Source organism: Prorops nasuta, unplaced genomic scaffold (assembly GCF_024137725.1).
Source record: "Prorops nasuta isolate Cenicafe-Biocafe unplaced genomic scaffold, Cenicafe_Pnas_1.2 PNAS00016, whole genome shotgun sequence".
In the NCBI taxonomy this organism is placed as follows: domain Eukaryota; kingdom Metazoa; phylum Arthropoda; class Insecta; order Hymenoptera; family Bethylidae; genus Prorops; species Prorops nasuta.
In genome coordinates, this window is record NW_027116813.1 from 5,903,261 (window position 1) to 6,140,840 (window position 237,580).

Genomic DNA, 237,580 nt, shown 5'->3' on the forward strand with positions numbered 1-237,580 from the left:
TCCTCTTCCACCACCTCCGTTGAATCCTCCCCTTCCTCTCAATCCTCCTCTTCCTCTAAATCCTCCTCCTCCTCTTCCTCTCCCAACTCCTCTACCGCGCATTTGCGCCCAATGGCGCCGGGCCTTACCACCTCGCGAAGTTCCTGCAATATAATATATGTAATAAATTAATAGTTAATTTAATAAGAGAATTTTTACTTTTTAATTTAAGTACAATTATTTATAAACGTATACAGAGTTCAAGAAAATTTAAATGATTTTAACAAATGGCTAACAGTATTTTAAAGAATTTTGAATCTTCCAACAATTGCAGTTTTTTATTGCAATTTTTTATACATTAAGGAATGAATCTGAACCTATACCTATTTCAACCAGTGGACCGCGGGTATGATAATTTTAATAATTTAATAAATATGTATGCTTACGGGTTCGCTTGTCTGTGGCCACCGCCTGCCCCACACCCTCACCCACATTGTTTTGTGGGTGGGAGGGCCCTTCTCCCGGCCACTCCAGCTGCGGCTGTTGCTGCCGTTGTTGTTGCTGTTGTTGTTGCTGTTGATGCTGTGGCTGTGGCTGTTGCTGGCGCACCAGCATTGTTCGCACCATTCGCTCCAATTTTTGGAGCCGGTCGCCAATGCTGGGGTGGTCGTCTATTGATGATAAAAATTATAATAAAAAATTAATATAATTTTATAATTTATGTGCGAAACAGTGCCTCAAGTTGGCTCCGAACCTGTGGTCAGAAAGGAAGGCCTTATTCTAAAATAAAGTATTCAAAGCCAGGTTATGTGGTAAAAGAGTTTTTATTTAATAAATAAAATATATACAAAAGTTTACAATATTTTTACAAAAGAACCGCTAAGTTAAAATGATCGAAGGCCTAGGGAATTTGCTGCCGTTAGATTCTGGGGAATTTCTTTTCGCAGAAGATTCCCCAGAACCCCAAGACTCAAAATTCCCCAGGAGGGAGCGCGGACTTAGAAACTCCCGGACTGGACAATTTTTCCTAGGGTATTCCCTAGTAAAATCCCCAGCCACGGGAGGAAGCGAAGTAGGAGAGGTGGATTTAGGGAAGGGGAAGTCCCCTTACCCCTCAGCCCCCTTCTCCCAGAGCTATGGTGGCTCCGAGCCACCCCAACCCCTAGGGTGAATCTACCCCTCCCACTACCCGACTCGTCGAGAGCCCTGGAATTGAGGGTCGGAACACTGGGTCCGAGGTAGTCCTCGGAGGCAGTGTGGAGGGGAAGGAGAGGGTGGACTTCTCCCGGGCAGTCCCCGGAGAAATTTCCCTTAGGAGGGAGGAAATGCCGCAGAGGGGTAGTCCCCTCTTGGTTGGCAGTGGGTGGTGGGTGATACTTACCAAAGTAGTCGACCTGTGGAGTTCGCCGGTGGAGGCGCTCGTTGCTGGCCTGATGGAGGCGTCAAAAAAAAAATGCCGTGGAGGCGGTGGTGCCGAAAGGCTCAAAAAGGTGCTGCTGCTGCTGCGGATAAGGCAGCGGTAGAGCAAGCTAAGGTGCGATGGGTCCTTATCAAGGACCCATCTATATAATTACGCGACACTAATCTTGCCAGCGAGAGAGCTGCCGCGGGCGCTGGCCACCTAGTGGCCAAGCGCGCAAGTAGTGTCGCTTCGCGGCCGCGACGCGCCAGGGCCAGAAGACGCGCAAGCGCGCCGCGGAGAGAGAGACAGATAGAGCGACTAGACGCTGTCGGTCTAGCCGTCTATTGTGAGCGCAATAGAGATGGGAGATATAACAGAGAAATGCGGAATCTACTTCGCAACATTTTCTGCTCCTCCCAATCTCGAACAAACTCCCCCCGTTGACGTGATGGCGTCAAAACAAGGAAGAAAGAGTGTAGTCAGTTTAAACCAATTTTATTTACAACAAAAAAAAAATAAAATAAAAGATATAAAAACAGATAAGGACGAGACGACTATTTACAGGGCTTCATTTGAAGCTTCGCGGAATTTAATTCCAGGGCCGGAGTCCACCGGAGTATAATTTTTCCCTGAGGGGCCCAGGCCTTCCATCTCCGCAGTTTGAGGGCCGAATATAGCGGCACCTCGATCGTCTGCCCGAAGGCTCGGACAATAATTTTTTGCGCATTGCGCTCGATTTCCCTGGCGCTGGGATCGTCTAAGACTTTCCCAGCCCAGTTCGTCGAGGCAATGCGCTTCTGGGCGGCAACCACGGGCCTCCGACGTCGCGGGTTCGATGGTGGTTTCCGCGGCGTTGGTGGTGGTGGCTTCTCTTTTTGCCCCGCCGGGAGAACGTGGCCGAACAGCCGTAGAAATTCCGCTTCCTCCCGGGGGGCATGCAATTCGAGGACATCGTCCCCCTCGTCCTCGTACCCTACGCCCAAGAGGTGGGCCCATGGATAGTCCGCCATGATCAATCGTTCTGCACCGAAAAGGCAAATGATGAGTACGAAGACTCAGTAAGTATCGTGGGAGTTTTGGAAGAAAAGACATGGCGGAGATCATAAAGTGTTCCTGAAGGTTTGGAACAGGAAACAGGGCGACCTGAAGAGTCCCAGGACGCCCGAGAGAGGAGGTGGTAACCTGAAGAGTCCCAGGAAACCAGGGAAAGAAAGTTAAGCAACCTGAAGAGTCCCAGGAAGCTTGAGAAGGAGAGATGACAACCTGAAGAGTCCCAGGATGCCGGAAAGTAGGGTGAAGCTAGACCCTGATACGACCCAAAGTGAGGGCTAAGAAGGGAGTTTACAGAGTTGCGAGAGACTCCGTTGAATCTCTTTTCTCGCGGTTTTAAGGACAGCTACGCGAGCTACTCCGTCCACCCCAGGAACTAGTTTGAGAATCCGCCCCAAGGTCCACATACGGGGAGGATTGTTAGGTACTTTGACAAGCACCAAATCTCCTTCACCGAATTCCGAGTTAGAGTTCTGCCATTTCGGTCTATGTTGCAAAGTGTGTAAGTATTCGGAAGACCACTTCTTCCAAAAGGTCTCGGTGATTCGATTTACGGTTTGCCAACGATTTAATGATGATTCTCGTAAATCCAAGGTGGATAATTCAGGTGGGGAATTTAACGCCCGTCCTGACAAAAAATGCCCCGGAGTGAGTACGTCCAACGATTCTGGATCATCATGTAACCGCGATATAGGTCGTGAATTTAGGCAGGCCTAAATCTTAGTCAGTAGTGTGGTCATTTCCTCGAAATTAGGCACGAAAACTCCGAGGGAGCGTTTCAGGTGGTGTTTCATACTTTTTACAGCACTTACCCAAAGACCGCCCCAGTGGGGAGTAGCGACCGGAATGAATTTCCACTCGATTTCACGGATGGACTCGGTGGGTTGAGCGCGGGCGGCTTCTAAGGCACATCGGTAGGCGCGTTTTAGTTCCGCATCCGCTCCCTGAAAATTAAGGCCGTTGTCTGAGTACATAACGGCGGGTTTTCCACGACGAGAAATGAATCGAGACAGCGCAGCGAGGAAGGCCTCGGTATCCAATCGAGAAACGAGTTCCAACTGAACAGCACGGGTAGATAGACATACGAACACTGCCACGTAACATTTCATGGATTTTGCGTTACGACCGTGATGCAATTTAACCAAGAAAGGCCCAGCATAGTCTACTCCGGTGTGTTCAAAAGTGACGCTTCGCGAAACCCTAGCGGCAGGGAGTGATCCCATAAGCTGGTTACCGAGTTTAGCGCGTTCGCGAACACACGTGACGCATTTGTGAACGCATGATTTTACTAGATTTCGCGCATTCACGACCCAAAACTTTTGTCGCAACGTGGACAAAGTTAGTTGGAGCCCCCCGTGAAGTGTATCTAGGTGCGTTTGCCTAATGAGTATGGCCGTTAAGTGGCAATCCGGAAGAATAATGGGGTGTTTCATTTGTTCAGAAATTTCGGCGTTCCGAAGCCGCCCCCCTATTCTTAGGATTCCTTGTGAATCAATAACCGGATGTAAGGAAAGAAGCTTTGACCGCGACGGTATACGTAACCCATGATTCAAGGCTGAGATTTCGCTCGCGAAGTGTGTTCGTTGAACAGCCTTTACCAAGGCTTCAATCGAACTGCGAATTTCCGATTCAGACAGGAGGGAGTCCTCCCATTGGCCGGTTTTCCTGGTCCGCTGGACAAATCGAAGAACATAGGCCATAACTCGGACCAGTTTAGACCAAGACGAAAACTTATCAAAAAACCAACACTCAGTTGTGTCGAATTGAGCGGTTAACGCTACCTTCCGATTTTCTTCCGTGGTTTCAAAGACCTGAACGGGATTTGCGATGTGCTCACGGAGAAAAGCAGGCCCATGCCACCAAAGTGAGTCCTCTGATAACTGTTGAGCACTGGTTCCTCTTGAGCACAAGTCTGCAGGATTCAACTTAGTGGGTACATGATGCCAACTGGCTTCCGATAAATGTGTTTGGATATATGAAACGCGATTAGCCACAAACGTCTTCCAATGCACAGGTTGCTTTGCTATCCAGGCTAACGCGACTTGCGAATCCGAATAGCAACGAATCGCATCACAACTCCCGACCAAGCTTCCCTTGACGTGAACCAATAACTTGACTAGAAGGGCAGCTGCGACCAACTCCAGACGAGGGATTGAAGTGGTCTTGATCGGAGCGACCTTTGTTTTGGACATTACTAAATGTACCGAGAGTTTACCGTCCTCATCAGTGAGGCGTTCATAAACGACTGCGCCGTACGCAAGTTCTGAGGCGTCACAAAATCCAATTAATTCGCGTTTTCCAGTAGTAAGTGATTGTCCGGTCCACCGTGGAATCCGTAAAGTCTGTAAGTCTCGGAGATGCTCATAGCACTTGAGCCATTTTGACTGAATAGGCTCAGGAATTTCTTCATCCCAAGAGAGTTTAAGCAACCAGGTGGATTGCATTAACTGCTTTAGAGTGATGACTATTGGAGAAATCCATCCCAATGGATCGAAGATCTTAGCATTCTCTGATAAGAGGATGCGTTTGGTTAGTACACCAATGTGTGAAGGAGAAACACGGAAGCGGAAGCTATCATCCCCGTGATCCCAATATATGCCCAAGACTTTACTTGATCCAGCAGGATCCTCAAAGAAAGACTGCAGCTCGGTAGGTTCAAGCGGGGAAGACCCCGGTTGATTGAATGCACATTTGCTTAAGGAGAAGCCCCCTTTTGCCAGTAGAGCGATGAGTTGTTCCCTGACCGAACTAAGTTGCTGTAAGTCATGGGCCCCAAAAAGTATATCGTCTACATAAGTAGAATTTAATAGCACATTCTGCGCGAGAGGGAAGTTAGCTCCGTCCGTGTAAGCTAATTCGCGCAAAACTCGCGAGGATAGGAAAGGTGCCGGCCCCGTACCGTAGGTCACCGTGTTGAGTTCGAAAGCCTGAAGCGCACCGGAATCAGTCTTCCATAAAATGTTCTGATACTTGCGGTCCTCAAAACGCACAAGAATCTGTCGGAACATTTTAACAATGTCCGTGACGCCTACATATCGAAAGGAACGCCAATTCATTAGGATCCGCGTGATGTCCTGTTGGAGCTTGGGTCCAATGAATAGCGTATCATTAAGCGAGACGCCAGTAGAGGTTTTAGAAGATGCGTTGAATACAACGCGAATCTTTGTTTTCTGGTTCTCGGTCTTAAAAACTGCATGATGAGGCAGAAAGACGCGAAAATCAGAGTTCAAAGGAACAGGAGACATATGTCCTAACACTTGATACTCCTGTAAGAATTGAGAATAACTTTCAGCTTGTTCTGGAGAGGTTTCCAATCGCCGAAGTATTCGTTTTAAGGTTTTCTCTGCTACCCGAGAGGAAGAACCTAAGCTGTGCTTCTCGATGTCGGATCGAAAAGGTAAAGCAACGATAAAACGACCTGAAGAGGTGCGTGATAACGTATTCACAAAATGTTGTTCACAGAGGGAGTCCTCTGTGGACATGGGTTTGACTTCCGGAACTTCTTCCAGTTCCCAGAAGTCGCGAAGAGTTTTTTCTACCTCAAAGCAATGATGCACCGTGATACTATGAGAGCGACCAGCCTTGGGTACGACCCCCGAAACGATCCACCCAAAAATAGTCCGCTGAGCAAGCAACGTATGATCAGGAGAATGCATGTACAGGCCTTCCATCAATGCTGCAAGATAGTCTGCACCAATGAGCACATCAATTGGAGCCCTGGTTGAAGCGAAGTTATCAGCCAGATCAATTTTGCTAAGTGCTGGAAAGGACGACGGAGAATAAGTCGGAGGCATATACTGAGTAATCCTTGGTAAGATCAATGCAGTTACGTCCAACGAGACACCGTGTCGTGATAGAGAATGAAGCGTAATCTGTACCTCTGCTCGAACGTTTTGAGCCGAATTCAGAGAGACGCCATGAATGGTTGCGTTGACACGTTTTCGTGATACCCGTAGTTGTTGAGCTAGATTTTCCGAAATAAAGGAAGTTTCGGAGCCCGTGTCAACTAAACCGCGGACTATAATACGAGAACCGTCATGAGCGTCGATTCTGGCAGAAAAGGTGGCCAAAAGCATTGATCGGGTGTCGGAAACACTAAGATGTGTTGTAGTATTCGAGCTAGAGGGTTCTGGCTCGGGAAAGGAGTTGACCGCGGGGGTAGACCCCCGTGCCTTGCTCCCCCCGGTGCCAGATTTGTCAAAATGTAATAAAGTATGATGCATTTTACTACATTTCCTGCATCGTGACGAAGAAGAGCAATTGGAGCAACTATGCCAGGGCCTCAAACAGTTGATGCAAAGATTCTGTGAAAATGCGAACTTCGAACGGGCCTGAGGGGTCAATGCAAGGTAGTCCTTGCACTGATACAAGAAATGGTTACTACCACAGTGAGCGCAACCGGTACTATTCACGCTAGTAGCGTGTGACTTCAAGGATCTCCCCGATTCCTTTTTGGAAGTTTTAGGTTTGTTACCTAATGATTGCAAAGAGTTAATGTGACGCGTTAGAAACTCCGAAAATTGAAGAAAGGTGGGATAATCCTTGCTGCCGCCCAGATACATCTCCCAGGCCAAGCGGAGGGTGTCATCCAGTTTGTTCTTCAGTGAATGAACAATGATGGGATCCCAATGATCGACGCCGTAACCCATAGTTTTGAGGGCGTTGAGCGCAACCGTGACCGAGTCCCTAACTTCCTTGAGAATTTTAAAATTGTCACCCCGAAGCGTGGGGACTTGCGAGATCTGGTCCAAGAACGTGTCCGTGATCATTCGTCTGTCAGTATACCTAGCTACTAGAGTGTCCCATGCTATCTCATAGTTCTCGGAGGTGATCGCTAAAGATTTAATAACCGTAGCCGCTTCACCTTGCAAGCAAGATTTTAGATAGTGGAACTTGTCTCGCCCGGAGACATATGCCTTTTCATGAACAATGGAACTGAATGTTTCATAAAAGTTGTTCCATTCTAAATAATCCCCGGAAAACTTCGGCAAATCGATAATTGGAAGCCTAATGTGGTTTATTTCGCCTGAAGGCGCTGTGGGACCTGATGCTGGCATCACCTGATTGGAGCGAAGTTCATCTAAATGTCCTAGGATGTATTCTTCCGCGTCACTATGGGCATCAAGGGCCGCTTCATACCAGCTTTCGGTTACGTAATCCATTTTAGCTAATTCAGCCGGTTTAGTATGAGTAGTGATCTTAACGTGAGTTTTATGCAACACCTTAAGCCACTTCTCGACGGCCGCAAGCCTATCCTCCAAGAAAGGGAGGGTGAAGTTGCGTACTCCACGTTTCTTAATGTTAACGACCAACCGAACGAATTCATCCCGAATCATGGGCACGTAATTGATCGCTTCTAGTAATTCCCCTGAGCTAGGCGTAGTCATCTTGAATCTCTATTCCAGAACAAACCACAATCTTAACCCAGTCAGAATCTCCAACTTAAAAACACTGATGCACTTCGAACGTTTTTTGCCGGATATCCGGCTCGAAGGACCAAAAATTTGTGCGAAACAGTGCCTCAAGTTGGCTCCGAACCTGTGGTCAGAAAGGAAGGCCTTATTCTAAAATAAAGTATTCGAAGCCAGGTTATGTGGTAAAAGAGTTTTTATTTAATAAATAAAATATATACAAAAGTTTACAATATTTTTACAAAAGAACCGCTAAGTTAAAATGATCGAAGGCCTAGGGAATTTGCTGCCGTTAGATTCTGGGGAATTTCTTTTCGCAGAAGATTCCCCAGAACCCCAAGACTCAAAATTCCCCAGGAGGGAGCGCGGACTTAGAAACTCCCGGACTGGACAATTTTTCCTAGGGTATTCCCTAGTAAAATCCCCAGCCACGGGAGGAAGCGAAGTAGGAGAGGTGGATTTAGGGAAGGGGAAGTCCCCTTACCCCTCAGCCCCCTTCTCCCAGAGCTATGGTGGCTCCGAGCCACCCCAACCCCTAGGGTGAATCTACCCCTCCCACTACCCGACTCGTCGAGAGCCCTGGAATTGAGGGTCGGAACACTGGGTCCGAGGTAGTCCTCGGAGGCAGTGTGGAGGGGAAGGAGAGGGTGGACTTCTCCCGGGCAGTCCCCTGAGAAATTTCCCTTAGGAGGGAGGAAATGCCGCAGAGGGGTAGTCCCCTCTTGGTTGGCAGTGGGTGGTGGGTGATACTTACCAAAGTAGTCGACCCGTGGAGTTCGCCGGTGGAGGCGCTCGTTGCTGGCCTGATGGAGGCGTCAAAAAAAAAATGCCGTGGAGGCGGTGGTGCCGAAAGGCTCAAAAAGGTGCTGCTGCTGCTGCGGATAAGGCAGCGGTAGAGCAAGGCTAAGGTGCGATGGGTCCTTATCAAGGACCCATCTATATAATTACGCGACACTAATCTTGCCAGCGAGAGAGCTGCCGCGGGCGCTGGCCACCTAGTGGCCAAGCGCGCAAGTAGTGTCGCTTCGCGGCCGCGACGCGCCAGGGCCAGAAGACGCGCAAGCGCGCCGCGGAGAGAGAGACAGATAGAGCGACTAGACGCTGTCGGTCTAGCCGTCTATTGTGAGCGCAATAGAGATGGGAGATATAACAGAGAAATGCGGAATCTACTTCGCAACATTTTCTGCTCCTCCCAATCTCGAACAATTTAAAATTATTTAGATTATGAGATAAATATGCTTACTTTCTGAGGCTTCCTCTATGTATGGCATTCTGGAAAACAAAACAAACGAAATTTTAAACCAAGAATAATATACACTGTTTTGATAAGAATTGCGATTATCTCTCAAATTCTAGAAAATGGATATTTTAAAGATAAACTTTTTAATTGTAACACTCAAACGAATATATTATTAATAATTGGTTTTTAAGTATTAAAATTTGTCATTAAATCTGAATATTTAGGACAAAATGAAGTTAGAGTACTTACGCTTCAAACAGACGGGCCAGCTGATCCATTGGAAATGACACGTCTATTTCAACCAGACCTCACACGGGCTGTCAATATTTGTTTACTTTCGCACCAAATTGATACCGATAAAGGCTAACGCTTAAAGGGGCCTTTTCATGGTGACGCTTGACGCTACTTTTCAGCGTCAAATCAGTCACGTGACTTCATTTGACGCTGAATTTTAAAATGGTCATGAAAAGGGATGTAGCAGCGTCAAAAAATTGACGCTACTTTATTTTCAGCGTCAAGAAATTAGAAAGTAATCGTTATTTCGTTAGTTGTTGGTTTGTCTGCCTTCATACAACAAACATTTATTCGGTTTGTGTGCAAATCTCTAATTTTAATTTGCATTTGCTCCATATATTGATAAATATCAATTCGAATAATGTCTTTTGCATTAAAACGTTATAAATGGGCACAAGAATGTGCTTTAAAAATTAAAGCAAATAACGACAGGCAGAAAGTTTTAATAGCTTTGTTAGTTAATGAAATTATGAAAAAGAAAAAATACAAAAGCAAACGGTTTTGGGTGCACCCTGTGTTATGTGAACGAAGGAAACATGGTTTTTATCATGCTATTTATCCAGTGCTGTCATTAGAAGAAAGTAGATTGTGCGAAACAGTGCCTCAAGTTGGCTCCGAACCTGTGGTCAGAAAGGAAGGCCTTATTCTAAAATAAAGTATTCAAAGCCAGGTTATGTGGTAAAAGAGTTTTTATTTAATAAATAAAATATATACAAAAGTATACAATATTTTTACAAAAGAACCGCTAAGTTAAAAATAATCGACTTCCTAGGGAATTTGTCGTCGTCAAATTCTAGGGAATTTCGGTAAACGAAGTTTCCCAAGAACCCCAGAGACTAGAATTCCCCAGAAAGGAGCGCGGACTTATAAGCTCCCGGACTGGACAATTTCCCTAGGGTATTCCCTAGTAAAATCCCCAGCCCCGGGAGGAAGCGAAGTTGGAGAAGTGGTTTTAGGGAAGGGGAAGTCCCCTTGCCCTTCGGCCGCCTTTTCCAAGAGCTCTAGTGGCTCCGAGCCACCCCAACCCCTAGGGTGAATTCTACCCCTCCCACTACCCAACTCGTCGAGAGCCCTGGACTTGGGGGTCGGAACACTGGGTCCGAGGTAGTCCTCGGAGGCAGTGTGGAGGGGAAGGAGAGGGTTGAATTTCTCCCGGGCAGTCCCCGGAGAAATCTCCCTTAAGGAGGGAGGAATGTGCCGCAGAGGGGTAGTCCCCTCTTGGTAGGCAGTGGGTGGTGGGTGATACTTACCAAAGTATGCTCCCAAATGAGTTCGCCGGTGGAGGCGCTCTTCAAGATGCCGGTGAGGCGTCAAACACAAGCCGTGGAGGCGTCAAGGTATGCTGCTGTTGCTGCTGTCACACAGCTGTCGAGCTAGTTTGGGGTGCGATGGGTCCTTATCAAGGACCCATCTATATAATTACGCGACACTAATCTTGCCAGCGAGAGAGCTGCCGCGGGCGCTGGCCACCTAGTGGCCAAGCGCGCAAGTAGTGTCGCTTCGCGGCCGCGACGCGCCAGGGCCAGAAGACGCGCAAGCGCGCCGCGGAGAGAGAGACAGATAGAGCGGCTAGACGCTGTCGGTCTAGCCGTCTATTGTGAGCGCAATAGAGATGGGAGATATAACAGAGAAATGCGGAATCTACTTCGCAACATTTTCTGTTCTTCCCAATCTCGAACAAACTCCCCCCGTTGACGCGATGGCGTCAAAACAAGGAAGAAAGAGTGTAGTCAGTTTAAACCAATTTTATTTACAACAAAAAAAATAAAATAAAAGATATAAAAACAGATAAGGACGAGACGACTATTTACAGGGCTTCATTTGAAGCTTCGCGGAATTTAATTGCAGGGCCGGAGTCCACCGGAGTATAATTTTTCCCTGAGGGGCCCAGGCCTTCCATCTCCGCAGTTTGAGGGCCGAATATAGCGGCACCTCGATCGTCTGCCCGAAGGCTCGGACAATAATTTTTTGCGCATTGCGCTCGATTTCCCTGGCGCTGGGATCGTCTAAGACTTTCCCAGCCCAGTTCGTCGAGGCAATGCGCTTCTGGGCGGCAACCACGGGCCTCCGACGTCGCGGGTTCGTTGGTGGTTTCCGCGGCGTTGGTGGTGGTGGCTTCTCTTTTTGCCCCGCCGGGAGAACGTGGCCGAACAGCCGTAGAAATTCCGCTTCCTCCCGGGGGGCATGCAATTCGAGGATATCGTCCCCCTCGTCCTCGTACCCTACGCCCAAGAGGTGGGCCCATGGATAGTCCGCCATGATCAATCGTTCTGCACCGAAAAGGCAAATGATGAGTACGAAGACTCAGTAAGTATCGTGGGAGTTTTGGAAGAAAAGACATGGCGGAGATCATAAAGTGTTCCTGAAGGTTTGGAACAGGAAACAGGGCGACCTGAAGAGTCCCAGGAAACCAGGGAAAGAAAGTTAAGCAACCTGAAGAGTCCCAGGAAGCTTGAGAAGGAGAGATGACAACCTGAAGAGTCCCAGGATGCCGGAAAGTAGGGTGAAGCTAGACCCTGATACGACCCAAAGTGAGGGCTAAGAGGGGAGTTTACAGAGTTGCGAGAGACTCCGTTGAATCTCTTTTCTCGCGGTTTTAAGGACAGCTACGCGAGCTACTCCGTCCACCCCAGGAACTAGTTTGAGAATCCGCCCCAAGGTCCACATACGGGGAGGATTGTTAGGTACTTTGACAAGCACCAAATCTCCTTCACCGAATTCCGAGTTAGAGTTCTGCCATTTCGGTCTATGTTGCAAAGTGTGTAAGTATTCGGAAGACCACTTCTTCCAAAAGGTCTCGGTGATTCGATTTACGGTTTGCCAACGATTTAATGATGATTCTCGTAAATCCAAGGTGGATAATTCAGGTGGGGAATTTAACGCCCGTCCTGACAAAAAATGCCCCGGAGTGAGTACGTCCAACGATTCTGGATCATCATGTAACCGCGATATAGGTCGTGAATTTAGGCAGGCCTCAATCTTAGTCAGTAGTGTGGTCATTTCCTCGAAATTAGGCACGAAAACTCCGAGGGAGCGTTTCAGGTGGTGTTTCATACTTTTTACAGCACTTTCCCAAAGACCGCCCCAGTGGGGAGTAGCGACCGGAATGAATTTCCACTCGATTTCACGGATGGACTCGGTGGGTTGAGCGCGGGCGGCTTCTAAGGCACATCGGTAGGCGCGTTTTAGTTCCGCATCCGCTCCTTGAAAATTAAGGCCGTTGTCTGAGTACATAACGGCGGGTTTTCCACGACGAGAAATGAATCGAGACAGCGCAGCGAGGAAGGCCTCGGTATCCAATCGAGAAACGAGTTCCAAGTGAACAGCACGGGTAGATAGACATACGAACACTGCCACGTAACATTTCATGGATTTTGCGTTACGACCGTGATGCAATTTAACCAAGAAAGGCCCAGCATAGTCTACTCCGGTGTGTTCAAAAGTGAAGCTTCGCGAAACCCTAGCGGCAGGGAGTGATCCCATAAGCTGGTTACCGAGTTTAGCGCGTTCGCGAACACACGTGACGCATTTGTGAACGCATGATTTTACTAGATTTCGCGCATTCACGACCCAAAACTTTTGTCGCAACGTGGACAAAGTTAGTTGGAGCCCCCCGTGAAGTGTATCTAGGTGCGTTTGCCTAATGAGTATGGCCGTTAAGTGGCAATCCGGAAGAATAATGGGGTGTTTCATTTGTTCAGAGATTTCGGCGTTCCGAAGCCGCCCCCCTATTCTTAGGATTCCTTGTGAATCAATGACCGGATGTAAGGAAAGAAGCTTTGACCGCGACGGTATACGTAACCCATGATTCAAGGCTGAGATTTCGCTCGCGAAGTGCGTTCGTTGAATAACCTTTACCAAGGCTTCAATCGAACTGCGAATTTCCGTTGCAGACAGGAGGGAGTCCTCCCATTGGTCGTTTTTTCTGGTCCGCTGGACAAATCGAAGAACATAGGCCATAACTCGGACCAGTTTAGACCAAGACGAAAACTTATCAAAAAACCAACACTCAGTTGTGTCGAATTGAGCGGTTAACGCTACCTTCCGACTTTCTTCCGTGGTTTCAAAGACCTGAACGGGATTTGCGGTGTGCTCACGGAGAAAAGCAGGCCCATGCCACCAAAGTGAGTCCTCTGATAACTGTTGAGCCCTGGTTCCTCTTGAGCACAAGTCTGCAGGATTCAACTTAGTGGGTACATGATGCCAACTGGCTTCCGATAAATGTGTTTGGATATATGAAACGCGATTAGCCACAAACGTCTTCCAATGCACAGGTTGCTTTGCTATCCAGGCTAAAGCGACTTGCGAATCCGAATAGCAACGAATCGCATCACAACTCCCGACCAAGCTTCCCTTGACGTGAACCAATAACTTGACTAGAAGGGCAGCTGCGACCAACTCCAGACGAGGGATTGAAGTGGTCTTGATCGGAGCGACCTTTGTTTTGGACATCACTAAATGTACCGAGAGGTTACCGTCCTCATCAGTGAGGCGTTCATAAACGACTGCGCCGTACGCAAGTTCTGAGGCGTCACAAAATCCAATTAATTCGCGTTTTCCAGTAGTCCGTGATTGTCCGGTCCACCGTGGAATCCGTAAAGTCTGTAAGTCTCGGAGATGCTTATAGCACTTGAGCCATTTTGACTGAATAGGCTCAGGAATTTCTTCATCCCAAGAGAGTTTAAGCAACCAGGTGGATTGCATTAACTGCTTTAGAGTGATGACTATTGGAGAAATCCATCCCAATGGATCGAAGATCTTAGCATTCTCTGATAAGAGGATGCGTTTGGTTAGTACACCAATGTGTGAAGGAGAAACACGGAAGCGGAAGCTATCATCCCCGTGATCCCAATATATGCCCAAGACTTTACTTGATCCAGCAGGATCCTCAAAGAAAGAATGCAGCTCGGTAGGTTCAAGCGGGGAAGACCCCGGTTGATTGAATGCCCATTTGCTTAAGGAGAAGCCCCCTTTTGCCAGTAGAGCGATGAGTTGTTCCCTGACCGAACTAAGTTGCTGTAAGTCATGGGCCCCAAAAAGTATATCGTCTACATAAGTAGAATTTAATAACACATCCTGCGCGAGAGGGAAGTTAGCTCCGTCCGTGTAAGCTAATTCGCGCAAAACTCGCGAGGATAGGAAAGGTGCCGGTCCAGTACCGTAGGTCACCGTGTTGAGTTCGAAGGCCTGAAGCTCACCGGAATCAGACTTCCATAAAATGTTCTGATACTTGCGGTCCTCAAAACGCACAAGAATCTGTCTGAACATTTTAACAATGTCAGTGACGCCTACATATCGAAAGGAACGCCAATTCATTAGGATCCGCGTGATGTCCTGTTGGAGCTTGGGTCCAATGAATAGCGTATCAATAAGCGAGACGCCAGTAGAGGTTTTAGAAGATGCGTTGAATACAACGCGAATCTTTGTTTTCTGGTTCTCGGTTTTAAAAACGGCATGATGAGGCAGAAAGACGCGAAAATCAGAGTTCAAAGGGACAGGAGACATATGTCCTAACACTTGATACTCCTGTAAGAATTGAGAATAACTTTCAGCTTGTTCTGGAGAGGTTTCCAATCGCCGAAGTATTCGTTTTAAGGTTTTCTCTGCTACCCGAGAGGAAGAACCTAAGCTGTGCTTCTCGATGTCAGATCGAAAAGGTAAAGCAACGACAAAACGACCTGAAGAGGTGCGTGATACCGTATTCACAAAATGTTGTTCACAGAGGGAGTCCTCTGTGGACATGGGTTTGACTTCCGGAACTTCTTCCAGTTCCCAGAAGTCGCGAAGAGTTTTTTCTACCTCAAAGCAATGATGCACCGTGACACTATGAGAGCGACCAGCCTTGGGTACGACCCCCGAAACGATCCACCCGAAAATAGTCCGCTGAGCAAGCAACGTATGATCAGGAGAATGCATGTACGGGCCTTCCATCAATGCTGCAAGATAGTCTGCACCAATGAGCACCTCAATTGGAGCCCTGGTTGAAGCGAAGTCATCAGCCAGATCAATTTCGCTAAGTGCTGGAAAGGACGACGGAGAATAAGTCGGAGGCATATACTGAGTAATCCTGGGTAAGATCAATGCAGTTACGTCCAACGAGACACCGTGTCGTGATAGAGAATGAAGCGTAATCTGTACCTCTGCTCGAACGTTTTGAGCCGAATTCAGAGAGACGCCATGAATGGTCGCGTTGACACGTTTTCGTGATACCCGTAGCTGCTGAGCTAGATTTTCCGAAATAAAGGAAGTTTCGGAGCCCGTGTCAACTAAACCGCGGACTATAATACGAGAACCGTCATGAGCGTCGATTCTGGCAGAGAAAGTGGCCAAAAGCACTGATCGGGTGTCGGAAACACTAAGGTGTGTTGTAGTATTCGAGCTAGAGGGTTCTGGCTCGGAAAAGGAGTTGACCGCGGGGGTAGACCCCCGTGCCTTGCTCCCCCCGGTGCCAGATTTGTCAAAATGTAATAAAGTATGATGCATTTTACTACATTTCCTGCATCGTGACGAAGAAGAGCAATTGGAGCAACTATGCCCGGGCCTCAAACAGTTGATGCAAAGATTCTGTGAAAATGCGAACTTTGAACGGGCCTGAGGGGTCAATGCAAGGTAGTCCTTGCACTGATACAAGAAATGGTTACTACCACAGTGAGCGCAACCGGTACTATTCACGCTAGTAGCGTGTGACTTCAAGGATCTCCCCGATTCCTTTTTGGAAGTTTTAGGTTTGTTACCTAATGATTGCAAAGAGTTAATGTGACGCGTTAGAAACTCCGAAAATTGAAGAAAGGTGGGATAATCCTTGCTGCTTCCCAGATACATCTCCCAGGCCAAGCGGAGGGTGTCATCCAGTTTGTTCTTCAGTGAATGAACAATGATGGGATCCCAATGATCGACGCCGTAACCCATAGTTTTGAGGGCGTTGAGCGCAACCGTGACCGAGTCCCTAACTTCCTTGAGAACTTTAAAATTGTCACCCCGAAGCGTGGGTACTTTCGAGATCTGGTCCAAGAACGTATCCGTGATCATTCGTCTGTCAGTATACCTAGCTACTAGAGTGTCCCATGCTATCTCATAGTTCTCGGAGGTGATCGCTAAAGATTTAATAACCGTAGCCGCTTCACCTTGCAAGCAAGATTTTAGATAGTGGAACTTGTCTCGCCCGGAGACATATGCCTTTTCATGAACAATGGAACTGAATGTTTCATAAAAGTTGTTCCATTCTAAATAATCCCCGGAAAACTTCGGCAAATCGATAATTGGAAGCCTAATGTGGTTTATTTCGCCTGAAGGCGCCGTGGGACCTGATGCTGGCATCACCTGATTGGAGCGAAGTTCATCTAAATGTCCTAGGATGTATTCTTCCGCGTCACTATGGGCATCAAGGGCCGCTTCATACCAGCTTTCGGTTACGTAATCCATTTTAGCTAATTCAGCCGGTTTAGTATGAGTAGTGATCTTAACGTGAGTTTTATGCAACACCTTAAGCCACTTCTCGACGGCCGCAAGCCTATCCTCCAAGAAAGGGAGGGTGAAGTTGCGTACTCCACGTTTCTTAATGTTAACGACCAACCGAACGAATTCATCCCGAATCATGGGCACGTAATTGATCGCTTCTAGTAATTCCCCTGAGCTAGGCGTAGTCATCTTGAATCTCTATTCCAGAACAAACCACAATCTTAACCCAGTCAGAATCTCCAACTTAAAACACTGATGCACTTCGAACGTTTTTTGCCGGAAATCCGGCTCGAAGGACCAAAAATTTGTGCGAAACAGTGCCTCAAGTTGGCTCCGAACCTGTGGTCAGAAAGGAAGGCCTTATTCTAAAATAAAGTATTCAAAGCCAGGTTATGTGGTAAAAGAGTTTTTATTTAATAAATAAAATATATACAAAAGTTTACAATATTTTTACAAAAGAACCGCTAAGTTAAAAATAATCGACTTCCTAGGGAATTTGTCGTCGTCAAATTCTAGGGAATTTCGGTAAACGAAGTTTCCCAAGAACCCCAGAGACTAGAATTCCCCAGAAAGGAGCGCGGACTTATAAGCTCCCGGACTGGACAATTTCCCTAGGGTATTCCCTAGTAAAATCCCCAGCCCCGGGAGGAAGCGAAGTTGGAGAAGTGGTTTTAGGGAAGGGGAAGTCCCCTTGCCCTTCGGCCGCCTTCTCCAAGAGCTCTAGTGGCTCCGAGCCACCCCAACCCCTAGGGTGAATTCTACCCCTCCCACTACCCGACTCGTCGAGAGCCCTGGACTTGGGGGTCGGAACACTGGGTCCGAGGTAGTCCTCGGAGGCAGTGTGGAGGGGAAGGAGAGGGTTGAATTTCTCCCGGGCAGTCCCCGGAGAAATCTCCCTTAAGGAGGGAGGAATGTGCCGCAGAGGGGTAGTCCCCTCTTGGTAGGCAGTGGGTGGTGGGTGATACTTACCAAAGTATGCTCCCAAATGAGTTCGCCGGTGGAGGCGCTCTTCAAGATGCCGGTGAGGCGTCAAACACAAGCCGTGGAGGCGTCAAGGTATGCTGCTGTTGCTGCTGTCACACAGCTGTCGAGCTAGTTTGGGGTGCGATGGGTCCTTATCAAGGACCCATCTATATAATTACGCGACACTAATCTTGCCAGCGAGAGAGCTGCCGCGGGCGCTGGCCACCTAGTGGCCAAGCGCGCAAGTAGTGTCGCTTCGCGGCCGCGACGCGCCAGGGCCAGAAGACGCGCAAGCGCGCCGCGGAGAGAGAGACAGATAGAGCGGCTAGACGCTGTCGGTCTAGCCGTCTATTGTGAGCGCAATAGAGATGGGAGATATAACAGAGAAATGCGGAATCTACTTCGCAACATTTTCTGTTCTTCCCAATCTCGAACATAGATTTAGAAATTACTTTAGAATGACGAAAAGTCAATTAGAAGAAATATTAATTATCATAGCACCTTATATCTCAAAAAAGACGGTGGTGCGAGAACCAATATCTGCTGCAGAAAGACTGTGCTTAACATTAAGGTATTTATATAAAATGTATGAATAATATTTTTAAAAATAAATGTTATTTTGTGAAAATTAAATCATCATTTTTATTTATATAAAATTGATATTATTATATATGGTTAGATTTTTGGCTTCTGGTGATTCTATGACGTCTATTTCTTACCAATATCTTATTGGACTGACAACAGTTTCACACATAATTGATGAAACATGCGATGCCATTTGGATGTGTTTTCAAGAAAAGGTACTTCCTTCCACATTGGAGAAAAATGATTGGCTTAATATTGCTAAAAATTTTGAAAAAAAATGGGATTTTAATCACTGCATCGGTGCAATTGATGGAAAACATGTTCTTATCCAGGTAAAAATATGAACAATTTTGTACAATTAATCCATAATAATATTATTTTTAAATGCGTATAAAAATTTAGTATCTTCTCTTCTTTTAGTGTCCAGATAATGCTGGGTCTTCTTATTTTAATTATAAAAAGACTCACAGCATTGTATTGTTAGCAATATGCGATGCTGATTACATTTTTACATATGTAGACATTGGAGCATTTGGTCGCCGCAGTGATAGTGGTATCTTCAGAAGTTCTATAGTAGGCAATAAATTTAATAATAAGGAAATGAATTTGCCAGATCCAGAGCCTCTTACAGTTGATGGACCGCCTTTACCGTATGTTCTTGTTGGAGATGAAGCATTTCCTTTAACAGATTATCTGCTTCGTCCATACTCAGCTAAAGGAGTGTTAACTAGTAGCAAAACAGTTTTTAATTACAGACTCAGTAGAAGTAGAAAAGTAATTGAAAACAGTTTTGGTATTTTAGTTAGCAGATGGAGGGTATTAAAAAGACCAATTATCTGTAAAGTAGAAAAAGCAGAAAATATAGTTAAAGCTATAATTTGTCTGCATAACTTCCTTCGAAAACAAGATATCGAAGAGAATCAATATGTTCCAGAAACTCTAATTGACAGAGAGGATTATGAATTTACTCCTGGTTCTTGGAGAAATGAAATAGAAGGCAGTGCTATCCAAGAAATACGTAGATTGGGCGCTAACAATAGCACACACAAGGCAATAGAAATTCGCGAGGAATTTTGTTATTATTTTAATAACGAAGGAGCTATTCCTTTTCAATATAGTTATTGTTAATTGTGTAAAACATAATTTCCTTTTCTATACATTGTACTCTGTAAATTTATGATAAATGTAATTACTATAAGATTTATAAATAGTATTTGTTATGCATATACAATAAAATTAACTCGTATATTAAATAAAACAAAATATTTTATTTTGATAGATACCTTACACATATTTTACTATTATTTTTTCAATTTTTGAAAGGTTAGTTCTAAGATCTCCTGCATTGTGTCTAATTGCTCTGATGGTGGTAAACGTCTTATTCGTGATCCGACTAGTGAGAGAAAAGAATCCACTTCATCTGGCTCAGGTGGTGGAGACAATTGAATCTGAGTATTTTGACTAAGTGAATCAGCTATTCTCTCCAAGATAGAAGCCGTATTAGTCTCAGCCCTTTTGTTTTTTATTCTTGTTTTTGAAGAATCTAAAAATTTCATAAAACGAATTTTCAAAATTGTATTACATATATATAGCTATATTACATATGTATAGTAATAATATTATCATTCGTCTACATTACTTGCAGTCTCCGGCACATCCAAATTATCCTCATCATCAGTCAAGGGATGAACATCTACTGTTTCTTGATTTGGATTATCCAAATTTGATACAGTACTGTAAATTAAAAAATTATTATAATTCAAGGAATTTATAATTGACATGAAAAATATGATATACGGCTAATAGAATCTAAAAAGTCTTACGTTTTCACAAGACAAGAGTCTCTTAAAAATTGCATAGAGCCATAATGGCCCCATTTTCTATGCAGCTCCTGACGGGCAGATCCACTGGGACAATTTTCTGATTGGACGATTTTCCGGAAAGTGTCATGTAGGCTCTTAAATTTCACTTTTAATACATCAGCATCATATTTTCCTAAAAAATTGTAATAAATATTTTTAATAATTATAATTCTAGATTACTTTCATATATATTCTTTATGATTATGTTTATTAGGCCGAGTCTTGCCAAATCTACTTATAGGGGAAGTAAAAGTATAGATATTAAATTAATTCTACTTTATGTTTCGTAGAACATAGCATTTTAAACTTAATAGCAGTTGGTTTACTCATTCTCAACTTTAGGTATCATTAAAGCAGTATAGTATCCGTAACATGAGCTATTACACTGGAAAAAATAGCTATTTCAAGTGATTTATACAATGTCAGGGGTACTGAATCACTATAATAATTCCAAAATTACGTAAACGTGGTAAGACTCGTCTTCATTACCATCAAATTCCTCTGCAACCTCATTCCACAATTTCTTCCGAATGACGCTGTTCCGTTCCTTCAAAGGGAGAGAAAAATCCCACAAGGGTGCCTTTTTTTCCACTGCTAATATCAGCATTTCCTCATCGTCAAAATTCATCCTTCTTTTTTTATTTGATAAAGAAGATGACATAGGAACTTTCCCTGCAAAAAAAAAAATTTTTAATAAATTCACTTAATTTAAAATTACAATTGAAAACATTTTTCACTTTTTCGGTTCACTTCATTAGAAGTTAGGTAGCTGCAGGATGGTCTCTCCGATGCATTATCACTGGACAAAGTTTGATGACTACAAGACGGCTGCTCCTCAACTGCAGTTTTTTTAGACGAACTGTCCTCTTCTCCATCTAGAATATAGATAGATATACAGAATATAACTTGCAACTTAATACAATTCGACATTTAAAAAAAATGGTCCTGACAAGTCAAATATCTATTATGAAAATTTAATCACTCTGCAGAGAAAATACTAATTTTAAAATCAATATATTTTTTCTATAGAGTTATTATATTTTAATAATTGAAATATTTTGTTGTAATGATTATTTTTTAAGTTATCTTAGTGTCTGATGTAAATTGCTATATCCTTTATAATATAAAATTTCAAAAGAATTATTTGCGCTAACTGGAAATATATTAGCAATTAGTTAACATACCTATTCGATAAAAGATATTATCTTTCACCACAAAACCTTGGAAACCTTGTAGACATTCATGATATGGAATATCTTCATTCCACACATCTCGGCTGCACAATCCACAAACTTTCATCAATCTATAGTCCTACAAAAATAGAAAGAAATATAAATTTTTGCTTAAAAGATAAAGCGTAATTGTTATGGCATAAGAATATGATTATTAATATTTAATAGTTATATTAATTATTTAATTTCATTTCTGTATAATTTATTAACTGCTTACGTCTTCGTCCATAATGTTTGCTTAATCTTTACTTTTCTCTTCTTGATGACAGTTAAGTTGCCCTTGATTTTCCCGCCTTACCAGTTATTTATTTATTTACCAGCTGTATGTGATGGCCATGGTTTATGTCAATTAACTAGGCACGAATACATTTAATTACCTGAAACAATCAGTAATAATTTGGAAAAGAATCATGTTTCAAAGTATACGTAATTATTACTGGAGTACTTATCTGACAGCTCCTTCATGTATTGTTTTTTGGTCCCAGTATTTATTTTTGACTCTTCACGATTTTCTCAATATAATGTATACACATTGAAGCATATTTTACTATTAATAGCAAATATGTCTCTATAATGACCTGGAAAAAACAAGATAAAGTATTTTACTCCTAATTGTTTCAATAATCAATTATTTGAACCTACCTAAAAATTATTTCTAACCTTACAATCATAGATTATATAGGCTGCGTTCATTTATATGCTGACAATATTACATACAGTGACATGCGCACCGAAACAGGTTATTTTGACGCTAAAAGCTGACAAAATCCAACTTCTTATTTTTGATGCTAGCGTCAATTGAAGTCACGTGACATGCCTTTGACGCTGCTTTTCAGCGTCCATGAAATTGTCCCTTAAGGCTTAAGGAGGATGATCCAGTTATATGTGTTATGTATCTCTTATTAGAAAATGCAAACAATAACATGATTCTCCAGCTAATGTATATATTCATCGTTCAGTCGGTTTCAATCGTCTACATTGAACGACTTAAAATAATAACGCGAATAAAGATTACACAAATATTGAGTAATTAAGTTAGCGTGTTGTGCCTTTCAAAAATTAATAATTTTTGAAAAGATATTTATAATAATTACTAGGTTCATTCAAGTGTTTTACCTTTGGTGACTAGTGATTTTTATTAAAGAAACTATAAAGGATTACCTGTAGAGGAATACATTAATATTATGAGTACAATATATTAATAATAATATAAATAGAAAATGGAAGAAAAGGGGAAATCATTAATCTCCAGACGGAGGCGTTTTCAACCTCAATGGTTTGATGAACACCCTTCTTGGAAGATTTGGCTACGGAGCGTCCCTAACGAAAATTATAAATTTTGTTGCGTTGCTTGCAAAAAATATTATGAATCCGGTAAAGCAAAAGTCATTCAGCATGCTAATTCCGAGATTCATAAAGTAAAATTAAAAGAATTAGATATTGTAGAAGACGAGGAAATGACATATCCTGGTACTTCTAAAGAAGGTCACCTTGATTTCAATGATAAAGTTAGAGTCGCTGAAATCAAGCTAGCAACTTTCTTCGTGGAACATAATATTCCATTTACGTACAGTGCAGAGTTGTTGACAATCTTCAAAGAAATTGGTAAGGAACCGGATGTTCTGCAATCAATGTCTTTGGGGAAAACAAAACTAAGAAATATTATTACTAATGTCTCATGTCCTTATGAAACTGCACGGATAACTACTAAGTTACAAAATCATAAGTTTTCCGTATTTGAGGATGAAACTTCAGACATTAGTAATGAGAAAAAAATGACACTACTTACGCGATATGTGGACAGTAAATCATTACGCGTGGAAGTAAATTTACTTCAATTAATAAACTTAGATGCAAGCGACTGTTCAGCAGATAAACTGTTTAAAGCATTTAGTAGCGAACTTATAAAAAAAGAAATACCAATATCACAGATAATTGGATTAAGCTGTGATAATGCATCGGTAATGGTTGGAAAGCACGGTTCTTTCCAAACCAGACTTTTAAAGAATTGTCCACGATTAGTAACAATGCCATGCATTTGTCACTCCTCTGCACTAGTAGCTTCTAATGCATTGTAACGAAATTCCCCGTTACGTATGCAAGATACCGAATAAAAAGTATGAAAGCTACCGAGCAGTGGATATTATTAATCCCTACGTTACCGACTCGTGAGATAGGCTCACGAGTGGATTATAGCTAACGTCAAGGATAGACCCCGTTGACAGGCAGAGGCCCGGATGAAAAGACCGGCGCTCCAGGAAACGATGTCCAGGTTGTCCTGAGAAGTAAGGCAGGGCCAAGCCAAACAACCCAGGCAACCTGAGAAAAGGAGAAGCGGCCTCGGGGAGTCCTAAAGGAATGACAGTGTCTATAAGTCCCCACGAGGAGGGGAAATAGAACATCGAGTCTGGCTTGAACGCTGGTTAGGCGCGTCAAGCAGGCTGCGCGAATGTCGTGCGCAGACTGCCATAGCAGTCAGTCGGAACGCGACCATGGGACTGTGCTGATGTGTCCGTGCGTGCTGGTGAGCGCGTGACGCGACACTCAGACAGCCATGGGTCGGTTCGCGTACGTGAGGCGTGTGCTATAGGCCAGCCTGCACGTACGTCACGACTGGATACCGGCCAATGCATAGTGGGTTGTGCAGGGGCGTAGTTAGCCCGTTGGAATGTGTCCCGGTGCCCTCCGTAATCCCATAGGCTTGCGCTATGGCTGGACGGGCCGCGAACATTGCCTCCGTGGTGGTCCGCCCCTGGCAGGCTCTATGCTTGGCAAATGATACCGCATGTTCCCGCACTCCTCACCACCACCTGGGTGTGGGTGGTGAGGGATGAATGCATGCCCCTCAGCAGATAGGTCTGCGAGGCTCGGACTTCCGTAAGGAACCCTCCCCTCTCTCCACGACCTAGCATACTGAGCGACCCTAGCTACCGCTACCGTCCATGTGCATGGCCGCAGGGCTGTATAAGATGCATAGAGAATGGGGTCGAAGGACCCAATTGATAACGTAGGGTTGTTGGCCACCCAACTGACCAACTGGTGCCCTGATACCGATAGAAACGGACGGGCGAAGGTAATGGGAAAACCCGTAGAGTGAGTGGCCCCTCACACTGACGGGAATAACCTGACAAATGGCGCCCAACGTGGTTTCTGATTATAGATTAATTATTCGGCGAACGAATAATCCACAAGTCCGAGAAGTTACCGGAAGTGTTGGAGTTTTTCAGGGAATAGGTGGCCCACTATTTGCTGGAGGCTCGGAAACGCTGAAAAAGCATGAAAAGATCATCTTGTTGAAAAAGGGATAAAATTCTGTTAAGAATTGATAGCCTGATCGAATTGATGTGTTCACGTAGAATTCGAGCAACCAATGCTAAGCTAACGAAAAATTGGATGAGAACCACGGGTGCAAATATAATTTAATATTATATTCGCCCGTGTTAAAATCTAACGCTACCGAAAAGGCTTCTTGATTTGGCAAGTGACAGCTGAGCGCTTGTTTGTAAACAAGTCGACCGGCTGAGCTGAGCCATGCTGCCTGGCGGAGCCCGACCGGCTAACTGTCAGAGCAGTTCAATTAGCCAGCTATCGAGATGTTGCCAAACATAATTACCGAATTAAGCGCAGAATCGGAAATTTGGCAACAGATGATAATGACTCGCTAACGTTCCGCGAGCCGGCAAGTCGCCTCACACCTCATCATACCCTGGATCCCGGCAGAACTATTGTTCTCTCCGTCTCTCTCACTCAGCCTTCCTCGCTCTCTCTCTCTCTCTCCGCCTTATACAATGGCATCTCCGAACGCCTCGCCCTCGGCTACGACTGTCGCCGCTCGCGACGCTCTCGCTCCTCCTGTGCCTATGGCACAGGATTCCTTCGATGAGGATGCCCCCCTGGCATCCCCATCTCCTGCGGGCCCTATTGAGGGTCCCGCATCCGATCCCGCACCTGTTCCCGTGGCGCAGGTTGACGTTCCGGCGGCAACCTGCGTTGCTGTTACCGAGGTGGGCGGTAGCCCACCTGTTACCGAGGGGTTGGCGAAACACCCTGCGGAGTCTGGGCAGGAGGAGCTGGGTACGCATGTACTCAGCGAATTAATGCAGCGACACTGCAGGATGCGTTCGGTAACCCCGACGCCTATGGAGGGGAGCAATCAGGGTCTTCCTAGACGTAGTCTAGTGGAGTTGCTGACTGCTCTCTTCCGAGCGGACCTAGGCCTCTACCACGAAGTCGTGGCAGCGGTCGAGGTGGCCGAGGCACCTGGGTTGAGCACCCCTGTCCGCAAGCTCTCCCGAGTGGAGCGTAAGCGGACCAGGGAGGCCCAACGGGAGACAGCGGTAGCTGTTCCGGAGACGAAGCGGCCGTCGTACGCAGCGATGGCGACCGCTAAGCCTCCAAAAGGAGCAAAGCAACCGTTGCCGCCTAAGGTGACTCCGGCAACACCGGTGAAGAAGGCGAAGCCTTCCGATCCAGTGGCCACGCGCGCTACCGGCAATTTCGGCATACGTGTATGCTGGAAATGCAAGGGTAAGGACCATCGGGTTTCCGAGTGTCCTACGCCAATTACAGATGCTTTCTGTAAGGGGTGTGGGCGCACCGGGAAAACGTTGCGCACCTGCCCTGCCTGTGGGCCGCATTGGGAGACAATCGGTCCATACGTGGCGAAAGCGGGTACGAACGTACCACGTAAGGTGATAGCGGCAAAACGCAGATCCGAGCGTGGGAAAGTACACACCCAACCACGGCCTTCCGAGGCGACTCCGAAGGGAGTTCCCCAGGTGGTGACCCCACCGAAGGAAAAACCTTCGAAGCCGCTAAAGACGAAGGCGGCTCGTAAGGAGGTTTGTATTGATAGGGTTTCGCAGGTAGTCGAGCCCTAGAAATACTCCTCCTGCAAGTTACCGAATTGTTACCAGTACGAGAAATCGTACGATCCCGCACGCTACCGTACACCTCGGTGAATTTCCCATCAATTTCCATCCTATTTTCCTTCCTTTTCATTACTTTCCTACCCATCCAGAAAAAAAAACAGAAATTGATGAGCTTGAGCCAGTAAAGGCCAATGTTTTCAGGACGAGGTGAGACAGAGACCACACGTGGACCCTCTGTCGAGAAATGATACCGGTACTGCCATCTAGCGGTAATCGACGGCAAGACGAATCAATAATTCGTCGAAGTGCTGCCGTCGGTCGTGATCGACGGTACTAGAGGTCGATGAACTCGATCCTAGTGCTGCCATCTAGCGGCCCGTAGATGAAGCAGGGCTATCGAACGCCTAGATCGAAATTCGATTAATCGAAAGGCGATTGTTATCGAGCAGAACCGATAAGTGAGAATACGAAAATCACTTAGATCGTCTGCGCATGCCCAAAGCTCGGGTGGGGGAAACCTATCCGACGGACGGCTCACGGGGCAAAACAAAATTTTGCCGGATCACTCCAGCGACAACCCTTGGACTGAGCACACAAATAACACACTATTATACTAATACGTAGATGGCTGAGTCCACAGGGCGGAAAAGGAGTACCGGGTCGGGCGACTCTGATGAGTTCGTAGAACCGACAGCTACCGATGCTTCCCAGGCAAACCTGGAGAAGATCTCGAGTCTAGACGAGAGAATGGAAAAACTGGAAGGGTCTTTCCAAGATTTCATTTCTCAAGTCCAGCAGGCTTTTGACAAGCTGCTGAAGAATAAGACTGATACCGAGGGAGCAGCAGTGGCAGCTGCTCCGGCTACCGAAAAGCGCGCTAGAGGCCGACCGCGAAAGACCGCGGCCGCTCTACCGGCATCGGCCAATCAGGGTCAACCTTTGTTGACAGTGACAAGGCCGAGCGATGATCTCGAATCTCAACCGACATCAGACGATGCTTCGGCTGAGATATTCCAGGGGGCCTACAGGACGAGGGTCCTGAAGGGAAAACCTGGAAAAGCTACCGGCCAAGGGGATGACTGTATGCCCCGTTGGCGTGTTCTCGAATCTCTCCAGAGATCAAACTTGACCTTTGCGGGCGATGGAACGGAGGCGGTTGAGAGTTTTATTTCTGGAACCGATGCCGTCCTGAACCTTCTCAGGGTAAGAGATTCCGACCTGGTTGACGTCTTTCCCCACACCCTAACAGGTGTGGCGAGGATGTGGTTTGAGGATAATGAATTTTCAACCTGGTCTGATATTAAGTCCGCCTTAACGGGATCCCTCACGCGTGCTTTACCGACAGTACAAGTCAATAAACAATTAAGTTAATATAATTCAAATGCGAAGCAAATTGAACAATCGGGCATTTGTAGGATAATGTGCCAGTCCTAACGAGTCAAACGAACTTAAAAACACTCAAATTAGTTGAAAAATAACGCTGTACCATTGTGCCGCGTTCTTGAAGAGAGGTTACTTTTGGTTATTTCCACTTCAAGTACGCGGGACAGTGGTACAGCGTTATTCTTCGTCCGATTTGAGTTTTTTTAAGCTGGATTGACTCGTTAGAATTGGCACCTTGTCATAAAGAAGCCCGTTTTTGCAATTTGGTTCGCATTTTACTTTTATTAAACGAATTGTTTATTAACTTGTAATGTCGGTAAAGCACGCGTGAGGGATCCCGTTAAGGTCTTATTTCAGATCACAAACTTGGGAGGAAGAACTGGAGACTAAGCTTCTAACAAGAACTCAGGGTGCTAACGAATCTGTGCGAGCCTATTTGCAGACTATACAGTCGTATATTCGGAAAATAGGCAGAGAAAGATCGGATTGGAGCCGAATCGCTATCGCGCACAAGAATATGTTACCGGTGTATAGACGAGGTATCGCTATACACAAAAATATGACGTATCGAGAATTCGAGCGTTTGGCGCTCAATTTCGAAGCCACTTATAGGCCGTCATTAAAATACCGTCCACCTGCCGCGCCTGAGGAAAGCTTAGTTCCTGAGTTGGCGTATACCGGCAGTCATGGAAGATCCCGAGAGTCTAGGCGACACGGTGTGCGTGCCCTAGAAGTGGATAAAACATCCAGCTCTGATACCGACGAATCAACAACGGAAGATTCGAATGATAACGAAGAGCATTTGAAAGCCTTTAAATCAACAAGGAACCGACAAGGAACCAGTTCTAAGTCGAAACCTTCGTTAGATAAGGCAGCTGGCAACAATAACAGCCGGCAGGGCTCAAAACGTAAACAACCGGGCCCGAGCGCTACCTGCTTTAATTGCGGGAAAGTTGGACACGGTTGGAGTGCTTGTAAAGAACAGAGAACAATGTTCTGTTACCGATGTGGCAGCAAAGGGGTTTCTACAGCGGAGTGCCCTAAATGCTGTTCAAAAAACGCAAAGAGGAGTTCGTAAAATTTCCTGAGAATGTTACGATACTCCAAGAGCATGAAAACATGATACCGAAAATCTTGGGTGAAAACCAAGATAATGTGATCCCGGATAATTATGTCGAAGAATATTCAGTACAGCAATGTGTGAATATTAACCATAATTATCGCTCCCGCGACTTCTCAGACCAACATGTTATGTTGGAGACGGAGAATGTAAACAAACACTCAGAGGACACAAGCGCTCGAGTGGTTGCTACCGAAAATTCGAACGATGATCAATCGGTCGATAAGTTACCGGTCGGTGATATTACTGATATAGTAATTACGACGTTTGGCGATAGATCTAGGAAACTAGCATTCTACACCACGATCACCGTACAAGGGGAAAAGCTGCGTGCGCTAGTGGACTCGGGAGCCTCACGCACGTTGGCAGGCAAGGTAGCCATTGAATTGTTTAATTCAATTGGTATACAAGCCAATAAAATAGAACCCTTAAAAGTTACCGTTGGCAACAATTACACATGTAAAGTAATTGAGTCCGCCAAGATCCCGATATTTCTTGAGGGGAAGACAACTATAGTTGACACAATATGGATGCCTTCTTTATCAAGTGATTTTATTTTGGGACTTGATTTCCTACAAGATGCTCATGTTGTCGTGGACTTCTCCACGGGAGAATGGGCTTATAAGGAAAAACTTCAAAATAAACATTGGTTCTCGAATGCCGAATCACTAAACTGTGTAGTGGTGAATAACGGCTTAATGGTTCCCGATAATGATAACGCTAAGAAATTACAAGAGTTTCTAGAAATTAAACTGCCCCCCATTTCTGGAAAACCTGGAATTTTAAAGTTACCGGCAGTCATAATTGACGTGCAAGATCACGAGCCAATCAGACAGCGAGCTCATAGGTGCACGGATAAATTCCGCCAAGCTATGTGGCAAGAGGTTGACGATATGCTAACCAATGGCATTATCGAACCGTCGCAAAGTGATTGGGCGAGCCCGGTAGTCATGGCGAAGAAAGCCAATGGCAAGGTCCGCTTTTGTGTGGACCTCCGGCGCGTTAACGCTGTAACTAAAAAGGATGCGTACCCATTACCGAACATGGCTGCGATCCTAGATGAGTTACGACAAGCCAATTATTTAACAACGCTCGACTTGAGTCAAGCGTATTGGCAGGTACCGCTAGCAGAAAAGTCACGTGGTATCACGGCTTTTATTGTTCCAGGCAGAGGCTTATTTCAATTTAAGCGAATGCCTTATGGATTACATAATGCTCCCGCAATATTCCAGTGTGCTCTGGATAAATTATTGGGTTCCGAATTTTATCCACATGTATTCGTCTATTTGGATGACATTATCATTGTCACCAAAACATTTGACGAACACTTATTATGGTTGGATAAAGTTATCGAAAAGTTAAGGCAAACTGAGCTGACGATAAATAGGGAGAAAAATTTCTTCTGTAGAACGGAAGTAAAATATCTCGGATTTATCGTAGACAGTCAAGGTCTACGCGTGGATTCGGCGAAAACAGAAGCCGTAATCACATTCCCGATACCGAAGAATTTAAAGCAAATTCGTAGATTCTTGGGAATGGCATCTTGGTATAGAAGATTCATTCCAGAATTTGCAACAGTTGCTGAACCGCTAACGAAATTGACAAAGAAAAATCAGTCATGGGAATGGACAGCCAATCAGCAGTCAGCATTCGACGCGCTGAAAGGATGTTTGACAAGCGCGCCAACGCTTGCATGCCCAGATTTTTCGATCCCGTTTGCATTACAGACCGATGCTAGCAATGTTGGCTTAGGTGCTGTTTTGACGCAAGTTATCGAAGGTCAAGAAAGAGTAATCGCCTACGCGTGTAGAGCGCTTACGGATCCCGAAAGAAAGTATACCGTAACTGAGCAGGAATGCTTGGCAGTGGTGTGGTCGATAAGGAAGTTTCGATGTTACCTTGAGGGTTACCACTTCACTGTAATTACCGACCACAGCAGTCTCCGATGGTTGCATAATTTAAAAGATCCATCTGGAAGACTTGCTCGTTGGGCTCTCGCCTTGATGGAATACGATTTTACGATCGTACATCGTAAAGGAGCTTTAAATCATGTTCCTGATGCTTTGTCAAGAGCACCGGAAAGTTTAAATGCTTTGCTACCGTCTTACGCCGATACCAAGGATGCGTGGTATTTAAAGCGCGTAAAGGATATCGAAAGAACGCCAGAAAAATTTCTTGATTGGAAACTAGATGGAGAGTTGATGTATCATCAACGACGTTCAGATTTGGCAGATGCTGAGCTCGAAGATCTTGATGCTTGGAAACTGGTGATATCCAGGGAGTACAGGCAGAAAGTGCTCGAAGAATGCCATAAGCTACCGCAAGCCGGCCATCAAGGTATCGATCGTACATATCGACGCCTTTCGATAAATTACTTCTGGCCAGGTATGTTCAAAGATGTAACGGCTTACGTCAGTCACTGCGACGAATGTCAACGTTGCAAGGTAGGACAACAAGCTCCCGTCGGCTTCATGGGACGTCGAATTGTTGAACAGCCGTGGACTGTAATATCGGCAGATATTATGGGCTCACTGACGCCAAGTAAACAAGGGTTCTCGTATGTGTTGGTAATCCAAGACCTATACACAAAATGGATAGAAGTAGCTCCACTTCGACGCGCTAACGGCAAAAAGATTGCAGAGGCTATCGAAAACTTGGTGATTCATAGATGGGGTACACCAAAAGTTTTAGTTACCGACAATGGTACCGAATTTGTAAATAAAGACATAACTGCTTTATTACAATTAACGGGTATGAGGCAAACCACGACACCTCCATATCATCCCCAGGCAAACCCCACCGAAAGGGTGAATAGAAGACTGAAGATGATGATAAGGGCCTTTCTCGATTCTGATCATCGAGAGTGGGATCAGCATTTGGATGCATTTAGATTTGCATTTAATACTGCCCACCATGGTTCACTACAAGCTACACCTGCATTTGCTAATCTTGGTAGAGAACCAGAATCGGCAAGGTCGATGCGACGTGAATTAGAAGGCGATACCGAAATCATGCAGCAACCGACAGAAAAGTGGTTGGCACGCATGAAACGCTTGGAAACACTCAGAACAGTTTTCAAGTATGCTCTCGAAGAAGCGCACGAACGACAGGCAAGACCGTATAATCTACGTCGTCGTGAAAAGCACTATGAGGTTGGCGAGTTAGTCTTAGTTCGCAACCGACAGCTCTCGAATGCCGCAAAACACATATCGGCTGCACTGAACAAACCATTCGGTGGACCGTTTATGATTGCGAAGGTTATCGGAGACAGTTGTAGAATTGTCTGATTTGGCAGGAAACGTCACTGGCAAAATGTCTACGGCAGACATCAAGCCATACAAGCCTGAGCTACCGCAAGAGTAAACCCAGACTGAAGTGCATCACTGCACGCTTGGGCGTGGCAGCGAAAAACGAACTCGTGTTCGGGCGCTTTCGGTTTCGGGTCGAAACCTCCGTTACGGAGGGGGGTATGTAACGAAATTCCCCGTTACGTATGCAAGATACCGAATAAAAAGTATGAAAGCTACCGAGCAGTGGATATTATTAATCCCTACGTTACCGACTCGTGAGATAGGCTCACGAGTGGATTATAGCTAACGTCAAGGATAGACCCCGTTGACAGGCAGAGGCCCGGATGAAAAGACCGGCGCTCCAGGAAACGATGTCCAGGTTGTCCTGAGAAGTAAGGCAGGGCCAAGCCAAACAACCCAGGCAACCTGAGAAAAGGAGAAGCGGCCTCGGGGAGTCCTAAAGGAATGACAGTGTCTATAAGTCCCCACGAGGAGGGGAAATAGAACATCGAGTCTGGCTTGAACGCTGGTTACGCGCGTCAAGCAGGCTGCGCGAATGTCGTGCGCAGACTGCCATAGCAGTCAGTCGGAACGCGACCATGGGACTGTGCTGATGTGTCCGTGCGTGCTGGTGAGCGCATGACGCGACACTCAGACAGCCATGGGTCGGTTCGCGTACGTGAGGCGTGTGCTATAGGCCAGCCTGCACGTACGTCACGACTGGATACCGGCCAATGCATAGTGGGCTGTGCAGGGGCGTAGTTAGCCCGTTGGAATGTGTCCCGGTGCCCTCCGTAATCCCATAGGCTTGCACTATGGCTGGACGGGCCGCGAACATTGCCTCCGTGGTGGTCCGCCCCTGGCAGGCTCTATGCTTGGCAAATGATACCGCATGTTCCCGCACTCCTCACCACCACCTGGGTGTGGGTGGTGAGGGATGAATGCATGCCCCTCAGCAGGTAGGTCTGCGTGGCTCGGACTTCGGTAAGGAACCCTCCCCTCTCTCCACGACCTAGCATACTGAGCGACCCTAGCTACCGCTACCGTCCATGTGCATGGCCGCAGGGCTGTATAAGATGCATAGAGAATGGGGTCGAAGGACCCAATTGATAACGTAGGGTTGTTGGCCACCCAACTGACCAACTGGCGCCCTGATACCGATAGAAACGGACGGGCGAAGGTAATGGGAAAACCCGTAGAGTGAGTGGCCACTCACACTGACCGGAATAACCTTACAACATGTAAAACGTTGCCAGTAGAATGCGGAAACTTTATAAAAAAGATAGTCACTTTTATAAATGGAAGTCCTAAAAGGACAGCTATTTTTAAAGATTTTCAGCAGTCTTTTGAGAAAGAGACTAAAAATTTATTAAAATATGCAGAAACGCGTTGGCTCTCTCGTCATACATGCATAGAACGGATTTTAGAACAATGGAACATTATTCATACTTTTTTATTAGAACAAATGTCAGAAAATAAAAGTCAAGCAGAAGAAATGCTTTTATCAATGAATAATTCAGAAACAAAGGCTTACTTATATTTTCTGGAAAATGTATTGAAAAAATTTAATTCTTTTAATGCATTTTTTCAAGCAAGCGAAACTAGAATTCATGTACTGCATAAATCGTGCATGAAATTCTTAGTGTTTTTGTTACAAAAATGTAACAAGCCTGCTTTATTAAAAGATGAAATCTTAATTCCTTATTTACGGAATATTGATTTTGGAAGAACTGATAACCAGCTTCCCCTTCAGTCAATAGATATCGGCCCTGATTGTGCTGAATATTTAGAAGATGGATTGATTGAAGAAAAATTGAACGAAGAACAAATTCAATTAATTCGTCAAAACTGTTTATTTTTCTTGATAAAGGCCAGTCAAGAGGTTCGTAATCGTTTTCCAATATTTGATAAATTTTTGGAAAATCTAAATATATTTCAAATGGAAAAAGCATTGTTTGATGAGGATCGAGAAACCAGTAGTATAAAATTACTGGAAATTTGCCGTCGTTTAGGATATTTTGATGAACATTCAATCAAAATTGAATGGACATCTCTGTATTCTAATGAAACATGATGTAAAGACATACTGGTCGAAATTATCATTCGATAATATGTGGCAAGCAATATGTTCAGCAAAAAATAGCAATAAAGAGCTGAGATATCCACAATTACGAGCATTACTAAATTTAGTAAGATCTCTTCCTCATTCAAACGCGGAAGCAGAAAGATGTTTTTCTATCATACCTGATAGTAAAACAAGAAGAAGGAATAAACTTTCACATGAAACATTGAATGCAATTTGCGTAGTAAAATACGCACTTCGATCCAAAGAAGAAACATCACTATCAATGACTGTAACAAAACAGCACTTAGAATTAATGAAAAATTCATTATATTCCTCAAAACTTGTTACAGCTAAAAGTAACTTAAATCTGCATGCATATGAAGATAGTGATGATGATATCGAAGTAGAATAAAATGTGAAAGGAAAGTCTGCACTTAGCGACTACTTTGCAAAGCTTCAACAAATTATTTCAGTCTGCATTGAGCGACTACTTTGCAAAGCAATAATAAATAATTTCAGTCTGCATTTAGCGACTACTTTGCAAAGCTTCAATACATAATTTCAGTCTGCATTTAGCGACTACTTTGCAAAGCAATAATAAATAATTTCAGTCTGCATTTAGCGAATACTTTGCAAAGCTTCAATACATAATTTCAGTCTGCATTTAGCGACTACTTTGCAAAGCAATATGAATAAAATCATTACAATTGTAAGGAGTAATGAAAGGAGGATTGTTTAGTGGGTAGTGTTTAGACCTTAAAGAACCAGGGAGCTTGAACCAACTTTGAAATAATCGGAGCAATGGTAATTCCTGGGGGTCATGAGTCCCACACTACCAACAAGGAGACAAGAATTATAATGATAAGTCTGCTTGATGGTGTGCATAAAGGCATTTTAACCTCTTTAAAAAAAGAAAAAAAAATCCCATCCCAATAAACATTAAAATAAATGTAAAACAGTTGGTTAATAAATCATTGGATACATATATAAGTATCTTTCGGATACTAAAGCATTTACTCCTTTAACTTTGAAACACAAAGGAGTTAATAAATATCAATACAGATGTAATCAGAAAATGATTGTCCGATAATAACAGTGGATGTTTATGTGTCTGCTAAAATAAATACTTATTATATCCACAGAGCATCAATATATGCATTTATATCTTTAAGAAATATTGTCACTTTCAATTGTGCTATGTTAAAAGTCAAAATGATTTTCTCCTTCCGTATGTGAATATTAGAGAAGAAGGAATCATTTTTCGATCTATTTGACAGATCAGCTGTTTGATTTCGAAGCAATTACTCTGGGTTCAATAGCCTTTGGTTTTTGCGGCATTTACCCGAGTGTTGTGTGTTTATCAGTCTGTCTTCTTCTCGCACTTTAAATAGCGGGCTCTCTCTCTAGCGCACGCTTTAGTTTACCTGTTCGCTGCATAACACAGGCTATCTCTGTTGTACTTACTCAATATATAAGTTTGTGACGAGACGCTTGCTTTGACGCTGCCCCATGCACGATACCGCGTGGTGGGGAGAGCTGTGGCGTACGTGCCGATACCGCGGCCTATACTATAGCGTGCGCCAAGTATAGAGTCCTCGTCATGCCCCTCCCTAACTACCCAGAACGGCCGCTCCGCAGCGCCGATTCCGTTTTCGGCGGCTCAACTGGGTATATAAGACCGAGCTCCGACCCAGTTGAGCATTCCGTACCCAGGAGCTCTCCGGGTATATTCCACCTATCCTACGCAGGAGTTCTCCGCGTACACCCATCCTTGGCTCAGGAGTTCTCCGAGCACTTCCTGGCGCAGGAGTTCTCCGCGTCATCCACACCGATCCCGCCGCCTATGCCATGCTAACGGCCGTGTCCAGGAGTTCTCCGGACCAACGGCCATTTTCTTTCAGCCGCTAACGTTCTTACTTTGCAGCTCCCCGTTGACCGCCATATTGGCTACCGCCATATTGGCTCCCCGGGCCCTCCCGTGAGGCCACCTACCGTCGCGCCGCCTACCGGTCCGTTCCGAGCCCTACCGAGAGGCTACCGACCGTCGCGCCGCCTACCCGAGCCCTTCCGTGTGGCTACCGAGCGCAGCGCCGCCAGCGGGCGATCATTGTACCTGCGAGATAGCGACCGACACATTTGCGTACACACCTGCAGCGGCAGTACATGAACAACATAAACACAATAGGTTAAGGTTATTGTGTACAAAAACATTGTAAATACTATATGTCTTTTATTTATCCTGAATAAACACTTTTTATTATCTACATTAAACTCGTCCAAATTTATTTTGATCCTTCTCGGTCAAGCGAACCGAACGGTTTTGCGACGACTAAACTCGTCAGCAAAACACGTTACAAGTTTTATATTCTGAAAGCCTTTTAATACAGTATATATGCTATATAAATACTTTGTTTGGCTACATCGTCTCATCTCTGTCAGTCTCTCATGCGCGTTTACTTGTGAAGAACGATAAATCGTTTTTCTATATATGAGTTATTTCAAAATAAATTGATTGCAATAGAAATAATAAATTAAATCCCAAATACAAATCTTGGGTTACTTATTTTTAATTCTACAGCCTTCAAAAATATTCTTCGTAATGTTGGAGTCACTTTTTGAAGCTACAGCTGTTAAAGTAATTAATGATTAGAAATATCCAAAAAAATATTTTATTTCATTAGGAAAAGACATGCGAAATAAATATATGTACGATTATAATTGATATTTTATTCTGTAAATTGAATTTCATAGAAAAAGCTTCCATCGATCTAACAGGCCACTAAGCTTCTTGCTTGACAAGTGCGTCCTGTAGCGCAGATGATAAGGCGATTGCTTGCTACTTACGCGGACTCGGGTTCAATTCCCGCAGATTCATGCAAACTTTTTTAATTTTTTTTTTCGCCATGAATTTTTTTTTTTATTACCATTAACCTACTAGATTAAATAATAAATTAAGAAAATAAAATATTTTTAACAATAATACGTTACATATGAGTCTTAACAAAATTGACCAATGTTACGTAATATCATCGCATTTCCTTATTTATTATAAAATCTAATAAGGTAATGACTGTTTGTTTATAAATATTTTATGTTTATATTCTCATTTAGCGTGTGGTCAGCTTTTATCATAGCTGGCCGCGAAAAAGACATTTCATAATTTTCTTCGGCTAGCTCGGCTTCTCTCGTTTAGACTCGTTGGCTAAACGAACGAAGGTGGAGCGCGAGAAAGAGAGGTCCGAGAAAAGTATACCTATCTTTCTCGTACTCGAAATATACCGGAGCTATACGAAGGAGACCGAAACATGCACGTACTGCAGTAATGGTGTGCGTGCAACGTTCGAGGAGGCAGAAGTGGGGTGCTTTCACGGATGCTTCAGTAGCTCTATGTGTTAGTGAGCCTATGGAGGCAGAGTGGGGAAGCATTTTAGACCCAGTCTGGCTTCACTGGTCAGGATAAGAACGTGCTTTTATATCTCTGCTTAAATTATTTCGTTTCATTACTCTATATGTATACAGCAAAATGCACAGAATTATATAAAATCTTGTAATATAGATATGTATTTAACATGTCAGCTATAAAAAAGCTATTTATTATTAATATTACCATGACGACAAGAAAAAATCAATGTTAATCGAAGATGTAACTATTAAAAAGTATAAAAAAATTTTTGGCATTTTTAAAATTGCGAATAAAATCTTACAAAAAAATTATTACAGAAAATAGATAAAAGTACTTTCATTTATCTCTTATTATGGTATTTGTTTGATCAAAGATTAGTATATATATTGTAACGTTGCGTTCTCGCAACGTTACTATAGCTGCCATCTAGCGCTTTGCTAATCTCAAGCGCTAGATAGGCGGGTCGCGTACGAACTAGGGAGTTATCAACCGATAAGTATTGATCTAGGATCGATAACTTGTCGGCTCCCTAGTGCCGCGCGATGGGTGTAGCGGGGCAGCGGCGGGACAGGCGCAGGGCCTTACCTGCTCCCGCGGACTGCCCCGACACACGTAGTTTAGATGTCTAAGGTGACACTTGGTGCGATAAATTCCCCGCCGCCGATAAAATTTCGCGACCAAAGCCACAGCCGCTGCATATAGCATCATACCCAGTGATAGTGCAGCGACTGCAGCCCGGCCGCGAAACCATACCGGACAGCGGAGACTATCCACCCTTCGGGCCAGTGTCCAGGGCGAAAGAGAGAGAGAGGCGAGAGCGGGAACGAGAGAGAGAGAGCGAGAACGGGAGAGAAAGAGAGAGAGCAGAGAGAGAAAGAAGAGAGCCAGCCCTAGAAAGCTGAAGTAAGGGTGATTATTCGTTTTGTATTACAGTCCTGTGACGTCCCGGGGTGTGCTAGGGCTTTAGGGCTCGTAGCACCGAACGGTTTCGTAGGGAACCGCTGGCCCGGCTCACCTGTCAAGGGTAAGCGGGCAACTTAGCGGAGTGGTCATTCCGTCGGACCTGTACATCGCGTCAGTGTGTGTGAAAGAGTGACTTAATAAAATTGTTCGCGATTACATCGACTCTGCGTGAGTTTGACCGTTGACAGGGACGTTCCCTTCAGTCATTTCAAGGCCGCGGACTTTGTATAGTTATCGTGAGGACTCGCGACCTTAGGCGTCCGATAGTAAACAATCCGGGTCGGTGTTGTGTTTAAGTACGCGGGAACGGAGCGAGTGCGGGTAACCGTCGCGGGACGCGCACGCGCGGGAGGAGGAACTTATCCGCGTAGCGTCGAGTAGTAGTTAGCCTAGGGATCCGCCGGTGGCGCGCGAGTACCGCGCGACTCGGTGGGGCCGCCGCGAACGCCAACTAGTGGCTCGAGCGCGAGGCTAGCTAGTACGTCATCGGGACTTCAGCCGCGTTCGCACCACTTAGGCCGCGTCCACACGTAGGACCCAGCGTAACTCCCCACTACCGTGTAACGCGAAACGGATCTTGTATTGATTATTGAGATTGTAATAAAGAGAGTTTTACCGAGATTAGCGAGTTATCATATTAGCACCCCATCTCCGATAGCCGCGTACGGGGGTTAGAACCCCTCTGTATAAACAAATATTCGGGTATTATCAAAAGTACATCGAAGGCGCCCGGGTCTAGTAGGAAGTCGCCTATTGGGACGCGAACACGATCGGTGAGGGATCACTCCTCCCTCCCCTTCTATACTATTCACAAGGATAGCCAGTAGCGTCACAATATATATATATATATATATCAGAAAAGGTAGTATAGACATACAAATTTCGCAAAACATGATTTTATTTAAATGATTATTTGAATACATTAGTTTAAAATAAATTTTAAAACGTTTAGTTTATAAATGCTTCAGAATATTCAAAATGTACTAAAGAGGAAAACTAAAATAGTAATAAAACAAGTAGTAGTAGGAATGCTTAAAACATTGAAAAGGATCAAATTACTTTGGCCACTGAAAACTGTTGTGGTTCTATCGCTGATTCACGACAAACTCGAAATTCTTTTGTATAATAAAGTTTATTGACGTTTGATTTACAATGTTTCTTCTTTATACAAATTGATAACCAGAGCTATGAACTAGATAATTATAGTTTTAAGAGACAAAGGATTGCCTGGATAAGTTTAAGAGATAAGAGGACTGAAGGTCCTAGGAGACTCGACTTGTTTCTTCTAGCTTTTGACTCGAACTGATTTTTGGGGCTGCACGTTTGGGGTTCCTACCCTCAAAGTGCAGCGTCAAACATTACCTTATATGGTAACATTTGCGGGTCCCAATGGTCAAATGCGTCATTGTTCTAGAACATTCGACTGCCGTCGAAGTGCATTTTGCCACGTGTCGGGACTTAGCCTTGGCGACTGTGTGAACGAGCTGCGTCTGGCGCTTCGTATTACATTTAGGAATTTGTCGCTTTTAGGAGTATCGCTCCTTTACATTGAGGCTATTGATATTTTAATATAATCATGATGGATTTAGAGTTATTAATTATATCTTTAAATGATAATAATATTAATAATATTAATTATATAATGCTTATTGTAGCAATGAGTTATGTATGTTTATTCTATGTACATAACAAAACCTTGTAAAATAAATACAAATTTTATATACGAATGCTTTAATAATATACGTTCTTCAAAGGTAATGAAATTAATAAACGCCAGAGAGACAAAATTATTGAGGTTCCTTTAGGCAAATTTGGAAAAAAATAATAATAATGTAGAATTTATAATATTTCATAATTTGCGTAAGCATGTTCAATATTTATAAATGAATCCCTTACTTGCTACAAGAAACAAGAATAATGGTCGATTATTAAATCTCCTCTACGATCTCACAACTTTCTTTCATTAATATATCAGATTACATATGATTCATAAACAAAATATATCACAGTATGTATACAGATTGAAATTCGTCTCATGCCATTTAAACTCACATTTTTGACACTTTTGTAATGGATTCTTCTACCACGATGGGCTGATCGTGATAGCTATCTTCCTATTACCTTCGGCCGTCCTTACATTCGGTACTTTCAGGGCGCCAGTTGGTCATGTGGGTGACCAACAACCCAGCGTTAACATAGGGGGTCTTATCCCGCCATTCCAATCGTATGCATTTTCCAATGGGCGGATTGGTAGTGCATAGAGGACGGTACGGAAGCCTGCTTTGCTCAGTGTGCTAGGTCGTGGAGAGAGGGGAGGGTCCCTTACAGGTAGCCCCGAGCCTCGCGACAATAGACACACTCTCCTACCCACCCACTCACACATGTGAGGGGAGGTGAGGAGACGAGAACATTATCGTGATCTTTTCTCATAGGGGACTGTCAGGGGGGTGCATCCCCGCAATGCCCAAGTCCGCGGTGCCATGAACTTAGCGGCGGCACCCGGCATGCGGCAGAAACCTACCATACCTGCACAGGTCCCTTATGCGTCGATAGCATGCAATGTATTCGTTGCGTAGGGAGCAAGCTCACCTCACGCACACGGACACACTCATCGGTGAGCCGGTGTGGTGTACGTCCGCCTTGCGCGACGTCCCAGGCCCGACTCACTCTCTTATTTCCCCCTCCTCAGGGGACCAGAGAATTCGCCTTTCGCAGGAGTCCCTGTGCCCACTTCTCCTCGTCTCAAGCCACTAAGTTACTTGGCACAGCCCTGCCTTGCTCGCTTGGTCGGCTTGGACTTTTAATTGGAGCGCCGGTCTTTTCATCCGGAGTGCGAAACAGCGTCCCAAGTCGGCTCCGAACCTGTGGTCAGATTGGAAGGTTTTCGTTCTTGAAATAAAATTGTCAAAACACAGTTTAACGGGAAAAAAGAGATTTATTCAGTAAATAAAAATTGTACAGAATTTACAAAATATATACAAATTAATCGCTGTACTTAAATTATCGGCTTCCTAGGGAATTTGTTCCCGTCAAGCTCCAGGGAATTTCTGCAGAAGAAGATTCCCAAGAAACCTAGAAACCAAATTCCCCAGAAAGGAACGCGGAGCAATAAACTCCAGACTGGACAATCTCCCTGAGGTATTCCCCAGACAAATCCCCAGCCACAGGAAGAAGCAAAGGTGGAGAAGTGGTTTGGGGAATGGGAAGTCCCCTTACCCCGCAGCCTCCTTCTCCACGAGCTCTAGTGGCTCCGAGCCACCCTAACCCCTAGGGTGAGTTTACCCCTCCCCATTACCCGACTCTTGCGAGAGCCCCTGGATTCAAGGGTAGGGAACACTGGGTCCGAAAGAGTCCTCGGAGGCAGTGTGGTAGGGGAAGGAGAGGGTTGAATTTCTCCCGGGAAGTCCCCTTAGAAATCTCCCTTAGGAGGGAGGAGAAAGCCGCAGAAGGGAAGTCCCTTCTTGGAAGGCAGTGGGTAGTTGGATGATACTTACCAAAGATCGACCCGTCGAGTTCGCCAGTGGAGGCGCTCGTTTGCTGGCCAGTGGAGGCACTGCCGTTGAGGCGTCAAAAGTTGCTGCGGTTGCTGCTGCTACGCGGCTGTCGAGCAAGTTTGGGGTGCGATGGGTCCTTATCAAGGACCCATCTAAGTAATTACGCGACACTAATCTTGCCAGCGAGAGAGCTGCTGCGGGCGCTGGCCACCTAGTGGCCAAGCGCGCAAGTAGTGTCGCTGTCGCGGCCTCGACGCGCTAGGCCCTGAAGACGCGCAAGCGCGCCGCGGAGAGATAAAGACAGATAGAGCGGCTAGACGCTGTCGGTCTAGCCGTCTACTGTCAGCGCAAGAGAGAAAGGGAGATATAGCAGAAATGTGGAATCTGCTTCTCAGCATTTTGCTCCTCCCAATCTCGAACAAACTCCCCCCGTTGACGCGATGGCGTCAAAACAAAATCCTACAGTAGTCGCATGACCTACTGAAAGAAGGTGGTTAACTAATGCGGAAGAGTCCCCGAAAAGTTCAACAGAGGATGGTGGTTTGAATAGGAAATATTTGCGACCTGAAGAGTCCCAGGAAGCAAGATTAGGATCTGAAGACCCAAATAACCCAATGGAAATGCCCTGGCAACGCAGCAGTGATAGATGCCACGTGCCACACTGTATTTCCTTCCTATTCGTAGCAACAGGGGCTACCCACTCAATCCTGAAATAATAACGCGCCCCCACATCTATGTGCAATCCGAGTCATTCAGTCAGTTTTTTTTAAACAATGTCCCTTGATCTGGGGATCGATGGTGACCTTATGCTACGTGAACGAAATGCGAAGCGGAAGTTCATCAAAATCAGTGAGCATCGACTGCTGCGATGGAGACGTGATGAGTAAGGCAAGTGAGCCTGAATCGATCTTGCTGCGTTAAAGTTGATGATTCCTGGTTAACTTAATTGAATCTGGATGATGAACCGAGTAGATGCGTGGGAACAGCAACTCCCAGACAAAACTTTCCATCAGTGCGACTTGCATCTTAGAGGTGCCTGAAGGAGTTGAAAACTAGCCGCTATGATGTCGCAGACGCCGATAAAATCCCATCTGAGAAACGTGTGCGGTTGACCATTCCAACGTGGAATTCTTACAATAATTAACATATAGTTGGTCATAACACACATGGGCTGAAATGTTGAGAGCCGCTCGCCGTAGCAGGTACACTCTGGGAAATTGAATCGTTCCGAAACGTCAACAGAAATTAAATAGGCCTAAGTTAGCTGGTGGACAATTCTTTTCCACATCGCGCGGCTTACCTGCTATTGTATCGAGCCCCAAGCAATAAACTGAGGGTAATAAACCGACCGAAAATGACGAATCCTTATATACCTGTACTCAAATTGGCAATCAAAAATTCTAATTTTAATATTATTAATTAAACATTTTTTAAATTGTTATCAATGCATTGCTTTTATTTTTAAGATGAGAATAAGCCCAAACACGAGACTAATCGGACGATATTTCTATATTAGATGTATCCTGTAGTTCTTATTTTATTAAATTCTAATGATACTTTATTTTATTTTGTATTTCTTTTATTTAGTAAATTAAGATAAATGAAAAATAGCAGAAATAAATCATTAAAAATTATCAGCGTTAATACGATGTCTAAAAAAATAAGAATTTTTCATCCTTTATCAAATTTCCCAGCTTAATATGTTTCAAAGCGATAAGCGAAAAACATCACCTTCTTTATTAATAACTGCTTTCGGCTACTTTCCAACGCTTGAAACGTAAACAAATTTTGATCAGCTGCTAATATGATTGTTGTTGATATTCTTGAGATGTAAACACAAATAGAGCAGCTTACCTTATTTAGAATACCATTTAACTGTTATATAATATAGCCATGACATAGATCATACATATGAAATAATATGTGTTGATCCGGTTAGCTAAAATTTGATTGTTTATATCTCATGGAGAAACAAGACAATAATATTACCAGCTGTCAGTCGTGCGTTAACTTATATAGAATCCAGACATATAATAAAGTGAAATTATATATATATACAAAATGAATGATAACGAACTATTGTGGGTGAAAAAAGGAATGGTTATTGGTATGTTTTTATGTGGTGTAAACAACAGAGTGATATCAGAACAGACGGAAATGAGTGAAAGGTTAGTGTCAAAATGGATAAATAGATATAAAGAAAATGGATTAGACGGACTTAGAGACAAACGCAAAGACAATTTCCGATTGAGCAAAACAACAGCGGAACAAGACGCAGCGATAGTAGCAGCAGTGGATTTACAACCGTTTGAGCCATCAGCTAGAGTTTTAGATACAGTGGATAATTTAAACATTTGTGCAAGAACTGTAAGAAATAAGTTGCACAAAGCTGGAATACACTGTCATCGTCCAGCGAAAAAAATTAAATTAACAGCCCAGCACAGAGAAAAAAGAATTTCATTTGCAACTAATTATTTAAGAGTGGCACCAACATTTTGGGACAATGTTGTATGGACTGACGAAAAAGTTTTTGTGTCAACGATGGATGGCAGAATGCACGTGTGGCGTCCGGACGACAAAAGATTTGACAACAAATACACATTGCAGAGAGACAGAAGCAACAGAATCTCTATTGCCTTTTGGGGCTGGATGACGAAAGATGGAGTAGGAGAATTACATGAAATTGAAACGAAAATGAATTCAGAAGTTTACTGTAACGTTTTGGAAACTGTCATGCTTCCTACAGTGAGAGCAGTTTATCCTGAAGAAGATGTTCCAAAAATTAAATTCGTACAAGATAATTCCAGCGTTCATAGTTCGAACATGACAAAAGAATGGTTCGCCGAACATCCGGAAGTAGAGCTAATTGACTGGCCAGCTAAGTCACCTGATTTGAATGTCATTGAAAATATTTGGGGCATAATGACAAAGCGGTGGAGGCCTGAGCAAGAAAGATCGACGGCAGCATTAAGAAACCACGTTTTACAAACATGGGACGATTTGAGAAACGACCCATCGTTTTGTAAAAACTTGGTCGACTCGCTCCCTCGACGTCTTAATGCTGTCATAAATAGTAATGGATACTCTATTGGCTATTAAGGTAAGTTCTTTCATTTTCTAATAAAATTATACAATTTCAAATTTGTAGAGCTTAACCTTTTCCTTCGATTGTGTTCATTTTAATTTAGCGATGTTTCTTGCTTGGACCTTGCCGTATTGTCATCATGGCCCATCTATTTTCAATACTTTCAAACGGGTTGACGCTGCCAGTTCATTGGATCTGCTTTCGGGAGTTTGGGAAATCATTCTTTTGGAGTTCGACCATCTTGCACGAAATTAAAATTTAGGGCATTATCTTCAGGAAATTCTGTGTTCACTGTGGAAACATGAGTTTCCTACATGTTGCAGTAAACTTTTGAATTTATTTTTATTTCAATTTTATGGACATTCTCTTAATTCCATCTTTTGTTATATTCTGCTGTTTCAGTCTTTCGGTAATATTCGTTGCAATACATATGCATTCTGTTATCCATCATTGAAACAAAATCTTTTTCTGTCAGCGCATACAACATTTTCCCAAAATTATGTTGCGCTCTTAATTATTTAGTTGCAAACGACATTCTTTTTTCTCTGTGTTTTTGGTTAGATTAATTTTTTATTAGATGATGGCAGAATATTTTAGCGATGTGCAACTTATTTCTTACAGATCTTGAACAAAAATTGTAATAATCCACTGTATTTAAAACTCTAGCTGGTGAATCAAATAGTTGTATATCCACTGCTGCACAACAATTTTAATATTATAGCTCACTAATTTTAAACTATGACAAGGCCTCTATACAGCCGCTATATATATAATGTATTTATTTTAATTTTTGACCATATTGAACTTATTTATTTATTTATTTATATATTTATATATTTATTTAATGTAAATTCAATATACTTTTATTATATGACAAGGCCCTTATACAGCTGATAAAGGAGAGATATATTTTTTTAATCTATGACGAAATTGAACTTATTTATGAATATTTATTTATTTATTTATTTATTGTAAGTTCAATACTTTTAATATATGATAAGGCCCTTATACAGCTGTTATAAAAATAAAGTTTTTTCTTTTACATTTGCTGGCGATATAATCAACAAATTTTATTATGTTAATATATATGTATGCTTGAAAAGATTAATTATAATTCTTAATATTAATTTATTTATTAACGAAAAATTATTTACTGGTATATGTATTTAGTGATACTTATTAAATCTTAAAAGAGTCCGTATATTTTAAGAAAGAGCGAAAAATTAAGTGTGTAATAAAAATATTATTAAAAGATAAATAAATATTTCTTTCATGTAAATATACAATTAAAAGATGTGTAAATACTTTAAATTCCTATCTAAATTGCTCAAAAAAAAGTTTCATTAGAATTTAATAAAATAAGAACTACAGGATACATCTAATACAGAAATAATCGTCCGATTAGTCTCGTGTTTGGGCTTATTCTCATCTTAAAAATAAAAGCAATGCATTGATAACAATTTAAAAAATGTTTAATTAATAATATTAAAATTAGAATTTTTGATTGCCAATTTGAATACAGGTATATAAGGATTCGTCATTTTCGGTCGGTTTATTACCCCCAGTTTATTGCTTGGGTCTCGGTGCAATAGCAGGTAAGCCGCGCGACGTCGAAAAATCTTGTCCATCAGCTAGCTTAGGCCTATTTAATTTCTGTTGACGTTTCGGAACGATTCAATTTCCCAGAGTGTACATATTAAGCAGCACTTCAGACAATTTATATTTTTATTATTTACCTATAGAGTGTACTCCGTGTAAAGTATCAGAAGGCAAAGTGGAGGTGATCATGAGAAACTCGGATTCAAAGTGCGAGAGCGCATTTCAACGTGATACTTTTGATTTTCACACCACACTTTTATTATACGACGCTGTAGTTAGCAGCGACTTTCCGGCAGCGAGTTTCGGCGTCACATAACCCAAAACTAGCGTGTTACCCGGTACACGACGCATATAGAACACCTAAATAAAATGCTTTAATATCAAATTAAAAGCAATAAGATACATGTTGTATTTTTTTTTAAATAACATCAATTATGACTTAAAATAAAAAATAACGATTAATACATAGAAAAAATAGTCAAAGCAAAGATAAAAGTTTAAACTCTTTATCATCATATTTGATCAACGGGGAAATTTTTGTAATTTTTTAGAAATGCACAGTCCTCTAGCCCCTTAAATTTTGCGTAGGCTGGTATGACTTTTGTTAGGGATCGCGATTCCCTTTTTAGATTTTTTTAACATTGAAAGCAGAGATACTGATGAAAAATCATGTTTTTGGACATTTGGTCAAGTTTTTCAATTAGCAGGACATTTTTTCAATTTTCCTAAATGGTACTGTCTTTTAGCTTAGGAAATTCTGAAGAGAATGGTGCTAGTTTCGTGAGGGATCGCGCCCTCTTTAGTGTCTTCTTTTAAGAATCATGTTAAGACTCTGAATCACAAAATCACGTTTTCAAATAGTCGGCTGAGTTTTTCAACCAGCAAGAAATGTTAAAAATTTTTTAAATATATACAGGCTTGTAGCTTATTCAATTTGAAGTAGGCAAGTCCAAATTTTATTAAGGATTGATACTTCTTTATAATTTTTTTATAACAGGGAAAGCCGTCGAAATTCAATTATATTTCAAGCAATATTTCGTTCGTTTATTCGGGAAGCTATATAATCATATGTATCTTTACTACCTATTCTAAAGAAAAAACATTAACGTAATCGCAATCGCTAATAAAATTTGAACTTACCTCCTCCAAATTGAATAAGCTACATGCCTGTATATATTTAAAAAATTAAAAATATTCCTCACTGGTTGAAAAACTCAGCCGACTGTTTGAAAACGTGATTTTATGATTCAGAGTCTTAACTTGATTCTTAAAAGAAGACACTAAGGAGGGCGCGATCCCTCACGAAACTAACACCATTCTCTTCACAATTTTCTAAGCTAAAAGACAGTATAATTTAGGAAAATTAAAAAAATGTCCTGCTAACTGAAAAACTTGACCAAATGTCCAAAAACATGATTTTTCATCAGTATCTCTGCTTTCAATGTTAAAAAATCTAAAAAGGGAATCGCGATCCCTAACGAAATTGATACTGGTCTATGTAGAATTTAATTGGCTACAAGACTATGTAATTCAAAAAATTTGATGCTGTTTGAAAATTCTAGCCGAGAGTTTTAAGTGATGGTATTCAATCTTTGCAAATCTGCTGCTGGTGAACAAAAAAGCATTAAGGGAGTTGCAATCCCTAACAAAATTCACACTGGTCTACCCACAATTTAATAGGCTATAAGACTGTATGATTTAAAAAAATTAGAAAAATTTCCTGCTAACTGAAAAATTTAGCCAAAAACATGAAAATTTATTCGTATCTCTGCTTTCAATGTTAAAAAAATCTAAAAAGGGATTCGCGATCCCTAACGAAATTCATACGGGTTTATGCAGAATTTAATAAGCTACAAGACTATGTAATTCGAAAAAATTGAAAAAATTTCTTACTAGTTGAGAACCATAGCCGAAAATTGGAAAACATGGTTATCGCTTTCTGTATCCGTTTCTCTGTAAAAAAAATCTATTGTACAAGCCGAGATCCCTAACAAAAGTCATACCAGCCTACGCAGAATTTAACAAGCTAGAGGACTGTGCAATTCTAAAAAATTACAAAAATTTCCCTGTAGGTCAAATATAATGATAAAGAGTTTAAACTTTTATCTTTCCTTTGACTATTTTTTCTGTGTATTAATCGTTATTTTTTATTTTAAGTCATAATTGATATTATTTCAAAAAAATACAACGTGTATCTTATTGCTTTTAATTTGATATTAAATCATTTTATTTAGGTTTTCTATATGCGTCGTGTACCGGGTGACACGCTGGTTTTGGGTTTTGTGACGCCGAAACTCGCTGCTGGAAAGTCGCTGCTAACTACAGCGTCATATAAAAAATGTGTGGCGTAAAATCAAAAGTATCACGTGGAAATGCGCTCTCGCAGTTTGAGTCCGAATTTCTCATGATCGCCTCCACTTTGCCTTCTGATACTTTACACGGAGTACACTCTATAGGTAAATAATATAAATATAAATTGTGAGAAGTGCCGCTTAATATGTACGGCGTAGAAATTTATATAAAAGTAATCGGTTCACTGGGAGCCGCGCCGCGCGCTAGAATATGCTCTCGCACTTTGAACTGGAATTTTTCACGATCGCCTCCACTTTACCTTCTGACACCTAAAGTTCACTCTATAGGTAAACAATAAAACTACAAATTGTCAGAAGTGCCGCTGAACATGTAAATTTTTCGAAGTTTTTTACAACTTTGGCAGTTTCTGACAACCCTTTAGCCCTCACTTAGCCTTTTGACAATTTTCTTCCTGCTTTTTCTCATTTTCCACAACATCTTTGTAAATTTTTAGCCGTGCCGCTAGACAGTTTTATTTTTCGAAAAATTTACATGTTTCATCGGCCGCTCACGCACTTGGTCCCCAATGCGCCTTCTGCCGGTCGGGCTTTCGTTTTGTCAATAGCCATAGAATCATTTGCATATAAAACTTTTCGTGCCTCGAGGCATGTTGCTCGACATGTAGCCAGCTCTCCGTCTATTCCATGCAACTTGTAAAAGAAGAAGAACAGTGTATTAATATATTTTGTCACTGAATAGCAGTGAACAATAAGATTATATTTTAATTAGCATAAATAACTATTTTATGAATTACCGTATCATTTAAAACACAATTTCTTCTTTTCCACAGTTCTCCTGACCTACTGTCATTAGTTGAAATAAGACAAATATACATTTTCTCATTCTAACATTCTATTAATGCAGCATAAAAAATAATACCAAGGAATAGACAGAAATAATTGGCAGTGCTGCTAGGAAACCTATAAGTCTCTAGGATATATTACATATTTAAGGTAGTAGTCTAGTTGTTTAGGTCAAACAAACATTTCTTTTTCATATTTCGATAGTATACTAACATGAGAATATAGTGTATAAATTTTAAACCGATATACAAAATATTAACAAAGATATAACATATATTCGAGAGCGCCGCATAATTGAACGCTGTAAGTGGCGCGACAGCTGCGAACGGTTATTCCTCGCTATTATGGCTCATTACTTTTATATTTCCTTGAAGTTTCGTATACCTTTTGATATGCGAAAGGATATAACCAGATATACCCGTGTTTGACACGTATGAAGAGACCAAAGACTTGTTATACGCACCAGGGATCGACGATTAGTGTGAGGATGAAAGTTCTGTTAGCCTAACTTGAAACGCGTTTTTATCGAAACCGCGTTTTCTCGGTCGGACCGAGGCATAACAGATTTTCTATTAAACCGTTCGGGCTGAAATTTGTACAGGTTGTTCTATACATCTGTAATTCTGGCAGGAACTACAATCACTATTTTTCATCCATTATTTTTCAATTTACAACCCAATTTACACTAAAAAAATTGTACCTTTTTCTTTCGAAGTCCGCCGTTTTGTTATTTTTCAACCAAAATAATTTTTTCTAGTTCCTGCCAGAATGACAATCCTACTGAACAATAATCCGTTGCATTTTTTTCTTTCCGATTACCCAAACCGGAGATACATCACGGGCCAGCAGCACATGTTTTTTTTTCACCTACTTTGACCCTATATAATTTGAATAAAATATCGTAAAAATTAAAAAAATATATATTTGTATAATTCAATATAGTATTAATAACATACAATTTTCAGATTTTTTACATTTCATTTAGGTAGTCAAGAAAATTCCCGAAAAATACCCTGTAAAACCGGTCGATTTACTAGAATGCTAACTTAATAATGTCGTAAATAAAGAAAGATAATAAAAGAAAATGTAAAGTCAAATTAGATAGATGAGTTAGATTTTCTTACTTTTCCATCTTGAAAACAAATAAATTATATTGTATTTAATTAGTCGCGTCACAGGAAACAATACTGCATTACAATTTGGATTGTCTTAAAAATAACAGTAATTCTAAATTAAATATATGAAATATTTTTACAAATGGCTACAACAATATCAGTAGTTTTTTTATTGAATCATTTTGGAATATAGCTCTTACATAATAACAGCTAAATGATTTAATGGTGCTTCAAGCAAATTACGTATGATAGAAATAGAAGATTGATGGTAGTAAATACTTGAGATCTGTACTCCCATTTCTAGTAATCTATAAATAAATAAAAAGGTTTCACAAAGACATTTGTTGTTTGGTTATAACCATAAAATTTGAAATAAATTTTACTTATCTGATAGCTTATGGCCACTCTGTAGCCGACAATGTAACAATCTATGATAGACTAATTTAATTTATTTTGCTCAGCTCGTACATACATGAAATATTTCACGACGCGAGCGCTTTGAATAGAAACAGTTCAATTTAACTTCAAAATACTATAACCCTCCAATTGACATATTTACAAACACAAGTTTAATATAGATATAATTTTTATCCTATAGATGTCGTTTGGAAACCCTTTGGCCTTCCCAGATAGACTCTGCCCTATATAAGTTGCAATGATGTTGCCATGTATTGTCTACCCTAGAAATAAGCTTCACTAACATTTTTCGGAAAATTGTCGCCCCGACCCGAATCTACCCCTCCCTTGCCCGACTCGACGAAATTCCCGGATTCCGGGGTAGGAACACCGTTCGGAACATGCCCTCGTAAGACTGTGTTGAGAAGGAGGCAGAGGGTAGATTTCTCCCAAGCAGTCCGCAGAGAAATTTTCCCCTACTGAGGAGGAGGAAGGTGCCTTAAGAGGTTTAGCCCCCTCTGGGATGGCGGAGAATGGTGGGTGATACTTACCAAGTAGTCGACCCAAACTAGTTCACCAGTGGAGGCGCCAAAGGGTTTGCCGATGGAGGCCAAAAGAAGATGTCAATGAGGCGAAGATGCCGATGAGGCTGAGGTGCCGATGAGGCGTCAAAAGCAAGTTGCTTCGCTTCCTGCTGCTGAACTGCTATCGAGCGTGGTTGGGCTACGATGGGTACCTGATAAGGACCCATCTATATAATTACTTGGTAGTAATCTTACTAACGAGAAAGAGACTAGTAGCGCTGGCCATCTAGTAACCGAGCGTGGAAGTTTTGCCGCTGGACCGACGCGCCAGGACCTAGTAGGTGCGCAGGCGCAGCGCCGGCCGAGAGAGAAGTGATGAGTAGTACAGAGAGAGTGCTATTGCAGACCCTGGGGGTATAAGCTCTTATCCACCCCCCCCCCCCTTTGCGAACAGTTTTTAACGGGATCCCTCAAGCCCTCTGTAGCCAACATTACGGAACGAAAAACGAGGGAGAATTGTCCAGCGTTATTTTTCGACCGATTTTAATGATATTGGGCTTGTTGGAACCGCTAGGACTCGCACCTTGTCATAAAAAAGCCTTATTTCCCAAAAAATGCAAAAAATCAAATTGTTTAAACATTCGCATTAATAATATTTAATCGCAAAATAAATTGAAAAATCGGGCTTCTTTATGACGAGGTGCCAGACCTAACGATTCCAACAAGCCCAAAAACATTGAAATCGGTTGAGAAATAGAGCCGTACCATTGTCCCGCGTTTCTGAGGTGGACGAAAACCAACAATTTTTAGGAAGGAAGCTAGGCTTCCACCCCTCTCGCGGCTCACGCTAACGTGTTCCCCCACTCCAGCGTCGAAATTTACTGCGAAGCTTTCCTCATATTTACGCTATTCCCCTATCTGTAGCTATATACATATAAATACCGCTAAAATAATGTTGAGAACATTTCATTTCGCCGATATAATGAAATTGCTAAAAAAGCAATTATCATTTTGATATAAAATTGTAGAAAAGGAGATTTCGTAATGCTTGAAATATAGGGCATACGGCGAAACGAGGGACAATGGTACAGTCGTATTTTTCAAAAGAATTTGATGAGACTAGTAATAATTAAAGCCATTCTTCATGTAGATTGTCCTAATGAGCTCGCATTTTCGATAAAGCTTATAGTTTTTCAGCTATGAACGTTTGAAGTTACACGGCGCACAAATACATATTTCTTCTCTCGCGTAGATCAGCTGTTGCGCACGTCCATCTTCAATCGTTCATAACTGGAAAACTATAGGCTTTATCGAAAATGCGAGCTCTTTAGGACAATCTACATGAAGAACGGCTTTGGTTATGACTTGTCTCATCAAATTCTATTGAGAAATACGCCTGTAACATTGTCCCGCGTTTTGCCGGTATTTCAGGTCTTCAAGCGTCACTGACTCGTTCATTCTGCTATTTATTCCGAGCAAAGTAAAAAAATGCACCAACAACTTGGGTGGCATCATTGAATAGAGCGTGAAAAGGGGAGACGCTTTTATAATATTTTCATAATTTTGCAACGCTTCTTTTGGTCATTATAATGCAAACTGTAACAAGATGCGTACTTGGAGTAAATAAAGTTGGTTTCCCCTCTCCCCTCTGCATCTTGTTGCCTCGTCTAGCGTATGTAAACCAGCATAGTAGGCCTACATATATACGGGTGCGACTGTGTTAGTGACTCGTGGAGTGTACTGTAAACAAACCACATAGCGTTTACCATCCATGTATGTACGTGGGTCTTATTTTCAATCGCGAAATTGCTCTTCTAAATTTATTGCGTTGCACCTTCCACGACAAGCTTCATAAGATTAAGAAATATTCATAGCAGCATGTACATTATCGACAGCTTCTAATGTAATTTTTCAATATGCAATCGTATTTTTATCTGTTCCGAAATAAATAGCAGAATGAACGAGTCAGTGACGCTCGAAGACCTGAAATTACGGAAAAACGCGGGACAATGGTACAGGCATATTTTTCAATAGAATTTGATAAGACTAGTCATAACTAAAGCCGTTCTTCATGTAGATTGCCCTAAAGAGCTCGCATTTTCGATAAAGCCTATAGTTTTCCAGTTATGAACGATTGAAGATGGACGTGCGCAACAGCTGATCTACGCGAGAGAAGAAATATGTATTTGTGCGCCGTGTAACTTCAAACGTTCATAGCTGAAAAACTATAAGCTTTATCGAAAATGCGAGCTCTTTAGGACAATCTACATGAAGAATGGCTTTAATTATTACTAGTCTCATCAAATTCTTTTGAAAAATACGACTGTACTATTGTCCCGCGTTTCGCCGTATGCCTTATATTTCAAGCATTACGAAATCTCCTTTTCTACAATTTTATTTCAAAATGATAATTGCATTTTTAGCAATTTCATTATATCGGCGAAATGAAATGTTCTCAACATTATTTTAGCGGTATTTATATGTGTATAGCTACAGATAGGGGAATAGCGTAAATATGAGGAAAGCTTCGCAGTAAGTTTCGACGCTGGAGTGGGGGAACACGTTAGCGTGAGTCGCGAGAGGGGTGGAAGCCTAGCTTTCTTCCTAAAAATTTTTGGTTTTCGTCCACCTCAAAAACGCGGGACAATGGTATGGCTCTATTTCTCAACCGATTTCAATGTTTTTGGGCTTGTTGGAATCGTTAGGTCTGGCACCTCGTCATAAAGAAGCCCGATTTTTCGATTTGTTTTGCGTTTAAATATTATTAATGCAAATTTTTAAACAATTTTATTTTCCTTACGTCTTTTGGAAAATGCGGCTTTATTTATAACAAAGTGCGAATCCTAACGATTCCAACAAGCCCAAAAACATTGAAATCGGTTGAAAAATAGCGCTGGACAATTCTCCCTCGTTTTTCGTTCCGTAATGTTGGCTACAGAGGGCTTGAGGGATCCCGTTAATACCTGTGCAAAATTGTGTTGAAAATTTGTCATTATAATTGGTTTCTATCACTGTGCGTAAAGGTACTGAAAACTGCTACCAGTTTACTATAAATAAAATGTGCAGCTTGCATTGGTAGAATGTTACTAAAATGTAGACGTAAGATTACGCATTCTCGTTCGCTAGACTTGGATAACTCACCAGTATTATGCAGACAATTAACATGGAAATTGCTATCTGCGTATCTTCACTGTTGGTAATCTTATTACCTTTATAGCTTCTTTAAGATATATAACCACCAAAGATTGAATTCACGGTTTCTTTATCCTTATTAAATTACTTTTTATATGAAGGAAACTAAATTTTCATAGAGTTAGTAATCTATATATTCTACATAATTACCGTTTTATTAGGTTGCTGAATACGAATTCGTGTAAACCTCTCCAAATTCAAAATTGCAGATCTAATATAACGATCAAAAATGTGCATAATTATCCAGAAAGAAGGTATCCAAATATGTTTGTGTTCGTTGGATATTAATGTAAAGGTCGCGTCGAAAATCACAATTGTTGATATAATCTGCTGGTAAAAAAATCCCAGAAAAAAAACCTTAGATGCAATTTAAAAAAAAAAGATAAATTAAAAATTTTTCTACTATTTACGATTAGCAATTTTATTTTTTTGATAATCTAACCTGTAATTTATATTTAGCGACCATAAAAGCTTTCGGGTACTACATTTTATGAAAATTATTCCTGTGGATCAAAAAATAATTTGTGCCATGTCTGAGTAGCGTCTAAAGGATAAAAGGAAATGGAAAGTGTGGTCACATCAGACTAAGTGTATTTCAAACAAGTACGATAATTTTATTACACACACCCACCGTAATAAATTAAACAGTTATCAATTAAATAATTTGTAGCGGAATTTTATTTTTTATTAAACTATTAATTTGCAAACGTTACAAGAGTGTCACCCATGTACAAATGGTTTCTTTACTGAATACCTAACTGAGAATGAGAATCCGATTACGAGGCATAATCGCTTTGTATATTTTTTTATGATAAACATACAGCATTCTTAAACGACATTTTATTTTCATTAGGCAACAAAAGGGTTGTTTATTTAAAATATAAAACTGTTCTTTTCTCGGTAAAAAGTATAAGACGGTACTGATAAGTGTACATAATTTTTACCGAACATGACTTAATTCAATTTCGAAAAAAAAATGCATGTTTATAATAACAAAATCAAACTGATTATACATTATTTTATAATGCAAATATTACTGTTATTATTGAGTTGTATCATAGTTAGGAATGTGGAATAGTATTTATTTCTCCTCTTGAAGAATCTTTGTATGTTTTATCTCCTATTTCAGTTGAATTTATCCATGATGGTATAACTTTAGCATGCAATCTCCATGTACCATATTCATTAGATAAATGCTTCTCAAATACTATATATTCTAAAACATCTTTTGCCAGCATCTCATTTCCTTGAATTAGTCGGCCAAATCGATCGTAGATGCTTAAGACCTAAATAAAAAATAATTAAACACGTAAATTCTTTATATACAGATATTCTATTAAGGGGATGTTACTATCAACAGACTTAAAAAAATGCATTACTTTTGAAATTGTTTTTTACATAAAATAATTACTTTGCAAAATAGGATTCAACACATATTCTTCTATCAATAAAAAGTACATTTCAATTTTATTCCTACAAAAAAAATCATATTGGTGTCAGCAGATACTGTTAAATAAAGCCATGAATTAGTCTGGAGTGGGGCGCTCTGCAGCATGGCTATACTATTTGAATAAAAAAATTGACCGATGCTATGAACACGTTCCCGCTGACACGTATCTCTAGTGGTGCACAGTGGGTGCGTTCCAAATACGTAGTATTTTACGAGCGCTCCGCTCAATGACGAAGTAGCTGCTTCTTAATTGCCTTTGAACAATATAGCGTTATATGGTCGCTCAATGGTGTTTAAGAAAACAACTAGCACTTAGCAAAGCGCTCATGTAGCGCTACGTATTTGGAACACAGTCAGTGATGACGACCTGCGGACGGACGGAATCTCCACAACATTTACCAATGCTTGCATCTGTGAAACATCTCCACTCATATCCTTGCTTCCTAGTCACGCACACCATTCCATGGAGGTTTACGAGCCTCGGCTTGCATCACTCAACTTCGGTGACTGTTGATAGTGTGGGGTGCAAAAGAGAGCGGAATAGTTTTCTCGGTTCTCTCTGTCTCGCACCTGAACTAATCCGAACTTAACTTCGTTCAGCCGACGAGTTAAAATCCTTTTCGGCTGCCAGCTTCGACTTTTCCTTTTGCAGATTCAAGTAGAATTACTGCAAAGAATTTTTATATGGTAATTAAGAAATGCTCAACATGTTTATTTGCTTGTATCATTAAATAATAAATAGAAATAGGGTCTTAACATGGAATATGGTAATCTGCAATTTTAATTCCCACACCCTTTTTCGTGCAATACAAATTTCATTTAAAATTTTATTAATAATAATGATTGTGTGTGTATTACTAATTGCTAATCAAACACATTCTTCCAATATATAAATCTTAAAAAATTAAAAGAAAAAAAAAAAACTTGAAAAGGATTCGATACGGCAACACCATCATCGTAGTGAGTATATATATATATATATATATATATTTACCTGCGTTACACAAGCTACTGAAAGCCTACATATAAGCAGGCAATGTATAAATGAAGGCTTTCTTGAAATGATAATTATTTCTATTCGTTTTTTTCTTGAATATAGTTTAATAGCTGAAATTGTGAGAGAATTAACCTGGTATGGTTCCGGATAAAAATGTAAAAGGGAAGTAGGGATTGGATGGTATACTACGCTTCCAAGTAGAACCGCAGATGGATTAACGAAGAAAAACTAACCAGAACAGGGTCCTTGCTTCGAGCAATTCGAGAGAGCGATCTGGTGCAGCTCGCGCACGTAAGTACTGCACGGGCAATTTTTCAGTAGCGAGAATGCTCCGCGTGGCGGCCATCTGGCGGCGTTGTGTCGAAATAGAGAGTATGGAAAAAAAACGGAGAGCGCGCCGGAACGAGGCGGCCCAGGAATCCCGAACAGCTCACACCGACACACCCCCGATCTCCAACAGAAATCATTCAAACTGATTTTGGAGATTCAACTAATTTTAACTTTTTAATTTCTGTTCTGCCTGATTTGTCATTTCGAATTATAATTGTCGGTATGATTTCAGATGTTAAACTACATATACAGGATGCCCGATTAACTAAAGTCAAACTGGGATATTCGGATAGAGGGTGAGATTCTAAGTAAAAAGTTCCAAACACTTTTAGGCAAGCAACCTTAATTAAAAAGTTATTAGCGATTAAAGATCCTCGCTTATAATTGGGTATGATTAGGTAAAGGACTTTATTGGCCGCGTTGCTAGCCCATAAGCACAAAGATTCCATAAAAGGTAATACTAATACAAATACACAGGTAGTGGACATACCCAACTGAGCCTGTGATAATTGCCGAAAGTCGACTGACCGAGCCTCGCGTGTGAGCGCTATAAAAACAATCGAAACAAACATTCTTGACAAAGTCATAAGCTAAGATTGAAACTTTCGTAATTTACATTTAACAAGTAATAATTTATATTTTCGAATTGTACGTATTTGTACGACGAAAATGAGTCCAAACACGACATAATTACGACAATTTTTAGCGTGCTCTTATTAATTAATTAAAACTGCTAATTATACTCTAAGGTTTACGTAATTATATTGTGTTTGGAATCATTTTCGTCGTAAAAATACGGACAATTCGAAAATATAAATTATTAACTTGTTAAATGTATATTACGAAAGTTTCATTCTTAGCTTATGACTTTTGTCAAGAATGTTTGTTTTGATTGTTTTTATAGCGCTCACACTCGAGACTCGGCTACTCGACTTTCGACAATTGTCAGAGGCTCACCTGAGTGTGTCCACTACCCGTTGTATTTGTGTTAGTATAACCATTTACAGAATCTTTGCGCTTATGGGCTAGTAACGCGGCCAATATAATCCTTCGCCTAATCAAACCCAATTATAAGCGAGAATCTTTAATCGCTAATAACTTTTTAATTAAGGTTGTGCTAGCCTAAAAGTGCTTGGAACTGTTTTACTTAAAATTTTAACCTCTATCCGAATATCCCAGTTTAACCATAGTTAACCGGAAACCCTGTATGTTCAAGATAAAAATATAATTATCATTTTAAAAGAGCCTTCACACTCAAATTGCCTGCTTATCTGTAGCGCAGATGATTCAGAGGGGAGCCTCGTGTAACACCACGAATAATTAGCAGATATTGGGATTTTTTTCAGGTGTAAGGGAATATATAATCGAACCACTATTTCTGCTGTTGATTGTATGTATTCTCAAAAGTATTATCATATATTTTTTACTTTAGTTGAGTTACAAAAAAAGTTATTTAACTTTAATGCTAAAGCGTCCGCATGAACATCCTCAAACGGCGTAACGTATAGCTTCCCTAAAAAGCTAAAAACTCATATTTTTCCTTTTTTACTACAATCCTAATAAAATTCCCCTCTGGATGAATCTCGTTTTATTGAAAAAAAAAATGATAATTTAAACATAAGTATCAACTGTGAAAAATAAAGTCTAATTTTGATAATTTTTTTGTCCATTTTTAAAACAGTTTACTAAATATTAATTCGTAAAATATTTTTAATTTGAGGTTCATTTAAAGCTGCATTTTATTACCTTTAAAACAAACAAAATTTAAATCAGTTGAGAACTTTTCGAGTTATGCGTCACGCCAATTCGGAAAAAGTGGTTTTGAGAAAAACGCGTTTAAAGTTTCCAGTAGGAAAGAGACTCCCAGCTGGCGAATGATAACAGGATTGATAACTGTTGACTATAACAAATATTTTTACCAAACTTACATGAAATATAGTCTCAGACAATGTATGAAAACAAGGTTTGACCGCGTACACAGAAATAATGGAAGTTATTCTTTCTAGCGGAGCAGTACGCTCCGCAAGAAATATTATTGGATGACACAATTACTAATATTTATAACTATGTTTTCAGTACGAATTTTAATGTAATATTTTAAAGGTAACATCTTCAGGCTATGTACTATCCATATATGAAAAAAAATATCGATTTAAAAACTTATTACACGAGGCTCCTCCCTTAAGTATCTGCTCGTTACGCTAACCTTCGCGGTTTCGAATTCTTTTCAACTTGATTTTTTTTTAAATTTTTTAAGATTTATATATTGGAAGAATGTTTTTGAATAGCAATTAATAATATAATCATTATTATTAATGGGATTTAAAATGAAATTTATATAGCATGAAATGGAGTGTGGGAATTAAAATTGAACAGTACCATATTCTGTGTTAAAACCCTATTTATATTTATTATTTAATGATACAAGCAAATAAACACATTTTGAGCATTTCTTAATTATCACGAAAGCTCTTTACAATAATCGATCTGGAATCTGCAAAAGGATAAGTCGAAGCTACCGATTGAAAAGGATTTTAACTCGTCGGGTGAACGAATTTAAATTCGGATTAGTTCTGGTGCGAGACAGAGAGACCTGAGAAAATTATTCCGCTCTTTCTTTCGCACCTCAGACTACCGATGCTCACCGAAGTTCAACGATGCGGTACATCTACATATAATGGTGTGCGTGACAAGGAAGCAGTGACATGAGTGGGGTTTTCTCACAGATGCAAGCATTGGTAAACGTGTTGGTGGATCTGCGGACTAATAGTGGGAAGCAGTGAAGCCAATCTGGGACTAAAATGATCCCCCACTATGCATCCAAAGACTCACCAACACACAGAGCTTCTCAAGCGTCATTGAGATTACTCAACTACTGCCTCTGTAAACATTGCACGCATACCATTACTGCTGTTCGTGCATATTTCGGACTCCTTCGTTTAGCTTTCGTATATTTCGAGTAAGAGAGAGGCGAGAGCGGTATAGTTTTCTCAGACCTCTCTGTCAGCGTTGCCACCTCCGCCAATTTTGATTATACTACGCTGTACAGTGATATCAGTAATGCCAGCATCAAAATTCATTTTCGTTGCTAAAAGCTTGATCTTGGCATCACTGACATTATGACACAGCGTAGTATAATCAAAATGGCGGAGTTGGCAACGCTGCTCTGTCTCGCGCTTGATCTATATTCTATTGGTCAACGAGCCAAGTCGAGCTAGGCGAAGCAAAATCCTTTTTGGCCAGCTCTGATAGAAGCTGGCTAAACTTAATGTATTATGATGAAATATTTATAGGTAGCCATTGACTTATTACATTTTATAATAAAGAAATGTGATCATAATAAGTAACATTGATCAATTTTGTTATGACTCATATGTTACATATTATTGTTAAAAAGATTTAATTTTTTTATTTTATTATTGAATGTAGTCTGTTAATGAAAGTACAAAAAAAATTCATAATGATTGACAAAAATTGAAAAAGTTTGCACATGTCTGCGGGAATTGAACCTTACGGCCGTATTCATAGTCGGTCCTTAACCCATTTGCATCACACAGAAAAGTGAAAAATTCGTTCTTATCACCAAACATTTTCTTTATTGTATTTAAATAAAAGTGTTTTCAAATGTTAAAAATAAAAGCAATATTACATAAATAAAGAAATTTTACTTCATAATAGATTAATAATTATGAGAGGAATGAAATCTAATTATTTTGCACAACATGATAATGCTTGAAATGATCAATGCATAATGCCACATGGCAATTTTCACATTGATAAAATGTATCTTTTCTTTTTTTTCTGATAAACAAACTACACAGCGTTTGCGAGCTTTCTTTGATGAATTCGTTTCAAGAAGGATTGGAAAATGTTGACCCCTAAATCTTCCTGGCAATGATAAACATGGTGTAATTGTTCTTTTTTTTTGTTGGGTATTGATTTTAGGTATATTTTTTTCAAGTATTTCTTCCGCTAATTTTTGTTTGAACACGTGGAATGCTCTGTCCTTATAAATTGTTTTGTAAACAATATAACTGTTCAAAAGAATCATGTCCAGACAATAAAAAAACTCCTTTTTATACACCTTGTGATAACGTCGCATAGTGTGAAATTTACTGAGAAGTTGATCTCCTCCGTCAACTCCGCCCATGTTTTTGTTATAGTCTAAAACAACTGTTGGTTTTATAACATTTTCTTTAGTTTTGTAATTTTGTTTCCCTGAATCAGAAAATTGTAGATTATGCATTGTTCATAGCATGTTGACATCTTTTTTGTCTTTCCACTTTATTGCGGAAATATTTTTACATTGTAGTATAGCTGCTTCACCTCGTTTTAATTTTTTACTTTCTAAGGCTTTAGGCATATGTTTTCTATTTTTTCTCACCGTGCCACAAACATTTGTTTTTAATTTATACAATTTATTATATAAATCAGGTGAGCTATACCAGTTATCAATATATAAACAATGCCCTTTTTCCAACAAGTTACTTTCCTTCATCATATCTAGAACAATTTTCGTGCTAGCTAGCCCTTTTTTACACTTATCCTTTCCTACATAAACCCTGAAATTATGTATATATTTTGATCTAGAATCGCACAGTTTGTAGTATTTTATTCCAAATCTGGCTCTCTTTGTTTTGTTATATTGAATGTAAGAAATTCTGCTTCTACATTTCATCAAGGATTCATCCAAGGAAATGTCCCGGTTTGGCGTGAATACTTCTTTGAATCTTTTGTTGTGATCATGTCCATTATTGGTCTAATTTTACGTAAGGGATCATCAGGCTGCAAACGCTCATTATCAACAAAGTGTAATTTTCTTGAAATTGCCATGAATCTATTTTGAGACATTACTGTTTTGAAGTACGGCGTTTCAACGCTTTTATCCGTACTCCAATAACTTTGCAGTGTAAGTTTTTGCACCATGGACATCAATATAATGAGGGCAAAATAAACTTCTAATTCCTCTACAGAAACTTCTTTGAAACTTGAATCTTCTTCACCAAATCGATTAGTCTCAGTCACAATATGTTCAAGAATATCGTTTGTTAAAAACAGGTGGTATACGTTCTGTCTAGTAAAATTCTTGATGTATTGATTTACACCACCAACAGATGTAAATCTATGAAATTTAAGTTTATCATTTTTTTCCTCCCACTCAAAATCACTCTCACTCTGATTACTATCGCTACTATCAGAAGAAATCACCATAGAACGTCTACGTTTTCTAGATCTAATTAACTCTTCACTGCTGTCGGAAATATAACCATCCATTTTTTTTTATTTTTCTATGTTATTTTACCCTGAAACTATTCGCAATCACCTCTCTGCATTGATTGAGAGCCAAATGCGCATGGGTATAATATACGCTCTGGTGATAAATGCCCAAGTGCAATGTGCGCATATATGCGCGCTCTGGTGATAGTGGCCAGGCAAAATGCGAGCATATGTGCGCTTATTATGCAAATGGGTTAAGGAGCTCCTTAGATTAAGGACGCCTTATCACTAGGCAAGGAATGAGCCAATCACAATGGGAATAGCGATGACTCTTTTATTGTGATTGGTTGATTGTTTTATTCTACAGTCGGCTCAATACTACTTTAGTATACTTTAATTAGATATAGATATGATTTTTTGCTTCCTTATTTTAAGGAAGGTCTGAGGCTTCCTTGAGGATGAGATTCCTTTACTTACAACTTTTTATGCTGTATGGTTGGCTGCATTGGTATATAGGCATAATTTGCTATAGTATATTACTTTTATACAGTGTGTGTCATAGCTGACAGCTTTCAAATGGTGCGGTTAACCTTTATTTTCGAATCGTAAACAAGAATAATATTTTCGGAAAACGATTGCGGAAAAGAAGAAAAGATTTTAGTAAATAACAGAAGAAAAATATATCAGAAGAGTATTAATTAATATCAAAACATAAAAATTATTGTAAATTTTTAAGGAAACATACTTTGTGATTATTTTATTTAAGGAAAAAAATACTTATAGATCAATAAATGAAAAAGCATTAAATTATAAAGCATTTCTGTGTAGTCCAGTCATTTCAATAATTGTGACATAATGTTATAACAGTGAATGTGTAAGCGATTGGTGTATATACAACCAAGTTTTATTGTAAATTAGTAATGATGTACGATAATGTTTTGATTGCTACTTTTATAAATTAAAACTAGTTCAATTAACCTATTATTTATATTTCTTCCCTTATTCCAAATTCTATATACACATAGTACGTAATTGCATATTCTCATATTAGTCATATATTCTTTAAATTACTAACAAAATTACTATAATTTTATATTTGTAGGGCATAACTGTTTCTTGCAATGATTTTTATTATTCGATCAATGTAAGACAAGTTGCATAGGGTTTCTGCTAATGTTTTATTGATCCACCACATCCTTCCACATCTTGTGTGATATTTATTTGGCTCTGTTGCACTATTTTCTTCTAGTCTATAACATATAACATTAATTTTCTAATCATTTATACATACACACAGATCTGATAATACTGCTGATCTGCAATTATTTTTGTAATAGTTGAAATGATTGTTAAACCATTATCTTGTTTAATTTGTAAAATGGACATTTGAATGATACTATTAAAATTTGGCATCTTTTCTGCGAGATATGTTCTCATAATACTTGTGAAAATAAAGTTCTTTAAAAGGTATTTGTATACTGCTGAGTTCATCTTGTTTTCAGCTTCAAATAGTTTTCCCACTACACGCATAGATATCCATTTTGAATATAGAATACTTATTGCATTACATCTATTATGATGTTGTTAGGATTGATAGAAAGACTTATCAATTCTTTGAAAATTATATAATATATATCTAGTAAAAAGATAAATTAAGATTTTAGAACAAATGAATTTCACAAACAAATAGGAGTAACAAAATATGTATCATATATTCAGGATGGATATCCAAATGTGAAGTTGGATAATTATTTGAAGCTAAAAACAAGAAGCATTCAGCAGTACATTTAAATGTATTGGAGAACAACATCCTCTCAAATGTAAAGAGAAGATATCCTATGGAAGAGGTGCCAAACATTATAAGCACAATATTCAAGTGTCCATTTTTCAAATTTAACAGAACAATGGTTTACCAATCATCTTAATATTTATAAAATCAATTAGTTAATAGAATAGCCATATCCAAGTGTATTTAAAAATAGCACAAAAATATTGGTATATGTTGAAAACTTGAAAAAGGGACTAACAAGGAAAATAGATGTCATACAAGATGTGGAAAGATGTGGTGGATCAATAAGACATTTGCAGAAGCCCTTTGCAATTTGTCTTACATTGATCGAATAATAAAAATCATTGCAACAAACAGTTATGCTCTACAAATATAAAATTATGGTAATTTTATTAGTAATTTAAAGAATATATGACTAATATGAGAATATGTAATTACGTACTATGTGTATATAGAATTTGGATTAAGGGAAGAATTATAAATAATAGGTTAATTGAACTAGTTTTAATTTATAAAAGTAGCAATCAAAACATTATTGTACATCATTACTAATTTACAATAAAACTTGGTTGTATATATACCAATCGCTTACACATTCACTGTTATAACATTATGTCTCAATTATTGAAATGACTGGGCTACACAGAAATGCTTTATAATTTAATGCTTTTTCATTTATTGATCTATAAGTACTTTTTTCCTTAATTGAAACTCATCAGAAACAGGATTTCATCTGTAAAAAAAAAAATAATCAAAAAGTATATTTCCTTAAAAATTTACAATAATTTTCATGTTTTGTTATTAATTAATACTCATCTGATATGTTTTTTCTTCTCTGTTATTTACTAAAATCATTTCTTCTTTTCCGCAATCGTTTTCCGAAAATATTAATCTTGTTTACAATTCAAAAATGAAGGTTAACCGCGCCATTTGACAGCTAAGGACAAACTCCATTTTGCTACAGTTAAAATTCTCTAGATAAGGAGTCCTTAATCTAAGGAGCTCCTTAAAGACCGACTATGAATACGGCCGTTAGTCCGTAGAGAAGCAGGCAAGCGCCTTACCGCCTGCGTTACGGCACTTGTTCGATAATTTAGCGGCAAAGTCGCCTGTTAAATCGATGAAAGCTTTCTTTATTATGTTCAACATGCAAAAGAAAATATGAGTTATATAATCGTACAGATACAGTGTTGCAAGAAAGTTGACCGTCGATCTACGGAATTTCCCCCTCCACTTACTACTACAGAGGCAGGTCTCGTTTCCGTGAGCCATCCCCGCTTCTACCACTACTAGATGGTGACGAACATAAGTAGATGCTTGCATACATGTGTCGACAGGCGGCTTCGCTTGCTCTCGGTTATCCTCGGATTCGAGAGAGAACGTTGATACTTTCTCGAACCTCTCTGTCTTTCTCGCTGTTAGCATCTGGCAGAGGATTCGAGGCAATATCTTTCGGCTTCGCTTTGCCGAAAATCTACAAATACTCAATGCTATTTACATTTGCAGCCTAATGTCTTTATACATGTTTTTCAGCATATTTATTTATAAGCATTGACTTATTATAATCCATAATAAATTAAGGAAATGCGCGCATTTGATATTTAATAATTATTTTAACTACAATTTCACTGTTATATTTCGCTTATTTACGTAAAAGCTGCATTTCTTTAATTTATTATTGATTTTAATAAGTCAATGCACATTAAAAAAAAAATTAATCTTAAAAAAAAAAGTAAAAGTACTCGGCAGGAATCGAACCCGGATCTACGAATCGCCACGCGGTTACCTTACCGCCTGGTAGGCCAAGCAATAAAGGAAAAAAAGGCCTGTTTTCGGACATTAATACTATTAGAAAATGAGCCGCGCCATTATATTTGGTCATGCCCATGATGGTTGGGTTTATGTTTTGGACTCGCAAATCTTATTTTCTTTATTTTATTAACAATTTTCATAAAAAATTGATTTTTTTATTGTTTTTCGCGTTTATCTCAAAAACTACCGATCCTATCGAAATGACTTCAACAGACGATTTGTAAAGAATAATAAGATGAATAATTTGAGAGACTTGTTCAAAGTCGATCGGATGATTCGTTACGGAGAAAAATAGATAAAACTGAAAAATTGGTACCTTATATAAAAATAAATAGCTCTACCATTTTTTAAGATTAAGAGCTGAAACTTTGAGAGAATGAAGATATTTGTGTCTACTTTATGTGTGCTAAACCCAAACTCGCTTGGATTAGCAGTTTGTGCGAAATCGTCATTTAAATTTTAATGGCCCTATTTTCCGAGAAGGCTGGATGCGTTCTGGATCAGCCGATTTTGATTTTCGTTGAAAATTTTGAAAGTAGAAATCAGTGAGAATAGAACGTATATCTTGTTTTCCCGATATTCCATCGGGAAATATGCGAAAAGCGCAATCAATCGTGAGGGAAAACGGCTGAACGCTCAAAAGTTGCGTAGTGGTGGGGATAGCGCGCTAGCGGAGGAGAAGACCATGTATATAGTAATACAGGCGCGTCGAACGCTAACTGCTAATCTTCAAATCTCATTATCTCATGAACCAGTGGAACTTTCGAGATAATTCTTTTTAAATTGATATAGAAAAAAGTATGGAATCCAATTCGGCTATTAATTTTCTACAATTACTAACGAATTAAATTCTAGCATCTATCTTTCTTTCAAAATATGTATATAATTTGTAGTATAATATAAAAATTAACAATAGGTATTTTGAAAGAAAAATCGATGCTAGAATTTAATTCGTTAGTAATTATAGAAAACTAAGAGCAGAATTGGATTCCACACTTTTTTCTACATCAATTTAAAAACAAAATCATCTCGAAAGTTCCACTGATTCCTGAGATAATGAGAGTTAAATATTAGCATTTAGCAGTAGCGTGCGACGCGCCTGTATTACTATATACATGGTTTTCTCCTCCGCTGGCGTGCTATCCCCACCACTAAGCAACTTTTGAGCGCTCAGCCGATTTCGCTCACGTTTGATTGCGTTTTTCGCATATTTCCCGATGGAATATCGGAAACACAAGATATACGTTCTATTCTCACTGATTTCTACTTTCAAAATTTTCAACGAAAATCAAAATCGGCTGATCCAGAACGCATCCAGCCTTCTCGGAAAATAGGGCCATTAAAATTTAAATGACGATTTCGCACAAACTGCTAATCCAAGCGAGTTTGGGTTTAGCACACATAAAGTAGACACAAATATCTTCATTCTCTCAAAGTTTCAGCTCTTAATCTTAAAAAATGGTGGAGCTATTTATTTTTAAATAAGGTACCAATTTTTCAGTTTTATCTATTTTTCTCCGTAACGAATCATCCGATCGACTTTGAACAAGTCTCTCAAATTATTCATCTTATTATTCTTTACAAATCGTCTGTTGAAGTCATTTCGATAGGATCGGTAGTTTTTGAGATAAACGCGAAAAACAATAAAAAAAACAATTTTTTAATGAAAATTGTTAATAAAAAAAAGAAGATGGGATTGCCAGTCCAAAACATAAGCCCAATCATCTATGGTCATGGCCAAATATAATGACGCAGCCTCGTTTTCTAATAGTATTAATATCCCGAAAAAATCTTTATTGCTTGGCCTATGGACCACGAGACTTCTTCGATATATCATAAACAGAAAGTTTTCTTATAGGCTTGAAATCATTTTTGAACCGTATAAATAAATGATTAACTGACAGTTTTATTCATTATTATTCTGTCATAATGGAACATAAATTAAAGAATAATTATATATTAAATGGTTTTCAAAAGCTTTTCCTATAACCAAGAAGGAAAATAAATAATCGTTCGATAGCCGCCCCTTGTCATACTCGATATATGCCAAAGCTACGAGTATTGATTATTTATCTTCGTTTTTGGTTTTTGAAAAAGCTCTTGATAACTATTCAATATATAATTATTCTTTAATTTTTGTTCCATTATGGCAGAATAATAATGAATAAAACTGTCAGTTAATCGTTTATTTATACAGTTCAATAAAAGATTTCAAGTCTTTAAGAAGACTTTCTGTTTATGATACATCGAAAGAAGTCTCGTGGTCCAGGTGGTAAGGTAACCGCGTGGCGGTTCGTGTGTCCGAGTTCGCGCAAATTTTGCTGAGTACTTTTATTTTTGATTGTTTTTTTAATTGCCATTGACTTTCTACAATCCATAATAAATTGAAGAAATGCAGTTTTTACGGAAACAAGCGAAATATAACGATGAAATTTTCGTTAAAATTATTATTACATATCAAACGCGCATTTCCTTAATTTATTATTGATTATAATAAGTCAATGCTTATAAATAAATATGGTGAAAAACATGTATAAAAACATTGGGCTGCAAATATAAATAGCATTGAATATTTGTAGATTTTCGGCAAAGTGAAGCGGAAAGATTTTGTCTCGAATCGTCTGCTAGACACTAACAGCAAGAAAGACAGAGAGGTGCGAGAAAGTATCACCTTTCTCTCTTGAATCTGAGGATAGCCGAAAGCGAGCGAAACCAGTCGACACATATATATATGTACGCATGCTTCTACTTGTTTTTGTGACCATCGAGCAGCGGTAGATGCGGGGATGGCTCACGGGAACGAAACCTGCTTTTGTGGTAGCAAATGGAGGGGGAAATTCCGTAGACTGACGGTCTTGTTTCTGGCAACACTATATAGATATTGAATTAGTACATCTTTAATAACACAGATAATTATTTTTTTATGTAATTGTAAAAATTCATAACTTAACAACTTTAACTTCAAAAAGCAACTCTAATATTATTGAAAAATTAGTTTTAAAAGTTGTAAAATTGAAAATAAGCAATCTAAGATTTGTATTTGGGATTTTCTTCTGATAGTCTTTTAATACAGTATATGTCATATAAATACTTTGTTTAGGAACATCGCCTCATTTCTGGCAGCTGTGAGTGTTTACTTATTAAGAGCCATTGGCCGTTTTTCTATATATGAGCTATATTAAAATAAATAGAATACAATGAAACTAAGAAACTAAATCCCAAATACAAATCTATGGTCATTTATTTTTAATTTTACAGCTTTCAAAAATAATCTTAATAATGTTAGAGCCACCTTTTGAATCTAGAGCTGTTAGGTCATGAATATTTATAATTATGTAAAAAAATAATTTTCTCTGTTATTAAAGATGTACTAATTCAATATCTATATGGTTATAGCTCATATTTTCTTCTGTATGTTAAACTTAATAAAGAAAGCTTTCATCGATCTAACAGGCGAATTTACCTCTAATTTATCAAACAAGTGACGTAGCGCAGATGGTAAGGCGCTTACCTATGTTTCTTCGGGCTCGAGTTCGATTTTCGCAAGCTCGTACAAACTTTTTCAATTTTTTAAAATTATTATGTTTTTTTTTATTGTCAATAACCTACTATATTCAATAAAAAATTAAAAAATAAATCTTTTTAACAATCATACATAACATATAAGTCGTAACAAAATTGATGAATGCTACTTATTATGATCGCATTTCTTTATTTATTATAAAATGTAATAAGTCAATGACTGCCTATAAATATTTCATCATTATACATTAAATTTGGCCGGCTTCTATCAGAGCTGGCCGAAAAGGATTTTGCTTCGACTAGTTCGGCTTGGCTAGTTGGCTAAACGAAGTAAACGAACGTAGATCGAGCACGAGAAAGAGAGGTCTGAGAGAACTATCACGCTGTAGCCTTTCTCGTACTTGAAGTATACCGAAGCTAAACGAAGGAGTCCGAAACATGCATGTACTGCATTAATGCTATGTGTGCAACGTTTAGAGAGGCAGCAGTGGAGTGATCTCACGGATGGTTATATGCAGCTCTGCGTGTTGGTGAGTCTGTGGAGGTATAGTGGAGGATCAGTTTAGTCCCAAATAAATACATTTATTTACACACCATTATTGCACTAAATTTATTATATTTTTCATTTGAAGCATACATTTTGCATAAAGATACGACATTTTAAGGGTATTCATGCAATACTCTAAATACAAAAGTATTCATACGCTCAATTACCATAAATTATTCGACTAGACGTAACATATATTATAAGATCACTCAATTGAGTTATGATAATTGAGCGTATGAACATTTTTGTATTTAGAGTACTGCATGAACACCCTTAAACTGTCGTATCTTCATGCAAAATGTATGCTTCAAATGAAAAACATAATAAATTTAGTGCAATAATGGTGTGTAAATAAATGTATTTATTATTGTTGCTAATCCTTGAACGTTTATGACGGGTTAATGAAAGAATTGTAATAAGTCTTTAAAAAGCTGTTTTGCCTCTGGTACACCAAGTGAGCGCAGTAGCGCAGATGGTAAGGTCTCCGTTTGTCACGCGGCGGGCTCGTGTTCGAGTCTTGGCGAAGTTTAAAATTTTTTAATTTTTTTTCATTGCAAGGATTTTTTTTAATAACCATTAACATATTGGACTCAAAAATAAATAAAAAATGCAATTGTTAGCAGATTATACTACTAAAATAAAATACTATCCGACGATTTTGGCAAAACTAGGCCAGGCCACCAATGTTTCCAAATGCGCGTCTTGGCAGTGTTCTCTTTAACAAATTTCGTTATAATTGTGTTAAAGTTGGCTAAAAAAGCATTCCTGTAGAATATACCTTCCGGGGATACCACGTTAAAAAAAAATGCGCCTCCAAATCTACCTCCAGGGTAGGGTGGAAATGAGTTTATTATTTAAAGCATTTTTCGTAAATATATTAGAAACACGAGGAGCTCAACGTTTGAACATAAAGAATAGCAAGTAAAGATGTGTACTTCATTCGCTGAGCAAAATAAGTCATTAAAGTAATAAACTTCGCGCGATGTACCCTACCTAAGGTTCCATTTGACAAAAATCATATTTTAACTAACTTACATTCTAGTTAATTAAATACCCTACAAAAAATATTTAAACATATTTTCGATTAAAATAGCCGAATTCAAAATATTAAATTAAATAAGTTAACATTGCAAAATTTGTATTCCTTTTTCCGGAATAACTTTTTAACCGATTTCGCTACAAAAAATATTGTCCTATAATAATTGTAGAGAATATTTTTCTAAGTTAAATAAAAAAAATTGTTATTCTACGAAGTACAGGAGTCGAACTATTTTTGGTTACCCCCTTTTCACCCCCCCCCCCCTCCCTGTTAGCGAACCCCTTAGGAGTTTGAATTTTGCAAATTTTCGCTCCTTAGGATTTACCACTTAAAAAAAAATAATAGAAAATTTTCGATTTTTTGGTAATTATTTTTATTGATTTGACTGGACTGCACTTGCCGTGCCGGCTGAAAAGGATTTTGCCACTCTTTCTTGGCTAAGAGACAGTTAAGATTGGGGGAGATTGAGAGGGCCGAGAAAACCATACTGCTCTCTCTCTCTCTCTCTCTCGCTCTGCAGTTGTGCCGAATCCGTCCGAGACCCAGCGAAGGCAGCCGAGACACGCACGTATCGCTACAATGGTGTGCGTGACTAGGGAGTGGCGAATGAGTAGGGATGTCTCACAGATGCTACCGGTTGATCGTGTGTTAGTGAGACTACGGTCGTGTGGTGGGGAGAGAAATCCGGCACGATCTAACAGTACTGGAGTCCGTCCCGTATCCAGAAGCTCTCCGGATACACTCCTATCCCCGACCACGCAGGAGTTCTCCGCGTACTCCTATCCCCGCTCAGGATTTCTCCGAGCAGTCCTGCTACAGGAGTTCTCCGCATCGTCCGAACACCCCGTGTCCAGGAATTCTTCGGACCAACGGCCATTTCTTTTCAGGTTATGGTATAAGCCGCCATCTTGCCGTCTACCGCCGTATTCCGTGGCCCTTCCGTGTGCCGACCGACCGCCGCGCCGCCTACCGTAGCCCCGCCGTAAGGCTACCGACCGACGCGCCACCCGCGGGCGAATATATAAGACCCGGACCATAGTATGTAAGTACACACCTGCAGCGGCAGACTACACACACACAACTAGGTTAAGTAATTGTATGAGCTTTGTAATATACCGTGTACATAGTTATTACTATATATATAATAAACTGTATATATAACCGAACATTGAGCTTGTCAATATTATTTTAATCCCTCTCGGTCAAAAGAACCGGACGATTTTACGACGACTAACCTCGCTAACAAAACACGTTACAGTATGTTTACCGGAAATATTTCAAAGTAAATTGGAAAATATATTTTTATTACAACTTCACAAAGTTATTGATCATAGTAGAGTTGGAAATAGTAGAATGTTTTCATACACTATAAATAATCTCATATCCTTTCAGACAAATGGTATTTCTATGAATATTAACAGAAAAATCATACAAGTTTATTTACCTGTTATTTTACTTACCGGAGATAATTTAGGTTTAAATACAATCTTAGGGTTTGTTAGAAGTTTTAACTCCAATTATTTTTGTAGAATTTGTTTAGCGGACAAATATATATGTCATAAGCAGATAAAAGAGGACAGAAATGCTTTGCGAACAAAAAATAATTACAATGAAATTATTGTTAATAAAAATAATGACATTCAAGAAAGGGGGGATGTATTTTTAACACTATTCCTAGTTTTCACGTAACTGAAAATATATTTCTAGATCCAATGCACGATATAACAGAAGGAATTTGCCGTTACGATATTGCTAAAATATTGAATGCCTTAATTTACAAAGAAAAATGTTTTACCCTTGAAACTTTAAAAAATAAAATTCAATTTTTTCATTCTGCTAGTTGTAGTTATAAAAATATATTGCTAAGCATTTCTGAAAAAGCATTAAAAAATGAAGTTCTTGTGCTTTCATCATCTGAAATGTACTTTTTGGTTACAAACTTGGGTTTAATAATTGGTGACAAAGTTGCAATGAATAATAAATATTAGCAACTTTATATTCTGCTTCGCGAAAGCATTTGTATTATATATGCTCAGAGCGTAAATGAAGCAACATGTAACTTATTAAAAGATCTTATATCAGAGCATCACGAACTATATTTGCAACTTTTTAACGAATTTTTGAAGCCAAACACAATTTCTTAATTCTTTATTCATCGTTAATACGTATAATATGGCCTATAAAACAATTTTGATGCAGTCGATTTGAAGGTAAACATAAAAACATAAAGGAAACAGCGAAAACTATTAATACAAGACTCAATATTGCGAAAACAATTGCTATGAAATAACAATTAAAGTTAAATTATAGATTTTTATGCAATACAGGATTTGCTGATGATTTGGTAACTGGAAAAGAAAGTAGCTTAAATTTAATGAATATAGTTGGTTACTCTGATATTAAAGATAAGATCCCTAAGAGTGTGCGTCATGAATTAGCTACTATTACTTCTTCTGTTAAAGTTAATGGAACAACATACAAAAAGGGTTTATTGATAGCTATGAGCACAGATGATATATTTCTATATTTTGGACAAATCGATCATATATTAATTCAGGATGGCAAAGAAGTTTATTTCATATTACGAAAAATGAGAACAATATAATTCGTTCCTCACTACCATGCATATAAGGTTGAGAAGACTTCCGACTTTGATATAGTTTCTCAAAAAATGTTGCTACGTTATTTACCTTATATTGCATATATTTTATCGGATGGATTCACATATGTTTTCTGTACTTAAAAGATAATCTTAATTCACGTTCCCTTTTTCATTTCTATAATTTTTCTCATTTTCGTGTGTGTGTGTGTGTGTGTGTGTGTACATTCTAATCCCTATCTTCTACTTGATCCAGCTTCTGCTCATCCCAATTCACCTTTTAATTTTAATGAGAATGATAAGAGCAATGAGCAGTAATCTATCAGATTTAAAAAAATCTGGAAATATTATATTTCATTAAAAAACATTGTTATTAATAAGGGACAATGATAAAGAAATTAATTCTGACTATAATAATACATTTTTTTGTTAATAAATTAAAATATTTTTAAGAATTTATGATATTACTTATGTTCTAAAATTACTGCTCTTTATATAAGAACTGTATACATGTATTAGTAGTTGGATATGTATATATGATATATTTTATTTGAATGTTTAATATTTTATTAAAATGTTACAAATCATATGTCATTGCTTCTCGTTTGGTTTCATTTCAGGCCTGTATAAAATATATAGGATATCTTATTACAAAAGGTATTCAAAGATCACCGTGCTTTTATTAAAAGTTATTTTGTTTAAAAATATCCATATAATGATATATTATTTAATCGAAGTATTTGAAGAATGTAGTCGACGTTTTCAAATTTATAATTGTAAATATCTGAAAATGTAATATTCTAATGAAAAATCTTTAAGATAAAAATTAATGCTTCATTGAAAAGGAGCACTAGAAATTACTTCCCGTTTAATCGTAATAAATTATTTTAATTAAAGGAAATTTTCCCAGATAGCCTTATCCGATTGTGCAAAAGTAAACGAAATTCTGCTACAAAATCCAGTCAACAAAATGACACCATATTGGAAACAGAACCTGACTTGTCAGTTTCTGCTAACATATTAACAACAATATGATATCGCTTTATGTGACAGAACCTACAGTACATTTGTAGCAGAAACGCAAGTGAACCTGCAGCAGATTTACAGCAGGAACGCAGTAGACTCTGCGGCAGAGCCTGCAGCAGATTTGCAGCAGAAACACAGCAGACTCTGCGTACTTGATTTAAATGTCTTACGCCGTATGACGCATGCGCAGAACGATAAACATGACGCCGTCTTTTAGAACAACGTTAAAGCCACTAGGTGGTACATCGTTTAAAATTGTATTAATTATAATATCTGAAAATTTTTAAACATATAATGATAAATATCCAGAAGAAATAACGTTTAATTGACGTTGAGGGAACAACGTATTTACCCATAACCAATTCGAAACGGTTGAATACAAGGCATCTTTCTAACATTTTTTAAACGTACGTTGTATTCTCCAAGAGAAATAACGTTTAACTTCTGTTGATGAAGCAACGTTTTTCTCCACAACTAATATGAAACGGTAGAATTGATGGAATCTTTCTAATGTATTTTAAATATTGATTTTTTCTATAGATGCAACGATTAAATGATGTTAGCACAACGTTTTCTTCGTGAACTGAAATTATGTCAAGGAAACAGTTCAAATATTGTTTTTAGTCATATTTATTCAAATGATTAAAAAATTGTAATTTATGAAAATATTTAACAACAAAGATTTTTAGGATTTAATTCGAAATAAAAAATAATGTAAGGTGATTTTCAATAACAGTTGCATATTCATCAAAATTGTAACGATCTATCATATGCTAACGTAGCTTAGTGGTTAAGGTGCGCGCCATGTTAGAAATTCTTTCAGCTATTTTACGATTTGTAGCCAATTCCAGGAGAAAGGAGACTCGAAGGATCGTCCGCTGTGCTTCTAGGATGCAGATTATTATAGTGTGTAAGATTCGATGATTGATAGAAATCAATATAAAGACAATTAATTCATATAGATTACGTGTAGGAGGAAAAACCTGCTGCACGCAGGTTCGCGTCCAGCCATCTCCTAATATTTTTTCTTTTTTTTTTTAGTAAAAATTGATTGTATAATGATAACTTATAATATTTTGTGATTTTAATGCAAATTTAAGTGTTAAATTATTCACGCGATTCAATTTATTCATCCTAAAATTTTTTCAAGCGGACAGAAACGTTAAATTAACCGTTGTGTAAACGTTAAATCAACCGTTGATAGAAACGTGGATTTTGGCGACATAGGGCACGTTGTTTCAACTATAGATAACGCGTTAAGAAATTACGTTGATTCAACATTTTTGGTTTTATTGGGTAACATTTTAAAGAGCGTACATAGAGTAACAAATCCTGCTTTGTTTTTGTTTTGAATCTGCTGTCAGAGCCTGTACTGCAGACTCTGTCGCAAATCTGCTATAAATCTGCGCTCAGGTTATGTATACAGATTCCGTTTTGTTTTTGGCGCCATTCTGCTAGAAGACTAGTATGTGCTGGTTCTGACGGCAAATACCAAGTCAAATGTTTCTATACTTGATGGCAATCTGACAACAACATTTGAGCACTTTTGTTAGCAATCTGCTGCCAATCTGCACACAAAATGTTATCTGGGTTTGCGTTGTATTACTTACATGCTAAATATTTATATATCGAATCTTCGCAAACTCTTTATAATTATATTATCTTTAGTTCTTTATTTTCCAAGATATATTGTTTGAAAGTGTATACAATCAAACCGAGAAAAATATTTTTTAGACTCAATTAAATGTTATTTTATTAATCCTATTTGATTGTATCAAAAAGTACTTCTTTAAAAATAATAAATATACTTTTTGCAAAATAATTATTGATGAAATCAAATAATTATTTATTAAGATGAACGAACTCATTGGACGAAATACTATTTTGTCGTATATATTTTAATATAGGTTCGTATGTTTTTTAATTAAATAGTTTACGTGATCGTTGTGTAACAGTCGAAAAGTTTACCGCGCGCCTACATTTTAAAACAAACTTAATTATTTCGTTATTGATTGGCCTAATTCGAAATATATAACACTAGTATATGCTAAGTAACTAAAAGTTTCTATTAAAAAATTGCAGACGATTTCAACTAATTTTCAGTTTATTTTGAAGGCTAAATCTTTGTGATGTGACCTAGTATCTTTCTATTATTGTATTGCTCCCATTTCATATTGTCTAAATTGAGAAAGATATTTTGTTGAATTTTTATGAATATGCAAAACTATATACTACAGAAAGCAATTAAATCTTATTGTAAAATACTAAATGTCCTTTAATTGTTTTTAATTTTATAGTTCTTTGGACAATATTATTACTAAAATCATCAATAGGTGGCGCACTGCAATTAGTCCTTTTCTAGCTAGTGATTCAGTAAATTAGTATTTGTATATATATGAAAAGCTCTCTGAGTCTACATATACTATGCAAGGTAAGTGTGAATATGTATTCATTTCATTATAGTAATAATTTATTCAGATCAATTAGGTTAAAGGTATGAATATTGTATATATACACGTGGAACTATATAGATGGTCATTATGAAACGAAAAAGGTAAATATAACAAAATGTCTTCATTCAAATTGTTGAATATTTAATTATCTAAGCTAATTTATACTACATGATTTCAGATTAGTTACATTTCATGAAGAAAGACTTAAGAGAGAGAGAGAGGAGAGAGAGAGAAGGAACACGTCATAGGATGACAATAAAAATGTGAAAGAGAAAAACAGAAATAAGAGTGTAAAAAGGATCCAACAATTTCTTTTTAAAAAATATTTAATTGTATCAACTTTATATTTTGTCATCGTCAATATTTATTCCTTTTTAATACAATGCGATATTTAATTGAATGTATTAAATTTCGATTTACCTTAATGAAATATCACTTTACTTCTAAGGCTGTAACTGGCATGCTGTGATTAGTTGCATTAAAATAATGCGATATTTTGTTATGACATTGTGATATTTAATCTAATGTATTAAATATCAATTTACAATAAAGAAATATCACTTTGATTCTACAGTTGTGCCAATCACATGTTACGCAAGATTGCATTGGAATAATGAGATATTTCGTTTTGGCAATGTGATATTTAATTTAATGAATTAGATATCACTTTGATAATAATATTCTGTTAATTGTTTTAATATCACAATTTATTAAAATAAAACAAGATTTTTTTTCATTTATTATATATTAATTAAGTCAATCAACTGTTTCATCGATAGAAGGAAATATTTCTTAGATTTACATAAGTGCATCAAAACAATACACTTATTATTTGCAGTGTACACTTTAAAATATAATGTAATGCAGAGTTATATAGGCTCTTAATATTTAATTAATCTAAAGTTTTATAAATGCTAGCGTATAAAGAATCTAAATCCTATTCTCTACTATCAAGTCTACAGAAAGACTTAAAAAGGATTGTGCAGGATTTTAGAAATCTTATTTAATTCAAAACACTGCTGAATTGTTCACTTTCCGACATTTTTCAGACTTTTGTAGGATTTGGTTTATATACAAAATAGTTTCTGGTATAATTCTAAATTTTCCTTTTGGTAGAATTGTTTAGGTTTATAGCAGATCTTAGATTTTGACTCCGGTAGGGTTAAGGGTTTTAAGGAAAGTTAAAGTAGATGGTGCCAAAGATATTTTAGTAGTTCCCAAATAGGAAAACCAACTATGATTTCCAATGCTCATAACTATTTTAGTCACAAAACCTATGTATATCAAATCTAAATCAATCGTATTCGTTCACACGACCAATCAAAGGAATTTAGCGAAGATTGTTTTAATGGCAGGAATTGTATCGGGAAAGCCTTCCTAGAAAAGAATATACCAAAAGAGGCTATAGAAATATTTATGGAATCTTTAGGCGAAGAAACTATAAAGAGATATGCATCAGCATTAAAACATTGGTGGAATTTCACAAAATTAAAGAAAATAGATCCTTTTCATCCGACTCAATCAGACTTAATAATTTTTTTGACTCAAAAATTTAAAGAAGGAGCAGCATATGGAACACTAAATAATTATAGGAGTGCAATTACTCTTATTTCAAAAGACAAAATAGGTGATCACCTTAATGTAAACTGGTTTTTCAAGGGGATATTCAGGCTTAGACCTAACTTACTAAAATATTCCTACACATGGGATGTCTCCATTGTTTTAAAATATTTAGAAAAAATGTTTCCCCTGGAATCCTTATCACTTAAAGAATTACCATTTAAAATGGTGACTTTATTAGCCCTTTGCTCAGCTCACCGTGTTCAAACTTTATTTACCATTAATATAAACCATATTAAAAAGAATAATAGAGGTTTTGAAATACATATTTTAGATATCATTAAAATCTCAAGACCGAACCGGGAAAATCCAGTAATTCTTTTACCGCAATTTAAGGAAAACATTTAGAAAAGTATTTAGAAAGCACAAAAAACATAAGAGGAGAATGTAAAAAATTATTTATTACTTGGAAAGAACCATTTAAAGAAGTTACAACACAAACGCTGTCAAGGTGGATTAAAACAGTATTAGGAAATAGCGGTATAGATGTAAATATGTTTACAGCACATTCAACGAGACATGCTGCAACATCTTCGGCTTTGATTAAAGGTGTTAATATAGAACTAATTAAAAAGACTGCGGGTTGGACACAGGAATCAAGAGATTTTAATAATTTCTATAATAGACCAATTGAGTCAGATCTATATAATTTTGCGAATATTATCTTAAGCTCTTAAGTTGTATAAAAATTTTTTTGTTTTGTTCGTTTGATAAACATTTGTATATCTGAATAAAATAGTTTTTTTTGTAGAAAGGAAATTGCTACGTCTCTGAAACACTACATGTGTAATCTCTTCGAACGAGGCCTTTCATATAATTGACACTTTTAGAAGATATACTTTTTGCGGATACATATATGTTACATTAATACGGATAAATAAAGACTCTAAAAGATTGTACCAATCTTGTTGTTTAACATAACAGTTACCATTTGATGCTCAGATCACCTGTTTCAATATAAACACAGGTGTATTAGAATCCTCGATACGATTAGTGCTAATAATGATCTGTTTCATACGAAAAAGGTCTTAGTTAACCCTTATAAGCATAGTGGTACAGTGGTACTTACGGTGTACCACATATTCTATTGGACATTTTTCTCTGTAAAAGTTTTATTTATTGGTATCTATAGATGGTTATTGGTTTTTCTACAAGCTAAGAGGCTTTTCTACAATACTGTCTCATAAAAATTACCATTTAATTTGTTATCAAATTGTTATAAATAAACAAATAACAAAAAAACGATAATTTTTCAGAAAAAAATTATTATAGAGCTTATTTATTGTTCAATTTTTACGAAATTTTAGACTTGGGGGCTTCAGGTATGCTGATTACAATTCCGGGGTCACTTTTTCAAAATTAAAAATGGCGGATTCAGAATGGCGGACCGTGAAATTATTTATATCACATATTCTGCTCTAAAAATAACTACTCGGGGGTTTTCGTGGTCGCTGAATGCATCACTCGTGCGCGAAGGGTCAAATTACGTTCGCACACTCGAAAGTAACTAGTATTATAATTATCTATTGCTTAGTCAGAATTTTTTACTATTTGGAGGGTGAAATGTAGTTTTTTAACATTTTTCCATATCGAAAATTTAAATTTCCATCTAATCCATTTAAAAATAAGAATTCTACTTGCAGATTCATATTCAGCGACCCCAAAAACCCCCGAGTAAGAGTTTTCATGTCAAAATAATTAATAGAAAAATATGTGCTTCTAAGGGTTAAAAGCTTTTCAAAATATACTTCAATAAAACTACAGCTTTATCATGTAAGCCAATCATTCATTACGATAAATTAAATTAAAATTGATTTTGAGGTTGGAGTGAGCAAAGTTGCTGTATAAGTTACATGGCAGTGCTCGACGGTATCTACTTGGCGTCGTAACACTAGCGTGTCTTTAGATTACTTAATTTAACCCATTCGCTGCCAAGGACGAGTATACTCGTCCTACTTTGAATATATTATAACATGCAGGCTTTTGAATTAGCAAATTTATGTTTGCCACAAGCATAATATAAATATGTAAAAAACTTGAAAAATACTATAAATAAAATTTTTTACAAAAGTAATACTTTATTTCTTATAGAGAGTGATCTTTCACGCAAAAATCAACTTCAATTATTTGTTTTTCTACTAAAACGTACGGAAATACGAAGAAGGATATCGAGTCCTTCTGCCTTCATAATGCCAACGACGAGTATACTCGTCTTTAGTTTTCTGCTTGTAAATGATTATGTATGATAATATATGTGCACTTACCAAGAAATAACAGGGTTTTGGTAAACAATAACACTCAAAATATAAATGGCAATGGGAATGACTTCATATAATTTAGGCTTGGCAGCGAATGGGTTAATAACAAAATCCAGAATAAAAATAACACGAATTTAAAACAATAAAACATACCTGTTGAGTATGTAATCGAACAGTCACTTGAGCAAAAATATTGTCATCTCTTAAAAAGCTTGTATGTCTTGCATGTACAACTTTAGGTGGTTGTAAAGATTGTAAAAATTTCCAATTAATTATTTTTTTTGAAGCATTAAAGACAATTTCCTAGAAATTATGAGGTACATTTAGATAATACTTAGTTTTACTACTAAACAATTTTAATAAATATAAAGTACTTACAGGATATGCTTTTTCAGTCACATACTTTATCAGCTTCTGTCTATCCCTAAATTAGAAAATATATTTATTATTTTAAAGCCATCATATTTCATTATTTTATTAAACATACTGTTTGTACTGTATAAAGGATATATCAATATTTTCCTATTTTAAGACTATTCATCCTCAGCTACTTATCCCGCAAATGAATAACTTTGAATTATTAAGATTGTTAATCTGAATGTAATGTAAAATTAGGAATTTGATGTTACGCTCGATAGGTGACATCGCCCACTCAGTTTCGTTGCAAGCATGAAAAATAATAGGTACTCCATTAACCCTTTGCACTCTGCTATTATAATACTAAGAATATTATGTCTCTTTAGAGGGAAAAGCGAACTGTAAAGGGTTAAGGGGAATGCAATCCCTTAAAGTTTCAGCGAAATCTATTCAGTAGGTTTTTAAGTTAACGTATACGGCACAAAAAATAGCATTTTAAGTAAAATGCGCTTAAAGATTATGCCTTAAATACGTGTGTGCTCTGAATTCTGACTTGTATAACTCAATAATAATATAGAAACCCACAAAAAACAAGCTTCGCCTGTAAAAAAAGGGGCGAGTACATAAATCGTTTAGCATAAATAATATAGTAAAATAAAACATTTCAATTAAAAAAATTAATGCAATCCAAATATTAGACAAGTATATATTTTTATAGTGGCAAAAGTCATAATTTTGAAAAGAAAATATAGCAACACAAAAAAGTTACTTGCTGGGGGCCCGTTATATGCAATAAAATTAAATAGATATACTTTGAAATTACGAGAAGTAACGTTTGTATTGTGAGATAACGACTTACGTATGAACATCATGGGCCCGGCAAGTATCTTTTTTGTGTTGCTTTTTTTTCAATTTTAACTTTACCAATATAGAAATATATACTTGCTAAATATTTAAATTTCACTAATTTTTTTGATTGCAATGTTTCATTTTACTATATTATTTACGCTGGATGATATATGTACTTGCCGCCTTTTTTACAGGCAAAGTTTGTTTCTTGTACGATAAAAATGAATGCTGATATTTCCATCAATTATGCTATTTTCTATTATTTCTGACTTTCTGTCAATATTTTTATAATTAACTATCAAATTATATAAATTAAGTCCGATTTTATCCAATTGTAAATATTGTCTGACTAACACGGTATGTGTTCCGACAGTACTGACTAAGGAAGAAATTATTCAATGAGTATTTGTTATATTTCCATGAAATGACGATATTACGTGATCGGCATCATCTATCAGGCGTAAAGTACAGTACGCCATTTTATGTTATCTTGGCAAATTCATAATGCTAAAATAAGTAAAAAAATTACCAATTTATCGGGAATGTGACTAACGAAGTTTGCGACTTGGTGACCCACCGGTAGGTTACCCTGGCTTTAATTAATAGACGTGAGGCAGCCCATCGTGGACACAATGACTGTAGAAAATAATTTTGACATAGGGACGTAGTGATCTACTGGTAAATTAAGCTAAAAATATTGTTACAAAGCAATTTCAGAAATTAGAAAATTGAGCGCGAGTATGAATGTATGAGCGTGTTATAATATATGTTCGTTTTGGTAAGTAAAAGAGACTAACATGTTCAGGAAAGAGAAATATAGTAAATGGCGTTGTCACGTAATTTTTTAAGGGGGTAGTATAATGTGGCAGTGCAAAAATATCGATAGATTTTTTTTGCATTTTTCGAAAGTTTATGATAATAGAATCGATATCCTATAGTGGATTAAGTTGATTTCTTCTTTTTTTAAGACCTATAATGTTTCGGAATTGACGCTATAGCTGCGCGTCCTTTGGGGCGTACTGGAGTTTCACAGCAGGTATACGGATAAGTATTTAGAGCAGCTGTTTCATAATTATACTTGAGTTTACAAATATACATATATATGAAAATATATATATGGAAGATGCCGAAGGAATGATGCTTCTACGTGGCATTACTAATTAGCCGTGCAAATATGTTTAATATGAGTTTTAATTAGATAAAACTTTTACCGAGTTTCTCTCGAAATGACATTTTTTAACTTGGCGCAGGTGATTTCGGAAAAACGGTTAAGATACCGAATTGAAAATTTAACACATTCGTAGCTATCGTCGGAACCTCAATCATGTTAAAATTTTGATTGTAACATATAATTTTGTAGTGATTCGTGAGAAAAGAAACGAGTTTTTCCTTTAATTCTGCAAAAATTGTCGCCATTTTATTATTTTACAAGGAAATTTAAAAACTGAAGTTCCAACGATAGTGGCACTATCACAAATTAAAAATATTAATCGATTTTTGGTTTCGGATATTTGGGATGGATGGAATTATCTGCATCAGAGGAACCAGTTTTTATTTCTGTTAGTTCAAGAAAATGTAAATAAATAAATTGCTAAACATTAATACATTATTAAAACAATAGTTTCTTATTCTCCTAATCTTTACCTTTCCAGGAAAAAAAGTTTGGTTTATTATATGCAACAGTTCTTGAAAAAAATATTGTTGAATATGATCGTTTTTAGAGGTGTTCACATTAGACTACCCCCTTAAAAGAAATGAATGAAGGAATGATTGAGAAATTAGTCATACACAGATACAGTCTTAAGTGTACACGTATATCCCACTAGCTCTTAGAAATCTTTGTAGAATCACTGCAAGTTATTAGCTTAGCGTTCCATATACGAAATGCCGATCAAGTCGATTGGCCGAATTTATACCAATACCGGACTTTCGATTGTCAACTAGTATAAACATCTACACTTGCAACAGAACAGCGAACTGAGCCTCGTCGCAAATCACACCTACATATTGCTGCTTCTATGTAGCAAACTTGGCTAAGTGCTATCATTAGCTGACGAATTGGCCGGTATTGGCCTGACATCTGGCTAACGATGTGCGTATAATATTGGTCCAAGGTTATCGTCCGATCATTTTGCTATGATCGGCCTAAGCAAGGTAATACTACCAGAAGAATCTAATTGAACTTACGTCAGTTATGGCCCATGCATGGTCCGATCAAAAATCCTTTCATAGAGTGCGTACAAATTTTTTTCTTACTCATTTTTTAAATTGTTTGGCTATTATTATAAAACAGTGTAAAGTATTCCGTGCGGAGTTACGATTCGTAACAATATTAAAAAACGGGAAAAAAGTATAACGTCAAATAGATTGTAATGCACCTGACTATTTCTAGAGGAGTTTTTGAATTCGCGCGTGCGAACGTGTTAAATTCAATTCATCATTACTCTTTCAAGTGAGCATACACAAATATTGATATACCCTTTATTTTAACATCACTGTCTTTACTGCTTTACAAAGAAAAATATCTATCTTCAGCAAAAACATAGCTGAGGGCATTGAAATTTAATCCATTAACGACAAAAAGATCAAATTTGTTTTTTAAAATTTCAGCTCCCATCTCAATAGAAAAAATAGGAGTGAAAATCAAAACTAAGTTACCTATCATTTTTAGGCATTCAGTTCCAATTTTCGGTTTCTAAATTGACTTTCGATGATATTAAAAAATATATGGCGGATTTTAAATAAAAAGATATGAAAAGACTGATAACATATGAATTTTCTTCTCTTGTAAACGAAAGACTAATAAGATTGATTTTTTAGTATGATCAATGATGATTGATATAATGAATCTAGAAATATATTTTTCTCAAAAGCCTCGGGTCACTATAACCATTTCATACTTTCGAATAAAACATAATATTTTGTCAAATTCGTATTTTTATCCCACAAAAACAAGCTTTATTTGTAAAAAAAAAATGCGGCAAATACATAGTCTTAGTTTAAATAATATTGTAAAACATTCCAATTAACCTATTAAGGGGATCCACGATCGACGAAAGATTTAATTCAAGCTTATCTACGAAAATAATAAAAATATGAATTTTTTAGTAGAGGTTGAAATTACTTGTTTAAAAGTGCTTAAGAGCGCTACAGGCTTAGAATCTGATTAAAACATTTTTTTTTCTTTTAAATTATAAACAACAATATTTTTAAAAATATTAATAATATTGAAAACAGGGGGTTGTAGCGCTCTCAAGAAGAGTTCTCAGTAATTTAAAACCAGAAAGAAGTAAATACGTTCTAAAATGTCGAAGATTCTTTTGAAAAACTAATGCAGCTAATTCAAATATAAAGTTTGCCTGTTTTACCGACCAAGAAGAGTCGTCATGCGTTAGACAAATACATGTATATGTCGGAGAATATTTAAATTTTTCCTAACCTCCGCCCCGAATACTTCCGTTTTTCCGTACTCCCTATCGTGATACTGTCACTTAATTCACTCAGCATATTACTTCCGCCCCCCCCCCCTTCTACGTCTTGTTTATTTACTATCCCACTTTACATTACTAACTCCGATTTGTTTATATATCGTTGTACCTAACGCTCACTCGTTATTCTCAACATATTACCGCTATACTCCATAATAGCCTAACTATTTCTAACTATATTCCCCTAACCAATCACTTCTCAACCTATCATCTCCGACACGGCAATTCTGACAAATCATCTGTCCTCGGATGTTGCTCCACATTCACAATAACAACCCACTTGATATTAAAACCATGATGCCCATCAATCTTTCGGTCGTACTATTGACCTGCTAGTATCAAATCCATGATACCCAACAAAAACTTTCGGTCATACCTTTGACCTGCTAGTATCAAATCCATGATACCCAACAAAAACTTTCGGTCATACCATTGACCTGCTAGTATCAAATCCATGATACCCAACACATTTGTCAACCTCTTTATACTCACCAATAGTCCGTTCGCCCACCGCCCACTCACGGACTCTAATATAGACGAGCCCCGGGCTACGGCTACGATACAACTATTGGTGCATCTCACACAACTTCTACTTTTTTTTTTTCAACACTTACTTACTGATCAACTCACAAATCCATTATGCTCTTCACCACCGATACATCGCCCATTTTTTTCCTTTCCTCTGCCTAACAATTCCAACTGCATCCTTTTTCATTTATGGTAATCCCACTTCTGATATCGGAGAACACTTGAATTTTTCTAACCGCCGCCCGAATACTTCCGTCTTTTCCGGTTCCCACCGTGAAACTGTCACTTAATTTACTACGCATCATACTTCCGCCCTCCCTTCCACGTCTTGTTTATTTACTCTCCCACTTTACATAACTAACTCCGATTTGTTTACATCTCGTTGAACCTAACGCTCACTCGTTCTTCTCAACATATTACCGCTATCTCCACCATATCCCAACTACCTCCCACTATATTCCCCCAACCAATCACTTCTCAACCTATCATCTCCGACATATGTATATATATATATATATATATATATATATATATGTCGTATGGCGTTTAAGTGGTGGAGTAGACAAGTCTGACATTTTAAAGGAATCAGCCGACAACAGAACAATCAAATCAGCACCAACACAAATTTATAATTCAAAGAAACAATTTATTTTTAACAAACTGTCAAAATTGCAACTTTCTCTATGCTAACACTGTCGCTGCTCATGCTCAACTGCCCGCATCCATCCCGTCCTCCTTTTCCTCTTCTCGTGTCCTCCTCACAAAGTTAATCCAATATTCAAAACATAAACAACCACTTTGCCAACCGCCTCTCCCGCAACGCTCCGACAAATATATATTAGGGTGGCCATAAAAAAAGAAAATTTTTTCCGGTGCTTTTATTTTGTTAAGAATGATGAAAAAATAGAAATCAAATTTTTTTAGATTTTTTTAAAGCCGTTAAATGGTGCCGATATCCTTTTTAAAATTAAAAATTTAGATTTATTGAAAACGATTTAACATAATTATAAATTAATATTGTGCTTTGAAAAGTCCTTTTGTTAAGTTACATGAAAATGTAATAAAGGATACATTAATCAATTTCAAAACTTTAAGATAACCTTGATCTGATCTTAATGGTACATATTACTTAAGGTCAAATAAACAATAACAAGTAATAAATCTGTTTGTGCTCTTTAATTATTGTCTGAACAATATTTTTCAAAAATTCTTAGTTTTCTATTTTCGTTGACTTTTGCGTGCGACAGCCAATATATATAGAAAACTAAGAATTTTTGAAAAATATTGTTCAGACAATAATTAAAGGGCAGAAATACAGATTTATTACCTGTTATTGTTTATTTAGCCTTAAGTAGTATGTACCATGAAGATCAGATCAAGGTTATCTTAAAGCTTTGAAATGGATTAATGTATTTTTTACTATATTTTCTTGTAACTTAACTGAAGAACTTTTCAAAGCACAATATTAATTTATAATTTCGTTAAATCCTTTTCAATAAATCTAAATTTTTAATTTTAAAACCGATATTGGCATAATTTAACGTCTTCAAAAAATTCTACAAACTCGAAGATCTCTTTTTTTCATCATTTTTGACAAATTAAAAACCTATTGGGATTTTGGTTTTCATCTAACCTCGAAAAAGTGGAAGAACATCGGGTTTTTAACTTTAAAAACGATGTCGGCACATTTAACGGATTCAAAAAAATCTAAAAAATTTGGCTCTTTTTTTTCCATCATTCTTAACTAAATAATAACACCGGAAAAAATTTTATTTTTTTGTGGCTACCCTAATATATATATATATATATATATATAAGTTCACTTTTCAATATGGTTTCTTGTTCTTAGAATATATCTTTATATGTATACCAAGTTACATTAACATTAATAGTTTAGAAGTATGAAAATAATTGACTTGAATAAATACCCCATATTGACTAGACTCCTCCTTTAAAGAAAACTGGCAAACGAGGATATGGCTTTATAACAAGATGGTTTAGACAGTGATGGAACATGAAGGAGAAACATAAGAATGGAAAAAAATAGAAAGAGAGAACATAGAGATTTCAGGAAAGATACGTAAGCTGTGTCACGGGTTTAAACAGACAAACACAATATTGTTTATTAAGAAAATAATTAAGAGTAGAAAGGTTGTGGCTATGAGTGGCAAAAAGAGCGTAGGGATTCGAAGAAAGGTATTGAAAAAGGAAAGGAAACAGGACGACAAAATTGTGTTTAAAGAAAATCAAAAAGAAAGAAAAGAACTTAAGTGATATATCGCGAAGTGAAGAAGAAAAGAGTTTATAGAAAATAAAGATAAGGTGAAGCGAATAGAAGAGTGAGATTCACAGGAGAAAAAAAAGGAAGAGTTATGCAAAAGAATAGAAAATAAGGCAATAAAAAAGCAAGAAGAGGAGAGAGATGCAATAAGTGTAATAGGCACATACGGAAACAAGGAAGACCACAAAGTATATTGAGGGAAAGCGAAATATAAAGAATAAAATAAGAGTACCAGAAACAAACTAGAAAATAAAATAAGAGAAGAAAAATATTGAACAGAATGAAATGAGAGAAAATATAGAATATATGAATGACGAGAAAAAGATAGGGATTATGTGCAGTGCGAATGTGAAGAGAATGAGAGCCGGAGATCATAGTTGATACAGTGAAAAAGATTTTAGAAGAGGATGGGAGTGGTGACGAATGGATGAGAGGGATGAATGATGAAAGAAAGAACGAAAGGCAGAATGAGATGATTTATAAGCTCCCCCCCCCCCCCCCCTCTATCTAAAGCAGTTAACGGAGAAAGCGGAATGTGAGCCACGCTTTTGTCTTCCAAAGGAAAGTATGTAAAGGCAAAATATGCGAGAAAAGAAGGAAAGAATGCGAGGAAGAAAAATGAGAAAAGATAATGTAGGTGTAAGCGCAATATAAATACTATTATGCGGAAATTAAATGACAAGGTTAAAGATATTATTGTGAGGAAGGAATAGACGAGGCTGAAGCTAGCGGTCGATGGTATCATCTTTATCATGAATGTACAGGTAGTTAGCCGTACGTTTAAGTAGATAAATTTATTCCTTGCTAGGTTGCCGTATGTAGTCAGACAAACTCCATATAACTACACTCGATGCGCTCACTGTTATTAAATACAATACAGATCAAAGGAATAAAACAATAAAATTGAAAAAATATGCATCATCATCCTTATTTGATAAAGGAGAGACTTGTATATATATTGAAAAGTAGAACCGGATATGGAAATAATTTTAAAAAATTGAAGAAGGATCAAATATGTAGTATCTCGACTTCTAAGTTATGTGCTGGCAACCGGCACCTACCCAGTGAAATAAAAAAATTGGAAAAATATTCCTCATTTAATAAGGAAGAGATCTACATAGATTAAAAAGTGTGTGTGGAAGTGAAAACAGAAATTTATGAAAAAAAAAAATTGCAAAATGTTGGATTTCGCTGTACGCTATGCTTCTAAGTCGTCTCCTAGCTGCCGATACCTTTCAACCAAATAGAAAAATGTGTAGAATATTCTTTATTTGATAAGGAAAAGATTTATATAGGTTAAAAAGTAAAACCGAATATGAAAATTGATGAAAAAAATTGGAAACGGGCTCAAATACTTAAAGCGCTCGGCTTCTAAGTTACCGGTTAGCCCCCAGCGGCTATTTAGATAATTAAAAAAATTTGTAGAATTTTCATTATTTAATAAGAAAGAGATCTATATTGTAAGGTGGGCCGAAAATCAAAAAATCTTTATATCGAAGATCTGATAGTGTGAAAAAGTTTCCTCTGAAAGAAACAAATAAATATAAAAAAAAATGAAATCAAATTCGATAACATTTGACCCTTGGGCATAAAGGTCGAAGTTTTGCATTTTTTAAATACCTACATTAAACTTTACTCGTACCTAACACCTTGTTCGGTCGGCCTTTGGTGAGGATTCTTTGAACATTTTTATATCTGTTTAGAAAGTAGGAAAATACATTGGTTCAAAAACTCATCACCAAGGTGCGACAGTCATCATGTTAATCACTGATAGTTTCAATATCATTATTGACTGTTTCTCCTATCTCGGCATAAGGTGGTATCATCAGTATACATATTTAACATTACTCTAGATGTGAATGAAGTGAATTGTTAATATATCCATTTTGTAATATAATAGAAAGCAATATAAAATGGATATATTAACAATTCACTTCATTCAAATCTAGAGTAATGTTAAATATGTAAACTAATGATACCACCTTATGCCGAGATAGGAAAAACAGTCAACAATGATATTGAAACTACCAGTGATTAACATGTCTGTCGCAACTTGGTGGTGAGTTTTTGAACCAACGTATTCTTACTTCTAAACAGGTATAAAAATCTTCAAAGAATCCTCACTAAAGGCCGACCGAACAAGGTGTTAGGTATGAATAAAGTTTAATGTAGGTATTTAAAAAATTGCAAAATTTTGATTCTTATGCGCAAGGGTCAAATATTATCGAAATTGATTTCTTTTTTTTATATTGATTTATTTCTTTCCGAGGAAACCTTTTCACACAATTAGATCTTCGATATAAAAATTTTTTGATTTTCGTCCCAACTTACTATACAGGGTGTGTCAGCAATGATGCTTTTAATTTTAACCACATATTCTTGGGACTAAACTAAGTCGAAAAGTCCTATACTATAAGGTCTGGAAAAGCATCATTGCTGAGATAAATGAATTTTAAACCGATAAATCAGGGCTTTGATTCAACGGAAAAATTACTTCACTTTCACTTTCCTTGACAGTTCCCTTTCCAAAAACAAAAGACGTTTGTACTTCTTTGTCGATCCGTATTGTCGTACACGTATATACACACACAAACGCACAACTACGCCGATTATTATTATTATCTCCTAATGTCCTACTTTTGTGATTCTGGTGTTGATGAAATTCATTTTCTGCCTATTTTTAAAAGGATCCTCGATAGCACCCATTTGGTTTAAAAGTCTGGAGAATAATGCGGCGTTATTCGTAGATTAATTTTCAAGTTGCTTTATCTTTTCGGTGGCGCGGCATATTAACTGCTCTAAGCTAGTTAAAACAAAAGTATTTTATCATAAAAACAATTATAAGAAATTGTATGCTTTTCTGTTTTTGGAAGTCTAACTGTTTTATCAAATAGAACAGTTTACTGCATCATTGGAAGATCAAAATTACTCGAAAATGAATTCGGAAGTAAGGCTATAGTCCACTAGAAATTTCAATCTAAGTGCAGAACTTGAGGGATCCCTTTAAGAATAAATAAGCAATTTTTTCATTTTATGAAGGGACAAGCCACATAATTAAATAAATTTTTTCTTTACGTCGTAGTTTGCCCATAGTTTTTTCCTTTTTGCTTGTACTTTTTGCATAGTGTTCGCCTAAATGGACTTTCCAGTAAACTAGCCAGTTGCTAGACCAGATTCTAGTTTATAGTGACTGAAGTTGATATGGTGACCAAAAAGAAATATTTTACAATTCACCTAGCAAATCGTAATAAAGTGAAGAGAAAAACATAAGCATATACTAATTTATCTTTGAAATCTTTTCATACCTAAGAGCGTGCAAAGACTGAATAATAATCTACAGTATTAACAAAAAATTATTTTTAATTTTTTGGCTTGTCCCTTCAGAAAATGAAAAAAGGGTTATTTACTCTTAAAGGGATCCCTCAACCTCTCCATTTAGATTGAAATTTCCAGAGAAGACTATGGCCTTACTTGAAAATCTATTATCGAGTCATTTTGATCTTTCAATGATGCACACAGCAAGCTGCTCTATCTGATAAAACAGTAAGCTTTTTAAAAACAGAAAAAAATAAAATTTCTTATAATAGCTTTTTAAATATAATACTTATTTCTTGACTACCTTAGAATAGTTCATATGTCGTGTCACTGCAAAGATAAAACGCCTTGAAAATTAATCTACGTATAACGCCGTATTATTCTCCAGACTTTTAAACCAAATGTAGGTGCTATCGAGGATCCTTTTAAAAATAGGCAGAAAATAAATTTCATCAACACCAGGATCAGAAATGTAGGACATTAGGAGGTAATAATAATAATCGGCGTAGTTGTGCGTTTGTGTATGTATATGCGTGTACGACAATACGCATCGGCAGAGAAGTACAAACTTCTTTTGTTTTTTAAAGGGGAACTGTCAACGAAAGTGAAATTAAAGTAATTTTTCCGTTGAATCAAAGCCCTGATTTATCGGTTTAAAATTCATTTATTTCAGAAATGATGCTTTTCCAGACCTTATACTATAGGACTTTTCGACTTAGATTAGTCCCAAGAATATGTGGTTAAAATTAAAAGCATCATTGCTGATACACCCTGTATAGTTTAAAAAGTGGAATTGGATACAAAAATTGTTTCAAAAAATTGCTGCATTCTCAAAAACTCAGCGCGCTAGGTTTTTAAGCCAACAACTGGCTGCCGGCATATTTTTAGCGAAATTTAAAAGTATGTAAAATATTCCTTATTTAATAACGAAGAGATCTGCTTTGTCTGAAAAGTGGAAGCAAGAAAGGCAATTGTTTATAAAAATCGAAAAATTTAATAATGTGCGACGTATTCGCAAATTTTTCTACGATACGGTGCAGTTTCAGCTGGCTGTTGTTCATAGCAACCTCCCAAGGTTTTTTAACAAAATACGCACCTTCTTCCTTATTTCATAAGAGATCTATGTATATATATATATATATATATATATATATATATATTAAGAAATGGAACAGGCTACAGATATTGCGCAAAACATTAATGAATTCGAATTTTCATAAACGTAAAATTAATCAACTAATATGTAGTGACATTTCAGATTCTGTTGTTTTTTGTTAAAATTTAATACTTGTGCTCCACTTTTTAACATATGTATTTATCTCTTCGACATTAAATGAGTAAAATCATTCATATTTCTTCAATAGTTTGTGGAATTTGCAGTTGGGGGTATACAGATGAAACTTAGGAAACATATAAAAAAATCTGTGATCACGTCGCACATTATTTTAATGGGCTCACGGATTTTCTGAGAGTAGACGCGAGGAGAGTCTTAGTCAAAACGTAAACAATTCTATGAATACATCGCGCATTCGCAGCATCTTTAATTCTTTGAACAATTTCCAAGGCCAGTTTTATTTTTTAATATATTTTTATCTTTTCCTTGTAAAATAATGAATATTCTACATATTATTTTATTTCACTGGGGAGGTATCGGTAGTCAGCAGATGACTTTGAATCCGAATGCGTAGAGAAATTCAGCCTTTAGCAATATTCTTAACCTTTTCCGCTTCCGATTCCACTTCTCAGTATATACGTATCTCTTGTTTATCAAATAAGGAAGGTGATGCATAATTGTTCAATTTTATTTCTTCATTCCTTTGGTCAATATTGTGCTTAATAATGTCGAGCGTATCGGGCAATTCCATATCGAAATTGTCTGACTCCATACGACCAAGTTCTGTGGATGAACGGAACGTGAAGCACGGAGATCATCGCACTTACTTCGCACAATTTGACTCCAAAATGGCGACGAGTTTGGCAGGAGCCAATAGGAAATAAGCTGTCTAATCTTCAAACAAAAAGTCGAAATATTAAATATTAATTTTAATTTTTAAATTGCAAAATAGATATATAGAAGAGGATCAACATTTGAATTAGAAGCAAATTTTTATATAAACCCTTAAGCGGTCGCTATGACGCCGTAAAGCGTCAAAATTTTGGAGATATAATATTAATTTAAAATAAAGTATAATGTTCAAATGATGAAATATGTACATATTTAAATGAGGCAGGTCTTCATTTTGTCACTAGATTGCATTTACGTTTTATTTCTCATTATAAAAGTAAATATAGCAATTTAGCATTGCAGTAATTCTTACTTTTTTGAAGTAGCATATTTACATTTTACTTTCTGAAAATTATGAATATCAACGACAAAGAACTTTTATTGAATAGTAGTGGAGAGTCTGACCCTTTCGAAACAGATTCTGATGTGGACGATGAATTCTCTAAATCATTTTATAATGATATAAACTACATCCCTGGTCAGAAACTGTTTTACGACCGCTATTTTTATGTCTGTCAAAACATTTACCCTGCATTCTGGTATTCAAACAAATGTTCGATTCAGTGGCAATGATCCTATTCATTACTTCAAATTACTTTTCCATGATTCACTTTTTAATTTGATTTGTAATGAAACTAACCGATATCAATATCAAAATCCAGAAAATACCCGTAAACATATGAAAGGCTGGGTTGATTTAGAAATTGATGAGCTTCTAACATTTTTTGCTCTATTCATTCTTATAGAACATGTCAAAAAAGGCTGTCTGGAAGATTATTGGAATAGTAAATCCAATTTGTTCACTTCAATATCCCCACAAACTATGACTCGAAATTGTTATCGCCAAATTTTAGGTTTCTTACATTCTCAAGATAATGAGCATTTGCGAAATGATGTTATACTATGAAGCATCCTCTGAAAAAATAAAGCCTATTATACATAATTTGAAAATAAAATTCTCAAGTCTTTTGGACCCAGATAAAAATCTATATACTGATGAAAACCTTCTTTTATGGATAGGCCGATTAGCTTTCAAACAATTTTTACCTTTCAAACGCTATTGATTTGGTATAAAAATATATGAAATTGTTGACGGCGAAAGTGGTTTTATCATCGATTTTATCATTTACATAGGAGCCACTATTGACTGTGAAAAATTTGGATTAGGAGTTTCTGGGGATGTTATTGCACATTTTAGGAAATCTTACTTTTTGAAAGGTCATATTGCTTATGCTGATAAATGGTACACTTCTCCTACAGTAGCTGAATTTCTGCATGACAAAGATACAGGAATGTGCGGTACAATAAAAAAAATAGGAAAGGATTGCCTAATCTGAATTTGCGTTTTGGAAAAGGGGAGGTACAAGTTGCTCACAATATGATATGGATGGCTATAAAATGGCAAGATAAAAAAGAAGTATACATGATTACTACGGTACATGAACTTGAATTTAGAAAAACGGAAAAGAAAAATTATCATACTCAAGAGGATATAATAAAGCCATTATGTATAATTGATAATATTAAAAATATGGGAGGAATTGACATAATTGATAAGAATTTATCATTGATTGAATCAATTAGAAAATCAATGAAATGGCATAAAAAATTATTTTTCCAATTACTTGATTTGGCTCTTATAAATGCCCATACATTATATAATATAAACAATCAGAGAATACCTTTCCAAAAATTTAGATTAGAAATTGTTGAAGCAATATTGAATGTAAAAGACAAGCCGTCTTTTACTTTACAATCCAATAATGATCGTCTTAATGGGAAACATTATTCCAGTCAAATGGCGAAAAAGAAGAGATGCGTCGTATGCCAGATGGTAAAAAGAAAAAAAGATCAGAAACCAAAATCCAGGGCAAACAATGTCAGTTTACATTGTGTATTGTATCTTGCTTTGAAAAATATCATACTCAACCTAATTTACCATGAAAATATCAAATTATTTTCGAACATTTTTAATTAATCGTTCCCCGCCACTATAACGCCATATGGCGTCATGACTACACACATGTATTTTTTAGTTTTTACATTTAAATCTGAGAAGTAATATTAAATAGTTTTTTGTTACTATTTTCAATGTTCAAATCTCGGCCGCCTAAGGGTTAAGTAACGTTACAATATCTCTTTAACAGAACATAAAAATAGTATAAAACATTTTACTATTTTTTAAACTATATATAATATTCGTTTAACATCTATACTTCTTTCTTAAACTTTAAAACATGCGTATAACATTATATATATTTATTTTTTAAATTATTATTTGTGCCTGTGTGCATTTTATGATGCAAATGATATGTGTTTTGACGACTTGATGTCACTTTTAATTCTGTCGTTATTAAATATAATAGTTCTAATCAAAATAAATCTTTTAATAATTTCACTCTAACAAAATTACAATACCTTTCAGTTTCAGTAGATCTACATCTAATAATTCCATATTTTTCATGCGGTACCCAAATTTTATCATTTCTAATAAATGAAAATTATAATTTTTGATGATACTTACAACGGTGAAAATGCTCCCTTAGATGTGCTTCAACTGTAGCAAAGTATTTAAATATAGAATATTAGAAAAATTTTCTAAGAATCCGAAGTTAAGAAAGTGTTTTTGTATAAAACTGAATTTATAATTTTTGTCAGTTGTAAAAGAAGATAAAGAAGAACGACATACGCAACATTTTCGAAGAACATAAGAAATAGCGCTACCAATTATGATATTAAGAACATTGCACCCCAAATTATTTTCTATGGGTTGTACATATTCATAATTTTGTTCATTTCCATGTATTGCGGAAAACATGCATTGGTCAATCGATGTTATAGACGAAGCTGCTTCTGCATTTTTAACATCTGTTTTTAATGAGCTACAAAAGTCTGTATAATGTTCATCACGGTCGTCATAGTAGTTTTTTTCAAAACAATTTAATAATACAATAGGTCTGTTCTTTTTCACTGTTTGCTGCACTAGTGCAATAAGTTAGATGGAGAAAACTATGTTTGTTTTATTTTAATTAATTTCACTAGTTCGATAGCGCAGCGAAAAGGAACAAACGGAATATCGCGCGAAACTTTTGATTCTCGATTAGTGACACTGCGCATGACAGCCCTATGGCTCAAAAATAGCATCGCTTCCGAGGACCTCCGTGCTTCACGTTCCGTTCATCCACAGACCTTGCATACGACGTGCTAGCGAAGATTAGACTTTTCTACTTATCGTACGTCTAACTACCCTTACAGGCATGACAAAGATTATTCTACATCGACCACTACGAATTGGCCGCTCTAGCTTCAGCCTAATCAGAAATAATTGATAATACGAAGTCTGTAAATAGCTGTAAACCAAGAAGGCAAATAAATGATTGAATTAAACTGAATTGGACGACCACGTAGATATTGAGCAATATGATTTCTTTTACATGCAATTTTTGCTACGATAAAATCTATATTGGCGTCACAATGATGAGTTTTTGATCAGGAGGATCATTTTACTCCCCTTTCTGCCCTACATATTAATGTTTTCACTTTATCGGCTAATAAATATTTTAACTCATTATTAATAATTAACCTATTTATAACAATTCGGATTGTAATAAATATTTTGCTTTAAATTTTCATTTGTGCTTTAAAGGTTCGGTGTATAAAATAAAAATTTTGTTGTACTTACTGTGTAAGAGCTGAATGGGCTTTTATATATACATCCAAAGCTTCGTATGCAAATTCAGATGCCTTAAAATTTTCATCAAAGGTTTTAATTTTTTTAACAGTTAGAAGGGACTTCGTTTTTTCTTGTATAAACATTATATTGTCCTTTGCGCCCTATTTAATAAAAAAATTATTAAAAATATTAATTTTAATTAGTTATATTACGCACAGAATAATACAATTAAAAAAGAGGACATGTAACAAAGGATACAAAGTAAGACACTTTATTCGATAGTTTTTAATCCTTTACCAACTTTTATCGGGATTATAGCCGCCTAAAAGCCATTTTAAGCAAACGTAGTTAAATTAACCATGAGCCAAGACGGTATAGTTTATGTGACAGACACTCAGGGATCGGCAAAATGGTAATCCGAGATTACCATTATTTCATTAACTAAAAAATTATTGAATCTCATTTTTCATTTGCCAATAACCAAAAAATGGCTATTCGAAATTTTCCATTTGCTCAGTGACAGAAAAGTACTTACTCGAAATTTTTTATTTGCCGATAATCAAAAAATGCTCATTCAAAATTTATCAATATACCATTAACCGAAAAATAGCCAATCGAAATTTCTCATTTGCCCAGTGACAGAAAAATGGCAAATCGAGATTTTTCATTTTCCAATAACAGAAAAATGACTAATCGAGATTCTTTATTTGCGAATAACTGAAAAATGGCTTAATGGATATTTCTCATTTATCAGTAACCAAAAAATGGCCAATCAAAAATTTTTCATTTGCCAATAACTGAAAAATGGCCAATCGATATTTTCCATTTGCCCAGTGATGGAAAAGTGCTTACTTGAAATTTTTCGTTTGCCGATAATCAAAAAATACCCACTCAAAATTTCTCTATTTACCATTAACCGATAAATGGCTAATCGAAATTTCTTGAAAAATGCTCACTTGAAATTTCCTATTTGCGAATAACCAAAAAATGGTAAATTAGTGTCACTCATTTGACCAATAACAAGAAGGTCGTCTATGGCGTTTGCATCGTAGTTTACTTGTAAAAAAGCAATAATGGTTGCTGAACGACGCCATTATTAAAAGTGAATAGTCATAGTTTGTCTTTCGTCCGAGCGCGAATTTATTTTATCCCGTTTTGCGTCACAATTTTTGTCCCAAGGACAACAGTTGTTAAAAAATCCGGTGGTCATTCCGTTAAGAATGCAGAAAGTGTTACTTCGGGAGGGATTTTCGCCGTAAAAGATAGAAACATATTTACTTAACATTGTAACGTTGCGTTCCCGCAGCATTACAATAGCTGCCATCTAGCGCTTTGCTAATCTCAAGCGCTAGATAAGCGGGTCGTGTGAGAACTAGGGAGTTATCAGCCGATAAGCTATTGATCTAGGATCGATAACTTGTCGGCTCCCTAGTGTGGGGCAACGGGTGTAGCGGGGCAGCGGTGAAACAGGCGCAGGGCCTGACATGCTCTCGCGGACTGCCCCGACACACGTAGTTTGGAAGTTCAAGCGACACGAGTGCCGATTTATGCCCCGCCGGCGATATTCAGCGACAGAGCAACAGCCACCGCATAGAGCAAATACGAGTGTAATCGTGAGGTACGACAACTGCCACCCTGCCGCAAACCCATACCAGATAACGGAGCTTTCCAGCCCTGAGGGCCAGCACTGGGCAATCGGAGAGAGAGAGAGAGAGAGAGAGAGAGAAGAAAGACATCCACTGCTGGATAGATAAGGGTGAATATTCGTTCTGAAGAAAAAGTCGTGTGACGTCCCGTGGTGTGCTAGGGCTCGTAGCACCGATCGGTTTTATAGGGAACCGCTGGCCCTACTCACCTGTCAAGGGTAAGCGAGCAACATAGCGGAGTGGTCATTCCGTCGGACCTATAAGGCGAATATCATAGAGTGTGTAGAGGCGCGAATAAAAAGAGTGTTCGCGATTACCTAAGTTCGTTGTCAGTTTGACGGTTGACGTGATCGTTCCTTTCAGTCGATTCAAGGACGCGGACTTAGTATAATTTCTGTGAGGACTCGTGATCTTAGATTCGGAACCAAAACAATCTGGGTCGTTATTGTGATCGAGTACGCGGGAACTTAGTCAGTGCGAATAACCGTAGAGTAACGCCCACGCGCGAGAATAGAGACTCCTCCGCGTAGTAGTTGGCTTAGGAATCCCCCGGTGGCGCGTGGAGTATCGCGCGACTCGGTAGATTCCCCGTCGGGAACGCCGACTAATGGCTCGAGAGAGCGCGAGGCTAGCTACTACGTCATCGGGACTTCAGCCGCGTTCGCACAACTTAGGTCGCACCCACATTCGGGATTTCGCGTTAGCGTAACTAAGCCGTGTTATACAGAGCATTGTATTATATTGGTTACGAAAGTTATAATAAAGAGAGTTTAACCGGAATCGGAGAATTACTATTATTAGCACATCATCCCCTAAAGTCGCGTATGAGGGTTAGAACCCCCTCTATTAAAGTAAATATTCGGTTTTCTATTAATAGTACATCGAAGGTGCCCGGGTCTTGTAGGAAGTCGCCTATTGGGACGCGAACGTGATCAGTGAGGGATCACTCCTCCCTTCCCATCTACGCTATCCTCCTGGATAGACAGTAGCGTCACAATATTTACAGCTATAATTCAAAACGACAAGTCAGGCAGAATAGAAATTAAACAATTAAAACCATTCGAATCTCTAAATTCAGTTTCGATGATTTCAGCTACTAAACTACATTGAAGAAAGAAAAGAATATAAATAATTATCATTTTAAGAAAGCCTTCATTCACATTGCCTGCTTATCTGCAAGCTTTTGGTAGCTAGTGTAGCGCAGGTGATTATGTAACTGCTCACTACGATGATGGTGTCGCAATATCGAATTATTTTCAAGTTGTTTTTTTTTCTTTCAATTCTTTAAGATTTATATGCTGGAAAAATATTTTTCAATAGGAACTAGTAATACGTACACACAATCATTATTATTAATGAAATTTAAAAAGAAATTTGTATTGCATGAAATTGGGTGTGGGAATTAAAGCTGCACATTACCATATTTTATGTTACAACCGTATTTGTATTTATTATTTGATGATACAAGAAAATAAAAATATTGAGCATTTCTTAATAACAGTTGCAAAATTGTTTACAGTAATCGAACTGAAGCCTGCAAAAGGAAAAGTCTACGCTGCCGGCATAAAACGTTTTTAACTCGTCGGCTGAACCAAGTTAACCTCGAATTAGTTCGGGTGCGACACAGAGAGATCCGAGAAAACTATTCCGCTCTCTTTCATACCCCAGATAATCGATATTCATCGAAGTTGAGCGATACGAGCCAAGATACGTATACCTTCATGTAATAATGTGCGCGACTAGGGAGCAGGGACATTAGTGGGGTTATCTCACGGATGCAAGCATTTGTTAACATGTTGGTGGGTCTGCGGAAGGGGCCATTCCACGTCAAAACAGACAGATTTCGGAGTACAACACCGATTTTTTTTTTTTAAATATGTGTTAATATATAAGAAAATACAAGACTTTTGGCGCTAGTTTGAGTCAAAAATCTTTTTACGTTTCGGAGATACGAGCTGTCAAAGTTTGCAGTTTTACTGTTTTTGATAAAAACACGTAATCTTTGAAAATTTATATCTCCTAAACGAATAAAGATAGAAGACTCTGGCTGGAACGAGTGTACTCAGAAAGAATCATACTTTATTAGAAAAATATAAAAAAAGACAGTTTGTTTTAATTGGTTAAAACTATTAACAATTAAAATAAACATTTGAATTAACAAATGTGTTGTCATGCTCTGACAATTATAAAAAAAGATCAGGAATGTTCCTTGGAATGTCCTCTACAAAGAAAAAAATTAAAACGCGTATACTCTCTTGGTGTTCATAGTGAAAAAAGATATTTTATCACGACGCGCTCGGCCAGAAGCGTCGTTCGAGCGGCGTAAACCGGTGAAGCGCATGCGTAACTGAGCGCGACTAGTCTCTACATGTCGGAATCCATCAATCTATGAATAATGCGAGCTAATAACATGTTTTAATTGTTTGTTTATGTTTTTATAAATATTATAAATTAACAAGTATGGTGGGGAGTCAGTCCGTTCGCAGACCTTCATGATTGCCGCCGAGCTCTATCGTATAACCAAAGATGAAACGGAAGATTGCTCATGCGAGGTTCCGCGGCAATCCCTACAGGTAGGCGGCCCTGATAATCGCAAACGTTTTACCTTTCCATTTAATCCGTAGCGTCATCTATCGGAAAAGAACGCTAAGCATATTGTAATGCACACATATCATTACTTTGGTGCGTATATGTGTTCGGCTTTCTTTGTTTAAAATCGATCAGCTCCTGTATACGTCGAGTGTGAGAGAAAGGGGCATAAGTTTCTCGGATCTCTCTCTTCGTCTCGATCTCCCTTTCGCTTAACCAACGAGTCGACAAAAATCCTTTTCGGATGTTTGCTTTAGTCGTCCCCCTGGATAAATTACCAATAGAGACTCATAACAAATCTTATTGAACTTAATAGGGTTTCTACATCGGAAATTCTACTCTTTGTAAGAACCTATAATCTCTTATAAATTCTAATACAAACTAATAAACATATTCCGTTTAATTCTTATAACATCCATAAGAATCAATCGGTCATTTTAAAAAGGGCCGTCTTTCATAGCCCAGATTCGAGTTCGATTCCACCCAATTGTTTTTTTCTTTAATTGTAGAATATGTATATATTGCAATTAACATAATTGATTAAGAAATATGTAAAAATAGGGTTTCGATATATCAAGAGACACGGTAGTGTTTCGACGGTAAGTACATATAAGAGTAGATAATGTGTCATGCCTATACCGCCGTTGAGGCACTACTGTATCTTATACAGCAAGTTTGGCCGTCTCAATTATTTAATCGATTTTTCTCCGTAAATGATACACTGTCATGATTTCAGTAAAGCTTTTCTTGAAATGGTTTGGAACAAGCTTTTATTTGATCCCATGAACATTAAAATTGGTTCACGCAATCCAGAGATCTCATAATTTGTCAGCTATATATATAACGAAAAATTTAATTTCTTTCCGTCATCTTCTTCTTCTCCAGCCAGAATGTATGTCTCGGGCTGAAGTTAACCGTTAAAGAAAATGACGTTATATTTATACAAACTCGCCGACTAACTAATCGATATAACTAGTTTGGCGGGAGGCGACTAACTGCTAACTGTTAATTGTATTACCGGCATAACCCTAATATTTTCATCCAAATTACTCAGCTGTGATGATAGTGCAATATAATTGAAACTGGATAATTAATAAGGAATAAACATGAAGGAGTCAGCAAGTTCATCGGATAAGTAACACTGTATTGTAATATATGCTAATAAATTTTTTTATTTGGTGGTACTTTGTGGGATTTATTTCAGGTTATAATATGCAGCTGTGATTGTAGGACTTCAAACATGATATAATTGAAGATTTCAAAACATTAAGCAAAACTAGCATACTCGATGGTATTATTGAATTTATCCCTGATAGCCAAGCTCTGCGCTCACAAAATTAGGTCAGAATCCTGCTGCAGCTTTTGTCAGCAAAATTATGTCAAGCTAACTGCAAAACCTTGATTAATAAATTCTGCTAGCAGTTTGTGTATATAATGTTTACTTTATTCTATACTGTCAGATTATGACGGGAAATTGTCAACTAAAACGTAGCAGGTTCAGTTGCAAATTTAAAATGTAAAATGACATCAAAATTGGTATGAGAATCTATAATGCAATATATCCTGCTTGTAAATTGAATACGAAACCAAAACTTATTCTGTTGACACAACTTGATGTCATATTGCTAACAAAACTTTATATAGGAGATTCTCTCTTTACAGTAAAATTCATAATATGCAAAATGACGTCAGCTACTAAAAGAATCTGTTTAAATGGTATAATCTACCTTGATAACCATTAGAGTTCAATATGGTAGTAATAAATAAAAACCCTACATTTTATCTTTTTAACAATAATAACAATTATTTTATATTAAGCAAACTATAATGTTTGAACCGAAGAATATATATATATATGTAATATTCTGAGGGGTAGAACACATATATATATTATCGTTTTTTAATGTTATATTTATGCTAACCCGTATTTCATTTAGAATCGTCAAATTAAATATATTCTTGCAGATGAGTTATACATACATATGAATCGCACAGGAAATGGATTTTGTGTGATTCCAATTTAATAACATAGATGGCACAGCATGCAGTGGCACCCTGGGTAACCAGAACTAACTAGTGGGCCGTGTTTTCCATGGTTAAAACCATAACATGGTTAAAACGTTATCACTGGTGCCCGCGCTTTTTCTGAATTAGTTGCACGTTACGAAGATTGTGTATTTAGCAAACATTTTATTTAGATTTATGTACGAATGCGACGAATGCAAGTTAATTGTATTTTCCATGTTTCAAGTGCTATGATAAGGTTAATTATAAAATATAATAATTTTCCTGTTATAGCAACATACATTTTATAACAAATATACATTCATAGTTTTTTTTATATATTTTTACCTGATTTGATTTTATAGGTTAATCAATTCTTTTAAACGTTCTTTCCTTCTTCTACTCTTCCGTTTTATTATTGTTGAATTTTGTTTTACAGAATTATAAACTATTTCCTGCATTAAATTTGATGGGTTATGTATCATTTGTAATTATCCTGTGAACTTTTACTGAAGGCAATAGAGATTTTACATGCATTAGATTATACCTGTGGATTAATGGTAAAAGGCATTGGATGTTATGTTAGTTGCAGAAATATATAGTATATATACATTCCTTTATAAAAAAGACAGGTCAACTTTATGACTTTCTTTTTGTTAAATTTGCTGCTTGAGTCTGAATTATGTATCATTTATATAAACTTTTCTTACAATTGCGTTGGATTATATCATTAGCAACAAACAATTTTATTTGCATATTCGAAAATACTTAGGAGATTCATATTCTCTATTAAAAAGTTGTTGAAATAGATTGATCATTTTTGCATTGTTCAGTGGAGCAACTTTGTTCTACTTCAGCTATATATCTAAAACTAAAATTTCTGCTCATGTATATATATTTGAAATTATTTTAAATACTTCCCATTATATGCACAACTGGTGTACTTTTAAATTAAAATTTGGCAGTAGCTTATTTTCATTTGTATATTTATCTGATTTTTTTATTCATGATTCCTTGCAATATACGAACTTAAATTTAAATAGGTAAGAGAGATAATAGAACAACGTACTGATACATGATGTTCCCCTTCATTTACATTTTCTTAAAAACATTCTACACCCACTTCTATATTCCTTTTTTCTCTCACTCTTATACTAATTCATAGAATTTAATGTTTTCAGGAAAATACAGCACTTGCAGCAATAAATTTTGAACACAATTATTTATCTTTGGTGATTACTCATAGAATATATTGGAGTTCGAATAAGTTCATCAGTTTTCATAAACTTTATTGTTAACAACATAAGTGCAAAACATTTAATACTCATTGAAACAATTTATTTTGAAAAAGAAAAGGTAAGACTCTATAGTTTATAATTTTAATATCTAAGCTTCATCTATCTATTATCTGTTTCCATATTTTAAATTATGGTTTTTATAAATGCCACCCTATGAAGAAGTAATATAGTATACGCTAAGCTGGGAAGTTGACATAATTTCTAAATTTTAGCAAAAGTAATTAATTTGGTATATTTTTCTTTTGCGTGGTATACTAGACCTCTTTTGTACTATAACAGCTGCAATAATATATAAAGCATAAAAATTTACATGAATATAAATCTTTCAATTTTGTTAAAATTAAATTGATTATTTTCAACGCTGTTAATTTTATCTCAAATATTAATAGATAAGTATCACTGTTATTCAAAAACATAGTAGAGAGCTCTTTACAAATTCGTTTCTTTAATCTCTTCTACTTTTTCGTTTTTGTCCTATACTTTGTATTAGTTATATGAAAGTGAAAATTTCTTATTGCAAATCTTTGTACTTATTCATTGACATAATTTTATGTATTGCAGAGTCATAGGGTATCGTTTAAAATCTATTTTATAGGTGATTGCATTACATTAGAAATACTCCTAGGATATTTTTGCAATACAATACATACTGCACATTTATCACTTGCTTACAAATTTTAATAGCATTGATATTAGCTTTCATAAAATTAATTGCTTTCAAAAAGAAGCAGATGAGAATTTTTATTATTCCATTTTTAAGGGGCTATTACAGTGTAAGTCTCCGAAAGAGTAGCTGATTTTAATTGTTTTGATATATCAGAAGTATTTGATGTGACGATTTAATTTTTTTTATAAAAATTAAACTCTTATGGAATAGAAAGCAACTTTTTTTGTTACATAAAAGAATATATGTATATATCAGCGAAATAAAGAACCAGTAAATGTATTATTTTCTGGCGTAGATAGTTTCAGAAAAACAAGTTTTGAAAATCCATTAATTGAAACTGAATGTGAACTTATATCAGTCTGGGTACCGTCGGAGTGAGAACCATTACACAAAATTATACATCTAATGCATATTTTTCTTTACTGAAATACGACGGAAATAATACTATCTTTTAAAAGTTTTGTAAAAATTGACGCCGTTTTGGTATTTTATAAAATACATCAAAGATATTGGTGATTGCGATAGTCACGTATCTAAAAATTAAGAATGTTTTTGAATTTTCTGTATCACACTGCATGAATGGCTAAATTATCTGTGCTAGTAACAAAATTTTTGTCATGGATTTCATCTATAATTTATTGTTAAATAATGATCTTTTTCAGAAACAAAAGAAAAATAATTTTTCATTCTTGAAGATTGTACCTTTCATAACAAAACTTTACTGATGCAATAATTTGTAAATATAAAATTATTAAATATAGCTAATTTTTTGAGCTTTCACACTGTAATAACACCTTAATGCTTCAGCCTAAGCTAAATATTAATCAATTTACGATGTTCTTAAATTATATTTTTTACAGATAATGACACACACATATGATACTGTAATTGCATAAGCGAAGGTAGCTGGGAGTTCGATAAGATATATTAAAGAAATTCGTAAATCGTAGTATTAACATGAAACGTAGTAATATCAAATATTCGATATCACGAAAACCTTTAAGATATTTATCGGTGAAGCAGAGAAGAAGACTAATGAATGAAGTGCATTCAAATATACCGGTGGCTAATCGCGGTAGTTGTGTAGAAGCCAATCTTGAATCTTCCATTAATCCAATTCCTTCGTTATCCGTTCCTATAAACACTGAAGCAGATAGTTTCCTTCCTGAAAATCCTGCGGATTATCAGGAAACTAATGTATTTTCCACGTACTCTTTTGATTCCTCTGATGATTCTGAGTTTGGTGCAGCATCGATCGTAGAATCACCATTTTCGTTACTTTTTAAAGATCGGCTTGCAGCATGTTTTGTTGAAAGTAATTTGAATCATACACAAAAAAACAGCATTTTATCTGTACTACGATTTCACTCTTGCTTCTTAAATTTTCCAAAAGATGCTAGAACCTTTATTAAAACGCCGAGAGATCGCGTTAATGTTATTTCTGTTGAACCAGGTGAATATATTCATTTTGATGTAGAACAACAAATTGTTAAGTTTTTAAAAACGGTTAATCCTGAGTCTTATGTAAATGAATTAAATGTAGATTTTAGCACGGATGGGTGTCATTTAGATAAATCAGGCTCTATACACTTGTGGCCTATTCAAATTAGAATCGCTAATATCCAACGTGCTCCTCCCATCCTTGTGGGAATTTATAAAGGGAATGAAAAACCATTTGATACAGTCAAATTTTTTGAACACTTTATATACGACATTTCAAACATTATATCTAAGGGGGGAATCAATTTTAATGGTAATTAGCTGCCGCTTTGTTTAATATCTTTTATAGCCGATGCACCAGCTCGAGCATTCGTACTTAATCATCACGGCCGTACATCATCTAAACCTTGTTCGAAATGCAAGGTCATAGGAACGCGTGTTAAAAAACGGTACGTATTTAAAAATATTAAAAATGTATTAAGAACTGATTTCGATTATTTGATTCGTAATGATAAAGATCATCACAAAGAAGGCACGACTCCTCTGATGCATATTCCTATCGGTTTAGTGTCAGGGGTACCGTTCGAATATATGCACCTGGTATGCTCGGGTGTTATGAAGAGACTCTTACTTGCATGGATTTTAGGAAAATTTTCTCCCGGTTCTAAGATATCAGGCAATTCCGTAACTGTAATTTCTAATAGGTTAGATATTGTTAAAAATTACTGCCCATCTGATTTCGCACGACCTCCGAGACGTCTTGAACTTTTTGCTAAATACAAAGCAACGGAATTTCGACAATTTTTATTATATACAGGGCCAATTGTATTAAGTGGTATACTAGAGGATTCTATTTATAAGCACTTTTTACTGTTGCAAGCCGCGATAAAAGTTTTGGTATCTCCTTCTTGTTCCCTTTTATGGCTTCGATTTGCAGAGATAGCTATTGAAAAATTCGTTATGAGGTGCGAACAACTGTACGGCTTATATTTCAATTCTTACAACGTGCACGGTCTTCTGCACATTACTGAGGATGTTAGAAAATTTGGTAGTTTAGATTCTTTTTCAGCTTTTCCTTTTGAAAACAATAATATTATCTTCAGGAAACTTTGTCGAAAACCGAACCTTCCTCTTCAGCAAATTGTAAATCGATTAAAAGAAATAGATAATAATGCAGTCTCAACTATACATGATTATGCTTCTTCAGTTTCAAAGATTGTTAAGTGTAATGCTACTATACATCGTCCTGCTTATACAAAAATAAAGTTTAAAAATACTTTCCTTACTACTGAGATACGCAATAATTGCTGCCTTTTGTTTGACGGTTCAGTCTGTATCATTGAAACTATAGATTTCAAAGATGATTCCTATTTTCTGTTCGTTAGAAAATTTGAAACAATTTCAGACTTTTATGACGTCGGTATTCCTTCTTCTGACCTTCAAATATTTAAATGCTTAAATTTACATGAGACCGTCGTTCCTGTTAAATGAGATACTGTTCTTGCTAAGTGTTACAGAATGCCTCCTTTCTTAAATACAAGGAATATAAGTAGTAGCAGCAACGATGAGAATAATAGTGAAATATCCGCATATGTGGTTTGCGCAATTGTACATTGCGAATAATATATTGTTAACTATAGAGAAAGAAAGTGATTAATCACGGATGAAGTGCGAAGTTCGGATGTACGACGTAAGGGTGATACCAAAGCCATAAGCAGGGTTCTTCAATGTAGCCAAGCTCATAAAAGATTTGTACGTCGTAGGTAAATGATTTATCCCGTTCGCCACAAAATACTTTTCATAACTATTGCTGCAAATTAAAGTTTCTCAAATATATTTAGGCGGGGTAAAATTGTGACTTAATTTTTTTATGAAGTTACGATGAATATCAAATGATTAAGCATATCAGAAAACGGTAATTTAGTTACATTATCAGCATTTCCCTCTAAAATTTATATAATCATTTTATAAATTATTTTAGTGCTAAGCAGAGAGGTTAAGAAAATAAAACATTAAGAGAATCAAGAAAATTAAATTCAGTGTAACATGTGTTGCATATGTTATTGAGCATTGCGCTCAAAATTTAATAAAGTATTACTTTCCTATTTCTCGTTTTGCTTCTAAAAAAATAACGTTTAGTAATATTTGCATTACTACAAAGATACTTAATATTTTTTTATCTTTTGCCTCACAGCTCATTTTTTATTGTTAAAGCTATTGATTTTAACGATGTCTGATCTTTTCTGATCTTTAGGTTACAAGTTTCGAACAATTACAAAATATTTTTATGATTTAGGTATTCTGTTTGAATTTTTAATTTCAACAGTAGTGTAGCAATGCGGTTCCGATGACAGGGAGTGGGGGTAGCTGCTTTGTGGTGTGGAAGTGGGATGGGTGGGGATAAGACTCTCTTAGTATGGTAGTGGTGGGGATGAGGAAGGAAAGGGTCTTATAGTGGGATCGAGTTTGGTTAGGGAGGGAGGGGATATTTTTCACCCTATGTCACAATTGGAAGGTCTTATAGTGGGACCGAGTTTGGTTATGGAGGGGTATTTTTCACCCTATGTCACAGTTGGAAGGTCTTATAGTGGGACCGAGTTTGGTTAGGGAGGGTGTATTTTTCACCCTATGGTACCGTTGGTTAGTTATCCTACGGGGACCCTAGTTGAGGGAAGGTTTTTTCACCCTTCGAAGTCGATGGTTAGTTACCTTACGTAGCCTAACTATTTCCGACTCTGCTACACAGATAAATTAGCTTGAGTTAATTGCTAGCTCCAGTAGTCACCGCTAGGTGACTGCCTTCCTTAATCTTCTTTCGCGCTAATGGTATTTTAATATTACGTAATTACACACACGGGTGAATTAGTTCAATTTAATTGATAGTACCAGTAATTGCCGCTAGGTGGCTACCGCAATCTCCCCTTTTCTCGTTAGTTAAATTGTAGATAGCTATTGTGATAAGTTGCTGATATCGTGCAAGGAATTAACTTTCCATCGAGCATGGAATTATAACTTTGCATGGTTTTTTAACTAAACCAATGCAACGCATTATAAAATATCCTTTAAATGAAAGGATACAATTTTAATAGTCTCCCCTATGTGGGAGAATAACAATTTAACCTAAATTTCATGAATATTAACATTTTTTGCTAGGACAACTTATTTAGTCCTAGCTCTAACTAAACCTAGGTATCTTATAAAAGAGATTGTGTGCAGTTTCAAGATTTTCCCAGTTCAACGTGCTACTTCTCTATGTCGATAAATAAATTTGGATCTGGTTTCAATACAGGTAAAGTGAGAAATTATTCCCACAAAATTAACAATGATACGTTAAAGTTTGATAAAAGAAGGAATGCATTTAATGCCAAGAAGAAAATAATTTCAAACTTAGAATGTGATGTTACTGATGAGACAAGTGCTGTGAATATGGCTGCTCTGTTACGTAATTCGATGACTGCACGTGATAGCTTAATGAGGGAATTGTTTGAATACAGTGAAAAGCTAACTCACTATTACCTAAAAGGTAATCGCCTTGAGGAAAAAGTTACAACTCTGCTGAAAAAAACTGATGAAATTGATGAAATTGATGAAAAAATTAATGATATTAGTGAAAGAATTAATCAATTGAATGATAAAGTCGATTATATTGAAAATAAATTGGATCGAAAAGTTGAGGCATTACGGAAAGATATGTATGGTAGATTGAAAATTGTTGCAAATTATATCTCTAATGAGTACCAAAAAGAGGAAATCACGAGTGACAATGAGAAGAAAAGAGAAAATGATTGGAATTATGCTCTAAAGAAACTTATATTACCGCCAGTGATTAATGAGCTTGTGTAAACATAATACGTAGTGGAATAGCCATGGGAAGTGAGGAGAAGAAACAATTGGTAGAAGAGTTGCATGTGCCTGCCGATGGAATTTATTTATATATACAAATATATAAAATGTTTTTACAATTAAACTTACAATTAAACTTATAATTAAACAAATATACATAAAATTTATATAAATGATAGAAACTTATAATTGTTCGGATATACAAAAATGAAGCAAATATACATAAATTTATACAAATATATAAAATTAAATGTTTTACAATTAAACTAATAATTAAACTTGTATCAATATATATTTTATTCAATCATCTGAAACAGAGAAATCCAGTTAATATTTTTTTACAAATTGTAAGTTTAACATTTGATACTTACATCTATTTGTTACTGTACCCATCGTGCGAAAACGTTTACCTCTTGATATACACAATGTATAGATTTTTTCGTATGATCAGTAAACATTTTTACGTGTAGTTTACACGGGGTGTTGCAAGGTTTTATAGTGGCTATCATATTATCAAATTTTGGACAACCAAACCTTTCCAAATTTATATTTGGGATATCCAAGCAATATAGAACATCCCGTTCTACATGTCCCCCTTTATACGCTACTAGGGGGTATTCACAATCCAATTTTATGCTATTCAGAAATTTGTAAATATCTTCTTGATTATAATGTTCATGTCCTGTGTTGCAATATTTTATCCCGTGAATATTTTTGAAGACGAAATTTAAGCTTTTTTGGTTCTTAATTGATCAACTTTTATACGGCTCACGAACACGAAATGCACCGTATTTCGTATTTCCCGTAGTTAAGTTTTTAATTGCCACTTCTTTATACACAAAAGCAATACTAATGCCTGTCCTACGATTTCTTCGAGCTTTTAAGCACTGTTAGGGAGGTGTCAACAATTTTTTTAATCTACGGTAGGAAGATGCCTATACTACTCTTAGAAGAATGGAAACGTCATTGGCTCTAAGCGAGAATATTTTCTGCCCTATGCTACATGTAGTGGGCGGTAATTCTAAGATGCTTTAAGGGTTGACAAAACTTTTGTCCTACGGTGGGGAAATGACTGACCTGCCACTCTTGGAAGAACGGAAACGTCATTGGTCCTCAAGAAAATATTTATGACCTATGCTACGTATAGTGGGAGATAGTTTTGACCTATGGTGAGGATAGTAGGAGGGATGAAGAACTATTACCTTGAAGAGAGGGAGAAATTTTCATGAAACATGCATATTTAAATAGAATTATTTTAGTATAAAATACGTAGGCATAATGGCACCATCGTTCGTTGATTTTCAAGGATTCCGTTTGACGGATAAGTCATTTATAATCAAAGAATTTGCTGTTATACAAGAACAAAAAGTGTTCCATATTTTATTTTCACCGCCCTATTCATATTCGTGGCTAAGTGAAGAGGAGCGAAAGCGGACAGAGTAAGTATATGAAAAAGAAAAAATATATATTATTTTTGTTTAATATAATGTTTCTTTTTTAGCTGGTTCTTTCTAAATTATCACGGCTTAAATTGGGAGGATGGCTACTCACCCTACTATAAATATAAAAATATTAAAAGGAAGTATATTTATGATGATGCGGATGAGATATTTGTGAAAGGAATTGAAAATACAAATTGGTTAAGAGATATTTGTAATTTAGAAATAACTAATGTAGATAATTTTATGTGGGGGGATTTTGATTTAGAAGATAGCTTGCATAATTCACATCTTCCACCATGTTTGAATCATGAAGGTGTATGTGCCTTAAAAAATGTCTATTATATGAAATATATGTATGAGCAAAAATCTGGAATATATGTATAAATGAAAAACGCTTGCATCTATTTTCTAACATGCCGTTACCTGTCCTCAATGTTCTCTTACCCCCTGAAGAGTTTCAGAGATCCTTTATCTGAAGAGCTCAGTTTCCCACCCACTTTTCCTCAGTTCCTGATTAGTCCTCTCGAAGAAAAGAACAAAAGATATCTCTACGAAATAGAGTTTTGAAAACGCAAGAAGAATATCGCGAGTGGGTACGCGAGTGTCGTGAATATATTCATAAACTCAGAATCTCTAATCGCAACGCACCTAGAGGCACGCTGCAGAAAATTTTTGCAGAAATTGCACAAATACAGTGTCTTCTACTTAGAGCAGCTAAGGATAAGAGTTATTGTTTGAATCATGCTCTCAAGAATCCTGACTTAGGAAATCAGCATAATTATCATGAGTGGGTACGCAAGTGTCGTGATTATATTCGAAGTTTAAGAGATGCTAATAGATCTGCAGCTCCCGATACAGTACACAAAAATGTGGCTGAAATAACAACTATCCAACGTCTACTTCTGCATGCGGCAAAAAATAAGAAATCAATTGGAGCGAGAAAGCTTATTTGGAAAGATCTCGAGTCTTCATTTAAATCTCGAATATGTAGCGGAATGGTTGTAAATTATAATTATATAGAACCACGTGATTTTCTAACAGGTGCAAAAGACTTAGTACAGACCTACACAGAAAAACTTTTTAATAACGTGAACGCAGTTAAGATAAATTGCATCTTTAACGGCCAATTTATTTGTAAAGAGATTAGTGATATTAAACATATCTCAACCCGTAATGCAGTCTTATACAAAACTGATACTTTTAGTGATTGGTACAATACAAATATAATAGACAAAATTCTAAAAGAATTGAGTGAGTTTCAAGAGCGTGATAGTGGATGGGCGTTGGAAAAAATTCTGAATTTAATTATAAATATAAATTATTATAACCCGCTGCATATAGGTTGTGCAGTTGAGCTTCCAGAATCTATTAAGAATAAACAGGCTGTGATAAACATTCACAGTGATGATAATACATGTTTTGCATGGGCTGTAACGGCTGCACTCTATCCGGCAAAACCGAATACTCATCTCCAACGAAAATCTTCATATCCTCATTTTACAACTGTTTTCGACGTTAGAAGTATAACGTTTCCGACTACATTAAAACAGATTCCAAAATTTGAGGAAGATAATGATGTCTCTATTAATAGTTTTACTATGGTGGAAGAGACTGAGAGGAATGAGAATACAATCATAGCACCTCTACAATTAACAAAATGCAAGAGGACCAGACACGCTAATCTTCTTCTTCTTCTCGAGCATCAAGGAGCAGCAGCACATTTTATATGCATCAGGAACCTTTCCAGACTGCTAAATGGACAGCTTACTAGAGGAAAACGCTCTCATCTTATTTGTGATCGGTATGTTTTACTGTCTATATATATATATATATATATATATAATTACTGCTTCTATATTCTAATATTACTTTTTCCCTTTTATAGTTGCTTAAACTATTTCCACAATGATGAGAAACTAAAATCGCATGAACGTGATTGTGCGCAACTCAATAAAAACATCCGAATTGTGCTACCTGACAAGGACCATTGGGTTTCCTTCAATAACATGAAGAACAGTGAGAGGGTACCATGTCATATACGCTGACATTTGGGTGCTTGCTTGAAAAAGTTGAGCAAACGGATGACGATATCAAGAGACACGGTAGTGTCTCGACGGCAAGTACATAAAAGTAGGTATAGACTTGTCTATACCGCCGTCGAGGCACTACCCTCTTATACAGCAAGTTTGGCCGTCTCAATTTTCAAATGGATTTATCTCTGTGAATAATCCATTGTCATTGCTTAAGTAAAGATTTTCTTAAAATGGGTTTGAAAAAGCTTTCATTTCAGCCCACGAACATGAAAATCGGTTCACGTAATCCAGAGATATCATACTCTGTTATCTATATATATGCCGAAATAACATTTTTCTCCTTCCTCATCTCTTTTTCCAGCCAAAATGTATGTCTCGGGCTGAAGTTGGTCGCTAACGAGATAATAAACTATACCAACGACCGAACTGTGTTTGTGAACTGTCAAATAAAGTCGATATGATCGATATAATGAATCCGGCGACTATTGTGAATTGTGTAAATTGTAATGTGAGGTTATTTTTATTTAATGCAGTGAGGTTATTCATCGTGTTGCGATATTGCATCTGTTAATTTTATACAATCACAAATAAATTCAATTAACAGTGATTGAAGGATTCGCGAATTAGATAAGTATAACATTATATTTTACAATGCAGGATGTAGTATACTTTGTGGTCTTTCTTTTTCGGATTAAATCAAAACAGAACATTTTCATTTTCATTGATGAGGATAGAGCTTACTGGATTAAATAAGATTAATATTTACAACTCTGTGCCTATGAGAAGTATACTTTCAACATTAATGTGCATCGGTCATTATCAGGAGGATATTAATTGAAAGAAATTGTTAAGGTAATCATATGCTAAACTTTCAGGTATTGAAATCATTAATCAAATGCATGTTTTGCTTTTTGTTTTCTTTAAACTGATATTGATTGTAACTATCCGATAGGTTATATCATATATATATATATATATATACGAACAAATATTTCAGATTAAGTTATGGCAATGCTTATTTGAAAGATATGAAACATTCCAAAGAATCTTCATTTACGTAAAATACAAGTTGACCAGTATTTGGATTTGAACAAATTATACGATAGTAGATATTTACAAAAGATGCGAAGACAACCAAATATTACAGAAGTTAGGTCAACAAGCAATAAAGAAAATGGAAATGGGGCAAAATCAAATACTGGTAAGTAACTGAGATGCTTCATGTTGCTTCAAATATTTATTTTCTTTGAAGATTAAGATTGTTAAATGATGAATTTGATTTCAGGCTTACTCATAGTGTTATCATTTAGTATTTTACAGTCACTGTGGAAGTGTCTTATAGCAAATGGTAATACTTGTGCTTTGACATAAATACATTTGGTACAATAGAGTTAAAAATCCAAGGAAGAAGGTTCGCTCACATACTGACTATTGGAGTTGAATCAACAACTGGGCTTTTCACTCCTGTATTCTGGTACTTGAAACAGGCAAAGATGAAAGCATGGAAAGATTGGCAAAGTAAGAATAAGCCAATATTCAGAAAAACGTCATCAATCGCTCAGCCATAATTTAAGGATGAGACTCATTGGGTGAAATTCTGAAAAATTGAGTTAATAACTATTAATTGTTTTCCTCTGTTACCTATGCTAGTATTCTAGGCCAAAGGCAGTATACTGGTCATTGGTATGGATGAAAAAATGCAATGTTTATTCTCAATTGAAAGTCAGTCCAAAAATTAATGGTTTCTACTCCATTTTGTAGCACCAGAAGTCCGACCAGTTTCAACAGTGTATAGAAATTAGCGAAACGAACATCTGAGGACTCTGGCACAGGAAATGTTATAAGGATAGAACATACAGTGAATAAATTTGGGAAAATGAAAGCAGTATATCTAAAATAGAGACTTCCATTGCATTAATTTGTGTATTTTCGAGTTTATATTGATGAAAAGAAAATACAAATGGCACTATTTTGCTTGAAAAAGAGCCCTGATTCATAGCTGATATTGGGAGTAACAGTTAAGAAAAAGAGATGAATTTCTAAACAAATCCTTAAAAGTGAAGGGCTTGTAGATGATTTTGGGTATACAATTTTGGAATTAAAAATCACATACTTGATGAAAATTATAACAAAATCATGTAGATCTGTAAATATGGAGAGAATTCATGATTGCAATATTTAACATGTGATGGGGCATACGGTGAATAAATTTAGGAAGCTGAAAACTATATATCTAAAGAAGAGAGGCATCCATTGCAGGAGTTGGTGTATTTCCTAGTTTATATTAATGAAAGGAAAATATAAATGGCATTAATGTGCTGGAGAAAGTGCCATAATGCAAAGTTGATATTGAGAGTGACAGCTAAGAAAAAGGTGGAAAAATGAGTCAATTCATAAGAAAATCCTTGAGAGGGAAAAACTTGCAGGTGATTTTGGGCATACAACTTTGGAATTAGAAATCACATAGTTGATGAAAATTATAATAAAATCATGTAGATGTGTAAATATAAAAGTAATTCAGGATTTCAATATTTCACATGTAATAGAGTATACGATGTGTAACTTCAGGAAACTGAAAGCAGTATACCTAAAAATCATAGGCTTCCATTACATTAACTGGTATATATTTTACAGTTTATATTAATGAAAAGAATATATAAATGTCACTAGTTTATCAGGGAAAAAGCCATAATGCAAAGGTGATAGTGAGAGCAACAACTAAGAAAAAGGTGGATTTAAAGGTAAATTTAGAAATAAATTTTTGAAAGCGAGAGGCTTTAAGGTGATTTTGGTTATAAGATGTTGAAAATATAATTCAAACAGTCATTGAATCCTATGTTAAATGCATCTAAAAGTGTAATTATGATAAGAACTCATCATTGTAGTATTTTGTATTTTATTTATTAGATTAATAAATTAATATCTCGAATTGAAGCGTTACATTATGGAACGATCACAACATTGGAAAATGTTTTGTAAGATTGAATTAGTTAAAACAAGTTTTTAGTTTTAATTCCTATATTCTTACAAAACGTTATAAGATCCCACAAAAAACAAGCTTCACTTGTAATAAATGGACGGCAAGTACATAAGTCGTATCTAGCATGATTAATATATAATAATATAAAATATTTTAATTAAAAAAAAAAGTGAAATCCAAATGTTAGGCAAGTATAAATTTTTACCATGGCCAAAATTGAAATTTGGAAAAAAGTAAATAGCAATACAAAAATTACTTGCCGGGCCCGTAATATCAATGTGTAAGTCGTTATCTTGCTATATAAGTGTTGCTTCTCGTAAGTTATAAATGTGGCTATTTAATACGACTGCACACAATGGGCCCGGCAAGTAATTTTTGTATTGCTATTTACTTTTTTCTCCAAATTTCAATTTTCGCCATGGTAAAAATTTATATTGGTATTTATCAAAAACACATACCTTTTAGTATAGGTTATTATTTTAAAAGCGTTCGTGATTCAACGCTTTCTAATTAAAAATCATATCGAGGACTTGATTATATTGAATGGTTTGGACATGAGCTTGATAAATTGGCTAGTATAGCGAGTGAAAAACTGAAAACAGTAATACCTATGCATAAATTAAGTATTAGTGAAAATTCAAGGCATTATACTGAACCCAACTGTCATATATGTAAAAAGCCGTTTCTACCAGATCAAATACGTGTTCGCGAACATGATCATTTAACTGGTAAATATAGGGGACCTGCTCATAATAATTGTAATTTAAACTATAAAGATTCACATGTAATACCAGTAATTTTTCATAATTTATCAGGTTATGATGCACATTTTATTTTTGGTACAATCGCTAACTTGTATGAAGGTTCAGTACACTTGTTACCTGTACATAAGGAGAAGTATATTTCATTCACTAAATTCATCCGTAAATATAATATACAACTAAGGTTTATCGATTCTTTCAAATTTATGGCATCTAGTTTAGACAAATTGAGTTCATATTTAACGAGATCACAATTAAAAAATTTAGAGTCAGAATTCTCATATTTAAAAATAGAACAATTTAACCTTCTGACAAGGAAAGGTATTTTTCCTTACGATTACATAGATAGTCTGAACCGTCTGGAAGAAACTGCTTTACCTCCACGCGAGATATTCTATAATAGATTATCCGATAGTGATATTAGTGAGGGTGCGTATAATCACGCTAAGGATGTATGGACCAAATTTCAAATGCGAACACTTGGGGAGTATAGCGATCTCTATTTGAAAACTGATGTACTATTGTTGGCTGACGTTTTCGAAAATTTTCGTGATAGCTGCATGCAAACTTATAATTTGGATCCTTCTCGTTATTATACACTCCCAGGCTTCACTTGGGATGCAATGCTCAAACATACAGGAATAAGATTAAAACTTTTCACTGACGTAGAAATGCTGCTTTTCGTAGAACGGGGCATACGTGGTGGTTTAAGCCAATGCTCGCACCGCTATGAAAAGGCTAACAATCGGTACACGCAAAACTACAATCCCGAGGAACCTTCTAAGTATTTAATGTACTACGTTGTAAATAATTTGTATGGGTGGGCAATGTCTCAACCGCTACCTACTCACGGATTTCGCTGGATTGAAAATGTTAATAATTTGGGTATCTCTAATATACCGATAGATTCACCCGAGGGTTATATTTTAGAGGTTGATTTAGAGTATCCAAGCATGATTCACGATAAACATTCCGACCTTCCGTTTTGTCCCGTACGTGATGCACCACCGGGTACACGTCAGAAGAAGCTACTTGCAACTTTAGAACATAAGGAACGCTATGTTATACACTATCGTGGTTTACAGCAATGTATGCGTAATGGTATTGTCTTAAAACACATTCATCGCGTTTTAGGATTTCAGCAGTCCACCTGGTTACGTAAATATATCGATCTGAACACTAGTTTGCGTGCAGCATCTAAAAATGAGTTTGAGAAAAATCTTTTCAAATTAATGAACAATGCGGTGTTCGGTAAGACTATGGAGAATGTTAGAAATAGAGTTGATGTGAGACTCGTGAGTAGGTGGGAGGGAAGATATGGCGCTAAAGCAATGATTGCTAAGCCTAATTTTCACAGTCGCACTATATTCAGTGACAATTTGGTAGCGATTGAATTATAAAAATTAGCAGTTAAATTCGATAAGCCTATATACGTAGGTATGAGCATTCTTGATATTTCGAAAACATGTTTGTATGATTTTCATTATGATTATATGCTTCCTACGTTCGGTAGCAAATGTAAAGCGTTATATACCGATACGGATAGTCTAATATACATCATTGAGTGTGATGATATTTACACTATTATGAGGGAGAATCTTGCTAGATTCGATACTAGCGATTATTCTCCCAACAATCAGCACAATTTACCTCCAGTGAATAAAAAAGTCCCTGGGTTGATGAAAGATGAGAATAATGGGCTGATAATGACAGAGTTTATTGGACTGAGATCAAAAATGTACACATTTAAAGTACAAAATAAAATTATCAAAAAAGCTAAAGGTATTAAGACTTACGTTGTTGCTAGAAACATAACCTTCGAGGACTATAAGGATTGTTTAACAAATTTTACTGTACAAGTCCGCAATCAAAATTTAATTCGCTCAAAATTGCATAATGTTTATTCGATTACGCAACGGAAAGTAGCTCTCAGCCCATATGATGATAAGCGTTATATCGTGCACGGAACTGTATCGACTCTACCATGGGGTCATTATAGAATAAATTAATTATATTTAAATTGAATAATTTTATTAATAAATATTGTTTTTACAAAATATTATCTTTATTTATCCATGAATTATGTTTATTATCGAATCCTAACCACTTCTCAAAGACCTTATCGCCCTTCTTACGTAATACCTTCTCCACTAGATATACATTAGGATTAGCAGTTTTTAAAAGTTCATATTCGTAGAATCCTCCGTATTTATTAGTACCACTAGAGTCTCTAAGTAAATATGTAACAGGATTTGTTTTCTGCACTTTTATAATTTCAAATATTTCAGTTGTCCAATTTGGTGTGTATCCCTTTGCGAATACATTCTTGTATTTACTGATTCGTACAAAATCACCTACTTTGATCTTGGCACGTCCAACAATCTTTATGTTATTGTATACTGTAGTCAGGAGCATATTAGCATGATCTGGCGTCACATCAACTGGTCGCATTCCTATAGTACGATGTTTTCTTGCGTTGTAGTCTTCAACTAGTCGCTGCAGTATGCCTCGCCACTTATAATTTCCATTCAACGTAAATCGTTTCCACATTTCAGTCTTCAGCGTGCGATTCCAGCGCTCAACTATCGTAGCTTTCAATACGCTGTATGTTGAGTAATCATTTATTCTACGTTTTTTTATAAGCGATTTGAAATCACTATTATAAAACTCCTTGTCATCATCTGTCTGCAAATTTTTGGGACATCTCCCACTATTCAGAATCTTCGTAAATGCGTCTGTCACTTCCTTGCCAGTTTTGGTTTTTAGTGCTACTGCCCATCCAAATTTCGACAATGCATCAATAACTGTGAGAATATAGTGGTAACCTCCGTCAGTATAATTCTTCATATCAACCAGATCTGCTTGCCAGAGGTCATCGAAGCCTCGTATTATAACTCTTCTACGTTGAAAATTCCGTCTTGCAGGTACATGCAGTTCTTTGACCAATTTTTTCTTTTCTTCACTATCCATAACTCTTCAGGTATGTGTTGGGTTTACAAGGGTACAACGAGCACTGATGGTAGTAAAAGTTTCTTTTTCCTAATAAAACTCTTTGTCGAATTATTTCAAGAAGAATTCTCCTTAGCATGATTCTCCCCATGAAAAATAGAACTTTTTTTTTTTTAATTCCGCATTATCTTCATTATATGTTTCTTTGATTCAGCATCCTCTTTAGTCTGATTCTCCATGAAAATTGATGCATATTTCTTTAAATCTGCATTATCTTCAGCATGTTTCTGCATGAAATTACTCAATTTCACTTGAAAATCATTCAGCCTTAACTCGGTTTCATCCAGTCTTAACGCAATACTTCGTAAAATATCACTGTTTTCTTGCATTTCATTTTTAAGGTTCTCACGTACAGCATTCATATTATCCAGCAGAACACGCATATTCGCAGCACATTTCTCATCAGTAGCATCAAATCCTAAATTTGAAATAATATTCCCCTTAGCATTAAATGCATTCATACGTTTATCAAATATTAATGTTTCATCTTCAGTTTTGCGGAAATATTTTCTCACATTACTGGCAGTGGAAATACCTCCAAATTTATTTATCGACATTGTGAAGTAACACAATCAACTGGGAAATTATGAAAAGTGTAATATCTTTTATAGGATAATACGTTCTTCATGAAGCTCCTCAATTATTGATTGTATCTCATTATGATGATTCGTATGTCCTGCAGCAGATGATGCTATCAAAAGTCTCAAACGTTCAACTAATTCGTTCGGATCATTCCAATGTACATAGTTCACTGGTTTATCATTAACACACATATAACCGCTACCTTTTACAAGATTCTTTGGAGGAAATAATGAGCTAATTATTTTCTTCCATTTATGACCCTTATTCCCACGAAGCTTTCCCTCGCTACTGTAATCTGCTCTGTGTACATTAGTTTTAGAAAGAATATTCTTATATGTTTTTAAATCATCTTCAGTATAATCATGTGGCTCTTTCATGAAGATCAATTCAAATAGACCAATAGTACCCTGATAATACTCATCATCAATAATAATAAAATCTTTACGATTTACTTTAAAAGAACATTCTCCAAGTCTCATTTTGTTATGTCTAGCATCTCGTTCAATTCCAAAATTATCATCAATTAAATCCTTATTTTTACGCAGAAACATCTCTATATATTTACGTCCAATTGGTGCATATTCTGACAAAGAACTATTTAAATCTAAGGATCTTTGCAATGGTGATGATGGAGTTTCTGCTTGCATTGGTGATGGTATTGCTAAATCATTAACATCCTTTTCCACTTTCACTCCCTCCTCCTCCTCCTCCTCATCACCATCCTCTTCCAGAGAAAGGTATAATGTTTCATTAGGTCGTGAATTTCCTTGCACATCATCATCATCATCAGATGAAGGGGTTGGAATTTTAATTCTAGAGTTGTCTGCGAAATATTTACGTTGTGGAGTCGATGAGAAATAAGTTCTTTTACGTTCCGATGGAATAATCAAAGAATTATCGCTTACAGTAGTCTTCTGTAGCGGTTCCTGTTTATACTCATATTTCGGGGACACGAAGGTCATCTCATTATGTTCAGTGAGCTTCTTTAATGGCTCAACAATTGGTTTAAAAGTTTCATTTAAATTGGTTTCCATCATTTCTCTTCCTGATTTGAGTGCACGATATTTTTCACGAATTACTTTACTTTTCGCGGCAATCTTCTTTAGCAGCATCTTTTCTTCCATTTTCCTGCTTTCCATGTTTTACACGTTCAATCAACGTTCAATCCACGTTCAATCTAGATTCGGTCCACGTTTATACTAGGTATATCCCATGCTCATTTGATGTGTGTGTTTTGATGGACACTTGGCTCTAAACTGAACAATCTTAAGCAAACGGTATACTATTTCATCTTAGCATACTCATCGAAACCTTTCCGATATCTACCATTTTGAATTGTACTATCCTTGTCGATCACTAGAAATCCATAATCATGGTGCCAGCACTTTGAACACAATTCATTGAATTTTTCAAATGACATATCCGTGTTTACATGATCGTTATAAATATGTTTTAAATTAGTACCATCTTGCTTAAAGATTATGAGAAGATTTGCATTATCACGAATCATGTGTTTAGGAATTTTAGCATAAGTCTGGCAGAGGTAGAAGCAGTCAATATTTGAATGTCTACCCATGGAGAAGTAGTCTCTGATATTATCCTGCTTATCGTTAGCAACATCATCAAATATGAAAATAGAATTGGGTAACGCCTCAGTTACTTTTACAACATTGCTATTGTTTGAAAATTTAAAATATCCAATACCTTTTAGTCCTTTTAATAACCGTTCAAGGTATTGATACTTGGGTTGTTGAAGCGACTTTGAGTATACATAAATATTTTCAAATCTCACACCGTTAGGACTTTCTACGAGACTAAGCAGTACGTTTGTTTTACCGCAATTCGAGGGTCCGCAAATTATACTACAAATTGTAGATGGAAGTAGGGATCCATGACGTTTACTTCTTCCTCCACAACCCCCACCGACAATAAAGCGATCGGCGTTGGAGACACGAATGTGCAGTGGTTGCTTTACGAAATCCATAACTGTAAAACTCTATGATCATGCAAGCTATTTATAGGCTTGAAGCAGATTATCTCATCAGTTTTCATTATGTCGTTGTTAATGTTAGATGTGCTACGTTTGGAGGATTTAACTATTGAGCAGCTTGAATACATTCCAAAAATTTTACTATTGAAGCGCTTTCCAAACAGTATTCGACTTGTTTGGTGTAAATTACCTGAGCACATTCGTGCAGATCCTGAAGTGCAACAATATCGTACCTGTACGGAACATTATAATTTACCTAATCAAGATCATTTTGATGGAATACCGCCTTCAATAAAAAATTGCTGGATATGCCAACGAACCCGTTAGGAAAGCATGACATGATTAGATATGGTTGTGGGTCTTTTTTCAATAAGCTGCTAAATAAACTACCCTTCGAGCTGCATGTACCTGGCTACAATTATTGCGGTCCAGGTACTCGCCTTCATGAACGGTTAGCGCGTGGTGATCGAGGAATAAACCCTCTGGATGATGCTTGCCGTGAGCATGATATCGCATATTCAGTATATAAGGACCTGCCCTCGCGTCATCATGCTGATAAAATACTTGCACGCCGTGCACGACAACGTATCATAGCTAGTGACTCATCCGTAGGTGAACGAGCGACAGCGACTGCTGTCTGGGCATCAATGAATGCAAAACGGAAACTCGGCTTAGGACTGCGAGTGTCAAGAAAAAGTACGAAGAAAAGAAAAATTCGTGTACCGAAAAAACGAGGTGGTTTATTGAGGAAAAAGTCACTTACTAAAACAAAACGGGGGGGTTTATTACCATTGCTTCCGCTGCTGAGTGCGGTGGGCGCATTAGCTGGCGGTGCAGCAGGTATAGCAAAGGCTGTAAACGACACCAAAGCAGCCAAAAAACAATTGGAAGAAATGCATCGACACAATCGCTTAATGGAAGCGAGGCGGGGACAAGGTTTATACCTCGCACCATACAGTCGAATAGGAGAGGGAGTGAAAAGGAAAAGGAAAAGAAAATAAATGGACTTCCTAAATCTGGACCTATTAGTAATATGCAATTATCAAACGACTGCCGTAAAATACCGCATTTTCGGGGAGTCTTTATGCGTTCATCTCTACCTCAAAATGTGAAACGCAATGAGTGCTCCATTGTGAATCTTGATGACGAACAAGGTCCTGGAACACATTGGGTCGCTTACGTTAAACGTAATAAGCACGTTAAGTATTTCGATTCCTTCGGAAATTTAAAACCACCAATTGAACTTGTGGAATATTTTGGACCTTCTGCTATAATCTACTACAACCACGACCAATATCAATCGTATGATTCAAGCATATGCGGTCAGTTGTGTGTCAAGTTTCTACGTGAACAATGTCTTTAACAGTTACACTCTCTGGCCGTGACTCGGTATTGGGGTCAGATTTTTTCCCCCCGATCGATCTTCGAGATGGACATTATGAACTCGGTCTCGTAGACTTTCAGAGCTTCAATTCAATCTCTAATGTTGTTGAGACAAACAATATATTTTACGTTGATGATCAGGAGCTAACTATACCTACAGGTTGTTATGAGCTCAATGCTATAAATGACTTTTTACGTGCTCAGATGTTCGAAGGTGATGAAGAAGAAGTAATTGTTCTACGTGCTAATAATAATACATTAAAAAGTGAAATAAAGTGAAAATATCAGATTGATTTTACACAACCTAACAATATAGGCTCTTTGTTGGGTTTTTCATCAGATCGTGTTATTCCACCGAACACACTAGCTGAATCAGACGAGCCCGTAAACATTATAAGAGTAAATATTCTACGAATTGAATGCGACATTACAGCTGGTGCGTACACAAACGGTAGACCTCGACATGTTATACATGAATTTTTTCCGAGTATTCCGCCAGGTTATAAAATCGCAGAAACACCGTAGAACTTCATTTACTTGCCAGTCATTGCGAAAGTAATTGACCGTCTCACCTTGCGTATTCTCGATCAGGAAGATCGTATAGTAAATTTCGGAGGTGAAGAAATCACAATTCGTTTACATATTAGAAAATGTTGATTTACAAGAATACTTATAAATCACCGATACTCGATGAGCCTATCAGTCCAACTGCTGCAGCAGGACAGAATACATTGAGTGAAGGTAACGCTGGAGGACAAAATACATTGAGCGAAGGTAACGTTGGAGCATCATTAACAAGAAGAAATATCACCTTTCTACAATCACTGGGTTTCAACGTTAGAAATAAAAATGGATCCATTAGATGTAACCGCTCAACCGGTGTTCGACAATCGCATCACTAAAATGGAAATGCATGCATACAATCCTTATGCAAATGCCTCATTGGGAAATAGTGATGAAATTCGAATTCCTATACAACAGCAAGATTTAATTCTTCTACCCTGTGAAAGTTATCTCTACATTGAGGGAAAGATAATCGTTGGAACCCGTGCTCCAGATGCAACAGCCCAAGATGTCGTAGGACTTGACTGTAATTCCATGGCATTCTTGTTTGATGAAATTCGTTATGAATTGAATGGTATTGAGATTGATTGCTGTAAGAATGTGGGTATTACTAGCTTCACGAAGAATCTCATATCCTTAACTGCTGAGGAAAGTGCAAGTCTACGTCATTCAGGATGGTTTCTAACAGATCACAGGTCTACGAATAATTTCAACTTTTGTGTACCATGGCAAATGCTATTGGGTTTTTGTGAAGACTACAGAAGAGTTATAATAAATGCACGTCATGAACTCGTTCTTATTCGAGCACGTGATGATATAAATTCACTACATTCTTCGAGAAAAATCATCAACTCCAAAATTGATTTGCAAAAAGTGCAGTGGAGGATTCCTCATGTATCACTGAATGATTATACAAAACTTAAATTTCTACGTTTGATTGAGCAAAACAAAAGTCTAACCATGGCTTTTCGTTCCTGGGAACTCTAAGAATATCCACTTCTACCTGAAATACAGAGGCATACATGGGCCGTAAAAGCTGCAACACAATTGGAGAAACCTCGATATGTTATACTAGCATTTAGACAAAATAAGAAGAGTACGCAGCATATGGAGATGCTTAGATTCATTATCAGTTCTGTTCGTGATGTTAAAGTCTATCAGAATTCAGAATTTTATCCATATGACCGAATTGATAGTGATAGCGAAAAAAACCGTTATTCTGTACTATATGATATGTATGTTAAATTTATCCATTCATATTATGCAGGAGAAAAACAGTCGAAACCAATGCTTAATTACAAAAACTTTGTGGAATACGGTCCTCTCTTCGTCATCGATTGTTCGCATCAAAATGAATCTATAAAGTCAGGCTCTGTTGACGTTAAAATTGAGATTGATTGTACTAGAAATATTCCAAGTAATACTACTGCGTTTTGTTTAATTATACATGATAAAATCGTTGAATATAATCCGCTTACTAGTATTGTTAGAAATGTAAGTTAATAGACTAGATTTATATGTATCTTACTAATGTAGTGAGGGATAAAGAAAAAATAAATAAATAAGATATAACAAACATTTATTGATGTCATTCCTTAAAAACATTCCTTACAAACATTTCCAAAAGTTATCTTATGATTATCATTGGGTAACTTTAAATTCTAAATTATTGTATCGTCCTCCAACATATAAGATTTTTAATGTCTTCGCTGATGCAGCATTTTGAAGTTCTTTGATTAGTTCCGGCGACTCCAGTAATTTCATCATCCTTGAGGGTAGGAAGAACCATTCGTCTGTAGCCAGCTTCGCTCTATTAATTTCTCTCCATATTTGGTCTTAATTTTCACTAATTCAGTGATTTGATACTCCTTATTCTCTTCAAAAGTATTCAGCTTTACGAAAGTCTTAGGTTCGTAAGTTACACTTGCAAGTGCATTGATCTTGGTTAAATCCATTTTTCTGTGAAAAAACATAGAAATTGAGAAAAGAAAAACATTGAAATAGAATAGAAAGAAAAGAGAATAATAATAAAAGAATAATTCTTACCACCCAAAAGAGTTTCTGTGGTACAGCAAGGAAAATATTCGGAATATAGCTTTGCACTGGATCTTTCACCTCCTTGAAGCTTCTAATGAAAACTGACTGACTGAAATTTCCCGATTGCTAACAACAAGGGTTTTAAAAATGGTGGAAGGGATGAGATGCATTCATGGAAGGGGATGAGATGCATTCTTATTGGAAGTTAATATTTGGGAGATGGGTATTCTTGCCCGCCTACGAAATTTGCGTCAAACAAGTCGTAACACGTTACAAGCGGTTTCTCCTGAATTCTTTTAATTGCATAATCATGTTGTAGACTTTTCTAAAGTGAACTGGGGAAAATTTGCGTCAAACAGGTCATGACACGTTACCAGTGGTTTCTCCAGAATTCTTTTAATTGCATAAACGTGTTGCAGACTTTTCTTAAGTGAAACGGTAAAATTTACGAGCACATTCCTCTCTATAGCTAGGCATATAAAAAATTGAGAGAATATGAAAAAATCGAGGATCTAAAAGGTCATAAATCAAGTAACAAGTCATGACACGATCTCAGGCGTCAGGTACTCGAACATATCCGATCTAGAAGATATCAGCACACTCAGCAATCAGTTCTCCAATCGCTAGAATGGTGCCAATACAGCTTCTTAACGTCTAGGTAAAAGTTATATTTTGCTTTACCCTTCAAAAAAACTGGTGCTCTGACAACTCTTTCCCTTTTTAAATCCTAGTCTGCTTGTTAGATGGATTGTATGATATGCTTACCTGAAAAAGCTAAAAAAATGGTTAAAAGATAAGTCCGGGAGAAATAGCATGACATAGGTTGGGATAATATTAAGGATAGGCTATAAAAATTCTTAGAACAGTTTTTTATTCAATATCTAAAGTTTTATAAGAGCTAGGACTCAATAAGTTGTCCTATCAAAATATTAATATTCCTGAATATGATATTAAATTATTATTCTCCCCAAATCGATGGAGAGCCTCCATGCAAAGGGTGAACCTGACCTGGGGTGTAGTAAGAGCTAGGACTAAATAAGTTGTCCTAGCAAAAATGTTAATATTCCTGAAATTGATGTTAAATTGTTATTCTCCCTAATAGGGGAGACTATTAAAATTGTATCCTTTCATTTAAAGGATATTTTGTTATTCTTTGCATAGGTTTAGTTAAAAAACCGTGTAAAGTTATAATTCCATGCTCGATGGAAAGTTAATACCTTGCACGATATCAGCAACTTATCACAATAGCTATCTACAATTTAACTAACGAGAAAAGGGGAGATTGCGGTAGCCACCTAGCGGCAATTACTGGTACTATCAATTAAATTGAACTAGTTCACCCGTGTGTGTAATTACGTAATATTAAATAACATTAGCGCGAAAGAAGATTAAGGAAGGCTGTCACCTAGCGGTGACTACTGGAACTAGCAATTAACTCAAGCTAGTTTATCTGTGTAGCAGAGTCGGAAATAGTTAGGCTACGTAAGATAACTAACCATCGACTTCGAAGGGTGAAAAAACCTTCCCTCAACTAGGGTCCCCGTAGGATAACTAACCAACGGTACCATAGGGTGAAAAATACCCCCTCCCTAACCAAACTCGGTCCCACTATAAGACCTTCCAACTGTGACATAGGGTGAAAAATACCCATCCCTAACCAAACTCGGTCCCACTATAAGACCTTCCAATTGTGATATAGGGTGAAAAATACCCCCTCCCTCCCTAACCAAACTCGATCCCACTATAAGACCCTTTCCTTCCTCATCCCCACCACCCCCATACTAAGAGAGTCTTATCCCTACCCATCGCCCTTCCACACCACAAAACAGCTACCTCCTCTCCTTGTCATCGGAACCGCATTGCTACACTACTTTCAACACAGTGTTTGCCAAATATACATATATATATTTACCTCTTTGCCTAAATGCAAATAACTTAAGTAGTATCATCGTCCAAGAAAATTATTTAGAAATATTTGCATGCGTACATGTTTTATTGATTATATATTGTGATATATAATTACAAGTTGCATAGTCTTTTTGTCAATTATCTTTATTTCGTTTTTAATTATTTAATCAATTAGCATGTTATATTTAACTATCTAGATAGAAATGCACAAAGTAAAACGAACAATTGTGAGGCCAGCAAGATACTTGCCAACCTCATCAGATGAGGCACCACCCAAGGCGAAGGAAGCTATTTCAAGTGGCACAGTACATACAGATTTAGCAGATATTAGATTGCACATGCAACAAGCTCGACAGCTTTTAAATGAATCAGATGAAACTTCCACTCCTGATAGTCATATTCCTCTTACTCGTGCAATTTCTAACCAAGATTTGGTGGACACAAATACATCGGAATTAGCCACTAAGGGAAGAACAATTTCACATGACATCAATTATCCTAATCACCATGATAATTTAAGTCATACAAATATCTCACGTACAGAACAAGTTTGCAATACACCAATCCCTATGCATTCACAGCTTGTATCTTGCCCTTCAATGGTGGAATTAACTAACAATCAATTATATCCAAGGTCACATTCTTATCAAACTAATCAAATGCAGCCGGGATATCAAATGCCTTCTAATAAGGAAGTTCAACAAATGTACAGCTTTCCACAGTACCCAACTGAGCCCCAGTTATCCGTCATAAGATCTCTGGAGCAGTATAATACCAAGTAATTTTCTACTATTTATGCATGCAATGTAGATATTTAAAAATAAAAGTAATAGTTAAACTAGCAGACACTCACCACTGTACCAGGGTTGAATAATATGCCAGTAACTCAATCGACGTCTCCATACTACAGAAATTAAGCACTATAGATATCGTTATTTTGTCATACACTTTCTTAAGTACATAATATTTATCTCATGGTAGTTACTTTGACGTCGAACTTACCAATTAAATTAAGCTAGCTAATTTATAAATTTCAATTTATACTGTAACATGTATGTAATTATAGGGCAATGTAAAAATTATGAAAAAATTGGAGAATACTGAATTATTAATACATTCGTGACCCTATGATCCGCTGGAGGATCACGATTAAAAATATTAAATAAAGAGGAAAAATTGAAACATTATATAAGAAAGTGTTTATTCACAATTAAACTTTCTTAATAAAGCAATAAAACAAATTATAAAATGTATCTGATGAACTAGGGTTTTCGACGTAACGAAAGTACTAATACCCTATCAAGTTAAAAATCAATCTTCAGATTTGAAGATCTTTTTATATTCTGTTAATAATTTTATATATTTTAAAACTATTATTTAAAAAATATACATTCAACAGCCATTATTTGAATGTCTATTAAGTTAGAACCCCCCACAGCGCGTAATAAAATTTCGTTTGTGTAAAAATTTAGTGCTATTTTTTTGCAATTTATTTGCTAAAAAAAAATTTTTTTTGCTCCATTGGTTTGGCAGGAAATTAAAGTCATAGCGGGGGGTTTCAGCTTAATGTTAAGCTAGACCCCCCCCCCCATACGGTTATGTAACATTCGGTCGTATGAATTTAATAAAAGATAGCACTAAATTTTTTGCTTTTTTTTTGCTTTAGAAAAATATTAAAAAGTTTAAAAAATTTTAATTATTTTAGAAGATACGGCGTTGCAAGAACGTGTCGAGGCGCGCGAGTTGTGTGAGCTACGTATCGTTTCGATTTTTCTTCGTCAACAAAATTAAATAGTTAAAAATATTATTAGAATAGTTAATTATGATCACTTAGAAACTAGAAACAAATGAGCAAAAAAATTTTTGACGAAAATGCACAATGTAAAAGTAGCTTGAGAATCACTGATCCTAGCTGCTGTGCGTTATCGCTTACTGCGTCATTTGTATGTAAGCAAAAAAATCAGATCACGAAAAATTCGATAGAATAAATAATTCTGATCACCTAGAGACCAGTAACGAGTCAGCAAAAAAATCAGGTCCTTAAAAGCAAAATAGAATAATTAATTGTGATCATTTATAGGCTCTAATCAAACCAACAAAAAAAAAACTTTGAAAGAAATACTCGAAGTAACAGTAGGTATAAGCTGTTATCTCTTCTAGTTCACGTTATAGATGACAACTGTGGCAACACCACTTCTATTGCAGCAATACAATCAGTTTTTTTAAAAATACATCAGTATTCTTAAATGTAATCATTTTGGGATTACAGATAAGTGAGCAAATAAATATTTAAAGGTTATTAGCACAATTAATTGTTGATGCCAATTATCAATTATCATATACGCCCATTATTTTGTTAACTGGACCTATGGCGTGATTCTCAATGCTACAAAAAAAACAAGATATTTCTAATTTATAAGATCATTTAATAAGGATCATTCTGAGGCCAAAAACTTGGTAACACTAAAATATTTAATGAAAATTCACCGATTGTTATTGATAAAAACGTGTACAATTGATAGACGCTATTTGCGTTAACGAGATCGTTTTCATTCAATATTTTTTTGGTCACTTTTTTTAACACCAAAATGATCGAAATTAACTCCTTAAGTATTTTGCAAAAGAGTTGATTTTTATTCTAGCATGGTTCTGCTAAATTTTCGAGTACAAATACCTTATGCAGCGCTCGCTTGCTATCATCCCCTCCACCCCCTTGGTTAAGTGGTATATTTTTGATAAATAGTTATTATCCCCGTTGCTTTCGGTGGAAAATGATTGCGATATTCTATTTAAATCTATTTCCAAATTTCTGATTTTTGGCTCTCTCTCAAAAGTAAAAGAATATTAAGTTATGTTGACAATTTCTCGTCAGCAACATATATTCAATTGATTATTCATACATCATTTTTAATTTTTTAGGATTATGAATATAGGAAAATATAATTGACTAAATAATTCTCAATATACTGAAATGTTACATCCGATTTTGTTGAAAATTATATATTTTCAGTTGACTAATAACAAGAATAGATGACAATGTATTTAAATGTTTATTTCTGCAACACGCAGGTAATATTATGTAACAATTCTACAAGAAGTATCGAAATTAAAAACTATAATTGTTTAATATTTAATAATAATATAAAAAATTGTGGTAAGCATAGTAGGATCTTTGGAATATATAACATCATTATTTAATGCAATACATTATTATATGTGGAGACGACTTATAACTGGGTTTAACTGAAATTTCTGTTTCTTTCAGGTCATTGTACTGCACCCATTTTTGTCCTCGGTAGCTAATCGCGATATAATGTCCTATTTTATCCCAGTCTCCAGAGTGTCTCGTATTTTTTGTATTTCCAGGAGACTTGAAATCAATTAAACCAGCTAGCTCGTATTCTTTTTGGAGAAACTTCCATTTTCTTGGTAACTGGCTTAATTCTAGTAAAAGACTTGCATCATCTGCAGATTCATTTCTGTAAACTTCCATTAAGAGAAATGGACCTATATAAGAAAGTATGAATAGTAAATAAATTATTTCTTAACGAAGAAATATTATTGTTATTACGAAATATTGTAATTTACTTACTAATATCTTTTAGTGTTGTAGTCTCAATTCCCAAGCAATCTTTGGTACAGCAACCTCGAGGTCCTTGTATCAAAAATTCTTGTTCAGTTTCTTCCACTTGACATTTTATAAGGCAATCGAATTGCACAGGCATTATCCAGATACTTTTTTCTCTTTGTGGACAATTATTTGTGCACTTTGATATTTCATGAAATATTGGTGTATTTGTTAATATCATTTTAATTAACTTACTTGTGTTTATTTCACAATTTATCAGAGTGCCGTAATTAGTTGTGTGAGTGTTCTTATATACAGATTTCAAGATTATCGCACGCTGTCTATAAGACATATTTGTAATTCCATTATTCACCGTATCAAGGATCATAGAAAAAAATTTAGAGTTTTTATTTTTCTCTATACATCTCTTCATAAGACTAGAGTCAAAATATGAAGTAATAAATAACTGGAATAAGCTGTCATAAGCGCAAGTATTATTGAGCGTATATTTCTCCTTCCCAATTTTAATAGATTTGACCAATAGACTATTACCATTTTTTATGATGGGAATATGATAACTTTTTTTTCTCCAAAATTTGTTCATTAGATATGGCACTTTTGGTAATATATTTACTAGACTTTTGTTTGTCAGTTTTTCCCAATCCACGCCAATTTTCAATTTCATTTGTTGCAATTATACTTTTTACATTACTTAACTTATGACAGTCTAGGCATAATCTTTTTTATCCATATCCTTCTTCACCAATAGGAAAAGAACAGGATTCTATTGCATGCACATTCTTTTTACATAAATGACATTGATGTGCCCTACCAGGCAAATCAGCATTCTTACATGCTGGACATGTTATTGCAGTAGTTGCATGTGCATCAAAAGGATCAACGCATTCATTAGGGTCATCGGGATTAATCAAATTTTCGTCATCTTCTGCATCTTCTAATACTTTCATCCTTGGATTATTATTGTTTATATTTTCATCGTTGCTAGTATTTTGCAGTTTAATTCTACCATTTATAAAATTGATATGTTTTAGTACAAACACATCTGGACGCATTGGTGTTTTATCATATTTTAACATTACGTTTTTGATTAAATTAAAATCGCTTTCTACCGATGCACTACTTGCAGGCATTCTCCCATAACCAAATTTTTCACGGGAAACACAGGACCATAAGGGATAAAGTTTAATGTCTTTCATTATATAACCGGCTAATTTTGGTATATAATGGGCATTTTCTCGATCTCCTTCTAATGAACAGTTTAAAGTATTTTTTACTCTATCGTTTATATCTGTACCCCATTTATGCCAATAGTTATTCTGTGTTTCGTCTTCTACATCATTTTCGTTTACAAATGGTTCTAGATCGTCTTCAAAATTTTCATCAAACTTCTCATTTGTTAACAAATGTTTCATTTTTAATTTATAGTTTTCGCAGATTGTATTAACTCCCTCGCTTGTCTGACCTTCCGATTCACTCTGCGAAATATATAAAAGACCTTGAAGATAGTCTTCTGCTGTGGAAATATTATCCGCTAAAATCAACTTTCCTATTATAAATAAATAGAATTGTTTAATATTTTTTCGAGTATCTTTAAGAAATGTCGTATATTTTTTTATAAAATGGGATACGTCAATCCTTATGTAACATTTAGGTAAAATATCTTTTGCACATGCATCGGCGTACTCCTCCAATGTTGAGTTTTGCGTGAAACAACGTACTGCTGCTGTTAATAAAGCTCGCGAATAATCGCAAACTACTTCGCAAGGGTACGGTACGCCACGTCTAATCCATTCATTTAACCAGTATAATATCGCATTCGTATTATGAGCTTCCGATAACATTTGTGTTACTGGAATGCTCCCTTTTCTTTCCGATCGTGCTACACAATTGTACAAAAAAATATTGCCTGATTTAGTTTTATCGATCTTTGTAATTTTTTTATTATACTCCCTGTAGCATCTATACACAAGCTAGAAAATTCTTGGGTTGCATATTCTTTATATGCATTTGTTTGAAAATTTGTCCAAAAATGCACAAAGAAGGGACTTAATCCAATATTGTGAATGGAATTATTAAATCCAGTGTTTTTCATTATCTCCAGGGATAAAATAGGATTTTTGTGAAAATAATTTTTTTGTTGAATCTCATATTTAGCAACGCGAATCACATTTGCCGTAAAAATTTGTGGAGGCTCAACAGCATTGTTAGTCTCGTCATTTATTAACTTTTGTACTAAGTCTATTCGATATTTACTTGCTGTTGTGTGTTCTAATTCTTGTCCAATTTCGCTCCTTAAAGGATTTCGCAGATATCGTTTTCCACATTTATCAGTACCTTGAATAAAACTACATTTAATTATAGTTGTTATTTCCTCGGAATTATTTATTGTGCACTTCATAATTCCTCCACATTTACATGTTCCATATGCGTAGCCGTAATCTCCGTTCTGCATCAGTTTGTGTCTTTTAAAATTAAAACCACAGCTTATTTTTGTAGCCTCCCAAATTTTATTGCAAAATGTTTGCTGCCACACGCTTGGTTGAAGAATCGTATAGTGACGTACAGTTTGGGCCCTATTCTTTTCATTTTTTTTATATATTTTTTTTATTAACATTTTATTAAAATCTTCTTTAGGCATCGTTAAAGAAAATAAGAAAATGCCATTATTTTCATTAAGGTAATTCAGTGTTTCATTGTTTGATGAATCGCAAATTCCCGAAACTCTTGTTGAGATGTAGCTGCACTCACCTGTTCTTTCTCTTATTTCTGGTATGGCGTGTGCTTCTCGTTGCAAAGAAGGAGATGTCACAGCGTTAGTTAAGCATAATTTTTCTTTAATCCCATATCGGTTGCAAGTCACAAATGTATATAACGAATAAGCAGTAACAACATTTTGCAATTCTGCTGCTATTTTCGCCCATATCGCGTTACTTTTAGACACAACTTTCTCATTATTCAAAACAATACTATCTTTGTATTTTAAAATTATTTCTATCAAAATCTCTTTTGCCACTTTAGCTGGTCTTCCACGGGCTGTCATTTTTAGTTTACCTTAACACAATTTATGTACTAGAATCCAATGTGCTCTGATGACGATCTGGCACGAACTGACTGGCGAGCAAGCTCCTCCTATACCTAGTTACCAATAGCAATATAATATCAAAAATACCGCTTAATGAAAGAAAAATTCTATGATCTGCCGCACCCTTTGTATAGTACCGACATTTAAACCCTTATCCACTTTGCGGCAAAAATCAAGCGGCGCGGTACCCTAAGATATACAAGTGTATGCTACATTGAAATTCAATTCAATTTTACCGACATATTTAAAACAGTTCACCCTAGAACAATTATTTCAGAGGTGTGAAGTTTGATATGGTCTATATTAAAGTTTCGAAATTTCTAATTTCTGTCCAAAAATTTTTTAATTATCCTCTTTAATTGGTGTAGAATTCTGTAGTTAAATAGGCCAAATTTTGAAGACGATCTAGAACCATTTGTAAACGAAAATGATGTAGAAGACGAAACACAGAATAACTATTGGCATAAATGGGGTACAGATATAAACGATAGAGTAAAAAATACTTTAAACTGTTCATTAGAAGGAGATCGAGAAAATGCCCATTATATACCAAAATTAGCCGGTTATATAATGAAAGACATTAAACTTTATCCCTTATGGTCCTGTGTTTCCCGTGAAAAATTTGGTTATGGGAGAATGCCTGCAAGTAGTGCATCGGTAGAAAGCGATTTTAATTTAATCAAAAACGTAATGTTAAAATATGATAAAACACCAATGCGTCCAGATGTGTTTGTACTAAAACATATCAATTTTATAAATGGTAGAATTAAACTGCAAAATACTAGCAACGATGAAAATATAAACAATAATAATCCAAGGATGAAAGTATTAGAAGATGCAGAAGATGACGAAAATTTGATTAATCCCGATGACCCTAATGAATGCGTTGATCCTTTTGATGCACATGCAACTACTGCAATAACATGTCCAGCATGTAAGAATGCTGATTTGCCTGGTAGGGCACATCAATGTCATTTATGTAAAAAGAATGTGCATGCAATAGAATCCTGTTCTTTTCCTATTGGTGAAGAAGGATATGGATAAAAAAGATTATGCCTAGACTGTCATAAGTTAAGTAATGTAAAAAGTATAATTGCAACAAATGAAATTGAAAATTGGCGTGGATTGGGAAAAACTGACAAACAAAAGTCTAGTAAATATATTACCAAAAGTGCCATATCTAATGAACAAATTTTGGAGAAAAAAAAGTTATCATATTCCCATCATAAAAAATGGTAATAGTCTATTGGTCAAATCTATTAAAATTGGGAAGGAGAAATATACGCTCAATAATACTTGCGCTTATGACAGCTTATTCCAGTTATTTATTACTTCATATTTTGACTCTAGTCTTATGAAGAGATGTATAGAGAAAAATAAAAACTCTAAATTTTTTTCTATGATCCTTGATACGGTGAATAATGGAATTACAAATATGTCTTATAGACAGCGTGCGATAATCTTGAAATCTGTATATAAGAACACTCACACAACTAATTACGGCACTCTGATAAATTGTGAAATAAACACAAGTAAGTTAATTAAAATGATATTAACAAATACACCAATATTTCATGAAATATCAAAGTGCACAAATAATTGTCCACAAAGAGAAAAAAGTATCTGGATAATGCCTGTGCAATTCGATTGCCTTATAAAATGTCAAGTGGAAGAAACTGAACAAGAATTTTTGATACAAGGACCTCGAGGTTGCTGTACCAAAGATTGCTTGGGAATTGAGACTACAACACTAAAAGATATTAGTAAGTAAATTACAATATTTCGTAATAACAATAATATTTCTTCGTTAAGAAATAATTTATTTACTATTCATACTTTCTTATATAGGTCCATTTCTCTTAATGGAAGTTTACAGAAATGAATCTGCAGATGATGCAAGTCTTTTACTAGAATTAAGCCAGTTACCAAGAAAATGGAAGTTTCTCCAAAAAGAATACGAGCTAGCTGGTTTAATTGATTTCAAGTCTCCTGGAAATACAAAAAATACGAGACACTCTGGAGACTGGGATAAAATAGGACATTATATCGCGATTAGCTACCGAGGACAAAAATGGGTGCAGTACAATGACCTGAAAGAAACAGAAATTTCAGTTAAACCCAGTTATAAGTCGTCTCCACATATAATAATGTATTGCATTAAATAATGATGTTATATATTCCAAAGATCCTACTATGCTTACCACAATTTTTTATATTATTATTAAATATTAAACAATTATAGTTTTTAATTTCGATACTTCTTGTAGAATTGTTACATAATATTACCTGCGTGTTGCAGAAATAAACATTTAAATACATTGTCATCTATTCTTGTTATTAGTCAACTGAAAATATATAATTTTCAACAAAATCGGATGTAACATTTCAGTATATTGAGAATTATTTAGTCAATTATATTTTCCTATATTCATAATCCTAAAAAATTAAAAATGATGTATGAATAATCAATTGAATATATGTTGCTGACGAGAAATTGTCAACATAACTTAATATTCTTTTACTTTTGAGAGAGAGCCAAAAATCAGAAATTTGGAAATAGATTTAAATAGAATATCGCAATCATTTTCCACCGAAAGCAACGGGGATAATAACTATTTATCAAAAATATACCACTTAACCAAGGGGGTGGAGGGGATGATAGCAAGCGAGCGCTGCATAAGGTATTTGTACTCGAAAATTTAGCAGAACCATGCTAGAATAAAAATCAACTCTTTTGCAAAATACTTAAGGAGTTAATTTCGATCATTTTGGTGTTAAAAAAAGTGACCAAAAAAATATTGAATGAAAACGATCTCGTTAACGCAAATAGCGTCTATCAATTGTACACGTTTTTATCAATAACAATCGGTGAATTTTCATTAAATATTTTAGTGTTACCAAGTTTTTGGCCTCAGAATGATCCTTATTAAATGATCTTATAAATTAGAAATATCTTGTTTTTTTTGTAGCATTGAGAATCACGCCATAGGTCCAGTTAACAAAATAATGGGCGTATATGATAATTGATAATTGGCATCAACAATTAATTGTGCTAATAACCTTTAAATATTTATTTGCTCACTTATCTGTAATCCCAAAATGATTACATTTAAGAATACTGATGTATTTTTAAAAAAACTGATTGTATTGCTGCAATAGAAGTGGTGTTGCCACAGTTGTCATCTATAACGTGAACTAGAAGAGATAACAGCTTATACCTACTGTTACTTCGAGTATTTCTTTCAAAGTTTTTTTTTTGTTGGTTTGATTAGAGCCTATAAATGATCACAATTAATTATTCTATTTTGCTTTTAAGGACCTGATTTTTTTGCTGACTCGTTACTGGTCTCTAGGTGATCAGAATTATTTATTCTATCGAATTTTTCGTGATCTGATTTTTTTGCTTACATACAAATGACGCAGTAAGCGATAACGCACAGCAGCTAGGATCAGTGATTCTCAAGCTACTTTTACATTGTGCATTTTCGTCAAAAATTTTTTTGCTCATTTGTTTCTGGTGGCTAAGTGATCAGAATTATTTATTCTATCGAATTTTTCGTGATCTGATTTTTTTGCTTCAATACAAATGACGCAGTAAGCGATAACGCACAGCAGCTAGGATCAGTGATACTCAAGCTACTTTTACATTGCGCACTTTCATCAAAGATTTTTTTGCTCATTTGTTTCTGGTGTCTAAGTGATCACAATTAATTGTTCTATCGAATTTTTCGTAATCTGATTTTTTTGCTCCTATAGAATTGACGCAGTAAGCGATAGCGTACAGCAGCAAGGATCAGTGATTCTCAAGCTACTTTTACATTGTGCATTTTCGTCAAAAATTTTTTTGCTCATTTGTTTCTAGTTTCTAAGTGATCATAATTAACTATTCTAATAATATTTTTAACTATTTAATTTTGTTGACGAAGAAAAATCGAAACGATACGTAGCTCACACAACTCGCGCGCCTCGACACGTTCTTGCAACGCCGTATCTTCTAAAATAATTAAAATTTTTTAAACTTTTTAATATTTTTCTAAAGCAAAAAAAAAGCAAAAAATTTAGTGCTATCTTTTATTAAATTCATACGACCGAATGTTACATAACCGTATGGGGGGGGGGGGGGTCTAGCTTAACATTAAGCTGAAACCCCCCGCTATGACTTTAATTTCCTGCCAAACCAATGGAGCAAAAAAAATTTTTTTTTAGCAAATAAATTGCAAAAAAATAGCACTAAATTTTTACACAAACGAAATTTTATTACGCGCTGTGGGGGGTTCTAACTTAATAGACATTTTATTTGAAAAACTGCAAAAATTAAAAAGAAAAGTATTGTTATCTGAAGATTGCTCTTTTACTTGATAGGCCATTAATAACTCAGAATTCACTGACTTTTTAAATAATTTTTGCATTCTTTTATAAGTACATGTTATTAAGGTGATCATAATGTAGGTGTATCATTTTACTTTGACTGAGGAGTCCTCTTAATATATACTAAATAAACAACAAAGAATATCCCCGGTGTTTAGACTTAAAGAAAAACTTAAAGTGCTTCCAACCTATATATTCATCTTTTCATTTAAATAACGTAGGATTTTGATGAACTGTAAAAGTACTTTTAGATGTTTCATATTTATTACCTTTAAAATTTTAAATCAAATAAAATGTTCAAATATATGTTCTAAAATTTGTATAATTTTTGGGCTGTCTTTTTAAACATGTAATATTTAAGAAATAGCCAAGTTCTGATTGCATGGTCGGTTTCAATGACGTGCTAATTTTTATGTATGCAAAGGACAGTTCACTCTAAATCTCAGCAAAAGTATGTATACTTTATAGCTTTACACGGCTTAAAAATGTTTAATGTATAACATACAAAAAATCCAAAATTACTTTCCAAAGTCCGTCAGAATTCTTTGTTATTTTTATGGCAAGAAGTAAAAAGACGGGGTGCTTTACGATTTTTTTATAGCCTATGCATCATGTGAATATGTTTCCAGTTATTTAGGGTAGATTTGGGATTGTCTTGGTCAATCGAAAAAAAAAAGTGTTTTTCCACGATTAACTTAATATTTAACAGCATATGTTAATAAAAGGTAAAGTAATAAATAGGATTTTACTAATGAACTCAGCCCCAAAGTAGTACAACAGTGATATGTATATTATTTATTTCAAAATGTATCATAAAATATTATTATATCTGTTACTGAAATGCAAGATTGACGACACTAAAGCCCCTCACTCTAATACCCAATCTTCTATAAATCTACGGACTTAGGAGTCAGAGTGTAGGGTCAAAACATCGCGCAGGATAATCTTACATTATATAGATATATGGTGCTTAATTTCACAGTTATCTAAGTAATCCCTACGTTTCTTTCAGCTACTTGTTGTTGGTACGATGGTCAGTGCTTACCTCTATTACCCGCTAGTTACAGCTTTAATGTAAAAACGTGTTTTCAAAAAGTAAACCAATTTTTTTTTGCAGACTAATGGAATGCTTTGAAAAAATGAATGACCGTTTGAAGTATGTGTGACATTTATCATATACGAAACAAAATACAGTAGAAAATTTTAATTTGTGTATTTCATTTGCAGGGACATTAATGACAAGTTAGAGAGAATAGAAAAAAATAAGAATAAAAAAAAATCTGTCCGACAAACCAGAATTTTTACCTATTTCTTCCGTAGAAGAAATGAAGGAATTTAATCACGTTGATGATAATATTTATAATAATGCTGTAAGGAATCAAAATTTTTTTTTACATGTTCACTGCTGCTCAAACTTTAGGGACTCCATTTACTAAACTTGTTGAATAGATAAATTATTATTTAATTACATACATTAATGAGACAGCCTGAGTGATACAACAAAATTAGAGCCATCGTTGTCCAAAGTTCATAAGATTCTACGTCCGATCATATAAGCTTCATCTATAAAAATCTATCAAAATATATAAAAAGAGAAACATGGTAGCATATTTGGCCTCTGTTTAATGTTTGTCATCAAACATCAGTTCTAAGTACCGTTTAGGATTTATCTATGAAATTCTTGTGGAAACTAGAGTCTTAGTGCATGAATGACGTTGGTTTGCAGAAAAATGGTATATTCTGGATCTACCCTCTAATAATTTATTAAGTATAACGTCTGAAGAATATTATGACCGTGCATTATCCACTATGTAATTTAACTGTTGAATTAAATTCAGATTGGTACATTAATTTATGTGCTAAACTTTATGGGCAGATGTTTTACAGTCAAAATATTTATTGGATACAGCTAAATGTGTGTGTGTGTGACTTACCATATCATTACAAACTTAATTAGAATTTGTCTACGTTTTCCATCTTGAATAAAGGATAAAATAAACAGCTTCCACTGACTTCAGTTTCAAGTGCATACGATTATTGTCCTAAACGATGTGAAGAATTAAAGTTTAAAACCAGAATTAAGCGAAAGTCAAATATGCTAATGCTTCTCCTTCCTTCAACTTTGGTTACTAGTAGATTAATATAAATTAAATGAATACGATATTACGCAAAATTTAATATAGGCCTAATAGCGATACTTTTAAATTTACTCTACCATTTAGGGTTAAGAAATTAAATGTGTAGGGATGTTTCTAAACAATCTCCTATTCCCAGCTTATCTACCTTTATTCTTATTTTCTACATGTATGTACAATGACCGGCAGAAATGGCGTCCCTTGATGCATTTAGGAACCGCATTTTAGGATCCTTCACTGTATACTCTATTCTGCTAGGCGGAGATAGGGGAATGGAACGCGATAACTATAGTAGTTAGTTTATCTCGCTCTAAATGCGTGAGTGCGAGAGAGAGAGCTTTATACGGCAAAGCAGGGCAAGCCAGGCGTCCCGAGGCTTATTTCTATCTGTGCCATTGCCTATGGCTATCTCTCTTGCTCGGTAAGAATCATTCGTCCGTCCTTGTTTAGGTCAGTTCTACGCCAATGGATACTCTCTAAAGAAGATTTTCTCAGGCGACACCATTGAAGACTGCGATTACAGCGGGGATTTTAAAATACTGTGCACCTGTCACTGTCAAACGTCAGTATGAAAGATTATTGTCGCTTACAGCGTTTGGTGCAATTAACATTATAAGTCTGGATTATTATGTGATATTCTGTAATGCACATATATATATACATATGTTAATTTACTTTTAATTTTTTAAACCAATAAGTTATTGGCATTATAGAAGAAACTCATTTAAATATAAGAATATACTGGTTTCCACTTATGTAACTTTTCTTGTAAATATAACATAATTTTAATTAATAAAATTCACTCGTTTATTAATTAGACTAAGAAGAGTTATTTCTTTTAAATTTTAACATGTATAGAATAATATCCTAAACGCGCACACTTAACTAATTATTATTAGAGAAATATTTTTATAATCGTTACACATTGATAATAATATATCTCAATATCCTTTAGTTTAAAATATCATTTACATTGAAGAAATCTTGATCAATGGTCATGAAGAGTTCGTGGCTCAATGGCTAGGTCGCTTGCCTCGAAGATTAGTTAAAGCGCTTTTGTCGGTGGTTCGAGTCCCGCGGGAGATATTTTTTTTTTTCGTTTTAAAAGCATTATTATCTTTTCTTTTTGTTAATTATTTGGAAGCATTGCTAATGCCTCCAAAAATATTTTTGCAAACCTTAAAATATACAATGTTATATTTATGCTTTTTTTGTAATCTAATCCATATGAGCAGGAGCTCGCTTCTTCGGCATTTGTTTTGATCGGAAGTGCATGTAAACAAACCACTGAATAGCTTGTTTCTTTTTGATAAACTGTTTCATTGCAGTCTAGGTGGTTAGAGCTCGCGCATCGCTATTAGTTTTCGCGTATAATGGCACCGAATATCGAAGTTTGGTTGAGGGGGCGAATTGTAGGCCTTTGGGAGGCTGGAAAATCTAATTTAGAAATTGCAGCGCTTACAGGTGTTTCGGTGAAAACCGTTCGCCGGTGGATTACCGCTTTTCAGCGCGGCGGTGGTAACGCATTGCGTGATCACCGTGCAAATAAACATAGACCTGCTGGTTCACAACCGGTAGAGGACCAACTCCTAGTGGACTACATTTCGCGAGACCCCTTCGGGAACGTAGTTGACGGAATTGTTGAGACGGGATTTCCTTTATCCGAACGATCGGGTAGGCGGCGACTTAACGCGGCCGGCATTAATTGCTATCGTCCAGCCCGCAAGATTACTCTTAATCCTCAGCACCGAGAACAAAGAGTCGCGTTTGCATTAGAAAATTTAGCGACCAGTCGTGAAACGTGGGAAACGGTGATCTGGACCGATGAAAAGGTTTTTGTATCATCCGTTGACCGACGTTTTCTTCACGTCTGGAGGCCCAGCGATTCTCGGATGAACCCCGAATACGTCGTTCAGAGTGATCGCTCTGGACGAATCACGTGTGGCGTTTGGGGGTGGGTGTCAGGAGGCACGATAGGTGAATTGGTTGGGGTTCCTCCTAAGATGTCTTCTGCAGACTACATTACGATCCTTGAAGAGGTGCTTCTTCCAAGTGTTCGTGCTGTGTATTCTGCCGAAGATATGCCAATAATCCGTGTAGTGCAGGATAATTCTGCAGTTCACACTTCACACGCCACTCGTGATTGGTTAGGGGATCATCCGGAAATCCAACTGGTCCAGTGGCCGGCCAAGAGTCCGGATTTAAATATTATAGAAAACGTTTGGGCGAGAATGACCAACAAATGGGTCGCGCCAAGGGGGAGGACGAAAGCAGCAGTGCTTGAGAATGCAAGAGCTGTGTGGGAAGGCCTACGGCATGAACCACAGTTTCTTGAAAACTTAATTGAATCGATTCCAAATCGACTCAATCAAGTTATTGACGGCGCGGATATTGGACTGACTACTAGACGAACTGACGTTACGTAGGACATACAATTTTGACAAAAATTAGGAAGCTCTAGCCGTGTCTGACTAACTGCCCTTTTCAGGGCAAAATAAACTTTTCAAAATATGTTTGGAAGCAGTAGCAATGCTTCCAAATAATTAACAAAAAAAAAAGATAGTAATGCTTTTAAAACGAAAAAAAAAATACCTCCCGCGGGATTCGAACCACCGACAAAAGCGCTTTAACTAATTTTCGAGGCAAGCGACCTAGCCATTGAGCCACGAACTCTTCATGACCATTGATCAAGATTTCTTCAATGTAAATGATATTTTAAACTGAAGGATATTGAGATATATTATTATCAATGTGTAACGATTATAAAAATATTTCTCTAATAATAATTAGTTAAGTGTGCGCGTTTAGGATATTATTCTATACATGTTAAAATTTAAAAGAAATAACTCTTCTTAGTCTGATTAATAAACGAGTGAATTTTATTAATTAAAATTATGTTATATTTACAAGAAAAGTTACATAAGTGGAAACCAGTATATTCTTATATTTAAATGAGTTTCTTCTATAATGCCAATAACTTATTGGTTTTAAAAATTAAAAGTAAATTAACATATGTATATATATATGTGCATTACAGAATATCACATAATAATCCAGACTTATAATGTTAATTGCACCAAACGCTGTAAGCGACAATAATCTTTCATACTGACGTTTGACAGTGACAGGTGCACAGTATTTTAAAATCCCCGCTGTAATCGCAGTCTTCAATGGTGTCGCCTGAGAAAATCTTCTTTAGAGAGTATCCATTGGCGTAGAACTGACCTAAACAAGGACGGACGAATGATTCTTACCGAGCGAGAGAGATAGCCATAGGCAATGGCACAGATAGAAATAAGCCTCGGGACGCCTGGCTTGCCCTGCTATGCCGTATAAAGCTCTCTCTCTCTCGCACTCACGCATTTAGAGCGAGATAAACTAACTACTATAGTTATCGCGTTCCATTCCCCTATCTCCGCCTAGCAGAATAGAGTATACAGTGAAGGATCCTAAAATGCGGTTCCTAAACGCATCAAGGGACGCCATTTCTGCCGGTCATTGTACAATCCGTACAACGTGCTGGCTCACCGCCTTTTTTGTAACTAACTCTCTCAGCAACTCGCCAGATGGCGATAGCCTCTGTCTTATAATCGAAGTTATTCGAGATCGATAAATCGAAGTTTACCAGTTATCGTTACCTAGCTTCTTACAAATGCTATTGAAGAATGGTCTATTTATGGCGTAGAATAAGCAAGTGATACCAAAATTTTAATCGGTAGAAGCATTGTAGGTAATGAAATTAATAAATAGCTTTGTAATGTGTTTTACAGGTTAATTACTTTACGTACCTAGGGGGCATAACGTTAAGGGAATCAATTAATTTCTGCCTGGAAGAGGGATTAAAAATTGAAGCAGTTAACAATTTCACCTGGTTCGGTAATAAGGACAAGGAACCATTATATACCTCTCTGTTTGCAAAGGCTATTTATGGTAAAGAAATACAAATTTTGTCAAGTTTTTTTAAAATGAATTATTTTTTTATTATGAAAAAATATTATTTTCTTAGGTATTTTGTTTAATAACTGTTGTCTAATTTTCATGAATTTGACAGGTGTTTTAGACATTACTTTAGAAACTCCAATAAGTAGCATTTTATATTTAGCAGAATACATCTCACATAAAATAACTCTAATTTTCGAAATCTACAGAATAACATACTTGTGTTTTGATTTGTTCATGATGTAGAAACATATTTGAAAGTAAATTTTAATTGTGTTCATAAAACTCTTAATATTTTATTGAATTATCTCTCAGCTTACCTCGAGCTGTTTCGAAAAGAATACTTGAATTTATCAATAGATCCAGCAGTTTACTACATAATTTCGATTTGAAATTATAAGTAAACGATGGTGCGTATGCCTGTATAACGGTCACGTTTACTATTTTAACAAAACCTTAGTTTACATACAATTTAAAATATATCATTTTACTGAACTACTGGACAAAATAAAACATATGTATAATGTCTTAAGAAGCTCCTAAGATAACGGATAAGAAAATAAAAATAAAATTTAAATGATTAGGTTTATAAAAACAGTTCACATTCAAAGGATGACCAAGACACGAACATATAAAAAATGAAATGCTTTCTTTTAATTTTGAAAGTACATTAACTTTCGGTTCAAACGTCTTTTACTATACAGGGTGTTTCACGTACGGCGCCCCAGCTCAGAAAGTCAGTAATAAGACTCAGGAGCGAGTGGAGGGGGCAGACGTACGTACTAGGCCGGAAAGCGAGCAACAGAAAGGATGAGTGGGAGAAGGAGAGAGCTATACGCAGGTATACGATACGCCTAGCGTATTGCCCCCCCCCCCCCCGCCCCCCGTATATGACATCAAGTCAACCAGTCCTCCATTTGTTAACTGGTACTCTCTCTCTCTCTCTCTCCATCTATTTAATATGGAGATGCAGAGCTTTACTATCTTTTCCGCACCACCCAGAGGTAGATACCAAGGCGCGTTTTTTTTAAGTGGTTTCCCCGGTAGGCCTAATCCACTATACTAATTTATAAATGTTCGAATTGCCTTCCTCTTTGTTGAACGCAGAGTTCAGCTCTTCGAACAATGTCGCGCGTTGCTCGGTGCACCATGTCGGACGTGAGTGTTTGGAAGGCCGCAATAATTGCTGCACGAACCTCCTCTTCTCTACCCCCACGTTCATTTTCCACCAGATTCTTAATATGTCCCCATAAAAAGAAATCCAGTGGAGTTAAGTCTGGGGACCGAGCCGGCCAGGTGATCGGGCCACCACGACCCATCCACCTGTCGGGAAATTGCGCATCTAATGTGGTACGGGTATTTCTATGAAAGTGTGCAGGAGCTCCGTCATGTTGGAAAATCATGTTTTCCCGCACGAGCAGAGGCACATCTTCCAACAACATCGGTAGTTGCTCTTGTAGAAATTCCACATACTTCTCTCCATCTAATTTAGGTGGGAAGAAAACTGGTCCTATCTGAAAACAGAAAAAATATAATAATTTTAAAAAATGAATCAAACATCCAATAATTTATTTAATCAATTACAATAATTGTCTACTTACAACCCGGTCTCCAATCAGACCAGCTCACACGTTGATTTTCCATTTATATTGGAAGGCGCCAAGTCGGGTTGCGTGGGGATTTTCTTTTGCCCAATAAACATAATTTTTGGAATTAAAAACTCCATTAGGCGTAAATGTGGACTCGTCCGTCCACAAGACCTGGTCTGGGAATCCACTATCCCGCCTGCATTGTGCCAAGAATCGTATAGAAAAAAAAGAAGCATGAAACAATACAGTTTTAAGCAGCTATAGTATTTCAAATTATTTCAACACATACCCATGCAGAAATTTACTCTTGGCTGCCAATCCCTTGGTAGCAATTGATGCACTCGCTGCATATGAAAAGGATGCAAGGCGTTTTTTCGTAGAATACGCCATGCCGTTGATACTGGCGTATTGAAGATGCGTGAAATTTGCCTCACGCTCGACCTTGGATTTTCTTCCACATAATCCAGTACTCTTAGTGCAAGCTCGGGGTCTGCACAGCTACGTTTCCTTGAAAATTCGTGCACTTTTCCTGTGGCTTTGAAATTTTTTACCACCCTAAGGATGACCTTGTGGTCAGGGTGTCTCCGCGTAGAAAATCTCTCTTTATAAATTTTCACAGCTTTACGCGCACTTTGCTTAGCTTCCCCGTAAGCAAAAATCATGTCAACGTATTCGTTTTTCGTAAAAATCATGGTAGTTGCTCGATCAAAATCTATCACAGACTACGGAAGCAAAGTGTTTTGATTTAACACGTCAACTTTTAGCGGCGAAAGATAAAGGATTGTTATTGAAAACTAACTAGGTGTGCGGTATCTTTGATTCCTTTATATCGCAAGAAACAATGAAGAATCAAAGATACCGCGCACCTAGTTAGTTTTCAATAACAATCCTTTATCTTTCGCCGCTAAAAGATGACGTGTTAAATCAAAACACTTTGCTTCCGTAGTCTGTGATAGATTTTGATCGAGCAACTACCATGATTTTTACGAAAAACGAATACGTTGACATGATTTTTGCTTACGGGGAAGCTAAGCAAAGTGCGCGTAAAGCTGTGAAAATTTATAAAGAGAGATTTTCTACGCGGAGACACCCTGACCACAAGGTCATCCTTAGGGTGGTAAAAAATTTCAAAGCCACAGGAAAAGTGCACGAATTTTCAAGGAAACGTAGCTGTGCAGACCCCGAGCTTGCACTAAGAGTACTGGATTATGTGGAAGAAAATCCAAGGTCGAGCGTGAGGCAAATTTCACGCATCTTCAATACGCCAGTATCAACGGCATGGCGTATTCTACGAAAAAACGCCTTGCATCCTTTTCATATGCAGCGAGTGCATCAATTGCTACCAAGGGATTGGCAGCCAAGAGTAAATTTCTGCATGGGTATGTGTTGAAATAATTTGAAATACTATAGCTGCTTAAAACTGTATTGTTTCATGCTTCTTTTTTTTCTATACGATTCTTGGCACAATGCAGGCGGGATAGTGGATTCCCAGACCAGGTCTTGTGGACGGACGAGTCCACATTTACGCCTAATGGAGTTTTTAATTCCAAAAATTATGTTTATTGGGCAAAAGAAAATCCCCACGCAACCCGACTTGGCGCCTTCCAATATAAATGGAAAATCAACGTGTGAGCTGGTCTGATTGGAGACCGGGTTGTAAGTAGACAATTATTGTAATTGATTAAATAAATTATTGGATGTTTGATTCATTTTTTAAAATTATTATATTTTTTCTGTTTTCAGATAGGACCAGTTTTCTTCCCACCTAAATTAGATGGAGAGAAGTATGTGGAATTTCTACAAGAGCAACTACCGATGTTGTTGGAAGATGTGCCTCTGCTCGTGCGGGAAAACATGATTTTCCAACATGACGGAGCTCCTGCACACTTTCATAGAAATACCCGTACCACATTAGATGCGCAATTTCCCGACAGGTGGATGGGTCGTGGTGGCCCGATCACCTGGCCGGCTCGGTCCCCAGACTTAACTCCACTGGATTTCTTTTTATGGGGACATATTAAGAATCTGGTGGAAAATGAACGTGGGGGTAGAGAAGAGGAGGTTCGTGCAGCAATTATTGCGGCCTTCCAAACACTCACGTCCGACATGGTGCACCGAGCAACGCGCGACATTGTTCGAAGAGCTGAACTCTGCGTTCAACAAAGAGAGAGGCAATTCGAACATTTATAAATTAGTATAGTGGATTAGGCCTACCGGGGAAACCACTTAAAAAAAACGCGCCTTGGTATCTACCTCTGGGTGGTGCGGAAAAGATAGTAAAGCTCTGCATCTCCATATTAAATAGACGGAGAGAGAGAGAGAGAGAGAGTACCAGTTAACAAATGGAGGACTGGTTGACTTGATGTCATATACGGGGGGCGGGGGGTGGGAAATACGCTAGGCGTATCGTATACCTGCGTATAGCTCTCTCCTTCTCCCACTCATCCTTTCTGTGGCTCGCTTTCCGGCCTATTACGTACATCTGCCCCCTCCACGCGCTCCTCAGTCTTATTACTGACTTTCTGAGCTGGGGCGCCGTACGTGAAACACCCTGTATACAGGGTCTTTTCCTAACAGCGGAGCATAGGAGATTCGTGTTAGTTGACTATAGCACTCGGAATGATCGAATCTGAGAGCGCTGATTGGTCAATATTGCTTAGTACCAACATATAATAGGCCGTTACCAATAGTTGGATACGAAAAATGAGAATCATCCGCCATTTTGGTGTGGAGAAATGTTTACATGCTGATCGTAGCAGAAAGAGGTGTGAAATGGAAAAATGTCAAATAGTGAGGTTACTAAAGTAAAAATGGAAAATAATGAATGGAAAGTTCGAATATTCTTACTTTCCATTCATTATTTTCCAATTTTACCTTACTAACCTCACTATTTGACATTTCTCCATTTTACACCTCTTTCTGCTAGGATTAGCATGTAAACATTTATTCATACCAATATGGCGGATGAATCTCATTTTTTGTATCCAACTATTGGTAACGGCTTATTATCTGTTGATACTACGTAATATTGACCAATCAGCGCTCTCAGGTTCGATTATTCCGAGTGCTATAGTCAACTAACACGAATCTCCTATGCTCCGCTGTTAGGAAAAGACCCTGTAGATGTAAACAGTTAATTGTTGAAGCTAGTAAAGTGAAAACTAGGACATCTTACACATGCATGCTTTTGAATATTAAGTAAGCTTTAACTTCAAATATTACAAACGACAAATAATTATTAAGAGTGTGACGCTACTGTCTATCTCGAGGGATAGCGTAGAAGGGGAGGGAGGAGTGATCCCTCACCGATCGCTTTCGCGTCCCAATAGGCGACTTCCTACTAGACCCGGGCGCCTTCGATGTAATTATTTTATAATTCCCGAATATTTATTGATACAGAGAGGGTTCTAACCCTCGTACGCGAATATAGGGAAAGGGCTGCTAATACACTAATTCATCAACTTTGGTTAAACTCTCTTTATTAAAAATTCCGTGTTCAATACAATATCCGGTCCTCCTTACACGGTATCAGTATGTTACGCGAGGTCCTAAATGTGGACGCGGCCTAAGTCGTGCGAACGCGGCTGAAGCCCCAATGACGTAGTAGCTAGCCCCGCGCTCGAGCCACTAGTTGGCGTTCGCGGCGGTCCCCCACCGAGTCGCGCGGTACTCGCGCGCCCCTGGCGGATTCCTAGGCTAACCACGACGCGACGTTACGCGGATAAGTCCCTATCCCCGCGCTTGCGCGTCCCTCGACGGTTATTCGCACTTACTCCGTTCCCGCATACTCAAGCACAACAACGACCCGGATTGTTTACGTTTGGAAGTCAAAGGTCGCGATTCCTCACGATGATTATACTAAATCCGCGGCCTTGAACCAACTCAAGGGAACGATCCTGTCAACGGTCAAACTCACAACGAATATATGCAATCGCGAACACTCGGTTACTTCGTGCTTCTACACAATATGCTTTCGTTATCGGTCCGACGGAATGACCACTCCGCTATGTTGCCCGCTTACCCGTGACAGGTGAGCAGAGCCAGCGGTTCCCTATAAAACCGATCGGTGCTACGAGCCCTAGAGCCCTAGCACACCCCGGGACGTCACAGGACTTTAATACGAAACGAATAATCACCCTTACTTCTGCTTTCAAGGGCTGGCTCTCTTCTTTCTCTCTCGCCTTGGTCTCTCTCTCTCTCTCTCTCTCTCTCTCTCTCTCTCTCTCTCTCTCTCTCTCTCTCTCTCTCTCTCTCGCCTTGGTCTCTCTCTCGTTCTCTTTCCTTCTCTCGCCCTTGATTCTTGCCTTAGGGCCGGTGCACTCCGCTGTCCGGTATGGTTTCGCGGCCGGGCTGCAGTCGCTGCACTATCACTCACTGATTTTCTAGGTAGCGGCTGTGGCTTCGGTCGCGAAGTTATATCGGCGGCGGGGAAGAAACCTGGCACTAAGTGTCACCTTTGACATCTAAACTACGTGTGTGGGGCAGTCCGCGGGAGCAGGTAAGGCCCTGCGCCTATCCCGCCGCTGCCCCGCTACACCCATTGCGCGACACTAGGAAGCCGACAAGTTATCGATCCCCGATCAATAACTCATCGGTTGATAACTTCCTAGTTCGTGTAACGTAGGGGTCTGTTCCCTGTATTTCCAACCCCAGTATAGGTTACTTTAGTAATAAGTAGAATAGTTAGAAATAAGAAATTATAAGAAAAGTGTTGAATTGGCTGTTTCGACACCGGGACTTCCGGTCACTTAGCGGAGCACGAAGCTCGAGATCGTTGCTCAATGCTGACACCCGAAATTTCCGGCTGGGTGCGTCAATGCTCGGACGACGATCAACGACCCGACCTAGTGAGACGCAGGCTGGAAGGTGTTGCGAGACACAGGAGGTCTTGCACCACCTCCCCCAAAATTTTCGCATTTATAATCCGCACCGACCGACCAAATTTTAGTTATCCTGTGCATCTCACTGCCGCGAGTCGCGTCCGAGCCCTACGGAGCAGATAGCTCAACACTTCTCTTTGCCCGGCCAACGAAGTGCTGGTAGTTTAAGAATTAGATTAATTATAACCTGTGTCAACGCGACTTTATAAATAAACATCTACGATTTAAACCGACAATCTTTTACGACGACCATTGCAACCACACAACCTGCCCCATCTTACAACGACCACTGCCGTCCAGAAATTTGCCAACATCTTACGACAACCACAGCGAACCACACAACCAATTGAACCGTAAGATAAACTAGAAATCCAATTGCTAGTCACACACATCTGAACTCTAACGAAGAGGCATTTCCTCTTCTATTTTAAATACCACGAATCCTGCTGACCTTGTCGATCTTTCGCCGCTCGAAGACCGACATTTCGATTATATCGTCGGCTCTGTTAACGCAAATCAGCAGTGTCTCTCCTGACCCAATTATATTTGGAAGCCATTTGAGCCACGCTACTTTGCTGACGCAGCGCCTAACGTAACATTCGCATACGACCCGCCTATCTAGCGCTTGAGATTAGCAAAGCGCTAGATGGCAGCTATTGTAACGCTGCGGGAACGCAACGTTACAACAATTACTTAAAAATGTTATTTACAACTACTTTGTATTATATGAAATATATCTGTAGTTTTAATTTCCGTTTTCCTTGCAGAAGCTGCTTGTAATAATCAATATATTAAGAAGTCAACACGTAAATAATTTCAAATCAACTTCCAGGAATGTCTTAGAACGGCGAAGGAAAGATTTAGGCACTACCAAAAGTTACGTTCAAGAATCCAAACAAAAACTGAACGAAGAACAATAGACAGAAGCCTGTGGAACGATGATGACGACGAAGATGTGGATGTCGATGCTCAATGAACAGAGTAAATATGTTAATGGTTTTAAGGATTTTCGATTCTATGATCCAGAAAGTACTAACTATCCATGATTTAAAATTGAAAAACTCTTTATTCTGTTATTTAATCAAGTATTAACCAATGAAATATTCAAAACCATCTAAAACTCAATTTAAAATAAATTATTCTATTAGTGAATTGGCATTCAATGTGGTTAATTGATCCATATGTTTTTATAATTATTTATAATCGTCTTCACCAATAGAGATTAATGTTTTCACCGATCATAAATTTTTAGGTGTCCTTTTAATTATAAAAGTATACTGCATAAGTTTGCCGTCTCTAAATTTTGAATTAACTGGTAAGCATACATATAAATCTGTTTTTGCGACAAAATTATTTAATCAGGTGAAAAAAAATAATTTTTATATAATTCTCTCTTAATTTATTAAAAAATTGCTCGAGGTAAACATATACAGTATACTTTTCCCATTAATATAGCACCTCAAAAAGTTACATTATTACAATAATACAAATTTCTATAAGCAAAAACTGAATGTAAAAAATAAAAGAAAACCCCTTGTTACAATGCTGAATAAAATATGATAACAAATTTATTTTCACATATTCAACGGTATTCGTGAATCCCAAAAATATCAACTTCGAGCATATAATCATAGAATATTATAAGGTAACATACATTATCAGTCCATCTGCTCTTGAGTAGTGATTATTGTATCCTCGTTTAAAATGATAGAATTTCTATCAGATTCAAACAAAATATCTCATTTTCTATCAACAATTTTAACTAGGGAAGTCACCAAATGGTAATGGGCGATAATGCAGTACTAAAATAATTTATGTTTTATTAATTTAGAGTGTTTTTTTTAATATTTCATTTTGGTAAATATTGAATTATACACCATAATTGTGATTATTTCAATTTTAAATCATGTGTAACTAGTACTGTCTGAATCAGACGATCAAACCTCTTAACAAAACTAAATCTTCTATATGTTGGTTTTAGAAAAATTACCCTGTATGAAAACAATGTCTCTTATATAAATTTTTTTCATTACATATATACAAGGAAAAAAGAAATATAATGGGATCAAGAAACGCGAATACTCTTTTATGTTATTGCAATGATTATTTTTCAAATATTAATATAAATATATGAATTTGATATTTTTATTTTCATTATAAATAGTGTATTTTTTGAATATATAAAGATACTTGTTTAATGGGCAAATAAACCAGTTCTATTGGAGTAAAATTTAAGGTTATGATGCGTTATGAAGGAAAAGATCCTATTGTTTTTAAAAGAATGAGATTCTTATCGGTTGTGCGTAGTAATATTTAGAAACCTCCATTATACACCATCCAAAGTAGAATCATGTACATGTACAGATTCTGTTTCCCTTTGAGATGGATATGAATCAATTTTGCGAGAAACAGTATTGCTATAGGATAGTATAGGAAAGCAGAAACTGTACATGTACATGATTCAATTTTAAAGTGTATCATACGTAGCATAATTGTCTAGATACAGAATATGAAAATATAATCAAATTGAGTTTCTGAGATCAATTTGATTGTAATAGAGGTATTTTTCATAATGTATTTTGCTGTACCGTTGAAATCCGATGTCCATGCGTGTCTTATTAACTTCTAAAGCTTTAAAAAACCAAAAATATTATTGTTATATTTATATATATATCCTATTTAACTATGTAAAAATTCAAATTTAAAATATTTTCTTTAATTTCAATGAAAATAAATTTAGTCATTTTAAGAGATGTCGTCATAATCAGTTCAAATATGCCTTATGTATAGCATAACGACCAAAAATCTGAAAAACCCAATCAAAAATTAGCGCTTCTAGATTTCAGCCCTATATGTAGTACATGAGACTTGACATATCTGACTGTGACAATGAGCTTAAAGGGAGTTTGTATACCGACATTATAGGGCAATAACTATTTTACATGCAGCGTCCTCATTTGTTAACGGATTGTAATGTTATCTCATATTTTTAGAAATGCCAGAAGATTATCTAGTGAAGTAGATTGGGCAATTTAACAAAAAATGAACAAAAATTGTTTAAATAAATATATTAACATTATTTATACAACAAACAAATTGCAAAATCGTCCAAAGTACTTTACTAGATAATCTTCTGGCATTTCCAAAAATATGGAATAACATTACAATCCGTCAACAAATGAGGACAATGCATACAAAATAGTTTTTGCCCCGTAACGTCGGTATACGGATTACCGTTAAGCCATTTAAAAATTTAAAGAGCATCACTGGGCAGCTATATTGCTTCTATTCAGCCACCAATCTGCTGCCGAAATTTATAAAATAAATCTTGCTGTGAATTTAACCTCAATCTATGACCAGATGCTGATATCAACTTCTGTTATATGTTTGATGTCAATTTGCTATCAGGTTATGTGATCAAGATTTGAGGTCAAATCCGCAATCAATTATATCCACAGTTGCTAGCACACTGAAGTCAATGTTTGCACTTCCTTGCACTCAAAATTCTATCACTTTAAGTTCAAATGGTTATCAGGGGTATAATACTAGTTTTGCTTATCTTTTTATAGTACAGTATCTGTTTAAAATGTATATAGATAAAAATTAATTGTTTATTTAATCTTTAATTCAGGTCATAGTAAAGTATATGCTTAAAATGTATATAGATAAAAATAAAATGTTTAATTACTTATTCTTTAATTCAGGTCAAGCTTTTATTAAAACATAATATGTACTTTGTTAAGTCTTTTTGTTAAGATGTACTTTAAAGGTTACTGAAATATTCTGTTATTTAAGAAGGTAGATTAATAAAGATTGTAGGTTGATTCTGTTATATTTAATAATTTATTTTATTGTTTGTATTTGTATATAAATTATTATAAAAGTTTGGAAGGAATGAAAAGTTAAAAGGAACTCAATCAATACATTTGACGTCACATAATAATTAACTTAATCCGCCTGGAAGTTTTGGGCCTTAAGGATTAAACTTAACGACCCAGATTATTTGAGTAAAATGATATATATAATAAATAGTAGAAGCAATTAAACTAAAATAACCATTAAAATTAAACTATCTGTGCTTTTATTAATTATGGTAATACGTTTAAAATCTTAAGTGCTTATGTATAACGTTATGCAAAAGACTTGTCATGATTGGTTAAATTAACTGAATCGATCAATCGCGATACAGCGTTACTTTAGCGCAAAGGATTAGAAATGCAAACCAATGTAAGTGATTTAATGCTATAGTAAAATAACATAGTTCTATGTTCTGCCGTTAGGGTAAGTCCCACCAAAACCTGTAGGATAATATTTTACCATGTAGGATTGCCAATTTGCTGTGAATTAGCCAATCAGCATACGTATTTTCGAAAAATTGGCAATCCTACATGGTAAAATTTTACCTTACAGGTTTTGGTCGGACTAACCCTAAGAGAAAAACTCTAGGATTGTGTTATTTGACTGTAGCACCTAATCACTTAATATACATTATCATAATTAATAAAAGCGCAGATAGTTAAGTTTTAATGATTATTTTTGTTTAATTGCTGCTATTATTCATTATAAATATTATTTTATTTAATTAATCTCGGCCATTGTTTCATATTTAAATCAAACGGAAAGCAGTAATTTTACTAGTTAAAATAGCTATAGTAATATAACACGAAATCTCCTATGAGTATGCAATCTATCAAAATTTGAATTCTGAAAAGAAATGCACTAGAGAGTGCAGTCTATGGGTTTGTTTTTTAAAGATGTCTGATCGAAGCAGCGAAGAAGATGTAAGTTGCTGATTTTATTTAATTTTTATTACTTACTGAATTAAAAATATAAATCAATTAATGTAACTCATGTTTTTTGTATTACAGAGACTGCTCGTAATGATGGACATGGAAGGTATGTATCTCATTAATAAAAATTAAATAGATAAATGCATGCACGTGGTAACTTAGATAGGTTAAAATATTGTATAATAGCTTTTGTTGAAGCAAAAGCTAGAAGAATTAATATGATATTTAACCTATTAAGTTATATTTTTTAATACTATTATAGGTGTATTAACAATCACATTAATTATTTTCAGAAGCATTGCCTGGGCCATCAGCCAGAGTGGTTGGGCGGGAATTGCCCATCCCGCCGACCAGGCGTTACACGCCTCCTATTAATGGTAAGTTAACAAAATAATAATAATAATTATAAATTTATATTGTTTTAGTAGCACCGCCAGAACCACCAGCAGCAGCACCGCCTCTACCGCCACAAGGCCAGGCAGGGGCTAACCCTCCTCCTCCTCGTCCAGAGCAGGCCGAAAAAAGGGAAGGAGGAAATCATAAGTAACATAATAAATTTGATTAATAATAATTTATTTAAATTTTTTAGGAGGAAGACGGTGGCATAAAAGGTCACGCAGGGCCGGATGGCGCCAGGGGAACGCAGCATGCCAGCGTATGACAATCATGCTGCGTTCCATGGCGGACGAGGCCTTTGGTGGCAGGGGACGAGGAGGAGGAAGTCGGGGTAGAGGAAGGGACGTAGACAATAAATTGTCCCATATGTAAATAGTCCCTTTATTAAAATAAAAAAAAAAATAAAAATAAATTATGTAAAGTGTTTTAGTTATTTAAAATGAAGTTCCTATTTTTCCATTTAAATAAATTATAGAGACCGTGCACACTAGCACAATGACAGTGAGATAAGAATGAATATCGGTGTATATGCATACTATCAGCGCAAACTATCGGTCTTTTTTCGCAGTTTTTGAGTGTAATTTATTTATACGTATACAGATATACATTGACACTTCGCTATCATTGTGTTGGTGTGTACGGTCTCTATACCTAACGACCAAACTGTGTTTGTGAACTGTCAAATAAAGTCAATATAATCGATATAATTAATCCCGCAACTATTGTGAATTGTATATTGTAATGTGACGTTATTTATATTTATATTTAAAGCAGTGAGGTTATTCATCGTGTTGCGATAATTGCTATAATGCATCTGCGTTAATTCTTTAAAATAAAAAATAATAAATTCATTTACAGTGACAGAAGGATTCACCAATTAGATAAGTATAACTTTATATTTACAATACAAGAGGTTATATACTTTGTGGAATATTTGTTTTTCAGATCAATTAAAATTAGACGTTTAGAAGCGTAACCAAGATATACTACAGTATTACAGATCCTTAGTTTCGAGGACATTAAGTCACAAAGAAATAAAGAAAATGGAGACGTTCAAAGTCGAATGCTGGTAAGTAGATGAGATGATAATGTTCCTTCAAATATTAATTTTCATTGAAGAGTTTTGATAGTTATATAATCAATTTGATTTTAGGCTTACACGTAGTGACATCAATTAATATTTTACAGTCAATATTCAACTCAAGATTATAATCATGTAAAGACCATCAGTTTAACATTTTCCATCTTACAGGCATACAATGGTGGAAAGTAGGAAATTGATAGCAGAATATCTAAGAAGCAAAGGCTTCAATGATATTCTCGGTAGTATTTCCTGGTACAGTATGCGCAGAAGAAGGAATAGATGACCTTGGTTTGAAATTGGATGTGTTTGAACTGTATGCTGATGTTAAGAGCTACAGTTAATTAAAATATAAAATTTTGATACGTTGAAAGGTAAATCCTTAAAATTGTTAATAGAGACTACTTAAAGACTTGGAAAACAATTAACTTTATATGAAATGTTTATAATATAAGACTAGAATTCAAGGTAAAAGTTCAAAGAGTAACGAAAGGTGGAAAGTGGTATAATATCAAATTGTTATAATTATTTTCTTTGGCAATTGAATATTAAATAATGAAAATGGAATTTGATTTAAACATAACATCACAAGTAATGAATATTATATTTTATAAGTAATTAAAATGATTAATTTAATGATTGTATTTATAAAAATAAATTGAATATTGTTTATTCAGATAAATAAATACTTTTATTTACAACTTTATACTATCTACATTTATACTATAAATTTAATTCGTATACAATTAATTTAATATAAAAACACATTTCTAATTATTAATTATTTTATAATCATCAGACTCACAAACACGCTAGTCTTTGTTTATTTCACTTTCGTTCAAAATTCAAGCGAGGCATTTTGACTGTCAAAATATTGAACTACCTGCAATTTTTAGATCGGACCCCGTATTCTGTAACTAACGAAAATTTTCGATATCGGTACGAACCGAAAATGATAAATATAGATATACATTTATTATTGCACGTACCGATATTTATCGTTAACTTTTGCTTAACGATGTCGAAATTTGTCGGTAAGAGTTACAGAATTCCCTACAGGGCCGGTGTAAAGTGAAAAATAGGATTTCCAACTAAACAGCAAAAATCCTGAAAATGGTCAATTTGAGTTAGCAGCTTTGTGAAGTGGCTGTGATATCGCGAAATCGGGTACCTGCACTAGTATACATTGAGTACATCCCTATCTTCTGCTTTTACATTGATAAAAAAAAGAAAGAAATACACTCAGTGTGTATTAGTGCAACTCCCCGAATTCACGATTAGTTGAATATGGTCGGTGAAACGTTCGCAAATGCAATGGTGGAAATCTAAGAAGTCGAAGCGAAAAATGAACGATCTGTCTAAATAGATGGCAATTTCACATAAAAATGGTAAATTATCATACAATATATCTAATTTGACTTCAGAGTGTCTTCATTTTAAGCTCCCGAACATAAAAACTGCTTTTTTGACTTCAAATTCTGAGGTTTCTAGCCCTGAATTTTTTCACATTACACTGGCCTCTGAAGGTTTGGTAACGTTCGCAAATGCAAGGCTGGATATCTAAAAATTCGAAGCCAAATAAACAGTTTTCATGTTCGGGAGCTCGAAATCAATATATTCTGAAGATAAACTAGGTAAGTTATATGGTAATTTACCATATTTACGTGAAATTGTAGTCTATTTAGAAGGATCACTGCTTTTTTGGTTTCGAATTCTTAGGTTTCTAGCCCTGAATCTTTTCATCTGTGAGTGTGAACCTCGTGTGGACTTCAAACCAAAGCTAAGGCATCATTTCGTAGTTTGAAGTTTGGTCTCATCAGACATATTCATTTTGCCGCAAAAAATAATAGGTATTTTACTTGGAAAAAAGACATTTTGGGCTGCGTTTAGATGGTGACTTAGAAATAGGTACTGCTTTACTGGAGTAGCACGATAGATCTGATTATTCAGATTTTAACAGTACTATTAAAAGACTGTACCGAAGTTCCCCGTTACGTATACGAGATACCGAATAAAAAGTATAAAAGTTACCGAAAAGTGGATATTATTAATCCCTACGTTACCGACTCGTGAGATAGGCTCACGAGTGGATTATAGCTAACGTCAAGGATAGACCTCGTTGACAGGCAGAGGCCTGGATGAAAAGACCGGCGCTCCAGTAAAGGATGTCCAGGTTGCCCTGAGAAGTAAGGCAGGGCCATGCCAAATAACCCAGGCAACCTGAGATAAGGAGAAGCGGCCTCGGAGAGTCGTAAAAAGAATGACCGTGTCTATGAGTCCCCACGAGGAGGGGAGATAGAACATCGAGTCTGGCTTAAACGCTGGTTACCCGCTTCAAGCAGGCTGCGCGAATGTCGTGCGCAGACTACCATAGCAGGCAGTCGGAACGCGACCATGGGACACTTTGCTGATGTGTCCGTGCGTGCTGGTGAGCGCGTGACGCGGCACTCAGCAGCCATTGGTCCGTTCGCGTACGTGAGGTGTGTGCTATAGGCCAGCCTGCACGTACGTCATGACAGGATACCGGCCAATGCATAGTGGGTTGTGCAGGCGCGTAGTTAGCCCGTTGGAATGTGTCCCGGTGCCTTCCGTAATCCCATAGGCTTGCGCTATGGCTGGACGGGCCGTGAACATTGCCTCCGTGGTGGTCCGCTCCTGGCAAACTCTATGCTTGGCAATGATACTGCATGTTCCCGCGCTCCTCACCACCACCTGTGTGTGGGTGGTGAGGGATAGATGTATGCCCCTCAGCAGATAGGTTTGCGAGGCTCGGACTTCCGCAAGGAACCCTCCCCTCCCTCCACGACCTAGCATACTGAGCGACCCTGGCTACCGTTACCGTCCAAATGCATGGACGCAGGGCCGTATAAGATGCATAGAGAATGGGGTTGAAAGACTGCAATGATAACGTAGGGTTTTTGGCCACCAAACTGACCAACTGGCGCCCTGATACCGATAATTAAGGACGGGCGAAGATAATGAGAAAACCTGTAGTGTGAGTGGCCCCCCACTAGGACAGGAATAACGTTACAAGACATTTTGTGTTGCGCTTTACACATGGTGATTTAGAAATAGGTTCTGCTTTACTGGAGTAGCACGATAGATCTGATCATCCAGGTTTTAACTGTGCTATAAGTATACTCAATACAGAATATGAATAAGAATGGGTGATTAGCAGCATATTTGATGGATTTATAATATTGGTAAGTTTAATATTCAGGATAAAAATTAAATTAAGGTTACCAAACCAATACACAAGTCCCTTCTACTAGAGTATGATACTACACTAATGAGACATCACTCATTATAGGAACGTGATGCAATTTATATGATACATTGTAAATAGCAAGGAAAAGCAATATTAGAGATTTTTTTGCAATCACTGCCAGTGGAAAGCATATCTGACCTGAAATTGACATAAGTTTGTCAAAGGAGTAATAGGGCTCACCGATCAAACTACATAGAACGCAATCAAAAGGTAACCATAACTAATTAAACCTTAAACTAGCTTAGAAATTTGGTTATTATATTATTTACACATACTTTCAAATTGATATAAAAATACTCCTCAACGCTAACAGAAATGATAACGCTGAACTTTTAATAAATAGTTAAAACTTTGAGTCCGTCAAAATATTTTACTTTTACGCTTGAATTGCATGTCATTTTATTACCTGTATTTATTAATTCACTTATTTGTTAGATTTTTACGGTGAAAATATTTCTTTCTTTATTCGAAACTATTCTTTGAAGAGTCATTGATAAATACAGGTAATAAAATAACATGGGATTCAAACATAAAAGTGAAATACTTTGCTTCACTTAACAGTTTAACTATTATTTAAAATTTCAGTATTAACTTTCCAATTAGTGATGAAGTGTTTGTTTATAACAATAGTAAAGTGTGTCTGACCACAGCACTAGCAAACTGCCAAATTATTTTTATAGTCATAAGAATTTCAATTCTTATGACAAGTCATTTTTGTAAATTGTGTTACACTTAGCCACACAAGTTTTCTTTTATCTATGTGTAGATATTACTAAATTACTACTAACTTTAATTTGAAGCAATTAATAGACAGTATTTATGATGAGATTCACTTAAAACATGTACATAGTTTCATTATATTTTTTATAAAACAATTATGGTTAAAAATAAGCCATTGTGGCATTCATGGTATTGATAAGAATCTTCATAAGTGTATATTTTTTATATTAAATATATTATAAAATATCAATAGTTGTCAATTGATATTATTATTGGGTATTAATAATGTTTAAAATATAGTCTTATCAATTTTAACAGCTCCTTGATCTATTCAAAATGGTCTGCTTTCAATTACGGCAGTCTTATGAGATATATGATTTTGCTATTTAGCTTTTTAACCGAATTTTATGATAATACCCTTTTATGGTTGTGCAAGAACACTGAAATTAAAGTTATTAGTTATTTATCTCATAAATATTCAGATTATCATTTTACATGCAATTAATTATTAGCGTCACTATTTATTAACAGTGTTTGAGTGACCTGGTTTAGTATAGGAAGCATAGTTTATAAGAGTGGTTTTTCATAAGAGTTCTAAAATCTGATTAACCTTATGTCATAGTACTTTGTGTCTCAAAAATCACAAGGATTGTAACTCTAACACGTATAATCCTTTTAAATTGTTTCGTAAACTTAATCAAGAGTTTCATATGCCTTTTTGTTATTTATTTGCCAGAATTAATTAAATATTTTTTTTTTAAAATACTTTTGAATCATTTCTAAGGGTTTATCATCATTATTATTTGTGATTATTTTAAATATTTTAAATTATTACAAAATATGTTTTGATGATATAACTGATGATTTTATTTGTGTATACATATCTTTGCTATAATGTTTTCACCTATTTTACGTAAAAATTTGTGAGCTACCTGATAATACAATATATAAAATAATAATATTCATAGTCAACATTTTTGAAAATATGCTTCATATCTTTAAAAATATAATATCTTGTTTTGAAGCAATGAATGAATTTATTTTCTAAAAATTATATATTTAAAACTCAATATAAAAAGAAATGATAGGTTTTCGACAGTAAGTTCATATATAACCCTCGAAACGCTACTTTCTCTTTTTCAACAGGTTCGACTACTTTAATCTCAAAATAAATTCCAATTGGTTATATTTAATGATTTATATATAGATAGGCATGTTTTCTACTACTATTTTGTTAAATATTTAATATTTACGGTAATTAACTTTTAAACTGCCGTATGGATTTTTAACATGCAGTAAAAGTTGAGTATACTAGTTAAGGGGATGCATTGAGCGACTTAAACACTCATTCAAGTTTATCTTCCAAATTATTAGGAATATGAACTTTTTTGTAGAGATTAAATTTACTCTTTTGACTGTACTGAAGCGCGCTATAAACTAGGTTTCTCAAAATTATAAAAAATAATTTTCATAAAAATTATGAATACTTGTAATTTTGTTGGTCATAATTATATTGAAAGTTAGGCCTTGTAGCGCGCTAAATAAAAGTTCTATGACTAATTTGAGACCAAGAAGAAACAAATATACCTAAAAATGTGGAAGATTTTTTGAAAAACTAAATTAGCCATTGAAAGACAAGTTTTACACTGTTTACCGACGGAGAAGTTTCACAGTGCGTTAGACAAGGGCAGGCCTATTAGCTCTCCTCGCTTTAGAAGGAGTACCCACTCTCTCCCCACCATTCCCCGCTAAACAAAGCAACTCTCCTACACACAGCAAGGTGGCTGACTAACGCTGCCTGTCGGCGTGAATCCGTAGCGGAATGGAAGAACAAATAATTATTTGTAGATTTTAGGGTTAGGTTTTCGCATATCCGGCGTTGTACCGCTCTTCCATATCATTTCGGGAGGATACAGTAAAATTTTCAAAATATTTTGTCATCTACAAGTCTCAAAAAACTTGAATTAATTGACTAAAGCGTGACTCGTAGCAGCCGATGCTGATCGCTAAGTTGTGTAGCGCATCAGCGTCGGCTGATACGAGTCACGCTGTCTTCAACTAATTTAAGTTTTTTGAGACTTGTAGATGACAAAATATTTTGAAAATTTTACTGTATCCTCCCGAAATGATATGGAAGAGCGGTACAACGCCGGATATGCGAAAACCTGACCCTAAAATCTACAAATAATTATTTGTTCTTCCATTCCGCTACGGATTCACGCCGACAGGCAGCGTTAGCCAGCCACCTTGCTGTATGTAGGAGAGTTGCTTTGTTTAGCGGGGAATGGTGGGGAGAGAGTGGGTACCCCTTCTAAAGCGAGGAGAGCTAATAGGCCTGCCCTTGTCTAACGCACTGTGAAACTTCTCCGTCGGTAAACAGTGTAAAACTTGTCTTTCAATGGCTAATTTAGTTTTTCAAAAAATCTTCCACATTTTTAGGTATATTTGTTTCTTCTTGGTCTCAAATTAGTCATAGAACTTTTATTTAGCGCGCTACAAGGCCTAACTTTCAATATAATTATGACCAACAAAATTACAAGTATTTATAATTTTTATGAAAACTTTTTTTTATAATTTTGAGAAACCGAGTTTGTAGCGTGCTTCAGTATAATCAATAGAGTAAATTTAATCTCTACAAAAAAGTTCATATTCCTAATAGTTTGGAAGATAAATTTGAATAAGTGTTTGAGTCGCTCAATGCATCCCCTTAATTGTACTAAATTAAAAACGTCCCAGATGTTTCATGGTCAGGATATTAATTTATATTTTTTATTTATAAAAATATTCATTCTATCACCACTTCCTAGCATATAGATATTCCATATCTGCAACAATATAGATATTGGAATAGCCCTAAATATACCGAAAACTCTGCTTGCTGTTTATGCAATTTTGGGGAAATGTGTTTTTTAAGAGTTAAAATATAAGATATTTAGCCATTTTTTTTAAGGCTGGAGACTAACATCATTTCCTCAAATCCAAAATTTTTTACGAATTACTGAGATTTTAATGATATAATTTGTATCTTTTATTTAACTTACCGTGTGATGATAATATTCGATAGCATCTGTGTGTGCGTCCTTGTCTCATTTTTATAAGATAAATTTTAATACCTGAAACATCAAAAAAAGCCACAAAGTATTCACAGTTTTGAGTTCGAATCATGTATATCATCTATCTTTAGTAAATTTAGACTTATCTAAAAATTGAAGATTCTCTTTGATTTTTAACCTTCTTTTTCACTTTCGATGCACATATCGGCGTTCAAACAGTTTTCACTATTGTCCAAGATAACTATTCATATATTTGGTCACTTTAGACAATTTAATAATTAATTTATTATTTAACATATGATTTTATTACATTCACTTTAAAGATCAATCACATATCCCGACGAATAAATGTGCTTAAAATTTCTATCGTTGGCTTAATTTGTAGCTACTGAAGCGTAATGACGAGAAAATGGAGGAAAGAGACAAACTAAACACAGAGATGTTAACTTGTGGGAATTCGGTATCCCCACCACGCCACCAATAGCTAGCACGCACACAGTGCCAGCGGTACATCGGTGAGCCAACCCCACTACTGTCGCCGCTCGCTGGTCACGCACACAGCTACATCGATACGTGCGTGTCTCGGCTTTCGCCGTTGAAGTTCGGTTAGCTCCGGTGAGGTATGAGTACGAGAGGGATGAATATACTTTTCTCGGACCTCTTTTTCGCTCTCTATTTCTCCCAAGTTTAGCCAACGACCCGCGTCAAACTCCTTTTCCACGGTATCGGCCGGCTCGATGCAATGGGAAAATAAATTTACTTTTTGACAATTATAATTCATGAAAATTTTTAAATGTTATTACAATTTAACAATTATTCTGAAAATGGTAAAAAATTATAATGAAAAAAAATTAAAAGTAACAAATAAATAATATGGTCCGTGACAGTAATTGAAAGAAAAAATCCTTGTTATATTGCACAAAATGATCACTGAAGTGTGACATTTAAAATTCATAAAATAAAAAAAAATATACGAATATACATTAAAGATTGATTAATTTGAAAAAATGGTTAAAAATGAGGTAAAAACTCGACCATTCTCTTACAATATCACTGCACCGATAGCAATTCGGATTTGCAAATATGACCAAATTCATTAATATGTACTATGAAATGCAAAAATCTGACCTAATTTTTATGTTGAGAGCCTAATAACAGAAAATGTGGGGCTTCTCGGAAATTTCTTCGGTTATTTTCCAGTATGGAACACCTAAGCGATCTGAAATATCCTAAAATATATGCAAAAATAATAATAGGAAATAAAAATAGGACTTAATATATCACAATGTGAAATAATGTGAAGAAATAGCTCAAACCAACTATTTTAAAACATTTTTTATGCAAAATTTGAGTGTGGAAGGTACTTCCGCCTTGAAACTTTTGCAAATTCATATATAATTGTTGATAACTAAATAATTATTGCTCCAGAATGTACTTAAAATAAAAGTTTATTGAAATTGAGTTTTACGCTATGATATTGATAAATCTGACTTTATCTCTACATTGAGAAGCAAATAACTCAATTTCTCATGCTTCTCGGATGTTTCTTCGGCTATAATCTGGTATAATATGTCCGATTGAACACAAATAGATGCTATTAATTATCAATAACTTATGTGGGAATCAAAATTGGGGATTCTAAGCTATGCTACAAAATAATGACTAGAAATGGCTAAAATTGTCTAATTTCAAATTGATTTTCTACAAAATTGGAGTATCGTAGGCGCTTTCGGTTTGAATTTTTTGCAATTTCAGTTATGTCCGAAGAATCATCCGAGAAATACGAGAAATTCAGTTATTTGCCTCTGAATATTTGCATAAAGTCAGATTTTTCAATATCATAGGGTAAAACTCAATTTCAATAAACTCACCATTTTAGAGCTTTCAGAATTTCGGGCAACTTCAGCTTTAGAAGAAGAGCGACTACCGCTAACCAACCAACACATTTTTATATGTCATCCGTGTAAAGTGATGTAGCGTTTACCAAAAACTCGAAGCAAATCAAAATCCTTTTCCTCATTTAGTTTTTAATTTTTATAAAATGCTTATATGTAGCCATTAATTAATAAGATTTGGTAATAAATACATAAAATGCGTTCTTATTATATCAAATAATAAGTTGAGGTACAATAAATTCAATGTTTTTATATTAATCTGCTAACAAATACATTTTTTGTATTTATTTTTGAGTCCAATAAGTTAATGGTTATTAAAAAAAAAATTCCTTGTAATGAAAAAAAATGAAAAAATTTTAAGGTTCGCCAAGACTCGAACCCGAGCCTGCCGCGTACCAACCGGCTGCCTTACCATCTGCGCTACAGTGCTCACTTGGTATACCAAAAGCAAAACAGCCTTTTAAAGACTGGCTACAATTCTTTCATTAACTCGTCATAAATGATTAAGAAATAGCTGCCATAATAAATACACTTATTTACACAGCATTATTACACTAAATTTATTATGTTTTTAATTTGAAGCATACATTTTGCATGAAGATATGATAGTTTAACGGTAACCATGCAGTACACTAAATACAAAGCTATTCATATGCTACATTGTCGTAAATTCACCCTAATTAAGGTTCCATTTGACAAAAATCATATTTTAACTAACTTGGATTCTAGCTAATTAAATACCATACAAAAAATATTTAAACTTATTTTCGATTAAAATAGCCGGATTCAAAATATTAAATTAAATAAGTTAAAATTGCAAAATTTGTATTCCTTTTTCCTGAATAACTTTTTAACCCATTTCGCTACAAAAAATATTGTCCAATAATAGTTGCAGAGAATATTTTTCTAAGTTAAATAAAAAAATTGTTATTCTACGAAGTACAGGAGTCGAACTATTTTTGGTTACCCCTTTTTCACCCCTCCCCCCCAATTAGCAAACCCCTTAGGAGTTTGAATTTTGCAAATTTTCGCTCCTTAGGATTTACCACTTAAAAAAAAAATTTACGACTTTTTGGTAATTATTTTTATTGATTTGACTGGACTACACTTGCCGTGCTGGCTGAAAAGGATTTTGCCACTCTTCCTTGGCTAAGAGACAGTCAAGATTGGGAGAGAGTGAGAGGGTCGAGAAAACTATACTGCTCTCTCTCGCTCTGCAGTTGTGTCGAATCCGACCGAGACCCAGCGAAGGCAGCCGAGACACGCACGTATCGCTGCAATGGTGTGCGTGACTAGGGAGTTGCGCATGAGTAGGGATGTCTCACTGATGCTACCGGCTTACCGTGTGTTAGTAGGACTACGGTCGCGTGGTTGGGAGAGAAATCCGGCACGATCTAACAGCACTGGTTATACGTACAGACACCGCAGACATGGCGTTCTACTTTACTATAATTTCTGCATACACATAATATACAAAAACGTTGCGGAAAGTATACTGAATTAGAGTGCTATATGTAACAGTGTCTGTACGCCAAGTTAGTATACAGGCAATACCAGAAATGACGTTCTATACTTTAGTACACCTTTCGCATATACACACTGAGCGGAAAATCAGTTGCATGTAATGAACGCATTTATTGGGATTTGCGTTTATTTGAATTTAATAATTTTCATTATAAGAATCAACAAATATTAACACATTTCAAGCGGAGTGGGTATTAGTACCCGTTTCACGGACTGGTACTCATACCCAGTTACTTAATGAATTTAAACATATTTAAAATGAAATTAATAGAAAGCAATTATTTGGTATATAAGATAAGACTATATACTTTGTTGCCTACTTAAAAGTTTTAAATGAAAACTTTTTTTAAATACTTAAAACCTCTTTTGCCCGCTACACATCCTAGTCACGGTTGTTAGGCTACCCGCTCAAAATGTGTTAATCTAAAATACAAAAATTTGTTTAAATAAAATATTTGATATAATTAAAGTAAAAAAATATTTTATTCATTTAAATATTTATTTATTTGGTTGAATCAAAATAATTATTAGTATTGCGAAAATATATAAATAATAAATATTAGAATTAAATTAACCCGTCAATGGGCGCGTAGGGTGTCCAAAGCACCCCAAGAATAAAAATCTATAGATAACTTGGCGAAAAATTTGTGCAGTCACTTACAAGTATTAGCGTTTAATTAATATAAATAACTTAAAAACATGTAACTGCTATCGTATAGCAAGGGAAAGTCACATAGATGATATTTATTGAAAAATAAATCTGATTTCGTAAATAATTTACGTCTAATAACGGAAAACAAATGGAGTGTTCGTGGCACTCCACGCGCCTATCTACGTAAAAAAAAGCACACGCCTATTGGCAAGTTAATCAATTTGTCTTTATTTCAAATAATTGTGTCATTGAATGAAATAAATGTTTTCTCTTTGATTAGAAGTTAAAAGTAATGTTTCATTCAATTTCAGATTAACATTCATTTATTAGAAAAGAAAAATTATTTCGTTACAAATTAGTTTTGTTAAAGTTGGTAAATAATATATTTCTTACATATTAACACATATTTATTTCGATTTATGAAATTAAATACTTCAATGAAATAGCTGAAAAGCATTGTGTCGTAAATTTCTGAATTCAGTAATACATTTTGTTTTTTCCATCAAAATAACAATTGTAGAGTTTAATTATTTTCAGTTTCACATTAAATGGAATTTTGTATTCAATGCAAGACGATATTTATGCTTAATCAATAAACATCGATGTATTCTATTAAAACAGATTGTGCATTTATTTGAAATTAATATATGTTTAATTAAAACGAAAGGCTTAACTGTTTTAAAACATCACATTGAATGCATACAGACTTATATTCATTCCATGAGCATTAATATTTGTTTAAATCGAAATCTTTTTTAAATTACTTTCTAATTTCTAAATCAGCAACACCGTTTTTCAATTTAATCAACATTCTTCTTGATTTAAATGATTCTCTCATTAATATAAAATATTTCATTATATGTTTAAAATAATTTCTCATTTTTATTGAACAAATTTTAATTTAAAATTATATAAAAAATTACTTTTATCCTGTAATCAAGTATTTTGTCAAATAGAAAAATTTATATAGAGCAAAGAAAAAGAATGTAACCATCAAATATCTTGGAAACTATGCATTCTAGTAAAAATACTTCAGATAAAAGCTGTATGGTTTCAAAGGGTCTATCAGTCAGTTTTATAAGTATATAACCTTAAATTGCGTTGTGCAGGCCACTTCAAGATCACATTTATTTTTCAACGATTTACCCTATTTTTATTACATATTCGTTTAGCATATTTCAAGAGTTTTTAAAAATACTAATAAAAGCATCATTCAATCCAGTCATTCCTTACATATTCCAATGTAAAACTGCATTTTGCATTTTCCCGAATAGTGCTCACCTGCTTATAACTTCAAATCGAAATATCTAATAAACGACTGGATTAAATAATGCTTTTACATAGTGTTTTCGATCTTAAGATATCCTATCAAATTACGTAATAAAAGATAGGGCATACCATTAAAAAAATATAAAGTTATCTTCACGTGACCTTCAATATTCTAACCAAAGTTAAACCTTTTATATCTTTAGATAGATTTTTAAAAAAACTTTTTAAAAGCTCTACTTATTATTTTCGTACAATTCATGTTTCGAGATATTCAATAAATGCTTCAAATTTATTTTCAACCTATTTCATTTCTTATTTGACCGACGGGTGACAATTATTTTGAATCTGTTTCTCACTCCTTAGTTAATGCTTCAATGGTTAAAGGAAGAGCAAGTACGTTTTAGTGCCGCTGGTTAGTTTGTATTCAGTGGGGGGAAACTTTGATTATTGAGTTAATTTATTTGAATTTAGTGAATATAATATAATAGAATCAAGCAAATAATATTCAAAACAGCAGATCCAATATAGCGGCCAACAATTTAAAAATTAGTTGGATTTTAAAAAATTTAGGTTCTGCAGGGTTCTTATGACATTGAAGTTAGCCACAACTTTGCAGCCACCAATTTGGGCAAAATAAGAAAACACATAAATTGAATGAAAAAAATGTTCTAACAATTATAAATTAATATTAACCACTGCAGTTATTATAAATAACCTTTGTTTAACCAAATAGACAAACAAATTTTAGTTGAAAGTTTCTTAAACGAGAAAATAAAAAAATTACTTTTATCAAGTAACACGGTAGTGTTACGCGGCAAGTAATTAAAAAAATACGAGCCGCGCGACACTACTTACTTTTACGCGAAGATTGAACCAAACTATACCACTCGATTCTTCCGATGGATATATTTTCCAATCGGTTCATTTAATGAAAATTTTAATGAAACTTTCATTATATAAATCGATTATAAGCTTTCGAATGAGACTACAAACGTCTAAATCGGTACACTCAATGCTGAGATATCAAGATTGAGCAATTACGATCAGCTATTTTAGTTTCAGCTTTTCTTCTTCTTCCGACCGAAAACTGTTGTCTCGCTCGGAAGTCTCACTCTTTCACAATAGAAGCCTATCAACGACATCTTCTGTCCTTCTCCACCACTCTTCCGATATAGTCCGAATGTGTCGTGCTAGAGGTGTGAAACAAATTCCAATATGGCCGCAACGCAGGCGCGACGTATATGTAGTATCCATCGAAGTGTTCGTTTTGTTAGTATGATTCGCACGTGAGTTTTCCACGTGAATTCATAGTTAAAATTTGGATGCATCAATTATATAGCAGTGATCCAGAAAACAATTAGATAAGTATTGTTTGTTAGAACAAATATTTAAATATTTGAGCAATGGTACTTTGTGATTTCTTTGTTTTATTGGTTACAGAAAATAGAGTGACTAATAGAAAACCATGCGTTTATAAACGTTGATCACATTCCAATTAATAAAGTAATTGGTTACAAAATGATGCCAAAACAAGGAAAATAGTTGTGGTATAGTCTATAACCCTTAATACGCAGATTATTTAGTTTAGTTTCAATGCATCTTGAAGAACAAATTAAAAGTTAAATAACATTTTTCAATATCTGATTTTTATTTACTCAGTTTTAATATTAAATGTGTTTATCAATATTATTATTATAGTATGTGTTTTCAAAATTACAGATTGTATTAGCAAAATGCAGAAAGCAGATGAACGAATGGCAGATCGAACAGATTACATATATAAAGGTATGCAGAAACAAGAATTAAACATACATTGATCTTTTGTGACTTATAATTTTAATGAGGTTAGAAGGTTGTATTAATAAATATATCTTCTTTCATCATTTAAATTTGCCATAACTTGGTTTGTACGTATGTTTAAAAATTGAATCTAGATATTTTTATATATTTATATACGCAGTTGTATACCAGCATATACTTCAAGCATACTCAGGTTATTTAAATCAGATATAATGGATTACGATGGACAAATTAGAAAGTAAATAACATTTAACAATTAATATTTAGATTTAATTCAGTCTTAGTCTTTCTGTTATATATGTTAGTGAATATTATTATTGTTTCCTAAATAGCAGATTGTTTTGGAAATATGCAAGAAATAGTTGGAATAATCGAAGATCAATGAGAATGATAAATATATATAGGTAGACATAAAGAATAATTTGACATACAGTAACTGTTTGTGACTAATTTCAATGAGGTTAGAAGGTTGTATTAACAAAATAAATCTTCTTTCATCATTTAAATTGGCCATAACTTGGTTTGTACGTATGTTTAAAAAATGAATCTATATATATAAGTACTTTTATATACTTATATGCAGTCATATACCATTAATATTTTAAACTATTGTTATTATATTCTTATAAAATGATTGGCAGGTAATATATTCTTCAAAACTGCAACAACAAGTATCGGAATGGGAAAATAAAATAGAAGTTATCAAATTGTATCCAGGAGCTGCCCCAGTAGCAAGATTGGTCGAGATGATGTCATTATGACCAGAAATCCAGTCATTTTTACATCATTTGAGCCAATTTTGGTAACGGGATGATTATGTAGAGTATGAGCCATTTATGGATATTAGAAAATCATTCAATTAGACAATGCTATGGAGGATGATAAATATAGATTTTGATTAAAAAGAGGCCTGGTATTTTACACTCCGTAAGATCTATAAAATTGTAAGACAAAAATATTAAAATATATAAATACATATTATTCATGTTTTTACAGATATATTTTTTTGTATTAATTTCAGATTATGTTGGAGAATTCTGTTTGGTATATAGTGATACATGGTGCTTATCAATAAACTCTAATACAATAATATTGAGATACTTATTTCAATTTAATTTGTGACCTGCAGGTAGTGGAAATTTAAATATTATCACATTTTCGGTTCATAGCCTCTTGTATTCTTATTATATTCTTATAAAATGATTGCCAGGCAATATATTCTTAAATAATGCAACAACAAGCATCCGAATGGAAAAAAAGAGTAGAAATAATTTGTATCCAGCAGCTGTATGTTGAGTATGAGCCATTTGTGGATATTATAAAATTATTCAATTATATTATGTTTGAGATGAGCTTTATGTAGCAAAGCAACAATTAAAAGGAAAATTATATTGTATAATACGTACATATCCAATTTTAATTCAAACCAATTTTCTCTTAAGTAGCATTATTTATATAATAAATTTGTCTTATTTACAGGATATGTCAGAAAGAAGGAGCATCTAGAATAGTGGAAAATTGGGTAAACTCTCAAATATTTGCATAAAGGTATGCAGAAAAAAATTTTAACATACGTAAACTGTTGGTGCCTATAATTATTGAAGATACAAGGATTAAGTAATAAATAGATCTTTCATCATTTAAAATTGTCATTATTTGTTGTGTATGTATATTTAAATAGTCAGCTTGGGTACTATTATGTTTGAGATGAAGTTTCAGTAGCAAAGTAACAATTGAAAGGAAAATTATATTGTATTATACGTATCCAATTTTAATTCAAACCAATTTTCTCTTAAATAGCATTTTTTTATATTATAAATTTATCTTATTTACAGGTTATCGTAGAAAGAAGAAGGAGCATCTACAATGGTGGAAAATTGACTAAGCTGTCACATATTTGCGTAAAGATAAGCATATAAAACATTATAATTTACGAAAATTTTTGGTGACTAATTTTAATGAGGATAGAAGGTTGTAGTAAGAAGTAGAACTTTCATCATCTAAATTTGTCATTAATTGCTGTATATGTAAATGTTATTGATTAATACATAAGAGGAATAATGAAACGTGATTATATTTCTTCATACGCAAATGCAGTTATACAATGCATTGTAAATTGTTATTAAATTAGAAGTGTACTATTTCGTATAGGAGCAGACAATGCTCTAAAATCTTTTATTTTTGCTTACAAAAACTTGATAAATCTTTAGAGAATATTGATATTAGACAATATGCTGAAATCCAATTTGTTGTAAAGCGGCAGTATGATGCTGGTGATTTAATCACTGCTCTGTGTGATAAATTAAGTTGCTTGAATCGCGTTGTGCAACATTATCTAACAAAACGGACAAATGTAGTACTTCATGTTGTCATACAGATATTACCCAATCTTATAATAATATTTTATTATTTACGCTATTTGATGGTATGAAGAGTTTGTTAATTCCCAAAAAATTATGCAAAAGTAATTCTTGGAGCACATGAAAGAAATAATTCAGAGCAACTTCCCTAAGTGGAAAAAAACTATTGAATTCTTTGTGCAGTAATTGCTTGAGCTCTTTAGAACTTCAGCAAAAAACTGCTAGTATAGTTACTAAAAAAGTTCTGATTGTTAAATTATCATTATATAATACCAAAACTGAAAATATAGAATACGTTAAAGATTGGATTGTTCTTAAAAACTGAAACATTAAAGGTATACCTATTGAGAAATTAGCAATGGTTGATAAAGTTTATAAAGCAAATTGTGCGATTTTCCATGACGGCAAGGATGCTGCAACTGGTCATTATACGTCTATGATACGTAAGGATAAATCATGGATATATGCGAACGATCATATCGTTCAAAAGAAAACATGGCCTAGAAATTCAAAAGGCACGTTTATCATATTCTTTGAGGAAATTTAATTAATTCAATATTACGTTATTCGTATCTCTAACGGCTGCTTTTATAAATGTTGAAAGTTGTTATCATGGGTAAAAACATCTTAACATGTTCAACAATATTAGCACCACGGCTGCGTTTAAAACGCCATTTCACTAAATATTGGCCGCAATTATAGCCCCTTCGGCTGCAATAATCTAGTGAGTAAACTATTTAAAAATGATATGATTTCCACAATGCGTTTCTATCATTATTAAATCATTTTCTCACTGAGTATCGCACAGTTTCAAATAAAATCTCGTAATACAAATTTTTTGTGTAGAAAATTATTGTATCTTTCTTCATCAAAACTATTTATAACGAGTTGATATGTATTTCTTCAATATATTATTTAAAATGTTGTACTTTTCCTTTTTTAATAATGTTAAATAAAATTGATTATTGTTAACTATATAATTATTTATATATTTCAATTTATATTCCCGTCCATTAAAATTTAATTATTAGAATACACATTCTTTCTTTAAGAGTTTCACTACATTTTGTATTATTTGCATAAAGAAATTCTTAAGATGTATCCTTGTCACATTACAAAAAGCTCTGAGATCCCCCAAAAAAACACTTTCGTGTAAAAAAAAGACGGCAAGTAATTGAAAGTGATTCCACTGAACAAAATAACCTATAAGACCAAACATTTTTTAAACTCAAATGTTACTTTAAAAATTTCAAGGTAAATATATTTCCACACATCAAACATCAATACTTTTACAATAAAAAATAATACATTAAAAACAAAATATTGCAGAAAAAGAATTTTAGACAAAAATATCTGAAAAAATACTTTACAGTTAAATATTTCAGAAAAGGAAGTAGTTCTTCTAGTTGTTTAATAAATATATCTGGCAACATAAAGCATGAAGATCAAATAAATTAGGCAAGTAAGTCAATCAATCGGCAACATAAAGTATTGAGATCACATAAATTCAGGCAAGTAAATGAATGAATAATTAATTATTATATAATTTTTGTATACGTACATAGTGGGAAGTTGAATCGTGTGTGGTTTCAACTACAGTGTAGTATATCATTTTCCAAGTTAAATTACAGAGTGAAGCTAGCTGAACCACCCACGATTCAATTTCCTACTGTGTACTACTTGCCCGGACGGGCCGAAAAGTGTAAAGTATATTTGAGTCTTCATCAGTTGCACTTTGAACTATCATCTACAGTACACATTTGGCCCGTTCGGGCAAGTAGTACACAGTAGGAAATTGAATCGTGGGTGGTTCAGCTAGCTTCACTCTGTAATTTAACTTGGAAAATGATATACTACACTGTAGTTGAAACCACACACGATTCAACTTCCCACTGTGTACGTATACAAAAATTATATAATAATTAATTATTCATTCATTTACTTGCCTGAATTTATGTGATCTCAATACTTTATGTTGTCGATTGATTGACTTACTTGCCTAATTTATTTGATCTTCATGCTTTATGTTGCCAGATATATTTATTAAACAACTAGAAGAACTACTTCCTTTTCTGAAATATTTAACTGTAAAGTATTTTTTCAGATATTTTTGTCTAAAATTCTTTTTCTGCAATATTTCGTTTTTAATGTATTATTTTTTATTGTAAAAGTATTGATGTTTGATGTGTGGAAATATATTTACCTAGAAATTTTTAAAGTAACATTTGAGTTTAAAAAATGTTTGGTCTTATAGGTTATTTTTTTCAGTGGAATCACTTTCAATTACTTGCCGTCTTTTTTTTGCACGAAATTGTTTTTTTGGGGGTTGGTCTGACAAAAAGCACCAAATAAATATTTATAATAGTACATATTTTTTACGAATATTAAATATTATTGACAATTCAATACCTGTATATTTATTGGTATTATATACAATTTGTTAATAACAACCATCATGAAGCTTTGTGCTAGAAATGAAGAAATTATTAAAAATGGACAATGGTTGGAGGATGAGCACATGGATCATTTTTTTCATATATTAAAATCGTGCTCTAATTATAATCCTCAAAGTACAAACTATTAGTTCAGATTCCTAATAATATTGAAAGTGTACCAAAAACTGTAAAACATTCAAATATTACACAGCTGTGATGATTTTAAATCTAACCAAGGTGGTAATTGGGTTTGCCCTTATTATGATGGTAAATCAATATATATTTATGATTCATTGAATAGAAAAAGATTGCATACCCATCATGAAAAATTTCTTAAAAGACTGTTCCCGTTTTATAATTTTGACAATGGATCAGTTATATTTCCATTAGTGCAATCGCAAAAAAAAACGGAAATGATTGTGGAGTATTTGCTATAGCATTCGCAATATCTCTGTTATACAATATTAAACCTAATGATGTTTTATATGATCAAAAGTTAATGCGTCCACATTTAATACAGGTTTAAAATCGAACCGCTTAGACCATTTTCCGATTATTCAAAAACAAAATGAAAAAGTTAAAATTGTTACTTTTGGTGTATTATAAAATCGTCATAAGGCAGCTTCTCGAAAAAGAGAATTAAGGAAAAAAGAAAGTGAAGAAGAACGTGTAGAGCGGTTGAAAAAAGCTTCTACTTATATTAAAGAAAAGTGGAAAAATGATACAGAAAACAAAACTATTAATGATAATAAGAATTTTTGTAACGATAAAAGTAATATGCAACTAAGTTTAAACATTGATACAGATCATAATATTTTATTAATTAGTAAAGATGAAATACCGGTTCAAGGAAGAGAAACGAGCAATATTTATAAAAGTGAGGAAGAACCCAGTATTACATATTTATAGGATAATAAAAATAAGAAAGTTGTTAAATAAATGATATGTATAAAAATAGCAATAACACAGATATCGATGTACAAAAAGAATCAAATTATTTCAGTTTAAATACCGAAAATACACATTCTGCAGCTAAAAAACATGTTTCATCAAACATTTGTGAATACGAAATTTCCTCAAATCCGAAACGGTTTAAATTTAATAATTATTCATTGAATGATTATGATAGACAAACTAATATGTCAATAAAAAAAAGAATATATTATGATTTAAATAAAAAAGATATTTTAAGAAAACGTAAAAGGTTTTTAGGATTTAAATAAAGAAGCCAACTTAAAAAAGAGCAAAATTGCTTATGAATCAAATAAAGAAGCTAACTTAAAAAAATAGAAAATATCGTATGAAATAAACAGAGAAGATAGACTAAAGAAAAAGAAATTATCATATAATATTAATAGAGAGGTTATAGTAGAAAAGAAAAAAAAAATTATGAATTAAATAGTGATAGTATACTGAAAAAACAGAAAATATACTACAAAACTAACAAATCAGTAAAAATTTGAGCTGCAAAGAAAATTATTAATAAATACAGACGTATTAATAGACAAAACAATAATATTGCTTTAAAATTTACTACAGAAAGGTGTATACAAAATTTAGCAAAGTTCTCGGCATTTCTTCAATAACAGAAAGTAGAATGGAAGCCGAATGCATAATAAAATGGTGTTTATATATTAGAAATTCGTACATTACGAGCATTAAAAAAATTTTTAAAGAAATAAAACAAAAGGCCGAAGATTCTGTAACTCGGTTTAAACAATGTATTTCTATAGGTATAATGGATAAAGTTAATTATTTATGTGGATTGTCAAAACATATTGCTTCCTCCGAACAATATTTTTATGAAACTTCTTACTATTCAATGAGTGAAATTACTGAGGCAAATTTAGATGATTCTATAAGTACAGGAGAAGATTTTTCTGTAACTAGAACAAAGGTAGAAAGAAGTATTACTAAAATTGTCATGAATTCCGAGGGTAAATGTATTAATATCATGCCTTTATTGGAATCAAAAAATAAAACTAAGACATGGCGTTGTAATTTTCTTTGTAAAATTAAAGATGTTAATCTAATAAATGATTTACAAGAATTTTATAACAATTTATTATAGTGTACTTTAAAAAAGCTACATAAATTTATGGCAGATATAAATCATTGTTCTAATAAAGTAAATTATAACAAACTCGGCCATTCACATGGTTGTTATATAAATTATAAGCTTTGTAGATCAAAGCTTATAGCAACACAGATATTGTCTTCTCATTTTCCTGAAGTGAGGTAAATTAAAAGATTGCTATACGATTTGATAGCTTTAGATGCAAAACTTAATAATTTGGACAAAGCTTTGAATGAAAATGACGTCAATTTACTTCAAGAGATATCGAAGGAAGCTCAAGAAAATGCTGCAGCACATAGAGAGAAATTCACAGAAATTAATTTAAATGAAGACGACATAAAATGTCAATATTTTCTTGCCTTTAAAGCTTTTACAAAACGTTCTATCGATATACCTAAATGGCCTTGTATTTCTTGTGAAAAGTTATCTTTTGAGAGAAATGTAACGAGAATAAAAATTTGTAATAAAACGCATGGCTCAAAACTTTGGAGCAAGCTGCTACAGCATATAGATTTTAAAGAGAATGATACTGCTTATATTTGTTAATACTGTAAAAGTAAAATTCGCTTTAATATTATGTTACCTACGTGTATCATGAATAATTTAGATGCACGAAAAGTACCAGAAGAAATAGAAAACCTAAATGATTATGAACGAATTTTGATTCAAAGAGCTAAAGCATTTCAAACTGTTTTGCGAATGGGAACTGTTATGAATAAAAATATACCACACAGAGGTATGATTCCTAAAGTTAAAGGTAGGACATTGCATCTGCCTTTGCCACTGGAAGAAACATTTAAAAAAATCTATCCTTCGCATGTACCAATAAATGTAATTCATGAATTGTACATATTAGTAAGAGGAATTCCTACTAAATCGAACGTAGTGTGGGAAAATTTAGTGGATGTAAACAAAATATGGAACGCTTTATTATGGTTGAAGGAGATAATAATCCTTTATATTCAGAAATAGTACTACCTATGTCCTTTGATGGCTTGCTATTACAGTCTAATTTAAAAGAAACTGAATTCCAAATAGATAATGACTTGAGAGAAGATGATGAAATATTTGAAGAAATAAATGATAAAGAAAAAGAAAACAATGCTTTAGTGACACAAAAGTCTCAATCTGATTCATATTATGATCAGTATACAATTTATCCAATGTAGGAAAGTAGAATTGATAAACCGGCAACTGAGCTATATCAAATGCTGAAGGTTCATGATCGTCCTTTGGACTATAATTATAAACAATTAGATGTAATGTGCTTTCCAGATTTATTTCCGTATGGAATTAATGGACAACATGAAAACCGAAGTGTTCGTCTTAGTGATTTCGAATTTATTAAATCAAGGCTTATGTCTAAACATTCACGGTTTCGTTTAAATATACAGTACTTATTTAGTACACGACAGTAACATACGAAACATTAATGCTGGTATATTTCATAAATTAAATATCACGAATCCTCGTGAAAAGTATACGGCTTCTAGTTATTTAGAAAAGTTGTCTAAACATCAACTGGAAACTAATTTAAACACTATTTTTGGTAGGTTACGTAATACGCCGCAATTTTGGATTAGACCAAGATGCATGTTGAAATGTATGATTCACAACTACGGACCTGCCACATGGTTTTTGACACTTAGTCCGAGCGAGTGGCTTTGGTCAAACATGATTGAATATCTTCGCGAAATAAATAGTCCCAAATCGAAAACCATGTCAATAAATGAGCTTATTGCTTCTGATTCTGTATCAGTATCTAGATTTATTAAAAATAAATTTCAAGCAATAATTGATTTTATAACTTCACCTAACAATCCTATTGGAGGAGTCTCGCATTACTTTATACGTAGAGAATACAAAGGTAGAGGTACTCAACATTTTCATATGTTAATTTGGATAAAAGATGCTCCAATAATTAATGTATCTTCTAATGAAGATGTAGCAGCTTTCATTTTAAAGTATATTACTTGCAGAATGCCTTCCAAAAATATTTCCCCTGAATTATACAGACGCGTTGATAAGCACCAACGACACAAGCATAACAGTTATTGTTTACGTGCTAAAAAGACTAAAAATACGACTAGTCAAATTTGCAGATTTGGTTTTTCTCGACCAATAATAGATACTTTATTAATCAGAGACGTCGCTGTATATCCATGGGGCGTAGAAAAAAATTGAAAACAAAGAATAGACTTTATGACTTACCAGGATCACAAGAAGAAGTTAACATTAATGATTATAATCCCGCAATTCTTTGTGCATGGAAAGGAAATATGGATATACAATTCGTTGGAGAAAAATCGACTTTATTAACGTGGTACACTACTAAATATGTATCTAAGTTAGAAAAAAGTAATATAACAGATACACTGTACGTCATAAATTCTACTAAATTTATACGTAGTAATTTATGGAATATTGGAATGCGAATGTTAAATCATAGGGAGTGCGGTGCATTAGAAGCTGCAGATTGCTTGTTAGGAATTCCCTTATTTATAACGGATCCAAAAACTACTATTCAATGGGTAGATGTTAATATGATAAATAGTAGAAAATTAAAAAGTCGTAAAGAAATTGAAGCTTTAAGCCTCGATTCTACGGATATATTTTGTCACTCCATGCTAGATTATTATATATTATCCAACCAGGCCTAAGAATCTTGAATCCACATGCCTGTATGATTTTGTAAAATGGTATGATACTGTGAAACAGGAACCTATTAGAAAAGTGGAGCATTTCAAAACAAAAGATAATTTATATCTGAAAAAACGTTCAATTGGTTGCTTAGTTAATCATTATCATTATAATATACAAACGCAACCAGAAGCATATTTCTATGCATTACTATTATTGTTTAAACCTTGGCGAAATACTGATGAATTGAAGTGTGGATGCGATACATAAGCAGAAGTATTCGTGTCAGTACAGTCAGAACTTATGGACGGACTAAAATATCATGAACGTATTTTAGAAATTCAAAAAGGAATGGATTATATGAAAGAGTTAATTAATAAAAATATTGAAGAAAGTAATGAAGGTGATAAATATTCAAATGATTTGACATTAGAATGTGTACGTATAGAAGTAGAAGGTGCAATGAAAGACTTTCAAGATGTACAAAATAAGTATGAGGATTTAGATGTTTCACAAATGATATCAGAGTTGAACTCCGATCAAAAAAGAGTTTTTGATAAAGTGACAAAAGCTGTTTCTACCGGTCATGAAATTCTTAGAGTGTACGTTAGTGGTAAAAGTGGTACGGGTAAAAGTTTCTTGATAAAAACTATAAGATGTTGGATAAAAAAAAACATGAAAAAAGATGTCATTGTAAGTGCTCCTACGGGAATAGCAGCTTTTAACATTGATGGTCTAACGATTCACAGATTATTTCAACTGCCAGTGGAACATGGACGTACAGCTAAATATATAGAATTATCAGATGTAGCAATTAGAATTATTCGGGAAGAACTTAAAAATGTTACATTAATAATCATTGATGAAATATCTATGATTTCAAATATAACGCTAATGTATATACATCTTAGATTAGTGGAAATATTCAATACCAAGGATTTAGATAATGGTTGGTTTGGAGGAAAACACATATTATTCTTTGGAGATTTGTTACAATTGCCACCTGTACGTGATAAACAACCTTTTATAAAGTTATCAAATATTGAAATTGAAATTACATAGGCACTTTAGGTTCTTATGATTTATGGACAAATTTATTTTCCTATGACGAATTGACAATTAATATGCGACAAAAAACCGACAATACTTATAAAGATATTTTATCGAGAATTAGAATAGGTATTGTACAATATTCGGAAATTCAGATTTTACTTTCAAAAAAGATAAATTTCAAAAGTATTAAAATTGAAGATCGAATGCAAGAATTATGCGATTTCATTTCTGTTTTATCCTCTGATACTGTTTGTTTACTACCAACCTGTAGTCAGTGCGATACTTTGAATGAAGCAATGTTAGACAGACTGATGACTGACGAAATACAACTGATTGCTCATGATGCAACAGATTGTCCAATGTATTTAAAGAAAAAAGTCTTACGAGTATTAAATTCTGAGGATGAAGACAGTTCTCGAACAGCTGGATTATCCAGAATAATACGAATTAAATTGGGAGCTCGTATAATGTTAAGAAGAAATATTGACATTACGTTAGGTCTTGTCAATGGAACGATAGCTACGGTTAAATCAGTAACACGATCCGTTGATAATAAGGACGATATTGAAAAAGTATAAATCATATTGTCCACCGGAGTAGAGTATACAATTGAACGTATAAGTGTAAAATTTGAGGTAATGGATACAGTTTACGTTATAAGAAAGCAATTTCCTATATGTCTCAGTTATGGCATGATAAGTACATAAAAGTCAAGGGCTAAGTTTACAAACTGCAGTTGTAGATGTAGGTAACTCTATCTTTACTTGTCGTTAAGCATACGTTGCTCTTTCACGAGTAGCAACATTAGAAGGACTGCACATTATTAATTATGATCCAGCTTCTGTGAAAGCTAGTAAATTAGCCATAATAGAGTACAACAGGCTTCGAAAACAGTTTAGACCTGAATTAAAGAATATAAGTATTTTTGAAGGAAATACTAGAAAAATGCTTGACACTATGTGGATGAATCCAAAGAATATTTAAGAATGTCAAATAATTGAAAGTGAAATACCTAAGAATTTAATGTGGAATGTTAGAGGCATTTTAAATAATAATAAAATTTATTCTTATGCAAATGCTACAATGCAATGTATGTTATATTATTCTTCCATTAGAAGTGCTATATTTAGCTTTGATGATAACGATGTTATAAGACGTTTTATAAATGTCTATCAGACTAACAAACGTATTATTACCCTTGATGAAGTTAGGCAATGCTTAGGAAATACGTATCTGAATAATCTTAAACAAGATGCTGGTAAATTTATTACAGATTTTTGCAGCAAATTTCATTTTATGAAGTCAAAAGTAGAAAATAACTTTACTACAACTTCACGGTGTGTTACATGTGATAACACAAAACTGCATCATTCTTCGAACTTTTCTATTTTACTTAATATTCCCGAAAAATCTAAAAAGTCATGATCTGACTGAATTAATAAAACAAAATTATTCAATATGGATTAAACAAAAATTACCTTGTCAACTTTGTAATGGCACGGAACATTTTAAAAAAGTTGAAATAATCACGACAAGTAAGGTGTTTATTATTCAGCTGGTACTTTTTAAACAAGTAAATGATCAATTTACAAAAATTCAGCAATGTGGAATTAAAAGTATTCCAACTACAAAATTGCGCATCAATGATAATGCTTATAAAATTCTTAGCGCAATCTTTCAAAATGGTACAACTATTGACGAAGGAAACTACATTTCTATGCTACGTCATAGTGGTCCTTCTTGGATAGTTGTAGATGATGAAAAGATTACCAATACGAATTGGCCTCGTAATGCAAGAAATATTTACATATTATTTATTGAAAAATGTAAATTAATTAAAACATGCATTTTAATTAATTATTTTTATATGTTGAAAGTATGTTTATTGATTATAAAAAATTTAATTAAATTTTTATTATAGTGAAACTGAAAATATTAAAAAAGTAGAATGGGCATTAATTATAAAGTTCATTTATGCAAAATGCATTACAAATATCAATAAATTCAATGTGTTGACTGTGATATTTTTTCAATATTAATATATATATTTTTATTAGTTAAGCAATGCTGTTACAAAACATGAGCAGTGTGGAAATTTTCTTTAAATTCTGTAGAATTTAAAAGAATAATTTAATTTTTTAAATATTATACTCTTACAAAACGTTATGAAATCCCCCAAAAAACAGACTTCGCCTGTAAAAAAAGGCGGCAAGTACATAAACCATCTAGCATAAATAATATAGTAAAATTATCCAATTAAAAAAAGTAGTGAAATCCAAATATTAGGCAAGTATATTTTATTACCTTAGCAAAAATTAAATTTTCGAAAAAAAAAAGGAACAAAAAAGTCACTTGCCGGGACCGTAATATTCATGAACAGTGAGAAATAGAATCGTCTGTGGTTCGGCTAACTTCACTCTGTATTTTAATATCAAATTTGCTACATTACGCTATACCTGAATCACACACGATTCAATTTCCCACTGTGCATGGACATTACGGGCCCGGCAAGTGACTTTTTTGTTCATTTTTTTCTTCGAAAATTTAACTTCTGCTAAGGTAATAAAATAAACTTGCCTAATATTTGGATTTCACTACTTTTTTTAATTGGATAATTTTACTATATTATTTATGCTAGATGGTTTATGTACTTGCCGCCTTTTTTTACAGGCGAAGTCTATTTTTTGGGTAATTTTTTTCTCGAAAACTGCAAAGTTTGATCTAAACTGTATCAGAATAAAAATATCTTAGAATTGATTGGAAGATACTCTCGAATTTTTTCAGTATTTTTAGGGATAATTTTAGATTTTTTTTAAAATTGTAAAATTAAAATATTCAAGAAATGTCTCCAAAAAATCTTAAAAAATTTAAGAAGATTCCTAAATTAATTCTCAGATATTTTTATTTAAGCCTTTAGTTCTTATGAAAAAAATTAATGTAGAAAAAATTCAATTTTTTTTACTTTCTTGTATTTTACCGGCCATTTTGGTAAATAAAGCATGTACGTAAAAATTCACCGTTAAACATCAGGAAATTTGTGCACCGATGGTTAATCAAATATCCATATATTTAAACGTTATATGCCTGAAAAAAAATTGTAAACTTCGAAAATGACCATATTTTTGATATTTTTTTGCGAAAAAAACCACCATATTTAATTTGGTGGTCAAAATTTATGGATTTTGAGCCTAAAATCTGATTCAGCAAACCTAAAAATATACAGAATCACACCTTAGACCCAGTTACTACTTCGTTAAACATCTGAAATTCAGCTACAAAAATATAGTCGAAAATCGACCGTCTACGGCCTTAATGGGTTAAGGATGTTCTCTTGTATAAATGATTATTCTCACAGATTTGCCCAAATTTAGTTTACAAGTACATTTTAACATACTTGATGAGTGGTTAAATTTCCAGTACCACAATCCGTACTAATTTTTGAGTTATGTAATCTCAAAGTTGCAACTTTTATCATGGACTGCATAGGACACGATTCGTTTTGAAATACAATTTTCTTTAGACATATCTGGAAAAATCTCCCAATTTCATTGATACTTACATACGTAATAGAGCAGATTTTTTGCGAGTAATATGCATCTTTTACTAACAGGTCAACCGGAATTACTTTTTGTAACATTGAAATATAAACTGCGCTGTGCCAGGTAATATCGGGGCAGGCGTAGCACCAAATACGGGGAAGGAACTCAGCTTTACTGTAGAGTGGGGGTCGTGTGTCCATCGAGACTTAAAGGAAAGAAATTAGCGGGCAAACAGTGCTGCGTAGGACATTGAATTTCGTCATTCCGCATTTCAAGGGGCTCAACTTATTCTACTTCAGAGAGAGAGAGAGAATGTAAGTGGAGTAGGGGTAATAGTCATAGTGCCGCCGATTGAGTTCAACTGATCAAGAGAACATCCTTAGTGTCATAGAGGTAGAGGCATCATTTTGCTCTACACGGCATTGATTTGCCATGTAACACTATAAAACTCATTTCCACACCACCTTGAGAAAAAGTAAGCAGCGCGTTTATTTTATCAAGGTGTCCCTTGTAGGCCTAATCCACATGTAATACACAACTTCGAATAGATCTTAGTCTTTCCAAAGGTTAATCTTATTATCCTTTCTTTTAATACTTGACGACTTACGGAAATCTCCAATCCTTTTTCCTTCATTTCAATTGTTTCACTTTCCGGTATTATGGGTTATGACAAATAAAACAATTTGCTTTATTAGAAACCAAGGCTACGTGAACACAAACGACACTGTAAAACAATATAGACGTACTATACTTCTATTGAGTTCTACTGTCAGATGTTTCCTAGTTTGCGGTACTCGTACAACAAAACTATTGAATGTAGAACCAACATTGTTAATACATAAATTGTATGAAATTTTTTCTACTTTTATTTTATATGTAAACGTTTTTTTTTTAATTTGAGTCGGAAAGGAGATTTTTTTCAAAAAAAACTGCTAGTAGGTACGAAGCTGAAGCTAGCGGCCGATGGCTAGCGGCCGATGCGAGCATTTTTGTCATTACTGTACACGTACGCTGTTATTCGAAGCGTAAGTAGAAAACGCATAATCTCCGCTAGCGCGCCGTATGTGGTCAGATACACTCTACGTGTCCTTGCACGAAGAGGTCAACTCTATAAAGTTAAATAATATCTAAACCAAATACTTGTAAAAAATAAAAAAATATGCATCTTCTTCCTTATTTCACAAGGAAGAGATCCATATAGGTTAAAAAGTGGCACGGCCACCGGAAGTGGGTGAAAACTATTTTTGAAACTCGGATTTCGTAGCTTTTTCTAGCATTTGCGACGCTTGAACTTGTATATGCCGGTGATATATAAGTTAAAGCGTCGCAAATGCTACGAAATGGTAGGAAATTTGAGTTTCAAAAATCTTTTTCACCCACTTCCGGTGGCCGTGCCACTTTTTAACCTATATGGATCTCTTCCTTATGAAATAAGGAAGAAGATGCATATACTCTCAATTTCGAGAAAAATTTCCTACTATGTATCAGCCGGTGATATATAAGTTCAAGCGTCGAAAATGCTACGAAATGGTAGGAAATTTGAGTTTCAAAAATCGTTTTCACCCACTTCCGGTGGCCGTGCCACTTTTTAACCTATATGGATCTCTTCCTTGTGAAATAAGGAAGAAGATGCATATTTTTTTATTTTTTACAAGTGTTTGGTTTAGATATTATTTAACTTTATAGAGTTGACCTCTTCGTGCAAGGACACGTAGAGTGTGTCTGACCACATACGGTGCGCTAGCGGAGATTATGCGTTTTCTACTTAAGCTTCGAATAACAGCGTACGTGTACAGTAATGACAAAAATGCTCGCATCGGCCGCTAGCCATCGGCCGCTAGCTTCAGCTTCGTCTAGTAGGTGCCATTTTACCAATAGGGCAGCGCAAACAGCAATGATACAGGTGGCAAAGTTGAAATTCAGAACAAGTACATCGAAATCGAAAAAATTACCAATTTTCAAAACTTCAGGAAAACTTTTCAAGTAATTTCTTTTTTTCGAACTAAATAACTGTACTAGTTCTACGTAAAAAAAAGTTTTGGTCGTGCTAACCCATTATTGCTTTAAAAAATCAGCAAAAATTCTTAAAGAAATAAAATTTCCTCTAGAATTGAAAAAAATTGCCCGTTCTTATAATTTCGATTTTATTTTTTTAATTTAACATTTTTTCCGTAAAGAATGTTTTATTTTTCTCGAAAAATACTTTATATTGTTCAAAAAATATTTCTTCGACGACTCAAAAGCCTTTGCAAAAATTGAAATCTGTTTTGAAATAACGTTGTACTTTGAAAACTCAGATTTCAGGTGAAACCGCTGTCTAATATCGTTATCCATCTTGCTCTTAACTGTTTCCTACGACAATAGTTTTGTTTTCTACTACTTTAATATTATTTAATTGCAAAAAAATCGGTACTGTACTCCAAATTTTGTTTGTTTCTAAATATTATAACCTTTTAAAATTTTTAATAATGTCGAAAAAAGTAATGTATAACTTATTACAATTTTAAAAGTGTGATGAATTTTCTTTTTATCAAAAGTTTTTGTAAAATGTAAGGGTGAGGAAGAAGATATATTATATACAAAACTGCAACATCGATCAATCTGTAGATAATAAGAGCTGCATAATATAGTAATTAGTAAGTAGTGTAGTATCAAGGTGACTGTCTTATCATTTGAAGGATTTAGGTGGAAGCTTTACCAAGGAACTGATTTTTCTATGGCAAAAGTAAGTGAAGTTATTAACATATAAATTATGAAAGTAATTTAGAGTAAATTAAAAAATGAGATATTGAAATAAAGACATTATATAGAAGTATTATAGATTACAAACTTACTAATACGATTTAAGTGTCACCACATTATAACCACTGTAAATTGTTTTGTACTGTGACATAAAGATTTAAGTTAAAAGCCTTCTATTATTTAAATATTTTTTCATGGTTTATTCATTATTTTAACTATAAAAAGTAATACATGCACACAGCTTACGAATTAGAAAGCAATCTGACATTGGAATATTTTAAAAAACTGAGCCTTTCTAGTGGAACTATAGTATTTGATTAATACTACTACCTAATTTTATAATAATACTATACTGCGGCAATGGTGAAATAAATTACTGTTGCAGATTTGGTAGGCTAGTACGGCGCTGCATGATATGTACTATTGTTCTATGAAAATGTACAATTAATTGGTCCTTACAGGACCTGCTTGAAATCTGCGCTAAATGTGCTGTCAGCCGAATCGCATATAGTCTACTCGAAAACTGCTTATAATCTATCGCGTTGTTACACGCATACACTGCTATCAGAACACTAACCAGTGGCGACACAGATATATGAATTGTTGTGTGGAAGCCTTGGCTTAATTAGCCAGTATTCTGCATAATGTCTATGGCGGTGAAGCTGGCAGAAAGTTTGCCAGCAGAAAGCTTCGCATCGTGTAACATGGACTCGAACGCCAACTTCAGAGGGAAGAAACATCAGATGCGTTTAATTATTTTGGCTGAAATTTATTGACAGACCAAAATAATTATAGGCATTTTCAACTGCATATTCTTATGCAGAATTAAATAACGAAGAGAATGGTACTAATTTCATCGGGGAGCTCGATTCCTGTAATAGATTTTTTGCACAAATTATGCCAACATGAACATGGAAAATTGACGTTTTCCAACTTTCTGTCAAAACTTGCGCATAGCAGGATTTTTTTTAAATTTTTTTCAATTGCATATTCTTATGCAGAATTAAATAATGAAGAGAACGATACTATTTTCATCGGGGAGCTCGACTCGTTTACTAGATTTTTTGGACAAATTATACCAAAATCAACAAGGAAAATTGACATTTTCGAACTTTCGGTCAAGAGTTGCACATAGCAGGAAATTTTTTTAATTTTTTTCAACTGCATATTCTTATGCAGAATTAAATCACGAAGAAAATGGAAGTAGTTTCATCTGGGAGCTCGACTCGAATAATAGTTTTTCTTAACAAAAAATGACGGAAAGCAATAGTGAAAAGTCTAAAGAGTATGAAAATACGATTTGGTTATTTCATTTCAACATTCTTCGTCAATAAAAACTATTACGCGAGTCGAGCTCCCCGATGAAAATAGTATCATTCTTTTGGTTTTTTAATTCCGTATAAGAATATGCAGTTGGAAAAAATTAAAAAAATTTCCTGCTTTGCGCAAGTCTTGACAGAAAGTTCGAAAATGTCAATTTTCCTTGTTCATTTTGGTATATTTAGTCCAAAAACTCTAGTAAACGAGTCGAGCTCCCCGATGAAAGTAGTACCATTCTCTTCGTTATTTACTTCTGCACAAGAATATGCAGTTGGAAAAAATTAAAAAAATGTCCTGCTATGTGCAACTCTTGACCGAAAGTTGGAAAACGTCAATTTTCCATGTTCATGTTGACATAATTTGTCCAAAAAATCTATTACAGGAATTGAGCTCCCAGATGAAACTACTTCCATTCTCTTCGTGATTTAATTCTGCATAAAAATATGCAGTTGAAAATGCCTATAATTATTTTGGTCTGTCAATAAATTTCAGCCAAAATAATTAAACGCATCTGATGTTTCTTCCCTCTGAAGTTGGCGCTCGAGTCCATGTTACACGATACGAAGCTTTCTGCTGGCAAACTTTCTGCCAGCTTCATCGCCATATAGTGTCTGTATGCAAATGGTTATCTGTGATAGTTTCGCCATTTTAAATCTTGAAAATTTAATATTAACTTTGTATTCACTAATCCCAAAATGTAAATACGGACTTTTATAAGAATTCATTAATAATTTTTGAATCTAAAATATGCCATGCTGAATTTGGAAACTTTTACACTATATTTGGATTCAGTTATGCTAAAACCTTGACACCTGAAGTTTCAAGTAAATGTAAAACATTTAACTCGTACCTTATAATATATAGGAGCACGCTTAGGCATTATTTATTAGACTGTTAAGCGGTTAATTGATAAATATAATATTCAATGTGTTCACAAAATTTGAAAGAAGAGCGTTTCATGTGTAGAATATAATTTTAATATCTGTTTTTAGATTATACCTTAATTAAATGTTACTAAGACTAAAAAATTCTTTGAGTTAAAACTAGCTGTTAATAAAGTTGTGTAGTAACTTTTTCTCACTGGTCAGGCATTGGTAATTGAATCTATTAAATAATAGAAAGGTTTAAAAAAAATAATTTTTTATCCTTAATGATTTCTCAAAGCAAGATTCTTATTCTTAACACTAAAGTATCAAAGAATTTCTTAAAAACATATATTCACACTTCAAAAGAGTCATTTGATCCTTAAATGGTAGGTTAGGGTTAAAACTATTCTTTGCAGATGAATTTATTTTTGGAATGTTTTAGCTGGAAACGTCACATATATTTTAGAAAAGTTTGTTTGTATTGTTCCTATTTGCTCTTTCGCTTTTATTGCAGTTTTGACAAAGTATTTCTTGTCTTAAAATAAACAAACACTGACATTTTTTGTTCTATTTCGTATCCAATTAACAATAGCCAAATAGATAAACCAGAGCAATATAAATATTTGTAACAAAAGCTAGATAAACCATTTTTAATTCTAGCTTCCAACGAAGAAGTCACTAAGGATTAAAACTTACTTATTTCTAAATTTCATATTAGTGAGAAAAATCTGACAAATTCTAATCAATAGAAGATGATTAAAGGTTTGTTCTATTAATAAATATTGAATTAAGCAATTTATAATACTTGATAACTTCTTTATTGAGGACTATATAGATTCAAAAATGATATAGAAACTGTTCTTATAATTACTTATACTATATACTTACTGGATTTGCCATAGTTAACCAAACCTCTGGTATATATTTGATAATTGAACTATAAAAACAGTAACTTTCTGATAGTAAAACTGATAATTTTTATATTTAGATAAATTTTTTTAATGGGATAATTTTAGACATTTCAGAAAAAGTTATAACTAGCTCCTAGCTACCCTACATATATAAAAATGTATTTTGTAAAATAAACTTAAGTCTATGGCAAACTATGTTAGATTTCATGTTGGATTGCTTCCGAGATTTGTGGAGACAAATGACAATTCAACTGTGAATTAAATACGAGATATAATTTTTTCAAATAAATCTAGTATGCAAAGCAATATGAAACCTAACATATTGGGTTATGAAGCTTATTCAAAGCAATTGCTTGTTTGAAATGTGCTGACTTACTTTTCTCGATACCAGTGACACTTTTCCATCCCCTTCTGGTGGAATATATGAGTCAAAAACTGTATTTGTACAATTGAAAATCATTTGCTTTTCAACCCAAGGTGCATGAGGTAGTATTCCATACTTTTTATACAATTTTCTATTTCTTTCTGCCGTTAAATCAGTATTATCAATTTCACTGTCACTTTTATAAAAATCTGGTAAGTCTATCTTTATAAATTTTTCTTTCCTCTCCTTTTTAAATTTAGGATTCCAATGCTTCTGTATATATCTAACATGTTGCAAAGATTTGATAATACAAGCATTATCAATTTCAGTCAGTGGCAAAAATACCTATAATCATAAAAATGAAGAAACGCATTTGAGTTTTGCCAATCACTACTTTAATTGTAGTCGATAAAATTATCATTAGATACATTTTTTTCTTGTATTTAATAATAAATAAGTAAAGCATATTTTAGTTTTCTTTCTCAATGTAAAATAATTAGCAATACAATACATACCTCGACACGCTTCCTAAAAATTCCTGATAATAAATATTGTTTTAACATTTTTTTAACCTGATAGTATAATCCGGGACGTTTCCAAAATTTGAAAACAATATTGAACACCAGACAGCAATCAACAGAAGCATACGTTCAGTAATCTAACTTGGGATAAGGTGGACTTAATTGGACTCAATTGCAGTGTTGCAACTTTCAAAAAGTCACTAGATGGATCCGGATCCAGTGTTGCCAGAAAGTAGGCCGTCAGAATGGTAGTGGCAGAGATGAAACGGGAGATTGCTCATGGTGTAACGTCTAAGTTCACGGGGCTGAATTTACTATACAAAACCCGTACTGTTCGCAGACTTACCGTTTCGGGCACTATACGTTTGACTAGTTTGCCCGGGACCGGTCGCGATTCGATATATTAGATGAATGAAAAATGCAGAGATATATTGGGAACTGACAGATTGGAATATGACATCTGGTGGTAGAAATCAGAACTATTTTAAGCATGCTATTAATGGTATTATTGATACCTATTACTGATTATTAGATTTGATTAATATTATAAAAAATAAGAAATTATGGAAGTAGGAATTATTTTAGCACGTGAGAAATAAAAAACTAGGCTGTATTGTGCAGTAAACATGTGCTAAAGTAATTCCACGAAGGATTTAACCTTTACACACCATTCTTTTCCTAAAGCTGGCCATCATTTGGTTACCATTACTAATTTTTTTGTCTCAGATTATCACCCACCCATGATATTATTTCAATTAAGTTTAAATACATTTTTAAACATACGTCTATATGTATTTCTTTATTATAATGCATGCTTCTTTCCGCCATATTTGCCCCCTCTCTTCTCCCATGTCAGATCCCAATACCTTTTTGTTGAGAAAGGGCTTCCTCGACGATGGTGGGGATGGAAAATGAGAAAGAATGCGGACACTAATTTCACTTTAGAAACGATCAAATAGTATAATTATAAGATAATGATTACAAAAAATAGAGTTATGAAGTAAATGCTAATTAGAATACAAGATACAAGTAGTGCAAAGGAATTAATACAAATCGACTTAAGAAACCGTGTGAATTGGTTTGAGCTAATAATTAGAATGAATCTTCAACTTAATTGCTTTAGTAGTATAATTATACTACACTTGGCAACGCTGCACGGCATGAGCAATGGTACTAATGGTAGAAGGAATTAAGGCCTACAAATCTTTCTTGAGAGCGCATCACTCTCTACATATTATATGCCATTGGTTTGATTTAACACGTGGCGCCTCACATGGAATTAAAATGAAACACAAAAGTGCCAACTCTGAGAAAATTAAAAATATTTGTCAATATAAATAGAGGTTAACAGCTGATGAAATGACAGGTATGACAGCTGTTATAAATGATTTCGTTCAAGAAATTAATATAAAGTAAAAATGTATAAGAAATTAGTACATACTTGATAGTAGTTCTTTACAGCATACGTACTAATTTATATTTGCAGCTTAATAATTGTAAAACTATTTATTATTTATTAATGTAATTACATTAATCGTTATTGGCATGGTTTAAGACAAAATTTTTTTTGCTATCAAATATATTTTATTCTCAGTTTTAAATATTGAAGTTACTACACATATAAATGATACACGTCATGTATAATTGCAATAATGGTTGATTATATTTGCTTAAAGGTATATGCTTCTAAGCCAATTAAAAGTTTGCAAGAAGAGGAACAGATGCTATATACATATATAACTCAATTTTGACAGTGAGTTCAAATATATTAATATATGCAAAACCTATTAAATGTCATGAACTGTAACCAACCAATTATGTGTAACATGATGGTGCGCAGTGAGTTATGTGTCCTTAATCCTTTCTATATATATATAAATAATGAATATTAAACTAATTAACGATAAAAGTTTAATGTTATTTTTATGAACATATTAGGTTGTACGAACAGAAATGTAAAGAAAAAGAAGTAGAGAATGAAGAACACTGATGGGCATGAAGTGGTTGCTGCGGAGCAATATTCACATTCACTTAGATTTAAGGAGAAACAAATTACATTATAAGATAGTATTACTCTTACTATATGAAATCAAGGTATGCCATATAAAAGTTACTTGAACTAAACAAATAACAAAAAGATTTAGTACTCGTTATAAATACTGACAGTGATAAAAAATGTTACAAAATTATTTAATTGTAATTAGATTAAGTTTTAATTTCATATATCTCATATTTTGCATAAGGTATTAACAGTTTAGCAAACGAGAAGAATAAAGTTAAATTATGCACAGCCTATAAAATTCTGAATAGTCCATTTCTTAACCATAAAGATTCTATGGAAAAATAATAGTGAAAAGGTAGAATTAATTTTCTTCTATATCGACTTAATATTGTTGAGATTTAATAATTTGTAGTGTAAAAAATACAATAGTACAATTGTTAAAGCAATAGAAGGAATGTGATGGCGGGCATCGGAATGTTAAACTAGTAGCTGTGTTCCCTCTCATTGCCGTTCCATATCTACTACCATGTTAACTTAATAAATTAATTATATGTGTCTCAGCGACCAAACGTAGTGCTTAAGAAAATAATTAACTTTACTACCGTAACTATCTGCAAAATCTGTAGCTAGGAGATAGTGCTATTGAAAGCTTTTTGCATTGTGCTTACACCTTGATAATCTCAGATTTATATGCTGGTATTAAAAAAAAACTTTATAAGGATAGACATGTATATTCAGAATTAATATTGCATAAAATACATTGAGGAACGTAAAATTAATATTTTCAACAAAATGATAACATTTTTTAAATTATCTGTTTAAATAATAAATATACATGCAGTACACTTTACATAATTTTATTATATTAATCGTTGTGTTTATTTATTTCAGTCAGTCCTTGGTAGACTTACAAATAGCTGGCCGTTTTTCAATGTAAGCCTGGATGCATCGAAAGTTTTTAACGTCTCTTCTGAATATAAATGAAATATACTTTCACGAAAAAGGAAATAAAGATGACAAATATTATAAGATAAGAAAAAGAAAGTGATCTAGACACGTAAGAAAGTAAATGTGCATCCTTTTATACAATAATTAACTTACTGTTTAAACTAACGCACAACTTTTTAATGCCTTCCATGAAGTTTTTATTTTGAACAATAGAGTTGTCTAAAAATGTTCTATATTTCCTATTCTTTTCTGCATTTGATAATTGTTCAAAGTTTTGAAAAGTTGACCATTCTTTCTTTATCCAATTATTGAAAATTTTTGACGAAGACGACATATTGCTGGTAAAAATGTAGGAGCCGCGTTTTATTTGATTGAATTCCAATCTATACATCGTTAGAACATCCATCATTTTAGCTATAATTACAGAAATAAAGAAATAGGAACTGTATAACATTAGTCGTTTTATAAAAATTTAATGCGTTTTCACTCTAATTTCAACTGATGATAAATTAACATTATTTTTCTTACAGGAAGCCAAATGTTGGATTTATATAGTCAGTTATATATTTGATTTATATAACAATAATAATATACCGACTGTACTTACAAATAAAAAAAGAAAAGTTTGGATGGCTTCCAATTATTTTCTTTAATTCTTCATGGTAACGCTCCTGGCTATTATTTGTCCTTGTTTCTGATAGGAATACATTAACAATTTTTGGTGTTACTCTATGCAACCAAAACTGTTCAAAATAATTAAAAAACGGGACCAATAAACTATAAAATTTCTCCTTTTCGGCAGTTTTGCGTATTTTCTCAAACATAACTTTTGTTGCTTCCTCCGGCAATAATGGCAGATTACAAATTTCCCTCACAATAACTTTTATTTTGACTTCGTCATTTATTGTCAAGTTATTTGACTTCTTTTTTAAAAATCCAAGCTTCTCTATTTTCCTGTTGATACTCTGAAAACAAACTTAGCTTATAGTTTATTAATTTTTATATTTTTTAATTCAAAGCTTTTTCATTAATGTTAAATTTCAACTGAAGTACATGTACGTAGTGGAAATAACAGCCTTGCAACTTTGTGTGCGGTAACGTGGTTGTTATGCTTTTCTGCAAGCCTGCCTCAAAATCCGTTACAATTTTCTTAGGGTTAAATATAGATGTAATTTTCAGCTTTATGAAATTAATCAAAGATGCATATGTTTTTTCTTCTTTATATGTTGTTAAGGCCCAGAGGAATGGAATGAACTGTAAATTGCATAAAGTTTGTATAAATATATATTGTCATATTTTTTTACTGTATGGAAACTTACCTTTTTTTTATAGTTCGATAAAATCGTAACCATTTGGTATAATTTTTCATTAAATTTTGGAAGTATCTCAAAAGTGCCGTCAATTGACATTACGTCACTCTCTCTTAATAGTTTTTTGACAAATTGTTTGTCGTACAAAATTATTAGGAAGTTGTTGCTCTCCTGCAGCAAAATATCAATATGCAAACGATGTACTTTATCTTTTACGCTATACGTAAAGAATTTACGAAATTTGTTGTCATTAATAATTTTTTCTAATTTCTTCAAGCTATTAATTTTTGGTAAACAGTTTCTCCATTTGTACATGTTTCGTTTAACTTTATGAAATGGCAATTGTTCAGCTGCCTCTGGATATCTAAAGTATTGAAGCAATAGTTATGATGAATTGTATCACGAAAAAGAAGACCAAGAATTCGCGAAGAAATCATTTGGACCCATTTTTCATAATTTCAACTTACTCCTTTGCCGCTTTCATATAACACATTTTCATGCCCATATTATTTTCTAAACTATTTCATGCAATTTTTGCCTAAATTTAGAAATTATATCATATTCTTTATCTGTAGGATGTGAATGTGCCTGTCCCCTTTGAAATGTATTATTAATTAATTTCGCTGTGCCTTTGCAATTTTTATTTAAACATTTTAAGTAACTGTACAAAAAATATATTACTTTCATCAGAAAGCATCAGATACAGCCACTAAATTAACAAAAATTCATTCATTCATTGATCTTCGCATGTAAAGGCTGTTACTGCAAAACTTAATTGCATATACATTACGTCATAATTAAAACAGTTCGATTTGTGTACTAATTGAAATCACCGAGATCATCTATACATACATGATTTTCTCCCCTCTTTTACTAGTCCTGCTTATATTCTTCTTGTAAATGTGACCATCTTCATATTGAGTATCGCTTCGTTTCCGTAATAATTTACCTTCAAAAGACATTTCAGATCCTTTCTATTAAAAACTGTTAGATCTATATTAAAATATTTACTAAACAGGATGCTGCTTTTTATTTTTAATACATCAAGATCCAACCATCGAAGACGAAATGAAGTCACGTGCACGTAAACACAAATATATATTATACATAGGCTGCCGGTTTTTGTTTATTATCATTTGTGTTTACGTGCACGTGACTTCGTTTCGTCTTCGATGGTTGGATCTTGATGTATTAAAAATAAAAAGCAGCATCCTGTTTAGTAAATATTTTAATATAGATCTAACAGTTTTTAATAGGAAGGATCTGAAATGTCTTTTGAAGGTAAATTATTACGGAAACGAAGCGATACTCAATATGAAGATGGTCACATTTACAAGAAGAATATAAGCAGGACTAGTAAAAGAGGGGAGAAAATCATGTATGTATAGATGATCTCGGTGATTTCAATTATTACACAAATCAAACTGTTTTAATTATGACGTAATGTATATGCAATTAAGTTTTGCAGTAACAGCCTTTACATGCGAAGATCAATGAATGAATGAATTTTTGTTAATTTAGTGGCTGTATCTGAAGCTTTCTGATGAAAGTAATATATTTTTTGTACAGTTACTTAAAATGTTTAAATAAAAATTGCAAAGGCACAGCGAAATGAATTAATAATACATTTCAAAGGGGACAGGCACATTCACATCCTACAGATAAAGAATATGATATAATTTCTAAATTTAGGCAAAAATTGCATGAAATAGTTTTAGAAAATAATATGGGCATGAAAATGTGTTATATGAAAGCGGCAAAGGAGTAAGTTGAAATTATGAAAAATGGGTCCAAATGATTTCTTCGCGAATTCTTGGTCTTCTTTTTCGTGATACAATTCATCATAACTATTGCTTCAATACTTTAGATATCCGGAGGCAGCTGAACAATTGCCATTTCATAAAGTTAAACGAAACATGTACAAATGGAGAGACTGCTTACCAAAAATTAATAGCTTGAAGAAATTAGAAAAAATTATTAATGACAACAAATTTCGTAAATTCTTTACGTATAGCGTAAAAGATAAAGTACATCGTTTGCATATTGATATTTTGCTGCAGGAGAGCAACAACTTCCTAATAATTTTGTACGACAAACAATTTGTCAAAAAACTATTAAGAGAGAGTGACGTAATGTCAATTGACGGCACTTTTGAGATACTTCCAAAATTTAATGAAAAATTATACCAAATGGTTACGATTTTATCGAACTATAAAAAAAAGGTAAGTTTCCATACAGTAAAAAAATATGACAATATATATTTATACAAACTTTATGCAATTTACAGTTCATTCCATTCCTCTGGGCCTTAACAACAAATAAAGAAGAAAAAACATATGCATCTTTGATTAATTTCATAAAGCTGAAAATTATATCTAAATTTAACCCTAAGAAAATTGTAACGGATTTTGAGGCAGGCTTGCAGAAAAGCATAACAACCACGTTAACGCACACAAAGTTGCAAGGCTGCTATTTCCACTACGTACATGTACTTCAGTTGAAATTTAACATTAATGAAAAAGCTTTGAATTAAAAAATATAAAAATTAATAAACTATAAGCTAAGTTTGTTTTCAGAGTATCAACAGGAAAATAGAGAAGCTTGGATTTTTAAAAAAGAAGTCAAATAACTTGACAATAAATGACGAAGTCAAAATAAAAGTTATTGTGAGGGAAATTTGTGATCTGCCATTATTGCCGGAGGAAGAAACAAAAGTTATGTTTGACAAAATACGCAAAACTGCCGAAAAGGAGAAATTTTATAGTTTATTGGTCCCGTTTTTTAATTATTTTGAACAGTTTTGGTTGCACAGAGTAACACCAAAAATTGTTAATGTATTCCTATCAGAAACAAGGACAAATAATAGCCAGGAGCGTTACCATGAAGGATTAAAGAAAATAATTGGAAGCCATCCAAACTTTTCTTTTTTTATTTGTAAGTACAGTCGGTATATTATTATTGTTATATAAATCAAATATATAACTGACTATATAAATCCAACATTTGGCTTCCTGTAAGAAAAATAATGTTAATTTATCATCAGTTGAAATTAGAGTGAAAACGCATTAAATTTTTATAAAACGACTAATGTTATACAGTTCCTATTTCTTTATTTCTGTAATTATAGCTAAAATGATGGATGTTCTAACGATGTATAGATTGGAATTCAATCAAATAAAACGCGGCTCCTACATTTTTACCAGCAATATGTCGTCTTCGTCAAAAATTTTCAATAATTGGATAAAGAAAGAATGGTCAACTTTTCAAAACTTTGAACAATTATCAAATGCAGAAAAGAATAGGAAATATAGAACATTTTTAGACAACTCTATTGTTCAAAATAAAAACTTCATGGAAGGCATTAAAAAGTTGTGCGTTAGTTTAAACAGTAAGTTAATTATTGTATAAAAGGATGCACATTTACTTTCCTACGTGTCTAGATCACTTTCTTTTTCTTATCTTATAATATTTGTCATTTTTATTTCCTTTTTCGTGAAAGTATATTTCATTTATATTCAGAAGAGACGTTAAAAACTTTCGATGCATCCAGACTTACATTGAAAAACGGCCAGCTATTTGTAAGTCTACCAAGGACTGACTGAAATAAATTAACACAACGATTAATATAATAAAATTATGTAAAGTGTACTGCATGTATATTTATTATTTAAACAGATAATTTAAAAAATGTTATCATTTTGTTGAAAATATTAATTTTACGTTCCTCAATGTATTTTATGCAATATTAATTCTGAATATACATGTCTATCTTTATAAAGTTTTTTTTTAATACCAGCATATAAATTTGAGATTATCAAGGTGTAAGCACAATGCAAAAAGCTTTCAATAGCACTATCTCCTAGCTACAGATTTTGCAGATAGTTACGGTAGTAAAGTTAATTATTTTCTTAAGCACTACGTTTGGTCGCTGAGACACATATAATTAATTTATTAAGTTAACATGGTAGTAGATATGGAACGGCAATGAGAGGGAACACAGCTACTAGTTTAACATTCTGATGCCCGCCATCACATTCCTTCTATTGCTTTAACAATTGTACTATTGTATTTTTTACACTACAAATTATTAAATCTCAACAATATTAAGTCGATATAGAAGAAAATTAATTCTACCTTTTCACTATTATTTTTCCATAGAATCTTTATAGTTAAGAAATGGACTATTCAGAATTTTATAGGCTGTGCATAATTTAACTTTATTCTTCTCGTTTGCTAAACTGTTAATACCTTATGCAAAATATGAGATATATGAAATTAAAACTTAATCTAATTACAATTAAATAATTTTGTAACATTTTTTATCACTGTCAGTATTTATAACGAGTACTAAATCTTTTTGTTATTTGTTTAGTTCAAGTAACTTTTATATGGCATACCTTGATTTCATATAGTAAGAGTAATACTATCTTATAATGTAATTTGTTTCTCCTTAAATCTAAGTGAATGTGAATATTGCTCCGCAGCAACCACTTCATGCCCATCAGTGTTCTTCATTTTCTACTTCTTTTTCTTTACATTTCTGTTCGTATAACCTAATATGTTCATAAAAATAACATTAAACTTTTGTCGTTAATTAGTTTAATATTCATTATTTATATATACAGGGTGTAACAAAATGACCGCCTTTTCTCGTAACTGGAGGTTCGGGGTGACAAACTGAGTGCACGTGTAAAATTTTGCTCGAATCGTTCAAGGGGTTTAAAAGTTATTTACATTTTAAAATCTCCCTTTTTCAGTCCTTTTCGAACGACTTTGACTGCACAATGGAAAGTGGAGAAAGTGAAAAAACAATTGATGAACACCCCAATAGAATGTACAAATTATCGATTGCGCGCGATAATACTTTTGCTATTTATTCCATTAATCTGGCTATCAGATCAATTTTAAAAATAGCAAAATCCTTTTCATTACATTTCCAATTCAATTCAGTACAGTTATCATTGACTGAATTTATGGAAAGAGCGAGAAGACGCAATGAAAAGGAAAGTATCAGAAACTAAGATGTCGCGCCAACGCACTGATAATTTAATAGGAAACGCATGAGGGCATTCTCTTTCTACAAACGAAGCTAAAGAGAATGATTCAAAATCAATACATTGATGATAGAGAAAACTAAACTTACCCATTTAATGTTCTCCAAGTTCTTTTACATCGAAGTTTTCGAAAATGCTTCAAACTGGCTCTTCGATGATTTCCAGAAAGCACACTATCACTGTTTTTGCATTTAAGCACTCGTGAATTTAAATAAATTAGGTATTAACCTGCGTTTCTTCAAACCATTGGTTAATTTGACACTTTTGAACTGTTTGAAGTAGGCTGATTAAGAGTAGTCGAAACGAATTACTTATTATTTTTCCTCTCTGTGTCTCTCTCTTTCTCTCTTTCTCTTCAGAATACTTCAAACAGTTCAAAAGTGTCAAATTAACCGGTGTTTTGAAGAAAAGTAGGTTAATATTTAATTTGCTTAAATTCGCGAGTTTTTAAATGCAAAATCAGTGATAGTGTGCTATCTGGAAATCATCGAGGAGCCAGTTTAAAGCTTTCTTAAAAACTTTGATGTAAAAGAACTTGGAGAACATTAAGCGGGTAAGTTTAGTTTTCTCTATCATCAATGTATTGATTTTGAATCATTCTCTTTAGCTTCGTTAGTAGAAAGAGAATGCCCTCATGCGTTTCCTATTAAATTATCAGTGCGTTCGCGCGACATCTTAGTTTCTGATACTTTCCTTTTCATTGCGTCTTCTCGCTCTTTCCATAAATTCAGTCAATGATAATTGTACCGAATTGAATTGGAAATGTAATGAAAAGGATTTTGCTATTTTTAAAATTAATCTGATAGCCAGATTAATGGAATAAATAGCAAAAGTATTATCGCGCGCGACCGACAACTTTTACATTCTATTGGGGTGTTCATCAATTGTTTTTTCACTTTCTTCACTTTCCATTGTGCAATCAAAGTCGTTCGAAAAGGACCGAAAAAGGGTGATTTTTAAATGTAAATAACTTTTAAACCTCTTGAACGATTCGAACGAAATTTTACACGTGCACTCAGTTTGTCACCCCGAACCTCCAGTTACGAGAAAAGGCGGTCGTTTCGTTACACCCTGTATATAGAAAGTATTAAGGACACGTAACTCACTGCGCACCATCATGTTACACATAATTGGTTGGTTACAGTTCATGACATTTAATAGGTTTTGCATATATTAATATATTTGAACTCACTGTCAAAATTGAGTTATATATGTATATAGCATCTGTTCCTCTTCTTGCAAACTTTTAATTGGCTTAGAAGCATATACCTTTAAGCAAATATAATCAACCATTATTGCAATTATACATGACGTGTATCATTTATATGTGTAGTAACTTCAATATTTAAAACTGAGAATAAAATATATTTGATAGCAAAAAAAATTTTGTCTTAAACCATGCCAATAACGATTAATGTAATTACATTAATAAATAATAAATAGTTTTACAATTATTAAGCTGCAAATATAAATTAGTACGTATGCTGTAAAGAACTACTATCAAGTATGTACTAATTTCTTATACATTTTTACATTATATTAATTTCTTGAACGAAATCATTTATAACAGCTGTCATACCTGTCATTTCATCAGCTGTTAACCTCTATTTATATTGACAAATATTTTTAATTTTCTCAGAGTTGGCACTTTTGTGTTTTATTTTAATTCCATGTGAGGCGCCACGTGTTAAATCAAACCAATGGCATATAATATGTAGAGAGTGATGCGCTCTCAAGAAAGATTTGTAGGCCTTAATTCCTTCTACCGGATTAGGGAATTAGAACTAGAGTTGGAAAGGAAGAAATGTGGGTTATCACAGGACGAAGTCGAGTTGTTGCGGACCGAAAGAAAGAACAGGGATAAAAAAATACGGGAACTGGAGAACAGGGTTGAGGTGTTATCCGCGGAGCGAGGAAACCCTGATGAAATGGAAGAGCTCCGGGCGAAAATCGACAGACTAGAGAGAGAAATCGGAGAAAGGGATAGGCGTGAGGAAGCTCAGGAAACCACCATAAGTAGGCTTAGGGGTCTCATCGTTCAGAATGACCGTGAACGCGCGGCGGAATACAACGGAGATAGGCCAGATAGGGAAAGAACCCCGTTCAGTATAAACTCCCATGATCCGTATTTGAGCCCTTACAAGGCAATCAAGCTCGTGACTCCATTCGACGGGAAAAACAGCGCACTCCGAAAACACCTGATGAGTTGCCGACGGATCAAGTCACAGGTCGCCCCCGAAATGCACGGAGCTTTCGTAGAATTACTGGCAAACGACCTACAGGGAGTAACGGGAAGGGTTACTTTGGGAACCCGATTTGATACATACGAGGAGTATGAATATCACCTGAAAAGGTTATTCGGCGTAAATAAATCGGTGAATCGGTGCCTAGGAGAATTAAGCATTATGAAGCAACAACCTCTCGCGAGAATTTACTTGATTATGTAGGCCGCTTTAAGTTAATTTCCACCGCATTAATAGAAGGGGTGGAGGACGAGTGGCAGGGCTCGCCACCGGCAGGCATTATGCGGAAACACGAGGATGACATCTTAAAGTCATTTGTTGACGGCTTGCGGGATGATCTGCATTTAAGAGTGCGAATGTCTAGATAGAGGGACTTAAAGGAAGCGATTTCTAACGCCGTCGAGATAGATCGTGATTTACAGCCCGAAAAGAGATCAGGGAGCGCTGAACAACGACAAACGGCAACATCACCTCAAACCGGGAGGAATAATCAGAACCCTTCACCACCTGAAGTCCGGGAAATATGTCGTTATTGCAAAAATCAGGGACACGATATATCGGTTTGTAGGAAACTCGCTTACAGGAAAACCATGCAAGGTCCTAACACCCATGCCGTTCCTTTTCCACCCAATCCGTCGAATAATCCGACTAATTATAACAACCGACCGAATCTCGCGAACCAGAGTAACCAAACGTGGAATGACGCTAACGGCCCGCGATACAATTCCTCACATCATCCCCCGGGAAACAACCGGCAGTACCCCGTGAGGTTTATGCAATCTGAACAACCAACCCTCGAAGCAAATCAAACCCCGGCGAATGAGTATCAACACCCCCCACAACCGTTAGAACGATACCCGAGCGAAAACGTCCATAATTACGCGAACAATTACAATGGTAATAATGAGCCTCAACCCGGACATATTTTAGACCAGGACCTGCCGGGACCTTCGCCGAGCCAGAATTAAAAATCGCCACTATCAGGTTAAACTGCAACAAACACCGGAGTGTTGAGTGCATAACCGATTCATTGTTAACCCCTGCGGAATTCTTATTAGACACGGGAGCCCAAATAAATGTTATAAAACTCCGCAAACTACCACACCATGGGTTCGATAGCTCCGAAATCTTATCATTAACAGGGATCACGGAAGGGAAGTTAGTTACTTTGGGCTCAGTTAGACTAAACCTATTTGGGACATCTGCCAAGTTCCATGTGGTTTCAGATTCTTTCCCTATTAAATACGATGGAATCCTCGGGGATGAATTCTTTGTGCACAACGAGGTGCAAATTAATTATGAGGGAAAATGCTTGAAAATGAACGGCATCACCATACCGTTTAAAATTCCAGAGGTAATCTCGCTGCCTGCTAGGACGTGTAGCCCTTTTAAATTCCGAATAGGTAACCCGGAAATAAAGAAAGGATGGGTCCCCAGGATTAATCTTCTCCAGGGGCTATACGTAGGAGAAGCTCTGGTTACTAATTACGAAGGGTACGCCCATGTCGCTGCCCTTAATGTTAACGAAGACGATGTGTTGGCTGAAGTTCCTACTGTAGAGCTTCTTGATTATAACGGGGTGATTAGCAAAGCACCACCGTCCGCTGAATTCTCTGAATCCACTGAATTTTCTAAATCCACTGAATTTCCTAAATCCACTGAGTTTTCTAAATCCACTAAATCCACCGAATCTCCAGAATTTCGGGATATTAATCAAATTAGTAGTAATAAAGAATTAGGATTAGAACTAGATTTACAGGGGTTGAATACCGAGGAGAAGGAGTATGTAGTAAACTTAGTCGCGAAACATATAGAGAATTTCAAGGTGCCGGGGAGACAATTGGGACCCACCAACACGGCTAAATGCTCTTTCGACACCATTGATGAGATTCCTGTCCATACTAAACAGTATAGATTTCCTCCTATTCATAGGACCGAGATTAACCGGCAGGTACAGGAACTATTAGATCATGATGTAATTGAGCCTTCGTTCTCTCCTTACAACTCCCCGGTATGGATTGTACCAAAGAAAGAGGATGGGGACGGCAATAAACGCTGGCGGATGGTTATAGATTTTCGCCATTTGAACGAAAAAACAGTTGCTGATAAATATCCTTTGCCTAATATAGTAGAAATCTTAGACCAGCTAGGAGATGCCAAATACTTTACGATATTAGATTTAGCGTCAGGGTTTCATCAAATCGAAATGTCTGAGAGGGACGCCCATAAAACCGCATTCTCTACCCCCTATGGGCATTACCAATTCAAGCGAATGCCTTTTGGGTTGAAGAATGCGCCTGCCATTCTTCAACGCGTTATGGATTCAGTATTAGCGGGATTACAGGGGACGGAACTATTCGTTTATATGGATGATATAGTAATTTACGCTAAAACCATCCAGGAACATACGGTAAAGTTCGAAAGGTTGATGAAAAGACTAAAGGACGTTAACCTTAAATTACAGCCGGAAAAGTGTAATTTTCTAAGGAAAGAGGTGGTATATCTGGGACACATCATTAGTAAAGACGGAGTCAGAGCAGACCCCAAAAAGGTCGAAGCCCTTCAAAATTTCCCTTTACCCAAGAATCCTAAAAACATAAAACAATTCCTGGGACTTGTGGGTTACTATCGACGGTTTATTCCAGGGTTTTCGAAAACTGCTAAACCTCTGACTGACCTATTACAAAAGGCAAAACCTTTCGTTTGGACACACTTACAACAAAAAGCCTTCGAAACCTTGCGAGACGCCCTGTGCACAGCTCCTATACTCCAATACCCAAATTTCGATAAGCCGTTTATAGTGACAACGGACGCGTCCGGTTACGCGATAGGGGCCGTGTTGAGCCAAGGGGAGATGGGCAAAGATCTGCCGATTGCATACGCGTCGCGGGTATTAAGCAAAACCGAAGTCAAGTATTCTACAATAGAAAAAGAATGTCTAGCCATCCAGTACGCTATCTCTACTTTCCGTCATTATGTTTATGGCCATAAATTTATGGCTATTACCGATCATAAACCGCTGGTTTGGTTAAAGAACGCTAAAGACAAATCTTCGAGGCTTTGGAATTGGTGGTTAAAGATATCCGATTTCGACTTTGAAATAAAGCATAAGCCTGGAAAAGTAAACGACAACGCTGACGCGCTCTCGAAAAACCCATCGTCGTGCGTTCTCTCCAGTCGTGTTATTTATTACCTTATCCCCGATAAACCCGAGCCTTACAAACCTAATTCTCTGGGAAGTCATGAGACTGAGAACCCAACGTACTGTTTAGACTATGACGACGAGACTCGTGAAAACTTGACTTGTAGCGAAGATGAAACCGACGGGTACTTGACACCACTTTCGGCGGACAAAGGAGAGGTTTGCATTCTTGACGGGGACCTTAGTGGTGACGAATTAACCGGCGCCGAAACGACAGACGACATAGACGATCCTGAACAAGACGAAATATCCGAAAACAATGAATCACCTAAGGTTGTCGAAACTCGCGACTGCTTAGCCAATAAACGCGATAACATCGTTGTTTTCACTGACTGTCGAGGGAAACCCATTGATAATGGGGCGCAGGAATTACACAAGGAAAACCTTTTGCCCTCCTATCAGGATTTGACTCTAAGTGACGCTCACATAGTTTACCAAAATAACAAGGTTCTTGTAACTCTCCCAATAAAGAAAGAACGCAAAGAATAACTAATAGATGAAGATTTAAATTTAGCTCTGCAATCCCTACTACAGGTGCAAGACACCTTCAAATTTAAAACACTGTGCATAGCCAAAACGGACTCGATAGATGACGTCCCTTGGAAAAGGGTCATGAATCTATTAAAACGAATCTTTATTGGAAGAGAAATAACCTTCATAGTATGTAAACAATTAGTCATAACACCCGATAGTGGAGTGCGCAAATCCTTAATCAAGGAGTATCACGAATCCAAGGTAGGGGGTCACAAGGGCATTTCAAAAACATATAATAGGATGCGCCCATATTATTATTGGCACTCTATGAAAAGAGATATACAAGAATTCATTCAGAACTGCAGAGGGTGCCAACTCCGAAAGTTAATAAGAATAAAAACAAAACAACCAATGATACTAACGGACACGCCCGGTAATTCTTTCGATAAAATAGCTTTAGACATCGTAGGACCGTTACCTGAGACCCTTAAGGGAAACAAATACATCTTAACAATGCAGGACCTTTTAACGAAATTCCTAATTGCGGTACCATTACCTGCTGCCAATAGTATAGAAACGGCACAGGGACTATTGAAAAGGTGTATCTGTATATTTGGAGCACCAAAAGCTTTACTAACAGATCAAGGGTCAAACTTCCTATCTAGTATTATGAAAAGCGTAGCAAAAAAGTTCAACATCAAACAATTCCGGACTACCGCCTATCATCCACAGTCAAACGGGTCTTTGGAAAGGTCTCACCATGTACTAGTGGAATATTTAAAAGCTTATGTTAACACTAATTACACCGACTGGGATGAGTGGCTGGAGACCGCCACGTTCTCGTATAACACTAGCGTACACGAGAATACCCAGTTCACACCCTATGAATTGATATTCGGTAGAATAGCTAGGATTCCAGCATCGGACCCTCCGTTAGAAGAGTCTACCGAGCATACGTACGTTGAGTACGTTACGGAACTATTTCATCGTGTTAATAATGCTCAAGCTCTGGCTAGAGAAAATTTACAAAGGTCGAAAGAAAGAAATAAAAGGTATTATGACTCACGTGTCAAACCTGTCACATTCAAGGAAGGGGACTGGGTATATGTGATAAAGGAACCTCGAGTTGGAAAATTCGCGAACCAATACGAGGGACCTTTCGAAGTCTTAGAAACTCTCTCTAACAACAATCTTAAAATTAGGTATAAGAATAAATTGCGCATAATACATAATGATAAGGCTAGACTAAGTAAGGATGTTCCTGGATTGCAGGACACATCATGTACATCTCATCTCCCCGCATCTCCCTCATCTTAGCACTCGTACATATCTGCACGGGACTGATCGGTTATGACTGCCGAGGGCCCCACTTAAATGTCACCACCATCAGCCTACTAGATGTAGACGACTGCAATATAAAGAATATCCAAACCGAAACCACTCCTACCTATATCCAAGTCCTCCAAATCGCCGACTATCAGCCCATCGAGATCATACAATGTTTGGTCCATTATTCACGGACTGTAAAATACTGTGGAATGCATTCGCATACCTCTGAGGTACACAATGGATTCGTCTCGTACATCAAGATCAACGAACAGCAGTGCCGTACTATGCATACTACCGGCGTCTTTTACTTTAACGACCATATAGTCTTATCAGACCTGAAACCTAATTCCACCACGTCAAGGCCAGTCACAGCAGCGGGAAGGATAGGCAACGATGGGAAGTGCATCGGAACATACTACGCAGATACCTATGGGTCATGGGACAATGTGATAGTTCAAGGATCATTGGAAATCACGCTGAAATCCGGAACAAGTATATTACGAACTCCTACAGGCAAGATCAACCTACCTTCAGACACTGTATGCGACGCAGGGGAACTAGAGTGTATGGATGTACAGGACAGATACACTTACTGGCAACTAGCTCCCTCAAACACCTGTGACTTCTCTGGGTACGACGTTTTGTACGAGGGTAAGGCCCAGAAACTTCAGGAAGTAGGGTCAATAAACGCGCCTGAGATCTTCTCCGTCATCTCCAATGACGTCACCTTCGCTTTGACCCGTACCACCAGCCTGAAAGTATGCGGATACGAGCTATATCGCACCGAACATCCTAAGTTATTCGTATTAGAAACCCAAGCGGGCAACACCTTCCCGAAATCCCGGGACATGTCCGTCGAAAATATGGACTTATTCACTTATATAAACTCAAAGTTTATCTACGTAAAGAGGCACATTCGTAACCAAGTGAACTCATTATATGCAGACATCATTAGACAAAAGTGCGATATGGAACGTCAATTATTGGAAATCATGCTGTCGACCGCTGCCTCCAACCCCACTGATTTTGCATACACCCTTATGAAAGGCCCAGGATACACCGCAGACCCGGCCGGAGAGGTCATTTACGTGATAAAGTGCATCCCCGCGCGAGTGGAAATTCGGGAAACAACGGATTGCTTTTTAGAACTCCCGGTGACCTACCTCAATGAGTCATACTTCGTAGCCCCCAGGTCCAGGGTTTTAAAAAGATACGGCACGAAAAGAGACTGCTCCAGTGTCCTACCAACGCGACATTTGACCGAACACGGATGGGTGCGCCTACTGCCGAAAGCCTTGGACGTAAGTGCCCCAGAAAAACTGAAGCCAAAAACCCGCCTCACCTGGAGATACCTCTCACCTGGAAACTTGGCTACTTCCGGTATATACAGCCAGAGTGACATCGACCGGCTGCGAGACCATATCATGTTCTCGGCCGAAAGACCGGCCTTAACTAATAACGTCATCAGGAGTTTCTCGGGACGTCCATCTATGGAGGAGGGTATATCTATACACCATCTATTAGACGAAACGGCACTAGAAAAAATTACCCAAACCACCATGGGAAAAATCTGGATGGGGATGACCACTTTCGGGACCACTAGTGCCGGGCTATTGGGAATATACATGGTATACGTCTTGATAAAGATGACCCTTGACACTCTGTTGCATGGTTACGCTTTACACGCAGCCTATGGATGGGGAATTCACCTAGTGGGGGCATGTTGGAACTCGCTAACCAACTTGCTTTTGCACCGAGCTGTTGCGAGGAGGCGGAATCCTGAACCAGAGGCCAGAAGAGGAGACAACGAAGCGGAGAGAACCGAAGAAGCAGCTCCCGAAGGATCACGCTCCAGCACCGAATCGACATTGTATCCTACTCTACATAGATCACGAAGGTCCTTGGACCTTCGTAGAGACGATCTCGAGGGGCGAGATAGTAGACCAAACCCCTACCCTCCCAGTGCACCGCACAATCATAGCTCGACTTTCTTAGATTTAACTAGAACCTAATCAGATACTAACAAACTGCAACTATACTAACCACCCTTTATTTCAGATTTTCCCTTCCAGATTCCTTACTTCCGAAGTGCAGTATCCTCAATCATGGAGTCGGAACAATTCTACATCAAGGGACCAGCCAAAGTATACTGCACGAGGGGTGCCCGCATCGTACTAAATGGAGATGTTACCAACCCGGGGCTCATTTGTCATCGATGCTTCAATATTAAAGATCAGGAGCTGAAGCAGCTATACCATGTGCGGGAACACATCCAGATCTCGAGGTCCACTCCTTCGGAGAAGACAAGGTGCTTCGAGTGCAAAGAGGAGATATATTCCATCTATCCCCGATGTCCGAGTTGCATCATGTGCTTCATAATAGACAATTGGTGTAACAATTGCATGGCACAGGACCCCATGTACAGTTTCCATAAAGTGTGTAAATTATGCGAAACATATATAGACAATCCTAGGGACGAATGTCCCCGCTGTGTTAAATACATTCTGGAGAAGCGAACTAGGCGTATAGAAGCGGAAGAGAAGGCCGGGATAGTAAACCCGGAAACTAGCTCTAATTCCGTAGTTTTTTTTTTTTTTTTTTTTTTTTTTTATTTTCCTGGCGCCCTTTCGGGTTCCGCCTTTTTCCATTTTTTACAAAATCCTACATAAAATTCCTTACATTTATCCTTACATATACTTCTTATATCTACTTCCACATTCTTTCTCTCTCCACTCACTTTCATTCCATTACATTCTTCCACTCTTCTTCCCTTCTCACTCACACTTCCATCTCTTATTCTACCTTAACCTATTTCCTTTTACATTTTCCATTCCGAGAGAGAGAGCGACAATTTCCATCCCCTTCATTCATTCATCCATCCTTCCTCATTCTTCCATCCTTCATGACTTTCGCTTCCGGCTCATCCTTTCTCTCCTCTCCTTTCTTCCATCTTCCTTATCCATTTCATACCTTCCTCCCCCCCTCTCAAAATCTCCCTTACTTTCTCCCCCACCCCTCTCCCCCCTCCCCCTTCCCCTGTGCATCTCTCTAGCACATGCTCCCAACTTTCCTCTTCCCCCCCTCACACTCTGCATTTCCTTTCCTCTTCTTTTCTCCAATATGCTCCTTCCCTCATCTCATTCCCCATCCTATACCTTGCTAGCCTTCTCCATTCCCCTTCCTTCCTTCCTCCCTTCAGATATCCCGGCCTTTCTTCCTCCATTATCTCCTTGTACCACCTGTTATACCTTGATCTCTCAATTTTTTCCCTCCTCTCCTTCTCCTCCCTTTTGACTTCCTCCCCCTCCAAGTCCTCCCACATTTTCACTCTCCCTTCCTTGCTCTCCCATTCCTTTCCTCCTCTACTTCTTCCCCTTTCCATCATAAAGTTCTTCCTCTCTTCCTCCCATCTTGACCTCTTCCCTCCCTTCCTTTCCCTCTCTTCTACCTCTCTCAAATACTCTCTTGCCCATCTATTCCCTTTCCCCTCTCTCAGTCTTTCCTCAAAATCCCACGCTCTCTTTGCCGTTCTCATTCTCATCTTTCCTCTCTTACACTCTTTCCTCACACTATACCCCGGCGTTGCCCAATCTACTCCCATTACCCACCTTAAATACCTCTCCCCCATCGCCTCTATCCTTCCCCTCTCCTCCCAGCCCCACACTTCCGCCCCATACCCCAGTACCGGCCACACCATCCTATCATATAGCCATACTCTCCTCTCAAAATTATCTCTCCACATTCTCTTTCCTATCCCCCACACTTCCCTCATCACTGCTCCCGCCTTCCTAGTCCTCTCCGCTACCTGCTCCTCTTGCCTTCCATTCCTCCTAAAACTGTACCCTAAGTATTTTACTTGCCTTTTCTCCTCAATCCACTTCCCCTTCCATCTACATCTCACCTCCCCCTTCACCCTTTTTCCAAACCTAACTACCTTCGTTTTCTCCACATTTAATTCCATTCCCCTTTCGTCCAAAAACTCCTCCACTATCCTCAACATTAGCCTCATCCCTCCCATCTCCTTTGCCATCAGCACAATGTCGTCCGCATACATCATGCAGTGTATCTTTCCCCTCCCTAATCTTATACCTCCTTTCCCTTTCTCTTCCAACCTCTTCTCCATCTCTGCCATATAAATTATAAATAGCTTTGCACTCATTGGACACCCCTGCCTTGCCCCTTTCTCTACCCAGAACTTCTCTCCTGTATCCTTCCCTCTTCTCACTTTACACACCGTCTCCTCGTACATCCCTTCTATTGCCTCTCTTAACTCTTCCGTCACCCCTTTCCTCTCCAACACCTCCCATAGTTTCCTCCTATCTACCTTATCAAAAGCCGCCTTTAAATCTAGGAAGCACCCTACCATCCCTCCCCCTTCCTCTACCTCCCTGTTAATCAGATAATTCAGCGTGTATATGTTCTCCATTACTCCCCTCCCCTTCCTAAAACCCGTTTGTCCTTCTCCTATCATTCTTTTTTCTTCCATTTCCTCTTCTAATCTCTCCCCCAGCACTCCTGCATATACCTTCGCCATTGTATCCATCAGTGTGACTCCCCTATAATCCTCTACCCTTTTTCCTTCCCCTTTTTTCTTTATCGGAACTATTATTCCCACTTCCCATCCTTCCGGCCACCCTTCCCCTCTCCATACCGCATTGCATATTCTCCATGCTTCCTCTACTACCCTTTCCCCTCCATTCTTCCACACCTCATTCTCCAATCCATTTTCCCCAGCTGCCTTTCCCGTCTTTAACCTTTTTATCTGCTTTTCTATCTCCTCCTTCTTTATTTCCCTCCCTTCCCCCTTCGTCTTCCTCTTTATTCTTCCCTTTTCTATCCTTCGCTCCTCTCCCCTTTTCCCTCCTAGCTGCTCTCTGAAATACTCATCCCATTCATCCATCCTAATCTCTTCTACCCTATTCCCTTCCTTCCCCCTACTCCTTCTTATTATTTCCCATACTTCCTTCTCGTTCCTTGCCTTTCCTATTTCCTTACACCATTCCTCCCTCCACTTCTCCCTCTTTTCCTCGCACCTTTTCATGTATTCTTTTTTCTTCTTTCTGTAATCTTCCTTCCTACTTTCTCCCCTCAGCCATCTCCTCATCTCCTCTCTCAATCTCTTCTTTTCTTCCCTGCATTCTTCATCCCACCACCCTCTCTCATTTTCCTTTCCTCCTTTCCCTTCCCCTCTTATCCCTTCCACTATTACCCTCATCTTCTCCTGCAGCTCCTTCCACCTTTCCTTCACCCCTTCCCCTTTCCCTTCCTCCATGTCCTCTACTTTCCTTCTAAACTCCTCTATCACCTCCTCTTTCCATTCCCTTCTTATTCTCACCTTTTCTCTCCTCCTTCTTCCTTTCTTCTTTTCCCCCACCAACCTTACTACTATCGGCAAGTGGTCCGACTCCGTCCTCGCCTCTATCTCCACCTCTCTCACCCTCATTCTCGTCTCCCTGTCTCCTACCACATAGTCTATCACCGATTCCCCCATGTGTCCCACATACGTAAATTCACCTTCCCTGTCTCCTTCTACCTTCCCATTCCATACTTCCATTCCCATCTCTCCAATTATGTCCATCATCCTCCTTCCTTCCGCATTTACTACCTTATCCTTTGATCTTCTCTTCTCTTCCCTTTCTTCACTCTCTTCTCCTTCCCCTCCCATTTCACCTATCCTCGCATTCCAATCTCCTCCTACCATGCACCTCTTTCCCTGCCCTCTCTCTATTGCCCTCTTTATACCATCCTCCATGCTCCTCATTCCCTTCCCTACAAACAACGCTATGATCCTCCATTCTTTTTCTTCTATCTTTACTCCTATTTCCATAATCCCCTCATGCCTCCCCTCTTCTCCTTCTTCCCTTCCCTCCAACTCCTCCCTCACCCCTATCAATATTCCTCCCTTCGCCCTTCCTTTCCTCTCCTCCTTCTTCGCCCATTGCTTCCACCACCTATACCCTTTCGGCACCCCCTTACTCACTCCCTTCCATCCTTTCTCCTCCATCCACGTTTCCACCATGCATATTACATCCCATCTTTCTATTTTTCTCCAAAAATCCTCTTCCTTGCTTCCCACTCCCGCTACATTCCAAAAAGCAATCTCTATTTTCTTTCCTTTCCTTTCTTCACCCTTCCTCTCTTCCACTTCTCCTAATCCTTCTCTCTCCCCTTCCATTCCTCTTCCTCATTCTTTCCCTTCTATCCTTTCATTTCTCCCCCTCTCTCCTTATCTCGAAAATTTTCTCCCTCATCCTTTCTCTCTCCTTCCCACCTCCTTCCTGCTCCATTCCATAGCCCCCCTTTATCTTCTCTCCACCTCCACTCCTCCCCTTCTATCCACACTTTCATATACCCCATATACGCCCTTCTACCCTTTCTCCTTTCTCCTTCTGCTACTCTTCTTATTCTCTCCATCACCCTCCTTTCTTCCCATGTCATGTCCTCCTCTATTCTTTCCTTCCTTCCCCTTAGCCTTCCTTTTCCTTTCATTACTTCTTTCTTCATCTCCCTATCCTTCATCTCTACTATCACTCCCTTTCTTCCTCCTTTTCCTATTCCACCTACCCTCCTTATTCCTTTCACTCCTTCCCTTATCCCTATTACTCCCATTATTCCTTCCACCTCTTTCCTTATTTCGCTCTCACTTCCTTCCACCTTTTCCAATCCCCATATTACTATATTATTCTTCCTATTTTCTCTGTCCTTCTTCTCTTTCTCCCACTCTAATCTTTTTATTCTCTCTTCTAATTCCTTACCCTCTTCCTTTCTTTCCTCCTATCCTCCTCCTTCTTCCTTTCTATTCTCCTTCTCTTTTCTTTCCATCTTTTCCATCCTTTTCTTTAAATCCTCTATCTCCCCCCTCCACTCCTTTCTATCCTTCTCTATCTCTCCTCTCACCTCCTCCATCTTCCTTATTATTTCCTTTTTTCCTTCCTCCCATCCCTCCATTTTCTCCTTAATCTCATTTAGCACCTCCATTATATTTTCCATCCCCCTCCCCATTCCTTTCTCCGGCGTCCTTCCCATCTTCGCACTTTTCTGAAAGATCCATCCCTCCCCTATTTCCTCTTCCCTATCCTTTCTTTTCCCCCTCATATACTCCTCTATACTTCCCGTACTTCCTGCCCTATCCCTTTCCCCTCCACCCTCTCCCTTTCCCAGCTTCCCTAGATTTAGCCTCTCCCTTTCCCTTTCCTTTCTTTCATCTTCCCTTCCCTCCATCTCCTTACTCTGCCCTTTCCTCTCTTCCCGCCTCAAAATCTATCCCTTCCTACCTTACTGACCTTTCTTTCCTCCTTCTTTCTCCTACAGATGTCACTTTTCCTTTCCTTATCTTTCCTTTCCCGCTCTAAACTTCCTATATCCTGTCACTTCACCTAACCTCCAAAACGATCTCCTACCTTTCTAGCCCCTTATTTTTTCCTTCTTCTTCCGTTTCTCCTATTTTATACCTCTTCTTTCCGTCTTTTCTCCTTCTCCTTTTTTCTCCCTCTTTCCTTCTCCCCACTCTCACCTATTTCTTCCTTTTCCTCACTTAATCTCCCTCACATTCACACCATTCCACCATTCACGCAACCGGAAGCGAAAGTCTAATTCCGTAGTTAATGATTAGTAAAGCCTACGGGGCGAGCAATGGGCTCCCTGACCCCATTTTCATAAGAGAATTCTTCAATTCTCTTATTATCCCAGGGGGGGAGGTATAACGTCTGTAACGTCTCTCTCTCTTCCTCTAGGCCATTCAATGGAGATTTAAAATAGCCATTTCATGACATAAATACTAACAGCAAACCACCTGTGCGATTATATAGAAGGGGGTGCGTAGATTAATGGGTATATGTTTTTCACTCGAGTTTCGTGTCCGGCTAATTGTTATAAACAATTATATGCCAAAAAATCGCATTTTTTTCGGTTTTTTGCTTGTAACTTTTTATCTAATGGAGCAATCTTAATGCCCCCAAGAAATAAAATGTAGAGCATTAAAATACGACGAGATTGCCGGGTCAAAAGTCCTGATCGGATAATTAGCAACGGAGAAAAATCGGAAAAAACCGGAAAATTAGGCGTTTTTTCACAAATTCATAACTCGGCCATTTTTTGAGCTGGAGCACCGGGCATTTGGGAAAAAGTAGAGAATTGTAGGTAGTTTATGTGTGCAAAACCCTATTACTGTGAAACAATTACTTTAGTCACAGCAGCAGTTTGAATTTTCGAGAGCGCGATTTTCGAGCGAGGCTATGAAATTCTGTTGGGATGATTTTAATTTTGAAACCAGATTTGAAAAGTTGACATCGTGCCCTACAAAACTGCAATTTCAGTTTTTCGATAAAATGCTTGTAAGTGGGTGAAAAAACTACGTAAAGTCGGCGAAAAACGGCCAAGCGCGCTCGCGCGGTCGAGGAGTGGGGGACCGACCGGCGGCGGCGGGGAAGGTATGAGGTTTAAAAGAGACAATTAACATATATTTTCTGCCGCTGGTTTTCTCTTGGTTTATTTCCAAAAAACAAGTTGGTTTTTGATAGGCGCGCACTCGCAGGATCCACACTGGTCAAAGACCAAACAGGAAGAGAGCGAGATACGCGATACAATTTTATTAATCTAATTAAGCATATAAAATGTATAGACAATTGTTCGATATTTAAAAATTCAATAAAACTAAGGAACGGATTTCTGGATTAAAGCACTTGCCACAGGTGTCGCAACTGAGAAGGTGTATATTGTGTGCCAGTGGTATAGTCAGTGACTCGCCACAAAACGCCGCAAACGCGTGTCTCAGGTCCATCTAACCCCTAACGCCATCTATCGGAAGAGACCACGAAGCACGAGCGTTAAGCTTAGAATAGGGTAAAACATATATATAAATAAACGAAGAACCGACATCTTTATTCATTATTATTCTATCATAATGGTACACAAATTAAAGAATAATTATATAATGTAGATTTTCAAAAGCTTTTCCAATAACCAAGAACGGAAACTGCGAGCGTTGATTATTTATCTTCGTTCTTGGCTATTGGAAAAGCTTTTGAAAACTATTCAAAATATAATTATTCCTTAATTTGTGTACCATTATGACAGAATAATAATGAATAAAGCTGTCGGTTGCTCGTTTATTTATATGGTTTAAAAGAAGATTTCAAGCCCTTAAAAAGACTATCTGTTTACGGTGCACTGAAGAAGCCTCGTGGTCTAGGCGGTAAGGTAATCGCGTGGCGATTTGTGGGTCCGTGTTCGATTCCTGAACGGTATTTTTCTTTTTTTTTTTAAGATTAAATTTTTTTTAGTGGCCATTGACTTACAATAATCAATAATAAACTAAAGAAATTCAGATTTTACGGAAATAAGCGAAATATAACGATGAAATTATAGTTAAAATAATTATTATATATCAAATACGCATTTCCTTAATTTATTATTGATTTAAATAAGTCAATGCTGATAAATAAATATGCTGAAAAAATCATGTATAAAGGCATTGGCCTGCAAATGTAAATGACATCGAATATTGGTAGATTTTCGGCAAAGCGAAACGGAAAGATTTTGCCTCGACTCTTCTGCTAGACACTAACAGCGAGAAAGACAGAGAGGTCCGAGAAAATATCTCCGCTCTCTCTTTAGTCTGCTTTCTGGCAACAATGCATATCTGTTTTACCCTATTCTAAGCTTAACGCTCGTGCTTCATGGTCTCTTCCGATAGATGGCGTTAGGGGTTAGATGGACCTGAGACACGCGTTTGCCAACACCAGCGCCGCCTACCGGTAGGGATTGCCTAAGGACCTCGCAATCCTCGCATGAGCAATCTCCCGTGTCATCTCCGGTAGGTACATACTAGATTGTCCGAAAACTTTTGTAGAAGTGAGTCGACTACCTATATGACTAGTGAATATGGCCGAAATCTAGTAATATATTGCTATAATGTCGTAAGGCATGTATTGTAGTATTCATTTAGATATCAAGATGAGAAAAAGATAATTGAATAATCTTCAAGATAACGTCAATTTAAAGAAGCAGAAGAAAAAACTGCAAAATAAATGTAATTAAGAAAAACTATGGATCTTAGATAAGTAAAAACGTTTGAATAATTTAAAGTATTTATATATTGAATTTACTAGTGTTACTTTGTGGAAATATATTTTGTACAAATATGATTTAGGTGTTTGTGGCTTTCGCAAAGGATTAAAGAAATGCAGCATAAATGTTTATCAGAATAATAATGAGAGACGAGACAAAAATGACTGATAAGTGTAATTAAAATATTCATGCGTACTTTATTGACATATATGTCATCTGGTATAACTTTTACTGCTACGATGTTCATATTAATTATGATTTTATGATGAGAAACGCATGGGTCAAAGAAGGCAATACTTCTTACAAGGTAAATGTAAACAATTTGCAAATGTATTATACTTTCAATTTCAAATATAAAACTGTGTCTTAACTGTTTAGTTGATTAATTATTTAGATATTACTTTTATCGCTGGAATGATATCTTGCTCATATCTACGATGAGCAGAAATAAGAAGATATGAAGGACTTTCGACTAATCCCATCCATGTAAATTGCTTCCTTTGGCACAGAGTTTATGGTTAGTAATCGCAAGGTATATGTAATTTTTATTACAGTGTTTATTAATTCAAAGTTACTTTTAATTTGCTTAGCTTAATGAGTTTATATATTAAATATGGTCTGCTTTGGTTTTTCAGATATTACTGAGCGACTGAAGTGGAACTTTTATCAAATAACCTATTCAAGGATTATAATAAATATATAGAGTATGGATATATATATAATTATTAATAATCATACGCTGCAAGATTTGTACAGATGACAAGTGTCTTTATAACAGTGATTTTGCAATACTTAATTAGAACAAGTTCAAGCAAAGTTAAATTATACAAGTTAATATTGAAATTTTATCATTTTCACTATTATTAAATATATTTAATAGATATACAATATGCAGGGCGTACCACTTAAATGCCCCAGAGCATAGATACAAAAAGCGTGTATTGCGTTAATTATAAGAGATATTCAATTTTTTCATATGACCCTTTTGGAAGCAAATAACAAAAGGTTTCGAAAAAGTCCTGTGCAAACATTGAATATCTCTTATAGTTGAAGAGGTACGCGTCTTTTTGTATCTATGTTCTGGAGCATTTTAAGTGGTAACGCCCTGCATATTGTATATCTATTAAATATATTTAATAATAGTGAAAATGATAAAATTTCAATATTAACTTGTATAATTTAACTTTGCTTGAACTTGTTCTAATTAAGTATTGCAAAATCACTGTTATAAAGACACTTGTCATCTGTACAAATCTTGCAGCGTATGATTATTAATAATTATATATATATCCATACTCTATATATTTATTATAATCCTTGAATAGGTTATTTGATAAAAGTTCCACTTCAGTCGCTCAGTAATATCTGAAAAACCAAAGCAGACCATATTTAATATATAAACTCATTAAGCTAAACAAATTAAAAGTAACTTTGAATTAATAAACACTGTAATAAAAATTACATATACCTTGCGATTACTAACCATAAACTCTGTGCCAAAAGAAGCAATTTACATGGATGGGATTAGTCGAAAGTCCTTCATATCTTCTTATTTCTGCTCATCGTAGATATGAGCAAGATATCATTCCAGCGATAAAAGTAATATCTAAATAATTAATCAACTAAACAGTTAAGACACAGTTTTATATTTGAAATTGAAAGTATAATACATTTGCAAATTGTTTACATTTACCTTGTAAGAAGTATTGCCTTCTTTGACCCATGCGTTTCTCATCATAAAATCATAATTAATATGAACATCGTAGCAGTAAAAGTTATACCAGATGACATATATGTCAATAAAGTACGCATGAATATTTTAATTACACTTATCAGTCATTTTTGTCTCGTCTCTCATTATTATTCTGATAAACATTTATGCTGCATTTCTTTAATCCTTTGCGAAAGCCACAAACACCTAAATCATATTTGTACAAAATATATTTCCACAAAGTAACACTAGTAAATTCAATATATAAATACTTTAAATTATTCAAACGTTTTTACTTATCTAAGATCCATAGTTTTTCTTAATTACATTTATTTTGCAGTTTTTTCTTCTGCTTCTTTAAATTGACGTTATCTTGAAGATTATTCAATTATCTTTTTCTCATCTTGATATCTAAATGAATACTACAATAAATGCCTTACGACATTATAGCAATATATTACTAGATTTCGGCCATATTCACTAGTCATATAGGTAGTCGACTCACTTCTACAAAAGTTTTCGGACAATCTAGTATGTACCACCGTAGTATAATTTTCCTATAGCGTAGTATCCTTAGGATACTACGCTACAGTTTCTGTTCCCTGCGGGATCCTACGCTATAGTTACTGTTCACTGCGGGATCCTACGCTACAGTTTCTGTCCTTGCGGGATACTACGTTTTGGCCATTAATCTTGAGTCTTGGCGAATGGAAGTTAGAATCAGAGGGGCGAGGGGATTTTTAGGGAGTTTGTCCGTAGCTGTCAAATGGCGCGATTAACCCTCAATTTTATATCATCAACAAAAATAATATTTTCGGAAAACGATTGTGGAAAAGAAGGAAGGATTTTAATAAATAACAGAGAAGACAAAATATATCAGATGAGTATAAATTAATAGAAAAAATGAAAATTATTGTGAATTTTTAAGAAAATATACTTTGTGGTTATTTTATTTTTGTTACAGTTGAAATCCGGTTATGATGACTTTCAATTAAGGAAAAAAGTAATTATAGACTAATAAATGAAAAAGTATTAAAACATGAAGCACTTCTCTGTATGGCCCAGTCATTTCAATAATTGTGACTTAATGTTATAATAGTGAATGTGTAAGCGATTAGTGCATATACAACAAACTCTTATTGTAAATTTAATAATCTTGTATGACAATGTTTTAATTACTATTATTTTAAATTAAAGCTAGTTTAATTAACATATTTTTATTTCATCCCTTTCTCAAAATTCTAAAGACACATGGTAATTACCTATTCTTGTAGTAGTCATATATTCGTTAAATTACATACAAAATTACAACTGTTTTATATTTGTAAAGCATAGCTGTTTGTTGCAATGATTTTTATTATTCAATGTGAGACAAATCGCATTTTGTTTAGGTAAATGTCTTATTTATCCGCCACATCCTTCCATATCTTATGCGACATTTATTTGGCTCCGTTGCACTATTTTCTTCCAGTCTATATCATATAACATTAATTTTCTAATCATTTATACATACACACAGATCTAATAATACTGCTGATCTGCAATTATTTTTGTAATTGTTGAAATGATTGTTAAACCATTATCTTGTTTAATTTGTAAAATGGACATTTGAATGATGCTATTAAAATTTGGCAACTTTTCTGCGAGATATGTTCTGATAATATTTGTGAAGATAAAGTTCTTTAAAAGGTATATGTATACTGCTGTGCTGGGATTCTGTAACTTCCCAGCGATGATTGTCGGAATCGCTAACTACCGATAGTTGTCGCTTGCAGTAACGAAAAGAGCGATTCTGTAACTTCCGTCTATATGGATTCAGTAACTAGTTATCGACAACTTTCGGTAATTGAATCGAGTTACCGAGAGATATCGCTAAGAGCGATTCTGTAACACAAAGTTTTCGATAATTAGTGTTAAAAATGGCGGTCGCTACCGAATTCTATCGTTAACTTAACGACGACCGTGATAGGCGTCGGTAGATGTTTACCGAGAAAGTAAATATAATAAATGTCACAAATATTTCTTAAATTAATATTTAGAAATCACAAAAAAGTACTTACAATAAATTTTCTTTATAAATTAAGGCTTACAGTAAAAATCGTAGGAAATAAAATTTAATATTTTTCCAATTTTTATATTTAAAAATAAATATATATATATATATATATGCAGAGGTTTTCTCTAAAATATAGAATTAATTGTATTATTTAACTATAGCACACAGGCACTAACTGTACATTGTCTAACTCAAAAAAATGTTAAAACATTAATTTTTAATACTTATTTTAATTAAAATATACTTACGTTTTAATACTTCTTTTAAATAAAATATGATAATTTTGCTATAGTAAGAATTGCTATAGTCAAAAATGATATAGTCAAGTAACACAAAAATTCCTATTTCGGTTGGTATTAATACACCAATATTACCAGCTTCCCTAGAACCTTAACGAATTTTATCGTTATCGTACAAATATGAGTTGCACCGACTATTGTCGTAAAGCTAAAGTTACAGAATCGCTCATTCGTTAGCGCAAGCGATAACTGTCGGTAGTTAGCGATACCGACAGCTGTCGTTAAGGGGTTTGACCCACTTGAGGCCAAAAACACTCACAATATAATAGTTGATGTGGTATATATTATTTATTACGAGCATTGTGAGTTTTTGGTGGAATGCGTGCAAGGAAAAGCAAAAGTTTATTAAAGTTATTCGTCGGATAAATTTTATATTAGTACCGCTGAACCTCTAGCGACATCTATCTCGGTCGTTGTTAAGTTACAACGATATTATTAGTTTTCCTTTCAATAAAAAACTCAGTGAAATATCAATTCTCAGCTAAATGATTCGGTTTAGTACAATTTATATTAACTTCAATTGTTCGTAACTCCGTCGCTTAACTAAGATTGAACTGAGAGTTTTCTTAAAAAGGAAAGGTACGTTTATTCGGTAGGATTCGGTAGGTTACCGACAGTACCGACATTACAAGCGACAATCATCGCTGACTCTGAGTTACAGAATCGCACTTAGCGATTTCTGTCGGTAACTGGACTTAACGATACCGAAAGTTGTCGCTAAGAGTTACAGAATCCCACTACTGAGCTCATCTTGTTTTCAGCTTTAAATAGTTTTCCAACTATACGCATGGATATCTATTTTGAATATAGAATACATATTTCATTACATCTATTATGATATTGTTAAGATTGAAAGAAAGATATCAATTCTTTGAAAATGATATATTATATATCTAGTAACTGGATTAATTAAGGTTTTAGAACAGATAAATTTCACAAACAAATAGGACTAACAAAATATATATTATATATTGAGGAAGGATATCCAAATGTGAATTATTTGAAGCTAAAAGCAAGATAAATTCAGCAGTATCCTTAAATGTATTGGAGAACAACATCCTCTGAAATTTAAAGAGAAGATATCCTATGGAAGAGATGCCAAACATTATAAGTAAAATAATTCAAGTGTCCATTCTTCAACTTTAATAGAACAATGGTTTACCAATCATCTTGACATTTATAAGATTAATTAGTCAATAGAATAGCTATATCTGAGTGTATATAAAAATAGCAAAAAATTAATCGTATATTTTGAAAACTAAAAGAAAGAACTAACAAGGCAAATAAATGTTACATAAGATATGGAAGGATGTGGCGGATAAATAAGACATTTGCCTAAACAAAATGCGATTTGTCTCACATTGAATAATAAAAATCATTGCAACAAACAGCTATGCTTTACAAATATAAAACAGTTGTAATTTTGTATGTAATTTAACGAATATATGACTACTACAAGAATAGGTAATTACCATGTGTGTTTAGAATTTTGAGAAAGGGATGAAATAAAAATATGTTAATTAAACTAACTTTAATTTAAAATAATAGCAATTAAAACATTGTCATACAAGATTATTAAATTTACAATAAAAGTTTGTTGTATATCCACTAATCGCTTTCACATTCACTATTATAACATTAAGTCACAATTATTGAAATGACTGGGCCGTACAGAAATGCTTAATGTATTAATACTTTTTCATTTATTGGTCTGTAATTACTTTTTTCCTTAATTGAAAGTCATAATAACCGGATTTCAACTGTAACACAAAAAAAAATAACCACAAAGTATATTTTCTTAAAAATTCACAATAATTTTCATTTTTTTTATTAATTTATACTCATCTGATATATTTTGTCTTCTCTGTTATTTATTAAAATCCTTCCTTCTTTTCCACAATCGTTTTCCGAAAATATTATTTTTGTTGATGATAAAAAATTGAGGGTTAATCGCGCCATTTGACAGCTACGTACAAACTCCCTAGAAATCCCCTCGCCCCTCTGATTCTAACTACACAACGCCGCGACGCAAGATTAATGGCCAAAACACGTTCGAAAGCACTGAGAGCTTATTATACCTAAAACACTATACTTCGTTTCACACTTACTATACATTTTGCGTAGTATATTCAATTCTCGCCAACAAACTATACAGCGTAGTATCTTCCAACATGGCGGACTTGGCAACGCTGATGCCGGTAGTGGGTCAAGTGTCCTACTTTTCGGTGGGGATAAAATGGCGGCGACAGGAACGTTCTTGCATAGTGCGTATACAATCTACCATAATCATGATTCAATCCCCTTAGAAGTATGTCACGTGATTTATAGTACAGTCTGTACCAAATGTACTCTAATATCATTAATTGTGACAGATAATTAATATGTCAAAAAAATAATTTCTTAAAATTTGATTTAAAGAGTTCACTCTGCCTCAGCAATAAAAGGAAGGAGTTTAATTGTCAGATAAGTAACTTGCTAATGATTAAGATTTCAAGTTTATCCTAAATAAAGATCAGATACTTTGCGTTATTTATGATGTGTTACAGGATAAAAGGCAGAGGAATACAAAAAAAAAGATGTTAGACAATTAAACATCTTTTATGTGCTACTATTTACAGCATGAGAATGTATGTACATCAACTGGAATTTACTCAGAAGGTCCTGTTTTCACATTGAGAGCTACTCGTTATGAATTCTTCTTGGTTACTGGTGCACTGTAAGCTTAAAGGAACATCCTGATTTTTAATTAAAGACTAATAGTGATTCCACTATTATTTAATTTATTAACGCTACTGTTAAAAAGGAATTATTTTAACAAAAGCTTTTTTAGCCACTGGGGACTGCCTAGGTGAGTTATTTGTGACAAATTGACACACTTTCAGTAAAATTTCCTAGAATAGTATATGGTTTATCGCTTTTGTTTTAACTTGTTAAAACAAAAGTCATAGACAATATACTGCTGTAAAAGCTTTATTGAAAGAGTGTCAATTGGTCACAACTCTCTCGAGTGGTCCTCGCAACAGGTTTAATGATCTAATAAATTTTACTTTTCTAGGTTATTGAAACTTATCACAATAGGAAAGCATTTGCAGAGAATATCAATGAAGAATCTTTTTAAAGGGAGAGATAATAGACAGTTCCTGTTTCTATTTATGCAACTTTTAATGCAGTTATAATTCTTACAGGTAATAGTTTGATACAGTATTCTATTATTGTAATAAACATTTTAATTTTTTTAGTCAGTTTAGTAAAAATGAATGTGTAATAAAATATATGTAGATATTTAAACGAATATAAAATATTAAAAGACTAAATAACATATTTTTTGTAACAGCTTAGATGAAATGTCATTAAAATTTACATCCAACAGACGCATGCTTACGGTTTAATGTTGATATTTCTATTGGTCATGTTCTTGCGGCACCTGGTGGACTGAAATCAATAATAATGTTAAAGTATGTGGATTACATTTCCATGCATGTAGAAAGTACATAAGACAGTCATATTTCTTCTGAACTTCATACCCAGTTTCATGTTTGTTCTAAGAGATAAACTTTTATGCTGAAACTTACTTTTAATATATAGTAATTTATCACTATCTGCTATACTTAATTCTGCTTTCTTGCAGGGTATAGTATCATCTGTGGAATAATACATTAATCAATATGGTTTAGCATCAGTAATAAGGGATGTAAGTCATTTACAGAATTTAAATTTCCATTTTAATAAATTTTACCTGTGTTTCTTAAAATATTTCTAATCTTGTTTATCATAGATTTTTTTTTAAAAGCAGATATAACTAAAAAGTGTTTTATTTTTGTATTTTCTTCACCCGTTGATTGCATCAATTTCTTCCAGCCTTTATTTAACCAGTTCTCATAATTTATATCATTTCTTGTTCTATTGCTGGCTGATATGTTTAAGTTATTATTTAATTGAGAAATCTCAATGAAGGTTTTGATCATTAAATCTTTCAGTTTTACTGCAGTTATTGAAATAGTTATGGAATATTAAATAAAAAAAAATAATGGTTTTATAATATATTACACTAGATTTAATATTGATTGATATAGTTGAAAATCAGGAAGCATTAATAATAATACTTTGCTTTTCTATTAATTTATAGAATGTAAAGAAATAGAAAGAAAAGAGAAAGGGAAAGAGAAAGAATATTTACATATTAATTTGTAAAATGTTGGCTTATGCTTCACTAAAATATTTAGAGACCTATGATAACGTTCTTGACTGTTATTGGTCCTCACATCTTGATTGAAAACGCTAAGTATTTCACTATTTGTTTGTTTAATCCAAAACCTTTCAATATATGATAATAAATTTTTAACAGCCTTTATTTTTTGTAGATCCTGATTTGCGAGCATATTTTCTTTAATTATTTGATATCCTCTTTTAATGGAGGATGCAGGTAAGAGAGGTAAATTCTGAAGCTGACGCAAAAAGAACGTTCCTTGAACGTTTGTAATCAATTTTTCTTTTTTTAAGCAACTAAAGACTTCATATTTTTTAGCACGCTTTACAATGTTCTAAAACATTATAATTAAATGATTATAATTGCAACTTATTGCTAAATAATTATATACTTACATGCACATAGTGAAAATAGCATCCTTTTAATTTGCAAAGAGGATATACTATTTTTAGTGCATTTTGTAACGCTAATTCGAAGTCTGACATTATGCTGTGTATAATAATATCTTTCATTATATTATTTTTCAAATATGTGAAGACCTCCACATACGCTATTTCATTTTTTCGAGGCATTAACACCCAAACACATGGTAGGAACTGAGGTATACACGTTAATATATCAATGATTCAAGATGTTAATTAACAACTAAATTTAGATCTTACCTTTTGATTTATTCTGCCCATAATAGTTAATAGTTGATACACATCCTTCAATTGGGGCTTTGAATAATAAGTAGCATCAACACAATATTCATGGAAATTTTGAAACATTTCAAGTAATATGGTGTCATATAAAATAACTTGATATCCAACATTTGTTTCTATGACATTAATTGATATCTTATGCCAACAATTCTCAATAGAAAATTTTAATGCCTCCTGCCATATTTCATTGTTAGTTATTTGTTGTATATCTTTCATACTTTTTGGTCTATATAGATAATTGTGCGTTCTTTTTCTTTTTAAAGTACTATTTATATGCTTATATGTAATAGTTCGTGCTGCTTCCACATGCCTTGCAAATGTATATGATAGGAAGGATTAAACAAAATTTACTTATAGCCATATAAACAACGTTTATAAAACTTACTCTTTACATTTATAGTCATATGCTTCTTTAAGGGAAATAGGAAGGTTTTTGACGCAATTAAATATATCTTCTCTAAATAACGCGGTTTTTAAATATTCATTTTCCTTTTCATGATTGTGTTTACGGATAGGATAAAATCTATTTGAAAGTGTTTTTGCGCTTCCAGTGCACTCGAGTCTTTTACACTTCAGATATCTAAGCAATAATTATATTTATTATTAAAATATTATTGTAATATTACAAAAAGAAATTGTATTTCCAATTAAGTAATATCTTTTGTATTATTTAATTTCTGAATTTAACTTACACAACTTCATGTCCATCTTTATTTCTTTTTTTTACATTAACATAATAACAAAAACCGTCTTCATATACAATTTTTGAAGTTTTTAAATTATTCATTTTTATAATATATCAAAAATCTACATCTATACGAATATGTTCACTTAAAATTTAACACCATACTGGAACCATCGTTACTCATTAGTATCAAGAAGTACTTGCGTTTCCCAGTTTAACGGTCAAAACAAGAATACAATTTTGTTTTGTAAACATATTTTGACAGAATAAAATAAAATTAAATATGATCACTAAAGACTTACTATATATTATCATTGCTTTAATTTAGACAAATTTTGTTTTAGGTAAGTTTAGATTGAAATTATATAATAATATAATGTATATAATAATATCAAATAAATTTTTTCCTATCGTTAAAATGTAGTTGAAAATTTAAATATATCTATTAAAAAAGAACATTTAAAAAATTATGTAAGAAATATATTTCCATTTTTCTGAGGGATTCTTAATTTATAATTATAATTTATATAATGCACCATACAAAATAATCTTTTATATCTCTTTATTTAATTGTAAAGTACATTATAACATTCACAAGGACTACAATTAAGTATAAAAAGAGAACAAGATGAAGAAATAGAATACGTACATGCCAAGCAAATACCCTTCAATGCGTTAAAATTATAAATGATACAATGAAATATTAGTAGTTATTTAAATTCTTGTTTATAATTATATTAGTCATCATTAGATATCAATTCATATCTTTAAAATAAGAGCATGTATCCATTTATAGAGGCATTGGAAATGTGTATTATCTCTCCCTTTAAAAAGATTCTTCATTGATATTCTCTGCAAATGTTTTCCTATTGTGATAAGTTTCAATAACCTAGAAAAGTAAAATTTATTAGATCATTAAACCTGTTGCGAGGACCACTCGAGAGAGTTGTGACCAATTGACACTCTTTCAATAAAGCTTTTACAGCAGTATATTGTCTATGACTTTTGTTTTAACAAGTTAAAACAAAAGCGATAAACCATATACTATTCTAGGAAATTTTACTGAAAGTGTGTCAATTTGTCACAAATAACTCACCTAGGCAGTCCCCAGTGGCTAAAAAAGCTTTTGTTAAAATAATTCCTTTTTAACAGTAGCGTTAATAAATTAAATAATAGTGGAATCACTATTAGTCTTTAATTAAAAATCAGGATGTTCCTTTAAGCTTACAGTGCACCAGTAACCAAGAAGAATTCATAACGAGTAGCTCTCAATGTGAAAACAGGACCTTCTGAGTAAATTCCAGTTGATGTACATACATTCTCATGCTGTAAATAGTAGCACATAAAAGATGTTTAATTGTCTAACATCTTTTTTTTTGTATTCCTCTGCCTTTTATCCTGTAACACATCATAAATAACGCAAAGTATCTGATCTTTATTTAGGATAAACTTGAAATCTTAATCATTAGCAAGTTACTTATCTGACAATTAAACTCCTTCCTTTTATTGCTGAGGCAGAGTGAACTCTTTAAATCAAATTTTAAGAAATTATTTTTTTGACATATTAATTATCTGTCACAATTAATGATATTAGAGTACATTTGGTACAGACTGTACTATAAATCACGTGACATACTTCTAAGGGGATTGAATCATGATTATGGTAGATTGTATACGCACTATGCAAGAACGTTCCTGTCGCCGCCATTTTATCCCCACCGAAAAGTAGGACACTTGACCCACTACCGAAAAAACCTTCCCTCAACTAGGGCCCCGTAGGATAACTTAGGTCCCCGTAGGATAACTAACCAACGGTACCATAGGGTGAAAAATACCCCCTCCCTAACCAAACCCGGTCCCACTATAAGACCTTCCAACTGTGACATAGGGTGAAAAATACCCCCTACCTAACCAAACTCGGTCCCACTATAAGACCTTCCAACTGTGACATAGGGTGAAAAATAACCCCACCCTCCCTAACCAAACTCGATCCTACTATAAGACCCTTTCCTTCCTCATCCCCACCACTACCATACTAAGAGAGTCTTATCCCCACCCATCCCCCTTCCACAATCCACACCACAAAACAGCTTCCCCCACTCCCTGTCATCGGAACCGCATAGCTCCTCTACTGTAACTTCCGTAAAGAACACGCGGTAAAGCGCCGTGAGATGAATCGCCATTTTTAAGGGGATGCATTGAGCGACCCAAACAATCATTCAAGTTTATTTTCCAAACTATTAGGAATATGAACTTTTTTGTAGAGATTAAATTTACTCTTTTAAATGTATTGAAGCGCGCTACAAACTCGGTTTCTCAAAATTATAAAAAAAAAATTTTTTCATAAAAATTATAAAAACTTGTAATTTTCTTGGTCATACTAATATTGAAAATTTAGCCTTGTAGCGAGCTAAAGAAAAGTTCTATGACTAATTGGAGACCAAAAAGAAACAAATATACCTAAAAATGTGGAAGATTTTTTTGAAAAACTAAATCAGCTATTCAAAGACAAGTTTTAAACTGTTTGGCCGACGGAGAAGTTTCACAGTGCGTTAGACAAGGACAGGCCTATTAGCTCTCTCGCTTTGAAAAAGGCACCCACTCTCTCCCCACCATTTCCCGCTAAACCAACCAACTCTCTTACACACAGCAAGATGGCTGGCTAACACTGCCTGTCGGTATGAATCCGTAGTAGAATAAAGGAACAAATAATTATTTCTAGGTTTTAGGTTAAGGTTTTCGCAAAACCGACCTTGTACCGCCCTTCCATATCATTTCGGGAGGCTACAGTAAAATTTTCAAAGTATTTAGTCATCTACAAATCTCAAAACACTTGATTCAGTTGACGAATGCACGACTCATTGCAGCCGATGCTGATGCGCTATACAAGTTAGCGATCAGTGTCGGCTGCTACGAGTTACGCTTTCTTCAACTAATTCAGGTTTTTTGAGACTGTGCGAAACAGCGTCCAAGTAGGCTCCAAACCTGGGGTCAGATGGGAAGGTTTTTCTTAAAATAAAATGTTCAAAGACAATTTAAGAGGGAAAAGGAGTCTTTATTTAAATAAATAATATTGTACAAAATTTACAATATATATATATATATAAATGACCGCTAGACTTAAATATATCGAATTCCTAGGGAATTTGCTCCCGTCAAATTCTAGGAAATTTCTTTCGCAGAAGATACCAAAGAACTCTAGGAACGAAAATTCCCTAGGAAGGTACGCGGACTGCAGAGCTCCCTGACCGGACAATTTTGCTGGGGTATTCCCCAGCAAAATCCCCAGCCACAGGAGGAAGCAAAGGTGGAGAAGTGGTTTAGGGAAGGGCAAGTCCCCTTACAAACAAGCCTCCTTCTCCAGAAGCTCTAGTGGCTCCGAGCCACCCCAACCCCTAGGGTGAATTTACCCCTCCTTACTACCCGACTCTTGCGAGAGCCCTGGACTTTGGGTTAGGAACACTGAGTCCGAGTAAGCCCTCGGAGGCAGTGTGGTAGGGGAAGGAGAGGGTGGATTTCTCCCGGGCAGTCCCCGGAGAAGTCTCCCTTAGGAGGGAGGAGAGTGCCGCAGAGGGGTAGTCCCCTCTTGGTAGGTGGTGGGTGGTTGGGTGATACCTACCAAAGTATTCGACCCGTAGAGTTCGCCGGTGGAGGCGCTCGTTTGCTGGCCTGGTGGAGGCGCCGATGTCGTGGAGGCGTCCAAAAGGTGCCTGGTGAGGCGGTGATGCCAAGAAGGCGCAAAAATGGCTAGCGGTGCTGGCTAGCGGTGCTGACTGCTGCTGCTGTTGCTGCTGCTGTTGCTGCTGCTGCTAGCGGGTTTGGGCTGCGATGGGTCCTTATCAAGGACCCATCTATATAATTCCGCGGCACGAAACTTGCCAGCGACAGAGCTGCTCGTGGCGCTAGCCACCTAGTGGCCAGGCGCGCAAGTCGTGCCGCTGCCGCGACGTGCCAGGGCCAGTTCACGCGCAAGCGCGCCGCTGTGAAATAGCGAGTGAGACAGAGTGAGCAGCTAGACGTTGGCGGTCTAGCCGTCACTCTGAGCGCAAGAGAGAAAGGGAGATATAGCAGAAAATGCGGAATCTACTTCTCGACATTTTTGCTCCTCCAGATCTCGAACAGAGACTTATAGATGATAAAATACTTTGAAAAATTTACTGTAGCCTCTCGAAATGATACGGAAGGGCGGTACAAGGTCGGTTTTGCGAAAACCTAACCCTAAAACCTAGAAATAATGATTTATTCTTGTATTGCGCTACGGAATCACACCGACAGGCAGCGTTAGCCAGCCGTCTTGCTGTGTGTAGGAGAGTTGGTTTGTTTAGCGGGTAATGGTGGGGGAGAGAGTGGGTACCCCTTCTAAAGCGAGAAAGCTAATAGGCCTGTCCTTGTCTAACGCATTGTGAAACTTCTCCGTCGATAGAACAGTGTAAAACTTGTCTTTCAATAGCTAATTTAGTTTTTCAAAAAAATCTTCCACATTTTTATGTATATTTGTTTCTTCTTGGTCTCAAATTAGTCATAGAGCTTTTCCTTAGCGCGCTGCATGGCCTAATTTTCAATATTACTATGACCAACAAAATTACAAGTATTTGTAGTTTTTATGAAAACTTTTTTTTATAATTTTGAGAACTCGAGTTTGTAGCGCGCTTCAGTACTGTCAAAAGAGTAAATTTAATCTCTACAAAAAAGTTCATATTCCTAATAGTTTGGAAGATAAACTTGAATGAGTGTTAGAGTTGCTCAATGCATCCCCTTAATGGCCGTGGTGTTTTTTTAAAGTGCAGCACGTGCGCGGGTGTATAGTGTGCTCCATTGCATGTATTTCCTCAAAAAGCTGCCTTGGTATATTAATTTGTGGTAAGCATTTATAAATTCATATTTTTTCTGTCTTTAAAGCTCTTAAAAATCAATAATTTGTTATTTATACCATAAATTAAAAAATGAATATTGGTGGTTATCTTTAGTACGTAGATTAGAAAACACAGATTTATTAATTCTTTTTTTCACAGGATTTCATTGTAATATAACTGCAAATATTGTGCTACGACTGGCCCTGCTGATTTTGTATTTGCTCCTTCAAGTATCAATTTTGGTAAGTCAAACTTATACTTTTACAAACAATTCTCCCATGACACTCTATTTCACTATATAAGTAAATATTTTCCATTAAAACGTTTTCTTTTCTTCTATCCATTGCATATTAACTAATATTTCCATTTAGCAGACAAATCGCCTATGTAACTCCAAATATAAATGTCGAAATCATATTAGACGACTCACTATATCCTTTCCTAAGTCTTTTGGGCAATTATAGTGTAGCATATTATAGTCTATTTGATTATTCTTATTTTCTTAATTGAATATTTTTGCATTAAATGAACAATGCTTCATTTTCACTTATCTTTTATAAATATCCTAGAAATGCAAAGAATTGTTCACACATATAAGTAATGGCTCATATTATAGTCATCAAACTTGATCTATATGCAATGAAAAACAATTTTCTTTTTACAGGATCTCTTATATCAGTGAATACATAGCCACATAATTCTGTGTGCTCCGCTGCTGGCTGTCTCTTCAGATTTAATGGTTATAGTGAAGTGTAGTGGCTATGGACCTTAGCTAATTTACAGCTAGTCAATCTTATAGTTGCTCTCCACTTCACCTTCTACGGATACAATCAAAATAGCTGATTATAATTAATCTTCAGAATTTAAGGTTGGTTGAACTAAACGTTTTCATTTTCATTCATCTCTATCCATACTACGAAGAAATACGACTCTAATTCGATAAATCAACGTTTTTTAAGCTTCTACTTAATTTTGGAGAAAAAAGGAATGTTTTTTAATTTTATCTAATTATACAGTCATGTAGCGAATGAAATTCTGGGTTTTACAGTATGTATTTTGTGAGGGTTCGTGACTCCCTAATGCCCTTTACTAACTATGAAATACAACTTTAACTC

At 35.6% G+C, this 237,580-nt stretch overlaps 4 protein-coding genes and 3 long non-coding RNA genes across 9 annotated transcripts; 5 read left to right on the top strand and 2 right to left on the bottom strand.

The window, feature by feature from the left end:
- Window positions 1-9,558: 9,558 nt before the first annotated feature.
- LOC136779336 (uncharacterized) lies at window positions 9,559-19,581 on the top strand. The gene is made up of 4 exons (XM_066736870.1): window positions 9,559-9,958; window positions 18,234-18,368; window positions 18,477-18,714; window positions 18,803-19,581. The coding sequence occupies exons 1-4, from the start codon at window positions 9,738-9,740 to the stop codon at window positions 19,508-19,510; spliced, it is 1,302 nt and encodes a 433-aa protein (XP_066592967.1). The 5' UTR covers window positions 9,559-9,737; the 3' UTR covers window positions 19,511-19,581.
- Window positions 19,582-19,683: 102 nt separating this feature from the next.
- Window positions 19,684-21,891, bottom strand: LOC136779358 (uncharacterized). Its single transcript, XM_066736885.1, has 6 exons — window positions 21,694-21,891; window positions 21,429-21,555; window positions 20,734-21,119; window positions 20,206-20,377; window positions 20,022-20,116; window positions 19,684-19,925 (listed from the first exon to the last, which is right to left on the bottom strand). The coding sequence occupies exons 3-6, from the start codon at window positions 20,903-20,905 to the stop codon at window positions 19,684-19,686; spliced, it is 681 nt and encodes a 226-aa protein (XP_066592982.1). The 5' UTR covers window positions 20,906-21,119; window positions 21,429-21,555; window positions 21,694-21,891.
- Window positions 21,892-55,749: 33,858 nt separating this feature from the next.
- On the bottom strand, window positions 55,750-195,447 carry LOC136779343 (large ribosomal subunit protein mL45-like). Its single transcript, XM_066736875.1, has 6 exons — window positions 195,315-195,447; window positions 194,812-195,144; window positions 98,296-98,447; window positions 82,169-82,214; window positions 81,944-82,093; window positions 55,750-56,417 (listed from the first exon to the last, which is right to left on the bottom strand). Exons 1-6 carry the CDS (start codon window positions 195,360-195,362, stop codon window positions 56,193-56,195), a joined length of 954 nt encoding a protein of 317 aa, XP_066592972.1. The 5' UTR covers window positions 195,363-195,447; the 3' UTR covers window positions 55,750-56,192.
- Window positions 107,448-109,421, top strand: LOC136779368 (uncharacterized). The gene is given in 1 exon segment (XM_066736893.1): window positions 107,448-109,421. A coding segment is annotated over 1 exon segment (1,974 nt).
- LOC136779344 (uncharacterized) lies at window positions 174,869-177,936 on the top strand. 3 transcript variants are annotated; one of them, XR_010823571.1, is made up of 4 exons: window positions 174,869-175,436; window positions 175,514-175,894; window positions 175,972-176,040; window positions 176,328-177,936. It is a non-coding gene; the product is annotated as an uncharacterized lncRNA (long non-coding RNA). The 3 variants fall into 3 exon arrangements; XR_010823570.1 differs by having other exon boundaries at window positions 175,514-175,621; window positions 175,703-175,894; window positions 175,972-177,936; XR_010823569.1 differs by having other exon boundaries at window positions 175,972-177,936.
- A 1,216-nt stretch (window positions 195,448-196,663) lies between the features above and the next one.
- LOC136779332 (uncharacterized) lies at window positions 196,664-199,380 on the top strand. The gene is made up of 4 exons (XR_010823556.1): window positions 196,664-196,686; window positions 196,997-197,414; window positions 198,214-198,387; window positions 198,801-199,380. It is a non-coding gene; the product is annotated as an uncharacterized lncRNA (long non-coding RNA).
- Window positions 199,381-222,213: 22,833 nt separating this feature from the next.
- Window positions 222,214-223,027, top strand: LOC136779349 (uncharacterized). The gene is made up of 3 exons (XR_010823576.1): window positions 222,214-222,257; window positions 222,345-222,467; window positions 222,586-223,027. It is a non-coding gene; the product is annotated as an uncharacterized lncRNA (long non-coding RNA).
- The last annotated feature ends 14,553 nt before the right edge of the window (window positions 223,028-237,580 follow it).

Coding starts and splice junctions, on each gene's coding strand:
- LOC136779358 (XM_066736885.1), bottom strand. CDS start 20,905: ATGTCATCTTCTTTATCAAATAAAAAAAGAAGGATGAATTTTGACGAT. Junction 20,378..20,733: donor GGTTGCAGAGGAATTTGATG/GTAATGAAGACG, acceptor ACAATTTTTTAG/GAAAATATGATGCTGATGTA. Junction 19,926..20,021: donor GGATGTGCCGGAGACTGCAA/GTAATGTAGACG, acceptor TGAAATTTTTAG/ATTCTTCAAAAACAAGAATA.
- LOC136779343 (XM_066736875.1), bottom strand. CDS start 195,362: ATGTTAAAACAATATTTATTATCAGGAATTTTTAGGAAGCGTGTCGAG. Junction 195,145..195,314: donor TTTTTAGGAAGCGTGTCGAG/GTATGTATTGTA, acceptor TTATGATTATAG/GTATTTTTGCCACTGACTGA. Junction 98,448..194,811: donor TGTCACTGGTATCGAGAAAA/GTAAGTCAGCAC, acceptor TTTATTAAATAG/GGCGCAAAGGACAATATAAT.
- LOC136779336 (XM_066736870.1), top strand. CDS start 9,738: ATGTCTTTTGCATTAAAACGTTATAAATGGGCACAAGAATGTGCTTTA. Junction 9,959..18,233: donor GTGCTGTCATTAGAAGAAAG/TAGATTGTGCGA, acceptor CAATCTCGAACA/TAGATTTAGAAATTACTTTA. Junction 18,369..18,476: donor AGACTGTGCTTAACATTAAG/GTATTTATATAA, acceptor ATATATGGTTAG/ATTTTTGGCTTCTGGTGATT.